This window comes from Macaca mulatta, chromosome 3 (assembly GCF_049350105.2).
Source record: "Macaca mulatta isolate MMU2019108-1 chromosome 3, T2T-MMU8v2.0, whole genome shotgun sequence".
NCBI classification, from domain to species: Eukaryota; Metazoa; Chordata; class Mammalia; order Primates; family Cercopithecidae; genus Macaca; species Macaca mulatta.
This window is the reverse complement of record NC_133408.1, coordinates 176101556-176389913: the sequence shown is the minus strand read 5'-3', so window position 1 is coordinate 176389913 and position 288358 is coordinate 176101556. Positions and strand designations below refer to the sequence as shown.

General features: G+C 37.0%; 1 long non-coding RNA gene across 1 annotated transcript; it reads right to left on the bottom strand.

The window, feature by feature from the left end:
• Nucleotides 1-101916: 101916 nt before the first annotated feature.
• Nucleotides 101917-219380, bottom strand: LOC106997684 (uncharacterized). The gene is made up of 3 exons (XR_001443892.3): nt 219205-219380; nt 130558-130799; nt 101917-105951 (listed from the first exon to the last, which is right to left on the bottom strand). It is a non-coding gene; the product is annotated as an uncharacterized LOC106997684 (long non-coding RNA).
• Nucleotides 219381-288358: the final 68978 nt, after the last annotated feature.

Here is a 288358-nt window from a genome sequence, read left to right as displayed (position 1 = left end):
CAGGGACAGCAGTGTCCTCTTGGAGGCACACTTAGAGCCCATACCTGGACCATTGACAGTCTCCATCACTGGAAGCATCAAGCTTGACATTTCCTTGGTTCCACTCAAGTAACTGGAACCTGCTAAAGCTAGTAGTCCTTGCCAGGTGGGGTACCATGAGTCCATAGCAGGAGTTACGTGAGCTGCAATCTCTTTTTTCTCCCCTTCTGGATATTCTTTGACCCTCTACCTAGTTTTTGGTATTGACCAGATGCCGTAATGACCTCCAAGATTGTTTCATGGAAAGTTTCATTCTGCTGTACTTGGTTTTTTATCTTTATGTTTACATTTCAAGAATTTGGTAGCATGTGCCTAGTTATAGGTCTTCTTTTTACTGATATTGCCTGATCATTTTTATTCCTCATTCTCTATTCTCAGAATTTAAAATACATTTAACTATATCTTTGGTTATTGATTTTATTATAATTGTTTTAGCTTCTTCCTCAAAATATATATAACTGGATCATAAGTCCAATTTTGTTTTGTTAGTGTAAATTTTGTAATTACACTAACTATTATACATCTATATATACACTAATAATTATACATCCTTTGTAATTATTTTCAAAATTTTGTCAATTCTGTTATATAATATACGAATTTATTTGTTCAGTTCCTTTCTAACTGCCTATACTGATATTCTGATTCTGCTATTGTAGTTACAATTTTCTTGAAATTCTTATAATTTCACATCAACTTCCTTTTCATTTTATTCTGTAGATTTTCATACATTCTGTTTACTTTTTGTTTAACTTAGTGTCTTTTGCAAGGGTAGGGAGAGCACAGGAAAGGATTCCACATTTTGTTGCATTTTATCAGCAATTCTACACGCTGTTTTGTACAATTTTACCCAGACTCAAATATATATTGTTTTCAGTGTTTTATCTCCCTATGAATATTATAAATGTCTTCTGCTTAATATGAATTTTATTGAGACATATCTTCAAATGAGAAAAGACTTGTCCAGATTCACAATTTTCCAGTTCCATAACTAATTATCTGTCTTGTACAGTAGTTGGACCCTCTTCTCAGACAAACTTCTGAAGGACAAATTGCAACTCGCAAATAGTTCAACATCCAGCAGGCATTCATATAGTGTGAGCCCACTTGACTAAGGAGAAAATCTCTACAATGGTCATTGTCTGGCTGTCAGGAACTCCCAAAAGATGGAATATTACAATGAAACGAAACCACCATATATACTATGCTCTGGGAACATTTTTTCTTTAACCCGTAAAATTTATCTTTCCAGTATGCAATGAAGCCTATGTACCTTCCTTCTAATATTGTTTCTTTCTAGAAGATTAGATGTTCTATTTCTTAAAAGTGCTTAAAGCACAATGATGTGGGAAAGGCAGAAAGAGTCTGTTGGCTACTTTAGAAGGTCTGTACATTATAAAATAGACATTCAAGTAGCCATCAAACTTTATGGCCAGTAAGGCCCCTGTAATTCTGAGATAGGAATTAGAAAGCGAATAAAAGGGTAAATTATTTAGCAACCTCCATGCAATGGTTGAGATTGCTGCTTTGGACAGGAGAGCACAAGTGAATCTTCAACTATAATTTTTCAACCCGGTCCTAATGCTCTTGGATTTACTGGTAATCTTCCTGCTGTGTGGCCACAACTTGACTGTCATTCTGAGTTTCTGTGAGTGGTGTGAGGTTTTCTTTCTTCTCTATATATTTAGCTATTAGAGTCAGGAGTTCAGAGAGTCCCCTTCAGACTCCTCAACTCAGATGCCATTTTAATCCACACTTCTATGATTTGGAGTTAATCAACATTTTTCTAATATTCTTTTTTTTCTGCTAGGGAAGACTGAATCAGACAAAAAAGTGCATTCTCTCCATTGGAAGTTATATCCTCTCAAGCAGCTGTTATGTGCATTTCCTAGTTGGAGTTTATAAGCCAGCATCTGGCTAATACTCGAGCATTTACTGAGATATTCACTGAGCACCTCTAAGATATCAAGGACTTGTATCTAAGTTTGGAGGTGGAAAAAAAATCACATAGTACCTTCTCTCATGGAATTGACAATAAATTATGGAAGACAATGGTTAAATAAATACAATGAACACCCACACACATATCATTATGCATGCAGAGACATAAGAAGGGCCAACCTTGAGTAAAATCATTGTCTTCTGATTTGGGGCAAAACAAAAAATAGAGTATGGCTTAGCATGCAGTGTCTGCGTCACTCTCCTTCTGTTCCCTATTGAACCTCCTCCTGATGTCTCAAGAAAATCATTTCTCCATAGTAAAATCCCTTCCTTTGTCTTTTCTTTTCAGATTCTTCTGGTGAAGAATGGCAGAGACTGCCTCTGTGACAACCATTTATTTCTTCTGCCAATATTCCTTTCTGTATTCGTCAAAACTGGCTTAATGCATTCTCACTTGTGCTTTCCCTGCAAGTAGGTCTCTATCAAATTTAACTTTCCCTGACCTGGAAAAGAGAGGGCAACTGCTCCTGTTCTTATACTTGTCACCTCTTTGAAGATCTTATCACCTACCAGGTAACCGTTTCTCACATGAAATGGGTTTGTCATGTATTATAATAGTTCTTCCCCTTTTTTCAAACTGAAGTTTAGAATCACCATATGATTTAAAAACCATTTACTTTCAAATTTTGTCTTCCTGACACTAACAAATGATTAAAACTATATGTGTACAAATATGTGGGTTTTTTAGATTTTCTTTATCGATTTTTCCAACTTTCATTCACATATTTTATAAATCTGATATAATTGGAAAATGCCTTATATAAATCCACTAACTTGTTAGATCACCCCATTTTTTTCATCACTATGACTGTACAAAGATTTTTATCTTATAGAATCTGTATACACTCCTTAATTATGTTCTCTTAAGCGTTTTTGGCCTTAAGATCATGCCTATGTTTTTCTCTAAAATTTTATGTCAAACCTGCTCAAAGCTATCATCTTAAGCCTAAATAATATTTGCTGTTGAAGTTCAGAAATGTCTTAATATATCTGCTGAATTACTGAAGGCAGACAGCCAGGAATTCATTTGAATGAAAATGGAGCCAGACAAACTTTACCTGGCTATAAAATCCTAGTTGCTGCAAGATAGAAACATTGTGGAATGTGGTTGGATAATTACCACGAAGTTGTTGCCTTATTGCCTCATAATTTTGTCCTTGTGGGAGAGAAAGAGCTGCAGGTAAATAATGGAAGGAAAGATTGAGTAATTTTCCTGAGATGAAAAAACAAAATGGATACAAAGGATTATGAGCTCATTGTTTTGGTTAACGAAAAGTGGAAAGGGAAGAGAAAGAGAGATTTCTTCCATTTTTATCACTGAATACTTTTGGTATCTCAAGGGTCTGTTGGCAGTGCAGAAGCAGAAGCAGAACCAGATGCATAAGAGCAGTATCAGGTTAAAAAATGGAAACCTAGCTTGACAGGGTCTGCTCTATACTCCTCAGGTGATAAGGTGATATCTTCCAGAAGTAACAGCAGTACCCAGTAGACACATATTGTGAAAGACTGGATTTGTTTCGGAAAGCATGTGAATATAACAAAGAACATCAAAAAGTAGCTGCATGTATGGTGGGGATTCAGTAATAAGGTTCCATTAATCATGATAGGTTAAGTTACACAGAACTATCATAACAACTATAAATGTTCAGTGGTTTAACCCAGCAAATGGATGTTTCTCACTCACAGGAAATGTGTAGTGGATCTAGACAGGTTCTCCAGGCAAGTCAGTGATCGGACTAATGCAATCTCCAGCTTCCTTTAGTTACAACCTCAGTTAATGCAGCTGAAAAAGAGAACCTGAAAATTATACATTGATAATGAAAGTCTTCAGCCTGGCAGTGACAAACATCTCTGGATAGGACTCATCACATGGCCCCAAACAATCACAGTTGTCCCCTTCTTAAACTAGAAAGTAAGGAGCACTAATAATGTCTAAAACAGAGGTCTGGATCTTACATGAGTAGGTAGTTAAAGATTTACTGAAATGTGGGTTATTAAACATAGCATTATACAATTTGTACCCACAGGCTGGTAAGGTCTGGAGAAGCTCTGTGCGTGCATGTAAGTAATTTCTGCTTGTAAAAGTGCCAGATGTAATTATAAACTCTACATCAGTGTTTCTCAATCACAGGCAGTTTTGCCCTCTTAGGGATATTTGGCAATGCTTGGCGATATTTTTGATTATACTACTGGCACCTAATGGATGAAGGTCAGAAATGTTGATAAACATTCTACAATGCACAGAACAGTCCCATAACTATATATATACACACACACACACACATGTATATATATATGGTGTGTATGTGTGTATATACATATATATGTGTATATATATGTGTATATGTGTGTGTATATATATAGTGCATATGTGTGCATATATGTATATACATATATGTGTATATGTGTGTGTATGTGTGTGTGTGTGTGCATATATATATATGCCAAAATGTCAATAGTGCTGAGGTTAAGAAACGCTGTTATACAACAATGAAACTGCACAATGAAGTTGTAGCTGAGGCACAAGTTTGGAGAACTTACCCTTTGAGAATAGAAATCTAACTTCCAAGATCATTTAGTCAATTATTGTCATACAGTGCTGTGTCCCCAATAAGCAGCATGCATAGGTTCAGAAACAAAGAGCAGAAGTAGATGTGGCTGTACTAACTTCCCAGTAATCTACTTAGAAAATCTCTATTTCCCTTTTCCATAACTCTAAGCTTTGTGGGTCTATTAGTCCTGATTCCCAGAAGGGAACATATTTTACCAGAGGGCATAGCAAGAGTCCCATTAAATTTTAAGCTATGGCTGCACTGTGACCAAAAGATCCTTGTGTCAAGAGATCAGCATGTAAGGAAAGGAATTTTCACACTGGCAGAGGTAATTGATTTGATCATTGGGAGTAGTTAGAGCTGTTATTACACAATAGGGAAAGCGAAGAATATGTCTGGCACCCAGGTAACCCACAGGGATATTTTCAGTGTTCAACTGTCTAATTGTGAAGGCAATTGACAAGTGCAGTAACCACTAAGCAAGAAGGGCATAGTAACCAAAGATTCAGACCCCTCAAGATATCACCACCAGGGAAGCCACCAAGACCAGTAGCGGTATTTTCTCAGGATGATGGCAATCCAGAGTGAGTAGTATAGGAGGGAAATGGTGAACATCAGTTACTTTTGGAAACCAGTTACAGTAGTTGTGGCTTTTCCAACTAGTCTTCTTCTTTTACATTTCCCTAGGAAAATAGACTAACAAACCTTCACTACAACATGCTTTCATTTCTCTAGGATATATGCTTAGAAGTAGAATGGCTGAGTCATTGGTAAATAGAGGTTTATATTTCCGAAAAACTGCCCAACTATCCTCAAAGAAGCTACAGCATTTTACATTCCTACTTGGAACATTTGAAGGATCTAATTACTTACCAAAACATTATTGTTCATCTTGTTGATATAGCCATCATATTAGCTACGAATTGATATCTTATGCTTTATATTTCCCAAATTGGTATTGAGTTGAGCATCTTTTTATGTATTTCTTGAATACATAAAATTTCAATAGTCTTGAAATATTAGCTTATATACTTTGTCCTTTTTTTTTAATCATTGAGTTGTAAGAGTCTATATATATTCAGGATACAAGTATATTGTCAGATTACACAATTTTTCAAATATTTTCTCCCATTCTGTGCCTGTCTATACTCAAAAAATTTGACCATATTCAAAAATTAATTAAAAATAAATAATACACCTATATAGGAGCTAAATATATAAAGAGCAATCAAATTAAATCCTTATTAATTTAGGGTTATACAATAATTTCTTAAGTATGACAATAAAACACAAATGACAAAATAAAAAAATGGATTGAACATTAACAATAAAACTTTTGTTATGCAAATGATACTATCAAGAAAGTAAAAAGGCAGACCACACAATGGGAGAAAGTATTTGCAAATCATATATTTGATAGTGGACTTATATATCCAAAGTATATAAGGACTTCCATAATTCAATAATAAAAAGGTAAATAACCAATTTTAAAAACTGGAAAAGTATTAATATTTGAATCAATATTGCTCCAAAGAAGATATGCAAATGACCAACGAATACATTCAAAGATGTTTATCTACTAAGTCAATCAAAAGTACAATGAGATAGCACTTCACACCCATCCAATAAGATGGCTATAATCAAAATGCCAGACAATAAGAAGTGTTGACAAAGATGTGAAGAAATTGGAAGCCTCCTACACTACTGTGGGCAAAGTAATGTTGCGTCTGCTTTGTAAGTAATGCTAGCAAATGCTCAAAGTGTTAAACATACAGATACCTGTGGCCCGAAAATTCTACTTCTAGGTTTGTATCCATTCAAGAGAATGGAAAAATGCATTCACACAAAAATGTAAGTGAACGGTCATAGAAGCATTATTTATAATAGTAAATGAAGTGGAAATAATCCAAATGTCCATAATCTGATGCATAAATAAAGAATGTGATCAATCCACACCACCAAATATGTTTAGCAACATAAAGGAATGAAGTATGATACATGCTATAACATGATGAACCTTTAAAGCATTATAGTAAGTAAAAGATAATAGTCACAAAAGAACGTAGAGTGTATGATTTGATTTCTATGAAATTTCAGAATAAGCAAATATATAGTGACAGAAATTAGACTAGCAATTGTTTAGTGCTTGGTAGGGAAGAGATGGGAAGGGGTGATAAGGAGAGAGGAAGAGGAGTGACTGCTAATGACTGCTAAGGGATTTCTTTTGGGTAGGGGCAATAATGTTTAAAATTCATGTGATGATTGTCATGCAGCCCTGTGACTATACTTACAACAATTTAATTGCACACTTTAAATAATGGCATGTATGTTACATGATTTATATCTTAATAAAGCTCTAAAAAACCTTTACTGCCCCTCTCTATGTACTGTTCTTCATGAAAAATATTCATACATCACCATTACCACAAATTATCTCACCATTGTTCAAAATGCTTCTTTCTCTAAATTTCAAGTGCTGAGGATTATCTCCGAATGGACAATGTTTCCACCTCTGCCACTCTATATCTTGTTTTAAAATTTCCTTTTAGCTTCATGATTGTTTCTAGTTCTTAACACTCTTCACATCTATATCAAGACTTCATGTTGGCCATATCAAATCTTCTCCCTAGAGGTCAGGAATTTCTCTTTTTATATATCCCACCATATTTTCTTCATCAATTACATTTCAATGAAAACAAGAATTTTACATTCTTCAGCTTTTAATCCAAAGCAATAAGGAAAAAAAATATAGCACATATAGTATATACTTAATATACATTATATATGGTATGTATATGTATATGTGTGTAGACACACACACTGCAATTATTGGCAGCTCTAAAAATTCATGGTATCTTCTATATTAAATGCAACTGTAATATAACTCATTAGTCTTTCTTAATTTGTCTGTTTTCTTACATAGAGTTGCTGTCTGATGAATGGAACATCTGCTTCTTCACACCAGTGGTTGATATGTTTTTTGATGAAAAATGAATTCATCTTGTATTAACTAGCTCAGCTTACCTGCCAACAAGTTCACGTCATTTGTGTATCTGCCCATTATGTTGTCATTCTCTATTTTGTCAGAGGACCAAATATTCTTGTTATTTTCCTTTTTAAGTTCTGGGATACAAATGCAGAATGCATAGGTTTGTTACATAGGTATATGTATGCCGTGGTGGTTTGCTGCACCTATCATCCAGTTATCTAGGTTTAAAGCCCCACATGCATCAGCTATTTGTCCTAATGCTCTCCCTCCCCTTGCCCTCCCACCCCCCAACTGGCCTCAGTGTGTGTTGTTCCCCTCCCCATGTCCATGTGTTCTCATTGTTCAACTCCCACTTATGAGTGAGAACATGTGGCGTTTGGTTTTCTGTTCCTATGTTAGTTTGCTCAGGATGATGGCTTCCAGTTTCACCCATGTCCCTGCAAAGGACATGATCTCATTTATTTTTATGGCTGCATGGTATTTCATGGCATATATGTGCCACATTTTCTTTATCCAGTCTGTCACTGATGGGCATTTTGGTTGGTTCCATGTCTTTGCTATTGCAATTAGTGCTGCAATAAACATACATGTGCATGTGTCTTTATAGAATGATTTATAATCCTTTGAGTATATACTCAGCAATTCCATTACTGGGTCAAACGGTACTTCTTCTTGTAGATCCTTGAGGAATTGCCACACTGTCTTCCACAATAATTGAACTAATTTACATTCCCGCCAACAGTGTAAAAGCATTTCTATTTCTCCACAGCCTTGCCAGCATCTGTTGTTTCTTGACTTTTTTTTTTTCTTTTTTTAGATGGAGCCTTGCACTTGTCACCCAGGCTGGAGTGCGAGGGCATGATTTCACCTCACTGCAACCTCCATCTCCTGGGTTCAAGCGATTCTCCTGCCTCAGCCTCCCGAGTAGCTGGGACTACAGGCACCAGCCACCATGCCCAGGTAATTTTTGTATTTTTTAGTAGAGACAGGGTTTCACCATGTTGGCCAGGCTGGTCTCAAATTCCTGACCTCAGGTGATCCACCTGCCTTGGCCTCCCAAAGTGCTGGGATGTTTCTTGACTTTAATAATCACCATTCTGACGGGCATACGATGGTATCTCATTGTGGTTTTGATTTACATTTTTGTAATGATCAGTGATGTTGAGCTTTTTTTCATATGTTTCTTGGCCACATAAGTGTCTTCTTTTGAGAAGTGTCTGTTCATATCCTTTGCCCACTTTTTGATGGAATTGTTTTTTTCTTGTAGATTTAAGTTCCTTGTAGATTCTGAATATTAGACCAGCATATAATATCACAGTTTCTTTATCCACTCATTGATTGATAGGCATTTTGGTTGGTTCCACTATTTTGCTATTGTAAATTGTGCTGCTATAAACATGTGTGTGCAAGTATATTTTTTGAATAATGACTTCTTTTCCTCTGGGTAGACATCCAGTGGTGGGATTTCTGGATCAAATGGTAGTTCTACTTTTACTTCTTTAAGGAATCTCCACACTGTTTTCCATAGTGGCTGTACTAGTTTACATTTGCACCAGCAGTGTAGAAGTGTTCCCTGATCACTGCATCTATGCCAACGTCTACTTGTTTTTTTTGTTTCATTTTGTTTTTTGTTTGTTTGTTTGTTTCTTTGATCATGGCTATTCTTGCAGGAGTAAGGTGGCGTCACATTGTGGTTTTGACTTGCAGTTCCCTGAACATTAGTAATGTTGAGCATTTTTTCATGTTTGTTGGCCATTTGTATATCTTCTTTTGAGAATTGTCTATTCATGTCCTCAGCCCACTTTTTTTTTTTTTTTTTTTTTACAGAATTGTTTGTTTTTTTTCTTGCTGATCTGAGTTCGTTGTAGATCCAGGATATTAGTACTTTGTCAGATGTATAAATTGTGAAGATATTCTCCCACTCTGTGAGTTGTCTGTTTAGTCTGCTGACTGTTCCTTTTGGCATGCAAAAGTTCCTTAGTTTAATTAGATCCCAGCTATTTATCTTTGTTTTCATTGCATTTGCTTTTGGGTTCCTGGTCATGAAATCCTCGCCTAAGCCAATGTCTAGAAGGGTTTTTCCAATGTTATCTTCTAGAATTTTTATAGTTTCAGGTCCCAGGTTTAAGTCCTTAAACCATCCTGAGTTGATTTTTGAATAAGGTGAGAGATGAGGATTCAGTTTCATTCTCCTATATGTAGCGAACCAATCATTCCAGCACCATTTGTTGAAAAAAGTGTCCTTTCCCCACTTTATGTTTTTGCTTGCTTTGTTGAAGATCAGTTGGCTGTAAGTATTTCTATTTATTTCTGGGTTCTCTATTCTGTTCCATTGGTCTATGTGCCTATTTTTGTCCAAACACCCACTGTTTTGATGACTGTGACCTTACAGTATAGATTGAAATCAGGTAGTGTGATGCCTCCAGATTTGTTCATTTTGATTAGTCTTGCTTTGGCTATGGGGGCTCTTTTTGGTTCCATATGAATTTTAGATCATGTGGTTTTTGTCATTAGTTTTGCTTATGTGATGAATTACATTGATTGATTTTCATATATTGAACCAGCCTTGCATCTCAGGGATGAAACTGACTTGTTCGTTGTGGATAAACTTTTTGATTGCTGCTGGATTCAGTTTGCCAGTATCCTGCCGAGGATTTTCACATCAACGTTCATCAGAGATATCGGTCTGAAGTTTTCTTCTTTTGTTGTGTCTCTGCCAGGTTTTGGTATCAGGATGATACTGGCCTCATAAAATGGGTTAGGGAGGGGTCCCTCCTTTTCAATTGTTTAGACTAGCTTCAGAAGGAATGGTACCAGCTTTTCTTTGTATTTCTGGTAGTATTCAGCTGTGAATCCGTCTTGTCCTGGGCTTTTTTGGTTGGTAGGCTCTTAATTACTGCATCAATTTCAGAATTTTTTATTGGTCTATTCAGGAATTTGACTTCTTCTGGTTAAGTCTTGGGAGCACGTGTGTGTCCAGGAATTTATCCATTTCTTCTAGATTTTCTATTTTATTTGCATAAAATTGTTTATAGTATTAACTGATAGTCTGTATTTCTGTGGGGTCAGTGGTGATATGGTGATATCCCCTTTATCATTTTATACTGTGTCTATTTGATTCTCTCTCCTTTATTAATCGAGTTAGTGGCCTATTTTGTTAATTTTTTTCAAAAAGTAATCTCCTGGATTCGTCGACTTTTTTGAGGGGTTTCCGTGTCTCTACCTCCTTCAATTCTACTCCGATCTTAGTTGTTCTTATCTTCTGCTAGCTTTGGGTTTTGTTTGCTCTTACTTCTCTAGCTCTTTTAATTGTATGTTAGGCTGTCGATTTAAGATCTTTCTAGCTTTCTGATGTGGACATTTAGTGCTATAAGTTTCCCTCTTAACGCTGTTTTAGCTGTGTCTCAGCGATTCTGGCACATTGTCTCTTTGCTCTCAATTGTTTCAAAGAACTTCTTGATTCCTACCTTAATTTCATTATTTACCCAGGAGTCTCTCAGGAGCAGGTAGTTCAATTTCCATGTAGTTGTGTGGTTTTCAGTGAGTTTCTTAATCTTGAGCTCTAATTTGATTACACTGTGGCTTGAGTGGCTGTTTGTTATAATTTCAGTTCTTTTGCATTTGCTGAGGAGTCTTTTATTTCCAATTATATGGTTGATTTTAGAATAAGTGTCATGTGGCACTGAGAAGAATGTATATTCTGTTGATTTGGGGTGGAGAGTTCTGTAGATGTGTATTAGGTCCTCTTGATCCGTAGCTGAGTTTCAGTTGTGAATATCTTTGTTAATTTTCTGTCACATCGATCTGTCTAATACTGACGGTAGGATGTTACAATCTCCCACTATTAATGTGTGGGAATCTAAGTCTCTTTGTAGGCGTCTAAGAACTTGCTTTATGAATCTGGGTGCTCCTGTGTTGGGTGCATGTATAGTTAGGATAGTTAACTCTTCTTATTGAACTGATCCATTTACCGTTATGTAATGTCCTTTTTCATCTTTTTTGATCTTTGTTGGTTTAAAGTCTGTTTTGTAAGAGACTAGGATTGCAACCCCTGCCTTTTTTTTTCTTTTTCTTTTTCTTTTCTTGCTTTCCATTTGCTTGGTAAATTTTCCTCCATCCTTTTACCTTGAACCTATGTATGTCTTTGCACATGAGCTGGGTCTGCTGAATACAGCACACTGATGGGTCGTGACTATCCAATTTGCCATTCTGTGTCTTTTAATTGGGACATTTAGCCCATTTACATTTAAGGTTAATATTGTTATGTGTGAATTGGATCCTGTCATCATGATTCTATCTGGTTATTTTGCACACTAGTTGCAGTTTCATCATTGTGTCATTGGTCTTTATATTTTGGTGTGTTTTTGCAGTGGCTGGTACCAGCTTTTCCTTTCCATATTTAGTGCTTCCTTCAGGAGTTCTTGCAAGGCAGGCCTGGGTTACAAAATCCCTCATCATTTGCTTGTCTGGAAAGGATGTTATTTCTCTTTCACTTATGAAGTTTAGTTTGGCTGGATATAAAACTCTGGATTGAAAATTCTTTTCTTTAAGAAAGTTGAATATTGGCCTCCGGTCTCTTCTGACTTGTAGAATTTCTGCTGAGAGGTCTGCCGTTAGTCTGATGGGCTTCCCTTTGTGAGTAACCCAACCTTTCTCTCTGGCTGTCCTTAACATTTTTTCCTTCATTTCAACCTTGGTGAATCTGATGACTGTGTGTCTTGGGGTTGCTCCTCTCAGGGAGCAGGTGATCTGGCCTTCCTCTCTTGTTGCCCTTAACATTTTTTCCTTCGTTTTGACTTTGGAGAATATGATGATTATGTTTCTTAGGGTTGATTTTCTCGTGGAGTATCTTAGTGATGTTCTCTGTATTTCCTGAATTTAAATGTTGGCCTTTCTTGCTAAATTGGGGAAGTTCCCCAGGATAATATCCTCAAGTATGTTTTCCAACTTGGTTCCATTCTTCCTGTCTCTTTCAGGTACTCCAATCCATCATAGGCGCGGTCTTTTTACATAGTCCCATGTTTCTAGGAGGTTTTGTTTGTTTATTTTTATTCTTTTTTCTCTAATCTTGTCTGCATGTCTTTATTATCAAGATGGTCTTCAAACTCTGATATCCTTTCTCTCACTTGGTCTATTCAGCTATTGATACTCGTGTATGCTTCACAAAGTTCTAGTGCTGTGTTTTTCGGCTCCATCAGGTCATTTATGTTCCTCTCTATACCGGTTATTCTAGTTAACAGTCCTGTAACCTTCTATCAAGGTTCTTACTTTCTTTGCATTGGGTTAGAACATGCTCCTTTAGCTCAGCAGAGTTTGTTATTTCCCTCCTTCTGAAGCCTACTTCTGTCAATTTGCCCATCTTGTCCTCTGTCCAGTTCTCCACTCTTGCTGGAGAGGCATTGCAATCATTTGGAGAAGCAGCACTCTGGCCTTTTGGGTTTTCAGTATTTTTTGTTGTTGTTTTTGATTCTTTCTCATCTTGATGAGTTTGTCTACTGTCGATCTTTGGGGTTACTGTCCCTTGGATAGGGTTTTTGTAGGACTTTTTTTGTTGACACTGTTGTTGCTTTCTGTTTGATTTTCTTGCAATGGGCAGGTCCCTCTTCTGTAGGACTGCTGTGGTTTGCTGGGGGTTCACTTCAGGCCTTGTTCATCTGGTTCACTCCTGCACGTGGAGTTGTCACTCGAGGAGGCTGGAGAACAGCAAAGATGGTTGCCTGTTCTTTCCTCTGGGAACTCTGACATCAAGGGACACCAACCTGATGCCAATAGGAATGCTTCTGTTTAGGCTGTCTGACAGCCCCTATTGGAGGTTCTCACCCAATTGGTTGGCACAGGGAGCAGGACCCATTTAATGAAGCACTTTGTCCTTTGGTAGAGGGGATGTGCTTCACTGGGGGAAACCCACTCATCTGGGCTGCCTGGATTCCTCAGAACTAGCAGGAGGAAATACTATGTCTGCTGGTCTGTGGAGACTGTGGCCATCCCTCCTGCTAGAGTCTCAGGCCCAGGGAGATCAGAGTTCTGTCCCCGAGCCCTTGGCTGAAGTTGTCAGAGTTCCTGCAGGGAGGCCCCACCCAGTGAGGAGGAATGGATCAAGGTCAGGCCTGAAGAGGTACTCTGCCCAGAGTCTGTCACAGCCAGTGTGTTGGGCTGTGGGTGATACCTCTTGGGACCAAGCCATCCAGCTTCCCTGGCTCCAGCATGGGAAAAGCACCACCTGGAGCTATAGAGATGGCTGCTGCCCTTCCCCGGTCCTGGGAGCTTAATGTGTTAGGTGGGTATCAGTTCCAGTGTTGGCTGTCACTCCTTCCCCAGGGAGCTCAAACTGCTTAGACAGTAGGCAGCCACAGCTGTGGTGCTGGTTGCTCCTCCCCTCCGGGAGTTTGGAAGGCTTAAGCAGATTCTAGCTTAGTAGCTGTAGAGAATCTGCACAGCTTGGTGGTTGGGACCATGAGCCCCAGTGGCATGAGCTAACAAGTGGGATATTCCGACCCATGGGTTGTACAGTTCTGTGGGAGAAGCACGTTTTCCCAGGCTAGGTAGGATGCTCACTCACCACCTCTCTTGGCTGGGGGTGGGGGGCTCCCCTGCCCCATGTGGCTCTCATGTGGGCCACCTCACCACACTGCCCTTCCTTCCTCTCTATGGGTCACACCAGCAGCCTAGTCAATTCTGATGACAGAACATGGATAACTCGGTTGCTGGTGCAGGAGTTGCATGCTGTTATGGTTCTTTTTGATGGGAGCCTCAGATTGCCTGCTTCTAGTCGGCCATCTTGGCCCCACCCTATTCTTGTTATTTTTCAGAGTAAATCCTTCAGACTTTACACCTGATGTTACCCTATGTCATGTCCTACAAAAGCTTCCCCTGGGGTCTTTACATATCTTCAATTCGTTTTTCACCTGTGGACGATTCCTCATAAATACTGACATTCTCTATAAAAATAAACCTGACCTGAATGCTATTTGCCCTCATTATACCATCTTTTGCACTAAACTATGGAAACTAAAATGTTGGTTACATCTGCTTCTAATCTTCTTCTAGTCATTCCACAATTTAAGATAAATTGTATTCAATCTCAGTATTTTTAAAAAGTAATTGCCGTCCTAAAAGTCAGCAACATAAATCCAGTAGGCACTTCCTAGTGTTTTTCCCTTTCTGCAGCAGCAGAACATTAAACAGGGTCTTTTTTTGGAAATCATGTCATCACTTCCTTGCTATACACTCAGTTGATGGACTTTTTTGCAATTTTCACTCGTTTGCTGTCTTCTCTTTCCTCATCCTTTTCTATTTTGCAGATCTTCCTACAATGTCCTTTCACAGATATGATTTTTAATTCCACAGATGACTCTTGGGCTTGTTTTCTAATTCCAGATTCCCTCTTTATCTTTAAATCTTTCCAGCTACCTTCAAAAGACCTCCCACAAATTGTACAATATGAAACTCCTCAAGCATATTCGCAACCTGCGTCTTGACTCTTGCACCCTATGTCAAGCAATGTCTTCACCATTCTCTTAGTCATTCATGCTTTGAGGATCAGGGTTATTGTCTACACTTCCTTTATGAACTCTCCATATCTAATCAGTGGCCAAATTCTATGGGTTCTGACTCTTATTTCTTCTCTTAATTATCCAGTTTAGTAACTTTTCACCTCTCTCTTGGTATTTTATAATACCTACCAATTTGTTTCCAATTTCTACATCTTGAAAAATATGACCTACATTTGTCATCAGTTATTATCCTAAAACCCAATTTTATCAAGCCATGGATATAAAACTTGAATGTGAAAATGATATCCTTACTCCATACCACACATTAGCTAAACAATTCACATACAATATCTAAGCTACACTCAAGTAAATCTTTGAGGGAAATAGTTTTACCATTAGCAGACAGATTAATGAACTTGCCTCAAATCACACAGTTAGTGAGTGCTAGAGGTGAGAAGTGGAATTTAAATCCTGGTCTGAGTCCAGAGACCAGCACAGACTGCCAAGCATACTTAAAGAAAAAACTTCATTGGCTCTTCACTGAAATATAAATTCCCAAATTGAACATTCAATTATTACATAAGATGTAATTTCATCTATAAAATAAATAATTATTTCATCTATAAGATGAATGTAATTTTTCTTTTTCAAGTTAATGTTTCTCTTGCAACCTTCTTTCTTTCTGCAATAAGCACTCATACAAATAAAATATATGCAAGATATTTATTTGGGATTTGACTTCTACATCACTGAAAACTCTGTAGAGTAAACAATCTCTGTGGACTGATCCAAATCTAATATTATATGATTCTATGCTACCTTCAAGCTATAAAAATTTCAAACTGACTCCCTCCCTTACTAAAATAAGCAATTTAGAAACAAGCCTGGCCTTTCTTTTCTGTGACGTATACATTTTCCTCTACCCTGAAACTGAATCTCTATGACTCTACTTGTCCAAGCCTTTCACAAATCTTCAAGGGCATGCTCAATTGTCACCTTTTCCATAAAACTTTATCTGATGCTGTAAGAATAATTATAAATTTATCCTTCTGAGCCTGCTGTTCAATTTGTACTTGTAGTATAGCACAATACCCACTACTTTACATTTTAATTAGCTTCGTTCTTTCTTATCTAATTTGCTAGATGAAAAGCTTACTTAACTAAGCAACTATATTTTACCTGGATTAGTATCTAGCCTACCTTGCTACTATAATTATGCTACAAACATTAACCACCCAGTAAGTTTTTAATACATGTATTGATTCCCAACCTACAAGCTTAATTCGCTTTTTTAGGTTTTTAGTTAAGTGAAAAAAGAATTTAGCAGAGTTGTTAATAGCTCAGATGATATATATTTAAATTTATACTCCATTATCTACTCAAATTCTTCAAACCTTAATTTCTTCACCTGTAAAATAGTGATAATAACAGTACCTGGTTTTTAGGGTTTTGTGAGATTTTAATCAAGTCATATAAAGAACTGGAAGAGTATATGTAATGTTGTAAGGACTCAATAAATGTTAGCTATCATTATTGTATATTTTAAAACAAACAAAGGTTTTAAAGAGAGATCTAAAATAGTTTCCAACAAATGGGCTTTTATGTGCCTTGTACAGGACTTCCTGGCAGGTGAAAAATCACAATAAACTTAATTAAAGGGTGACTTTTCTGGTCAGTATAAAGAACAGAGCAGTTTTAATCCTGGCAAGAAACAGGGTCTGGAAGCTTTTCATATTCAATCATTTTCTTTAACATGAATAAGTCAAGTGCTCCATTAGTTCTGGAAAGGAGAGTATAATAGAATCAGTTCTATAATAGGGGCATTAAGCCCTTCTGCATTATATAAAATTATAGAAAAAGACTGCCAGGCTCTGGTTTCCTTGCCAAAATATGGCTATGAATGTTCAACAGTGACATCAAGCCTGATAAAAACTTTTACTTTAAATGGCTAGAAACTCAAAAGGCAGCATAGAATGACAGTCTTGAGCAGGAATAGGAATGGAAGGAAATAGGCACAACCCTGTGTCTTAAAGCAGGTGCTCATTTAGTACCATCATTCTAAGATGGCTTAATTAAAATGAAATGGTGTGTACATTGCTTCTTTCAAACTTGCATTGCAAATGTATGTTAGAATTAAAATTTGAGCTGACATCAGAAGTCCAAGTAAAATAGTGACATTTTAAACCTTTTGAATGTTGACATTAGAGAAGGTCAGCTCTATCATAGTAAATAAGGGAAAATTTAGCTTTCTCTTTATTTTTATTACCTTTCTTGAGAATTGAGCTTATTTTCCTTCTATTACATTCTTTATTACCACATTTCTGGAAGGTGCTAATTTGTCTATCCATTACACACTTGTTTTCTGAGTTGAGAAGGGAAATATAGAGTCAACCTCACACCCATTAGGAAAATTATATTCAGGCATTTACAGGGATTGCTCCAATGCTTTGTAATCAGTGATACTTTGTATGGAGCTTATGACCTAAAGAATAAGACAAATAACTATTCAGAAGTAGAGACACCTCTTTGCAACAGTATCAGAAACCTCCAGAGAAGCCCTCTGAGGCACAGAGCATGAAGTAGGGCGACATCAATATACCAAACTGAGAGATAAGATAATATAAAACTCATTGCCAGAGCACACAGACATTCCTTTAATACATACAAATTAGTAAAACAGACGTCATGCCCATCCTTTCCTCATAAAGCCTGCCCTAACTACTTTATAGCCTCACTTCTCACAGGCTGGACTGAAATACAAACTTTAGAATAATTCCCCCACTGGCTTTTCCTTCTGCTTCTTACTTAGAACTCCATGAATCCATATGGATTCATATCACCAATGAACCCAGATAACTAATAGCAGCTCTCTCTTCCACATTACAAATAAAAGAGTTATTTCCTCTCCCTCTAGCCTCAGTGTTATCAGCCCAAATATCTCATTATTCAGAAAGACATTTTAAAATAAAGAATTCAAAAGTGAAGATAAAATTATTCAATGGCACTACAAATGCATATCTTCCCAACAGTTTAAACCCAACAGATTTTCTATTTAACCTTCTACTTCATTTAACAATCTAACAAAGATTCTAATAACAGCTTCTCATGCTTTTGTGTGTGTCTTTTAAATGATAACCATTAGCGCTTTTTCAGATTTCTTCTTTACTAACCATTATCAGATCTTAATAATTTAAAAACAGAGAACAATAAAAAAAACAAAAAACAGAGAGGTGCTTAGAGATACAATTAAGCTAAAATAAAGATGGATAAAAGTTTTATCACCACATTATTTTGAGACATGCATTCCCAGTATTTGCCAGGAATCTAAGAAGTAATTTCAACAGTGTCAATATACACTAAAAGTACAGATTTTTCTATACTGCTGCTTCTCAACACCTGCCCTCCCACCCTCATATCCTTGGCTATGGTAAAGAAATGTCTTCTTTATTCTTACCAACAAAAGACCTTTAATTTAAGACACTGACTGGAAAGATAAAGAAAAAGTAAGAAGTAACAATTTAAAGGTCACAATTTGAAGCCCCACCTCCAAGAACCCAGATTCTATATTTTATAGTATGCCAAGGAATTGTTTATAGTAAGTAGTAAAATACATGAAAACTGAATGTAAGTGGAAAGTAGTTAAAATTTAGTTTGTGACTTGTACGCCTATATGTATTACTCTCTTTTGAAAGGAATAGGGGACCTAGTGGAAGACCCTGGAGGAAACAAGACACAGTAGAATGCAAGGACATCCAAATACTATAGATTTAAAGTTATCAGATAAAGATACTGCATAGAAAAAGAAATCACTACCTGATATAGTTTGGATATTGGTCCTCTTCAAATCTCTTGTTGATTTTGTGATCCCCAATATTGGAGTTGGGGCTTGGTGGGAGGTGTTTGGATTACGGGGTCAGATCCCTCATGAATGGCTTAGTGCAGTCCTCACAGTAATGAGTGAGTTCATTTGAAAGCTGATTATGTAAACACCTGGCACCTCCCCTCTCTTTCTGGTACCCTTCACTTACCAAGTGATACACCTGTTCTCTTTTGCCTTCCCCCACAATTGGAAGCTTTCTGAGGCCTCATCAGAAGCAGATGCCAGCCCCATGCTTCTTATACAGTCCATAGAACCATAATCCAAATAAACTTCTTTTCTACAAATTACCCAGCCTCAGATATCCTTTATAGCAATGCAAAATGGACTAACCCACAGCCTTTCTAATGAAAAGCCAGATCCACTACATTGGAAACAGAGGGAAATCCTCCACATGAGAAACATGATCTATACCAGAATCACCATATATTCCTCATGAATCATCCTCTCTATGAATAGTGACTCACTCTACTATTGCTCCGGGGAGGAGGAGGAGCTAGGCTGCTTTAAAACACTCTTAAGCTGATTCATAAGACCCTTTTCATAACGGTCTCCAGCTTCACTGAGACAAGGCTGAAATACTAAATCAAGTACAGCAAGTAGGAGTGTCAGTCTACAAAATATCTTCCCTCCCTCCCTTCCTTTCCTCTTTCCTTCCGTCCTTCCTTCCATTTGTTTCTATTTAGGACCTTTGTTCAGCTGTAGATATGTTTCTGCCATGGGAGGTTTATGTAAATACCAGATATCAGAACTTCTATGGGTATATTAGAGAGTGGGTCTGTCAGGGAGAAGCAACACCAGACAGTCAGCATAAATTGACCAAACATGAACCCCTTAAGGCACCCGTCATTGATGGTAGTAGTGGCCCATCTGGTGCAGCTGCTGTAAAGATGCCAACTGCAGCAGGGGAGTTGCAGCTGGGGATGAACACTCCATGGATCTGGCAGGAGATGGCAATAGGCAGGAGCCCAGCCCCCTTCTGAGTTAAAAGGATAGGAGCCCCACCCTTCTGGGCACAGTTGCAGGTGTAGACCCGAGCATCCCTGTGCTCTTGGGGACCCAGGAAGTCCCGCTCCTCACGCAGGCTCAGAAATGTCTGCTCCTGCTCCCAGGCCTGGCCTCTCCTCACTCCTGGCAACTGCTCCAGTTCTGGAGCAAAGTTGAGGCCAAGCCCAAGTGCTGTCATAACTCAGCCAGGTGTGCACATGCTTGGGGTGGTGCTGACGCAGCAGCCCCCTGCCACTTCAGGCCCCTGTGGACTACTGCTGCCAACAAGCAGGAGGGAGCCTGAGGTAGGGCTGAGGGCAGCTTAGCACAGTGCTGCAGGTGCCCTTCAGCAGGAACATCCTAATTGCCATGGATGATATGATTGATAGTGGCAGGAGACAGACAGGCTCCTGGGCAGAAAGAAGCAGGTCCCCAGTGAAGTTCCACCTTGAAGCCAGGTACAGCCTAAAGCAGGGGGACTGGGCTGTCAGTTCTGAGTGGAGTTCACAGGCCCCAAGTGAGAATTTACGATGGTTTTCCTGGGCCCACCCATGGCTACCCATGGACCAATCAGCACACACTTTCTTTCTTCTGAAGCCCATAAAACCCCTGGACTCAGCCAGACTCAGAGAGACCTCAGGATGACCTGCCTGTGGAAAGAAGCTACCCACTCTGGGTCTCCCCTGAATTGAAAGATGGACACCTAATGGGAGGATCTTCCTGCAGAAAGGAGCTACCCACTGTGGGTCTCCTAGGAACTGTTCTGTTGCTCAGTGAAGCTCCTCTCTGCCTTACTCACCTCTAGTTGGCCACATACCTCATTCTTCCTGGACGTGAGACAAGAACTCAGGACCTACTGAATGGTGAGATTAAAAGAGCTGTAACACAGACAGGGCTGAAACGTGCCCCCTGCTCACCACATTGCAGGTGACAAGGAGAGAAGAGCTGTAGCTTTTCAGGGAGCCCAGATCTAGGGGCTCTCCAGGGCAGGGTAATGGCCCACCCTCTTTGGGGCTCTGCAGTTCCTGACATCTCCAAGCTCCCAGGTGCCACTGCATTCCCTGGTGCCCACAGGGAAAGAAAAAAGAAAAAGCAATAAGTAACAATTTAAAGGTCACAATTTGAAGCCCCACTTCCCAGGACCCAGATTCTATATTTTATAGTATGCCAAGGATATGTTTATAATAAGTAGTAAAATACATGAAAACTGAATGTAAGTGAAAAGTAGTTTAAATTTAGTTTGTGACTTTTATGCCTATATGTGCTATTACTCTCTTTTAAAAGGAATAAGGGACTAGTGGAAGACTCTGGAGAGGAAACAAGGCACAGTAGAATGCAATGATATTCAAATACTATTGATTTAAAGTTATCAGATAAAGATACTGCATAGAAAAAGAAATCATTACCTGATATAGTTTTGATATTGCAGTACACCTAGTCCAGCCACAGCCTTGCAGAGATGGCACCTGTGCTGATGCCTGGAGTTGCCCACTCCACTGCAGGTGACATGCCTGGCTGTGCACAGTTACTGGACCCCACACTCGCTCACTCACCCCTCACCACTCCATGCCTGACTCATCCTTGGCAGCTGTGGGATCCGGGCCAGAAGCATGAGCCAAGTGGAGTCTGCTGGGCTGAGTGGGCGGAATGAGCCCAGCAAACACTAACAATACTCAGGCAGAAGGTGCTTCCAGCCACAGAGGTTTCCAGCTGGTGAAGTGACACCCCAACGATCCCATGACATCATTACTCCAGGGCTTTGTAGACCTGACCACACAGGCTGCCACAGATATGAAACTCATTTCTGTTCACATGGCACCTTTGGGTCTGACAGCTCTATTATGCTTCCACCATCTGAATTGCAGAGCAACCATTTTGTTGCTTTGACTATATACTAGGGCTTGGGAAACTGAGATTACCTAAGACTACCTCTGCCCAGATGCATCATTCAGCCATTTCTTTTCCAGCACCTTACCATCTTACATGGGAGCTCTACCTCAGAATAGATTCAAATAATCTTCTTCTTAGATCCCAAAAACCTATCTGGGAGTTCTTTCTTCACCCCAGTATTTATCCAGGGGGTAAAATTGAGAAATTGAGTCATCAAATTGAGAAATTGATGACTCTGCTCCAGTTGCTTTCACTGAACTCTCTGAATCTTGCTACCTTTGTTGTAAGTTATTTTATTTTACTTCTTATTTTATGTCTCACTGTGTTGCCAGGCTGGTCTCAAATTCCTGAGCTCGGGGGGCAGAGCAAGATGGCCGAATAGGAACAGCTCCAGTCTCCAACTCCCAGCGCGAGCGACACAGAAGACCGGTGATTTCTGCATTTTCAACTGAGGTACTGGGTTCATCTCACTGGGGAGTGCCGGACGATCGGTGCTGGTCAGCTGCTGCAGCCCGACCAGCGAGAGCTGAAGCAGGGCGAGGCATTGCCTCACCTGGGAAGCGCAAGGGGGAAGGGAATCCCTTTTCCTAGCCAGGGGAACTGAGACACACAACACCTGGAAAATCGGGTAACTCCCACCCCAATACTGCGCTTTAAGCAAACAGGCACACCAGGAGATCATATCCCACACCTGGCCGGGAGGGTCCCACGCCCACGGAGCCTCCCTCATTGCTAGCACAGCAGTCTGTGATAACGCGGCAAGGCAGCAACGAGGCTGGGGGAGGGGCGCCCGCCATTGCTGAGGCTTAAGTAGGTAAACAAAGCTGCTGGGAAGCTCGAACTGGGTGGAGCTCACAGCAGCTCAAGGAAACCTGCCTGTCTCTGTAGACTCCACCTCTGGGGACAGGGCACAGTAAAAATAATAAAAACAGCAGAAACCTCTGCAGACGCAAACGACTCTGTCTGACAGCTTTGAAGAGAGCAGTGGATCTCCCAACACGGAGGTTGAGATCTGAGAAGGGACAGACTCCCTGCTCAAGTGGGTCCCTGACCCCTGAGTGGCCTAACTGGGAGACATCCCCCACTAGGGGCAGTCTGACACCCCACACCTCACAGGGTGGAGTACACCCCTGAGAGGAAGCTTCCAAAGCAAGAATCAGACAGGTACACTCGCTGTTCAGAAATATTCTATCTTCTGCAGCCTCTGCTTCTGATACCCAGGCAAACAGGGTCTGGAGTGGACCTCAAACAATCTCCAACAGACCTACAGCTGAGGGTCCTGACTGTTAGAAGGAAAACTATCAAACAGGAAGGACACCTACACCAAAACCCCATCAGTACATCACCATCATCAAAGACCAGAGGCAGATAAAACCACAAAGATGGGGAAAAAGCAGGGCAGAAAAGCTGGAAATTCCAAAAATAAGAGCGCATCTCCCCTGGCAAAGGAGCGCAGCTCATCGCCAGCAACGGATCAAAGCTGGACGGAGAATGGCTTTGACGAGATGAGAGAAGAAGGCTTCAGTCCATCAAACTTCTCAGAGCTAAAGGAGGAATTACGTACCCAGCGCAAAGAAACTAAAAATCTTGAAAAAAAAGTGGAAGAATTGATGGCTAGAGTAATTAATGCAGAGAAGGTCATAAACGAAATGAAAGAGATGAAAACCATGACACGAGAAATACGTGACAAATGCACAAGCTTCAGTAACCGACTCGATCAACTGGAAGAAAGAGTATCAGCGATTGAGGATCAAATGAATGAAATGAAGCGAGAAGAGAAACCAAAAGAAAAAAGAAGAAAAAGAAATGAACAAAGCCTGCAAGAAGTATGGGCCAAATCTATGTCTGATTGGGGTGCCTGAAAGTGAGGGGGAAAATGGAACCAAGTTGGAAAACACTCTTCAGGATATCATCCAGGAGAACTTCCCCAACCTAGTAGGGCAGGCCAACATTCAAATCCAGGAAATACAGAGAACGCCACAAAGATACTCCTCGAGAAGAGCAACTCCAAGACACATAATTGCCAGATTCACCAAAGTTGAAATGAAGGAAAAAATCTTAAGGGCAGCCAGAGAGAAAGGTCGGGTTACCCACAAAGGGAAGCCCATCAGACTAACAGCAGATCTCTCGGCAGAAACTCTACAAGCCAGAAGAGGGTGGGGGCCAATATTCAACATTCTTAAAGAAAAGAATTTTAAACCCAGAATTTCATATCCAGCCAAACTAAGTTTCATAAGTGAAGGAGAAATAAAATCCTTTACAGATAAGCAAATGCTTAGAGATTTTGTCACCACTAGGCCTGCCTTACAAGAGACCCTGAAGGAAGCACTGAACATGGAAAGGAACAACCGGTACCAGCAATTGCAAAAACATGCCAAAATGTAAAGACCATCGAGGCTAGGAAGAAACTGCATCAACTAACGAGCAAAATAACCAGTTAATATCATAATGGCAGGATCAAGTTCACACATAACAATATTAACCTTAAATGTAAATGGACTAAATGCTCCAATTAAAAGACATAGACTGGCAAACTGGATAAAGAGTCAAGACCCATCAGTCTGCTGTATTCAGGAGACCCATCTCACACGCAGAGACATACATAGGCTCAAAATAAAGGGATGGAGGAAGATTTACCAAGCAAATGGAGAACAAAAAAAAGCAGGGGTTGCAATACTAGTCTCTGATAAAACAGACTTTAAACCATCAAAGATCAAAAGAGACAAAGAAGGCCATTACATAATGGTAAATGGATCAATTCAACAGGAAGAGCTAACTATCCTAAATATATATGCACCCAATACAGGAGCACCCAGATTCATAAAGCAAGTCCTTAGAGACTTACAAAGAGACTTAGACTCCCATACAATAATAATGGGAGACTTCAACACTCCACTGTCAACATTAGACAGATCAACGAGACAGAAAGTTAACAAGGACATCCAGAAATTGAACTCATCTCTGCAGCAAGCAGACCTAATAGACATCTATAGAACTCTCCACCCCAAATCAACAGAATATACATTCTTCTCAGCACCACATCGTACTTACTCCAAAATTGACCACGTAATTGGAAGTAAAGCACTCCTCAGCAAATGTACAAGAACAGAAATTATAACAAACTGTCTCTCAGACCACGGTGCAATCAAACTAGAACTCAGGACTAAGAAACTCAATCAAAACCGCTCAACTACATGGAAACTGAACAACCTGCTCCTGAATGACTACTGGGTACATAACGAAATGAAGGCAGAAATAAAGATGTTCTTTGAAACCAATGAGAACAAAGATACAACATACCAGAATCTCTGGGACACATTTAAAGCAGTGTGTAGAGGGAAATTTATAGCACTAAATGCCCACAAGAGAAAGCAGGAAAGATCTAAAATTGACACTCTAACATCGCAATTAAAAGAACTAGAGAAGCAAGAGCAAACACATTCGAAAGCTAGCAGAAGGCAAGAAATAACTAAGATCAGAGCAGAACTGAAGGAGATAGAGACACAAAAAACTCTCCAAAAAATCAATGAATCCAGGAGTTGGTTTTTTGAAAAGATCAACAAAATTGATAGACCCCTAGCAAGACTAATAAAGAAGAAAAGAGAGAAGAATCAAATCGACGCAATTAAAAATGATAAAGGGGATATCACCACTGACCCCACAGAAATACAAACTACCATCAGAGAATACTATAAACACCTCTACGCAAATAAACTGGAAAATCTAGAAGAAATGGATAATTTCCTAGACACTTACACTCTTCCAAGACTAAACCAGGAAGAAGTTGAATCCCTGAATAGACCAATAGCAGGCTCTGAAATTGAGGCAATAATTAATAGCCTACCAACCAAAAAAAGTCCAGGACCAGATGGATTCACAGCTGAATTCTACCAGAGGTACAAGGAGGAGTTGGTACCATTCCTTCTGAAACTATTCCAATCAATAGAAAAAGAGGGAATCCTCCCTAACTCATTTTATGAGGCCAACATCATCCTGATACCAAAGCCTGGCAGAGACACAACAAAAAAAGAGAATTTTAGACCAATATCCCTGATGAACATCGATGCAAAAATCCTCAATAAAATGCTAGCAAACCGGATTCAGCAACACATCAAAAAGCTTATCCACCATGATCAAGTGGGCTTCATCCCTGGGATGCAAGGCTGGTTCAACATTCGCAAATCAATAAACATAATCCAGCATATAAACAGAACCAAAGACAAGAACCACATGATTATCTCAATAGATGCAGAAAAGGCTTTTGACAAAATTCAACAGCCCTTCATGCTAAAAATGCTCAATAAATTCGGTATTGATGGAACATACCTCAAAATAATAAGAGCTATTTATGACAAACCCACAGCCAATATCATACTGAATGGGCAAAAACTGGAAAAATTCCCTTTGAAAACTGGCACAAGACAGGGATGCCCTCTCTCACCACTCCTATTCAACATAGTGTTGGAAGTTCTGGCTAGGGCAATCAGGCAAGAGAAAGAAATCAAGGGTATTCAGTTAGGAAAAGAAGAAGTCAAACTGTCCCTGTTTGCAGATGACATGATTGTATATTTAGAAAACCCCATTGTCTCAGCCCAAAATCTCCTTAAGCTGATAAGCAACTTCAGCAAAGTCTCAGGATACAAAATTAATGTGCAAAAATCACAAGCATTCTTATACACCAGTAACAGACAAACAGAGAGCCAAATCAGGAATGAACTTCCATTCACAATTGCTTCAAAGAGAATAAAATACCTAGGAATCCAACGTACAAGGGATGTAAAGGACCTCTTCAAGGAGGACTACAAACCACTGCTCAGTGAAATAAAAGAGGACACAAATAAATGGAAGAACAAACCATGCTCATGGATAGGAAGAATCAATATCGTGAAAATGGCCATACTGCCCAAGGTAATTTATAGATTCAATGCCATCCCCATCAAGCTACCAATGAGTTTCTTCACAGAATTGGAAAAAACTGCTTTAAAGTTCATATGGAACCAAAAAAGAGCCCGCATCTCCAAGACAATCCTAAGTCAAAAGAACAAAACTGGAGGCATCACGCTACCTGACTTCAAACTATACTACAAGGCTACAGTAACCAAAACAGCATGGTACTGGTACCAAAACAGAGATATAGACCAATGGAACAGAACAGAGTCCTCAGAAATAATACCACACATCCACAGCCATCTGATCTTTGACAAACCTGAGAGAAACAAGAAATGGGGAAAGGATTCCCTATTTAATAAATGGTGCTGGGAAAATTGGCTAGCCATAAGTAGAAAGCTGAAACTGGATCCTTTCCTTACTCCTTATACGAAAATTAATTCAAGATGGATTAGAGACTTAAATATTAGACCTAATACCATAAAAATCCTAGAGGAAAACCTAGGTAGTACCATTCAGGACATAGGCATGGGAAAAGACTTCATGTCTAAAACACCAAAAGCAACGGCACTAAAAGCCAAAGTTGACAAATGGGATCTCATTAAACTAAAGAGCTTCTGCACAGCAAAAGAAACTACCATCAGAGTGAACAGGCAACCTACAGAATGGGAGAAAATTTTTGCAATCTACTCATCTGACAAAGGGCTAATATCCAGAACCTACAAAGAACTCAAACAAATTTACAAGAAAAAAACAAACAACCCCATCAAAAAGTGGGCAAAGGATATGAACAGACAGTTCTCAAAAGAAGACATTCATACAGCCAACAGACACATGAAAAAATGCTCATCATCACTGGCCATCAGAGAAATGCAAATCAAAACCACAATGAGATACCATCTCACACCAGTTAGAATGGCGATCATTAAAAAGTCAGGAAACAACAGATGCTGGAGAGGATGTGGAGAAATAGGAACACTTTTACACTGTTGGTGGGATTGTAAACTAGTTCAACCATTATGGAAAACAGTATGGCGATTCCTCAAGGATCTAGAACTAGATGTACCATACGACCCAGCCATCCCATTACTGGGTATATACCCAAAGGATTATAAATTATGCTGCTATAAAGACACATGCACACGTATGTTTATTGCGGCACTATTCACAATAGCAAAGACTTGGAATCAACCCAGATGTCCATCAGTGACAGACTGGATTAAGAGAATGTGGCACATATACACCATGGAATACTATGCAGCCATAAAAAAGGATGAGTTTGTGTCCTTTGTAGGGACATGGATGCAGCTGGAAACCATCATTCTTAGCAAACTATCGCAAGAACAGAAAACCAAACACCGCATGTTCTCACTCATAGGTGGGAACTGAACAATGAGATCACTTGGACTCTGGAAGGGGAACATCACACACCGGGGCCTATCATGGGGAGGGGGGAGGGGGGAGGGATTGCATTGGGAGTTATACCTGATGTAAATGACGAGTTGATGGGTGCTGACGAGTTGATGGGTGCAGCACACCAACATGGCACAAGTATACATATGTAACAAACCTGCCCGTTATGCACATGTACCCTAGAACTTAAAGTATAATAATAATAAATTAATTTAAAAAAAAGAATTAAAAAAAAAATTCCTGAGCTCAAGAGATCCTCCTTCCTCAGCCTCTAGAATAACTGGGACTACAGGTGCCACTATGCCCAGTTTTGTTGTGATTTTATTTTTCCTCAGGATCTAAGCTTTTGAAACATACCTCAGAGAGACACTTCTTTTTTTATTTTGAGTTATATTATCTATCCCTGGAGACAAGGATCATGGGATGATCAAGCTACTTTAACAGAAGAAGGGCAGTATGTTCATTAGAAACCTAGAAAAGTAGTTTGAGATGAGACTTTAGAAAAGGCTAAAGGATAGCAAAATTGAAATAAGCATGTAATATTAGATGGAAGTCAGATTACATTTCATACAAAGAAAAGTCAACTCATTAGCATGGGTCTGCTATGGAAATGTCTCCTGGTCAAGTTCAAGTTCCTCTTTTAAAATATACATAATTTTAATTGACAAATGATAATTGTGTTGTGCTTATTTGTGGGGTACAATGTAGTGTTTTAAGATGTAAACATTATAAAATATTCAAATCAGGCTAATTGACACATGCATCACCTTAAATATTTATTTTCTTGTGATGAAAACATTTGAAATCCTCTCTTTCAGCTGTTTTGAAATATACAATATATTAACTGTAGTAACCATGCTGTGCAATATATCACCAGAATTTATTCCTATCAATTTGAAACTTTGTACCCTTTGACCAATGTCTCCCTTTCCTCATTCAACACCCTTCCCCCAGCCTCTGGAAACTACCATTTTATGCTCTACTTCTGTAAGTTCAACTTTTTTAGATCCTACATATAAGCGAGATCATGTGGTATTTGTTTCTCTGTTCCTGGCTTATTTCACTTAATAGAATATCTTCCAGGTTAATGCATGTTGCCACAAATGACAGGATTTTATCTTTTTATTTCCGAAGCATTCCATTATGTATATTTACCACATTTAAAAAAACTATTCATCTGTTGATGCATACTTGAGTTTTTTCATATCTTGGGTCAAGTTCCTTTTACGATTTCCTATACAGAAGCCTTCTTCTGCACCTGTCACCTATATATAACCGCTCTAACCTCTGCATGTCCTGAACACAAATACAAGAGAGCAAGGACCAGAAATACAAAGGATCTGGCATATAAATGCCAGAGCATTTCTTCTCAATCCTGTGCCCTTTCCAGACTGTAATTAAACACCAGGACACATGTTCCACGAGGTTAACGACTTTGTCTCTCTTGCTCGTTGCTGATTGCCAGAACTTAAAACAGGGCCTGCCCATAGTAGCTGCTCAAAAAACATTTATTGAATAAACAAATCCTGTACAATCCCTTTTCTGCATTTATATATACGAAGACACATTTTATCCATCCCTGCTGCTAAATATTATTCATTTTTTTCATTATTCCCTAAGGAACCAGGTAAAAAAATAAATAAATAAACACCAAAAAATGGTAATGGTTGGAATGGGAGTAGAGACAAGATGGCCTAAAGGCGGGCACCCGCAGTACAGTCCAGAGACATACAGATTTCTCCAAACTTTCAGGTGAAAATTAGGTGAATTATTTTGTATATTAGGATGCTGTAATTGTATGAGAGAAGTTGGAGGAAAAAATGTTTTACAGAGATCTTAAATTAAAACAATAGCAACAGATCCTGTTCTTCCTCCAACATATTCTGAATCATAAAGGCTAAATGGATTTTCTGTGAGGAGGGTTCAGTGGGCTGATCATACAAAGTTGGCTTCCAGACCTGTTCCATTATTCACACTCCATATTATGCTCTAGAAATAGAGCACAGAAGTAGAGTTAGGGCCAAAGTACACCCTAGACAAATTCCTGATTTGAATCTGAGGCTCATGAGTTTTCTTATTCAGCCAATAGATTAGACCTTCTTTGTGACAGCTAAGGCTGTCTGAAAACTGAATGCCTGATTAAGAGTTCCTAATTCCAGCCCTAAATTCTCTCTCCTCTAGCCTTTTTCTCAAAGATCTAGGTGGTGTAACTCAACAAAATATCCTTTCAGTCACCAAGTTAAATTTATTTCTGTAAACTTAAATTTTTATGCCAGAGGGGTGTTTTATTTTTCCACTATAAACTATAAATGGGATATTAAAAATATCTTTGAGTGTGGCTAAAGTGTTATAACTAGAATGCCTTGCCAGTGAAGAATGAAACACACTTCCATTATTAGTTCCACAATAATGTGGATAATGTGAACCAAATTCAATAAGCCTAACTAAATGCAGATCTACAGAGTAATCTCCCGGATATGGAATAAGTGCTACACACAATGATTCATTTTAACACGCACCAGTGCAGAACAATCCCATGTGATGAGGTAGTTACATTCTTAGAATACTGAAGCTTTTATTAAGATGTTTTGCATAAAATGAACACATTCAAGATTTGAAGCTACATCTCTCATGACTGGAGACAATCCAAATCTATATGATGTTAGAAAATAGATGGAAGATTAGAGCCCATTACAGATCCCTGAATTAATCACAGCATTTTCTAGAAGCTCTGTTACCGGATGCACTTCCTAAAAGCAGCCTGCTCTCTTGTCGTCTCAAGGCTCTGATGATTTTGTTTCTTTTTCTTGGAGCAGCCTTCTCATTATTCATCAAGTAGACAGCTTCTTGTCTGTTAGAGTTCAGCTGATGCACCATGTTTCACAGGAAGACTTCCCTAAACCTCAGTCTGCTAGCCATGCCAGGTGCCTTTCCTCCAAGTTCCTAATCACCGAGTACACGTCTTTTGTAGAATTGATCACAGTACTACTAGCATGTATTGACTTATTTTGATGCCTCACTATGTTATAAACTGCTTCAATACAATACCTTTGACCTTTCTCTCTCTAGTTTCTGACCTTATATTTCCCTTAGTATATACAGCAGGAGCTCAATAATTATACATTGATGTCTCTTTCTTTGGCCAAATCTTTCTCATAGGTGAGACCTGGATTTATATATGATTTTCACCTACAGTCCTCCATTGACATCTCCAGTTACTTTGATATCTTTTCATGGGTTCTCACAATAGCTTTATATCAACTGCAATTATGTGACTATTTGTTTAAAATCTTCCCTCACTAGATTTCAAGCTGTATGAGGACAGGCATCATGTTCCCCCATTTGTAGTTATATTCCTAGTTACAGAGCATGGTATACAACTCACACTCAAAAATAGTTGTTGAATGAATTATTGGTCCATGCTACACTATGGATGAACCTTGAAATTTTTATGCTAAGTGAAAGAAGCTAGTCACTAAAGAGTTGTATTATATGACTCCATAAACATCAAATATCCATAGTTAACAAACCTATAGAGATCCAAAGAAGATAAGTGATGCCTAGGGCTGCAGCAGGGGAAAGTAGGGGAACAGCGAGGAATGGAGAGACTGCTAATGGATATGGGGCTTTTGTGATAATGAAAATACTCAAAAATTAGATTGTGGTGGTGATAGTGCAACTCTGTAAATACAGTACTTCCACTGTCTACTACAGTATGAAAATATTAAATGAAAATCTCTGGAAATAAACAATTCATAAATTTTAAATCAAACACCATCCTGAGTAGTGTGAAGTATCACACTTCACCCTGCATGGAATGTGAATCATTCCTTTGTCCAGACCCCCCAACCACCCACCCACCCACCCACCCAGTCTATGCTACTTGCTCCTTAGTTACTTAGCAGCACAGAGAGAGACCACATTTACGTATTTTTTATTACAGCATATTGCCATAATTGTTTTATTTTATAAGTAGTTGTTATTAATCTCTTACTGTGCCAAATTTATAAATTAAACTTTATCATAGGTTTGCATCTATAGAAAAAAACATAGTATAGTTAAAGTTCAGTAATATCCAGAGTTTCAGGCCTCCACTGAAGGGTCTTGAAATGCATCCCTTGCAGGTGAGGGGGAACTACTGTATACTAAAACCCACTGAACTATACAATTTAAATGGATGAATACTATGGTAGGTGAATTATATCTTAACGAAGCTATTAAAATAATTGTTGAATGAATGAAATGAAAGATCAGCTTGAAGCTAATGTGTCCCCTCATTTAGTAAGGGAGAGATATTTCTGAGAAGGGGAACCCTGTTACACACAATTCTTTCATTATAATCTCTTCAAATATGCATTTTAGCATAAAATATTGTCAATTATTCTTCATTTCTTTTAATATCTTCTGAATCCACGGGATGATGCTTGCTGTAGTTAACAGGATCCAGTCACACAATCGAGCTCCAGTTCTCCTAGGCTGCAGTGATGTTTATAAGAATTTCTGCTGACCTAAATTTCCGTCTGATTCCTCTGCCTATTCCTTAAAGGTCCTATGGACCCCTAAAATAATCAGCTTTAAACAACAGCAAGGAGTAGTTACATAATTTCAATGAAGTTCTACCTTTCCCTCCTCCTCTATCATTCTGCTTGTTAACATGAGTGATGGCTGTAGACCTAGCAGTCATTTTGGATAATGAGGATCAATTCCATATCTTAGTGTCAGGATCAAGTAGAAAGAAAATTATGAATCTTTTTCAGATTAATTGTACAAGACATAAATTTCAAACTACTAAATTCTAAAACATGGGTACATCTTGTCTAAACTTTGAGGAAATAACATTCAAGCCATGGAAAGCATATCGTACAGAAATAATGATGGCAGAACCATCAGCACCTTGAAGAAGAAAGCATGAGTTTTGGAATTAAAGAGATGTACTTAATTATTAACTTCATCCTTTATTAGCTGCAAGACCTTGGGAGTTAATTCCTCATTGGGCCAGTATTTTAATCTACAGAATGTTGTCAACAACACTAAGTTATCAAAGGATAAAAGATACACAATGGGTTTGATAGTGCCCATCAAATACTAGGACATAAGGAAATATTGGGACATTGTTGATGCTCTAAACATATTTGTTCCCTTCCAATCTAATTGCTTGAATCAAAAAGATTGTTGAACCTTATCTTTGCAAAAGATAACAGTTAAGGCAATAAGCCAATCAAGAATCATTACTTGTTTATTTACATTATGCTCTACAATTTGCTTGGAGTCATGGAAGATACAGAAGTAAAAGGTACTATCCTTGTCATGGAGCTGGAAAGTCTTGACTGACCCAAGAGAAACTAAGGAGAAAAATTACATGACCGTAGTGTGTGTGTGTGTGTGTGTGTGTGTGTGTGTATTTTTTTTTTTTTCTTTTGAGATGGAATCTCACTCTGCCTCCAGGCTGCAGTGCAGTGGTGCCATCTCAGTTCACTGCAACCTCTGCCCCTGGGGTTCAAGCAATTCTCCTGCCTCAGCCTCCCGAGTATCTGGGACTACAGGCATGCACCACCACACCTGGATAATTTTTGTATTGTCAGTAGAGACAGGGTTTCACCATGTTGGCCAGAATGGTCTCGATCTCTTGACCTCATGATCTACCTGCCTCAGACTCCCAAAGTGCTGGGATTACAGGTGTGAGCCACCGCACCCAGCCAACAGTAGTATATATTTACCATAGCATCACATGTTAACAGGAAACTTCATAAGAATACAAAAATGGAAAATATTATTGTGATGTGGGGTAGTAGAAAGAGGTTTAATGAAAGGATATGTTTTATCTGAGCTTAACAAGTTTTAAGAGAAAATTATATGTAATAATGCATTAATCATCTATTTATTATGTCAAAATACTAGTGTAGTTAGTTTCTTAGTTCCCTTGGCCAGGGTAATTAATGGCTTCTCCAGACAGAGAAAAAATAATCAGAGATAGGATTGAGGGAGACAATTCAAATGATAACATTAATGAAGAGGAAAGTCCAGAAAAAGTTGCTTTCAAAATCTGGGGGCAAATAGTAGCCTGGGAATGAATTTGCTGTCATTAATATAAAACAATAAGCAAAACAGGAAATAAAATAAGGGAAGAGACAAGTGTAATATAGATGAAAAATTCTTTGGAAAATGTATCCAAAGGAAATAGAAGAAAATGTGAAAAATTTCTCTGTATTCTTAAGGAATTTAAAGATAACATAGAGTCTGTGAATGAACTGATGAAAGACACCAAAACTAATGTAAGACATCAAAAGAGATTCAAAAATAGAATACAATGGAAAGGTAGCTGACAAACCTAAGAAAGAAACTGAAGAGGAAATTAAAACCTTTAAAGTATTTGAAACCCTGTAAAAAGTAGAAAGAACTGAATTAAAGTAGAGTAAGCCTATCCAGTGATAAGAAGGTAACGTTTGGGGGTGGGGGAAATCACACAAAATTCAGAATAAAAAGATAAAGAGATTGCAATGATTACACAGAAAACAACACCATGAAGAAAAGGCAATGAAAACAAATTTATGGACAATTGCTCTTGGGGAAGACAAGGAAGAAAATTCCTCTTGCGGAACACATGGAAGAAAAAATTTCCAAATATATAATATGGGGAAAAATTCCTGAAATAAAAGACCTTGAAAAGTAAGATTTAAAGGAAAGATGATTAAAAGGAATTTGCACTAAAGCGTATTCCAGTAGATTTACAGGAACTCAAAAATAAAGTAATTTCCTAATTATCTGGGCCAAACATGCATGTCATTCAGAAAGAAAAATAAATAAAGCCAGCCTCTGACTCCTCTCCTAAGCAACATTAGATGCCGGGAAGTTAATCTACAATGTCTCAAAAACAAAGATGTTACTCAAAAACTGTGCACATACCTAAGTTTTTATTCCAGTTTGAAGACAGTTTCCTAAACAAACAACAAATCAGGAAATAGAGCCTCAATGTTTTCTTCTTTTCACACTCATTTGAAGATGAAAAATCCTAGGAACCAAAAGCTGAATTAGAATTTTAAAAACTCTATTTCAGGGGTTTAATTGTAAAAAGAAAGACCAGGCAGAAAGCATGAAATCTGAATGTAGAAGAAGGTCAATAACATTACTCATAATGAAGACAAACAGATGTATATTTTATAAGTCCTGAAAGAAACCGATAATAGTCATAGTGAATTGTTAGTAGCGGACTGGGACTAAGATCATAAATATGCCAACGAAAGAGAAGTAGAAAAGGAAGAGAAAGGAGATAATATAAATTAACTAATTTCACAATGTGTTATGAAGGGAGTCAACACATTCACTCTTATATTGGACATTTTATATGTATATATATATTTATTTATCTACATATATATGCACACAAACACATTTATATTTGACATATAGCTTTTAATCCAACACTTTTTTAAGTTATAAGGTAATTATTGTTAGAATTATGTAGCTTCCAAATAAAAAGATTACATAAAAGCAAAAATCAAGTATCAAAAGATAGAAAACTAAAGAAAGTGGTAAGGAAGAATAAAAAGAAGCAATCACTCATTAATTCAAACTATTGAAATCCTACTAAGTGTCAAGTAAACTGTGTGAAACTCTAGGTAATATATAATTTAAAAATAGAAAAGACATGTTCCCCAGCCAGGCATAGTGGCTCATGCCTGTAATCCCAACACTTTGGGAAGCCAAAGCAAAAGGATTGCATGAGGCATAAACTAGATTAGATGGTATAAACTAGATTAGAATTGACTATAAAATTTTTAATCCTGTACCCAAATTTTCTACCCTGAAACTTGGCTGGAAAAAAATCAGAATCTCTAAGAGTGGCACTCAGTTATCAACATATCAAGTTCAAGACCAGCCCTGGCAACATAATGAGACTCTATCTCTACAAAAAAATTTTAAAAATTAGCTGGGTATGGTGGCACATGCTTGTAATCCCGGCTACTCAGGAGGCTGAGGTGGGAGGATTGCTCGAGCCTGAGAGGTCTAGACTACAGTGAGCTATGATTGCACCACTGATCTCCAGCCTTGGTGACAGAGGAGAAACTGCCTTCTCCACCCCCATCCACTCCCCGCCACAAAAAAAAAAAAGGAAGGGAAGGGAAGGGAAAGGAAGAGAAAAGGAGACATGTTCTCCATCCCCAGGGAATTCATAGTCCAAGAGCTTCATACCCCCCCCCCCAACACACACACACACACACAACAGATTAAAATTCTCAAGCTTCAAAACCTCTGCCTTCTTCACCTCTACTTCAGCTCGACAGAAGACCTCATGTCGGCATGATATTTATGTGGAACACATGGTCATCTTTTCCATGGGACATACCCATCACCTGTACTAATCACTCAGATGTTTCATTCCTGAATAAGAAGTAACAATAATGTTTCACCCAAGACAGATTTGAGACAATATTGTACCCCTTAACAAGACAAAATATAACATAATTCTTGGTAAATGAATGTATGATATATAAAGGAGGAAAGGGACAGAGAAGAGGAAGGGAAGAGAAGGGAAAGGAGAGAAAGGAGAGAAGAGGGGTGGGAGGAAATACAGAGAGTGTAAAATGCACAAAAACTTAAAAATTACAACAATGCAAAATGTCTCAATAAATTTCATATTATCTACAGGTTTAAATAATAAATTTTATATAAAATTAAATAAAATTTAAATTATTTTTACGTATTAGATTTAAATGTATTTGAACTATTTTCAGTGGTTACTTTTTAGTTTTTAAATATGGATATAAGAAAATTTAAAAGTACATAAATGTCTTTCATTACATGTTTATTAGACATTGCTGTAACGAAGTTTCAGAAATAGAGAACAGATGGAGAAAAGGGGGTCTAGAGATTAGCAAAAAAATCAGAAGATATTTTCCAGAGCTAATATAGGATAATAATAGTATTCATATTGAAAGAAGCTACTTAGTGCTAAGAATAATAAGTATCTACAGCAAGACACACTGTTGAACTTTAGAACTCCAAGAATTAAGACAAAATATTAAAAACTTAAGAAACTGACATAAACAAATACACATAATTTAAAAAGTAAACTGACATCACACTTCTCAGCATCACTGGATGTTGAAATACAATTTCTTTGAATGTATGATCTTGGCTCACTGCAGCCTCCACCTCCCAGGTTCAAGCAATTCTCCTGCCTCAGCCTTTGGAGCAGCTGGGATAACCGGTACCCGCCCCCATGCTCGACTAATTTTTATATTTTTAGTAGAGACGGGGTTTCACCACGTTGGCCAGACTGCTCTCGAACTCCTGACCTCAGGTGATCCACAAGTCTCAGCCTCCCAAAGTACTGGGATTACAGGTGTGAGCCACCTTAAAGTGGTAAAAATGTAAATGTTTACTGCAGTTAAATATTCACTCAACCTTTAGAGAAAGCTCAGTAGGCTTCAATATAATTAAAACAGAAAATGTTGTTATAATACTTGACAACATAAATGTAGTAATCTAATAAATATCAGGGTTCAGAGAAGGAAAAGTGACAAGGAATGTAACTGCAATTGCACAAAATCCTGTAGTTTTTACCATAGGAGTCAAAAGATACCATATAAATTTAATAAATGAAAAGCATATTTTATCACTTGATTTGTGATATTTCATATATTTAAAAATAACATAACATATATAAAGTATGCACAAAATATCTTGAAGATTATATTCTGTATATATAAATGATAATGAAATTATGGTCAGACATGTACCCATTACCCAACTTAATAAATAGAACATTACCTATTCCATTAAATTTTCCCATGTTTTCCCCACAATTTCTCTCCCTCCCACTCTTGATGTAGGTATTACCCTGAATTTTATGTTTAACATTTCTTACCTTTATAATTTTATTACATTTGAATATTTCCTTATTTTTTAGGTTTATCTGTTTTTACCTTTATAAAAATAATGTAGGAAATAGCATTCTATGTCTTCTCCAACCTATTTATTTTTGTTTAAATACTATGTGATACATCCAAATAGTGCCAGTTCTACATACTTCATAGGTCTATAATATCAAATTATATTAATGTACTACAATTTATTCATTCCCCTATTGATGGATATTTGGCTTGCATATTATATTTTGCTAGCACAAGCAATTCTAATAGACACACTTTCATTCAGTTTTCTAGTAAATATCTGCAAGCGTTTCTGTATCTACAAGTCTGATTGCTAGATAAAAAGCTTTGCCCAAGTTTAATAGGCAGTTTCAATTTCATCATATGAATTTTGGAGGAACGCACACATTTAAACCATAGCATCCCACTAATCCATAATAATACATTGATCAAATATAAAGTTTTTGTCAATATTAATAGATCTGTTCCCCAGGCTCTCTCTCTCCCTGTGATATATTTGTCTAACTCTCTAGCAATAGGATGGTCTTAATTATCAAGGCCTAATAATAAGCCCTACAACATGGTAAAGCAAGGCTGCTTGCCTTCTTCTGTACATGTGTCTTCATCATTCTTCTACCTTTTCTTATGACAAAGATTTTGTGAACTGAGTTTGATTTTTTTATTAGAATTACACTGAATTAATAGATTTATTAAAGGCCAATAATTTTTTATAATACTAAATCTTCCAAATAATTTATTTTAATCTTTTCAATATTTTTCTTTGAAGTCATATCGTTTTCTAAATAAAGGCAATGCATTACTTTTGTGAGATGTATTTAGGTACTTACATTAGTTTTCTTTGGCTACCATAACAAAATACCTTGGATTGATTGGTTTAAACAACAGAAATTTATTTTGTTACAGTTCTGAATTCTGAGAAATCCACAACCAAGGTACTGACCAGTTCAGTTTCTGGTGAAGTCTCTCTTCCTTATTTGGAATAAGAAACACCACAAATGGGTGCCTTCCTGCTGTGTTCCCCCATGATGGAGAGAGAGCAAATTTCTAATGCCTCTCATAAGAACACTAATCCTATTAGATCAGGGCTCACCTTTACAACCTCATTTAATCTTATCCACCTTCATATTCATCCTACACAGATGCACACACACACACACACACACACACACAAATATACACCTTATTTCCAAATACAGTCACGTGGGGGGTTGGGTCTTTAACATAAGAATTTTAAAGGGACACCGTTTCATCCATAATAATATTTTAATTTTTGTTGCTATTAGAAATGGTAATTTAAATGGTAGGCATGAAAACTCATTTTTTCCTAAGTCTTTTCTGATGATAAAATGAAATTCAACTGGACTAGCTCCTATCTTTAAGCTATAAAAGCCTTGGAACTTTAAGCATGACTGCATAGGGAGACAGTAGCTCAGGCCACCTCATAGGGCTACCATGTGATCCAGACATTCCACTTAAGGCATTTACCCAAAAGAAACAATTGTAAATGTCCATACAAAGGCTTGTATTCAAATGTTCTTGGAGGGCCTCATCCTTTCAGAGAAAAGGTCTCACGCTGTAGCCTAGGCTGGAGTACAGTGGTGCAATCATAGCTTACTACAGCCTCAAGCTCCACCTCAAGTGATCCTTCCACCTCAGCCTCCCAAGTATCTGCAACTATAGGCATGCACCACCACGCCTGGCTAATATTTTTATTTTTATGTTTTGTAAAGACAGGATCTTGCTATGTTGTCCAGGCTGGTCTTGAACTCCTGGCTTCAAGTAAACCTCCTGCCTTAGCCTCCCAAAGTGTTGGGACTATAGGAGTGTGCCCCCATGCCTGGCCAAGGGTTGATTTTTAATAGACAAAAAAAACAACCAACATGTCAATTAACAGGTAAATGAGTAAACAAATCTTAGTATATCCATACAACAAAAGAGTACTCAGTAATAAAAAGGATGAGCTACTGATATACGTAAGAAAATGAATTAATCTCAAAATAATTATGCTGAGTGAAAGAAACCAGACAAAAAGATTATGTACTATTTATATAATCCTATTTGTGTAAAACTATAGGAAATGCAAACTAATCTATTTAACAGAAAACCAAAGACTGGTTGGGAATGCTAAAGAAAGGGGATGGGAATCGAAGGAAAAAAATTACATACAGTCATGAGGAAACGTTTGAAGTTGATGGCTATGTTTAGTATTTTGATTTTATTAGTTCCATGAGAATGTGCATATGCCAAAATTAATGTGTACACTTTAAATATGTATATGTTATTTTACATCAATTCAATAAAGCATCCATCTTTCGTGGTATTTTCTTTGCCATGAGCATTATAAACTTAGGTAAAGACCAAACTGAGCTTCTTAAAGATTGCAAACTGATCATATGTTAATTTCTCACTATCCTAAGACTACCAATACATTGACAGTAAAGGAATAAAAAAGTGTAGTCATATAACAAGCAATAAATAAAAACTGAGCTATCTAAAAATGAGAGACTTTATCCAATAACAAACTACGGAATGGTGACAGAGATGTAATAATTGATACAACAGGCTAGAGGAAGTACTGACCTACATATGTATGGAGGCATACATGACTGAGGAGAGACTTGATTTGCTTGGAAGAATGCCAGAGATACTGGAATAAGAAACACCAAGTGAAATGGAGAGACGGTGGAAGTGAGTTTATGATGCTAACGTTGAGCTGGCACATCAGGTCAAAACTTCTGTGTCTGACATTTAGAAGTCCAGTATGTATTCTCTTTATGACTCCAATTATAGCTCAACATGAAAGAAACTTTGCATGAGTATGTAGATATCTCAAATAGGTGTCCATTTCCTCATGGCTCCACAAGAACAAACATTGTTTGAAGAAATCCCGAAAACCAAAAGAGATTAATATAAATGATACGGGTGTGGGGGAAGGGAGTAACAAAGAAAAATGAAAAATTGGGGTGAGACCTCTTATTGGTGTTTTCAGGTGGTTTTAAAAGTTAGTTCATCAAGAAGCTGTGAAAAATATCAGACAAGACAATACTCTTGAAATATTAAATATAATTGGTATCAAAAATAGAAGTTTTAGACCATGTTGAAGGAATCATCCATAATATAAAAAGAAAACATGAAAAAATAGAAAACAAGGGGAAAGATAAAACAGTATGAATACAGGAGAACATCTACCTAATAGGAAAAAAAAGAAAGAAAAATTCCAAGAAACGTATCAAAGGACAAATAGCTCAAATCTACAACTCATTGGCACTCCTCGGAGAGAAGGAGAAAGAATAAGCAGCTTGGAAAATACATTTGAGGACATAATACACAAAGATCTCCCTAATCTCACTGGAGAGGTCAACATGAAAATTCAAAAAATAGAACCCCAGCCAGATACTATACATGGTGATCATCCCCAAAGCACATAGTCATCAGCTTCACCAAGGTCCATGCAAAAGAAAAAATGTTGAAGACATCTAGAGAAAATGGGCAGGTCACCTACAGAGTGAATCTCATCAGACTAGCAGCAGACCTCTCAGCAGAAACCTTACGAGCCAGAAGAGATGGGGGACCTATTTTTAGTGTTTCTAAAGAAAAGAAATTCCAACCAAGAATTTCATATCCTGCCAAACTAAGCTTCACAAATGAAGGAGAAATAAATTTTCTTCTCTGACAAGCAAATGCTTAGGGATTATGTTTCAACTAGATGAGCCTTACCAAAGGTCTTCAAGGGAGTGCTAAACATGGATTCAAAAGAACAACATCTGCTACCACAAAAGCACACTTAAGCACATAGCCCACTGGCACCGGAAAGTAACTATGCAATGAAGTCTAATAACCTGCTAACAACACCATGACAGGATCAATATCACATATATGGGTACTGACCTTGAATGTAAATGGGCCAAATGCCCCACTAGAAGACACAGAATGGCAGGCTGGATAAAATGATAAGACCCAACCATCTGTTGTCTTCAAGAGACTCCTCTCATGTAAGGATGCCCACAAGCTCAAAATGAAAGGGTAGAGTAAGAGCTACAATGCAAACAAAAAACAGAAAAGAACAGTAGTCACTATTATTATACCAGAAAAATCAGACCTTAAACCTATAAAAATTCAGAAGAACAATGAGGGGCACTGTAGAATGATAAAGAGTACAATCCAACAAGAAACCTTGTCTATCTTAAATATATACACATCTAACACTGGGCCATCCAGAATCATGAAACAAGCTCTTCTTGGCATATGAAAAGACTTAGACAACCACACAACAATAGTGGAAGACTTCAGCACCCCACTGACAGCATTAGACAAGATCATCAGGACAAAAACTAACAAAGAAACTCTGGACTTAAACTTGACATGTGACCAGTTGGACCTGATAGACATCTACAGAACACTCCGCCAAACAACCACAGAATATACACTCTTCTAATATGTACAATGGAACATATTCTAAGATCAACCACATGCTTGGCTATAAAGTAAGCTTCAGTAAATTAAAAAAATATAAATCTCCAGATTAAAAAGGATGTCTCAAATGAATAAAGGATGACCTAGCTCTAGAAATATTATTGTGATATTTCATGACATCACAGATAAAGATATTAAAGATGTCCACAGAGAAAAATAGTCACCCAAAAAGAAGCAATAATCAAATGGATGTCATACTCCTATCAGTCACACTGAATCCTAGGAAACAATGCAGGCATGCCTTCAAACTTCTTTGGGTAAATGATTTTCACCAAGAATTTAATATTCTGCCTGAATATCAAGCAAGTGCCACGGTAGAATAAAAAGAGCTTCAGATATGTAAGAACTTCATTTGACCCAGCAATTCCATTACTGGGCATATACCCAAAGGAATATGTGTTGTTCTACCATAAAGACACATGCACACATTATTTTCATTGTAGCACTATTTACAATAGCAAAGATATAGCATCAACTTAGATGCCCATCAATAATAGATTGGACAAAGAAAATGTGGTATATGTAGAAAATGGACTACTACACAGACATAAAAAAGAATAAGACCATGTCCTTTGTGCCAACATGGATGAACCTGGAGGCCATTATCCTAAGGAAACTAATGCAGGAACAGAAAACCAAATACCACATATTCTGACATATAAGTGGGGGTAAAATATTAAGTACACATGGACATAAAGAGGGGACAATTAGACACTGAGGCCTACTAGAGGGTGAAGGTAAAAGAAGAATGAGGATCAAAAAGCTACCTGTTGGGTACTATGCTCACTACCTGGGTGACAGAATCATTTGTATACACACTCCAGTGAAATGTAATTTATCCTTGTAACAACCTGCACATGTACACTCTGAATCTAAAAGTTGGAAGGAAAAAAAAAATGAATGAAAAACATGATTAACAATAAAAAAAAATCTCTCACACTCTATTTAGTGAAGAAAGTACTTAACAAAACCATTGAGTAATCTAAGAGATAAGAAACATGAAATAAAAGAAGTCAAGAAACTGACCTAAGGGACAGAGTAGGAATGTCAAGGTGACAGCTCTTTGGAAGTTTTAAAGAACAGCCTCTGCATTTGGCACAGAATTGCCGAAAGTGAGAGGCCTCTGGGGCAAAGGAGATTCAATAGATGGTGAGACTGGATGCAGGACAGAGAGGGAAAAATTTAGAAGATCATAAAGACAAAGAGGAAAGAGCAACATTAAAAGACATCATAAATTACGTGAGGGATAGTAAATACAAAAATTGTAAACGTAGTACCAGTACAACTCTTGGCTATGCAGTGACTAATAGTTTTTCAGGTATCATGATGTAAATACTGTTTATCTTTTTTAGAAATTCTAGAATAAACCTATAGACAAACCACATACCAAAAATTTTCTTCCTTATTGTTATACAATAGTTTCACTTAATATTAAAATGAAAGTCCATCTGACAGAATTTAGGAGGTGGAACTAGGGAAGGAAAACCAAAGGAAAGACAGGGTTACTAATATCCACATCTTATACAAATTATTTATCCCAAATAAAATTATAAATCTGTCCCAGTTACCTTTAGCAAGCCTTTTGTTTCCCAGAAAAGAAAAAAAGAAAAAAGAAAAGAGTAGAGGATATCCTGCAACATGGAAAGATGGGCTAAGATAAACAGAAAAAACAACCTGACTGAGTGCTATTAGCATTTGAAGGAATACATTAATGACAATTGCACAGATTATATTAATATGACACAACCACACCCAAGTTTAATAAAGTCCTGAGGCAACTGAAAGCATCTGGCTGAGGTCACTCCTTGGTGTGCTGGGAATACCGCTAGACTGGATCCTGTCCCCAGCCGCCCGTTAGGGTGTCATCTTCCCTATCTGCTTTCACAGTTTGAAATGGCTCGTATCTCTTCTTTTATTTATTTTTCTTAAATTTTTCTGTAAATTTTATTTCTAATTTTTTAAAATTTGGGTTGATTTTTAATTTTTTTCTTTTTTTATTATACTTTAAGTTCTAGGGTACATGTGCACAACGTGCAGGTTTGTTATACATGTATACATGTGCCATGTTGGTGTGCTGCACCCATTAACTCGTCATTTACATTAGGTATATTTCCTAATGCTATCCCTCCCCCTTCCCCCCTCCCCACAATAGGACCCAGTGTGTGATGTTCCCCTTCCTGTGTCCAAGTGATCTCATTGTTCAGTTCCCATCTATGAGTGAGAACATGCGGTATTTGGTTTTCTGTTCTTGTGATAGTTTGCTGAGAATGATGGTTTCCAGCTGTATCCATGTCCCTACAAAGGACACGAACTCATCCTTTTTTATGGCCGCATAGTATTCCATGGTGTATATGTGCCACATTTTCTTAATCCAGTCTGTCACTGATGGACATTTGGGTTGATTCCAAGTCTTTGCTATTGTGAATAGTGCCACAATAAACATACGTGTGCATGTGTCTTTATAATAGCATGATTTATAATCCTTTGGGTATATACCCAGTAATGGGATGGCTGGGTCATATGGTATTTCTAGTTCTAGATCCTTGAGGAATCGCCACACTGTTTTCCACAATGGTTGAACTAGTTTACAGTCCCACCAACAGTGTAAAAGTGTTCCTATTTCTCCACATCCTCTCCAGCATCTGTTGTTTCCTGACTTTTTAATGATTGCCATTCTAACTGGTGTGAGATGGTATCTCATTGTGGTTTTGATTTGCATTTCTCTGATGGCCAGTGATGATGAGCATTTTTTCATGTGTCTGTTGGCTGTATGAATGTCTTCTTTAGAGAAGTGTCTGTTCATATCCTTTGCCCACTTTTTGATGGGGTTGTTTGTTTTTTTCTTGCAAATTTGATTGAGTTCTTTATAGGTTCTGGATATTAGCCCTTTGTCAGATAAGTAGATGGCAAAAATTTTCTCCCATTCTGTAGGTTGCTTGTTCATTCTGATGGTAGTTTGTTTTGCTGTGCAGAAGCTCTTTAGTTTAATTAGATCCCATTTGTCAATTTTGGCTTTTGTTGCCATTGCTTTTGGTGTTTTAGACATGAAGTCCTTGCGCATGCCTATGTCCTGAATGGTATTACCTAGGTTTCCTTCTAAGGTTTTTATGGTTTTAGGTCTAACATTTAAGTCTCTAATCCATCTTGAATTAATTTTCGTATAAGGAGTAAGGAAAGGATCCAGTTCTACTTATGGCTAGCCAATTTTCCCAGCACCCTTGATTAAATAGGGAATCCTTTCCCCATTTCTTGTTTCTCTCAGGTTTGTCAAAGATCAGATGGCTATAGATGTGTGGTATTATTTCAGAGGGCTCTGTTCTGTTCCGTTGGTCTACTTCTCTGTTTTGGTACCAGTACCATGCTGTTTTGGTTACTGTAGCCTTGTAGTACAGTTTGAAGTCAGGTAGCGTGATGCCTCCAGCTTTGTTCTTTTGGTTTAGGATTGTCTTGGCAATGAGGGGCCTTTTTTGGTTCCATATGAACTTTAAAGCAGCTTTTTCCAATTCTGTGAAGAAAGTCATTGGTAGCCTGATGGGGATGGCATTGAATCTGTAAATTACCTTGGGCAGTATGGTCATTTTCACAATATTGATTCTTCCTATTCATGAGCATGGTATGTTCTTCCATTTGTTTGTGTCCTCTTTTATTTCCCTGAGCAGTGGTTTGTAGTTCTCCTTGAAGAGGTCCTTTACATCCTTTGTAAGTTGCATTTCTAGGTATTTTATTCTCTTTGAAGCTATTGTGAATGTGAGTTCATTCATGATTTGGCTCTCTGTTTGTCTGTTACTGGTGTATGAGAATGCTTGTGATTTTTGCACATTGATGTTGTATCCTGAGACTTTGCTGAAGTTGCTTATCAGCTTAAAGAGATTTTGGGCTGAGACGATGGGGTTTTCTAAATATACAATTATGTCATCTGCAAACAGGGACAATTTGGCTTCTTTACCTAACTGAATACCCTTGATTTCTTTCTCTTGCCTGATTGCCCTAGCCTGAACTTCCAACACTATGCTGAATAGGAGTGGTGAGAGAGGGCATCCCTGTCTTGTGCCAGTTTTCAAAGGGAATGCTTCCAGTTTTTGCCCATTCAGTATGATATTGGCTCTGGGTTTGTCATAAATAGCTCTTATGATTTTGAGATACGTTCCATCAATACTGAATTTATTGAGAGTTTTTAGCATGAAGTACTGTTGAATTTTGTCAAAGGCCTTTTCTGCATCTATTGAGATAATCATGTGGTTTTTGTCTTTGGTTCTGTTCATATACTGGATTACGTTTATTGATTTGTGTATGTTGAAGCAGCCTTGCATCCCAGGGATGAAGCCTGCTTGATCATGGTGGATAAGCTTTTTGATGTGTTGCTGGATTCGGTTTGCCAGTATTTTATCGAGGATTTTTGCATCGATGTTCATCACGGATATTGGTCTAAAATTCTCTTTGTTGTATCTCTGTCAGGCTTTGATATCAGGATGATGTTGGCCTCATAAAATGAGTTAGGGAGGATTCCCTCTTTTTCTATTGATTGGAATAGTTTCAGAAGGAATGGTACCGACTCCACCTTGTACCTCTTGTAGAATTTGGCTGTGAATCTGTCTGGTCCTGGACTTTTTTTGGTTGTTAGGCTATTAATTGTTGCCTCAATTTCAGAGCCTGCTATTGGTGTATCCAAGGATTCAACCTCTTCCTGGTTTAGTCTTGGGAGAGTGTAAGTGTCCAGGAAATTATCCATTTCTTCTAGGTTTTCTAGTTTATTTGCGTAGAGGTGTTTAAAGGTTTTGCTACAAACTGCAGAAATGTTACTAGGTAGAATGAGCGTTTAACCCAGCCACCAGATAAGGAATTGAGAACAATGTGGGTACCACCCCTACCCCCACCCCAACAGCAGCAGGCACACAGAGACTCCCCTCCTCACCGGCTCCCCTCCTAGTTGGGGAATTTGGGTATGTTGGCCACACGGGGCGGGAGTGAACTGCAGCTGCCACCAAGGGCCCAGGGTTGTCTCGTGGGCAGGAGCCACATACAGCCAGTTGGCTGGTGTTTCCCACTCCATTCCCTCGCGCCACATGACCACAGAGTTGTTCCTCCCCTGGCTGAGGGGTCCAGCTGGGTCTGAACCAGCGGAACAATACAATGATTAAAGGAACCCATTTGCATAGAGAGAGAGGTTCTTCCCCCAGTCACCCCTTAATCTTAAGCTGTTTTTTCCTTTTCTGTGTGAGAAGGTTTTTCTTCTCCTACCCTTAGCACTCTGCTTATGATAGTAAAGCAGCAGAGAAGTGACCTCACTGGCTGATAATTGCATATTTGGCAAGGCCCATCTGGGACTTAACCTAAATGAATCCATATACCCCCTGAGACGACTTTTTGTCCCAAACCCAATTCTAAACTTCAGGTTGAAGCTTTAGAAAGGAAAACCAGATCTGAGGGATCCAAAGCCAAGCAACAGGTACAGTATAAATGGGCAGGACTAATTCCTGTTGATTAAGCTCCTGCTTCATGGAAGGAGGCCATGCTCCATGGCATAGATGAGGCCCAGGAAACCCAAAGGTTGCTGACAGTAGGGGTGATGGAGGTATCGGTGAGTGCAGATAATTCTTACTCTCTAGGCCCTCCCTGCTTCATGGGTACAGGCTGCACTGGCACCCATGGGTGGTGTCCCAGGTCACCAAGACTTGGTGATAAAAAGATGAAACAAGAAAGGGGGATGCCTGTTTTCTCTCCCTCACACCCTGATTTTTCACTGAAAAAGGGAAGAGAAATGAGGAAAACCTACTTCCCTCTCTTTCAGAATGGGCGACCCACTATCCTCACCATCCTCAGTCTGTACCCCTCCGTAGTGTATCCTGAATCACTGGGACGGCTTTGACCCTCAGAGTCTAGAGGAAAAACAGCTCATAGCCCTTTGGACAAAGGTTTGGCCAAATTATGATCTGCAGGAAGGACTGGCTTGGCCTGAGGAAGAAACCACTTATTTTGATAGCATCCTATAATTGGACATCTTCTGTACATGTGAGGGCAAATTGTCTGGGGCCCCATATGTGCAGGCTTTTTCTTCCTTGCACGGTAATCTTGACCTTTGCCGGCAATACAGGGTTGATCCAGCCCTCCTGTTTGCCATCTCAGGAGATGCTGCAAGGGGCGATCCCAGGGAACTAAAGAAACGAACCCCAGAGACACCTACAGAAGGGGAGCCAGCTCCTCCGAGTCTACCCCATCCTCCCTATCCAGCTTCTCTCTCTCACTTGCCCCCTCCTAGACATCCACACCCTCACCCTAGACAAGCCCCAGTCTCACTCTTACCCCTCCAACAGATGCCTAGTGAATTTGGCCGCAGTAAGGCCGAGGTCCCCTTCACTCTACAGGACTTAAAGCAATCAAGGGGACTTAAGGCAAGTTTTCAGATGACCCTGCCAGAAACATAGAGACTTTCCAGAATTTAACCAAAGTATTTGACCTCTCCTGGAAAGATATTATATTCCTTTTGAATCAAACACTAACACTGAGAAGCAAGTCGCTTTACAAGCAGCAGAGATTTGGGGATGAGCTTTGTATTACATATGGTGTCAGGGATGGGGTCAAACTTTATCCAACTGGAAGAGAAGTAGGTCTTTGAATGAACTTAAATGGTATCCCACTGACAAGATGGGAGAATGGAAGAGACACTTTCAGGTATGCATAATGGAGGGCTAACATAGAACTAGAACTAACCCTCTCGATTATACAAAGTTATTCATGATAGACCAGGGATTCGATGAGAATCCCACTACCTTCCTGGACAGGCTAAGAGGGGCCTTCGTAAAGCTCACCTCTCTATCTCCTGATTCAGTGGAGAGACAACTAATTCTAAAGGATAAATTTATCACTCAAGCAGCCCCTGATTGTCAGGAGGAAGCTGCAGAAATAGGCCCTGAGACCAGATAGTACTTTAGAGAACTTCCTGAAAGTGACCACCTGGGTCTGTTACAGTAGATCACTGGAATTGATTTTTGAATCCATTATGCCTGAGGAAAGGCCTAGGAATCTGATGGAGTTATTAGCTCTGTCAACCCAGAAGAATACCCAAAAGTACCAATGTGAACAGGTCAAGTACCTCAAACAAAAAAATCACAAAAGATAAGTGCTAATAATTGACCTTCTGTGAATATCCTCTTTATAGTCTTGTCTATGCTTACTGTTCTTACTTCATTCTGTTCTATACCATGGGGCACCTTTACCAAAGACCCCTTAATCCTGAATGCCCATGGGAATATCTTTACTCCAAACAGTTATCTCTCTGCTAAAGTTTAACTGCTCCCATACATGCTTAATTTTCTTTCACCAGGATGAAATAGTTCAGGGCATAATATTGTCTGAATGATTAGTATATTTCACTTCCTATTTCTATAATCTTTGGCACTAGATTCTTTCCTTTTAACCCCTTTTTGTATTATAGATGCATTTGATCCATGCATACTTAATCTTGTAAAACTTGCTTCTTCTCACCAACAGGCCATCAGACTCCAGTCAGGCAACCAGAGTCTCACACAATGGTTCCCTTTGGCCAAAAACCCTTAGGCAGACCTCTAGGAGGAATCTGACTGCCATTTTCCCCAAATCAATGCCCCCTGTCAGCAGGAAGTAGCTAAAATCAGTCATTGTCCATATTCTAAGTGAAGTTAGATGTGCCTCTTTAGAGGGGGAAATGATGGGAGGCAGATAAATTCTAGGCAGAAAAGGATGAGTCCCTGGAGAAAACCCCACCCTCAAGCTAAAAAGCCAGAAAATGTGGCCCAAAGTCATAACTTCTATCCCTATTTTCCCACTCAAATGTTGTATTTTCCTAAACCACCCATGGCCCCACCCCACACCACCCCAACCCCCCGTGCCTATAAAAACCCCAGACTCAGCCAGTAGACAGCACTATTTCTGGACATCAGAGAGAAGCAGCTTGACTTCAGAGGGACAGCTTTATGGTGTGACTTTGGAGAAGAATCTGGCTGGAGACAGCCAGACTTCAGGGGGAGGTTATCTAGCCTCCCTATCTCCTTTTCAGCTCCCCTTGCATTTAAAACCCTTCAATTCATTTGTGTGACCTCATTTTTCCTGGACACCAGACGAGAGCTTAGGAGCCACAAGTGCAGATACAAAAGGCTGTTGCACTGCCCTTTGCCCTCATTGGCAGAGGGCAGCTGCCTCACCTGAAAAGGCAAAAGGGCCCACTAAGCTGTTAACACTTAAGCCACCCATGGATGGCAAAGCTAAAAGAACACTAACACACCCTCTGGAGCTTCAGGAGTCACAGGCTTTGCTACCTGGAAGCTGCTGCAGGCCTGCACAAAGTTTGCTCCTGTGGGCACCCAAAAGCAGCCAGCCAGATCCTGTGCTAGCTCACCTACTTGCTCCTTCCAGTAAGGGGTTGAGCATGGTGAGCCAAGTGAACAGAATTTGTTCCTGCCAGTGCCCCAAAACACACACTCTGGTTCCAGTGCTCATGCACTCCAGTTTGTCTTGTTCACTCATGAACTCCCTCTTGTGAGGAGATGAGAGTGGCAGGCTGAGTAAACGAGGCACCCCTGTTGCAAGTCCTGCATCGGGGGTCAGGGAAATATCCTGCTTCACTAATATCCACATATTATACAAATTATTTACATCCCCCAATAAAATTATAAATCTGACCAGGTACAGTGGCTCATGCCTGTACTCCCAACACTTTGGGAGGCCGAGGCAGGTGGATCACCTGAGGCTGGGAGATAGAGACCAGCCTGACTAACATGGAGAAACCCCGTCTCTATTAAAAACAAAAATATAAAATTAGCTGAGCGTGATGGTGCATGCCTACAATTCCAGCTACTTGGGAGGCTGAGGCAGGAGAATCACTTGAACCTGGGAGACAGAGGTTGCGGTAAGCCGAGATCACATGATTGCACTCCAGTCTGAGCAACAAGAGCGAAACTGTCGCAAAAGAAAAAAAAAATGTAAATCTATGCCAGTTACCATCAGCAATCTTTTTTTTCCCAGGGGGGAAAAAAAAGCAGAGTATATCCTGCAACATGAAAAGTTGAGCCAATATAAACAGAGAAAAACGTCCTTAGTGAGTGCCATTAGTATCTGAAGGAAAACATTAACGTCAATTACATAGATTAAACATATTAATATCATGCAACCATACCCAAATTCAATTTCTATGATTATGGTTCACCCAGAAAATACAGTTTTATATATATATATATATATATATATATATATATATATATATACACACACACATATACATTTTTTTTTTTTTTTTGAGATGGATTCTTGCTCTATCACCCAGGCTGGAGTGCAGTGATACGGTCTCGGCTCACTGAAACCTCTGCCTCCTGGGTTCACGCCATTCTCCTCCTCAGCCTCCCAAGTAGCTGGGACTATAGGCGCCTGCCACCACGCCCAGCTAATTTTTTTTGTATTTTTAGTAGAGACGGGTTTCACCGTGTTAGCCAGGATGGTCTCGATCTCCTGACCTCGTGATCTGCCTGCCTAGCCTCAGAAAGTGCTGGGATTACAGGTGTGAGCCACCGCGCCTAGCCAACTATATATTTTTTAAGTGTTAATGCCACTGTTTTTTTGATCTGGAAGGTTTTTTCCCCATCTTTTAAATTAAAATCCATTAAGTTTCTAAGATGTAGATTTTATCCAATTAAAACTACATGCAACTCAATTAGAGTCATAATTGCATTCTGTGAGAAGGAACGTGTATCCTTTCTGAGCTTTGTCTTATCCAAATCAGTGTTATGTCTTGTTGATCTGTACCAGAAAATAAGAATGCTGAACGTTTTCAACAAATAGGTTCCTGATATTGCTCCTAATAGGTTTTTACATCATATTTTGAATGCCAACACAGAAGTTAAAACTTTATTATACTTTTATTGACATGACTTTCCATTTTTTTACTTTTGTCCTATATTGTCTGAATAACAATATTGAAACTCCTTTTCCTTTTTACATTATTGAATCTTTAAGCTCTTTTCTATATTTGTGTTATACATCTTGAAAGTGGCAAGTAGTGGTATTGGTTTTAATAGAACCTCAAACAATTTGCTTTTATAATAAAGTAGCTTCTACCACTTAAATATATTGTCAAACCAGCTATACTTGCCATATTTTCTACTTCTTTGATTTTTCATTTATCATCTATGTTGCTTTTTTATTGATAAAATAGAAATTTTATCAATTACCAATTTCATGATTTTTAAATATATATTTGAGCTTCCCTTAACTTTGTGAATACAAAGAATATACATCATAATTTCTTGCTTGCTTTGTACAAATGTATTTCAAAAAGGTATAATTTTTTCCCAACTCTTCAAATGACTATTCCTTATATTAGCTGAAAAACTTCATATACTCCCCCCATTCATCTGTCATTAAGTCTTGCTGTTACTTAACTATACAAAGAATTTTTATTTTATAGAAATTTAAGTAGTTATAGTTCTTCTTGACTATATATAGTATACTTCTTCAACAAGTTCTTTATTCACATCTCCTCCCATTCTCTGACACCTCTCCAAGGTTTCTATGGAGAGATTACATCACTGAGTATGGTTCCTAACCACTCATTTCCCCTCACACATTACCTATTTTGTACCAGGAATTATATTGTCTAAATACAGAAATAGTGCTTTCAATGTGGTGTAAAGGATGTATGTGGTATAAAAACATGTAATATAAAGAGAAAACTTAACCTGAAGAAGCTAAGTAGACAGACAATTTCTAAATTTCTACCAAGGTATTGGAGTTTAGATTTTAAGACAGGTATAAACAACATTTTGTTGAATGAAAATGATGATTAATCAAGTGTGATTTTTTTCTTTTGCTACAAATTTATCCATATAAAAAGTAGAAATTTTTACTGCACTAAATTTGTTAGCTGTTAAAGTTTCCAAACTTAATGGGATATCTTTATTTGTCTTTATTTTAATGAGAAGATAGAAGAGGATATAGTGGAGATTGCTAATCTAACTTCATCATAGTCCAGATGGGCAGAGGCTCTTATGTACACAAGTCTTATTACATGATTCTTATTTACAGTGGACATTGGGTGAAATACTAGCTCTGTGAAATCTACTGTAGCATATAGAAAGACCTTGAGCAAAGAGGAACTCATTCACCTAAAAATAAAACTGGAAAGACAACAAAGAAAAATGACAAGAAAAATATATGTAAATTAATGAGAGAAATTGAAAGTTTCTTAAAACTGTCACTGAGGGATGGAGGGTTATTTCCTCCTCAATATTCTTCGATGTTCCTTGAGGATGCTTTAGGCCTGAAATGCTTCAACATTTAAGAGTGACAGCTGTTAGAAAGGTAAAGAATACTGATGATTTATTGACCCCAATCAATCAACAAGTGTCAACTGTTAGCCAAAAAGGTGGATACACTGTAATCCTCTGGGGTCTTAGTGTTTCTGAAATTACCAGAGTTCAAATAAGATAACCCAATATCAAAACCTTACTAAACATAGCCATCAAAGCCACTAATGAGTAGGACAACTTTACCATTACAAATCTCTCAGTTTAGGTACATTTGAAAATTAAAGCTGTATCAAAGTATTTTGTAGACAAAGACCATTAATATTTAGATACTTAGAGGTAGCATGTAGACATTAGGCCTTTTAGTTAAAGAAAGCCAATCATCTACTTAACAAAAAATTCTTTGATCAGCAATTCTTTTTTTTTTTTTTTTTTTTTTTTTTTTTTGAGACAGTCTCTCTATTGCCCAGACTAGAGTGCAGTGACATGATCTCGGCTCACTGCAGGCTCTGCCTCCCAGGTTCAAGCAATTCTCCTGCCTCAGCCTCCCAAGTAGCTGAGACTACAGGCATGCACACCACCACACCCTGCTAATTTTTATATGTTTAGTAGAGACAGGGTTTTACCATGTTGACCAGACTGGTCTCAAACTCCTGACCTAATGCGATCTGCCTGCCTTGGCCTCCCAAAGTGCTGGGACTATAGGCGTGAGCCATTGTGGCTGGGCTAGCAATTCCTTTTGAAAGAAAGACTTACAAAGTGGAGATTTTCATATCACCTGTTGTTTAGTGGATAGTAACAGAAAAGCAAGATGAGTTGACCTTCTCTTGTATGGCTTAGTGACACTAAGCCATAGACATTCTTGCACTTAACTCATGGAATTTAATATCATTTCTGGCAATTTTTCAGAAGTCAATGACATTCTAATTGTTAAAAAAAATACATTGATGGTCACACACATGGCAGGTTGAGATGCAGTAATGGAAGAAAGCATAGTCCAGTTAATATTAAATACATCAACCATGGGTACTAACAGGGTAAATGATGCTCTCAGATCCCTAAACCCTGGCCTGAATGCTGGTTCTGGTTGGCTCTTCTACATTGTTCTTTTTCCTTTCTTGTAATAGGTTTCTGATGAAGACATTTAAACATGTATTTTTCCCTAGAAAATAAATCACTTGAATAAAAATATATTGTAAGAACAGTGGAATCATTTCTCTCATAAAACACTGACAAACCTAAACATAATTTTATTTCTGATAAACAATGAGCACTTGCTTTATACTCACAAGTACTGTGCTAACACCTGGGGTAGAAAGAAAGTAAGTTATTCATTCCTGGCTCCTTCAGACTGGGCCAGGTGTTCTCCTCCTTCTCTATTCCCATGTTATGCTACACATATCTCCACCATTGAACTTACTGTGTTGTGATTGTTTTTGTGCACCTTCTTTCTCCTCCTACTGCCATTACACCAGATTTCCCTTTGAGCAGACACAGTGTATGTTCCTCTTCATGTCCTCAACATAGTGCATTGTCTAGTGTTGTGCCTCACACACAGCCTGTACTCTTATTCCATAATTATTTGGTTGAGGATATGTAATCACAATCTCATGCTGGAGACAGACAAACATGCAACTATAGTAAACATAATAGAAAATCAGGTGGTAATTAGTGCTAAATCTAACTACAAATTGCTCTTTGGTGTTTCTTCAGCTCCAAAGTGAAGTTCTCTACAAACAGCTCTCAGAAAGACATTCCTTTATTTCTCAGATATGTCACTAAAGTAGTTAGAAATATTAAGCACTCCAACTTCCCAATGAATTAAAAAAATAGTAAAGACAAAAAATGAGATAAGGGTGATATAAGGGGGGACATTAAACCTTGGAAAAGCAATAGGTTAGTGTATTTGGTGATTTGACTCTGTTGCCATCCATCATGGCAAAAAAAAATCCTTGGTGTATCCAACTACATTCATTAAGTATGAATACTATAAAAGATGATATAACTGTATACTAGAAGAAAAGTTGCTATTTCTGTAGTCCAGACTTTACATTTTACTATCCTAACTTTGTTTATTCAGTAGTGTTACACCAAGACTACCAGAATGAAGTCAGAAGGCCTCTGTCTACTATTTCTCATATGCCATCACTATTTAAATCACAGAGAAGCAACATCCAAGATTTCCCCAGAAAGCAACAGTGTGCTAGCATAGTCATGAGTTAATTTTTCCCCTTCAATATCTGTCATAAAGATTGTAATTACATAGAGATAATGTATGTTAAGGCACCATGGGAAGTTCAAATGTTATATAAATATGACATGATCTGTTTAGCATAGTTTACATGCAGACTTGTCTCTGATTACATGATTTTGTCACTATTATGAACTTTGAATGGAGAACCATAAAAAAAAAACAATGTTTACTCTAAAAGCATTATTGTGTGTGACTGGGATTCCATGTTATTATTACTATTATTATTGCCATTATCATTATATTTCTTAGTGGTACAACCTATTCTATTATCCCAGAAAAGTCTATCAAGACGATTCCATGCTTCATCTTTGAATGTGAAACCAAGTATTCAACTGTAGCTCTATTTCTTGGATTTTAGAAAGCAAAATTGTTACTTCATTTGGTCATGAAAGTGCTTCCTCTTGTTCCCTCAACAAAGGTACTCTTAGGCGGGGCGCGGTGGCTCACGCCTGTAACCCCAGAACTTTGGGAGGCGAGGCGGGCGGATCACGAGGTCAGGAGATCGAGACCATCCTGGCTAACACAGTGAAACCCCGTCTCTACTAAAAATGCAAAAAAATTAGCCCGGCGTGGTGGCGGCGCCTGTAGTCCCAGCTACTGGTGAGGCTGAGGCAGGAGAATGGCGTGAACCCGGGAGGCGGAGCTTGCAGTGAGCGGAGATGGAACCACTGCACTCCAGCCTGGGCGACGGAGCGAGACTCCGTCTCAAAAAAAAAAAGAAAGGTACTCTGGTTGACCCTGCTGTATCTATTCGTCCCTAGGTTTACAACTTCTTCACCACTGTTGGTATAAAAATGACTCTGGGATGTCAGCATCAATGAGATTATTAGAATCTAGTAGAGTCATAGACAGGACTGAGGAGCCAGGCAAAATGGCTACTGGCCCAAGAACGGACATATTTGGGCACCAGTAAAAATAGTAAGAATGGACAGAAACACATTAAATAGGTTGACATAATGATTCTAAATACAGCATACACACTCCATTGGTTACCTTTGGGAGATGCTAGTGAATTCTCATTATTATTAAAAGATGTATAATAGGAAGGTGAGATTTCATTCTTATTTTCTTATATCTTCACTTCATAGTAACTCAATAGTTGAAGAAGGTGTATTTCTTTTTAGGTAAGTATTTTAGCTAATAAATAGAAAATCAATGATAAGATATGAACATCACACAATGCCTACATTAATGAATCTATGCAATGATCATCGATGGCTGCAAATATCACAGAAAGAGAATCAACCAAACATCATATTACATGTATACTTACTTTGATACGTGGCCTCCTTTTGTTTATGTCCAGTTTCCGAACCTTCTAGGTTCAGAAATTTAAGTGTTCCAGGAGGAGTTTGAGTGCTCCAGTGTTCATCTAACAAGTATTGTATAACTTTTGTTGTGCCTAAGAACACTGACTTATTCCTTTAAGGTGGCAATGGAAGAGTTAATGGTTAATTGCAAAGACATCTGAAAAAGCACTTCTTGCATTCACAGCTCTGACTTGGTACAGGCTTGTCCTTCTAATGGAAGAACACAGCAGAGTATCATCTATGAAGTAGTCTTGCAAAAGTAAATTAATAGAGCCCAAATTTCATCAAGTGTCTGGATCTAACTAATGCATTCTAGAAAAGTTAAAGGACAGAAACACACAAAACATATTAGGTGATACCATGTGGATGCAATTAGAAAAATCCAGACTATGGGAAACTCTACCAGTCAAAAAAGAAATATACATGATTCCTTCCAAAACAATATACATTAAAACAAGAAAAGAAAAAAACTCAAAATTATAGAGATTAAAAGAACCTTGAGAGACAAGAGGTATACAAACCAGTTACAATATATACACTTTATATGCACCCTGATTGAAAACAACAACAACAACAACAAAAAAAAAACCAGAAGATTAGAAAAAATAAAACGAGATAAATTAATCAGTATAAAAGACAATCCAGGAAATGTAAACACTAACTGGATATCTGATAATACTAAGGAAGTAAAGGAAGTATTGTTATTGTTTTTTAGTTGTGAAAGTGATATTGTGGTTTTGCTAAAAGAAAGATACTTTCTTTGTTTACATATATAATGATATAGAGAAAACATTTATGAGATTGCTTTAAAAATAACACAAGCAAAGCAGGTAGGGATATAGATTAAACAAGATTGTCCATGTATTGATAATTATTGAATTCACCTATATTATAGAAGACATATTGGATTTATTATACTATTTGTTTATTTTGTATACATTTAAAATGTCTAAAGTAAAATATGTTTTAAAAACTCCTTGTGTGACTCTCCAAATGTATGATAAATAGATTTAATGATCCTAAGTGACTCACAAATCATGACACTCAGTAAAATATCCTATTTCTGGCACATTGATGAAAACCAGAAGAAATCAACATCCTCTTCCTAAATGGCCACAAGAATCCAGATGGTCAGGATAACTGCTGCTTAGTATCCCCTTCATGATCTGGGAGCATTCAATATTCATTTTTTGATTCAAAAATATCTTTACAATAAAAATTAATGGAAATCAGTGTAATATAATTTACATTGGTGCAATTATTAGTCAAAATAATGGATTTTGGAAATAACACATGAATATGAGGTAATTAGTAGACAGGAAGCTCAATGAAAGTTAAACAAATAATGTGGTCACAAGAAAAGGTGAATATTTCAGTGAATTCATAGCCATGTACCAGGGCAAAGTAGGGGTCAGTCCCAATCTTCTCTCTGTCACTTAAAACATGCCTACTACATCATACCCATTAAAGGTAGCTGGTTATAGTGGAAAGGTTATGGAATTAAACTGGATGGTCAGAAAATCTAAAGATCTGCCACATCAGGGATGTTTGCAGTAAAATGTGTTTATCTTAGTTAATAAAAGGTCTGGTGACTCCAGCGAGCTGGCAGCAAGTGAGATCAGAGTGGTGGCCTGCTAGCCTAAGAGGCCTATGCAGAGAATAGGAGGGCGAGCATATAAAATGAATAGCTCTTCTCTACTGGGCCCAATAGGGAGCAATTACAGGGAGATCAAAGCCAGAGACGTAAAAAACTTTCAACTGTAGATAAGGTATCCTAAAAAGGCAGAGGTCCTCCCTTATTGATGGTGTGCATATACACACCAGACAACCTTTACCCCCTAAAAAGGATGCTTTTCAATTCAAGAAACCCTGGGAGTCTGAAATCAGAACTGTACTTTATCATAACCCTCTGCTTGTTTGCCTTTTTTGTTCTAATTCTAAATGGTGGTACTTTAAGGGATTATTACCAACCTATTTGTGTCCAAATCACAGCTGCTATTCTTCAAAATTAGCCACCTTTTCCTCCTCCTGCCTAGCATGTTCACTGTTGTCATGATATGTGGCTTGAAGTATAGCATTTGATCACAGATAGGCGGTTGTTACCTACTTTGAGCTCAGCAAGAAGCAGATGGGTGACTAGAAGGGAAAAAGCTTCTATATATACACACACCTAAGTATAAATGATGGGGAAAGGAAGAATCAAGATAAAGAACATGGCAAGTAAATTGTAGTCATTATATTAAAAGTTTTTGAGTAGAAATAAAAGGCTTACATAGCTGTATGTCTAAGTGGAAACTCTGCTCTGTAGATTTAGATTTCTAATTTACAGAAGAATATCAGAAACTTTGAGCCCATGGGAATACTTTACCTATAACTGGTACACTATTCTACATTATTCCCTTGTCACTCCTTGACCTAAAGGTGAGACTACTGCCAGCACTTGAAAATCAAAGAAATACAAAGAATAATATTAGCATTCTGAGATGATTGAGTTCTTGTCCTAGCAAGTCCTTTAAATTTTGTTTTGAAATGTGTAGCATCACAATTAATAATTGTTTTTCCCTTTTGGCCCCAACATGTTAAATTAGCAATTTGTTGAAATGAAAAATATAGAGAACTTCCCTCCCAATCAGGATAGATTCTGTTTTTATATTACCCTAGATATTTTTGCCAGATTTTTCAAGTGCATGACATGATTAAGTTACTAATGTAATTCAGTCCAATGTACACTGGACACAAAATAGTAGAATTCTATTTACATATTCTAATGTAAACTTACTGAATCATGTCATGCCACCACTAGAGCTAAAATAACCCAAAATGACAAATACAAACAAGGTTTGTGTTTCATAACTGTGTTCATACCTGTGTTTAAAATTTCACAGCAGAAATTAATTTCATATATGACATCAGAATCCAAGCTCTAGTTCCATACTTTACAAACTATGTGACATTTGTGAAGTCTCAGTTTTCATTAGTGAAAGAAAACAGAGAATGAGATAATCTCAAGAGGCTTTAAGTCTGAATTCAGAAATTGGAGTTAAATTATATATATATTATGTTTTTTAAAAAGCAATTCATAGAAAGACAATATGTGGAAAGATATAAGAAAATTTACCCAAAAGATAACATGCTATTTTGGAGGAATAGGGTCAGAGTAGTTTAAGGATAATTTATTTCTCTACCAGTCATGCTTTTGTTTTATTTTTCAAAGTTTTTTAAATCACTGTGGTGGATGTGTAATTAGGAAAAATAGAGCCTTTTTGGCTTTTAAAATAGCAACACTTATTTCAGACCACTACTTTTTCTAAGGATATAAGGCATCTAATATTGTCAGCACGGAAAATAAGATTTGTTTTGCATGTGTTTCTTGTTTAGGATAAGTTTCCAAAGCAAGGTAGCTTCAGTTGAGTAAAGTTCATGATATTGGCAGTGTTATTGGGCTAGTTATAAATGGAAGATAAGAATCAGAGACTGAAATGAGCAAATGTGCAGTTTAGGTAACACAGTATTTTACATTGTATTGCAATCATTTAAGTTCCAGTTTAAGATATTTTGCTACACTAAAAATGCTAAACCAAAAGCTGTAACATAACTGTCTATATTCCACACACCACTGAATTTTATCGTGGGAACTGGATGAGCATAGTTACATTCATTTCAAATATTTAGTTGGAATTTCAAAATTGTTAACGTCCATATCTGAGGTCTGAGACCTGGCTGAAGTCTTTGCATTAAATAATGCAAATTTACTTACAGATGAGGGAAAAGCCTAGTCATGCATCCTATATTCACATTGCTTTAGCAGAAAGGAAACAATAGTCAATTCTCTGGCAGAGAAGGGGGCCATAAGAAAAGTAGAGAGTGTGGCGCTTAGACTGAATTCTGGCAGATGAGTGGGTGCTGCCTGCTACATTAGAAAGTATGGAGGAGAGGCATGGGAGAGATGGAGAGGCCATTCTAAAGAGAGGAAGGTAAAACAATTCTGGTTAGATTATGGAGAGTTTGCATCACTTGTATAAAGTGTGAACTTCGACATTTAGGCAATGAACCAGAGAAGGAATATTTCACAGCAATGACAGACTAAGATTCACATTTTACAGAGATTAGTGTGAAAAATCAGTGTAGAAATAGGATTCGAGGATGTGAGATGAAAGAAAAAATAACAGAAAATAAATTTCTTTTAAAAACTAAGTGGGATGCAAGGCTGGTTCAACATACGCAAGTCAATAAACGTAATCCAGCATATAAGCAGAACCAAAGACAAAAACCACATGATTATCTCAATAGATGCAGAAAAGGCCTTTGACAAAATTCAACAGCCCTTCATGCTAAAAACACTCAATAAATTCAGTATTGATGGAACGTATCTCAAAATCATAAGAGCTATTTATGACAAACCCACAGCCAATATCATACTGAATGGGTAAAAACTGGAAAAATTCCCTTTGAAAACTGGCACAAGACAGGGATGCCCTCTCTTACCACTCCTGTTCAACATAGTGTTGGAAGTTCTGGCTAGGGCAATCAGGCAAGAGAAAGAAATCAAGGGTATTCAGTTAGGAAAAGAAGAAGTCAAATTGTCCCTGTTTGCAGATGACATGATTGTATATTTAGAAAACCCCATTGTCTCAGCCCAAAATCTCCTTAAGCTGATAAGCAACTTCAGCAAAGTCTCAGGATACAAAATTAATGTGCAAAAATCACAAGCATTCTTATACACCAGTAACAGACAAACAGAGAGCCAAATCAGGAATGAACTTCCATTCACAATTGCTTGAAAGAGAATAAAATACCTAGGAATCCAACTTCCTAGGGATGTAAAGGACCTCTTCAAGGAGAACTACAAATCACTGCTCAGGAAAATAAAAGAGGACACAAACAAATGGAAGAACATACGATGCTCATGGATAGGAAGAATCAATATCATGAAAATGGCCATACTGCCCAAGGTAATTTATAGATTCAATGCCATCGCCATCAAGCTACCAATGAGTTTCTTCACAGAATTGGAAAAAACTGCTTTAAAGTTCATATGGAACCAAAAAAGAGCCCGCATTGCCAAGGCAATCCTAAGTCAAAAGAACAAAGCTGGAGGCAACACGCTACCTGACTTCAAACTATACTACAAGGCTAGAGTAACCAAAACAGCATGGTACTGGTACCAAAACAGAGATATAGACCAATGGAACAGAACAGAGTCCTCAGAAGTAACACCACACATCTACAGCCATCTGATCTTTGACAAACCTGAGAAAAACAAGAAATGGGGAAAGGATTCCCTATTTAATCAATGGTGCTGGGAAAATTGGCTGGCCATAAGTAGAAAGCTGAAACTGGATCCTTTCCTTACTCCTTATACGAAAATTAATTCAAGATGGATTAGAGATTTAAATGTTAGACCTAATACCATAAAAACCCTAGAAGAAAACCTAGGTAATACCATTCAGGACATAGGCATGGGCAAGGACTTCATGTCTAAAACACCAAAAGCAATGGCAACAAAAGCCAAAATTGGCAAATGGGATCTAATTAAACTAAAGAGCTTCTGCACAGCAAAAGAAACTACCATGAGAGTGAACAGGCAACCTACAGAATGGGAGAAAATTTTAGCAATCTACTCATCTGACAAAGGGCTAATATCCAGAACCTACAAAGAACTCAAACAAATTTACAAGGAAAAAACAAACAACCCCATTGAAAAGTGGGCAAAGGATATGAACAGACAGTTCTCAAAAGAAGACATTCATACAGCCAACAGACACATGAAAAAATGCTCATCATCACTGGCCATCAGAGAAATGCAAATCAAAACCACAATGAGATACCATCTCACACCAGTTAGAATGGCGATCATTAAAAAGTCAGGAAACAACAGATGCTGGAGAGGATGTGGAGAAATAGGAACACTTTTACACTGTTGGTGGGATTGTAAACTAGTTCAACCATTATGGAAAACAGTGTGGCGATTCCTCAAGGATCTAGAACTAGAAATACCATATGACCCAGCCATCCCATTACTGGGTATATACCCAAAGGATTATAAATCATGCTGCTATAAAGACACATGCAAACGTATGTTCATTGCGGCAATATTCACAATAGCAAAGACTTGGAATCAACCCAAATGTCCATCAGTGACAGACTGGATTAAGAAAATGTGGCACATACACCACATGGAATACTATGCGGCCATAAAAAATGATGAGTTTGTGTCCTTTGTAGGGACATGGATACAGCTGGAAACCATCATTCTCAGCAAACTATTGCAAGAACAGAAAACCAAACACCACATGTTCTCACTCATAGGTGGGAACTGAACAATGAGATCACTTGGACTCGGGAAGGGGAACATCACACACCGGGGCCTATCACGGGGAGGGGGGAGGGAGGAGGGATTGCATTGGGAGTTATACCTGATGTAAATGACGAGTTGATGGGTGCTGACAAGTTGATGGGTGCAGCACGCCAACATGGCACAGGTATACATATGTAACAAACCTGCACATTATGCACATGTACCCTAGAACTTAAAGTATAATTTAAAAAAAACAAAAACAAAAAAAAATAAGTTATTTTTTAAAAAATAGCAAGTCTGGGTTTGAATTTAGTATATTTTTCATGGTATACATTTATAACTGAGAAAGCATATTAATAAGAAATGTATAATAAATGTTTTCATATATTTTGTTTGACTTCTAGGATGTCTGCGAATGATGTCATCATTCTCTGCTGGGTTTGACTTTTTTTAAGCATGAATTTCCAAAATAAAAAATTGTAACATTAACAAAATTCATTGAGGAAAGATCTCTTGCTCTTCTGTTCCCTTAAAACCCAGGAATGGGCAATTTCTATCAAAATCTTAATGATGTTTTTCCAAAAATAGAAAAACCCATCCTAAAGTTTTTAAGAAATCTCAAGGGATTCTAAATAGCCAAGATAATCTTGAAAAAGAAGACAGAAGCTGGAGGACCCATACTTTCAGATTTCAACATTTTTAGAAAGCTATAGTAATAAAAATAATGTGGTACTGGCATGAAATCATATAGACCAATGAACTAGAATAGAAAGCCAAGAAGTAAATCCACAGATACATAGTCAAATGATTTTTGACAAGGGTGTCAAGACCATTTAATGGGGAAAAGACAGTATTTTCAATAAATGGTGCTGGGAAAACTGGATTTACACATGCGAAAGAGTGACGCTCAACCCTTACCTAACTCTGTATGCAAAAGTTAACTCAAAATGGACAAAGATCTCTGTGTAAGTCCTAAAACTATAAAATTCTAAGAAAACAAGGCAAGTCTTCATGGCATTGGATTTGACAGTGATGTTGAATGTGACTTTAGCAGGATAGGCAACCAAAGAAAAAAATAGACAAATTAGACTTAATACAAGCTGTTTTAAATTTGGGTTTTTTTTGTTTGTTTGTTTGTTTGTTTTTGCCATTTACAAACTCTTATTTGCCATATTTATTTTCTTAAACTTTTAAGTTTGGGGCTACAGGTAAACATATGTCACGGGGGGATTATTGTACAGATTATTTCATCACCTGTGTATTAAGCCCAGTACCCAACAGTTATTTTTTCTGGTCCTCTCCCTCCTCCCACCCTACCTCTTTAGATAGACCCCAGTGTCTGACTTCCTTCTTTGTGCTCATAAGTTCTTATAATTTAGTTCCCACTTATAATTGAGAACATACAGTATTTGGTTTTCTGTTCTTGTATTCGTTTGCTAAGGGTCATAGCCTCCAGCTCTATCCATGTTCCCACAAAAGGCATGATCTCATTCATTCTTATGGCTGGATAGTATTCCATGGTGTACATGTACTGCATTTTCTTTATCCAATCTGTCATTGATGGGCATTTAGGTTTATTCCATGTCTTCGCTATAGTGAATAGTGCTGCAGTGAACATTTGTGTGCATGTGTCTTTATGGCAGAATGATTCCTTTGGGTATATACCAAGTAATGAGATTGCTGGGTTGAATGTTAGTTCTCTTTTAGGTCTTTGAAGAATCACCACATTGCTTTCCAGAATGGATTTAATACTCCCACCAAAAGTACATAAATGTTCCTTTTTTTCCACAACTTTGCCAGTATCTGTTGTTTTTTGAATTTTTAATAGCCATTCTGACAAGTGTGAGATGGTATCTCGTTGTGGTTTTGATGGGCATTTCTCTAATGATCAGTGATATTGAGTTTTTTTATATATGCTTGTAGGCCACATGTATGTCTTTTGAGAAGTATCTGTTCATGTTCTTTGATCACTTTCTAATGGGGTTGTTTTTCTCTTATAAATTTAAGTTCCTTATGGATGCTGGATATTAAATCTTTGTCAGATGCATAGTTTGCAAATATTTTCTTCCATTCTGTAGGTTGTCTGTTTACCATTGATAAGAGCTTCTACAGAGCAAAAGAAACTAAGTTTAACTAGGTCTCACTTGCCAATTTTTTTCTTTTGTTGTGATTGCATTTGGTTTCTTTGTCATGAAACTTTTGCTCATGCCTGTGTCCAGGATAATACTATCTAGGTTGTCTTCCAAGGTTTTTATGGTTTTCGGTTTTATATTTAGGTCTTTAACCCATCTTAATTTTTCTATATAGTATAAGGAAGGGGTCCAGCTTCAATCCTCTGCATATGGCTAGCCAGTTATCCCAGCACCAGTTATTAAATACAGAGTATTTTTCCCATTTCTTGTTCTTGTCAACTTTGTCAAAAATCAGATGATCATAGATGTGTGGCCTTATTTCTGGGCTCTCTATTCTGTTTTGTTGGTCTATGTTCCTGTTTTTCTACCGGTACTATGCTGTTTTGGTTACTGTGGCTTTGTGGCATAGGTTGGAGTCAGGTAGTGTGATGCCTCCAGCTTCGTTCCTTTTGCTTAGGATTAGCTTGGCTATTTGGGCTCTTTTTTGTTTCCATATGAATTTTAAAATATTTTTTTCTAGTTCTGTGAAGAATGTTGTTAGTAGTTTGATAGGAATGGCATTGAATCTCTACATTGCTTTGGACAGTATAGCCATTTTAATAATATTGATTTTTCCTGTCCAGGAGCATGGAATATTTCTCCATTTGTCTGTATCCTCTGATTTCCTTGAGCAGTGTTTGTAGTTCTCTTTGAAGAGGTCCTTCACTTTCCTTGTTAGCTGTATTCCTAGGTATTTGATCTTTTTGTAGCAATTGTGAACAGGAGTTCATTCATGATTTGGCTCTCTGCTTGCCTGTTGTTGGTGTGTAGGAATGCTAGCGATTTTTGCACATTGACTTCATATCCTGAGACTTTGCTGAAGTTGCTTATCAGCTTAAGAAGCTTTTGGGCTGAGATGATGGGATTTTCTAGATACAGGATCATGTCATCTGAAAACAAAGATAATTTGCCTTCCTCTCTTCCTATTTAAATACCTTTATTTCTTTCTCTTGCCTGATTACCCCGACCAGAACTTCCAATGCTATGTTGAATAGGAGTGGTGAGAGAGGGCATCCTTGTCTTGTGCGGGTTTTCAATGGGAATGTTTTTAGCTTTTGCCCATTCAGTATGATATTGATTGGAGGTTTGTCATATATGGTTACTATTACTTTTGTGGTATGTTCCTTCAATACCTAATTTATTGAGAGTTTTTTATGTGGAGGGATGTTGAATTTTATCAAAGGCTTTTTCTGCATCTTTTGAGATAATCATGTGATTTTTGTGTTTAGTTTTGTTTATGTGATGAGTTACATTTATTGATTTGTGTATGTTGAACCAATCTTGCATCCCAAGGATGAAGCCCACTTGATCATGGTGGATTAACTTTTTGATGTGGTTTGCAAGTATCTTGTTGAAGATTTTTGCATTGATGTTCATCAAGGATATTGGCCTGAAGTTTTCTTTTTTTGTTGTGTCTCTGCCAAGTTTGGGTATCAAGATGCTGGCCTCATAGAATAATTTGAGGAGAAGTTCCTCCTCAGAATTTTGAAATAGTTTCTGTAGGAAAGGTACCAACTCAAAACCATGCAATTATATGGAAATTAAATAACATGCTCTTGAATGACTATTGGGTAAATAATGAAATTAAGGCAGAAATCAAGAAGTTATTTGAAATTAATGAGAAAGATACAACATACTAGAATCTCTGGGACATAGCTAAGACAGTGTTAAGAGGGAAATCATAGCACTAAATGCCCACATCAAGAAGTCAGAAAGATCTCAGATTAACAACCCAACTTCACAACCAAAAGAATTAGAGAAGCAAGAACAAATCAACCCCAGAGTTAGCAGAAGATGAGAAATAACAAAAATCAGAGCTGAACTGAAGGAAATCAAGACATGAAAAAACATTCAAAACATCAACAAATCTGGGAATTGGTTTTATGAAAAAATTAATAAAACAGGCCCCTAGCTAGACTAATGAAGGAAAGAGAGAAGACCCAAATAAACACAGAAATGACAGAATAAAAACATCCATCAGAAACACCTCCGCACACATAAACTAGAGAAGCTAGAAGAAGTAGATAAATTCCGGGACACATACATCCTCGCAAGATGGAGGCAGGAAGGAATTATGGGTCTGCTCCCTGAACAGACCCATAATGAGCCCTGAAATTGAATCAGTAGTAAATAGCCTACCAACAAAAAAAAGCCCAGGACCTAATGGATTCACAAACAAATACAATATTTTTTTCTACTTTGTACATGAAAAGGCAATATCAACAGAGTGAGAAGGCAACCAATAGAATGGGAGAAATTTTTGCAAATCATGTATCTGATAGGGAATTTTTATCTAGAATACATTATATAGAGAACTCCTAAAATTCAACAAAAAAAAAAAACCTAAAAATGGGCAAAGGATTTAAAGAAATACTTATCTAAAGAAGATATACAAATGTCCAATAAGCACATGAAAAAATGCTCACCATCACTAATCATTAGGGGAATGTAGAACTACAATAAGATCACCACACAGCTGTTAGGAGGACTACTAGCAAAAGATAAATAAATAAATAAAGCCACAGAAAATAACAAGTGTTTGCCAGGATATGAAGAAATCAGAGCCCTGTGCTCTGCTGGTGGGAGTGTAAAATAATATAGCTATTGTGAAACACAGTATTGTAGTTTCTCAAGAAAAAAATAAAAATAGAATTAACATGTGATTCATAAATTGCACTTCTGAGTATATATGCAAAATAATTGAAAGCAGAATCTCAAAATGCATTTGTATGCCCATGTTCATAGCAACATGAGTCACAATAGCTAAAATATGGAAGCAACCCAAGTGTCCATTCATGAATGAATGGATAAGTAAGATGTGGTATATGCATACAATGGGATATTACTCAGCCTTGACAGGGAAGAAAATGCTGACATATGCTACAACATAAACCTTGAAAACTTTCTGCTAAGTGAAATCAGCCAGTCACAAATAGACAAATACTGCATGATTTCATTTCTATGAGACACTTAGAGTAGCCAAAATCAGGGAGACAGAAAGTGGGAGGCTGGATGTCAGGGGTTGAGGTGGATGAGGAGCTATTGTTTAATGAGTACAGAGTTTCAGTTTTGCAAGATGAAAAAAATTATGGAAATGGATACTGACGATGATTGCATGACACTGTAAATTTATTTAATAACACTGAAATATAAATTTTTAAAAGGTTAAGATGGTAAATCTTATGTGTATTTTACCACAATAAAAAAATGAAAACAAAAGCCCCTGGAATGACTATAACTTACAGGAGAGTGGAATAACCTGTTGGAATGAAGATGATTCTGAGGTTCAGGCAAAGTCTTTTACTTTGTGTGGTTGAGATAGGACAGTCAACATTAAGTAAGAAGTCTGGAAGACAGGAAATGTACAAGAGTATATGTAGAAATGTAAATCATAAAAGAGGTAATCATGGAATCTATCAGAAGCAAGAAGAAAAAGTGGAGGAAAAGCACATGAAACTCATAAAATATAAATTAAGTCCAACAACGGTAAAATAACAAGGATACCAGAGAAAATAAGAGCAGAGACAATAAATGCTACATTGAGGTAATCTGGTAATGCCTTAGACTGTCAGCAAAGATAGGGGACTGAGGGCTCAGATTTGTATTGTGATACAAAAGGGATATCTATGCCTATTTGAATGTATCTAGAAATCCCCCTGGAAATAGTTTAATAAAAAGTATAAGAATCAGTATAGAGTTTGGGGTCACATCAGGAGAAAAGATCCAAAATTTTGCAGGAAGAATTGGTGAATACCAACAGGAAATTCATTAACAAGTGGTGGGATGGTAGAAATTATGAAGAGACAACTGGGATCACAAAAAAGCAGAAAACATTTGCATATTTGATAAAAAGAAATAGCACCACATGATGCCTTGGTTTTGGAATACCTGAGAGCTCCCTACATGAACTTGGACAAATTCCTTTACCTAGTTGTTTGCTTCTGTACAAAAGAAAGAGCATAATTGTATCTTCTACAACAGGGCTGTTGAGTTACCACAATTAGAACACTCTTGAAAGGCATTGAGATGATAGCTAAAAAGTTCTACAGCAGTACAACTTATAATATCAGGAAAAATATCCCCCAGCTGCAGCCAGTAAACAAACCCTGTCCCCAGCCCTGCACTGAGGTCAATGTATGAAGCTGGTACACAAAGAAGTACTTTGGCAGCAGCAGGAGCTGCATGAATCAATGTCGTGAAACAAAATGACTGTCAGCTGCATTCAAGCCCCATTGTGGAAGGGAATCAATATTTGACAAGCATTTTGTAAAAGGACACAAACTAGAAAGACAAAACATTTAAAAATATTTCATAGGAGCCAGACAAAGAGCAGGAAGTCAAATCCTGGACCATAAGAATAGGCACACTTTATTAGTGAAAATATAAACCATGCTCTGAGAGTGCACTGGTATTTATGATAGGCTCTGGATCATTTAAATCAATAAATACTCTACCTTACTGAAAAGCTGACTATATCCAATACATGGGTCAGGCAAATTCCCATGGTTGCCGACACTTATTCAATAAACAGGTTTAATAAGTGATTTTAATCAATATGAAGCAACTACATGTAAGAATTTAATAATTCTAGGATGAACTGATGGACAGCAGGAATAAATAGGACTCTAACTCATTGAAGAATAAAAATAACTCTTTCTTGGTAGGTTAATGGATGCTGTATATAATGATGTGTAAAGCGTGGTATAATGGATTTTATTCTTATAGCAGGGAGTCAGCAAACTTTTTCTATAAAGCACCAGAGAGATATTTTAGACTTGCAGATCATACAACCTCAGCCTCATCTACTCAATCTACAGTTGTTTCATGAAAGCAGCCATAGACAATATATTAACAAATGTAGCTGTGTTCAAATAAAACTTTATTTACACTAACAGATGGCAGATTCAATTTGACTTACTATCCTTAAGGCCTCAACATATTGAATGAATATTGACAGTAAATAGCTCTGTCTTCTCCTTTGTAGCTTGCCTCACACACTCCAGGTGAATCATCTGGTCACCTAGTAGATCTGGTTTTAACTCTGCATAGTTAACATGAATGTGAACCTGCTATATTTTTATTTTCTTCACTGTCTATTTCCCCTAACTTTCCTCCACTCTCCAAGACAAAGGTGAGTTCAGTGAAAGCAAAGACCTTGTTTGTGATCTTGAGTACTGCAAACAGTATCTGGCATATATAGAACCAGTAAATGATGTAGGTTGAATAAACGTATACTAGGACATTGAGTGGGTTTTTACTGGTATTCAGATTTTCAGCTAAAGCTTTGAGCAAAAGACAATTGATATCCCCTTATTAGAAAGAAAAATTAGTAGACACATCCACACAGATGGATTAACCTCATCCCCCCAACTACCTTCAGCCTTATGCAGAGAGCACACTAAATATTTAACTGAAAGTCATGGAAAATACAGGTCTGGGGGAGAATGCTTGTGCTACGTTTGTTCCTACCTTCTTTCAAACCAAGGGACAGTGGCTCCAAGAGACCACTCTTCTAGATAATGGGGAGGTGGGGGTGGCAGGGGTGGTCTGGAAGAAAAGGGAAGCGACACCTCATTTCCCCAAGGCAGCTTGAACTTCAGAAACTCACAGGCCTAAGTTCATACACTGGGAGCACTGTATATCTGATACTGAAACTTGGGGACAAACAGTATCATAGATACTGGTGGCAATTTCTAGCATGGAGTGTTCTGAGTGGAGGAGGTCTCTGGAGCAGCCTGATGGCAAGGTAGGAAGAGACTGCATTTGAAGGGCATTTCTGCTGCTTGAAATAGCAAAATGTATAAGTCAGGCTCAGAATATCTTACACACAACTTTTGAGGATGTTGATTGGCAATGGTGAACTCTCGGCGGGTACGGGCTGGATGGCTTTGCTTGGGTAGGACCTGGGGGGGTAGACGCTTGTCAGAAAGTATATTGTCTATGTCACAAAACTGTTTAAGGGAAATATTGAAAATGGATGGCCACAGAACCACTCAAAAATGTGTTCAGAAGACAGCCACCTTGTGGGGGCAGGTGCCTACTATACACATAACTACATAAAACACCAGCCTAGAAAACATTAGCTTCTTTTTATATTACCCATCTATTGTGTTACTTATGAATTCTCCTTCCCCAACAATGGATTATCTCACAGACTAGGAAACCAGGCAGAGAGAGGAAGAGTAAAAAAAAGATGAGAAAATGTTAGCGTATACTCCTTTTCCACATACCCCTGAGAGTCAGAAGAGGCAAGATCTGAATATGAGATTCAAATTGTAAAGCACAGGGTCGTACTTTAGTATCTAAAAGAGTTTTAATGACAAAAATGAGACTGTTCTGATAACCAAATGATTAGAAAATATAAAACCATAAAAAGATGTCATCAAAGGTCACGGAAATTAGATCCAGAGAATGTTTAAACATGGTGATTAGAAAAAATAAAACCATTTTAATTTATGCCAAAGTTCAATCATTTAAATACACTCATTAAAAGCCTTTGATCTTTCTCTCCAAGTCCTACTGGTCATTCAAAAATAAAGTGTTTGTTGTGTGCCAGGCACAAAATTCAGAATAAAACTTGCTCTCCAAGTGTAACCTCCTTCCACATAGCCTGGGAGGCACATGGCTTGCTCACCTTGGTATTGCTAGTATGTATGTAATAATGCTTAAAACCAAACTTTTTTCTCTCCTCAATGAAATGTCTCTTCCAATTCATTTAATAGTCTTCTATTGCCCTTGAAACGGAAGGTTTAGAGATTTGAGTCATGGGTTTTTGTTTTTTTTTTTTAATTTTTTATGCCTTTCACCTTTGCTTCCCACAGTCACTGTCTTTCCATTTTCATTCTTTCAGGTATTCCCTGTTTTCTGTCACCTCGGTTGTCATCCTATTTCAGGTGATCTGGACTACTGACCTGAACCACAATGTTTTCTCTTACCAGCCGCCATCCATTTGAAGAAATGATATACACAGCTACTGAATAATCACCCCAAATTAGTGAATACTATTCAAACCTTCACCAGTACTCCATTTCCTAGGCTAAAACCTCAGCCTCACATTGAAAGCTCTCTACAAACAATAAATTGGTACATTGGCTACCTGAACACCACTCACTACTTTCTGCCAATTCTACCTCAGTTACCTGTTCACTTATCCCTAAATGTGCCTTTTCTTCCCACTTTCTAACTTTTCTATCTCCCTCTGCTTCTAGGGGTCTTTTGAGAAGGACATAGAGCCATGAGATTGGGGGAAATACTCCAAGCATCATCCAGATTGAGATTCCCATAAAAAGGGGTCATGTGAGATTATATACTCCCAAGGATCTGTCCATAGAATCATGGACAAAAGAACTATTGTATCAGAGAAAAAAGAATCATAGAATCACAGAAAAAAAATAAGCTAAATTTTAAGAATAATTCCTCAAGCTAGTTCCCCAGCATCCTGCGAGTCTGATTTAGTATCTCTAAGGTTGAATTTATAAATTTGTAATTTAACAAGATTACTAATTCATTTTGTTGATTAGACAGGTGTGGGAACGGTGATCCTCTGCCCAAAAGTATTTGGCCTGGGAGCCTAAGAGTCAATGATGAGAAAACCTAAACCACCATCACTGGTATTGTACCTAATTGTTATAACACGGGAAAAATCATACTGTTTTCCCAGAGTCCATACACTATACCTCTGGAGAACCACATAGCACCAACTGGCATATGTTCCAGGCTTTCTTTAAAAATCAGATCACTTTTCCTTAGCTCTGCAAAGCACAACCACCTAAAGGAAATGAGTTCATTAGCATGGCCTCAAAGTCTTAATTTGAATAAATTGTCATTCACCTATCTGCAGAGAAAGAAATGGACATCCCCGTTTCACCTCACTCTCACACACAACACCTTCTGCATGTAACTTCTAAACCTAAAAGACCAGTGAGAAAAATTTCAGGCTCTATGTCAAAGTAGAAGAATGAAATTTAAGGGCCTAATAAGAACAAACGTTTCACCCACCTGGGGAATAGTCTTTGGCTAGAGAAAGTCTACCCTTCATCCAAAAAAGTTGGCCAAAATACTAAGTCACAGGCTATTTGAGCAACAGCCTCTTTGAAAGGGCTCTGGAGAGAGCTAACACATGTCCCAACACCATAGCGAACATATTGACGATCTGGAACAAACTAGCATGCTGAACGCCACTGGACCTCCTCATTCCCCAGGGAAGGCAAGTAGGACAGAAAGTTCAGATCCAGCTCAACCAAAAGCCTCTCTCCTCTCCTGAGAGTGCTTTGCATTTCAACCAGGCTACATTGTATCAGCACTGTCATAACATTATGGTAATTGCCATAGCACTTTGCAATTAAAAAAATTAGGCAGTTTTGCTGGCGGCTGTGAACCAGGTGAGACTAATTAGAGCTTAAGAAAGCCAAACTGTTTTCACTATCCTTGGTGAGTTCTGTCTAAGAGTCATTCATCAGTTTCCCTATCAAAGCATAAGGGTTAGTTTGACTCCTTTGGGGAAGTAGACTCAACTCTCCAAAACAAGCCCAGAAAATAAATAACCAGGGCTTTTGGTATTTGACAAAGACCTGACATACTTTTCATTAGTGATCAGTTAGAATTCATTTAAATTATATTATTCAAAGAAAAAAAACTTAATGACTGAAGTAAATTACATGTTCTCAAAAAGATGTCAAATTTAGGCAGTTGATGATTCAGCAGTTCAGCAATGTTGGGGTTTTGAGTGAGCATTTCCAGAATTACCTCTTCTTTCCCTCATGGTCACAAGATGGCTGCCGTGGTTGCAAGCATCACATCTTCATACAGCAGTGTATTAGTCCATTTTATCACTCCCATAAAGACAGACCAGAGACTGGATACTTTATAAAGGAAAGAGGTTTAATTGACTCACGGTTCTGCGTAGCTGAGGAAGCCTCGGGAAACTTACAATCATGGTGGAAGGCAAAGCAGGCAAATCTCACATGGCAGCAGGCCAGAGAGAGCAAAAAGTGAAGGGGGAAGAGCCCTTTATAAAACCATCAGATCTCGTGAGAATTTACTCACTATCACGAGAACAGCATGGAAGAAACAGCCCCCATGTTCCAATCACCTTCTTCCCTCCACACATGGGAATTACAATTCGAGATGAGATTTGGGTGGGGACACAGAGCCAAATCATATCAAGCAGTATCCAAAATAGAAATGTGGAAGATGGAGAGAAAAGAGTTGTGTTTACATTCTTTTCTGAGGGAGAGAAACAATTCCCAGAAACCTCAAATTTCCTTCTGTCATTAATGAAAGTTAGTCACATGTTTTCCTCTAGACAAATCACTGGTAAATAATTTTATTCCCATGGTTGACTTAAGTAAGTCATATTTCATCCTCTGTGCCTTGCCATCTTACTGCTAGAACAAAGACTAATTGGGTAGTGGGTCCCCCTGCAGGTAAATGATATCTATGTAATTACCATGGTAATGCCCTTTACTTGATATGATAGGAAAGGGATGGGGAATGCTCAATGTACAGTTCAGTTGTCATAAGTAGTTGTGTTGTGTCATCAATAATTGTGCTGTAATCAACAGTTAAGTGTTAGGTTTTAGGGTATTTAAAGTAAATAAGTGATGCAGCTCTGGGATTTTGAAGTGAAGTTGCCAATAAACATGTCTAGATACTACTGTGTTAGGAATGCAGAGAGCAGGATGGCAAAGATTGCTTTTAGAAGTCACTAAGTAACTCACAGAACACCCACCTTGGAAAATGTAGGGTGTCAGAGTTTTAAGGGGATGAGAAGGTATTTTATTGAAGATATCATCATGAGGTTACAAAATAGGAAAAATCTATGGAGACATGCTCGCTTGCTTCAATAGAGAAGGCACCACAGAGCCTAAGTATTGTTATATTCAGAAGGTACCAGGATGGGAAAGAATAGTCAAATTTAGAACTTTTGTATGAAAATAAGAACTGGAAATGGGAAGTTACTTCTATTAATATATCTCACATCCCACCTCCACATCAACGACTAAAAGAATTTTGAGCTACAGTTAAAGGGAAAAATGTGTCTTCTTTACAAGATGAATAGAAAGGATGTGTTGTTGCAGTAATTCCTACACAGCAATAATTGTCATTAGAAAATTTTAGCAAACACTGTGTTCAACAGGTGTGACCTATGTTCTTATTAGGATCAGGCCCCCCCCACCAACACAGCTGTAGCTCTTTAAAGCTGTGGTTCTCCCAGTGTAATCACAGTAACAGCAACATGAACATCATCTGGGAACTTCTTAGAAATGAAGTTCACAGGCTGCACCCCATATTTTAAATGAGCATCTCTGGGGACGGGACCTAATGACCTGAGTTTCAGCAGCCCTCCACATGATTTTTCCAATGTGAGCTAATGTTTGAGAGCCATCTCCAATGTTTCTGGATTCTTAATCTTTTCCTAATACTTAAGCCAGAATCAGATAGAAGCTGAAAGGAGTTGTTTGGTCTCAGTTCTTCTTTTTTTCCTTTCTTTCTTTTTTTCTTTTTCTTTTTTTTGGTTGTTGTTGTTGTTGTTGTTTGTCTTCATTTCTGGTCACATTACTCATTCTCTAATGGATATTTCTAGCAACTAAACAGCTTATGCTTGTGACCTACCACTATAATTGTGGGCAGAATCTAGAAATGAACTGTGGCCTTGTTTGAAAAAGTAATGCTGTCTGCATTAAAATGAGTTCATTGTTCAGGTCTGAGAAATCACTGAGGTGTCAAATCTAGAAATGGCCAATGAAAATTACATAACACACAGAGTGTTACCATTTAGAAGCCACCTTCCTGTTCAGCAGAAACAAATGAAGTTGCCTTTCCCGCATTTTCTTTACAGAATTGTTTAAGAAAACTTATGTCCAGCTATCCTGTCTCTTCCAAGAATTTCTGTGTGAGTTCTGTCTATGCTGTAGAAGGGACACCGGCTTATCACCTTTCCGCAGGAGAGCATAAACCAAAACTATTGCCAGAACCAGATTCATGCTGTTCTGCAAAAGAGCCATAGTTAAGAAAATCCAATTCTCTTCTCTCCCAATATTGAGGCTTAAAGGTAAGGTAGTTAACTAATGTAAGTATTTGTGGATTACAGAGCTCAATGTTTCCTTCTCAATGCTAGGATTTTAAAAGGCAATGAAGATTTTCATATAACTCAATTTAAAAATGCATCTCTAAACATGAGAAAAATATCAGCATTGTTTATTTTTGCCTTTGGTCAAATTGTTTATTGTTTATTTAATTATCTTTGTTTGAGAGACAGTTCCGGGCATGTGTGGCAGATGGAGATGTTATTTGGAAAAAGTTCTTCAGATGATTCTTATGTCCTGCTTTCTGTCATTTCCCATTCCTTCCTCTTCTCAACACTTAAGATGTCATGGCTAGGGAGACAATAATCTCTGAGCCAATACATGGTATTCAGAGAAATAAAGGCCCTAGTACTGAGCTATAAATCAATACAGAGGAGTCTCGATGAATCCCATCCAAACTGAAATAACTAGAAAATAAATATCATGTCTCTCCCAGTCTAAGGAAATCAGAAACAATGTATTGTGTCTATAACCTGTATCCTTAAATGCTTATACCCACAAAACACCAACTCAGGCTTACATAGTCCTACATCTCCGGGAGGCAGTGAATTAGAACTAAAGAACCTAAGACTTGGAGGGTAAGTGGGGTAGGGAGAACACTAAGACCCAGAAGGTTCCACTGAAAACAAGTTTACTGGAGGCAAAAACTGACTAAGGGCAATAGGAGGAGTTAAAATACCAGGAGGGAAAAACTTATTCTAGCTAAAGTGTGAATTGCTGACCCTTCAGTGAGAGTTGTAGCATCAGTGCAGATGAATTTTCCTGTAGTCCAGAATTCTTGTAATCCTTTATGGTTTCATTTCTCTTCTAGTTTTAAAAAGTCTCAAAGCAGTGAAACACAGAACTGCCACTGATCATGTACCTCAATTTCTTATGATGGTGATAAATCTATTTCAACTTTCTTCAGTTTTCTGTATATTAATGCTGTAGAGAAAATAGCAATATTTATAGTTCCAGCTCCAAAAGTCAATAACAACATGGTTTATGGTTTCTTCTTCTTACTTAGGGTAAAAAAAATAGGATATTAATGCCAGATGCTTAGAATCTGTGTTATCTACATATGATGGTCAGTTATATCTTGGGACAAAGCTAGTTCCATTTGGCCATCAATATTGTTGATGTCTTGAGCCAAATCAGTGATGAAGAGTGATCCAACTAACACAATCACCTCCATCTCTCTTCTAAAGCTTCCTGAATTTCGTGATAAGACACAACAGATGATCCCTTTAACAGACTATAGCTCTAGCCATCCTCAGCTTAGAGCATGAATTTTCAATAGATGCAATATCATGACCAAACTTGGTTCTGGGGGAAAAAGTCTTAGACATTATAATGATTGTAACCCTCCAAGGACCATACCTGACAATATCCGATTCCTTGGTGTTTAACTTTTCTTCTTAGGGAGAGTTTGATGTGTCCTGGTAAGGGAATGATCATGAAAAAAAAATTTGAGAGACACTGGCATATGAGTTCCCACATCTTTGCTGATTGACATAAGATCCCTAACCTGCCTGACCACTCACCTTTCTCCCAGTGACCTCAGGCCAGATTTGGAGAGAAATATAACTTTCCATAGGTATGGGTCTCACAGCAATTACAGATGTCAATGTTACCTTCTAGAAGAGACCACCTACAAAATGACAGCGAAAGGTTCTAATCCTTAGTAGACTTCCAGCAGATAGTCTACTATGACAATACTTATCTAGTATGTTCAGTGAAGTGACAGAAAATTGTAATGACAAAATTGGAATATGGGAGTGATGTTAGTCATTTGACTGTTTTTTTTTATATTTTATGAAATCAAATTCCTAAGCAAGTAGTTTCTATATACAAGTTTTAAGAAACTAGCCTCACATTATGGTCAATTTGATTCAATTAATAGTTTCTTAAAGGAGCAAATAAACTAAATTTATATGAAATGTTTAGGTCAGGGTAAAAATACATGAAAGTATGGGATAAGAGGGGAGAAAAAAATTTAGTATTAAAAACCACTATTCCCCATCTTAACAGAATAAAAGGAGCATCGTGATATTTGAATAAACATGGAGTTATATTTATCTCAAAAGGCAAGAATGATCAACAAGATACATTAAAGAGAGCTCTAAAGCGCTCCCAATGTTACTTAGAAGAGCATCAAGTTCCTCTGAATTAAATTAAATCCCTAGTTGTATTGTATTCATGGTGAACACAAGACAATCACTTGATTACATGGTTCAGTACATAATCAGGGGAAGGGCAGCAAACTAAGTTCAAACTAGAAATGTAGGGGTTTAGCTCTGCATAAGCCATAGCAGGTAAATAAGAGTCCTTCAAAGTAAGTTGCAGAAAGCAGTCTGAGATTCTACTCGTATTCATATTCTGCTCCTATTAGAGCTAACACACTCTAATCTTCTACTGAATTGGTGTTTTTACACCTTGATGGTAACCTTTTTGGAGTAATTACTGAAGCCTCACTTTGAGCACGAAAGAAACAAAGTTTCTGATAACTTTTAAGTAACTTGTAATAAAGTTAAACTGGAGCTGTCCAAGTTACTCATGTCACCTGTAACACAGGTGTCAGATGTCACCTGTAATATGGCAGATTGCTGATACATTGAGATAGTATACTAACTAGCTTTGATTATTTTTTCAAAGCTTCATACTAGTGAGTAAGGTGTTATTTAATGGACAAAGTAGTAGATACTAATTTAACCTTTCCTTGAACTGTTAATAGTATTTATTTCAGATCAGTTTCCCAACCATAGATGCACATTGGAATCACCTGGGAAGTTTCAGCGTTACTGATATCTGAGTTCTGTACTATCTAGTTCATGATTTAATTGTTCTAGGTTAGTGCCTGGATATTAGAATTTTTAAAAGCCTCCCAGGTAATCTAACTTGCAGCTAAGTTTGAGAACTCCCCTAGATTTTTTAATTAGGAAAGAATATGGTTTTGGACCTGATTGAAATCCTAATTTGCCAACTCTCTCTGCCCTTTTTAATGACTTCTGATTACTTTACCTGTATATAGAAAAAAGACTACCTCTTAAATTAAAACCACAGTAAAATGTTTAGTTCCTTGATACAGCTGTTAAAAAATTAACTTAACTGTATGGTCACAAACTATGGCTTTATTCTTTCTCTGCCTGCCCTAATACCTGGGAATAACCGAACTTATTCTGTGCAGCCTCAAAAGGCTACTGCCCCTCTCTAAACTCAGCATTTTTGGGTGAATTTGCCTCTACCTGGTCATAGTAGTTTATACCTAACACCATTGGCATTCACATCAAAATCTGTGAATGCTTCTACCGCTATACTGGCAAATTGTTTCATCCATTAAAAGAGTAGGTCATGTTTGAAGAATCTGGCTCAGCTGATGCTTCAGTAGCCTTCAGTAGCCTTCAGATGGCATGAATAGGATCTAGAAAAGAATTCAGAGTTGAAACTTAGATTCGACTCTTATGTTTCGCATACTAATGTTAGTCAGAGAGGAGCAGAAATAGTAACTTACCAGATTGTGACTGTAACCAGAAAAATCTAAAAGCATCAACTCTGAACTGAAGGATGTCTGTCTGATTTGAGCCTTGGTGATATGAAGGCAGACACAGCAACTTCTGATGACCATTCACCAAGTAACTAGGTATTTAAAGAGCACTGGTTAGTGAGTTGCTTTGTAGTTGGGAATTGACATGTGAACGTCATGTAACTTACTCATTGAAATCAATAAGGACGTGTCAAGGAGTAGATTCTGCATTTGGAGTTAGTGTGGCTACACAAGCATCAATGAAGAAAAGCCTTAGAACAATATGACACCCAGTGTGGACATCTGCTTGAATGGAAATACATCTGCAAGTGGGAATCGAGAATCCCTCTCAGCACTATAAGAATCTCTATGGAGATATCACCCATACAGCAACAGGGGTAAGAGGTAGCTTCTAATTTACTTGTGCTTCCACCTACCTGTCATCAGGCTCATGGTGAACTCCAGTCTCTGCTGAAAGAAAAAGAGTAAAACTAATTTGGCAGGTTGGGCAGCTTTGCTGCTCATGTTGCTTCTCCTAATGGAGGCATTAATAATAAACCAGTTGAGGATGGTAAAGTTTGGTGGCATGGTAGGGCAGTAGCAGCCATGAGACACCTTACCTGGAATAAGAACATTTCTTTGGAATGACGGGCGGATTAGTTCTCAGGATCCTAAAGTTGTTGGCAGGCAATGGGTTATGGTATAGAATTGTGGCATACCGCAATGTGTCGGGAGTCATCTAGATGCAGTCAGATAAATATTTCTCACTTTTCTAGGATGACTTCTAGAAAAAAGAGCTAGCACACTGTGGCAATAATTTTTGTGGCATTTTCCACCATCCCTTAAGACTTAAGAAGCCTTACACGTAACTGAGATTGACATGTTAATGCTATATGAAATTTGTATTCTAGACTGGTTTCTCCAAAGACCCATGGAAAACAACTGTGGCATAGATCCCCAGTTAACAATATGCATTAAGATAAATCTGCATTTTACTCTTAATATTGCTAGTTAGTTGTATGGCCTCAAACTACTCAAACTCTCTACACCTGTTCTCTCACCTATAAAATGGTGAATGATAGGATTTATCTTAAAAAGCTGAGAGAAATTAATGGTTAGCACATTGCATCCCACACTTTATCCTGTTGGCAGTTTGCCTTCATAATTATATTAAGCTTATAGAAATGATTACTTTTGATAGCTTGATCTAGCTTAATAAGATAATTGACTCTTTTTCAAGGTAGAAAACATTAAAATGAAGCAACTTGAATGTTATCCACAACATTCTGCACCATTTAAAGAAAACTTATAGGAGCTAGACTATAGTCAGACCACCCAAAATGATGCTGACAGAGGCAGGAGAAGAATTCACATCTTCTACTTTGGTTAAAATATTATTATTATAGGTCTCCATGGGATGACTTGTATTTCCAAACACACAAAAGAAAAAATGGCTTAGTATGCTTGGCAAATCTAGTCTCAATTCTTAAGTAAGGTCTATCTGCTTCCTTTGCAGCAAAAGAGAACCCCAGAAGCCCATGAAGTCACTTCATTTTTGTTACTTGTTTCGACAGCATAAGCCGTCTTGCCTAGAAACATCCCAAGAATGAGAGTCGATGAGTGTCAACCATGCATTTTATGTTAGCTTTTGCAGAAAGACCCCTAAAGAAGTTGATTTGATAGGTGATGAGAGTAAGGTGGTGTGAAATAAAAATAAAATCCTACCCCCTATAACTGACTGAGCAGACCCCTTTTGGCCAAGAAGACTCCACAAAAACTTTAAAAACTGTTTCCCAGCCATGATAAGGGAGACTGATCACATCTCAGCACATCCTCTTCCTCACCAACCACTACCAGACCTTTTTCCAAAGAATTAACAGAAACCAGCCCTAGAAAACAAAGAAAGACAGAGAGACACTTCCACTGATTTCAACCAACCACCTCATGCTGTGGTCGGATTCCCCTCCTTTTTCATGGTTTCAACATGACAACTCAGCACAAAGCATTCCTTCCTGATAAATGACCACCCACCAGGCATTGGTTCTGACCAGTTTACAGAGGTGGCTTACTAAGCACCCTTGCATCCTATGTTTCACTTTTTGATGTATAGGGCCCAATTTTACTGCATTTTAATGTTAAGTCTCCACCCCAAAGTGAACATGGGACATATATGACATACATGTTTCCTTACCATGTGATACGGTTTGGCTGTGTCCCTACCCAAATCTCATCTTGAATTATAGCTCCCACAATTCTCATGTGTTTTTGGAGGGACCTAGTGGGAGATCACTGAATCATGGGGGCAGTATCCCCCATACTCTTCTCATGGTAGTGAATAAGTACCATAAGATCTAATGGTTTTGTAAGAGAAAACCCCTTGTGCTTGTCTCTCCTTCTCTCTCTGGCCTGCCACCATGTAAGACATGCTTTTCACCTTCCATCATGATTGTTAGGCCTCTCTAGCCACGTGGAACTGTGAGTCCATTAAATCTATTTTTCTTTATAAATTACCCAGTCTCGGGTATGTCTTTATCAGCAGCGTGAAAAATGGGCTAATACACTATGCATGTATGCAACGCCCCCCCAACCCTGAATATTCACAGGTTCTGCTATAACCTGTTAAATATGTATGTTTAGCCAAGCTACTTAGCATAAGCCTCCTGTCCCACTCCTCCATTTGTGAAGCAACTGCTCCACGTCCCAGCCTTCAGGTTGCAACCCATTATAAGAAATAAGATTCTCCTTTCCAAATGTATAGATCTCATGATTTTAAGTTGACAGTGGTTGGGTATTTTGATCAACCTCTCAAAATGAATTTTAGAAGCAACTAGAAAAGCCAGTCTTAAAAAAAAAAAAGACCTCTACTTCCCACCTATACCACAGTGTCCCCTTCTATTAGTCTCCTACTCAAACTGTGGCATCTTAAAAGCACCTAATGAGAAGTCTCACCTGTCTTATACTGCCATATTCATGAAGCCCAACTTCATGAATGTGTTGCTCACTGATTCTAAATAGTTGTATTGGCAGCCAGCTGGGCAGACACTCAAATGGGAAGTATTCACCAACTGCCCTTTCCTAAATAACTCTCTCTGAACAGTTACTACCTTCTTGCCTTTCCAACAGTACACCTTAACAGGGAATTATGAAGAGAAGCCCTAGAAAGTGGAGTCCCCCAAGGGTCACAAGAAAGAGAAGAAGCAGGAGAAGAGCCGCAGTGGTCTTACTGTCTCTAACCACATATTTGGAGGGAGCAGAACCCAAGACATGAAAAGACCAAAGAGCAGCAGACCCCGAATCACTCACTGCCTACAAGACTGATAGAAGCCCCACCTGGTGCCACTGGCCCATCTTACCTGCTTCCTACACCTAACTTCATAGCCACTTGGATGTTGCCTTTATAGCCATCCTCAAACCACTTGGCAACTATTCTAGGCTCTGAGGTCAGGTTAAAAATAATGGAAGCGGCCGGGCGCGATGGCTCAAGCCTGTAATCCCAGCACTTTGGGAGGCCGAGACGGGTGGATCACGAGGTCAGGAGATCGAGACCATCCTGGCTAACACGGTGAAACCCCGTCTCTACTACAAAATACAAAAAACTAGGCGGGCGACATGGCGGGCGCCTGTAGTCCCAGCTACTAGGGAGGCTGAGGCAGGAGAATGGCGTAAACCTGGGAGGTGGAGCTTGCAGTGAGCTGAGATCCGGCCACTGCACTCCAGCCTGAGTGACAGAGCAAGACTCCGTCTCAAAAAAAAAAATAAATAAATAATAATAATAATGGAAGCAAGAATGGTAATCTACACCTGGGATTCAGCCAGCCTCTCTCTGATTTAAGAACGATCCTCAAAGAGGAAGGAATCAAATGTTGAAATATTTTCAACTTTTCTTAAGAAGGCACGTGTTGTATTCGTTTTGGGTGGGTTGATGAGGCCCTGAATAGGGTTGTAACTAACAAAGATGCAAGGTATACTTTCCTTGTAATCAACAACTGCCTTAAGTTGGTGAATAATTTGGTTAAATGGAATTTTAAATCAAAGACATAAGAGTTTAATTAGGAACTATTCTTACCCTACCAAAGTTCACAGGCAGCTGTGCTGATTTCTTTTTCCTGCCAGAATTTTGACAAACTGACAGGGAGAGGAATTTTAAAACAAGTAGCACAACAATACAATAGGTAGCACAACAACACAATAGGCCATTAGATGCTTTCTACACCAGCCAGGAGGATTGATTAAGTGAAGTAGCCCAACAGAAGACAGTGTGAGCCCTGGAAGGCGATAAAATTGTCCCAAATAAGCAGAGCCTAGAGGCCTAAAAGCTATGCTTGCTTTATTTTTAATACTCTATTTTATCCTCTTTGGCAATTTTTTTCTTGCTTCCCAATGTTTGAATTCTATGATTTGTACACTCTTACATGATAATTCTCAAAGATCAATGTGCTTAAGATACATTTTGCAAATTTGCTTAAAATGCAGATTGCTCCCATTCTACCCCCAACTTGGTTTTGAAAGATCTGGGTGGGAAAGCAGCAGGTAGTTTGGTGCAGTTGAGACATTTGCTAAACCCATTATGTCTGTTCTTTCAGCTCTTCACCCTCTACCATCACTATTTCCTATGCCTTATATACCTCAATCCATGTATTATCTGCCTTTCCAATTCCCCTTATTCAAAGGCCACCTGATAAACTCAAAATCTTAAGTTAAAAAAACAAAAACAAAAATATTCTGGGGCATAACAATATACAAGGCAGAAGACAAAACCTATACAGCTGTGGTATTCCCTAAAAGGAAATTAGCATTTTTACCACGGATGGTAAGCTCCAAATCATTCTAGATTCTGGGGAAGTCACCAAATTCTGAGGACTCTTGAAATTCTCTCTAGGAGGTTCTGGATGGTCCCAAGAAGTTAAAACAGAGGTGGCAATGCAAGAATAAACCTTTGAGCACAAAACTGGAAGGAACTTTAGAGATAATTTAGAATGTATAGGTCAGAAAAGCAAACTTCAGAGAGATTAGGTAATAGATTAATGGCAAATTCATTGGTGAGTGGTTAGTGACATTTCTGAGAAGGTAGTCTATATGGCTGATCACTTTCTGCTGGGCCCACTCCAATCCCAACCACCATATAAGTTGAAAGGCAAACGGGGAGCTCTGAAGAGTGTTACTCCTATCAAATCCATTGGCTGCGGTTTTGCCTGAAAGGGGATATATTTCTATATAACATAAAAAGTTGAGGTCCAGAGATAGGATGGGAGTACTCAAAATTACCCCAAGAGTGCAGCATCGGAATTGTACAGAAGCCCCCACCTAGTTGCAAACACCTTGCTGATTGAGTGCTGCTACCTCTCCTGTCAAGCATAATTATGTTTACTCTTCATGAGCATTTATGACAGACATAAGTCTAATGTTTTATATATTTTCAGGAGGCATATCTCTAAAACTACATAAGAGTGAAAAACTTAACTTAAAAATAACTAGTACTACTTAAAACTGTATGCCTTAACTGTGAAATCCCATTCTGACTTCTGCTTTCCTGGTTCTTCAAGTAAGCAAACTCTTAAAAGTAGCCCACCCAGTTCCAACCTCCTCCCTAACAAGGTCAATGTTCTTAAAAAAAAAGAGCGGACTCAAAAAAGTGCAGACTCTGATAAGAACCATGTCAACGATAAGCAGTAAATCCAGACAGACTTTGTGTCATATATCTGTGGTGTGCGTATATAACTTTATGTGTGGGAGGGGGTGGTGTATGTGTGTAAGAAAGAGAGAGAGATTGATTTAGATTTGATTTGAATGTTCTTTTGAAATTAAGAGACATTTTAAGAGTGGATAATACTAATTACTTAGAGTAATATATTTAAAAAGACATGTAATGTAATGTATTATTATTAATGACATTATGATTATCAAAATAGATTAAAGTAATCATAGTAAAAAGCCAAATCACTGACAAAACCAAGGATGTTTTACATAGAATGTCTTGGAGTTATTTCTCCACTCTTCACTCCTGTGAGGTGTAAATTGTTCGAACTCCAATCGGTCTCTTTTAAACTCACTCCAAGCAAAGTGGAAAGACTTATCGGATTACTAAACCTGAGAAAGGAACCTGAGCAAATGTAGTGGCCCCCACCCTTTGCTACAAGGGAGAGTCTGTCCTGAGAGATGTCCCTGTTTCCGCATGGTGAAAGTCCTCCTGGCTATCTGGTGGATCATTCTGTTTAATTCTAGATTCTCGTGTTAGTAAGCCCTTGAGGTAACAGATCTCAGTTGCTGTGTGACAACAAATATGGCACGTTGGCCACATCGACTTGTTTGCATTTTATGTCTGTCTTATTCAGAAAGCTGGTCAGAGATGCAGGACACTTCATCTTCATCTCGTCCCCCTATAGTTTCCCTCCCCTTCTTGTGTCTTATTCCTGTGTCTGCATGCAGAGGTTCCCTTTTCTTTGGTAGCAAACTTTGGAGACATGCTGTTTCACTGTATGTGTTAACTTGACTGTGCCGTGGGATGCCCAGCTATTTGATCAAACATTATTCTGGGTGTTTCTCCAAATATGTTTTAGATGAGATTAACATTTAAATTGGTAGAGTGAGTAAAGCACATTGCTCTCCCTAATGTGGGTGGGTCTCATCCAATCAGTTGCCAGCCTCAATGGAACACAAAGACTGATCCTCCTCTGAGTAAAAGAGGATTCTTCTTGCCTGACTCCCTTAAGACTGGGACATCAGCTTTCTTCCTGTCTTTGGATGCAAACCAAAGCACCAGCCTTGCCTCAGCCTTTAGTCTACTGGCCTTTAGACAGAAATTAAGCCCTTGGACTTCATGTATCTCCAGCTTGCCAACTCACCATGCGTCAAATAGATAGATACATAGATACATAGATAATTCATCAACACACACCCCAACACTTAAATGAGTTAAATTTGCCTGGATATTTTTTTGGATATCCATTTGAATGGACTTGCACTAATCCTTCTTTTGTGGGCCTTCCTTCTCTCAGATCTCTTATCTGCATGAGCCCAGCAAGGATTGCACAGTCCTTTTTTTTTTTTTTTTTTTGAGACGGAGTCTGGCTCTGTCGCCCGGGCTGGAGTGCAGTGGCCTGCCCAAGAGCTCCTTTTGGTTCCACAGATGGATCTCAAGGCCTCATGGTTTTTAGTATTAAATATACCAAGCAAGAAAGCCTAACATCTCTTTTCACAGGTCAGTATAATTCAAACAATCCTATCCTGGACATTCTAAATTTGGTAGGCCCTGGGTACAGCCAAGAATTTGAAGTTTTAGTAAATACCATTAGGCTTATAAATCCTGGAATTTTGGTAAAAACAGCCGCTAAGTGGGGGCATTATAAAAGATTGTAAAGATAATCTTTACAATCCAGATTGTAAAGATAATCTTTACAATCCAGATTGTAAAGATAATTTATACCTTAATTGTAAAGATAATTTATACCTTCTCAATGGAGCATCCATTTTAATGCAGATTCAAATCATAAATGGATCATCAGATAATACCATATGGTCATTTTATTTAAATAACAGAATGAAGCCTAAATTTGGATCTCAGATTACCAACTTAGTTTATTTTTTTCAATTCCAATAATACTGACACTTTAATAAACGATCTCAGGTGCTAAACAAGGAAGCACACTAAAGACTGGTGATTCCACATTTAAAAATATGATGGGCTAGCTGGGTGCAGTGGCTCACGCCTGTAATCCCAGCACTTTGGGAGGCCGATGCGGGTGGATCATGAGGTCAGGAGTTCGAGACCATCCTGGCTAACACAGTGAAACCCTGTGTCTACTAAAAATACAAAGAATTAGCCAGACATGGTGGGGGCGCCTGTAGTCCCAGCTATTAGGGAGGCTGAGGCAGGGGAATGGCGTGAATCTGGGAGGCGGAGCTTGCAGGGAGCCAAGATCACGCCACTGCACTCCAGCCTGGGTGACAGAGCAAGACTCTGTCTCACAAAAAAATAAAATAAATAAAAAAAGATGGGTTGAGAGGAAGGGCCCCAGACTCTGCGATGTGTTAAATGAACAAACAAAACAGCCCCCTGAAAAGTGGCCTTTTGGAGTTCAGCAACCCTACTCTGAATCCCAGAAATTCTTTTTACCACTTTTGAGTTTTACAACCAGGAAAAAAATAATTAACATTTAACAAGGATCACATACACCATTCATCGAATAGGCTATTAAGATTTATCTTGTGAGATTTTAAGGATTAGGTTAGTAGTTTAGGTGCTAACAGGTATCCAGTAAATTATGGATGTTACTTTTTATTTGTTACCATTTTCATGTTTCTAGTTATATCGGTCTTCTTTGAGATAACTTTATATGGAGGATGGAAAACCTCCCAGGAGTCCGTGGAAGAGAAGGATGCAGTGACCTGGGTTCATCTGGGTGGGGAAGAGCACCCCCGGCACATGGGTTCGTGGACTCTGCTCCAAGGCGTTTCTCCAAGGTTAGTTCCTGGGCCACCTGCAGTAGGATCTCCTGTGCACTTCTAAGGCAAATTCTGGAGCCTACCCCAGGACCTCTTCAATCAGTCAGTGTTGGTGGTGGAGCCCAGGAATCTACATTTTTAAACAAGTGTCTTGGTTTCTTTTATATATAAAAGTTTAAGAACTACTAAAATAGAAGTACTCCCCTTATCTACAATACTGTCTAACACTGTTCTCAAAAAGAATATTTGAGATCTCTCAAGGGAGTTTCAAAAGCCTCAAATACATACCCTTTCTATCAAACATTTGCTGATTTTATAAATTCCCATTTTTCATCCCAGCACTTTCTTAGCTGGAAGTCCACTTGTAGGGTAATAGGGGTCCGTGAAACCTCCAAAGTTCATTAGATTTTGTATGCAGGTGCATTTTTCTAGATAAAGTGTCCTGGTTCATAGATTTCAAGATTCCTACAGGATTTTACAATGGAGTTGTAAAATTTAAAGATAGAGTCCATCCAGAAAGATTTGAGAACAGATTTGTTCTCAACATCTGTTTTGGGTGCCTAAAACATAACAAAGTACAAGGCTTAACAGTTAAATATTTGTTAAATGCCCTTATTTGTCTGCATGTCAGTTCCTTTAAGCATGCTTTGACTCATTTGAATTAAGTATGCCTGCATTCTGAACTCTCCATTTGCCTTACACAAACAGAGAACAAAAGAACAGGCCTGTCTGTGCTCCTTTTTCAGTAATGTTACCTCTAAGGAGCATAGGGTGTCTTTGCTTTTCTGTGGAATAAATTAACTTTAACATTTCTCTGATGAGAGTTGCGGATTCATCTGATACCAGGTGCAGAAACAAATCTTTGAAACTCTAGACATTAAGGATAAAGGAGGACCCCAAGGCACAAAGCAGATGTTGAAAGTAATAATTGAGACAGAAATTTTAATCAGTTCTTCTGTTTTTCAGAGACAATTCTGTTTCCTGGATTAATAGGGAGCTGCTGAGATGTTGAATTGCCCAGGTGTAGCAAGATGCTGTCCTACCCTTCTAACCTTGGGAAGCAGAGAGCCCAGGGTATACTTCTTTTTAAAGATTTAAAGTCATCTAGAAAAAACTGCCTGTTGATTCTTAAAATAATAATCCCGTTGATTTATAACCTGCTAGGCTTTGGAGTCAAAACAGGAGGTTGTTTGTTTGAATTTTTTGTTGTTGTTTCGGGGAGGTACATTACTAAGATCTTTCAAATTCTTCCATAATCCTCACTGTGATAAAACGTCACACACTGGGCCTGTCTGGAGGTGGGGAGCAGGGGGAGGGATAGCATTAGGAGAAATACCTAATGTAGATGACCGGTTGATGAGTGCAGCAAACTAACATGGAACGTGTGTACCTACGTAACAAACCTGCATGTTCTGCACTTATATCCCAGAACTTAAAATATAATAATAAAAATAAATAAATAAAATATGTAATTCATGAAGTTGATGAATATTATGTGAAAACATGTAAACTATTTTCCATTTGGTATGTACATCCCCTTACCAAACTACGATGGAAGATTAAACATTTTGAATGTTCAAATTTTCATTCCTGGCCTGGCGCGGTGGCTCACGCCTGTAATCCCAGCACTTTGGGAGGTGGAGGTGGGCGAATCACGAGGTCAAAGAGATCAAGACCATCCTGGCTAACACTGTGAAGCCCCGTCTCTACTAAAAATACAAAAAAAATTAGCCAGGTGTGGTGGCGGGTGCCTATAGTCCAAGCTACTCGGGAGAATGGCGTGAACCCAGGTGAACCCAGGAGGCGGAGCTTGCAGTGAGATCACGCCACTGCACTCCAGCCTGGCCGACAGAGCAAGACTCTGTCTCAAAAAAAAAAAAAAAAAAAAAAAAAAAAAAAAAAAATTCATTCCAGTGATGTGGTAGGCAGTTTCTAAGATGGACCTCAGTGATCCTCACCTCCTGGTTTCCATTCCCTTGTGTAATCTCTATCCTTTGAGTATGGCTGAAACTAGTGACTACTTTCTAATGAATTGAACATAGTAAAAGTGATGGGATGTCATTTCTAAAATTAGGTACCCAAAGACTGTGGCTTCTATACCCTGCCCGTCCTCCATCTCTCTCTCTCTTTATCTCTCTGCCCTTGCTCTGGGGGAAGCAAACTACCACGTTGTGAAGTACCCCTATGGAGAGGCCCACAAACCTAGAAACTAATGTCTCTGGTTAAACATCAGTCACAACCTGAAACCAGTCAAGCAGACATGTTATAAGCTCAGATGCGAGCTCTATCCCTTATTGATTGTGGAAATGACTCTAGTGTAAGCCGACAGTTTTTGTGATTGCAGCCTTAGGAGAGACAGGATTCAGCTAAGCAGAGCACTGATTCCTGGTGGCAGAAACTGTGAGATAAAAACTATTTGTTGCTTTAGGCCACTAAGTTTTGAAATATTTTGTTACAGAGCAGTAGAGAGCTAAAATAACTAGAAAGAAATCATAATTTACCCTCATGAGAAAAAGATGTATCTCTGGACAGTAGTGACCCATTCAACTTATCCTATAAATCTGTGGTTTTCACATTAAAAACTATTAAGATTTGAAGTTAAAAGAATGAGATGTGTGCATAAAGCCAGCTAAGTAGCTTTTTAAACATCACAAGCATTACAGTACTAACTAGGCTTCTAGGAAATGAAACAATGAGAGTTTAGTATTTATTAGACTGTGAGTATGTACCTGATTCTGCATAAAGGCTTTGTATGGACCATTCCACTGAATCCTCACAATTATCCAAGTGTTATTAAGATGGACATTTTACCACTGAGAAAATTAAGTTAAAGAGATGTTGAATACACGTTAGTACAGAGACCAGTGACACTATAAAGCAACCACACAAACAAGACTGCATAATAACGAGCTAACAACATGACAGGATCAAATCCATACATGTCAATACTAACCTTGAATGGAAATAACCTTAAATGCTCCAATTATAAGGCACAGAGTGGCAAGCTGGATAAAGAAGCAAGACCCAAAGGCATGCTGCTTCAAGAGATTCATCTTACATGCCGTGACAACCATAGGCTCAAAGGTGCATCTCAATAGATGCAGAAAAGCTTTTGATAAAATTCATGTTATGAACTCTCAACAAATTAAGCATTGAAGGAACATACTTCAAAATAGTAAGAGCCATCTATGACAAAATCATAGACAACACCATACTGAATGGGCAAAAGCTGGAAGCATTCCACTCTAAAACCAGCACAGGATAAAGTTTTCTCACCGTTCCTATTCAACATGGTACTAGAAGTTCTGGCCAGGGCAATCAGGCAAGAGAAAGAAATAAAAGTTATACAAATAGGAAGAAAGGAAGTCAATTGATCCCTGTTTGCAGACAACATAATCCTATGTCTAGAAACTTCATACTCTCTACCCAAAAGCTCTTTTTCTTATAAACAACTTCAGCAAAGTTTCAGGATACGAAATCAATGTACAAAACCCAGTAACATTCCTATATACCAACAACAATATCCAAGGTGAGAGTCAAATCAAGAATGCAATTCCATTCACAACAGCCATGAAAAGAATAAAATGCATAGGAATACATGTAATCAGGGAAGTGAAAGATCTCTACAACCAGAATTACAAAACACTGCTGAGAGAAATCAGAGATGACACAAACAAATGAAAAAATAGTCCATGCTCATGGATTCGAAGAATCAATATTGTTAAAATGGCCATACTGCCCAAAGCAATTTACAGATTCAATTCTATTTCTATCAAACTACCAATGACATTTTTGGCATAATTAAAAATACTGTTTTAAAATATATGTGGAACTCAAAAAGAGCCCGAATAGCCAAGGCTTTCCTAAGCAAAAAGGACAAAGCTGGAGGCATCATGTTTCCTGACTTCAAACTATATTATAGGTCTACAGTAACCAAAACAGCATGGTACTGGCAAAAAACAGACACATAGTCCAGTGGAATAGAATAGAGAGCCCAGAAATAAGACTACACACCTACAACCATCTGATCTTCAACAAAGTCGACAAAAATAAGCAATGGAGAAAGGACTGCCTATAAAATAGTGCTGGAAGGCTCGCCACATGGAGAAGATTGAAACTGGATTGCTTCCTTACACCATATACAAAGATTAACTCAAAATGGATTAAATACTCAAATGTAAAACCTAAAACTATAAAAACCCTAGAAGGTAACCTAGGAAATACTACTCTGGACATAGGACCTGGCAAAGTTTCCGTAACAAAGATGCCAAAAGCACTTGCAACAAAAGCAAAAATTGACAAATAGAATCCTATTTACCTAAAGAGCTTCTACACAGCAAAAGAAACTCTCAACAGAGTAAACAGACAACCTTCAGAATGGAGGAAAATATTTGCAAGCTATATATCCAACAAAGGTCTAAAATCCAGAATCTATAAGGTACTTAAACAAAATAACAAGCAAAAACCAACCCCATTAAAAAGTATGCATAAGATATCAACAGATATTTTCAAAAGAAGACATACATGTGGCTAACAAGCATATAAAAAAATGCTCAATGCCACTAATAATTAGAGAAATGCAAATCAAAACCACAATGAGATACCATCACATACCAGTCAGATGACTATTATTAGAAAGTCAAAAAATAATAGATGCTGGTGAGGTTGCAGGAAAAAAAAAACAACAACAGCATACTCATTCACTGCTGGGGGAATGTAAATTAGTTCAGTCACTGTGCAAAACAGTTTGGCAATTTCTCGAATAACTCAAAGTAGAATTACCACTTGATCCAGCAATCCTAATATTGGGTATAGGCCCAAAGGATTACAAATCAGTCTGTGCTAAAGACACATCCACAGGTATGTTCATCACATTATTCACAACAGCAAAAAAGGGGAATCAACCTAAGTGCTCATCAGTGGTTGACTGGATAAAGAAAATGTGGTAAATATACATCATGGAATACTATGGCTGTAAAAAAGAATGAGATCATATCTTGTGCAGTAACGTGGATGGATTTGGAGGACACTTTTCCAAGTGAACTAACACAGGAACAGAAAACCAAATACTGCATTCTCACTTATAAGTGGGAGCTAAACATTGAGAATATATGGACACAAAGAAGGGAACAACAGACACTGGGGCCTACTTAAGGATGGAAGGAGAGTGAGGATTGAAAAACTACCTATTGGGTACTAGGCTTATTACCTGAGTGGTAAAATAATCTGTACACCAAATCCCTGTTACATCAAATTTACCTATATAACAAACCTGCATACATACCCCTGAACCTAAGATTTAAAAAAAAAAAGAGAAATAGTAAATAACTTTTCCAATTCACCTAGTTAGAATTTAAATCCAGATCCTTCTGACACTACAACCTATGTTTATTTGAAAGCATGGCACTCTGGAGAAACCTAACAAGGAAGGCATTAAGTAGTTTACATATGACTTTCTTTACTAAGTCCATTCATTGTTAATAGGGAGTCATTTTCCAAAGTACAAAAAGTCCTAACTATTAAATTAACCTGTGATTCTTTCAATGAATTCATAAAAATACATAAAACATTACAAAATATATATTTTGTATATATACTGTATTATATATATATATGTAATACATATATACACTGTATTAGTCCATTTTCATGCTGTTGATAAAGACACATCCAAGACTGGGTAATTTATACAGGAAAAGAGGCTTAATGGACTCACAGTTCCATGTAGCTGGGGAGGCCTCACAATCATGGCAGAAGGTGAAAGGCACATCTTACATAGTGGAAGACAAGAAAGAATAAGAGCCAAGTGAAAGGGGAAACCTTATAAAATCATCAGATCTTGTGAGACTTATTCACTACCATAGGAACAGTGTGAGGGAAACTGCCCCTATGATTCAATTATCTCCCACCAGGGCCCTCCCACAACACATGGGAATTACGAGAGCTACAATTCAAGATGAGATTAGGGTGGGAACACAGCCAAACCATATCATATACCATTTGATAGCAGTCATTTTATATACCTGAAGACAGTTAAATACAACCAAGATATTTTAGAATTGCATGAACCTACACAAAAGACATATATATGATAATAACATTTAAAATTTTTCTTTCCATTCTTTTTTCTTGCTCAGAAGAATCTTGACCAGAATTATAGAACCGTATAACCATAAATAGTTGAAAGAGAATGAGGTATTTTTATCTAGTCCAATAATTTCATTTACACATGAGAAAATGAAAGTCTTTATTTGCTTATAGCCACATAACTAGTTAAGTCAAGTAAGAATTAAAACTAGACTTTGAAAATTTTTAAAGAAGTCAAGAAAAACAAAGAACTGGCAAGACGAGTAAAAATACAGAGGTACAGATTTTAACTCAATTATATTAGTAATGTTATTAACATAAGTAGACTAAATATTCCACTTAAAGGACTATACTATTCTGTAAAAAAATAAATAAATAAAACTTGTGCTTTTTACAGGAGACACACCTTCAATAAAAGAATATAAAAAAATTTAAAAGTCAATAGATAAAAAAAACCTATATACTATGTGAATCATAAGCAAAAAAGGGAATATAAGTATATTAATTTAAAAACTATACTTCCAGGGAAGAAATATTAACAGAAAAGTGACAGGAGAGAAGCAATAGATAAATCTATAGTCATAGTTGCAGATACTACCACATCCCTTTCAGTAACAGGAAAAATAGGTTTTTGAAAAGTAAGGATTAGAATATTTGAACAACTTAATTGTTAAATGTAACCTAATTAACTATAATATTTTATTCAAGAGCTGGAGGGTAATCTATGCCAAAATCTCACAGAACTTATACCAAATTTGTTTAATTTTGTTTAATCTTGTTATTTTGTCATTGAACAAATCAACAAATTTTGAAAAATTGAAATAATAAAATGTGCATTTATTTAACAGTAATCTTAAGCTAGAAATCAATAACATAAAGTGGAATAAAAACTCAAGTATTTAGAAATTAAGCAATATACATCCAAATTACTCATGAGTTAGTGAACTAAACACAATGGAAAGGAAAACATTAATGAAATAATGACATTCTAAAACTTGTAAAATGCAGTTAAAGCAGTTCTTTGCAGAAAATTTATAGCATTAATACATATATTAGAAAAGAAGCTATGAAATCAGTAGCAAACTAGATCTAACAGAGAAGAAAGGAAATAATAAAGACAAAAGCAGAAATCAATGAAATAGAAAGCAGATATAAAATTGAGAAAAATCAACAAAGCCAAAAGTCAATTTTTAAAATATCAATTAAAATTTAAACTTCCAATAATACTATATAGATAGAAAGAAGGGATTGGGAGGGAGAAGACAAATTATAAAGATCAGGAATAATAAAGGCACCATTACTTCAGAAGCTACAGATATCAAAAATATAAGATAGTTTATACTAATAAATACGTAAGCATTTTTACTACTAAATGTGGCAATTTGAATGAAATATATAAAGTTTACATAAATTACATTATCACAACTGACAAAAGGTATAATTGAATATTTATTAAGAAATTACTTAAATATTTTTCATAATTTAATAAGCCCAGATGGCTTTAATGGTGAATTCTTTAAAAACACTTAAGTAAGTGTTAAAACCACATTTGTTGGCTTGATTTCAAAAAGGCAAGTGTCATTTCACACTTGAAACTCAGTCCATCTAATGAACTTCTTTAATGAAATAAATGGAAAAAGTATATGATTATTAATAGGTGCAGGAAAAATGTAGTTTATAAAATTAAATGAACATTCACGATATTCTTAGCAAGCTAGAAATAGAAAACTATGTTTTTAAACAATTTACAAAATACATAAAAATACTTAATGTTGACTTTTTGAAAGCCTAATTTCTCAGATCTAACATGAGATAAGAATGTCCCATTATCATGACTTCTACTTAACCTTGTGCTGGATACCCTACCCAGTGTTATAAGGCAAAAAATAAAATAAAATAAAATATATAACTGGAGAGAAGAAAATAAAAATGTGATTATTTGCAGATGATGAGATTTTTGTACATAGAAAATCTCAAATAACTGACAAACCATTACAGTTAAATAATTTTAGCAGAGTGGCTAGGTCACAGAAAGATAAAGTCACCATTAAAATTGTTTCTATAAACTAGCACCTAACAAATGGAAAATTAAAAAGCTAAAAATCTGAAATAATAATTACATCAATGTCTATGAATAAATCTAACCAACACACCTCCAGGGAAAACTACAAGATATTACTGATAAAATTTTTTAAACCATAAACATAATATATTAAGCCATGAATTGGTAGACTCAAATTACAAAATTTAAAAATTTAAAACCCTAAGCATATTATATTAAGTCATGAATTGGTAGACTCAAATTATAAAATTTTCAGTTATTTTGTCCTAAAATATATTTATAAACTCAATGCAATATCAATCAAAATCCCAGCAGATTTCATTGGGAAAATTGATCCTTTAATTATACTATTTACATGGAAATCCAATCAGTCAAGAACATTGAAGACAATTTGGGAAAAGAATTTTAAAAAAAGAACTTACATTAAAAGATATAAAGACTGTTTTGTACTAGCAAGCATTAAGGTAATAACCTTAAATGTAAATAGACTAAATGCCCCAATTAAAAGACACAGAATGGCAAGTTGGGTAAAGAGCCAAGACCCATTGGTATGCTGTCTTGAAGAGATCTGTCTCATCTGCAGACACAAATAGGCTCAAATAAAGGGATAGAGGAACATTTACCAAGAAAACTTTTTTAAAAATTAGTGACTGCAATGCTAGTTCCTGACAAAACAGACTTTAAACCAACAAAGATCAAAAAAGACAAAGAAGGGCATTACATAATGGTAAAAGGTTCAATTCAACAAGAAGAGCTAACTATCCTAAATATATATACAGCCAACATAGGAGTACCCAGATTCATAAAGCAAATACTTAGAGACCTACAAGGAGACTTAGGCTGCCACACAAGAATAGCAAGAGTCTTTAACACCCCCCTGACAATGTTAGACAGATCATTGAGACAGAAAATTAACAAAGATATTCAGGATCTGAACTCAGCTCCGGGTCAAATGGACCTGATAGATATCTATAGAACACTCCACCCAAATTCAACAGACTATACCTTCTTCTCATCGCCACACAGCACTTACTCTAAAATTGATCACATAATCCAAAGTAAAACACTCTTCAAGCTATTGCCAAAGAACTGAAATCATAACAGACAGTATCTGAGACCACAGCATAATCAAATTAGAACTCAAAATTAAGAAATTCACTCAAAACCACACAACTACATGGAAATTAAACAGTCTGCTCCTGAATGATACTTGGATAAACCATAGAATTAAGACAAATCTAGAAGTTCTTTGAAACTAATGAGAACAAAGAGATGATATACCAGAACCTCTGAGATGCAGAAACAGTGTTAAGAGGAAAATTTATAGCTCTAAATTCCCACATCAACAAGCTAGAAAGAACTAAAGTTAACATAACATCTCAACGAAAAGAACTAGAGAACCAAGAGAAAAAAAAAAAAAAAAGCTGAACTAGCAGAAGACAAGAAAAAACCAAGATCAGACTAAACTGAAGGAGATAAAGACATGAAAAGCCCTTCAAAAAAATCAATGAATCCAGGAGCTGTTGTTTTTTTAAATTAATAAAATAGATACACTGCTAGCTAGACTAATAAAGAAGAAAAGAGAGAAGAAGCAAATAAACACATCAGAAATGATATGGGGGTATCACCTCTGACCTCACAGAAATACAACCAACCATCAGAGAATACTATAAACACTTCTATGCACATAAACTAGAAAATCTGCAAGAAATGGATGAATTCCTGGACACATACATACAACCTCCCAAGTCTGAACCAGGATGAAACTAAATCTCCGAATAGAACAATACAGAGTCCTGAAATTGAGGCAGTAATAAATAGCCTGCCAAGAAAAAAAGCCCAGGATCAGATGGATTCACAGCTGAATTCTACCAGAGATACAAAGAAGAGCTGGTACCATTTCTACTGAAAGTACTCCAAAAACAATGAAAAGAAGAGACTCTTCCCTAACTCATTCTATGAGGATAACGTCATCCTGATACCAAAACCCAGCAGAGATACAACAAAAAAAGAAAACTTCAGGCCAATATCCTTGCTGAATATTGATGCAAAAATTCTCAATAAAATAGTGGCAAACCAAATTCAACAGCACAACAAAAAGCTTAGCCACCACAATCAAGTTGGCTTCATCCCTGGGATGCAAGGTTGGTTCAATATAGGTAAATAAATCAATGTGATTCTTCACATAAACAGAAGAAAAACAAAAACCACATGATTGTTTCAATAGATGCAGAAAAGGCCTTTGATAAAATCCAACACCTCTTCATGTTAAAAACCCTCAATAAACTAGGTTTGAATAAAACGTATCTCAAAATAATAAGAGCCATATATGACAAACCCATAGCCAATATCATAGTGAATGGGCAAAAGCTGCAAGCATTCCCCTTGAGAACCAGCACAAAACAAGGACAACCTCTCTCACCACTCCTATTTAACATAGTATTGGGAAGTCAGGCAACAGAAAGAAATAGAGGATATTCAAACAGGAAGAGAGGAAGTCAAAAATTATTTTTGTTTGCAGATGACATGATCCTATATCTAGAAAACACTACTGTCTAAGGCCCAAAACATCTTAAGCTGATAATCAACTTCAGCAAAGTCTCTGAATATGAAATCAGTGTGCAAAAATAGCTAGCATTCCTGTAAGCAACAACAGGCAAGCAGAGGGCCAAACCATGAATAAACTCCCATTAACAATTGCTACAAAAAATAATCAAATACCTAGGAATACAGCTAAAAAAGTAAATAAAGGACCTCTTCAAGGAGAACTAAAAACCACTGCTCAAGGAAATCAGAGAAGATGCAAACAAATGGAAAAACATCCATGTTCATGGATAGGATGAATCAATATCATGAAAATAGGCATATTGTTCAAAGTAATTTACAGATTCAATGCTATTTCCATCAAACTACCATCAACTTTCTTCACAGAATTAGAGAAAACTATTTTAAAATTTATGTGGGCCAAAAAGAGTCTGAATAGCCAAGACAATCCTAAGCAAAAAATAACAAAGCTGGAGGCATCACACTACCCAAATTCAAACTATACTACTAGGCTACAGTAACCAAAACAGTATGATACTGCTACAAAACAGACACATAGATTGATGCAACAGAATAGAGAACTCAGAAATAAGACTACACACCTACAACCATCTGATCTTCAACAAACTTGTCAAAAACAAGCAACCCTATTTAATAAATAGTGCTAGGAATGCTGGCTAGCCATATATAAAAAATTGACACTAGATCCCTTTCTTACATCATATACAAAAAATTAACTCAAGATAAATTAAAGACTTGAATGTAAAACCCAAAACTATAAAAAAACCTGGAAGAAAATCTAAGCAATACCCTTCAGGACATGGGCACTGGCAAAAATTTCATGATGAAAACACCAATAGCAATTGCAACAAAAGCAAAAATTGACAAATGGGATCTAATTAAACTAGAGTTTCCACACAGCAAAGAAACTAATATCAGGGTGAACAGACAACCTACAGAATGGGAGAAAAATTTTGCCATCTATCCATCTGACAAAGGTCTAATATCCAGACTCTACAGAAACTTGAACAAATTTAGAAAAACAAATAACCCCAGTAAGAAGTGGACAAAGAACATGAACAGACATTTCTTTTTTTTTTTTTTTTTTGAGACGGAGTCTCGCTCTGTCACCCAGGCTGGAGTGCAGTGGCCGGATCTCAGCTCACTGCAAGCTCCGCCTCCCGGGTTCACGCCATTCTCCTGCCTCAGCCTCCCGAGTAGCTGGGACTACAGGCGCCTGCCACCTCGCCCGGCTAAGTTTTTGTATTTTTAGTAGAGACGGGGTTTCACTGTGTTACCCAGGATGGTCTCGATCTCCTGACCTCGTGATCCGCCCGTCTCGGCCTCCCAAAGTGCTGGGATTACAGGCTTGAGCCACCGCACCCGGCCATGAACAGACATTTCTTAAAAGAGGACATAAATGCAGCCAACAAACATTTGGGGAAAAAAAGCTCAACATCACTAATCATTGGAGAAATGCAAATCAAAACCACAATGAGATACCATCTCGTGCCAGTCAGAATAGCAATTATTAAAAAGTCAAAGAACAACAGATGCTGGTGAGATTATGGAGAAAAAGAAACATTTTTACACGATTGGTGGGAGTGTAAATTAGTTCAACCATTGTGAAAAACAGTGTGGTGATTCCTGAAAGACCTAGAAACAGAAATATCATTTGACCCAGAAATTCTGTTACTGGGTATATACCCAGAGGAATATAAATCATTTTATTTTAAAGATATATACACATGTATGCTCATTGAAGCTCTATTCACAATAGCAAAGACATGGAATCAACCTAAATGCCCATCAATGATAGACTGAATACAGAAAATGTGGTACCTATATACCATGAAATACCATGAAGCCATGTAAAGGAATGAGATTATGTCTTTTGCAGAGACATGGATGGAGTTGGAAGCCATTATCTTCAGCAAACTAACCCATAAAAAGAAAACCAAACACCGCATGCTCTCACTTATAAGTGGGGCTGGATGATGAGAACACGTGGACATGTAGAGTGGAACAACACACACTGGGGCCTGTTGGGGAGTGGGGGCATTGGTAGAAAGATAGTACCAGGAAGAATAGCTAACGGATGCTGGTCTTAATACCTAGGTGATGGAATGATCTGTGCAGCAAACCACCATGCACACATTTCCCTATGTAACAAACCTGCATATCCTGCATATGCACCCCTGAACTTAAAAGTTGAAGAAAAAAATAAATTTTTAAACAGCAAAAAAAAATTAAGTTAAAACTAATATAATTAAGACCATATGGCGTTGACACAACATAGACAAATAGAGCTATGAAGAGTCCTAAAATGTATCCCCACAAATGCTATAAAGGTGCCACTAAAATAAAGTAAGGAAAGAATTACTTTTACAATAAATAGTGTTGGAATAACTTTTATTCACATGAGGAAAAACCATACACAAGAATAAACTACATATAATACACTTAACTGAGATAGGTAAAACAATAAATACATGCCCTAGAATTTAGGAGAATGTCTAAATGTAACATAAAATGTACCAACAATAAAGAAAATATTGATTAATTAGACTACTCTAAATCGAGATATCTATTTATTAAGACATTGATTGAAAGTGAAAAGATAAACCAGAGCGGAATAACAATTCTATAATTCATTACATGATAAAGGACTCGTATCTAGACTCTATAAATAATGCATCCATAAGAAATTGATTGGCCAAAGACCTTGACAGGCACTTGTAACATAATTGGCCAATAAGTATGTGAAAAGTTGTTTTACAAACCTGGTCATAATAAAAATACAGAAGGAAGTTACACTCATTAGAATGACCGTAATTGAAAACAATCCTGAGAGTGTCAAATATTGTCAAAGATGAAGAATAAATGAAACTCTTGTTTATTGATAGCATAAATATATACCACAATTTTTGAAATAATTTGACATTACCTACCAATGTTTAGAAGCTCATGCATACTCTCTATATATTAGTTTTTATTGTCAAAAACTTAGTATTAATAACAAATTACCACAAAGTTAGCAGCTTGAAACACACATTTATTATTTTACACTTTCCAGGTCAGGAGTTGTGGGCACAGATTAGATGGGTCTTCTGTTCAGGATCTCACACAATGCGAGGTGTCAGTTTCACTGTGTGCTCATCCAGAAGTTCAGGTGGGGAAGGATATGCTTCCAAGCTTAGCTTATTCAGGTTGTTGGAAGAACTTATTTTCTTTGGACTGTATGACTGAGGGTCTCAGCTTTATTCTGTTTACTAGAAAGAGGCTGGCCTCAAGTCTTAGAGGCCACCCACAGTTCCTGGCCAAGTAGGCTCTCTCAACATAACTGTTCACTTCAGCAAACCAGCAAGTAGCACCTCTTGCTCCAATTACTATGCCATATTCCTATGTAGCATAACATAATTACAGGAGTGCTATCTCATTTCCTGTGCTACATAGTGGAACCTCAGAAAAGGAGTGGTATCTTATCACCTTTGCCATATTTTATGGGTTAAAAGCAAGTTGTAGGTCCTGTCCTCACTTTGTGGGGTAGGGAAGTACACAAAGGTTTGGATACCAGGAAGGTAAAGATCACTGAGGGTCACCTTAGGGTCTGTCTGCCACATTATGGCCCAATAATTTGACTACCAGACTTTTTACAAGAATATTCACAGCAGTACAATTTTTAAACATCAAAAACTGTAAATGACCCAAGTGTTCATCAACAGTGGAATGAATAAATAAATTATAGTATATTCTACGAATAGAAACTATAAAACAATGAGAAAATAAACTATTGCTTCACTCAAAAATATGACTAACTCTGTTAGACACATGATGGGCAAAAACAGCAGCCACAAAAGGACCTGTGGTAAAACTCCATTTAATTCAAATTCAATTCAAAAAAGGCAAAAATGGTTACAGAAATAAAATCAATGGTTTCCTTTTGAGGAGAATAACTGGCAGGTGCCACAAAGGAGGCTTCTGAGGTAAGATAAATGTTTATATTTTGATCTGAGTGTTGGTAATGTGGGTGTGTACACCTTGTAAAAATCCATCAAGCTGTACAGTTAGATTGGTGCATTTTACTGTAGATATGCTCTGCTTCAAAACAAAATATATCCAAATGTTTTGAATAATTTTCATTCCCTACACAAAACATCAACTATTTCTGATTCTATACTTCTTAGTTGTCTAAGACTTTCCCTTCTTAGATTTTCCTGAGAAAAACAGATGATAGACTTTGTGATTGGCTGATACAAGGTTAGAGAGGAAGAGAAGAGGATAACTGGCTAACAGCGTCTGTTCTACGTGGCATTTGGTCCCTTGTGTTCAGGCGTCCTGTTCTGTCTTATTTCACAACCATCATTCTCATCTTCTATGAGGACCATGACCCAATGGTTAGGGTTTCCCAGTTGGTTGTTTAACAAAGTATTCATTTAACCAATATTTTTAAACACTGTGGCTAGGCTTCTAGAGGAGCCATATTACCAAACAATAACAACAAAATCTTCTCTTTAGAGGCTCATAGATGACTGAGAGAGAACTACTAAGTATTACCATGGAAACATGAATTAAATACTATAAGTGATCAAAGAAAGAGACTAAGTGATCAAAGACAGAAACACTTTACATAGAGAATGCAGACCTGGCTCTTCAAAAGAAGTGTTATCCAAACTGGTGTTCAAGGATGAGTGGGAGATTCCTTGAAAAATAAAATGGTTCCACAGCAGCTATATGTATATATATGTATGGAGAGAGAGAGAGAATTACTTTTACAATAAATAGTGTTGGAATAACTTTTATTCACATGGGGAGAAACCATACACAAGAATACCCTACACCTAACACACTTAACTGTGATAGGTAAAACAATAAATACATGTCCTAGAATTTAGGAGAATACCTAAATGTAACATAAAATGTACCAACAATAAAGAAAATATTGATTAATTAGACTCCTCTAAAATCAAGATATCTATTTATTAAGACATTGATTGAGAGTGAAAAGATAAAGAAATAACAAAGAGGCAAAGTAAATTGCCCAAGCCTATAAGCTAGAAGCAGAAATGGAAAAGTCTAAATAGGACCTCTGGAAGTCTGTCCTCCTCCCTGCTTTGCAGCAACAATAATAAATGTGCTATTATCTGGGAGAATTTGGTCTGCTCTGAAGACAAGCGTCACAGCATGGCTGAGCAGTGGGAGATGAGGCTGGTGTGACAGCAGGGACCAAAGAGTTCCATAAAGTTTTACTTAATTAAGTGAGGAGTCATGAAGACACTTTAAGGTATTGAGATATTGTATGGACAAAAAAACACAAATTGTTTTTTCTCTGCTCTCACACCACAACAATCAGCACAGAAAAGTTCCATGATCAAATCTGTGGGGGATTTCTCCCCATCAACAAGCAAGCAACATGGTTTGGCTGTGTCCCCACCAAAATCTTAACTTGAATTGTGTCTCCCAGAATTCCCGTGTTGTGGGAGGGACCCAGGGGGAGGTAATTGAATCATGGGGGCCTGTCTTTCCCATGCTATTCTCATGGTAGTGAATAAGTCTCAGGAGATCTGATGGGTTTATCAGCAGTTTCCACTTTCGCCTCCTCATTTTCTCTTGTTGCCGCCATGTAAGAAGAAGAGCCTTTCACCTCTTGCCATGATTGTGAGGCCTCCCCAGCTAAGTGGAACTTTAAGTTCAATTAAACCTTTCTTTCCCCCAGTTTTGGGTATGTCTTTATCAGTTGCATGAAAACAAGCTAATATACAAGTAATCAGTTCTGCAGTGGACACCAGCTGTGTGTCCTCCAATCAGATTCAACTCTGACACTATCTACCTGGAGATGGTATCAGATCCATCAGGTTGAGGGCTTAAGACTGCCCCTACTTCAGACATCATTTGCAAGTCCAAGCCTCTGGAACTTCTAACTGTTTGGCTTCAAGTTGGAGTTCCCAGGACCCCCTCTTTAGGCTCAATTAATTTGTTAGAGCAGCTCACAAAACTCAGGGAAACACTTATTTACATTTATGAATTTATTATAAAGAATATTTAAAGGATACAAATAAACAGCCGTGTGAAAACATATCCAAGGCGAGGTCTGGAAGGGTCCTGAGCTTGTGTCTCTGTGGAGCTGGGTTGCACTACCCTTTTGGCACATGATGAGTTATTGTTCTCCTTCCTGCAAGCCTCCATGAATTCAGCTGTCCAGAAGCTCTTCACACCCTTTCTTCTTAAGCCTTCTCTGGAGATTGCATTTGATAGGCATGATTGATAATTGAGTAGAGATGCGACTGGACAAAAGGGGTATTATCTAATACTGATGGACTAAGTGAGGAAACCCAGCGAGGCCTGTCCTGATTTTTCTTGGCATCTCTGTGCAGTATTTCTTCTTCCCAGGCATCAGGCAGGACCCCTTCTGAAATGGGGGTCTTATGACCTAAAATCAGACAAGGTAAGTCAGAGAATTTCTTTATGGCTAGCTCCAAGACTGAAAAGTGGGGGAAAGCCTGCCTTGGGGAGAAAAAAAGAATAGGTGAGAGGAGGGTAGGAAAAGGTAAGAGAGAGAGAGACAGAGAGAGACTGTTTTCTGAGGCCTAAAGTGTTCGAACACTATATTAAAAGAAAGTAACAAGCGCTATGGGAGTTACAAGCCAGGAACCATGAATGAAACTAATAGATAGATAGATAGATAGATAGATAGATAGATAGATAGATAGATGATAGGTAGGTAGATAAACTTTTTATTTTAGAAAGATCACTCTAGCAACAGATTAAGTGGACGGTAATGACACAAGATGAAAATCTACAGTAATAGTCCAGGCAAGAAACTATATCTCCTGAATTAAAGCAGTGAGGGTAGAGATTAAGAAGGGGACAGCCTAAAGAAGTGATTCTCAAAGTGTGGGCATCAGCATCACCTGGGAACCTGTTAGAAATACATATTCTCACTTTGTATTCTTAAAATCTATGAATCAGGAGCTCTGGACAGGGGACCAAGAAATCTGAATTTTATCAAGCCTTGAAGCCACTTCATTCATGAAAAAATTTAAGAACCACAGGCCTAGAGCATTAGTTCTTAACCCAGGGTGTACATCAGACTCACTCAGAAAGTTTTCATGATTCACTAGACCTCCACTCATCCATTCTAATTTAGTAGGTCTGGTGTAGTGCTCCTGCATGTGTATTTTTCAAAAACTCCCTGGGTAATATGTATGCATTTTCTGATTAAGAACAACTGGAACAGAAAATGGAATCTGATCTGGTTCTCTACTCCATGAATAAATGCATGCTCCCCTTGCACACAGGGTATTCCCTACTTTAGAGTACACTCCACACTCTGAAAGAACAATATGTTAATGTCCACACCTGAGACCGTCTCTAAGTAAGTCTTTACCTGGGATGTTCTTCCGTGTCTTTTTAGGCACACAAGAATGATCCAGCCCTCTTATCTACACCCCGTAAAATCTTTTGATGTTTGTATTCCATCCAGCAAGTAGAAATAGAAGAAATGGCACATCTACTAAACGTTTATCTCTGAAATGTATCAGCTGATGATTTCAGAGTGAGTGATTCAGTCCCTAATAATAACACTGCATTAGCTAGAGAATCCAATTTAATATGAATTTGTGGGAATATTCGAACGATTTTATACTTCTCAGTACTGAAATTTTAAAAGCAAACAAACCAGCAACAGAAAAGAGGAAGGCATGCATTCAAAGCCCATCTCCAGAGTGGCCTCATTTCATACCTGTCTCCTTCCATCGCCAGATTCATCATTCACTACTCCCTTAGACCATTTGATTCTCTTCTTTTACTGCTGGGATTACACCATCCTCTATTCTTTAAACATGCCACTTAACTACTCAGGCAGGCATCCTCTGTGGTTGGTGAAAATTTTGGAAACATACGACTTCTGGGGCATAGTCTTCTCTCTCAGGATCTCTCCACAGGTTTTGGCATAAAGTTCAAACTCATTAATATGACTTATTATAGGGTAACCATGTAATTTATCATTCAGTTCAAGTGATGTGAAAATGAAAAGGGTGTTAGTAGCAATTACAGTGGGATAATTGGGTAAACAGGGATAGCCATCATCCTCCATATGTGGCAGTTCAGGATCTCCCTTCTACTTATGTAGCCAGCACTTTATTAATGTCTGTTTTGTAACAAACTTGATACTTATGTTATTGCTAATCAGTACAAGTCTTTATTTTAAAGAGGAGGAAACACAAAGAAATTGAATTCTTTGCAGGACCTTTTACAGACAAGAAGAGGCAGAACTGAAAGTCAAATCCTGACCTGTTTGATTCCCATATCCAAACTTTTCCACAGGCGAGTGCTTTTCTTAACTAGTGACTTCATAAAACAGAACGAGGAGCAATTCAAATCTCCATGCATACCAAAACCTGTTTTTGAAGGTCCTGAAGAACAAACCACTTAAGCAACTAATCACATGATAGCTCAACAAAAATTTAGATCCAAGTATATAAAGTCAAAATTATATGTTCCTCTCTTCCCCTACTCTCAGCTAACTCAGCCCACTTCGCAGAGATAAGCAATGTTCGCAAAATCTGGTTGATGTTTGCAAAACCTTTAAAGATGGAGACATAAATGTGTTTCTCTTTTTTTCCACTTAACTTGGAATATATTATATGAATAACTTTCTTAACATTTGATTAAGAAATCCAGCCAAGTTTTAAGCCAAAGATATACAGTGCTTTCCCATATGAATCTGCAGACTAACACAAAAACTGCATATTAATTCTTTAATTAAGGCTAAGGGACACTTAGTAATAAACTCATGAGAGTGGAAAGAACAAAATGTATCTCATGCTTAGTAAATTTTGCTCCTGTGGTTGGCAGGTTTAAAGAGTTCAAAAGATAATCATTGAAGACTGAGCCTGTTATGTAGAATTGGAGTCCACATCTTTGACTCCTAGCAGTGGGATACCATGAAGAACAACCTGGGTCACCATACTGTTACTCACCTCTCTGGGCCTCAGCTCTCAGTACAAAATCAAAGAGCTAGACCTCATGAGTCCCAGCCCTTCCTCACACTCCTTTCTTCTCTGCAGGAGGACAAAAAAAAAAAATTACTACCCTTTCTCATCTACCAACTGGTCCCTTTTCTCCAGGGCAGAACACACGAACCAACATCCAAGAGTGAAACTTGCTGCAGAATTACTGAACTGCCGAAGGAAATCATTGTTCCCCTCACCCATCTACAACTTGCTCCCACAGAGATTCACAATGAGAGGGAGAAGAGAAAAATAATTTTGATAATGTGCACATCTTTTCCATTCCCAAAGTTTTCTTCTTGTGAAGAGAGGTCAAAATAATACGATGCCTGGTTATTCTCCACCTGCTTGCTCATTAAGGAGGTCCTCATATTGTTGGTAAGTCTTGGAAGAATCAGTGGGTGTGTGTATTATTCTGCCTAAGCTGCTATAACAAAATACCGAAGCCTGGGTGGCTTAAACAACCGACAATTATTTGCCACAATTCTGGGGGCTGAAAGTCCAAGATCTAGGTACCAGAGGATTCAGTTCCTGATGAGGGCTCTCTTCCTGGCTTGCAGAAAGTCATCTTCTTCCTGTGTCCTCACATGGTGGAGAGCGAGAAGAAACAAGCTCTATGGTGTCTCTTCTTACAGGGAAACTAATTCTCCCATGAGGATGCCACCCTCATGACCTCATCTAAAACTAATTATCTCCCAAAAGGCCCATCTTCAAATCCCAAATATCACAATGGGAATGGAAGTTCCCACATAGGAATTTAAGGGAACACAGCCCAGTTCATAGCACTATGCTCAGCTCAACCCTTTTTCTGATCTTGGGAGTGAATATGCCCACCAAAATTATGAGTTTACTTTTGTTCTCGCATGTTGGAAGCCTCACTGGACTGATGGCGATAAAGTGCCTGATTCTTGGGTTTGGTATTAACAGTTCCATTTGGCTCACAACCTAAATCCAGGCCTTCCACCCCAGTCTTCACTGCAATAAAAGTGATATTCTGGGCATATCGTATTTTTTGTGGTCCTATTAATGACTACCACCAATTTCACCTTCAATACATACAGGACTGTGAATGTTATTAGCCACATAGTCCAATTGATCAAAGCATTTAGGTACTTTGAAGGTATACTTCCCTCCCTATCAGTGTGTGTGTGTGTGTGTGTGTGTGTGTGTGTGTGTGTGTGTGTGTATGTGCTTATGTGTGCATATATGTGTACTGGAAGGAGAATTGGTAGTAGTGGCTGGTATTCTACACACACCCCATAGCACTCTTGGGCAGCAATCCCACAGTGTGGCACAAGCCTGACTTTCCTATAACACATTCTCCACAACACATGCTTCTTTGGAAATGAGAGACTCTGCATGACTCACTAATAATCAAGGGTAAGGTTACTGGTAGAAAACCAAGTAAATAAATCATGTGTCCTTCAAAGAAAAGTGTACAGCCACCGGGTGGAATTCTAAAGGGTTAATTTTATCAGTAAAGAGCCATTTAATCCAAAGTCACAAAAAACCTAGACTCAATATGTTAAGAAACTAGAAAAGTTTTGTTGTTGTTGTGTTTTGTTTGTTTGTTTTTTGCTATAACCGAGGCTGGAGTGCAGTGGCATGATCACGGCTAACTGCAGCGTCGACCTCTCGGGCTTAAGCCATCCTCCCACCTCACCCTCCCAAGTAGCTGGGACCACAGGCACATGCCATCATGCTTGGCTTTTTTTTTTTGTTTTTGGATTTTTTTGTTTTTGAGAGATGGGTTTTCATCATGTTTCCCATTCTCCTGAACTCCTGAATTCAAGCAGTCTGCCTGCCTTGGCCTCCCAAAATGCTGGGATTACAGGAGTGAGCCACTGTGCCCGGCCAAGAAAACAGTTTTATCTCAAACATGAGACAGAAAGGGCAGTTTTAGGGCCAATTTATTCAGTTGGTCATTTATATATCAATAACTCAGAACCTCTTTTGTCTAACATTGACACTGTGCCCGTTACTCAAGGAAGCTTTTTCTCTGTGGTCACTAGGTGATTATCACTGCTCCAAACATCTCATTTATGGAGACATGATGAGATCCAGTGGAAAAAGAAGGGAGCATCTCTTCCTCTGGGTCTTTTTTGAAGAACAAGAAATCCTTCCCCTAAAGTCCTTCAGCAGACTTCTTACATTTCAGGAGCCAGGACTGGGTCATATTTCCCTCCCTAAACCTATCTGTGAAAAAGGTAATGGTATTAGCGTGATTCACTTAGGCTGATAGGGTTTTATACCTGACTTATAATGGAAGATAAGGACTCAACCAGCAAGGGAGGGGAAAAAACCTGCTGGGTTGGTAACCAGAAGTGCCTTTTCCACCTACCAGCAGAATTGATGGATAATACAAGAATATGCTCTTTGTTGTAGAATGCAGGCTCACTTTTCATATTCAACTAAAGTCTCCTCTTCCCTGATGTGTGACTGAAGACTTTAAGGTGTAGAGAGGAAACAGTAAGTGTGATCTGGATGTTATCCACTGCATCAGTACTTTAGGATAGGAAAGCAGTGATCACATTTAATTAAATTATGTAAATCCTCTCCCAAATGACTAGTGCTCTTGTTACCTTTCATAAATAGATGAAATGAACAAATAAATTATAGGACTACTCAGATTATGTTCCTTGAGAACTGTCGCATGCTCCTTGCCACCGAAGGCTGAGGCACAGATAGAGACCATTGGCTTTAATGGAATTTCAGCCAGACAGTAGACTGACAAGCCTATATGGAGGTTTAAATTAGATGTACTTCTTCCGACATGAGAGAGCCACTTTGCTATTCTGACAACGCCTTTGCTGCAATTACTTTTGTAGAATGTACACAATTATTCAAGGAATGTTAGCAGTGATGTTATTCGTATTAGATTAGATAAGAACCATCTCAGAATGGTAAAATATATCCTATTTTCAGCTGTCAATTAAAGACTGTTGCATAAGAACTATGTTCTTGAAACTTTTAAAACATTTTAATTTCTATTGATCATGTTAATTAATTTTAAGTTGTAATAAAAATAGTTGATATTCTTGCTCTTTTTTTAGTTATGGTGTTAAGGCCAGCTTGTGGATTGCCTAGACAAAGAAAGGAATATGAGTTTCCAGATAATGTTCATGCTACATGGAAGGTAGAGTAATATAGTATGAAAGCATGAGATTTAATGATAGAAGAGTTGACTTTAACTTTCATCTCTGCCACTTAACTGTCTCTTAAGCAGGTCAATCAATTATTTTCAAACTGCTTACTCATCTATGAAATGAAGATAATATTATCTACTGCGTAGGATTATTATATAAAACACTCAGTGCAGGGCCTGACACATAGTAGGTACTTGGGGATAATATGATTATTTATTAATGGATTGGAAATATACATGCTTGCTACATTGGACTAAGTGATCTAAACCTAGACATACAGGTAGTATTAACATTATTTTTATGGCCATGTAAAGAAAAATTTTCTAATGAGTAAGAATTTAGATCAGAGACCAAAAGGCAAAATTTTAAATCTCCTGTGATAGTTAACTTATATATTGATATAAAAGGTTAATTTATATATGTTCAGGCCACAGTGCCTAAGACATGTAGTCAAACATCATTAATTTTTTTGTAAGGACATTTTTGGATGAGATTAACACTTAATAGATGATCTTTGTATAAAGTAGTTTGCCCTCTATGATGCAGGTGGGCCTTCTCTAATCATCTGAATGTTTGAATAGAACAAAAGACGTACCTCTCCTGAGAGAAAGGAAACGCTGCCATCGACTGCTTTCAGACTTGAGCTGCAGCACTGGCTCTTCCTTGAGTCCCCAGCCTAAAAGTCTTTGGACTTGAACTGCAGCTTTGACTGTTTGATGGGTCTCCAGTCTACTGGCCCACTCTGCAGATTTTTGGACTTACCAGCCTTCATAATCTCATGGATAACTTTCTTAAAATAAATCTCTATTTATATACACATGATATTGGTGCTATTTTTCTGGAAAATCCTGACTAACACACCTTCTCAAGTCACAGAAGTATGTCATTTGTTACACCATGAGAGCAGTTGGCAGATGTGATATCAGCATCACACCCCTTCATAGTAATAGGTGCTGCTGCCACCTGGGATGCAGGTGCACCACTTGCCATTGGGTAAAGGGAAAAGCAAACTCTGTGTATCTTCCTGAAGAACCACAGTCATAATCTGTAATTTATGACTGTAGTAATTATGATTATTAATGTGAATCTCATTCTCTGAAGAAAGACAAATTGGTTTAGCAATGACAGAGGTTGAGTAATTTCCCCAGAATCTTGTATCTCCATTCAGGGATTTATTCTTCCTTTCTTGTCAAAATGCATCATCTAATCTAATCTTTCTAGGTTCTCCATTGCCTCCTGAATCAATCTCTCTCTCTCTCTCTCTCTCTCTCTCTCTCTCTCTCTCTGTCTCTCTCTCTCTCTGTCTCTCTCTCTCTCTCTCTCCTTCTGTGTTTGTGTGTGTTGGGGGGTGTTCTATTTTATTGGCAGATGTTGTCGCCTGATTTAAATTGTTTTCATAAGAAAGAGATCAACTTGTTAGAGGCTGGGACCTATAATTCCTAAAGTAAAATTGTGCCTACATTTTGGCTAATTTGTGGGAATATATCACTTTTGAAAGTGGTTATGGCAGGTGAGGAAAAAGTTTATGAAGTCAAATTAAATTACTTTATTGAAAAGAATAACAAAAGAGAGGAATTTGTTTTTACTTCTTACTTAAGAAGGAGACTGAGGAACTTACAGTTTACCTAGTCCTGGGAGTTTATCTTTTAAACCCAGCCTATGTCCAGAAAAAAAGTACTCATAGAAATACTCATAGTAAAACTGTATATCCTATCCCGGAATGATGGTAATGAACACAATTTAGATAAAACAAATGTATTGCACTATTGAGACATTGCCACTTAGCTGTACCTTTAAATGGGAAACCATACTGGGAAATGTAAACTCTGTGTATTAACCAGGTCACTGCTGTCCTATAACCTTAGAATTTATCTCTGAGTCTACTACAAGCTAAACTCTCAGAAAAACAGTATGCCATATTATTTGGAAATAGACTACTTGTGTTCCATTTTACCTGAAAATGTGGAAATAGATACTTCATGTGAGACTTCAAAACTTCACTTTGATGCTAAATGCCTACCTCAAAAAGAAAGATCTAAATTGACAATTTAATGTCACACCTAGAGGAAGTAGAAAAACAAGAACAAACTAACTCCAAAGCCAGCAGAAAAAGAAATAACCAAAATTCCAGCAGAACTGAACTAAATTGAGACACAAAAATCCATATAAAGAATCAATAAAAACCAAAGTTGGTTTTTTGAAAAAAGTAAACAAGATCAATAGACTGCTAAATTAACAAAGAAAAAGAGAAGATCCAGAAAAGCGAAGTCAGAAATGACAAAGGTGACATTACAACCAATCCCACAGAAATACAATAGATCCTCAGAGACTATTATGAGCACCTCTACACACACAAACTAGAAAATCTAGAAGAAATGGATAAATTCTTAGAAACATGAACCTCCCCTGCAGATTGATTCAGGAAGAAATTAAAGACCTGAATAGACCTGTATTTAGTTCCAAAATTGAATCAGTAATAGAACATCTACCAACCAAAAAAAGCCCCAGGCCAGATGGAGTCACAGACAAATTCTACTAGATGTGCAAAGAAGATATGCTAACAATTCTGCTGAAACTATATTCAAAAAAAAATCAAGGAGAAAGGACTCCTCTCTAACTCATTTTACAAAGCCAGCATCACCCTCATACCAAGACCTGAGGAGATACAATGAAAAAAGAAAACTACAGGCCAATATCCCTGATGAACACAGATGTAAAAATCCTCAACAAAATACTAGGAAACTGAATCCAGCAGCACATCAAAAAGTTAATTCACCATAATCCAGTAGGCTTCATTCCTGTGATGCAAGGTTGGTTCAACATATGCAAATCAATAAATGTGATTCACCACATAAACAGAATTAAAAGCAATTTAAAAACAAAAACCATACGATCATCTCAGTAGACACAGAAAATGTGAGTCACCACATATACAGAACTAAAAACAAAAACTGTATGATTATCTCAATAGACATGCAAAAAGTCTTTGATAAAATCCAACATGTCTTCATGATAAAAATCTCATCAAATTAGGCATCAAAGGAACATATGTTAAAATAATAAGAGTCATTAATGTCAAACCCTCAGCCAATATCATACAGAATGGGCAAAAACTGGAAGTGTTTCCCTTGAAAACTAGAACAAGACAAGAATGCCCAATCTCACCATTCCCATCCAGCATAGTACTGGAAACCCTAGCCAGAGAAATCAGACAAGACAAGAAATAAAAAGCATCCAAATAGGAAAAAAGAAGTCAACTACCATTTTTTGCTGACAATGTAATTCTAATACCCAGAAAACCCTAAAGACTCCACCAAAAGGCTCTTGGAACTGATACATGACTTCAGTAGTCTCAGGATACAAAATTAATATACAAAAACCAGCAGCATTTCTATACACCATTCTATACAGCATTTCTATACAACATTCTATACAGCATTTCTACACATTTCTATACATTCAAGCAGACAGCCAAATCAAGAATGCAATCTCATTTACAATAGCCACACAAAAACATATCTGGGAATACATCGAACCAAGGAAGTGAAAGATCTCCACAAGGAGAACTATAAAACACTGATTAAAAAAAAAATAGATGACATAAATAAATGGAAAAATATTCCATGCTCATGGATTGGAAGAATTAATATTGTTAAAATTTTGGCCACACTCCCCAAAGCAATCTACAGATTTAATGCTATTCCCATCAAACTACTGTCATTTTTCACATAATTAGGAAAAAACTATTCAAAAATTAATATGGAACCAAAAAAGAGCCCAAACAGCCAAAGCAATCCTAAGCAAAAAGAAAAAAGCTGGAGGCATAAAATTATCTGACTACAAACTACACTATGCTACACTCTACACTATACTATACTATACTATACTATACTATACTATACTATACTATACTATACTATACTATACTATACTATACTATAAAGCTACAGTAACCAAAACAGCATGATACTGGTTAAATTAAAAAAAAAGAAGCAGAGATACAGTCTGGGAAACTCACTTGCAGAGAATAGAGAGCTCAGAAATAAAGCTGCATACCTACAGCCATCTGATTTTTGACAAAGTAAAAAAAAGATAAGCAATAAAGAAAGGCCTCTCGATTTAATAAATGGTGCTGGGACATCTGCCTATCTATATGCAGAAGAATGAAACTGGATCCATATCTTCTACCACATACAAAAATTAACTCAAGATGGAGTAAAGATTTAAATGTAAGACCTCCAACTATTAATTTAAGAATCCTAGAAGAAAACCTAGGAAATAACTTTCTGGACATAGACCCTGGTAAAGAATTTATGACTAAGTCCTCAAAAGCAATTGCAACAAAAACAAAAATTGACAAGTGAGGCTTAATTAAATTAAAGAGGTTCTGCACTTCCAAAGAAACCATCAACAAAATAAACAAATAACCTGCGGAATGGGTGAAAATATTTGCAAACTGCATCCAACAAATACCTAATATCCAGAATCTATAAGAAACTTAACAAGCAAAAACAACTCCATTAAAAAGTAGACACATGCACACGTATGTTCATTGTGGCACTATTCACAATAGTGAAGACCTGAAATCAACCCAAATGCCCATCAATGATAAACCAGATAAAGAAAATGTGGTACATGTACACCATAGCATATTATGCAGCCATAAAAAAAAGAATGAGATCATGCCATCTGCAGGGACAGGGATGGAGCTGGAGGCTATTATCCTTAGCAAACTAACACAGGAACAGAAAACCAAATACCGCATGTTCTTACTTATAAGTGGCAGCTAAATGATGAGAACACATGGACACAGAAGGGAACAACACACAGTGGGGCCTTTCAGAAGGAGGAGGGTGGGAGGAGGGAGAGGAGCAAGAAAAATAACCAAAGGACACTAGGCTTAATACCTGCGTGATGAAATAATCTTTACAACAAACCTACATGACACAAGTTTACCTATGTAACAAATGTGAACTTGTACCTCTGAACTTAAAAGTTTGTTTTAAGTGGGCAAAAGGCATGAACAGAAACTTCTCAAAAGAAGACATGTAAGCAGCCAATAAACATATGAAAAAATACTCAACGTCACTAATCATTGGAGAAATGCAAATCAAAACTACAATGAGATACTATCATATACCAGTCAGAATGATTACTATGAAAAAGTTAAAAAGTAACAGATGCTGGCGTGGCCGTGGAGAAAAGGGAATGCTTATACACTCTTGATAGAAATATAAATAAGCTCGGCCACTGTGGAAAGCAGTGTGAAAATTTCTCAAACAACTTAGAACTATAGACCTAGCAATTCCATTGCTGGATACATATCCAAAAGAAAATAAATTGTTCTACTAAAAAGATACATGCGGTTTTACATTCATCAAAGCACTAGTCACAATAGAAAAGACATGGAATCAACCTAGGTGCCCATGTATGGCGGACTGGATAAAGAAAATGTGATTTATATCTTTATCCAGTCCGCCATACATGGGCACCTAGGTTGATTGATATATATATATCACAGAATACTATGTAGCCATAAAATGTGATATATATATATCACAGAATACTATGTAGCCACAAAAAAGAACAAAATCACGGCCTTTGCAGCAACATGGTTGACCCTTGAGGCCATTATCCTGTGAGTTAATGCAAAAATAGAAAACCAAATACCGCACACACGTTCCCACTTCCAAAAGAGAGATAAACATTCCAAGTACTCATGGACATAAAAATGGCAAAAATAGACAGTGGGGACTATGAGTTCAGGGAGAGTAAGATGCATCAAGGGTTGAAAAACTAACTGTTGGGTATTACACTCACTACCTCACTGTGTCATGCATGACAGAATCATTTGTATCCCAAACCTCCGCATCACACAATATGCCCACGTTAACAACCCTGACAGGTACCCCCGAATCTAAAATAACAGTTGAAACTATTTTTAAAAATTTGCTTTGTGAAGTACCTGCAGACAAAACTTATTCAAGTTGTGCATTTGGGGGGAAATATATTTATGAATATCTGATATGTGTCAGATATTTAGACATAAGCATTGAAAGTTGAAAAGAGTGTGAATGTTTCTATCCCCAAGTTTTGAGAAAAAGAAAAAAAACGAGTGGTGGCAGAATTCCAACAATAGCCTGTCTTCTGGTTATTCAATCAAACACTGTCTAGGAGGATTGTTAGAGATTTTTTCAGATGTAATTGAGGTTATAGATCGTAAAAGAGGGAGAGCAGCCTGTATTATCCAGGTGAGCGCAATCTAATCACTTGACTCCTTAGAGCAGAGAACTTCCTCCAACTGGAGTCAGAGAAGAGATGTGGTAGAAAACAAAAATGAGTCAGAGAGGCTAAAGGGAAATGCAGTCGGCCTCTAAAAGCTGAGAATCGGCCGGGCGGCTCGCGCCTGTAATCCCAGCAGTTTAGGAGGCCGAGGCGGGTGGATCACGAGGTGAGGAGATCGAGACCATCCTGGCTAACACAGTGAAACCCTATCTCTACTAAAAATACAAAAAATTAGCCGGGCGTGGTGGCGGACGTCTGTAGTCCCAGCTACTCCGGAGGCTGAGGCGGAGCTTGCAGGGAGCCGAGACCGCGCCACTGCACTCCAGCCTGGGCGATAGAGCAAGACTCCGTCTCAAAAAAAAAAAAAAAAAAAAAAAAAAAAAAAAAAAAAATTGCTGAGAATGACCCCCAGCCGTCTTCCAGCAAGACAAGTGGGACTTAAGTCCTATAACCACATAGTAGTAAATTCTGCCAACAGCCTGAATCAGTCTGGAAACAGATTGTCTCCCAAAGCCTCCTGGCAAAAACCCAGGCTGGCCAGAACCTTGATTTTGACCTTGGGGAACATAGAGCAGAGCTCTACTGAGCCACCAGATTCCTGACGTACAGCAGTGTGAGGTAATAAATCTGTGTGGTTTTAGGCTGCTAAATTTGTGATAATTTGTGATAGCAGCAATATAACATGAATCCAGTACTTTTAAAAAATTCCTTATCTTCTTCTGCTTCCTCTATTCCCACCCCATCTACAGCAGCACAAGCAGTTTTCAGTGGATCCACAAGAAAGAAAAAAATGCTTTGTAGATGCATCCTACAAATTTGAAGTAGCCAAGAACAAATTCTTCAAATTAGTATTTTTCCTTAAAATCTAATTGATAGGAGAAATGAGAATACTTATGTCAAGAAGGTGAGGCTCCAAATTCTCATTCTGCCATTTATTATTTTATATGATTTGGGACATATCTTTAGCCCCTTATTACATGGTTTCCACATGAGTAAATGAAAAATATATACTTGCATTACAGTGTCATAGAAAAAAATTAAAATTTTTTTTAAAGTGTCCCTTATGAAATATTTTAAAATAATTTTAAGATAGAAAAGATAAGACTTTATTACCTAAATTCATTTTGTTATTAAAAGCAATCGGTATTTATTATAAAACAAATATTTAAAAAACAGTTAAGACAAATATTTTTTTAAGAAGGGGAAAGAAACAAAAAGTGTAACGACATCCTAGACTAATTTTGGTGTATATACCCTTGCAGACATTCAATTTGTGCACATCGTAATCAACATGTTCATATATAATGTGGCAGGAGAACTTAATGACATTTTCTTCTTTACTTTCACCACTATAAAGATATCAGAAAGAATAAAAATTGGTTCAATTTTCCTTTTCCAGGGAAATAGAAATTGAGTCTCACAGACTCAGTTTGCCGTACCTGGAGCTTCTCTTCCCTCCCTTCCCTGTGAAAAGGGAAACTCCCCTTGACTGTGAAGGGGAAGTTCATTTAGATCCCTTTTGATGGGGAACCCCTAGGCAGTAGATGATTAGGCAGAGGAGAATGGCTGCAGTGACCTCTCAGAAGGCCTAAATTCAACCCAACAAAAGTTGATGGCCAAGACAAACCCCAAGGCAATAAGATCAGGCTATGTGCCACTTAAATATACATTGTAGTGAAATTTTAAAAGAGTGGTATTAAAAAATGCATAGATATAAGATTTTTTTGGATGTAAGAATATCCAAAATATGTAGGAAAAACATTTTATTTGTATAATAGTTTTACCAAAATTCTATAACCTGCTTTCTTCACTTGATATCTTCACTTTTTTTTACATCATTAAACCTAGAGCTACAAAATAAATTTAAGAGCTGCATAATATTATTTCAGACAGATGCTCCATAATGTTCTATTAGTAATATATTTTTGGACATATTGGCTAAATCCCAGTTTTCATTATTATAGACAATTTTGCTGTCACGTTCCCTTATCTTTACTATAATGAAAGAATAATTCAAGCAACATGTGCTTTACAAGAATCAAAGCCAGGAAGTGGAGAATCACAATTGATGAAGTTCAAATCTAGGACACTAATTTGCAACCACTGAAGAAAGGAAAGTTCCTTTACAAAGCCTCCTCAGGCATATGGTCAATATCTCACTCTTTGTTATTTAATTTTTGGTGCCTTATGGTTTGGTTTTCTCAAAGAGAGGTGGCCTCTTGATAGCAAGGCAACGAATGCATTGCTTTTCATATTCTCAGGCTTTCTTCAATGTCCAGCAAAGAGTTAATGCATATAATTTATAGAACGATTTCCACAATTATACTTGTTTTGTTGGCTAAACACATATGAAGGTGAAAGGAGATTTAACAAAATACTGACTAGACATACCTTTTAAAGCATATTATGACTTGGCTTCTCCAAAGAACAGAAAACTGCGATGGTTCCGTGCTCTTTCTGACATCCAAGATTTGATTTAGGAGCATGTGTTTAGGTGATTGCAGTTTATCAAGCAGCTGGACTAAGAATACATGTTCTAGAACCAACTAAGACAGTTTACTAGGGTCTGCATGTTTGGGTTTTTGCAATTCTTCTTAACGATTCAATAAATTCATGTAATATAATTTGATAGGCTAAACGTTTTGTATTTATTTACTATCAGTTACCCAGAGGTTGAATGTGTTTAAATATATAAAATTAGGTCTCCAAGCAGAAACTTCAAATACATTTAAATAAGTCTAAACATTGAGCAAATATTGTGAGGGGAGAATCTCACGTATTGAATCTGGGCAAAAATGTCTTGATAAGCCACCAGGTCAAATCAATGAAGTACTTCATTCAAATTGTCCCATGGTCAGATGTGTTTTATTCTCCACTGGCTTGTGTGCTTTCTAATCCAAGTGGCTTGTTAGTGAGGAAACCTCAGAGGGATAGTTGGTGTGTCCTATAGCCTGGCTTCTGTCCTCCCTTTCCCTATACTCTGTGGGCAAGCAGCCACAGTGAGTTCCCAGTATTGAAGAATTGTTACTCCTTAGCAGCCAGGAATAAACCTTTAGCGTAGGGTCTAACCTCAACATTATGGAAAGACATGGGATGCTAAAATGTCTTATAAGTTCCATTTAACTAGGAGTAGGCCGAAGTATCCAGGAAAAAAAACAAATGTCTTAAAAGCCTAGTCTTGCAAAAACACAGCCTTTTAAAATCATGGCTCCCCAGCAAAACTCTTTACCAAACTTTGCCTGTTTTTCATTCTCTTAACAGGAGCTCAAATGTCCATTTTCAACCATTCTTTATGGATGTAGAACAGGGGAAAAATCATGATGCTCTCCCTCCCATCCTCAATACTTTACAGGTGCACTTTCTATTTTCAAACTGAAGATAACTTTTAAAGGGAGAAAGCACCATAAAAGGAAAGCAATCCAAAATCATGTATACTGCAGGGGATGGGTGTTTAACAATTTAAATTCAGTTCTTCTTTCTGGGACACGGAATAGAGAAAGGATCACTGTTCCCTACCCCCAACACACAATCACACACACACATGAAAACACAAACACACACACACATTTTTTAAATCTCAAAAATATAAAAACCCCAGAGAATGAAATGAAACTCCTCCTGAGGACACGTCCACAAGTCACTGTGCAGTCACCAGTAGCTCAGAATTCCCTAAATGTGATCTTTCTGATTTGGCTGTCTCTCAAAGAGGCAAATCCAATGAACATTTGATGGTAACTGTAATTATGTAGAAACCTAAAAACTCAGTCATCATTTTAACTGGCTTATCAGGATTAGTGGAGGGAGAGGAAGAAAATATTGCATGTACGCCTGGAATGTCATTGTCTTGTGCTCATTTTACTTTGACCTCTTATTTAATTGCTTTTCACATGTGTATACCTCAATATGACTGGAAACTCAGGACATTTTGTTAAAATATTCTCTTCTGGTTCTAAGTTGAATCCTATAGTGTGGTTAATTTATAATCCTATGAATCTGCGTATTGAATAATTGTGTAATAAATAAATAACAAAAAAAAATCTGGCCTATTTGATTTTCTGGTCTGTTTCAGCATAAATAAAAAGAACATGGAAAAAAATTAGTTGACTCTAAACAGAATCTTGGCCTCCTAGAGGAGGAAAGGGCAAAACAGTCGGTGGCCAGAATTAATTTGATGTTAATAAATAACACATATAATGAACTTGAATTCCTATTTTACTTAGAGTAGTTCCAGTTCCATATTAACTCTCAAAAATGAGGTATCTTCTAAGCCTTCAGAAAAAAAAAAGATTTATTATGTGCTAGATTCTGTTTTATAAATCCTTCAGTGCAAGTGTTACTATGCATGACAAATGGAAAGACACTATCATTCTTTATATTATCTTCTTTGGAAATGAAATCTCTGAGTCAAAAAAAATAAGAGACCTGCCCTTGAGAGTAGAGTCTAAAACATAGTCTTTGGAATCAGTGGAATGCATCACAAAATCTGTGCTGTTCTGATGAAGTTATATATCCAGAACTGCTTCTTCAGGAAGCCAAGGCAGTATTAGGGATGACAATCCTGGTGTGTTGAAAGAGTTCGTAATGGAATCATTTTGCCCTAGAGATCATTGGGCAAGAGGAAAGCTCTAATTTCAAATGAATAAACTACAAAATGATTTAACTTATGCTCAGACCATAACTAACACCATCATTCAGAAACCAACAATACACTCTACCATGCCCTGAATTAAATGATTTGTAGTGTAGATTTAACCACTCAACACAAATTCATTAACAGTTTTGCAAATGCTACATTTCCATTTCACCCAAAGAAGGTAATCCACTTAAGAAATGTTAATGGTAAAGACAAATGTATTTCATTTCTGCTATTCAATAATATTGGTTCAGAATGTAAGATATAGTTCAAAGATATTTGTTGTCAGTCATACAATCCAAGTTCTGGTGTCAATGTAGCATTTTTATTTATATACCTGATTTTCTAGCTCACGGACTAGAGGTCGGATTGGTTATTCCACAGTGGGTGGGTATATGCAAACCTACCCCTAAAGGCCTAGCCTGAGAGGTGAAAGAAAGAGGCTGACAAATTTATTTTTGCAGGAACAGAAACCATTTCTCAGGTGACCAGGAGACACTGGATCTTTGAACCTGCCTTCCAGAAAGTGTCCTTTATATAGCAAACTTTTGGGGTAAAACATGTGCAGCTGGGCATGCCTCTGACTTTCTTGCAAAACTTGTGGCTACTGGGGAGGTGAGATAAGTATCCTTCTGAGGGGTTATCTATGCTACAGGCATTGTTTCTTAACCTGACTGCAGAATGCCTTGGGATGCAGAGGTCAAGCATTAGTCATTTTGGCAGGTTTGACTGAAGATGACGTTACTCTTGTAATACAACAGGCTATTTTTCTACATCGGTGAGTGAAAATAAAAATCTTTTTGCAGTTTTAAATGTAGACATGAGATTTACCTACCCTACTTCCCAATTCAGGAATCATAGCTATATATAAAACTACCAGAGTGCTTAAGCATATCAGATATTGTGTTATTTCCATGAATTACCACATCTGTGAATTTTCACAGAATTCTCTGAAGTAGGCATTAGCATCTGCATTTTGTAAATGAGAAAACTTAGATGTAAAAAATAACAAGTAATTTAAAATAACAAGGAGTTACCACTAACCCTAGTAGAATGGCTAAAATTCAGAACACTGACAACGCGAAATGCTGGTGAAAATGTGGAGCAGCAGGAACTCTCATTCGTTGCTGGTGGGAATGCGAAATGGTACAGCCACTTTGGAAAACAGTGTGGCACTTTCTTACAAAACTTACCATACTTTTATCACACAAACCAGCAATTTTAGTCCTTGGTATTTACCCAAAGGAAAAATTATGCCCACACAAAAACCTGCACACAGAGTTTTATGGCAGTTTTATTCATAATTGCCAAAATTTAGAAGCAATGAAGAGGTCCTTCAGTAGGTAGATAAACTGTGGTACATCTGGAAAATGAGACATTATTCAGTGTTAAAAATAAATAAGCCGTCAGCAGTATTTTGTAATTTTTCCTTGTAGAGGTCTTTCACCTTCTTGGTTAGGGATATTCCTAGTTTTTAAAATTTGTTTGTTTGGTTTTTGCAGCTATAGTAAAAGGGGTTGAGCTCTTGATTTGATTCTCAGTTTGGTTGCTGCTGGTGTATAGCAGAACTACTGATTTGTGTCCATTAATTTTGTATTCTAAAACTTTGCTGAATTCATTTATCAGTTCTAGGAGCTTTTTTGAGGAGTATTTAGGGCTTTCTAGGCATACAATCATATCATCACCAAACAGCAATAGTTGACATCCTATTTACCAACTTGAATGAGCTTTGTCTCTTGTCTGCTTGCTCTAGCCACGATGTCCAGTCCTATGTTGAAAATAAGTGGTGAGAGTGGATATCCTTGTCTTGTTCCAGTTCTCAATGGGGAATGCTTTCAACTTTTCTCTGTTCAATATTATGTTGGTTGTGCATTTGTCATAGATGGCTTTTATTACATTAAGGTACGTCTCTTCTATGAGAATTTTGCGAGGGTTTTAATCATTAAAAATATGCTGGATTTTGTCAAATACTTTTTCTGCATCTGTTGAGATCATGTGATTTTTATTTTTAGTTCAGCTCATCTGGTGTGTCACATTTATTGAGTTGCATATGTTAAACCATCCCTGCATCCCTGGTATGAAACCCACTTGATCATGATGGATTATCTTTTTGATATGCTGTTGGATTCAGTTAGCTAATATTTTGTTACGAATTTTTGCATCTATATCCATCAGGGATATTGGTCTGTACTTTTCTTTTCTTGTTATGTCTTTCCCTGATTTTGGTATGAGGGTGATACTGGCTTCATAGATTGATTTAGGGAAAATTGTCTCTTTCTCTATCTTGTGCAATAGTGTAAATAGGATTGGTACCAATTATTCTTTGAATGTCTGATAGAATTCAGCTGTGAACCCATCTTGTTCTGAACTTTTTTTTTTCTTTTTGAGACAGTATCACTCTGTCGCCCAGGTAGAATTGCAGTGGCACAATCTCAGCTCACTGCAATGCCCATCTCCTGGGTTCAAGCAATTCTCCTGCCTTCGCCTCCCGAGTAGCTGGGATTACAGGTGCACACCACCGCATCTAGCTAATCTTTGCATGTTTTAGTAGACACAGGGTCTCACCATGTTGGCCAGGCTGGTCTCAAACTCCTGACCTCAGGTGATCCACCCGCCTCAGCCTCCCAAACTGTTGGGATTACAGGCGTGAGCCACCATGCCCGGCCTCTGAATGTTGTTGTTGTTGTTGTTGTTGTTGACAATTTTTGTATTACCATTTCAGTCTTGTGGCTTGTTATTGGTCTGTTCAAAATTTGTGTTTCTTCCTGCTTAATCTAGAAGGGTTGTGTATTTCCAGGAATTTATCTATCTCCTCTAGGTTTTCTAGTTTATGTATGTAAAGGTGTTCATAGTAACTTTGCACAAATAAATAGAAACACATCCCATGCTTATGAATGGGTAGAATCAATACTGTGAAAATGACAAACTGCCAAAAGCAATCTACAAATTCAATGCAATTCCCATCAAAATACCACCATCATTCTTCACTAAACTAGAACAAAACAATCCTAAAATTCATACGGAACCAAAAAAGGGACCACATAACAAAGCAAAAAGAACAAATCTGGAGACATAACATTACCTGATCTCAAATTATACTATAAGGACATAGTCACCAGAACAGCATGGTACTAGTATCAAGATAGGCACATAGACCAATGAAACAGAATAGAGAACCCAGAAATAAAGTTACAGTCAACTGATCATCAACAAAGCAAACAAAACCATAAATTGCAAAAGGACACCCTATTCAACAAGTGGTGCTGGGACAATTGGCAAGTCATGTGTAGAAAAATGAAACTGGATCCTCATCTCTCACCTTATATAGTAATCAACTCAAGATGGGTCAAATACTTTAAGACGTGAAACTATACAAATTCTAGAAGATAACTTCGGAAAAACTCTTCTAGACGTTGGCTTAGACAAAGACTTCATGACCAAGAACCCAAAAGCAAATGCAACAAAAATAAAGATAAAATATGGGACTGGATCAAACTAAAAAGCTTCTGCAAGAAAAAGAAACAATCAGCAGAGTAAACAGACAACCCACAGAGTGAGAGAAAATCTTTGCAATCTATACATGCAACAAAGGACTAATACCCAGAATCTACAAGGAATTCAAACTAATCAGAAAAAAAAATCCCATCAAAAAGTGGACCAAGAACATGAATAGACAATTCTCAAAAGAAAATATACAAATGGCCAAGAAACATGAAAAAATGCCCATCACCAATGATCAGGGAAATGCAAATCAAACCCACAATGTGATATCACCTTAGTCCTGCAAGAATGACCATAATCAAAAAATCAAAAAAAAGAAAAAATGTTGGTGGGGATGTGGTAAAAACGGAACACTTTTAAACTGCTGGTGGGAATGTAAACTAGTACAGCAACTTTGGTAAACAGTGTGGAGATTCCTTAAAGAACTAAAAATGGAACTACCATTTGATCCAGCAATCCCACTACAGGGTATCTACCCAGAGGAAAAGAAGCCATTATACAAAAAAGATACTTGCATACACATGTTTATATTATAGCAGAACAATTAGCAATTATAAAAATATGGAACCAGTCCAAATGGCCATCAATCAATGAGTAGATAAAGGACTTGTGAGATAGATAGATAGATAGATAGATAGATAGATAGATAGATAGATATAGATATAGATATAGATATAGATATGGATATGTATACACATATACCATGGAATACTACTCAGCTATAGAAGGAATGAAATAATGGAATTTGCAGCAACCTGGATGGAATTGGAGACCATTATTCCAAGTGAAGTAACTCAGGAATTGAAAACCAAACATCATATGTTCTCATTCATAAGTGGGAGCTAAGGTGTGAGGATACAAAGGCATAAGAATGATACAATGGACTTTGGGGACTCAGGGGAAATGATGGGAGAAGGGTGAGGGATAAAAGACTACACACTGGGTACAGTGTACACTGCCCAGGTGATGGGTGCACAAAAATCTCAGAAATCACGGCTAGAAAACTTATTCATGTGACCAAACACCAACTGTTCCCCAAAAAACTATTGAAATTAAAAATAAATTTTTTAAAAAAAGGAAGAAAGAAGCTGTTGAACCATGACAAGACATGGAGGAAACTTAAATGCATATTACTAAGTAAAAGAAGACAATCTGAAAAGGCTACACACTGTGTGAATCCAACTATATGACATTATGAAAAAGGCAAAAATACAGAGACAGTGAAAAATCAATGATTGCCAGGAGATAGGGAAGAGGGAGGGATAAATGGGTGGAGTACAGAGGACTTTTAGGATAGTCAAAGGATTCTGTATGACACTATGATGGTGTAATGGTAGATACGTATCATTATATATTTATCCAAACTGATAGAATGTACACTATGAAGGGTGAACCTAATGCCAACAATGGACTTTGGGTGACAATGATGTGTGGGTTCATCTGTTGTAATAAATAGACTGCTTTGATGGGAAATGTTGATAATTGGAGAGGCTATTGATGTGTGCAGTGAGGGAGTATTTGGGAAATCTCTGTGCCTTCCTCTCAATTTTGCTGTCAACCTAAAACTGCTCTTAAAATTTTTAATTTACAAAAGAATAAAAAAGAAGTAAGTCATTCAAGTAAGTGGCAAACTCGTAAGTGGTAGCCTCATTTTTTTCTGACTTAGAAGTCATCTTACTTTATTTTCAATATTTTTTATAAAGTGGTGTTATTTTAACTTTTTTCCTTGGTTTAAGAAAGTTTTTGAGAACCTAATAAACTATGAGTAAATTCTCAAAGAGCCCAAGTTACAGAAAGAACAGAGCAGAATCAACCCCAAAACACCAAATGTATTATAATTTTCAAGCACCAACAATAAATTTTTGAAAGGTTGAATATGTTTAAGTAAATGAAATAGGCTATCAAAAGTGTACACCATGGAATACTATGCAGCCATCAAAAGGAATGAGACCATGTCCTTTGCAGGGCCATGAATGGAGCTGGACTCCAATATCCTCAGCAAACTAATACAGAAATAGAAAACCAAACACCACATGTTCTCATTTATATGTGGGAACTGAACAATGAGAACACATGGACACAGGGAAGGGAACAACACATCCTGGGGCCTGTTGGGGGATAGGGTCGGGGGAGGGAGAGCAATAGGAAAAAATAGGTAATGCATGCTGGGCTTAATACCTAGGTGATGGGTTGATAGGTGTAGCAAACCACCATGGCACACATTTACAAATGCAACAACCCTGCACATCCTGTACATGTACCCTGAAACTTAAAATAAAAATTAAAAAAAAAATACAAGCCAGTAATAGAGAGCTGAAAGTATAAAAGTTTATGTTTGCTTTTTATTTTTCCACTTTGGTCTGCAGTGGTTTTATTTTTATCTCCGTTCAAAGCCTGACATTAAGAAAAACTATTTTCCCCTTCTCAGCTTCACTTTATCAAAAATCAAAATCTTCAAATATATAAGTAAAAAGAATATATAATACATTTTCATTTACCCATCAGCAACATTCAGCAGGGGTCAACTTATAGCTACTCTTGCTTGTCAATATCCGCTCTTTCCACTACTTCACTCTCCTTATAGGATTACTTTTATGTAAATTCTAGACATCATTTTAGTTCATCTGCAAATATTTCTGTATTTACCTCTAAAGGCATTCTTTAACAATGTATAACCACAATACCATTACCATACTTAAAAACTATTTCTATTTTCTTCAAATGTCTCATGTTACTTTACAATTTGTTTTCATAAGGATCCAAATAAGATCCATACATTAAAGTTGTTTTCATGTCCCTTAAGTCTGTTTTTATCTATAGATTGTTCCTTTATCTCCCACCCCTGCAATACATACCATTTGTACTCTATTTATTAGGCAACCGGACCATTTATCTTACGTAGTTTACAATAAACTAAATTTTACTGATTGCCTTTCTATGGTGTCATTCAACATGCTCGTGTATCTCCTGTAAATATTGCAAATTGGTAGCTAGATCTAAAGGCCGGTCTAATTGGTAGTTATATCCAAAGTTTGATTTTTTTTTCTGACAGTAATATTTTATAGGTGGTATTATATACTTCTATGAAGTGGCACGTCTGCTTGTCTCTCATTTTTTATGTTAGCAACAATTGATAATAACTGCCTAGATTCATTATTTCATTAGGGGTTGCAAAAATAGTAACATTTCAATTCTGTCATTCTTTCTTCATTCTCTGGTTAAAGGTAGCTCTAAAAAGAATTTTCTCTCATCAACATCTGGTTATTCTTAGACATAATCTATAAAGGAAAAACAGGATAAATGCTTAGTTCTTCTGTTTCATTCAAAACAGTACATTCTTATGGATCCCTAACATCCTTCAAAGGTGTCCAGTGACAACATTACTTTTAAATTGACATTATTAGAAACTGATAGAATTAAGCATATTTGAGGCGTTTTAATCTACTGTCTTTGTTTTTATTATTGATTCTCAAATAGGGTGACTCCTGAGTCTCTTTGACACATCCTAATAGTCTTTCAAATCTGCCTTGCTTTTTAGTAAGAGAAGTTGATTTTCCAGGCTCATCTTGTACAATATTCAACCCCAAAGTCAGAATTAGATACTTTTTGCAGTGAACTTCAACTCCTTTGAGGGGAAATGTCTACAGAGCACAATCTGAGTATTACATTTCCTCTTCATATTGGGTTTTATGTTGTTTCTATATACTTATAAGTGATTAGAACTAGGAAACTATTGTTTTTCTTTTTGTTGGGAAAATGATTCATGACTTCATACTGATACTTTAACTTCAAACTCGTATTATTGGGTTTTCATTTATTTTCTTCTACTATGCTATTATATCTTCTTTACTCCATGGAACAAATTCCATTTTCAATAATGTCAACAAGCTTACTAACTTGGTTGATCTTAAAATATGTAGACACCTGTCTCACAATAACAATTCAATTGCCAAAAATGTAATTTTAAACAGCTCAATATATGTTTTTGCATGGGTTTTATTTTTGTCCTTAGGATATCTCACAAAGGTTGTATAGTCAAATATCTGTGTTTGAGTAAATGATATAATTCATCTCTGTGTGATTATAATGCCAACTTAATATATTTATATTTACATTTCACCTCTTTTACCAAAGTTTTATGGGTATTGATGTTTTAAAATTAAATTTTAAATTTAATTTTAAATAATGATATAATTATGTAAAATATTAAATGTTACCAGGGTCAAACCTAAAATAGGTATATTCAAATAAAATGTAGCTTTTGTTTCTATAACCTTTTCCCCATTGCATCTCTCCTCCAGAAGCAATTGTTTGCTATTATAGTTTTGTTTTGCTTTTAATTTTTGGTTCATGTTTTCATTTTTTAAAGACAAGTCAATACTTACAGTATATTAAAAATTATCACAAATTACATCATTTGCAGTTCCTCCCATCGAAGGTGAAAAAATCTGTATCTTTACCTCTTTAAATGAAGCTGGCATTGTGGGATTTTTGATCAACAGAATGCAGCAGAAGTAACACTGTGGTATTTCTAAGTCTTTGCCTCAGAGGACCTTGCAGCTTTTGCTTTTATTAGAACCTGAGGCAACAATGAAAAACCGTGTGGAGAGAGATCCAGCTGTCCCATGTCTTCTAGGCATTCCAGCTGGGGCTCATCCATGTGAGTGAATCCAGGATGCTGAGTATCAATAGCCATAGGACTCTGCACAGACAAGAACGGGAGACAAACCACCCAGTCAACCCACAATCACATTAAATTAATAAATCATTGTTTTAAGACATGAAATTTGGACGTGTTTATGTTTTATGAAGCAATGTATGTATAAACCTCAATATATTATACTCATTTAACTTCATAATTTTTTAAAAATTTTTACTATTGTCCGAATATTACTTTATAACAATATATAGAAATATGCATCATTCTTTTATAAAGCTGCACAATACGTCATCATGAGCTTCCCACACTAGGAAACTTTCCTTTACTGATGGCACTTGGGTCTGTTTCCATTCTTTCACTAGTACAACAATGCTTCAGAGAAGAGAGTTGTGCATATGTCTTTTTTACATTTTTTAACATGGCTATTTTGATGAAGAATAAAATAGAACTTACAGAAATAAGACACAAACTAATTAAAATTAAAAACTGATATAACTTAAGTAAACATTTTTGAAGACAGACTGGTAAATTGAGATATAAATCTGTAAAATTATCCAGAATGCAGCAAAGAGCCAAAAAAAAAAAAAAAAAAAAAAAAGGAAAAAAGGAAAAGAAGAAAGAAAGGACAAAAAATAGGTTAAAAAGTGACACTGGTGATGGGAGTTAAAGAAGGAGATAAGAATCAGGGGAAAAACAGTATTTGAAGAGTTTATGCCTGAAAATATTTAAAACTGATGAAAAATAGAAATTATAGGAGTTAGTTACACAAATACTTGCAGTTAAATTAAAAGAAGTCCTTACTAGGTACGTTATAATAAAATTGTAGACACCAAAAACAAAGAAGATCTTTAAAAAGGCTGAAAGAAAAGAAAGATTACCTACAAAAGAACCAAATTTATCCTGACAGCTGCTTTGCCAATAGCAATACTGGAAGCTAGAAGCAAAGTGAATAATATATTCAAAGGGATGGCAAAAAATAACTGTCAAGCTAAAACTGTACACCCAGAAAAAACTGTCCTTCCAAAGTGAAGGCAAAATAAAAATATTTTCAAGTAAAAAAGAAATCCTGAGAAATTTTACCACCAACAGACTCTCATGAATAAAGTCTAAAAAAATGTACTTTAAGAAAAGAGAAAATGATCCAGAGAAAAGGTGTAATGTAAAGGGGCAATAGCAAGCAAAAAATTAGTGTAAACATGTAAGTAAATATGTCAATATGAATGTGTTTAAAAATAATAGTAACAAAATTTGTAAGATTATAAAAATAAAATCATACTAAATAGCAGAGAAAAATACAATGATATTTGTGAAATTGCTTATTTGAGTTAAAGCCTTCTAAGCTACTTGTTTTGATATAAAGAAGGGTAAAGATATTGACTAGTTTTAGAATTAACTGTGCATATTAAAAAGAGTAATAACTAAAAGCATAAAATAAAATATGTAGTATGAAAATAGAATGCATAAGTTTCAAATAGCTAGAAAAATAGGCATCAAAGCAATTATATAATCTCAAATAATAAAGAGGAAAAATGAAACAGAAAATGTAGTACAAATATAGTCCAAAGAAGATATGATAAAATTAAGAAGCCTAAATAATTCAAGTGAATTAAGCCTGCAAATTAAAAGAAAACCATATTCCAAAAAAATAAATAAATTTCTGCCTCTATGTTGCTTAAAAAAAGACACACATACATTATAAAAAGAGAAAAAGCTAAAAACTAAAGACTGAGAAATTATCTAAGAGGTGAATACTAACCAAAGTGAAGCTATTGTTGTTTCTAGATAAATTAAAACTAGGGCAAAAGGCATTAATGAAGAATGCAATTTACTAAAATGATGTATTAAAATCTTTTGGCACAAAATAATATTGCTTCAAGATCCATAATGAGACAGTTGAAAGAAGTATGTAGCGAAATTGATAAATTCACCACCATAATGAATCTCACTAATTAGTACATCAATCAAATAAAAAAAAGATCGGCTAAGACAGAAAAGATTTGAACCACAAAATTAACAAGCATGATCAATGGACTTCTATAGAATCATGTATACAACATTAAAAAATATATTCTTCTGCATAACGGGAAATTTTTATATACTTTAAGTTCTGGGATACATGGGCAGAACATGCAGGTTTGTTACATAGGTATATATGTGCAATGGTGGTTTGCTGCACCCATTAACCCATCATCTACATTAGGTATTTCTCCTAATGCTATCCCTTCCCTAGCCCTCCAACCCCTGACAGGCCCCGGTGTAAGATGTTCCCCTCTCTGTGTCCATGTGTACTTGTTCAGCTCCCACTTATGAGTGAGAACATGCAGTGTTTGGCTTTCTGTCCCTGTGTTAGTTTGCTGAGAATGATGATTTCCAGCTTCATCTATGTCCTTGCAAAGGACATCAACTCATCCATTTTTATGGCTGCCTCATGTTCCATGGTGTATATGTGCCACATTTTCTTTATCCAGTCTATCATTGATAGGCAATTGGGTTGGTTTCAAGTCTTTGCTATTGTGAGTACTGCTGCAATAAACATATGTGTGCATGTGTCTTTATAGTAGAATGGTTTATAATCCTTTGGGTATATAACCAGTAAGGGTATTGCTGGGTCAAATTATATTTCTAGTTCTAGATCCTTGAGTAATTGCCACACTGTCTTCCACAATAGTTGAACTAATTTGCACTCCAACCAACAGTGTAATAGTGTTCCTATTTCTCCACATCCTATCCAGCATCTGTGGTTTCCTGACTTTTTAATGATCACCATTCTAAATGGCATGAGATGGCATTTCATTGTGGTTTCAATTTCCATTTCTCTAATGACCAGTGATGATGAGCTTTTTTAAAATATGTTTGTTGGCCACATAAATGTCTTCTTTTGAAAAAAGTCTGTTCATATCCTCTGCCAACTTTTTGATGGGGTTATTTGTTTTCTTCTTGTAAATTTGTTTAAGTTCCTTGTAGATTCTGGATATTAGCCCTTTGTCAGATGGATAGATTGCAAAAATTTTCTCCCATTCTGTAGGTTGCCCGTTCATGCTGATGATAGTTTCTTTTGCTGTGCAGAAGCTCTTTAGTTTAGTTACATCCCATTTGTCAATTTTGGCTTTTGTTGCCATTGCTTTTGGTGTTTTAGTCATGAAGTCTTTGCCCATGCCTATGTCCTGAATGGTAGTGCCTAGGTTTTCTTCTAGGGTTTTTATGCTTTTAGATCTTATGTTTAAGTCTTTAATCCATCTTGAGTTAATTTATGTATAAGGTGTAAGAAAGGGGTTCAGTTTCAGTTTTCTGCATATGGCTAGCCAGTTTTCCCAACACCATGTATTAAATATGGGATCCTTTCCCCATTGCTTGTTTTTGCCAAGTTTGTCAAAGATCAGATGGTTGTAGATGTGTGGCATTATTTCTGAGACCTCTGTTCTGTTCCATTGGTCTATATATCTGTTTGGGTACAAGTACCATGCTGTTTTGGTTACTGTAGCCTGCAGTATAGTTTAAAGTCAGGTAGTGTGATGACTCCAGTTTTGTTCTTTTTGCTTAGGATTGTCTTAGCGATACGTGCTCTTTTTTGGTTCTATATAAAATTTAAAGTAGTTTTTTTCTAATTGTGTGAAAAAAGTCAATGGTAGCTTTATGGGGATAGTATTGAATCTATAAATTACTTTGGGCAGTAAGGCCATTTTCACAATATTGATTCTTCCTATCCATGAGCATGGAATGTTTTTCCATTTGTTTGTGTCCTCTCTTATTTTCTTGAGCAGTGGTTTGTAGTTCTTCTTGAAGATGTCCTTCCCGTCCCTTGTAAGTTGTATTCTTAGATATTTTGTTATCTTTGTAGCAATTGTGAATGGGAATACACTCATGATTTGGCTCTCTGTTTGTCTATTATTGGTGTATAGGAAAGGTTGTGGTTTTTGCACAATGATTTTGTATCCTGAGACTTTGCTGAACTTGTTTATCAGCTTAAGGATATTTTGGAATAAGACAATGGGGATTTCTAAATATACAATCATGTCATCTGCAAACAGACAATTTGACTTCCTCTCTTCCTATTTGAATACCCTTTATGTCTTTCTCTTGCCTGATTGCCCTGGCCAGAACATCCAATACTATTTTGAATAGGAGTGGTGAGAGAAGGCATCCTTGTCTTGTGCCAGTTTTCAAAGGGAATGCTTCCAGCTTTTGCCCATGCAGCATGATATTGGCTGTGTTTTTCATAAATAGTTCTTATTATTTTGAGATACGTTCCATCAATACCTAGTTATTTAGTGTTTTTAGCATGAAGGGGCATTTCCTGTATTTCCTGAATTTGAATGTTGGCCTGTCTTGCTAGGTTGGGGAAGTTGTTTTCCAACTTGGTTCCATTCTGCCTGTCACTTTCAGGTACACCAATCAAACATAGGTTTGGTCTTTTCACATAGTCCCATATTTCTTGGAGGCTTTGTTTTTTCTTTTTCATTCTTTCTTCTCTAATCTTGTCTTCATGCTTTATTTCATTAAGTTGATCTTCAATTTCTGATATCAAGTGGAAGCACTTGATCAATTCAGCTATTGATACTTGTGTATGCTTCATGAAGTTCTCATGCTGTGTTTTTCAGCTCTATCAAGTCATTTATATTCTTCTCTAAACTGCTTGTTCTACTTAGCAGTTCCTGTAACCTTATATCAAGGTTCTTAGCTTCCTTGCATTGGGTTAGAACATGCCCCTTTAGCTCAGAGAAATTTGTTATTACCCACCTTCTGAAGCCTACTTCTGTCAATTCATCAAACTCATTCTCTGTCCAGTTTTGTTCCCTTGTTGGCAAGGAGTTGCAATTTTTGTAGGAGAAGAGATATTCTGGTTTTTGGAATTTTCAGCCTTACTGTTCTGGTTTTTCCTCATCTTCATGAGATAAATCTACCTTTGGTCTTTAATATTGGTGACCTTCAGATGGGGTTTTTATGTGGACTTCCTTTTTGTTGATGTTGATGCTATTCCTTTCTGTTTGTTAGTTTTCCTTTTAACAGCCAGGCCTCTCTTCTGCAGGTCTGCTGGAGTTTGCTGGTGGTCCACTCCAGACCCTGTTTGCCTGGGTATCACCAGCAGAGGCTACAGAACAGCAAAGATTGCTTCCTGCTCCTTCCTCTGGAAGTTTCATCCCAGAGGGGTTCACACCAGATGCCCGCTGGAGCTCTCCTGTATCAGGTGTCTGTTGACCCTTGCTCAAGGTGTCTCCCAGTCAGGAGGCACCGGGGTCCAGGACCCACTTGAAGAGGCAGTCTGTCCCTTAGCAGAGCTCGAGTGCTGTGCTGAGAGATCTGCTGCTCTCTTCAGAGCCGGCAAGCAGGAACATTTAAGTCTGCTGAAGCTGTGCCCACAGCTGCCCCTTCCCTCAGGTGCTCTGTCTCAGGGAGATGGGAGTTTTATCTATAAGCCCCTGACTGAAATTGCTGCCTTTCTTTCAGAGATGCCCTGCACAGAGAGGAGGAATCTAGAGAAGCAGCCTGTCTCACTTCTGCATAAAGGGAAATTTGTGGAAATTGCCCATATACTAAGCCATGAAACAAATGATACACATACCCACAGCAACAGAATTGAAAAAAAAATAGGCCATGTTTTCTAAGCACAATGCAACCACTTATAACAACAACAACAACAACAACAACACCCTAGGTTTCCTAACTTACACTTAAAAAAAAAAAAAACACTTCAAGGAAGAAATTATAATGAAAATTAGAAAGTACCTAAAAGTGAATAAAAATAAAAATGCTGTATACTAAAAATTCATTAACATAGTTAAACTTGTCTTCTCAGGCTTTTGGCTAAGATCAAGTGTAAAATAAAAATTTAGTTTTCAAGCTTACATTTGAAAACTTTTACATTTGAAAACTTAAAAAACTAAAAAATGATGAGCTATGCATCCAATTTAAAAAGTCAAAGTAACAGAATAATCTCCAATTCAGGGGAGAAAAGGGATTTTTTTTAAAGAACAGGAATTAATGAAATAGATAAAAACACAAAGGTACAATAGACAGGCTCGATTCAGGACATAGGCATGGGCAAAGACTTCATGTCTAAAACACCAAAAGCAACGGCAGCAAAAGCCAAAATTGACAAATGGGATCTAATTAAACTAAAGAACTTCTGCACAGCAAAAGAAACTACCATCAGAGTGAACAGGCAACCTACAGAATGGGAGAAAATTTTTGCAATCTACTCATCTGACAAAGGGCTAATATCCAGAACCTACAAAGAACTCAAACAAATTTACAAGGAAAAAACAAACAACCCCATTGAAAAGTGGGCAAAGGATATGAACAGACATTTCTCAAAAGAAGACATTCATACAGCCAACAGACACATGAAAAAATGCTCATCATCACTGGCCATCAGAGAAATGCAAATCAAAACCACAATGAGATACCATCTCATACCAGTTAGAATGGCAATCATTAAAAAGTCAGGAAACAACAGATGCTGGAGAGGATGTGGAGAAATAGGAACACTTTTACACTGTTGGTGGGATTGTAAACTAGTTCAACCATTATGGAAAACAGTATGGCGATTCCTCAAGGATCTAGAACTAGAAGTACCATATGACCCAGCCATCCCATTACTGGATATATACCCAAAGGATTATAAATCATGCTGCTATAAAGACACATGCACACGTATGTTTATTGCAGCAGTACTCACAATAGCAAAGACTTGGAATCAACCCAAATGTCCATCAGTGACAGACTGGATTAAGAAAATGTGGCACATATACACCATGGAATACTATGCAGCCATAAAAAAGGATGAGTTTGTGTCCTTTGTAGGGACATGGATGCAGCTGGAAACCATCATTCTCAGCAAACTATCGCAAGAACAGAAAACCAAACACCGCATGTTCTCACTCATAGGTGGGAACTGAACAATGAGATCACTTGGACTCGGGAAGGGGAACATCACACACCGGGGCCTATCATGGGGAGGGGGGGGAGGGGGGAGGGATTGCATTGGGAGTTATACCTGATGTAAATGACGAGTTGATGGGTCCTGACGAGTTGATGGGTGCAGCACAGCAACATGGCACAAGTATACATATGTAACAAACCTGCACGTTATGCACATGTACCCTAGAACTTAAAGTATAATAATAATAATAAATAAATAAATTTTAAAAAAAAAAGTTTGTTCTTTGAAACAAATTATCTCTGGCAAGAAGAACTGGGTGAAAAAAATAATAAAAGGCACAAATAAACAATACTAGAAATTAACAACAAATTAACTAAAGAAACATACAACAGAGATTATAGATGTGTGTGTGTGTGAGTGTGTATATGTATGAAAGAAGCAAGTACTTTTGCCAAAAAATTTTAAATGTTAGATAAAATGGGAAAATTCCTAGAAAAAAATATAACTTACCAAAGCTGAAGAGAAACTGCAAACCAAAATGGTTCATAAACATCAAAGACATGAATCAGGAATTCATGTTTTCACAAATAAAAGATCAGGTCCAGAGAATTTTATTGAATTACCAAGAAACAGTTGTAATTGTATATAAATCTTTCCAGAAAACAGAAGTAGAGGAGATGCACTCGAAGGAATTTTAGGAAGGAGATATAAAATTGATCTCAAAATTAAATATGGAAAATAGGATATTTACTTATGAACATAGATACAGTAGTGTGTGTGTGTGTTACACGCACGCATGTAACCAATGGTGTATTTATTTCAGGAATGAAATGTTAATGTGAGAAAAACAGATTAATTTAAATCACCACTTTAGCAAGTTAAAGATAACAAAGTGGTACAGCATCAAGAGTATATTTAATAACATTATATACTGAAAGTTTGCTAAGAGAATACATTTTATGTGCTCTTAGCACACACACACAAAGGGTAATTATGCAAGATGATGAATAGGTTAATTTACTTCAATGTAGTGTGGTAATTTCACTGTGTATATGTACATCAAAACATCATGTTGTATGCCTTAAATATATACAAACATAAAGATGACAAGATGATTCATCGAGAAGATGCAGAAAGTGGCCAGCTGCGGTGGTGGTTCACGCCTGTAATCCCAGCACTTTGGGAAGCCAAGGTGGGCGGATCATTGAGGTTGAGACAAGCCTGACCAACATGGCGAAACCTCCTCTCTACTAAAAGTACAAAAAAATTAGCTTGGCATAGTGGCAGGTGCCTGTAATCCCAGATACTTAGGCTGAGGCAGGTAAATCACTTGAACCCAGGAGACAGCGGTTGCAGTGAGCTGAGATCAAGCCACTGTACTCCAGCCTGGGCAAAAGAGTGAGACTCTGTCTCAAAAAAAAAAAAGAAAAAGGAAAAGAAAAAAGAAAAGATGCAGAAAGAGGGTTCAACACTATTTCACACCTATTTATAATTAAATTAAATTATAATATAATTAAATATAATTTCCCACCTATTTCTACTTAAAAGAAACCTCTTGGTAAACTGATAATAAGAAGAAAATTATTTTCCCTTTTGCAGGTAATCTACCACAGCTTTACAGCAGTCATCAAACTTTCTCTAAATCAGGAAGGAGTAAGGACTCCAGCTGTTATAGCCGCTTTTCAACACTATACCTGAGGCCACAGCCAGAATCGTCAGGATTGAAAAAAAAAAAAAAAGAAGCAAAAGCAGCTAATGGTCTCAGATGTCCACTTAGAAAGCAAACAGAATCCAAGTCATTGGAATTAGTAGTAGAGTTTAGCAGAGTTACAAGACAAAAAAATCAATGTACAAATAGTGATTGCAGTTCTGTCATGGTTATCATAGTCCATTAGTACTGCTATAACAGAATATCTTAGACTGGATAATTTACAAATAACAGGACTTTATTGCTCACAGTTCTGGAGGCCAGGAAGTCTACCATCAAGTTTTTGGCAGACTTTGTGTCTAGTAAGGGCTTGCTCTCTGGTTCCTTCTTGCTGAGTTCTCGCATGGCAGAACAGAGGAGGGAAGCAGCTAGCTCTCTGAAACTTTTTATAACGGCATAAATCCCACTCATAAGAATGGAGCCCTGATGGCCTAATCACCTCCCAGAAGTCATACTTTCTAATACCATCACTTGGATTATGAGGTTTCAACATATGAATTTTGAAGGGATGCATACATTCAAACCATAGCAATAGGAATACAGAGTTAGAAAATATTCAAACTAATAACAAAATATAACATTCACAGTATATATCTAACAAAAAATGACCTTTACGGAGAAAATGATAAATGTTTTTAAAATATCAAATAAGAAAACGAGATACTATGTTCATAGATAGGAAAATTCAGTATTGTAATGTTAAGTTTTTCAAATTAATTTTTAAAATCAATGTAATTCTAGTTAAATTACAGTAGAGTATGACATTGACAAGAATGACATTGAAAGTAAACAAAAGAAACAGAACTGAGAACCTAAAAATATGTTGGGAAACTTGACATACAACAGAGGTGACACTGTAAATCAGTAGAGGAATTAGAGATAATTTAACAAATGATACTGATGCAATTGATTATCCCCATGGAAAAACAAATTGGATCAAATCTTCCATGACACAAAAGTCAATTCCAGAAGGAATAAAAATTTAAATATGAGATGGCATTTTAAATGTTTCATATGGTTGATTAAAAATGATTATCTGGGGAGTTGAAAATGTGTAAGTTTAGCAATTATAATTCTGCTGTTATGGTCTACAGTAATTGTTGCATATGTGTACCAGGCAATACATAAGATAATGTTTATACCAGTATTGTCTACAAGTATAAAAAATAAAAACATCCTGGCCGGGCGCGGTGGCTCAAGCCTGTAATCCCAGCACTTTGGGAGGCCGAGGCGGGCGGATCACAAGGTCAGGAGATCGAGACCACAGTGAAACCCCGTCTCTACTAAAAATACAAAAAATTGGCCGGGCGCGGTGGCGGGCGCCTGTAGTCCCAGCTACTCAGGAGGCTGAGGCAGGAGAATGGCGGGAACCCGGGAGGCGGAGCTTGCAGTGAGCCGAGATCGCGCCACTGCACTCCAGCCTGGGCAACAGCGTGAGACTCCGTCTCAAAAAAAAAAATAAAATAAAAAAAAAAAATAAAAACATCCTAAATGTTCTTTACCAGGAGTACAGATAAATAAATAATGTGTTAATATGTGTTGCAATATAGCCACAAAAATTAAAAGGAAGGTACATGACCTTTGTGCATCAACATGAAAGAACTCCACAATTCAGGACAGGGGTGACCTGCTGGAGAAGAACTCAGTCAGATAGGGGATGCACAGAGGTTTGAAGGCTAGTTGTGATTTCTCATGGTGAGTAGCATGTAAACACGGGCTCTGAAAAGTAATTGTGTACCTTCTGTACATGTAATATATTCACTTTTATGTATGAGATGGTTTACAAGTCTAAAATTATAATAATTTTAAAAGAAGAAAAGGATTACAAAGGATATTTACATTATATTTTATATATAATTGGAGGTAGTTTACCAAACCCTCTGTTTTTGTTGTTGTGGTGGTGGTTGCTGCTGGTTTTGCTTTTGTTTTTTGGTTTTCTTGAGACAGAGTCTCGCTCTGTCACCCAGACTGGAGTGCAGTGGCACGATCTTGACTCACTGCAACCTCCACCTCCTGGGTTCAAGCAATTATCCCTGCCATAGCCTCTTGAGAACTGGGATTACCGGCGCCCACCACTATGCCCAGCTAATTTTTGTATTTTTAGTAGAGACTGGTTTAGTAGAGACCAGCCATGTTGGCCTGGCTGGTCTCAAACCCCTGACCTCAGGTGATCCACCTGCCTCAGCCTCCCAAAGTGCTAGGATTACAGGCATGAATGACCGCACCCAGCCACTGAAACCTCTTAAATTCTATGTTAGGAAACTCTGCTAGAAAAACTTTAACCTCCTATATTTTTAGAGCCAGAGATGTAACCAAGCCCTCAAAAACCAAAACTTAGGTCAGGACCAACTCCAGACAGGGAATCAACTTATGCAATCACTGAATCAAGTTCGAGAAAAATCAAGAAAAATTAAAACTAAAAACAATTAGCTCATTTATTTTGCATCGTACAAACCAGAATTCCCAGACATTGGTGATGATAATCCAGTTTTCATTTTCTAGAATTCTTGAGCCCACTGGTAGTGCGAATGCATATTGAGGGTACAGAGGAACATTCAGGAGTGATGCTTCAGTGATCTGCCTAGGGGTAAGGAGCTGTTACAAGCATTACAGTTTGCTGAAACTCACAGTTCCTTTTGGCACTAGGTACTTTGACATATTTAAAGATGAAGCCAGGGCAGTCAGAGATAAGGTCTCTGACTTATCATTGGGTTAAAATATGAAAGATCTGAAGGTATGAAATTATATTAGTAGGTTCAGATCTGCTTTTTGAACAATGACCTTTGCTTTCTCATACCCTAAGTATGAGAAAATATTTGCTAATAATATTAGCTTTAGACCATTTCAGTGTTGTATATGTATACCAAAAGTGTCAAACCAAACTAGTATACACACTGAGACAGCTTAGGGTTTTCCATATGGGACATGATGAAAAGAATCAAAAAGAGAGTAATTGGCTTATATTTAAAATATCAATGGAAAAAAATTCCCTGAGAAGCTGAGTTTAGTATATATTTTAATGAATTTGAAGCCTACGAACAAAGGGCCTGATATTTGTCTCCTTACTCTTAAATCTGGAAATGTGATCACTTAGTACAGAATCATAGATAACATACCTCTGGATGTAAATCTCATTTTTGTAGGAACCCTAGGTATCCAAGGGGAAACATTAAGACAAAAGATTTGCAGGCAAGCAGTAGGGCTCCAGATGAGGGGATAAACACCATTGAAGGGAACAGGTGAAAGGCAGACCTTCTGCAAACCCCCATATTGTGCAGTCATGGCCATGTTGCACATAGTGGGTAGATTTCTATTCTGTGTTTTAATATTTTTAGATATAGGGTGTGATGCCGTAACTTTTATCTGGTCAGCCATTTTCCTCACTATTTACTCTCCCTCTCTTTCTTCTATGCTCTAATATTGCAAATCCCAAGAAAAATATTTGGCAAGTTGTTCCAAGCTGTTGAAAGAGTTGGCAAAACAAATCTCTAAGAAATTGAAACTTTCTAATCTGATCAAATAAAATGTTGAATATGGCTTACTGTCAAGATGAGTTACAGCCTTTAGAAACTAAAAGAAGAATTCATGAAGAATTGCTGAAAATTTCCTACACAGAACATTGCATTTTATTAACAAGTTTAAAACATAAGCCTAGCAAACCACAGGAGAGATTTTTTTTCTTAATTCAACTTTATTAACTTCCTTTGATTCAAAGCATCAGTATTTATGGGGCAGAAATTTCCAATTGTCTCATAAAAATTGAGGTTTTTTTGTTATATAAGAGAGATTATGCCATGAAGATAGTTTAGTAAAGAACCATTCTTCACACATTTTCATGCAGCATTTCTTTTTACTCAATAGGTATTATATTCACCCAGTAGCATCCCTGGCTTGGAGTTATTGTTTGGGAAAACAAATGGGACTGTTTTCATACTCTGAGAAGATGTGTTTGAGCAGAAATATGCTGAGATGCTTGCAAATTAGAAGGTGGACACCTTGGGTGAACTACAAGGAGAAAACATTCTAATCAAATAAAATAGGGCTTGAGAGAAGGATGAGGAGAATAGAAATTTGTTGAAAGACAGAAAAGGAGAAAGAGAGTGAATGAAGGCCTGAAAAGAGATTTGAACGGACACTTTACCAAAGAAGATATATGGATGATAAAAAAACCTCAAGAGATGCTCACCATTATTAGTCATCAGGGAAATGCCAATATAAACCACAATGAGTTACTACAATGTATCCACAGAATAGCTAAAAGAAAAAAATTAAATGTTGGTAAGGATGTGGAGCGAGTAGATTTCTTATACACTGCTGGTAGGAATATAAAATGATGCAGTCATTAGCTTTAGACTTTGAAAAATACTCTCAAGTTTATTGTGGAATTAGACACTTGAACTCAGTAATTCCACTCATAGGTATGCACTTAAGAAAAATGGAAACATACATCCATAGAAAGAATTGTACACCTTGAATTGTACAACCTCAGAAGTATTCATAGCAACTTTATTTAGAATGGGAAACAACCCAAATGGCCATGAGAAAGTCAATGAATAATCTGATTCAGACAATGGAACATGACTAATTAATGAAAAAGAATGAACTACTGGTACATGTAAAATCATGGATATATCTCAAAACATTCTGGAAGCCAGATACAAAACAGTAGATACCGCATGATTCCATTTATATGAAACTCTAGAAAATGCAAACTAATCTGTAGAGACATAAAGTAGATCAATGGTTGCCTAGGATTGGGGAAAGGCGTATTGACTGAAAAGGGCATTAGGAAACTTTTGGAGTGATGAAAATATTATGAATCTTGATTGGAGCGGCAGTTACATAAATGTTCACATTTGTTCAAAATCATCCAATGTTATATTTAAAATGGGTGAATTATAGTGAATGTGAATTTTACCTCAGAAAAAAAAAATTAAACACCTACACAGACAGGGTACCTGAGAAAAATGAAAAACATGGTAAAGGAATTAAAAGACAACAAGTTTTTTAGTCCTAGAAAATATGTCAAAGTTAGTACTAGATATAACAATTGTCATACTGGGCCAGGCGTGGTGGCTTTCGCCTGTAATCCCAGCACTTTGGGAGGCCGAGGTGGGCAGATCACCTGAGGTCAGGAGTTCAAAACCATCCTGGCCAACATGGGGAAATCCCGCCTTTATTAAAAATACAAAAAAATTACCCAGGCATGCTGGTGTGTGCCTGTAATGCCAGCTTCTCAGGAGGCTGAGGTAGGAGAATTGCTTGAGCCCAGGAGGTGGAAGTTGCAGTGAGCCAAGATCACACCACTGCACTACAGCCTGGGCGACAGAGTGAGACTGCCTGGAAAAAAAAAAAAAAAAGTCATTCTGAAAAACTACCTGTTGGGTCCTATGCTCACTACCTGAACCTCAGCATCATGCAACATACCTTTGCAACTGACCCGAATGTGTACCCCCCAATTTAAAAATAAAGGTTGAAAAAGAAGGAACAAAACAAAATCAGGAGAACTATTACAAGTTCAAAAAATTAAGAGAAATACTAACCAAATGCACTTTTTGGATTTGTTTAGATTTTGTTATGTGTGAAAATGGCATCACAGTAATTTTAAAATACACAAACATTTTTAAAAGCTACAAAATATAAAAAATAAAAATTGTCATAGCGTTTTAAGGAAGTTGGGAAGGAAAAGAGGAAGCCAGGCCCTTAGCTGTCAATCAACCTGACAGGTCATTGACCATGCAGGTTTGTATCTGTGGTTGTTCTGATCAACAACTTTATCCATGACTTTGGTTCTTTCTAGTCTAATATTTTATGATTCTGTGTTCAGTGATAATGTTTTAAATGTGTTTATCAAACCTACAGAAAGCATATAGCTAAAAATGATGGCTAGCTAATACTTTGGATGACAGATTTAGGATTCAGATCATTTTGACGTACAAGAACACTGAACTGAAGCAAACCAGATAAATTTTTAAAGGACAAATCTCTTGAATTTAGGTTTAAAAATTCAACTGGGCAGATATTGTTGTGGAATAATCTAGTCTTCTTTTTTTAAAAAAACACCTTTTTCAGAAGGAGAAAAATTCTTTGAAATAGACTATATGTGTGTTTATGATTCCATCTGTATAAAATTTTAGAAAATAAAAACTAATCTACAGTGACATAAAGAAGATCAGTGGTTTGCTGGGGTCAGAGGTTGAGAATCTATTGACTGAAAAGGGGTATTAGAGAACTTTTGCAGTGATATATATATATACACACACACACATATACATACACACACATACATACATACACACACATACATACACATACACACATACCTTATTGCAAGGTAAATGAGCCAATTGTCAAATGATTACTAAAAATCCCATTCAATATTAGACTACATGAAGAGAAGTAGAAATCCAGAACATTGTAAAGAATAACCTCACCTTGTTCTATACTAGTCAGGCGACATGTGAAATATTTTGTTCAATTATGAATGGCAGATTATAAGAAGAATACCTAAAAAGGAGACAGATCTGTTGAAAGATTCTCTAAAACATGTCAGAGATTAGAATACCAAAGTGAAGAAAGTCATAGCAGTTTCCAAATTTTGAAAGCACTGCAACATACAAGAGAAACAGAGAATGCGCTGTGTTAAAGATTGGGATTAACGTATATGAATTACAAAGAGGTAAAAATGAAAAAATTGAATACATCAATCAGTTCATAAGGGTATGAACTACCTCTTGATGTAGAAGGTAGCCTTTCACTGAAAATAACTGAGCAAAGGATGCATGATCAAATTATAGAGATGTCATATGGGAATCCTACTGTTAGATGAGAAGTAGGAATAGATGTCACTAACTACAGAATTGAAAAGGTGGACTTTGACCCAGTCTTAATGGTGGGAAATATTTGGAAAGGCAAAGAAATAGGACAGGGATGGGGTTGATAGGTTGTTGGGAAAGAAACAGCATATATAATAACACAATGATGTGAAAATTAGCACAAAAAAAGTCAAGTGTGCCTAGCACATAAGAAACCAACCAGACTAAAATGCAGTATGTTAGGGAAGAGCACCCATATTAACCTGGGAACATAAGAAAAGCCTTGTGGCTGGACACAGTGGCTCACGCCTGTAATCCCAACACTGGGAGGCCAAGGCAGGCAGATCACTGGAGGTGAGGAGTTCAAGACCAGCCTGGCCAACAGAGTGAAACCCTGTCCTACTAAAAAATACAAAAAATGGGCCAGACATGGTGGCATGCACCTGTAATTTCAGCTACTCGGGAGGCTGAGGTGAGAGAATTGCTTGAACCTGGGAGTTGGAGTTTACAGTGAGCTGAAATGTGCCACTGCACTCCAGCCTGGGAGACAGAGCAAGATTCTGTCCCAGAATAAAAGAAAAAATAAAAGCCTTGATATTAGGATAGGAGGTTTAATGGCTGACTATACCGAGCCCAAAGCTAAAAGCTGATACTTTCAAATACATTTAAAGTAGAAGGCTTTCCTTCCTTGTTCACACCATTAATAAAGGGAGTTCATTAAGGGAAGATATTCTTAGAGTTTGCCCATGAGATTAAGAGAATAAGACAGTTCTTTGAAGAAGAAAGATAAAGTGGGGAGACTGTTGCAGGAGAAAAAAGAAGAATCCTAATTGGTTTTGTATGTGTAAGAGAAAATTAAGAGGCAGAGGTCAGTGACAGCCTACTAAAGAAAAGGACAGTAGAAAATCAACACTGAACAATAACTGGAAGGGAATAACAAAGGGAAATTATCTCAGTAAAGGCCAATCTTTTGAGTTGATCCTATCCGCCCAACTGGTTCACAAAATGACCTCGGCAAACGAGAAACTCCAAGTTGATATTTGCTCTGAGAAAGTCAGTATACAAACATGCCTGAGGTTCTTTTATTTGCTGTATTTGTGTTTCTCTATATTTGTTAAGATGGATGGATTCTCTGCTTCATTGAACACAGTAGTTAAAGCAAGTGAAAATTAAATGTTGACTTGGTCTGATTAAAGTATAAATCTAAATGTGGTGTTAAGAGACAGAATCAGAAAGTGAGAAGAGAGATTCATTATGCATTTATATAGACAGAGAAATTTGGCTTCTAAATATCCTTATAATGGGTTGGAAGTCATAAAGACAATAGATACAACAGCTTTACTTTAACCTACAGATTATATCCTATGTATTTAAAACTCTAGAAGATGAAATTACCTACCAAAGGAAATTAAATATTGAAAGTGTAACACAGGACGCCAAAAAGTCCAAACTTTTTCTTTTGCCTTTTATATAAAGAAAAACATAAGAGTTTTAAACATCTATATATTTAAATGGCCAATGTACATTTGAAAATATGTAAAATTTCAGTACTAGTCAAATAAATCTAAAGTAATGACATATTGTCTATCTAACAAATTGGTAAAAATTAAGAAGATGAATAATATTTATTGGTAATGGGCAGTGACAAATTGAACATTCTGTAGAATAAAGTTTTCAACTTGCCAAAGTACAATCTAATATATTGTACATATTTTTTGATTCAGTAATTTTACTTCTAGGAAAATATTCTAAGCTAAATGAGGAATTTGTATACAGAAGAAAATACAGATTGTCAAAGGAAGCATTGCCTATTACAAAGCTGCAGACTATTTAAATGCCTACTAAGAGGGAATTGGATTGAATAAATTATAACATATTTATAATGTAAAATAGTAGAGAGCTGCTTAAAAGGAAGAATTCATCATTATGTATGATTATGTCATTTTATATTAGATAAAAATGAGATTGAAATATATATACAAAATGTTATGCTACACGATATATTTAGTATGTCTCAATTTAGATAGATAATTAATCTCTTTATGAAAAAGTCTAAATTGGTATGTTTTTAATTGTTATATCTGGCTAGGATTATGTAGATGTTTTTACCTTCTATTCCATAAAGGCAGGCTTTAACTTTGGAATTATAAGCTTGTATTATTTTGTGATCAGCAGAATCAATTGAATGACTCGATCTAATAGATTTCAATATTCCCTAAGTGTAGTTGTAGCTGTACACACAGGTGGCTGAAGTAGAATGTAGGATAAGGTTGTTGGAGTTGAAGGGTTTAATTATCTTTGAGGCTGGATAATTGAATGTGTCATCCTCATACATAATGATGAGAACAGATTGAATAGAAAAAAAAGATCAAATCCTATTATAACTTTAACAATTTATAAAGTGATAGACAACAAGAAAAGACACAAGCAGTATTGAGTGGCATGGATCTCAAATGACAAAGGCTTTTGGCATGACTTTGGAAAAGTGACAGTCAGGAAGGAGAAATAGGGAGCTGGGAGACTATCCACACCACTCCAGACCCTGTGGTTTAGGGAACCTGTAGCCTCCAAAGTCAGGGTCACTAGAGAGGTCTTGCTCTCAGGGGAGACACAGGGTTCAGCAAAATCTGGTGGAAGGGCCATGCAGGGGAGATGCTTCAATTTATATAAATATTTTGAATCTACCACGTGCCAGTGGCTGCACCGATTCTTGAGTAACAATTTAATGCTTACAGAAATCACAAGGGAAAAGGTATGGACTGGATGAAAAAATAAGGAAAGAAGAAGAGAGTAAAATGAGGATAAAAGTTCATGACAAGACAGCTTCTCCATCCTTTCTTCTGGAAGGTGACTAAGGATGGTGACGATAACAAGGTTTCTATCAGAAGTGCAGCCTAGCAGGTTACAGGGACAAGTGCAATAATAAATGACAGTTTTGAAAATATGCAATACTGAATATAGAAAGATGGAAAGGTCAAGGTATAAATATATCTTAAGAGCTAGAGAGGCCAGATCATGCTTCTGGTTAGACACATCACCATTGAGAGCCTTGCACTCAGAGTGTGGTTCATGGACCATCAGCGTTGGCATTACCTGAGCTTGCGGAAAGTGCAAAATCTTTTAAACCCCATCTCTGACCTACTGAATCAGGATCTGCATTTTAACAAGTCCAGCTGATTCATAATCTCGTTAAAGTTTAAGAAATATTTCTTAAAACATATATTCACAACTACTAAACCACATTCAACTGAATTAGAGGTTGAGTTACAACTAGGATGCCAGGAACTAGGCATAAACCTCTATCCTATTGCATCTATGAAGCAGTCTATATCTTCATAATTCTTGTGTCCCCAGCCTTATACACTGGGAAAACACACACTCTCTGGTGGGAGTTCATAAGGCTGGGAAACTAATTTCCTCTATCTTTAGGGGGAAAAAAAAGTGGTTGAAAACAGGATTCTAGAAAAACTGATCTGCAAAACGGAGACTATTTGCCTGCCACAGGGGATATTTGTGCCTAGGAGGGGTCAGAGGTTCTTGAGACAACCCTGAGGACTTATATCCCATGTTAACAGAGGATTTTGATTCACAGAGAATCATTAATGGATACTTAGACTATGTGCATGAGTTTAATTGGGCAGGATCTGACACAGCCAGAACCTTTAGAGAACATGAGACTTGAAGCCATGGGAGCAGGGGACATGCCATTCCTGAAAGAGGTCTAGGAAAGAAGGATTGCTGGCCCCATGATGGACATTATGGCTCTAGCAATCAAAGTCCACTTCAGACTCCCTGGGTGCACTTACAAGACACAATTTGTAAGTGTAGTACTAAGTAGACTATCAGCCTTGGCAATGAGGTCAGTGAGATGGGTGGTCAGCAGGGAGAGTGTGGGGCTCCAACTCACCTCAGTTTCCAGGAGACCCATGAGAGTCTGTCAGAGATTCAAATTCAGCCCACAAGAAACCACCCCAAACGCAGGGTAGGCAGGTGGAAACAGAGAAGCCTGTCCTGGGAGGAGCCAGCCTATGACTAAGCCACACCCCCATGTCTAGGGAGGAGTGGTGGATAAGCCTGTAGGGGAGAAATGGGGCTGCAACCACTTGACAGTAAGCTCCCCTTCTTCTCACCTCCCATTAAGACATGCCACATATAGAAATGTGTGAAAGAACCTACCTTCTGGGGTCAGCAGTCATGCTGAACTGAGAGAAAACATATAATACCTTTACCCTTTTAGATAACCCTTTGAGGACACCGTGTAGACCATCATCAGTGAACTTGCCCTACACTTTCTCCTTCACCACACCACCCCCTTCCAGTCCTTACTTCTGGCTAGTTTAGACATAAACTTAACGTGAGCATTCTTTCCTTGGAGATAGATGTGGAAAAGAACTTAGCCTAGGGTGGTAGTTTAACCGTGAGTCAGGTAGGAGTACCACCCCAATTAGAAGTATTGTTTTTTCCTATAGTATTTACCTCTTTTTTTGTGCAACCTCTCCCAGAGAGACACAGTCTATATATGTGGACATATTACTTTCCATTTGTCTATTGAAGATACCACTTATCATCCTCATTTGATATCACTTCTTTCTTCAGTCAATATCTAGCTCAGGTCAGCACAATTAGAAGTTAAAAAGTTAGAAACAAAAAATATACTTAGATTATCAGTTTCTCATTACATATTCAAAAAGGCAAAAGCAACTCAATAATTTTAGATCAGTTGTCTGTCCAACCAAATTGCTCACAAGGATAAGTTTGGCTGCAGAGCACTGAACTGCTTGAAGCCATGAGTCAGGGACATGAATGAGACAGTCTTGCAAAGAATTCTCACTCTGCATCTCCTTTTCATTCACTTGGATTCTATCCCTTAATATGGACAGATGTCTTACCATCCCTAACATTCCCAGAATCCTCAGTGAAGCAAGTCAAACACACTACCCCTTGTGTCCAGCAGGAAGCCAAGTAGCATCAACATGATCCAAAGTAATTGAACCAGTAGTGAACTCTTTTTGCAAATCTTCTGCATTTAATTGTAATCTTACATTTGTCTACTCTTTGATTTTGTGATAATCTGGAGAAACACAGTTATGATAGAATAATGAGTAGAGAGTGACAGTCCTTAGTCATAGTCAATTCATTGTTTAACTGAAATAATCACTGACTCCTACAACATCAATTTGATTGAAATATGGGAGGATTTAATTTGTTCTTGGGGGTTATTGAAATAGCCAAGTCATGACATATCTGAGAAAATTATTCCTGTCCGTGTAAAAATAGATTCCAATAAACAGGGCAGTGATCTGCTTGATTATTTGGCCATTGTCCTATTCTTATGTCGGAATTAAAATGTAACAACAGAAAACTTATTTAGGTGTGCCACATACACAAAGCCTGAATGTATCTGCTATAGACGTGTATTTTTTCAATTAACTGGCAAAAGTCTCTGCAGAACTACCATTTCACCAGCTTACCAACCATTTTACCATAAGAGATATAGGAGGAGACAGAGACAGACAGAACAGAGAGATTTTACCCAAGCAGTGTTCCTTCACATATGTGGAAAGAGAGAGAGAGAGAGAGAGGAAGGAAGAAAGGAAAGAAGGAAGGAAGGAAGGAAGGAAGGAAGGAAGGAAGGAAGGAAGGAAGGAAGGAAGGAAGGAAGGTTTCATTTACCAAGGCCCATTTAAAGATATGAAGTGTGCATTATGTTTTTTATAGAAAATATTGAGAAGTGTCTAGACATTAAAATTTTTGTTTTACTATTTTTGCAATGCATTTTACCTCTATCTGGCATTTTGTGCAGTGTGGCTAGGATAGCAATAGTCAAAAGGCAATAGGATGTCCACCCAACAAACGAACCAATTGTCAAGTTGTAACCTGCAGTCTTCGCTCCCATGTTTCAACCCTGAAAAATGTGTGTCATCATGTCTACCTATGGAGCAATGACCAATTGTTGCCCCCCAAGAAAAGACAAAATAAGAATTATCAAATATAAACATTTATGATGATTTAAAAGTCTCATTAAGTCTACTTTATGCATTATATTACCTTCATTATGTAAATGTTAATTCTTCAAATGCCAAACACATATGTTACAGTATTATTACTAAAAGATTGTCAGTTATGTGAAAGATTATGAGGGTACAAATAATAAAATAATAAAAAGGGAATTTAGAGACATTTAAAGATTCAATTAGTCATGTTTATACCTTTTCTTGTCATTTTACAATACTCTCCAAACTTTATTGTTTATATAATTATTTTTACTTCTTCTGTTCCTTTTTGTTAACTTTATTTTTTATTTGATTTACTTTTTAAATTTTTTTATTTTATTTTAATTTCAATAGTACAGGTGCAGGCTTGTTACATAGGTACACTTGTGTCATGGGGGTTTGTTGTACAGATTATTTGTTTAAGACTAGAGTTTTTAAACTGCTTTAAACACTCTTAAATTTCTGAGATTTTAAATCTGTCTAGAAAGAAACATCAATACAATGTCATATGTTAAGCAAAAGATAAGAAACTAGCTAAAAATAATTAAAACTCATGCAGACCTAGCCTTAATTGTCAATGGTCAATAAATATAATAAGTAGAAATAGATGGAAAGAAGTGTGAGTGGTTACAAACATTTGGAAAGACAATAGAAATCTTGCAAGCCAATTCACCTACTAACTCACAAAACTGTATGATAGATATAGATAGATAGATGATAGATAGATAGATAATAGATAGAAACAAGAATCAGCACAAGGCATTTCAGAACCAATGAAATAATTAGTCTGATACTGACATTTGAAGAATAAAAATCCTCCTTATAAAATTACCATGGTTCTAAGGCAAGGGTCTAGCATAGATATTAGGAATCTGTAGGAATTCAAGGTTGGACTGGCAGAAAATGCAGACATGGCAATCAATACAATTCCATGTTTCCCAGAGCGGGATGTATGTGCCTCAAGCTTCTCAAAATGCTTTCAAACAGCATATGGACAATAAATAAATAACATCGATTTACATAGCAACAGTTACTTCCTCTTCAATCAATATGATTAAGTTAAAAATCAAGTCTCATTATAGTGCTGTTTGGTCCTCAAAAATTCTCTAGCATGTGGTAAACTCCCTTTAGTAAACAAACAACCAAAAACAAACAAACAAAACACATAGGAAGTCTTCTACTTGACAAGCATCCAAATACACCTTTACTTCTTCCTGGGTTGCAAGTCACAAACCAAGGTTTAGGTCACAGTATTTCACCAAGGATTCTCCAAAAGCATATGTCTTCCTCGCTTGGACATGAATAAACAAGCTTTATGTAGTTTCAACACTGAAATGCTTTCTGAATTGACTGACTGACTTAGGCAGTTTTCTTTGTTTGCTTGGTTTCACACATCTATGCTCAAGATCCTTATCACAGAAAAACATTACTTTTGGTGTTTTGTCACCACTGAGGATGAAAATAAATCCATGGGATATTTAAGTTTCACTAGGCTTTGTTTACTTTCATATTTCTAACTTAGGCCAGAGGTTATACAAGGCAGCTATCCAGTATCCATACCACTAAGGTAGACTTCCCTTCACAATTTTAAGGTAGGATTCCTCTCACTTCTGTCAACAGGAAATTGATCTGGATGTCATACCATGGATACAATTACAATGATATATTACTAATCAGATAGAGTGATATCTCCTGATACCTTATACTTACTTAGAGTTAAAATAAAATAACAATATTTTAATTAAAATTAACTAATAAATATTTTACCAAAGGGCATATGAGGAAGGTAATGATAAAGAAATTGTTTGTGTAACTGCTCAGTCAACTTCCTGAAGTACATAAGTGGTTCTTGGCTAAAAATCCCCCCTTAAGAAACTATAGTCCAGCAGACCACACTAATATGATCCACAGTACTACATATGCCAGGATATAGTAAACCCAATACTTTTGATCATGCTGCCCCTTTCTGAGTGACATTTCTGCCTCTTTCATATTTGAATCTCTGTCAGTGCTAGTATTATCTTCTCTAGGAACCTGACTTCAGTTGCCATCTGAATCATTAGGATTTCCCTTGTTCTATTCATGTAGTACTTGGCAAGCGTTTCTATTATAGCATAGAGTAAGTCAAGAGCACATTTGTTTACATGTCAGTTTCCCTGCCTCCCCTCAGTGTGAGGGGATGGAGGACAAGACTTCATCATCTGTGTATCTCCAACCATAAGATCTAGCAAGGTACCTGATCTCTGGGAACTAAGGAAGGAATACATGCTGAGTGAATGTGTTACTGAATAACCTCCCAAACTTGGTGCAGACTCCTGCTCTTGTGGAAAGATAAGAAAAATCCCCTCATCATCTGTTATATATGTTGGTGAAGGGGGTGTGCCTCTGGATACGAGTTTAAAAACATAGCTACATGAATCTCCAAGGTGTATTCATGAGGAATCTGAGATGAAACGAAGCCCCAGTTTCCCATACTTTAAAAAAACCCTCCTGATTTAAATTTTTAGCTGAGAAAACTATACTATTTACAGGGATTGTGCTTCTACTAACAGCCTTGCATTTGTTTTTTAAATAGGACCCTCTATCATTTTCCCTTAGTTAGTTAGTAGCTGTCATGTATAAAATTACCACAAATAAAAGAAGGAGGTGGAATATAAATGTTCAGAGGCAACACAGCATGGTAGGCAGAGGTGAGAAAGGAGGTTGCAAAACACTTGTGTGGTTCCCCAGGGGGTGAGGAATGTAGAGCAAGTCACATCAGGAGCCTAGTGGCTGCTCTGTCCGGAGATATATGTACATTCATGTGTGTATTTTTTTTTCTTAGAAGCTATAATATTTTAGAATCTTTCTGATTATGTACAGGCTTCTGCTACTCATAACTTAAAATACCATGCATCTTGTTGCCGCATGTAGCTATGGCTGGGGCAATTCCTGCAAAACCTTCCTCAGCTTCTAGCTTCTTTTATCACAGAGAAATTTAATTTCAGCAAGGAAGAAAGGACAAGTTAGACAGGGAGTTTCCTAGGTGAGGAAGCAAATTAGTGGGAAAGGAAAAGGACATATTCTGGCTCCAAAAATGGAGTTGTTCCCCTCCAAAGTGCAATTGAACAGCTATCAGTATGGACAGTGGACAGCTAACAAAGGATTTTAATCAGAAAAGATGCAAGATTGTATTTGCTTTTGGGGAAGGTCCAGAAAACTACAATATTGGGGATAAATTGGAGGGTGCTGGGCATATCTGGATGAAAAAAGCAAAAGTGATAGAAAAGAGTTGAGGGGAATATATTGAGGGGCTATTTAGACAATACTCAGGGAGGGATTAGAGAGAGATTTGAAGAAAGGAGGTGTCTAGGTGACTCTCAGATTTGAGCAGCCCCTTATATCATGGAGTCAGTACTTATCATATTTGACTACTAGTCTAATGAGCCTTCTATCGCATTATATAATGCCTATTCTGACATCTAATTTCAGAATCTCAGATGAATCACCCAGTCCTTCTGCACTTCATCATCAGACAAGAAAGGACAGCAATCTTAAATTATTCTCCCTACTTCCTACCCGCAATCCCATTTCCCAAACTTTTCTCTCTCCCCCAACTAAAGTAAGGTGGGAATCCTTAATCAGCATTACTCAATCAATAGAATTAGGTAACCTCATAACTGTGAGATCTCCATCTCTGCAAATCTAGGAATGAGGGGGCATGGATCTCTGGGATGCTCACAGGAATTGTGTGCAGGGAGACCTAACTGGCATAAGGATGCAAGATCCCCCCAGTCTTCTCTAGCTGTAGACTGACTGATGTGGTACAATAGTATTTCCTGATGGAAATTAAAATATATGTGAACAACATACTTAATCAAGAATCTCTGATCAAACTTTATTAATGTGAGAGTCAGGCCACCAAAGGATTCTGTGGACCAGTGTCCAAAACACTTTCTGGCAGGTTTGTGGGTAGGACGCAACCATGCAAATAGGAGACCTAGGTTCTGGGTCAGCCTCTGATTTAGGTGAGCTGGGTAATTAACGGTAAGTCATCCCCTGCTGTCAAACTTGGTTTTATTGTCTATAAAATAAGGAATTTGGACTCTAACGTCTTTCCCAGGTTTGATGTTCTGTGCCTCAGGGAATTTCTATAAAATGTTGTTTCATGCTTTCATTTTCATGAACTCTAGCAAATGGGAACTAATGACTCATTCAAAGTATATTAATTTACCTGGAGTCTGTTAGGGCAACAGAAATAGTATGGTTAAAAAATAGAACTGATATTTTTCTTCCTGCCAACCCAGCAAACATCAGAGACAGGAAAAGGCTTCGCTTAATAGTGAAACACCACGCTCTATGGGGTGCCACAGTTTACAACATACTTCACAGAGGAGGCATCGACAGCAGGGAAAAGTACAACTTTTATTTTTTCCACTTGGAATTAAGAGTGCTTTTCATTGCACTCTATGCCCAGGGCTTTAGCGTTTGAATCAGGTGATGAAAGAGAGCCTGGAGCGATTAATGGCGTTGTCTACTGGGGCTCTACAGCAGAACGGCGAATTCGGAGTTCGGCCCTCTAGTGGAGACATACTCTGATTGCAAGTTTCTTTTACTAGGAAGGAGAACCACATCTACAACTGCGGGGGATCAATGCGTGAGAGAGAGAGAGACACCGCGTCACATGATTTGTGTCGGTCAAGGTCTGATTCTTATCTGTGACAGATATACAGACCGCAAGACGTGGAGCTAAACAGTCCCAAGTCTGAGTGGGTCCTAGGTTGGCCATTAGGGAGCTTTGTGAGTCTGGAAATCAATCTCAGAGTTCCAGTGTTTCCATTATGTGAGTGTCTCCCCACGCCGGGCTTTGTTCTTTAAATGGAGTAATACATCCACATATGCTTTGTGAAATGTAAGTGCTTGGTACCTACCAATTTCTATTATTAGTTACATTTTTAAAATACGTATTAGTTTTTTGAGTGCCTAAACCATTTTTTTTTTTTTTTTTTTTTTTTTTTTAACTTTTAAGTTCAGGGGTGAACGTGCAGGTTTGTTATACGGGTAAACTCGTGTCATGGGGGTTTGTTGTACAAATTATTTCATCACCCAGGTATTAAACCTAGTACTCATAAATTATTTTCTGTGATCCCTCCCGCTGGATAGTAGATCTTTATTGGATGAATAGTTTGCAAAATTTTTATCCCGTTCTGTAGGTTGTCTGTTTGCTCTGTTGATAGTTTCTTTTGCTGTGTAGAAGCTCTTTACTTTAATTAAATCGCATTTGCCAATTTTGCTTTTGTCCCAATTGCTTTTGGTGTCTTCTTATAAGTGCATGAGGTGATGAATACACTAACTACCCTTATTTGATCATCATACAACATATATCAAGATATCAAGTTGTACCCCATAAATATGTACAATTACAGTGTGTCCATTAAAATAATCAATTAAAAGTTTTTAAAAATGCAGAAAATAAACTAAAAAATCTCTAAAGAGGTAAAATTTTATATAGTTGAATAGAAAAAAATATTCTTCCACATTTGTCCCCTTTATCAATCACCTCTCATCCAGTGTCTTCTCTGAACGCACAACTGCACTATCAAGTGAAAAAAATCTTAGATAAAATTTGAATATTTACTTAAGACTTACCTCATATCAACTGAAGAGTTAATAAGAGATCTGCAAAGTTCCTGAATTTAAATAAAAACAAAAGTTAATAGTTAACAGTTAAATAACTTAATAAGAAGATAATGCCACCTACCTATAAGAAATCCATGTTAAATATAAAGATAAAAGTAGGTTAAATGTTAACGCATGGAAAAGATAGCTATTTTGACAGTAGTCTGATTTAAGATGAAATTACTTCAAAGAGCTTCTCTACAAGTTGTTTAATATCTCTATGGTAAAAGTACCTAAAATTTATAACTGACTATTTAAGGGTAATGGGGTTATCTAGTCTTTTATCTTTTTATTTTTATTGTCCTATATGTTAACAGTAAATCACCAAAATTATCCTTATTGAGATAAAACATCATCTCAAACTGATTCAAAAGCAATGAGTAATATGTGTGAAATTGACAAGATTAACTACCTCTCTCAAAATGTAAATGTACTTGCCTTCTTTCTTCCCAATACTTTCTCCAAGAAGCACACAAATCTTGCGGCACACAGAAAGCAGCTGACTATTATGGCAAAGCACTCCTCCTGTTTCCCCAGATGTGTTTGTGTATCATCTTAGTCTACACAATACACCCTCCCCTTTCCTCTTTATCACACGTTTCTGAGAACCTCTTTTAAATTGCCAAGTATCTCAGTATTTAAGAAATAGAGAATTTTTTTTCTGTTTGAAACTATGCAATTAATATTCCAGTATAACGAAAGTAGATGAGCCTTCTGGGTCAGGATCTATGGTAACAGTCAGAAAGAAAAGCCATGCTAAAACTTTAGCAAGGAAAAAGGATGAGGGGGGAGGGCGAGGGGCAGGCAGTGATGGTGGAATGGGAAGGTGGGGGTGTAGTAATGGGCTGATTTGAGAGTCTGAAACAGAAGGCAGAAGAAACTGCATTTGGGTGGGAGTGGGAGAAAGAAGTGGTCAGCCCACTCCCTCCAGGAGCCCCATATCCTGGCTTATATGTTCTGATGATACCCTAAACCTCCAGGAGACACTAGAGACTAGAGAACTTCTCTACTCTGAGCCACAGGGAAGTTCTAGCTTCCCAGAGACATTGGATTGCCTTCCTGAAATGCCTATCAGCCAGATCAAGACTCCTTCTACTCTTGCATAATACCATGAACTTTCCTTCACAAGCCTTATATTTTAGGTATAAATTTATTTCTTTGATTATTTATTTGTATTTTCTAATAGATGATAAGCTTTGTTGTGGGTAAAGTTTTTGCTACTGTATAACCGGTGCCTGGCACTAAATGCTCAGTTAGTGTTTGCCGAATGAAAAAATTAATTAATGATGTGGATGAGAAGGCCACTCTGCACTTCTCCAAGAGAACTCTTCAGAAAGACTTGGCTCTTTCTTTCCTGGCCTGCTGGCCTCTTATGTGAATAGTAAACCTAGTACAGTCATGTATCACTTAAAAATGGGGATGCGTTCTGCATCGTTGTGTGCACCTCATAGAGTATACTGTCGCAAACCATACAGCCTGCTCATGTCTAGGCTATTTGGTATAGCCCATTACTCCTAGCACCTGTACAGCATTATAGTATACTGAGTACTGTGTATGTATACTGAGTACTGTAGGCAATTGTAACACATGAAAAGTATTTGTGTATCTAAACACAGAAAAGGCAAAGTAAAAACACAGTATTAAAAAAAAATGGTATACTTGTATAGGACACTTACCATGAATACAGCTTAAAGGACTGGAAGCTGCTCTGGGTGGTGAGTGTTGAGTGAATGTGAAGGCCTAGAACATTACTGTACACTACTGTAGATCCTATAAACACTGTACAAGTAGGCTACATTAAATTTATATAAAAATGTTATTCTTTCTATAACAAATTAACCATAGGTTGCTGTAATGTTTTTACTTGACGAACTTTTTTTTATTTATCATTTCGACTCTTTTTTAGTAATAGTTGAAAACACAAACACATTGTACAGGCACACAAAAATATTTTTTTTCTCTATATCTGTATTCTATAAGCTTTTTTCTATTTTTAATTTTTTTTTCTTTTAATTATTTTACTCTTAAAACTTAAAAAAAAAAAAACAGACACAAACACACACATTAGCCTAGGTCTACACAGGGTCAGGATCAGCAATATCACTATCTTCCACCTCCACATCTTGTCCCACTGGAAGGTCTTCAAGGACAATAACACACAGGGAGCTGTCACCTCCTATGATAACAATGCCTTCTTCTGGAATCCCTCCTGAAGGACCCACCTGAGGCTGTTTTACAGTTAACACTTTTTAAATGTAAATAGAAGAAGTACACTATAAAATGACATTTTAAAATGTAGCATAGTAAATACATAAAGCAGCAAAAAATGTTTATCAAGTATTATGTATTGCTGTACATAATTATATTGCTAGACTTTTATATGACTGGCAGTTCAGTAGCTTTCTTTATACCAGCATCACCACAAACACATGAGTAACGTGTTGCACTATGATGTTAGGACGGCTATAACATCACTACGTGATAGGAATTTTTCAGCTCCCTTATAATCTTAGGGCACCTTGTCATAAATGTGGCCCATCACTTACTTCAACACTGTTATGCAGTGCAGGACCATAATTAAACTGATACAGTGGTAGGATGGTCCCAATTTACACATGATTACACAAAACTCAGAAAGACTCTATGAACAGATGCCCAAAACTGTTAGCCTGGTTAGCATTTTCAAACCTTTCCATAAGGCAGTCCCCACCAGGCATGTATGCACATAATCTCACCAGTTTGAGTTATAATCATTCTGGCTGAAAATTACAATGAATTGTCTCAATTGACTTCTTAGAATCTCCTGGGAATCTTTTAAAACTCTCAATCCTCAGACAGCACTTATGTGAAGTTAAATGATAATGTCTTTGGATATGAACCAGATATCAGCAAATACATAGTTGAGGACCACTGCTCTATCTACAACTTTTCCAGTGACTTTCACACCATTCTTCTTTTTCCTTTTGACAACAGGGATCTCTTGATAAACTATTGAGCACACAGCCCAAGAGAAAACAAAGTAGAAGGAAGAGAATGCTGAGAGAGAAAACAGTTGGGCTGATGGGTAGAAAACACAATGGATTGTAGTAGTATGAGCAAAAATCTTGTACACAATAATTTATTATAAAATAGAAGAAGAGACTGCTTTGATTTGAGTTCTATTGATCATAATAGACAAAACTTAACAGGAAAAAAAATCATAGTTCTGTAATTTGGTGAAAAAAAATCAACTTACACATATAGGATGAGGGAGAGGTGACTAAACATGAACCAACATGGTGAAAATAAAGGAGTATATTAGCTCAGGCTATAGAAGGGGTTCTATAGTACCATAGAACGGGTGATTTAAACAACAGAAATGTATTTTGCACAGTTCTGGGGGCCAAAAGTCTAAGATCAGGGTGCCCTCATGGTCAATTTTTGATGAGGGCTCTCTTCCTGGCTTGTAGATGGCTACCTTTTTGCTGTGTGCTCACACAGTCTTTCTCAGTGTCCTTAAAGAGGAGCTTTGGTGTCTCTTCCTGTTCTTATAAAGCCACCGGCCTTCTCTAATTAGGGACCCACTCTTATCACCTCATTTAGTCTTCATCACCTCCTCACAGGCTCTGTCTCCCTCTACCTATACTGTCACATTAAGGGTTAAGGTTTCAACATATGAATTTAGTGGGGAAAGGAACAAAATTCAGCCCATAACAAGGTGATTTGGTTGAGTCTGGGCAAACTATAAGTCAATGATGACTGCCAACATTTGTTTTTATGTCAATATAAATAAAAATGATAGTGATTATTTATGGAGATCTACCATGGGGCAGGCACTGTAACACAGTATAACACATAATACATGGGCCTATCTCATTTAATATATGGTGAAAGACTCATAGGATTGTCCAAAGAAAGCCTCTTCAAGGTCATGAGAAAGGGAGTTTCCCATTTCCGGTAAGAGCTGGTTGTATCCAAATTAACCTGTCACGTTACCAGTGTCCCATGTCTTCCAATAACCTGAAATTAATTTCTCAGAAAGTCACCAGGTACCATCAGCTAGGGTTCAGACAACTCTTTGCAATTGATGTCTAAACCCTGGTAATTGCCTGAGCTCTAGCTTGTATTTGTATTTGAAGAAGGTAGATAAGGAGGCAGGATCCCTCTCTGAGAACATAAACCTGCCTATATCCTGCAACTTTTTCCAAATCCCTGCAGGTGTTCCCATGATATAGGACAGTGTGCCACTTCTGGATGAACTTCGGCTGGTCCATTTCCTCAAAAAATCCTTTTTCCCAAGCAAGTCTATTTTTAAATCCTATGCTTCTCAAATGTTTATGGACATATAAAATACCTGGAGGATTTCTATAAAATGCAGATTCTAACTGAATCTGTTTGCAGTGTGCCGAAGCTCTGCAACTTCTAAAAGCTCTAGGTGATGCCACTGCTGCTGAAACAAGGGTCATGCTTTGAGTAATAAGTGTGTTTTGAGTAACATACTTTGAGATATGGTGGTGTACTTACCTTCTCTAGCTTCCTATCACTCCTTTGATCCTGACAACAATCTTCTGAGGATTCTTGTTTCTAATCCTAGTCATCATTTTGTTAGAAAAATTAACAACAATCTTCTGAGGATTCTTGTTTCTAATCCTAGTCATCATTTTGTTAGAAAAATTAAGGCCAAAAGAGACTATGGAATCATAGATTAAGAGACAGATACCAAAGCTTCAGTTATGTCTTTTGGAAAAGAGACAATGTACCTCTTTCTTCTTTCTTCTTTCTCTTCCTTTACAGTTTCAGTGATATTATTTTGAAGAATTATAACTCACTTTATGATTATCCAAGCTATTTACTTTTGCGCCAACCTATTAGCTCTGGGAAAAAATGGAGAAAGATTCTGGATTTTGATATGAGTCACAACTCACCAATCAATTAACTATCTTTCTTAGATCTAATTAGCTATAAGTTTAGTGGGTGGCAGCTAGAACTGACTTCAGAAACAGTTAAGAAGCCACCAGTTGGGCAATGTTGGAAAACTTTATTTTCCTTTATTTTGATTTTTCTTAAACCTATGACACCTAGGACGTAGAAGAATGAATAAAAGAATGAATAAATATATTGGTAAGTAAATGAGATTCTTATGTTAGGCTCAAAGGTTGAATGCGTTATTCTTCTCTGGGAAAACCAGGAGATGATTAATTAGATAGATAGATAGATAGATAGATAGATAGATCACATACACACATACATATGTATATATATATATACATGTATGAATTTTTTTACTGTTTGTATCATATTTTTATTTAAATTTATATAAAATGTGTACAACAGACATATGCATGTGTCATATAAAATAAGCATAAAGAAGCAAATATTTTTATGCTTTATGCATGTCCTTCAAATGAACTAATCAGCATCACTTCAAAATGATACTAAAACCACGTGATTCAAAAAAGAGATAAATTAAACTCATGAGCTGGTCTGTATTCTGCCCATTTAAAATAATTTACATGAGTTTCAGAGTGATAGTGTAACCAGGTTCACTTCACTGAACCTATTTGCATATCTATCTGAATGCAAAGCACAGAAAGAAAGTGAATTGCTGTTTAGCTTTCTTCCCTGGAGTTCTCTGCATGATTCACCTCTTGCTGATGGGCATACCAAAGCCCCTAGGGAGGCATTTACAAAATGGGCTTACAAATTTGTTTATGTGTAATACCCTCTTCACCAAAACAACAAAAATCACCATGATCGTGCAACTAAAGCAACTCCTTCCATTAAATCTGCTGTTCCTACTCATTTTCCACTCTATTCTTTTTGTACAGTTTTAATTTGAAATTATTATTCTATTTAACCCCTTAAAAGTTATTTTACACGTGTAACAAGACATCAACTATTCATTAAGTGGCTCTTCTAAGCTTAGCTCTATATTAGGCACTGGATAGACCCAGATACAAGTTTTAATGAGTCATTTTCTCATTATTACAAGAATAAAATATATAAATATTGTATATATTACATAATTAATATTTATATATAAAATATATTTTTATATAAAATATTTCTATATAAAATATATTTTTATATAAAATATTTCTATATAAAATATGAATATATAAAACTGAATCAATATAATATCCTCTAATATTATTTAGAATTTTAATATATAAATATTAAACGTCATATAAATAGTTCAACGTCATTTCCAACGCCAATGCTTCTAAGAGTTTTAGCCATTTGTAATTATTTCCTCTGTATCCCTCCAGAAAGGATACATTTATACGCATGTGGCTGAGCATCTCTAGTATACCCTTAAGTTATATGCATCTGTCTTTCTATATTTTCCAAGTAAACTTAATCTTCCAAAACAAAAAAAATATAACTTCTACACTTTCGGTGTTATCCTCAAAATAGTAAATAACATAGATTCTTGAATATCAGTGCCTGGCAATGTATCTGTTAACTCATCAGCCCTTCATATCCTATTCCCATGAATCCATTCTGGTTTGGGTATTTAACTCTATGTATGACTCTTTCTCTCAACTCCTACTACATTAATCAAACTGTAATTTAAACATCTGAATCAACTTACTTATTTCTGAAGCATTGGGCTCCTTTTGAAAAGGATTACTTTAATTTCTCTATTTTATAATTCTGTGTTTTACTGGCTTTACTTGAAAGAAAGGCATTTGATATACAGGTCTATTCAATATTTCACCAATCACATAGTCAGTTACTGTAGGCTTATATAGGAAGCCTTGAATCCAGTTAACATGAGTTTTCCATTTTGTTGCTGTTTCCTAATATTGTTTTGGCTATTCAAAGACTTTTCATTTTCACAAACATTTTAGAATCATCTTGTTAATTTCTAAGTAAAATTCTCCTGGGATTTTTACTGAGATTGTAAAAAATCTATAAATTTGGGGAAATTAAAATAAAAACAATATTGAGTTTCCTGACTCATTAACATCATTTTATATCTCCATTTATGTACATCTTCTTTAATTTCTGTCAATAATACTTTTTCATTTATAATGTAGAGGTTGTATATATATTTTTGATATTTTATCTCCCAGTTTTTCATATTTCTATGTTATTGTAAGTGGCACTGAATTGTGTAATACTATTTTCCAATTATTCATCAGTAGTATATAAAATACAGTTGGATTTTGACTTTGTTTTGCTATTTTGCTAAGCTAACTTATGGGTTCTAGTAGATATTATACAATCGTTAGGATTTTGTACATAAATAATTATGTTTCCTATGAATAAAGACAGTTTCATTTCCTTTCCAATATGTATAATTCTTTTTTATCCTACTTTATTATACTGGCAGAATATCTATAACAATGTTGAATAGAAGTGGTAAGAGCAAACATCCTTCCCCTTTTCCTGATCTTAGGAGTAAAACATTCAATTCTTTATGAAGTGTAATATTAGCTGTAGGTTTTTTCATAGATGCCCTTTATCAGTTTTAGGAAATTCTCTCCTATTTGTTTTTTGTTTGTTTATTTGTTTTTCGTTTTGAGATGGAGTCTGGCTCTGTCGCCCAGTCTGGAGCGCAGTGGTGCAATCTCAGCTCACTGCGACCTTTGCCTCCTGAGTTCAAGTGATTCTCCTGCCTCAACCTCCTGAGTAGTTGGGACTACAGGCATGTGCCACCATGCCTGGCTAATTTTTTTGTATTTTTAGTAGAGATGGGGTTTCACTATTTTGGCCAGGCTGGTCTTGAACTCCTGACCTTGTGATCTTTCCACCTCGGCCTCCCAAAGTGCTGGGATTACAGGCATGAGTCACCATGCCCAGCCTCCTATTTCTGTTTTTTGGAGGGTTTTATTATGAGTGAATGTTGAATTTTGTCTCATGCTATTTCTGTATCTATACTTTTTTCTTTTTTAAGTATGATATTATGATGAATTACATGAGGTGATTCTTACATGTTCATACAAGCCTGCATTCTTTGTAATTATTTTCTTATCATTTCCATCTTTCTCTTTGTCTCAGTTTAATTTGTTCTGCTTTTTCAAGCTCCTGCACAGTGAATCTTAAGTTATTTATTTTTGACTTTTATTTGTTTCTAATATAAGCATTTAGTACTATAAATTTCTCTCTAAGCACTCCAGCTTTATCCTATAAATGTTGATATATTTGGTTTTCATTTTCATCTGCACATCTTTTTATTTTCTTTCTGATACCTTGCTTGGTCCATGGGTTATTTCAAAGTGTGTGGTTATACTGCAGTTGCCTAGGAATTTTCTATTTATCTGTCTGTTGATTTTTAGTCTTATTCCATTGCGTTCAGAAAACTTTGTCTGATTTCAATTATTTTAAATGTACTGAGTCTCAGTTTTTGCCACAGCTTATGATCTATCTTGATAAATTTTCCAAATTTACTTTCAAATAATGTATGTTTGTCTGCTGTTTGGTGAAGTTTTCTGTAAATATCCATTAGATCAGGTTGGCTTTTGTTTACTGGTTCTATCAAATATTAAAATGATGAGGGTTGAAATCCGTAACTCTAATTACAAACTTTTCTATTTCTTTTTTCAGTTCTACTTCTGGCTTATAGATTTTTGAAGCTAGTTTATTAGATGCATGCACCTTAAGTCTGTTTATCTTCTCCTGATGAATTTACCCTTTTATCATCATGAAATAATCCTCTTTAATTCTTTCATATCGCTTGGTTTGGAATCTACTTAGTCTGATATTAATATAGTTACTCCAGCTTCCGCTCATGATTGTTTTAATAGTATATATATTTCCATTCTTTCACTTTAAACTTATTTCAGACTTTAATATAGTGTTTCTTTTACACAAAATAAATTATGTCTTGCTTTTTTATGCAATCTGAAAATCTCTGCCTTTTATTCTGAGTGTTTACTTCATTTTCTTCTTGTTTAACAACCTTATTAAATATGATTTAGATACCATAAATTAACCAATTTTAAATGTACAATTCAATGCATTTTAGTAAACTCACTAGGTCCATAATCCAGTTTTCAAATGTTTTTGTCACATAAAATCCTTTGTGCCCATTTACAATTAATTCTTATTTCTGTGCCCAGACCAAGACAACTACCAATATACTTCTGTCCTTATAGATTCTCCTTTTCTAAGCATTTCAAATAAATTGAAACCTGTGTATTTTGTGTGGTGGTCTCCTTCCTTCATTCCTTCCTGCCTGCCTTCCTGCCTTCCTTTCCTTCTCCTCCTCCTCCTTCTTCTTCTTCACTTAGCTTAATGGTTTTGAAGTTCATCTATGATAAAGCATGTACCAATATTCATTCTTTCTCTTTTTTACTAGTATCCTACTTCATTGATATGCCACATTTGCTTAACCATGTACCAGTTAATGGATGTGTTGGGTCATTTAGATGTACGTATTATAATATAAACACTCAATTTCAAGTCTCTGTGTAGATATAGATTTTCATTTATCTTGGACAGACTTAAGAGTGGCATTGCTTTGTCCTCTTCTAAAGTGTATTAAACTTTTTTAAAAAAACAGCTAAATTGTTTTCCAAAGTGGCTGTTTTTACATTCACACCAGCAATTTAGAGTCACATTTCTCTAAATTCTCATCAATATTTGGTATTGTTTGTCTTTGTAATGAAAGTCATTCCGGTGGGTATGAAATGGTATATCATTGTGATTTATTTATTTTTTTTCTAGAGACAGGGTCTTGCTGTGTCATCCAGACTGCAGTGCAGTGGCGTGATCATATCTTACGGCAGCCTTGAACTCCTGGGCTCAAGCGATCCTCCCACCTCAGCCTCCCAAGTAGCTGGGACTACTTGGGAATATCTTCTTTGGAGCGTGACACCACACCTAGCTAATTTTTTAAAAAAATTTTTTGGTAGAGACAGGGTCTTGCCATCTTGCCCAGTTTGTTCTGGAACTCCTGGGCTCAAGCGATCCTCCAGCCTCAGCCTCCCAAAGTTTTAGGATTACAGGCATTACCAGCCTTCTTGTGACTTTAATTTGCATTTCCCTAGTGACTAATGATGTCAGGAATCTTCTCGTATGATTATTAGTCATATCTTCCTTGGTAAAGTTTCTATTTAAATCTTTGTCCATTTTGTTAGTTGGGTTGTCTTCTTATAATAGAATTGTAAGAATTTCCATTTACTTTTAACATCATTATTAATGTAATTGAGTCTGAATCTACTTTCTTGGGATGTTTCTTTTGTTTGTCTCATTTGTTCTTCGTTACTTTTTTTTCTATTCTGGCTTTCGTTGCACTGCGTTTTCCTTTCTTTTTTTTTCTTTTTTTCTTTTTTTTTTTTCTTTTCTTTTTTTTTTTTTTTTTGAGAGAGAATCTTGCTGCATCACCCAGGCTGGAGGACAATGGCACAATCTGGGATCACTGCAACCTCCACCTCCGGGTTTCAAGCAATTCTCCTGCCTCTTGAGTAGCTTGGATTACAGGTGCCCGCCACCACGCACAGTTAATTTTTGTATTTTTAGTAGAGAAGGGGTTTCACTATTTTGGCCAGGCTGGTCTCGAACTCCTGACCTCAGGTGATTCGCCTGCCTCAGTTTCCCAAAGTGCTGGGATTACAGGCATGAGCCACCGCACCCGGCCACGTTTTCTTAAGTTCTATCCTATCTCCACCAGTGGTATATAATCTATAACTGTTTTATTTTTATGTGATTGTTCCAGAGTTTAAATCCTATCTGATTACATTTTAACTTTAAATAATATTAGACCGCCTCATATATAGTACAAGAATGCTACACCAGTCTACTTCCATTTTCCCCATCCAGCCTTCGTGCTATTGTCGTCACACATTTTGCATCTATAAACACCCGATATACAACTATTTTTATTTTTCTTTAAGCAGTCAACTACTTTTTAAATGAATTAAAAATGAAATAAAATCTCTTCTATGTGTGCCTATATATTTATCATTTCTAGTGACCACTGTCCCTTTATGTAAATTCATATTTCCATTTAGTGTCATTTTGTTTTCTACCTGAAAACAAAGGAAGAGCTTCCTTTAACATTTCTTTTTTCTTTTTTTTTTTTATTATTATACTTTAAGTTCTAGGGTACATGTGCATAACGTGCAGGTTTGTTACATATGTATACTTGTGCCATGTTGGCATGCTGCACCCATCAACTCGTCAGCACCCATCAACTCGTCATTTACATCAGGTATAACTCCCAATGCAATCCCTCCCCCCTCCTCCCTCCCCATGATAGGCCCCGATGTATGATGTTCCCCTTCCCAAGTCCAAGTGATCTCATTGTTCAGTTCCCACCTATGAGTGAGAACATGCGGTGTTTGGTTTTCTGTTCTTGCGATAGTTTGCTGAGAATGATGGTTTCCAGCTGCATCCATGTCCCTACAAAGGACACAAACTCATCCTTTTTTATGGCTGCATAGTATTCCATGGTGTATATGTGCCACATTTTCTTAATCCAGTCTGTCACTGATGGACATTTGGGTTGATTCCAAGTCTTTGCTATTGTGAATATTGCCGCAATAAACATACGTGTGCATGTGTCTTTATAGCAGTATGATTTATATGTGCTGGCCTACTAGTGATAAATTCTGTCAGCTTTGTGTACCTGAAAAAGTCTTTTGCTTTTTAATTAGAAAAAAATAATTAGTGTTGCAATGAAGAACAAGAAAATAAATGAACTATACAAGAAATAAAATATTGAATTGAGATAAAATTCTACGTTGATAATTTTTTTAAATTTTAGTACTTTAAGAATGTCACTCTTTTGTCTTATAGTTACATCATTTTTAATGATAATTCTATTATTATTATTGTTGACTTCTAAAATATTCTCTTTCTATTTAATTATTAACAATTTGCTTACAATGTACCTTGATAAGGCTTTCTATATTTCCTCTACTTAAGGTTTACTGACTTTCTTGGATTTGCGGGTTTATTGTTTTCAGCAAATTTGAAATATTTCTAAATGATTATTTATTTTTTTTTCTGCTTCTTCCCTCCACTTTCTTATTTCCTTCTGGGATTAATTGTACTTATATTATACTGGATGCTTATTATTTTCCCACAGCTCATTGAGACTATGTTCATTTTTTTTTAATCATTCTTTATTTGTGCTTCCCTTTGGGCTGTATCATTTGCTATGCCATCAAGTTCACTGATATTTTTTGTAGAATCTAACCTGCTATTAATCCCATCTGACAGTTTTTTTTTTCACTTCACGTACTATACTTTTTAATTCTGAAAGTCCTATTTTGTCTTTTGTAAAATATCCTAATTCTATTCTCAAGATGTTCAATTTTTCTCTATTACATAGCATATTTTAAATCACTGGGGTTTTTTATCCTTGTTGAATAACACCATCATCTCTGGTATTTGGGGTCTGTTTTTATTGAATTTTTTCCTGGTTATTTGTCATATTATCATTCATCTTTGCATGCCTGGTAATTTTTTATTGTTTACCAAACATTGTGAAGATTATGTTTTTGTACGCTGCTGGGTTTTTCTGTATTTTAAAAAATATAGTTTGACTTTATTCTGGCCATGCAGTTAACTTACTTGTGAGTGAATTTGATCCTTTTAAGTCATGCTTTTACATTTTACTAGGGCAAATCTAGAGCTGCCTATGGAATATTGCCCAACTACTAAAACCCTTCTGAAAATTCAGCTAGAAGTCCTATGTATTGGAAGATCTTTCCACTCTGATTCCTGGAGACATGAATTATTCCCAGACTTATAATGGCTCCAGGAATTATCCAGCTTATAGATTTCTGGTGGTCATGTCCCTGGGCTTGGATGGTTTCCTCATACACACGTGCAGCTCTGTACTCAGCCACAAGGGAACCCTTCTAGAGATATCCAGAGGGCCCACTCTCTCTCTCCAGCTCTTTTATCTCTGGTATTCTGCCCCAAAATTTTAGCCATCATGGCTTTCTTGAACTTTGCTCTCTAGTTCACTGACTTAGGAAGAATACAAAGTTGTTTGAATTCCCTCTCCATGCACTCCGGCCTAGAAATTGCTTCCAAGATAATAGTTATTGGACTTGCCTGGATTGTTTTTCTTCTCTCAAGTATCCCAGTCCTATGCTGACTGCAGTCCAATGTCTAATCTTTGGTTTTTGGTGTATTTTGTCTGGTTTCCTTGTTTAAAGATAGAGTAAATCTGGTTCCTGGCTAGAAACTGAAATCTCCTGTTTTATCTGTCTTTTATTTTTCTTTGCTGATAGATTTTTAAATTAATGCCAGACCTCATTGCATTTTATTTTAACATGTTTCATGTGCATCTTCTTTAAAAATGTCTATAGTTTCTTACATAATCACAATTTCATTTTTATGCTACAGAAATTAACAATAATTCTTTGGTTTATCTACCACTTTGCTATAAGCAACTTACTCCAATTTTGTTCAAAATGTCTGTTTATAATTGGGTTGTTTGAATCCAAACCCAAACAAGATTTACACAATTTACTTTGTCATCTTTTCTTTCTTCTTTTCCACCAGTCATTGACTTGTTTGAAAAAACAATTTTCCATATCCTGGGTGCATCTATTTTCTTTCTTGTGACAGTATTTAACTTATTTATCTAAGCGAAAGTTAGCTCTAGAGGTTTGATTAGATAAGGTATATTTATAAATGTTTCATATGTAATATTTTATTTTCTGAAGTATATGTACTTTACATTGTATCACATCACAAGGCACATAATATCTGATTATCTTATTTTTATTATACTAACATTAATCAATGTTTTAGATTGTGACAGTATAATTCTGCCATGATATATTTTCCCATCTACCATTTATTTCATGGATTCATCCATTGATAACCACTGCATGAATTAATTCTTCCATTATGAGTTACACAGTGACAATGTTCTAGTTATATTATTTCTTTCACATTTATTAGCTGTAATTCTGCAGATAACTTTCTTTTATTAGCTAAGTAGATTTGGTGTCTCTGACATATAGTTCATAGAGGAAAATCTCAATACATTTTTAAGTTTTTCTCTTTAATTGCCAATTTTCAGAGTAAGGATTTACTACCTTATTCACATTCAATAACGTCTAATGAAATCAGTATGCAAAAACAGTATTAACAAAGCAGATCTGAGACTGCTTATCTTTACAAAGTGCTGCTTAAAAGATTGGCTTTTGGCTGGCATCTGGGAACTTAGAAGTCCAAAGGACTCCTAACAATGCCAGAACGGATAAGGGTGGCTCTTTGTACCTGAATTTGTTTGTAGAAACAATGTGGTTTGTGCTGAATACCAGCCTTCCTCTGCCTGGAATTTTGGTGCATGCTAGGCAGATCGTTCCTATGTGACCAGCCTCCAATTAAAACCTTGGGTACTGAGTCTCTAACAAGGTTCCCTGATAGACAACACTTCACGTTTTGTTACAACTCATTGTGGGGAGCACTAAATGCACTGTGTGTGACTCCACTGAGAAAGAGCTCCTGGAAACTTGAGCTTGGTTTCCCCTGGACTTTACTGCATGTGCCTTTTCCTGCTTATTTTGCTTTGTATTCTTTGTCTGTAATCAATTTTAGTCATGATTACACTATATGCTGAATCTTGTAAGTCCTCCTAGTGAATCATTGAACATGGGAATGGTCTTGGGGAGTCCTCACACAGTGAACTCGCTTGGATTTGGGGCTGTTTTGGTCGTTTTTTCCTCTTAGTATTGTTATAATTAATAGGCTTTAATATAATAAACATGTTTCAATAAATTGTATTCATTATTCTTTTTTGAAGCAAAATTATCTCAACTTTGGCAAATAGTAGCTCTTTCATGTTGTTTCTCTTGATGCAACACGGTCATCTTTCACAGTTATCTTACTTTCTGGCACAATATGGCCCAGGCTAATCTCAAAAACATTCTATCCCAGATCTGAAATAAGCCATTCCTGCAAGTAAATAATACTTAAAACAATATTTAAGCCACAATCTGAGCACTAAGTATGCCCTTGTTAATTAATTGTTATTTATGTTTTCATCCCTTTAAGTGGACAGAGCTAGGACATATACGATTTGTGAAATGAAAAAAAAAAAAAAAAAAACAAAAAAACAGAGTCCATCTGATAATCTCAATTAAAATTGTATACTATGAGATTTTTACTTATTTGATTTTCTGTTTCTATCTCTCTTCTATTACTTTGAAAATTGTGATTACTGACGTTAAAATAACTACATATTTATACCCTACAATAGATATAAAAGAGTTTTGAAATAATACCAATGTTGTTACTAACAACCAAAGAACTGAATAATTTAGTTGCAAAGTGTGTTTGCAACTATATTCATCCTTAGAATGCATCACACTGAATATATATAGTCAAAATATTGTTTCTAAAGCAACCAGATATACTTTTTTCTCTCTGTGGTAATGTCATCAACTTGATATGTAGTTAAGTTCACTTATTTTAGTTTTGAATTTGTAGGAGTTACTCTACTGTATTTTTTATTTAATTTTTAAAATGTAAAGCATTCATTAATTTCAAATGTCAACATTATTTCACAAGATATTTTCACAGAAATCTTGCTTTTATACCTGCTTTCTTTGCTGAATGTTTTATTATATAAATATACATACATATACACAAGTGACTGTATATTATGTATACCCTTCTGAATCTTACTTTTTTCACTTGCCAATACATCCTGGTAGTTACTCCATATCAGCTTATAATAGAGAGCTTCTTCATTCCTTTTTACAGTGACACAGCATTCCATTGTGTGAATGGATTATTTTGTATTCAACCAAAACCTATTAATGGGCATCTGGAATGTTTCTAAGCTTTTTGCTTAAAACACTATTTTTAATGTGTAAGTTATATGAATGTAATATAAGTGATTTAGCTAACCTCATTCTTACAAACATTTATTTCCCATATTTTATCATTACAATAAAAAAATACTCTAGAGGTACTAGAGGTAATCTTTTCACAAAAATCTATAAATAAATCCTTAATTATTTTCTTAGAACAAATTTCTAGAAGTGGAATTTCTGGGTCAAAATCTTTGAACGTATTTAATGTTTTATTCCCATTGGTTTGAGGACTATTTAGACAGCCTCTGACATATAGTAATCCTGATAATAATTCCCAATTTGATCGTTCAGTAACATAATTCTGTCATCCTAAATGTAGAGTTTTTTTCAAATCTAAAACTTATAGATATCAAAAAGTTGAATTTAAAATAGTAATGGAAATTATTTTAACATATGAATGTATTCTCCACTACGGGAATACCTGGAACATGAAGGTAAGTTTGATCTGTCAAACCTACTGAACAAGGCTTTCATTGAAGGTGGCATACAATGAATTTTATCCACATAGATTGCGCTAATTTAAGTTGTTAGTGGAGTGTAATTTGAATATTTGCTTTGAGTTTTAAGGACAAGTTTTTTTTTTCTATTGCTTTATTTTTAAATATGTCCTTTTGCACATAGTATGCAAATGTAGAAAATTTTGAAGCCATTGCCAAGTTCCTTAGAAACCTACAAATTTGACATTGCTGAAAAGATAATGTACTCTACAGCATTCTCATTGAGAAGCTGCCAACAAGGACAAGGTTACCGACTCTGAGTCAAAAGAAGAAACTCAAGAAGGAAAGGAGTTGGGATCGTCATCCCTTCTCTAGATAAGCATATAGACCTTGAATAATTTTTCCTGAAGAAATACTTCCTGAGAAACATACAACATTGAGGAATTAACTCTAGAAGTTTCCACAGAAAGCCACTTCTACAAGAATCCCTAGGGAAAATATATTTGACCAGTTTTGATTCTGACCAAAGAAGCAAACAATGAACCTAGTGCATAGCTAGGGATGTACTTGCCATGTAACAGATTATGTTCATGTGAGGACTGCTTGTATAAAGGTAAAATTCCCACTAATTACCAAATACAGGTTCAACAGAACAGAAATCCTCAGCCAATAGAAACCATTAATGCCCAACATTCCAGAAAACTATCTCGATGGACAGAGAGAAAAACAATTCTGATAAGATGAAGATACTGGAGATAAAAGTTCTATGCCATAATCAGTAAAGTAAAATATCTTATAGTACCAGATTTAAATTCAGTGACTGACATTACACAATATCAATTACTGACACTAATCAGGCTATAGGGAGTGATGGGTAAGATGACACACTACTGAGTGCTCTCCCATCTGAAGACACTAGTGGCTACCCAGGGGCAGCTAACAGTTGCCACTAAGGAATTTGGGCCCAGTATCACCGCATTGTCTGATTTTATCAAGAAAAGTTAGAAAATTTTTGTATGAAAAAATCAGTTATATGAACAACAAATTTTTTAATTTAAAAAAATCTATATAGGCCAATCAAAACAGGTCTGCAGGCCCCTAATTTGTTATCTCTGTAATTGTCCTCAGGTAACTGGGCCTTAGGAATATCAATGACTGACACCCATCAGGCTATAGGGAGTGATGGGTAAGATGACACACTAATGAGTGCTCTCTCATCTAAAAATGCTAGTGGCTACACAGGGGCAGCTGATAGTTGCCACTGAGGAATTTGGGCCCAGTAGCACCATATTGTCTGATGATATTAAGACCACTCAGAAAATTTTTGTAAGAAAAAAAAAAAAATTTTTTTTTTTTTTTTTTTTTGAGACAGAGTCTCACTCTGTCGCCCAGGCTAGAGTGCAGTGGCGCGATCTCGGCTCACTGCAAGCTCCGCCTCCCGGGTTCACGTCATTCTCCTGCCTCAGCCTCCCGCCACCATGCCCGGCTAATTTTTTGTATTTTTAACAGAGATGGGGTTTCATAGTGTTTGCCAGGATGGTCTCGATCTCCTGACCTCGTGATCAGCCAGTCTCAGCCTCCCAAAGTGTTGGGATTACAGGAGTGAGCCACCGCGCCTGGCCAACAAATTTTTTAATTTAAAAAAATCTATATAGGCCAATCAAAACAGGTCTGCAGTCTCCTAACTTGTTATCTTTGTAATTGTCCTCAGGTTACTGGGCCTTAGGAATCTGGTTATTACTACTGGGCCTTACCACCCGCTTACCCAAGAGCAGTCACAGTTCAAGTACAATGAACTTTACCAGAGAAGTTCATCTATTTTTTTTAGGGCAATATCTAGTTCTTACTGACTTTGAATTGCACAAGTTCTGTTACCTCCTAAGTTAACAATGTCAGTTCAAAATACCCTTCCAATATCGTTTATTTTATAAAAACTGTAAAGCTAAAATAGGACTATAGCTTGCCAAATTTCAAACTGGTTCACAGTGATGGAATTCAAGCTTTTCTCATCTTGTTAATTAAAATGGCACACTGAGCATTTCATGCCTCAGCATTTTATGCAAAGATGCTGATGTAGCCCCTGGAAATAAAAGACTCATCCCCCAAATAATTAGTTGATTAATCTCACTGAGATGACCAGATATTTTGGTGCTGTACATAAGACATTACTTGCAAGATCACAGGCTGGAGTTGATAAAACATCAACTGGTATAGTATTAAATTTATTTCCATTCCTTTTTCAAAGGCAGTAATTTTAATCCTAGAGAACTTTTTCTTCCATATAAAACATCCATGTCCCTTCTTCCATCACTGTGCTTCTCACCACTCCCATTCCACCAACATGATTTTATTAGAATGAGGGAATTCAAAGTTAGAAAACATTGTAGATTATCCTGGTCAAATCTCTCATTCAGTGAAGAATTAATGCTATGGAACCCCCAACAAATGACCATTTAGTCTATGCTTAAATAGCTGGTGAATTTCATCTAGTCCCTAAGAATTCTGGCTAGTATGGAGAACTGGAAAAACTGTCTTGGAATTCTCTCACCCACCACCCCAACTCAAGTATACACATAATAAAATGAAACATACCTGCTATTAACTCTCACCTATCATGTTCTGTTCTTGTTAGTAATCCTTAGCACCAACAAACACCCAACAGACTGGCGTCCCAAGCACCAGTCGTGACTCACAAGTATCTGATTATTTAAAGCAGTGAAATATCACATTTGGCACCTCTCCTGAGAGGCAGCTGCTGTGCTTAGCTGGTGTGTGAGCAGTTGGTGGGTCCGGCCCACTGGCAGGCCAAGTCAAAAATAGTGCCCACGTCAACAGTCAAAACCACACATTTCACTGAAATTCCAGAATTTGTGGGGCTAACTTGGCCAAAACGAGGAGACAGAAACCTGTATGAAAGTCAAGGCAAACAACCTTCCTAGATTGCTGGCCTATCTGTCCTCAAAGGACAGTGCAAATTACTGACTTTGTGGAATTGGTCTGAATTGCTTGAGTTTGTGATAAAATGCATTACTATTCGAAATCAGATGAGTGAACTATGGATAATTTCAAAATAAAAACAAAAAATTGTTTCAATTCTTTAAAAGAAAATATATTTTGTTGTGGAATATGGGTGCATTTTGAAATTTGATTTAATGTGGTACAGGATCTCTAATAGTACAGGGAAGTGACTAGGGCTTCTAGAGCTCATAAAACAATGTTCTCAAAGCTGTCTTCATTTCTCCTATTTATGTTCATGGCTCAGTTACTGCTTTGGTCAGTTATATATTTTGAAAATATCTTCCAGTTAATGTCTTTCCACTTTTTTATCAGTAAATTTACGTGAAAAAGAAGTACTTCATTTAATGCATTTAGTTTTATTAATTTTTTTACACATTTGGTTTCTTGTGTATTTTAAAAACTATTTCCCATCGTAAGATTTTTTAAATTTAATTTTAAGTTCTGGGACACATGTGCAGGATGTGCAGGTTTGTTACATAGGTAAACGTGTGCCATGGTGGTTTGCTGCACCTTTCAATCTATCACCTAGATATTAATTTAGGTGCATCATGCATTAGCTGTTTTCTCCTAAAAGGCTTATAGCTTCACCTTTCAGAAATAAGGCTTTTACATGGCAAGAATTATTTTATATAATTTATATATTATTATATATATAAAATATATATATATATATATATGGTGTGAGGTAACAATCTATTATCTTTTTTTTTTCTAGCATGACAACAGATGGCTGGCATTGATCTTTTCACTTACCTGTAATACTAAGTCTTTTGCAAATCAATAGTTCACAAAAGTAGATTCTGTTTCAGGGCTCTTGACCCATCTTCATGAGTCAATTTGCCTACCAAGCATAAATATCACTGAATTAAATACTGTAACTGACTGTAAAGTAAGTCTTGATATCTTCGTAAAGCAAGTTTCTACATTAGATTCTTCTTCATCAATGTTTTGGTCATATTTTCCCCTTAGATTTTTAGAATCAACTTGTTAACTATCTCAAACATCTCCTAGCTTAATTTGTGGATAACAGGCATCTTTATGACACTGGGTTTTTCCAATCCACTAGCATGTTACATCCCTTCATTTATTTAATTTTTTTCCTCATGACTTTCAAACAGTTTTGTAATTTTTTTCTAGAAAGGTCTTATGCAGTTTTGTTAGTTTTATTTCTAGGTACTCTTATGCTTTGTGCTATCATGAATATTATCACTTTAAAATTATGTTTATTGATGGTATATAAAAATTCAATTAAATTCTTTTATATCTTATAGCCAGCCACACTGATAAAATCTCTTGTTAATTATAACAATAGGTATGAAGATATTTTCGTTTTCTAATTTAGGCAGTCATTATCTGCAGATAATGGTGATTTGCTGCTTCTTTTCTTTGTGTATTTTATTATTTTGCTTTTTTAGTATGCTGGCTGCACTTAATACACTAAAACACAGAAAATAATGTTAAATAGAGGCCATTATGTTGGTCCATACTTATCTTGTTCCCAATTTTACAAAAAATTTTTCAAGAATAGTAATACATTTTTAAAACATTTCCAAAGATACATTATTTCAGGTTAAGAAAGTTTTCTTCTATTCCTACTTGAAAAATATTTATAATAAATGGTAAAATGTTGAATTTTATCAAATTTCTTTTCCATGTTTTGAAAAAAGTTGTATCTTAGTTTCTCTTTTAATCTGTAAATATAGTACATCTAATTTATAGACAGCTTAAGACGTAAAATACTCTTGAACTTCTGGGGCGAAAACACAGTTTATAAAAGATGTGATCTTTCTATTCATAGCTATTTGGTTTGCTAATATTTTACTCAGGATTTGCACATCCATAATTTCGAGTAAGATGACCTATGACTTTCTTGTCTAGGTGCCCTTGTGTGGTTTTGTCAGTAAGGTTATACTAGCTTCCTAAAGTAAATTGAAGAAATACCATTTTATTTTCTATTTTTAGAAGATATATAATATTAAAACTATCCCTCAAAAGTTTAGTAAAATTTTTTTGTGAATCACTCAGTAGTTTTTCCTCTTTGTGGAAATAATTTATATTACTCAATTTCTTTAATGGTTACAGAAGTAGTCATACTTCCTATTTTCTCTGTAGTCAGTTTGAACACATTATGTTTTTCTAAACATTTGTGTATTTCATTGAAGTTTTCAAATCTATTGACACAAACTTATCCATGGTGTTTTCTTACTTCCTTTTGAATCTCTTCTGTATCTGTAATTATAATTTTTATTCTATTCCTAATATTGGATATATATGCCTTCTGCTTTGTTTTTGATCAGTCTCACCAGTTGTGTATTTTATTAATATTTTCAAAGAACAACTTTTGGTCTTGTTATTCCCACTACTTTGATTTCTTTTTTATTGATTTTTGTTTCCAATATAATTATAATCTTTCTTTTACATTCTCTTGAGTATATTCTGCTGTTCTTTAACTCTCTTAAGATGAATACTTAGCTCATTTAATTTTAAGATCTTCTTCCACAGTAGTAAAAGAAGGCAAACTAGAATTTGTGACTAATAAGAATTACATATATTTCCATATTATGTTTCTATAGTTGCAGAAGTCTTAAAATATCATTTACATTTATATCTTCTTTAAATTATAGTTATTAGATATTTTAACACATTAATAAAGAAGCACATATATTACAATTTTTAAAAATGTTTTGATAACTCTATTCCTATGTCATTGGTTTTATTTGTACTTTCATTTTTTTATTTTATGCATCAAGGATCACTATTATGTGAAGGAACCAATATGATTTGTCAGATTTCCATAAAAGAAAAAGAAGTTAAAAAACACTTAGTAAAGCTTAATGCAGGATTCTCAGATTTAGCTTCCTCACTTTGTCAGAGGTCAAAATCTCTAGACACTAGTGTCTATCTTGTCTTCTTCCATGTAATCATACTTTACCATGCTCTGGTTTGCTTTCTTTTTTACAACTTACTTCTCTCTACTGTATTCAACTCACTGGGTTTTATTTTGTTTGTTTCTTTTTGCCTTTTGGTATTTTTCTTACTTTCTAGCAAATCCAATAAAGCATTAAATATTACATTTGCGGTAATTTTTAAAGGTCTCATTGTATTTCAGCAACAGGGTATCTCAGACTATGTAGACCATTAATCTGCTGGAAATAGAATTCTTGTCTAGGATTTTCCAACTTTTGCTTAAGCTAGGTTGGGAAAAAGATCTACCACAATTTATTTATAATTCTGACCTGCAGATTTATATTCAAGAAAGGTTCTATTCCTTGAAGAGCAATCTTCCCCAGGGTGAACTTATATATCTTACATATCTAGCTCCAAACCATTCTTTCCTAGTGGCAAAATTTGAAAATTTAAATCTGGAAAACTAGTCCTCAAGTTTTAAGCATCTGTTGCTGTCACCTATTTTGATAGGGACATATACAACATTCTCTCTCATGGAATAGGATTTAAATGACTATCACAGGCCATTCATGAAGCACAGTGCCTTGATCCTCCCTCAGGGCCTTGTCACCCTCATTCTTTCTCCACTCCCTCAGCACTTACAGCCCAGGCTTTAATATGACTCCTAAACTGACATTGTCATCACCCAGTCAGTGCCTTATCTTCACATTTTCTCTTAGAGTGTCACACAATGACCATCAATCAAAAGAATTCTGATTGCTATAATATTCATATTATGAATATGTAATATTTATTATATATGTATGTGAAGGGTGCCACCGATTTTTGCTGATTTATGTTAAAGCTATTTCCTAAATACTATCAAGGCTATAACTTGAATTCTATCGAGACTAATGAGAGGGGCAATATTAGAACCATAATTTTCTTCTACTTTTCTTTCAAATAATTCCATACTTGGTTGCTCTTATTTATGTTTCTCTAGCTGTACATGAGCAAGTTTATCTCAAACACCTTTAGCAGCATTAGTTATTACTGTTCAATTTAGGCTTTTCCAATTCAATAGGCAAAACTCATGACTATGATTTCACTTATGACTAGTAATGTTAAATTTTTATGTGTGCTTTTACAAAAGCTGACTGAGTTATTCTAAAATGAACTCATTGTCCTTTCAAAATGGACTCAATCTTCCAAACTTAGTCCAGATTGTGCTTACTGTGATAATTAGCTGTTTGTTTTCATATAATCTTTTTAGATGAACTTTAGGAAGTAATTATTTTCAAAGGTAGTTAGATCCAATCCTTGTTACCTTACTGCTCCAATTCATATATCATTTCTAATTCATTTACCTCAGTTATCCAGGGATTAAATTATATAAATAAACTGAATGATTTGAAGTACCTAAATAATGGCATCAACTCTTTCTGGGGCATAATTACAGCCTGAGGATATTTTTATAAGATTTCAAAAAGCCATTTGATTGAGTCGCAGCTACAAACATTTATAGATTTTAGGAGAAGAAAGGTCGTTAGAGTCAAATCCAGCCCTCTTATTTGGTAAATCTGAGAATTAAGATCCAGAAAGGAAGGCTGAGTTATCAATATCACACAAAAAGTTATTGGCAAATCTAGGATTAGAACCCAGGTGTCCTGACACCTTTTCCACTGATTTATACCCATTTTGCAACCCTACAAATGTTTCCATTTTGGGAAAACGATTTATGACAAATAACACACTTTATATATTCAGATAGACATTTGTATGTAGACTCTAGAGGCTACTAAATTTTCTCCGACTAAGAATATCAATCCATTGGAATAGGAGGAGTATTTAAACCCACATGGAATGTGATGGTTTTTTTTTTTTTTTTTTTTTTTTTTTTTACAGTTTTAAACTATTCAAAAAATAATCAGGCTATATCCTACTGAGGAAGCGTGTTAGATAACTAGCAATAGATAGTATTTCTGGAATTGTTCTTTGAAGATATTTCAGTGACACTTCAAGAAAAAAGAGCATGGCTGGAGTTAGGTAAAATTTTAACCAAGGACAGTTCTCACTATAAGAGCAATTCTAATGCCAGCCGTTGAGATAACAACATTTTCTACTATAGTATACAATAATCAGAGGGTGCTAGGAGGATTTAGTGTACACACAGAGTTTCCACAGCACTTATTTCACAATCTCTCAACTCTAGTTATCTTCCTCTATTTCTCTAAGTTCATTCCATTTCTGAACAGGTATTTCTCCTTTTTTTTTTTTTTGCCTTTTTCTCCTCCTTTCTTTCAATTTCCTATCTAGCCCAAAAATGGCCACCAGCCCTTGCTTAGCTGTTCTAAACAAAGGAAGAGTTAATCTAGTAATCTTCAACTTTTACAGAATTGCAGGGGAAAAAATCTTTTTTTTTTTTTTTTTTTGCCTTTTTCTCCTCCTTTCTTTCAATTTCCTATCTAGCCCAAAAATGGCCACCAGCCCTTGCTTAGCTGTTCTAAACAAAGGAAGAGTTAATCTAGTAATCTTCAACTTTTACAGAATTCCAGGGGGAAAAAAAATCTTTTTTTTTTTGAAACAGGGTCTTGCTCTGTCACTCAGGCTAGATAGCAATGGTAGAGTACAGTGGTGCAATCTTAGTTCACTGCAGCCTCTGTCTCCCAGGCTCAAGCTGTTCTCCCTCCTCAGCCTCCCAAGAAGCTGGGACCACATGCATGTGCTACCATGCCTGGCTAATGTTTGTATTTTTTTAAGATGGTGTCTTGCTATGTTGCCCAGGCTTGTCTTGAACTCCTGGACTCAAGCGATCTGCCTACTTGGGCCTCTCAAAGTTCTGAGATTACAGACGCGAGCCACTGTGCCCAGCAAAAAAATCATGCTTTATTCACAGTTTTCAATTTTCAAGCCAAGCACCTAAATATCTATTATTTTCTATTCTAGAGGTTTTGAGTCAAAATGTTACAGCCTCCCATTTACTTGCTACCATTAGCGTATACAGGCAGTAATTTTAAACTCCTACATTGAAAACAATCCCAGTGAAATTTCTGTTTTTGCACTGAAAAGATGCCAGCCAAACAATGAGGGTTATGTCTTAGTTCATTTGATCTGCTATAGCATACAACTATAGACTAAGTGGCTTACAAACAACAGAAATTTATCTCTCAGAGTTCTGGAGGCGGGAAAGTCTAACACAAAGGCACTGTCAGATTTACCATCTGGGGATGACACGCTTCCTCATAGAAGGCTGTCTTCTCAGGGTAACCCCACATGGCTGAAAGGTTGAACAAGCTCTCTGGGGTCTCTTTTTTTTTTTTCTTTTTTATTATACTTTAAGTTCTAGGGTACGTGTGCACAACATGAAGGTTTGTTACATATGTATACATGGGCCATGTTGGTGTGCTGCACCCATTAACTCGTCATTTACATTAGGGTATATCTCCTAATGCTATCCTTCCTCCCTCCCCCCAGCCCACAACAGGCCCTGGTGTGTGATGTTCCTCTTCCTGTGTCCAAGTGTTCTCATTGTTCAATTCCCACCTATGAGTGAGAACATGTGGTGTTTGGTTTTCTGTTCTTGCAATAGTTTGCTGAGAATGATGGTTTCCAGCTGCATCCATGTCTCTACAAAGGACATGAACTCATCCTTCTTTATGGCTGCATAGTATTCCATGGTGTATATGTGCCACATTTTCTTAATCCAGTCTGTCACTGATGGACATTTGGGTTGATTCCAAGTCTTTGCTATTGTGAATAGTGCCACAATAAACGTACGTGTGCATGTGTCTTTATAGCAGCATGATTCGTAATCCTTCAGCTATATACCCAGTAATGGGATGGCTGGGTCAAATGGTATTTCTAGTTCTAGATCCTTGAGGAATTGCCACACTGTCTTCCACAATGGTTGAACTAATCCTATTCATGAGGGCTCTATCCTTATAACCTAATCACCTCCCCAAAGCCCCAATTCCTAATACCATTGACTTGAGAATAGAATTTCAGCATATTAATTTTGAGGAGACACAAACATTTGGACCACAGCATGGTAGTAAGAGTTTTCTTCCAAAATCCATGTTTTGTAATTACTTCATGTTTTTTTCTCTCAAAATCAAGATGGCAGATGTCATTATCTTAGTAGATCTTCATTTTAAAAAGAAATATTTAGTATTCATCCCATCTACTGAATAATAGATCCCAGTCTCATTTCCCCCTGATTTTCTGTCTCTGGGAGAAGTTCTCATTCAATTCATACGTAAAACCATTTTGTAATAAGGGAATTCAGCGGCACTGAAGAAGAGTTTCTGTTGTACTCCATTAAGTAGCATGGTGAGTTAAGCAGCATTTGTGTAGCTCTTACAAGCGTCCCTGCTTCAATACTTCCAAATACATTGCTTCAGGAGTCTTCAGACCCATCACATGTTTAGTTATAACCCTCAGTTGTGAAAATCGTTTTCGTTTATGGATGTGTTAAACCTATCATTGTTCTCATAAAATATTTTTTTCTCTATGGTTCAAGCTTATTCTTTCTGCCTTTTAATATAACTATTTAGCTAGACAAAGAAGGAATTTAATTCATAAGGAGGGAGGAGGAAGGCTGGAAGGAAAGAGGATGGACAAAAACTCAGAAGGGCACAAACATAGGTGCCACACAACCTAGTGAGTATCAGTACAGGAGGAAAGTAGGAAACAGAATTGTGCTTGTTAATGGGTATTTTATAGGTAACACCACTCATGTTTTGAGAATGCTGTAGCAACCCTGTCAGCTGAGGCACGATGAACGGTACTCCATAAGGTAAGACTGGGTGCAAAAGAGCTTCATGTATCTACCACCTCATGGGATTCTCCAGTTTTGTATTTTCTTGTTGCACTAGTTCTCAAATTACTAAAAATAACATGTTCCTCTCTTTACAAAGAAGAGATGCACTTTTTACTAAGAAAATACTGGCAATAGTTTTCTGGCCATTGAATTATTTTTCCATACTTGACCTCAATTCCTTCAGAATAAATCCATATTGTCGAATTGTCACACGAACACCTCACACTAAGCCTTGTAAGTTGGCACATTTCTCAATACATGCTTAATATAACTAAGTTTGCTGCTACACATAAGTTCGGTTGTTTTTCAATTTTATGATCATCTATTCACCAGAGGCTAAGAAGGAAAAAAACAGATGCATTATCTTAAAAACACAAAAACATGATTGACAAGCAAGAACTGGCCCCAAGCTACTTCCAATCAATTTCCTGAACAAAATATTCATTCAGTCCATCTTCCCACATGAAGCAGACCTAAGTGAGGCAGTCTTACATAATCCAAAATCTGCAGGGTCATTGTAAGCTAGAATTGATATGTTTCCTCCATCAGGTAAAGGATGAGGCTAAAATCCTCCCCTTAGGTCATAAAGGAAACTAGAGACTTAAAAGAAAATCTTCAAGCTATCATTCTTAATTAATCAGTATGAGGTTTTTATAGTTCTTCAAGTTCCAGGAATTCTCATCTTTTTTTTTTTTTGCCTTTATTATCAAAACCCCTTCCCCATCAAAAGGTAAACATATATATATATAAATATATGCATATATATAATATATGTGTGTGTGTGTCTGTGTGTGATCCATGAACACTTCAATATGTATGACATTTCAATCCAATCATATAACTAGAAACAACAAAATCTGTTTTCAGACATTGAGAAACTTTCCAATTTTTTTCTGTAGGTTAAAGAATTCCTATTCCAATAGCTTCTCCATACAGAATGTGATTTTCTAAATGAAACATTTTGGCTGCTGTCTTGGAGAATCTTCAAAATGTCCACATATATCTAATCTAGCAGAACCCAAAAGAAGAATCTAGCAAATCTCTGACTAGTGAATATTAATTAAATCATACTACTCATCCTTCTGAACATTTGAATGTAGAATCATGCTGTCAGAAGAGTTATCTTCTAGTGATTCTCTCTCTATTGCATAGGTATAAAAGTAGGCTGGGAGCAATCTTTCTATGTATTTCAGCCATGTGGAGAAGAAACTATAAACTCCTACAACCACTGTCCTCTATCTCTTTGGGAACAGGTTCACGGTGCCTCCTGCTCTGGATTCTGTGAGTTACCAAGGAAACTGCATGTCACATAAATATACTGGGTATTTGAGAGGTATTCCCTGGAATACCATGGTATACTCCTCCATTTGTTTTTAACTAGGTCTCTTTACTAGTGCATAACTAAGTAATAAAGCAAACTCCCATCAATGATCCTCTGAATACATAGAAGATCCTTGCAGTACAATGTACAATGCTGAATGTACAATGCTGACAACATGGGGAACTTTGGTTCAAAGACAGTATATTAGTGTAGCAATGGCTCATCCAAGCAGGTAACCTGCTATTCAGAAATGCCTGAGATTATCCAGGAGTCAGATGATGCTTATATGCCAAAAGTCTTAAAATTCTCCTGAAAAATCAATAGCCCTGAGGAAGATGGGGCCAGGGAAACAGTTATTCTCCAGCACTCTTCACCCTCACAGACCCTTCCCTTGCCCTTTTCTTCCTCTTATGACAAAGTCCCAGCTTCACTTCACAGGATGAGGAGAAATTTTAGATGCTGAAATTACAGTAGGAAGAGGAGGGAATAGCAGCTGAGCTCTTCAAAGTTGTCTGGGTGTCAAATTTAATATCTGAAAGCAATCAGAATATATGTACAGCAAAGGTGAATTTACTACCAACATATCACCTATATCTCATAATATTAAAAGAGTGTCTTTATCCTGGCTAGCTTAAAGCTCATCATAAAAACATTTGTATTACAGCGGGCTTCTGGAAGGGAAAAGAGGTGGAGGTGAGAATGAGGAAAATCATCCAAGTGTAAGTTTAAAGGTAATTATAATATTCATTTATCTACATCCAAAAAATTTTTTATCATAATTTTAAACACATATAAGTTAATTAAAGAGTATAATAATCCCTATCTACAATCACCCAACTCCAACAATTATCAAGCTTAAGTTGGTTTGAAGCAAACCCCAGTTGTTAAATCATTTTCTTCATAAATATTTCATAGGTAACTCTAAAATCATCATGACTCTTTTTGAAAACATGACCAACATAACCACAATAACTGTATAAAAATTAGCAATAATTCCTTAGCACTAGGAAATACCTAGTCTTCAAATTTATCTAATTTTCTAACTGTTTTTGTAATGTAGGTGCTCACACTGGAATCAAAATATATTACGATTGGTTGATATGTATGTCTCTTAAATCTTGAATCTATGGAAGTTCTCCTCTCCATATTTTTTATAATTTATTTGTTGAATAAATTAGACTATTTGCCTTCTGTATTTGGCCCAGGCTGTATTTTGCTTGTTTCCTCCCAGGGGTCATTTAGCATGTTCTTCTGTCCCCATGTATACTGATAGTTCTACCTAGAGGTTTCATTAGACTCAAGTTTCTTTCTTTTTTTTTTTTAATGCAAGAATATCTTAGAAGTGGAGTGTGTACCTTCATCAGAAAGCATTTTAATGGCTCAATGTCCCTATTTTATGATGTTAGAATCCTTTACTGTAATTGCCTATATTCTTTAATTCACTGGGGGGAGTTTTAAAAGATTTAGGTAAGTCGCAGTGTATATATCCTGGAAATAGACACTGTAGATTCAAAGATTAATAAGACATGTTCTTGCGCAGAAAAATCTTACAGCTTGAAGTGTGGAAAACAAACAGACACAGAAAGAAATTTTTATAATGCAAGGCAGACTCGGGTTGATACCAGGTAAATGCATAGTTTGAGACTAAATCTTATAGAACAAAGGAGACAGGCTAAGCAGCAAAGGGAGGCATCCCAGGTAAAGTCAGCTCCGTAAAAAGCAGTTGTTCAGAAGACTACTGGGAGTGTATGAGGGAAAGCCAGTCTCTCTGACCATTGATTTTCTTTATAAACACAATAAGGCTGATCTAAATGTTCTCTAAATCTCTTCCACCACTAAAGTTCTAGCAGCTTGTATATTTAACCTGTAAGGCAGCCAAAATACTCACATATGTTACAAAAATAATAATCAGAAAAGCAAATCAAATCATAAAATTCAATATGAAATAATTTGTTTACTCTTGAATTCAGCTTCTTCAATAAAAGTTTCCATTGGAGGAAGATAAATCAGTAATTAAGATATTTCAGGCACTTCTGCAAAGAATTTTTTACTAATTTCAGAGCACTTTAAAATGTGATCACTCTAGTTCTTTAATGAGTTAAGCTTAATATCAAACAATCATTTTCTAAGCACTTAGTATATCATGAGAAGAAGTATAAATTAGGATAATAACATTTTGAGGAAGAAATTTAGAAATATTTGTTAATAAAATAAATTTGCATACATTCTGACTTAGCAATCTGCTTATTTAAGTAATAAGTTTTACAGAAATACTAACACAGCTATGCAAAGATGTTGACTGTAGCCTTGCTTGTAATAACAGTAAGCCGAAAAAGTATATATACTCATCAATAGGGAACTGATTAAACAAATCATGATTGATCAAAAATGAGTTGCCAGGTATCCACAAAATAAATGAACTAGATCACTAATACTAATAGGAACATCAATCTCTAATTGCAAGTGAAATATTAAGTTAATATACTAGATATCAAGTCGAATTATTGTTTCAAAAAGTATATGCATATCTATTTGTATTTATAATAGAAAAAATGTCTGAAAGTAAAAATCCAAATAAAAATTTTAATACTTACTTTTAGGAGGTATAGTTATAGGAGATTTCTACATACTGTGTTCTTTCTACATTATTTTAATACTTTATATTGCTTTTCAAATTTGAAAAGGGACAAAATTTTCTTTTAACCAAAATTTTTTCCTTGATACATTTCCCGTGTCCCCTCACTCCCTCTCTTCTGATTTGTGTCTCTTACTACATAAGCGTGCTCTGTCTTGGCACACACTTTATTTAACTAAGCAAAGCATAAAATCCTCACTTGACCCCGTGTGTTCTCCTGGCTTCTGGTCTGTCACCCTCACGAGCACATGATGTACTTTTCACCTCCTGCTCAAATTTCAACCCAATATCATCAGGTGTCCATCCCTAACTCTACTGAAGCTTCCTTGAGGAAAGTCAGCAATTGCCTTCTAATTGTGAAATAGTGTGGATGGTGTGAGTCTTCATCTTGGTCCTCCCAGCCACACTAAACACTGCCTTCTGGTAACTGTATTCCCAAGACTTTTATAAATGTCCTCCCTGAGATTCTGCAACACCATTCTTTTGACATCATCTCCATATCTGTGGTTGCACATTCAGAGATTCCTGTGAATCCTCTTATTCACGTCACACCTGAGTGTTCTCTCTGACCTCTTTTCTTCTTGACTCTATCCTTTCCCATGCCCTCAGAAACTTCATTTTACCTTTCGTGCTCTCTCTTTTGTGTAACCCTCTCCATCACCTCAAATTATGTCACCAGCATGCTCACATCACTCCATAAACACACACACGCACAAACACACAGAAACTCCTTTTGTGCCCTCTGCTCACTATCCACCCCCACATTGATTTTTCAATGTTTCTTCTTTTTTTCAAAGACAACATTCTTGAAGGAGGAACCAACCCCTGCTATTTCATCACCACCCATTCATTCTTCAGCCCAAAGATGGATGTGTTAAAAAGCAAATGAAGCTGTACATCAGGGCGCCTCATTGCATGAACCCTTTCCAAGACCTTACACGTGGTTCTCAATTCATAACTGTGTATTCTTTGCCTTATAAAGGACCTTTCGCAGATTGTACAGCTGCAGGCTCCCATAATTTGGATCCATTCCTGGCTCTGCACACTGAAAACTGGCTTCTATTCTAACTATTCCTCTGAAGTTACTCTGACAAAGATCACAATTTCATTTCCAAATGATAAATCTGTAGTTAATTCTTAGTCTACTTGAAACTGTTGCTTTTGTCACAGTTAACCCTCTCATTCTTAAAACTGCCCCTTCATTTTCATTTCCATTCTTCTCTGAATCTCTTTAGACATCACTTGCCCCTTCTCAGGAACATAGATGGAGCTGGAGGCCATTATCCTTAGCAAAGTGACACAGGAACAGAACACCAAATACCACATGTTCTCACTTATAAGTGGGAGCTAAATGATGAGAGCACATGGAGACAGAGAGGGGAACAACACATACTGGGGCCTATTAGAGGAAGGAGGTTGGGAGGCGGGAGAGGATCAGGAAAAATAACTAATTGGTACTAGGTTTAATACCTGGGTGATGAAATAATCTTTACAACAAACCCTGATGACACAAGTTTACCTATATAACAAAACCTGCACATGTACCCCTGAACTTAAAAGTTAAATAAAATAAATAAACTGGATCATTTTATACAATGAAAAAAAAAAACCACTCAGTTTAAAAGAAAGAAAAACTGAGCATTTTTAATTTTATGTAAAAAAGAAAACTTTTAAAGAAAATCCCCATCAATTCATATCTGTAATAACCAAGGCTTTCTACACCTATTTTTAAGCAGTTCAGCACGGCATAGTGAAAAGAGCATTGAACTGTGAGCCCAGGAAGAGGCATATTAGGCTTCTCTTTGCCACTTACTTACTTTGTGGCCCTGAGCTAGTGACAGAAGGATGGTGGAGTTCAGTTTCCTAAAATATAAAGGAGTCAGACTGGATGATCAGTAAGATTTCTTCTAAACCTGAGACATAATCTTTGTAATGAATGATTTGCATTAATTTTTATTTTAGTGACTGCCCTAAAGCAAACATATGCTACTTAAGGATGAAAAAAAAAAAAATGTTACCAAGCCAGAATCCTAAGAGATCCAATAAGCTGCCTGAGAATTAGGTTTTTCCATTATTTTAATTCCAGATTTCTCCTTTAATAAGCTAAATAATAAAACATAGAAAGTAATTCTCTTTAGCAGGATTCAGCAAACTTTTTCTGTAAAGGGCTAGATAGCAAATATTTTAGGCTTCGTTGGTCATAATATCTCTGTTTCAACTTCTCTACTCTGCCACTGGTATATAAAAGCAGCTATATGGGATATATAATAAATGGGAGTATCTGTGTTTTACAAAACTTTATAAAATAGGCAACAAGCAGCATTTGACCCATAGGCTATAGTTTGCTGATCCTAATTCTTTAACATGATCAGATATTAACATAAGGATCTTAATATAATCAGATAACAATATAGATGTATTAAGTCATATCCTTCTGCTTCACATTTTCTCCATGTGCATATTCCTGTAGCCTAATGATGACAGTGACTAATCATGAGATCTAATGCTATCTATATTATATCCTAAATCCAGTCTCTTTTCATCATTTCCACTGCTTCCTCCCAACATCTCTTGCCTGGATTCTTGCAAAATGCCTCTGGTTTCCATCCTGTTACAGAGATCCTCTCAACAAGAACAGATCATGTCAATGTCCTTCTCCAACCCTCAGTGGTTTTGAGATTCCTCACCATGACCTCTAAGGCCCTCCCCAGTCACTCCCTTCTCATTCTCAGTGCTCTAAGCATTCTTCCTGTGTCTTGAACTCACAAAGCTCACTCCTATCTCAGGGAGCCTGCCTTTACATATCCTCTGCCCGGAATGCCTGATTTACAGATCATCATGTGACTACTTCTCACTCAACATCTAAGTGTCAATCCAGATGTCACCTTCTCAAACAAGCCTTCACTGACAATATCCCTTTCCCTCATCATTTTGAGCTATTGCCATTTCATATTTCTTCCTGAGCTCATCATCTTTGGAATAACATTACTTCATTGTTTTCTTGCACATTTATAGCCTGTTAATCCATTATATTGTGATTTTTTTAAGGGTCTTGTCCCCAGCCTCTGGAACACTGTTTGATATTCAATAGACACTCAATAAATATCTGTTGAATAAATTATTCTTCAATATTTTACATGTTTAAAGCCCATATTTTATCTTAAAATGAAATTATGTATCAATATTAGTATAGTCAACATGCTGTAACAAATAATCCCCAAAAGTTCTAATGAATGGTTCTGACACAGTGAAAGTGTATTTCTTGCTCACATAATAAAACTAGGCAGATAGATATTTTAGGAACTGAACTTGGAGGTGGCACATGTCATCTCTGCCCATCTTTTATTGGCTAGAACTCAGTGACAGGACTATACCTAAATGCAAGGAATACTGAGGAGTGTAGTTGTTGCCTGGGTCAACCCTTGTCAGTGACAACTACTCTATTAGAGTGGGAGCCCAGATCATTGTTGTACAGCTCACCGTCTCTGCTGGCGTACCCATTTATTAACTACAACATCTCCACATGCTTTTGCCAGGAACCTTTAAATGTGGTAGCTATACAGCTACCACAGAATAAGTACATCATTACAAATGATTTTCACATGGTCTATAGCAATTCAAACAATGAAATAAAATGGAAAATAATATAAGTCCTTATCTTCACGCTAATTCTTGTATTTTTACCCAGGAGCTTTCTATGTCATACAAATCATGCCACATCTAGCATTGCCCAAAATACCTTCATAGCTATACACAGACCTCAAATTTTTCTCCTTCATGTACCATGTTTCTCTGATTAGCTAAGAAGTTGTCCACGTCATGCTCTAGGTTCATTCTCCATCCTACATCTCTGCTAGGCTTTTCTCAAACTTATCTCAAAATCTAATCTGAAAAAGTCAGTTACAGTAAAAACCAACTTGTACTTAAAATATTCATAAGATATTTTATGTATATAAATTAACAAAATGTTAAATATGTATTTGAGTGATAGAAAAATGTATAATTTTCTGCTATTTTTCATTATCTGTATTTTTTAATATTCTACATGTATTTCCTAAGCATAAATAAAATACAAGTCCATTGACTTTCAATCAACTTTAGGGCAGTGGTGCTGCCTCTGTATTTTCTCTTACCCAATTTCCAATACCTCATTTAAAGGTCTTGTTCTTTGCCAAAGTTTTAAAGGAACTTTGCTTCTTGAAAGAGAGGAAAATAGCTTCTGAAATTCTGAATATTACATCATTTCCTTTAATCACGTAACGCACTTGCTTGGTAAGCACTTTACCATAAAGATAGATTTTTATAGTTATAAAATCCAACATAAAATAGGACATTGAACAAGATTTTAGCTTGTCTCATAATAGCACAAATGGGATTTTTATCTATACATGAACAATCCGGGAACCTCATTTTAAGTAGCAGCTTCAACCTCTCTCTCTCATTGTCTCAAGATTGCTCAAAAGAAGCAAGACTGAAAAAGTTTAGTGATCTTTTTCCCTTTCCTTTCACTTAAGGGAGCATGGCTATTAACCAATATTAGGTAACAGAGGCAAAATATAAAACAAAAGGATAAATCATCTAAAAATATGTACTCTGAATGATGGAGAATTTACACTACGTGGTACTTAATGCCACACGGTCTTCAAGCTGAGCAACTGATTATTGAACCACTGAAAGCTCTTTCTCTCAGTCTGTTCTCAGGCCTAAAAACAGTAGGCAAATCAGTATCCACATTCAAACATTCGTTGATTTTATTCATCCTCTAAAAGCAACAGCACTAGGCCTTTGTTACCCTTCCTAAATTGAGGAATCTCACATGTGAGCAAACACGTGTGAAATGTCATTCTGAGGTCTCTACAGAGGACCCCATATTTACCCCATATTTATTTGATATCTTTAAACAGCCCAAACCTCTGTAATGCAGGTCCCTTCCACACGCTAGTCCCTTGGAGTCAAACGCACTGCTCCCACTCCTCAAGGCAGTCTGTCCCATACACAGCTCTCCAAACCAGTTCCAAGTCCTTCCACCCAGAAGGTTTACACCACAAATGTGTGGACTCATGCGCGCGCGCACGCGCGCGCACACACACACACACACACACACACACACACACTTGCATTAACTTTATCAGATGGCATGACATGGCTGGAGTTATTAATGGGTACATAAAGATTAAATCTGGATGTATTCCTAAGACTTTTATTCACCAAAATGGAGACATGGTGGTGCTAGGTTAAACCTCTGGCTCATAGTTTGACCTATTCATGATCATAGATCCCTTGAGAGTCTAATGAAAGCTCTGGATCCTATTCCAATAAGATATCTGCAATTATGCATACACACACAATGTGATGCATAATTTCAAGGTGCTCATGAACCTCCCTGAGGTCCATAGACCCCTCAGGTTTAGAATTTTGAACACAAATTTAGAAAGCAATAGCTCTGCAAACTTGACAAAATCAGTATCAGGCCCAGGAGTGTGAAGAAATCAGTATCAGGCTGTAATCTGATTTCTTCCTGGAGGAACTAACCCCACCATTTTTTTTAACTTAAATTCCATTTTAGGCATTACACCACTCTGTTTATCTCATTCTTCCTCTTTCCTTAGCCCCCACTATTCTCTCCTTCATTCTTCTCACTGACCCTCTCTGTCTCTTTCTGATTTCATTGTCTTCATTGCTTTCCCAGTGTCTGTTTTAAATGTATCTCTCCTTTTCTCTTACTGTCTCTCTCTCACTCCCCACACATCTCTCTCTCTGTCTCTCTCTCTCTCTCTCACACACACACACAACATGTACACACACACAGGTGTGTGCCATTTGTTGCTTCTATTATGTCTGATTTAAGAATTTGGTATATGTTATAACACTACAGCTTGCAACTCCAGAATTGCTCTACTCTGTAAGCATTCAATCAATTATAATTTTTCCAGATCATTTAAAGTCTTTCTATTGTCTTACTCTTGCTGAATAGCAATCACTCCATCTGTAATGTCATAGTTTAATGTCTCAGTATAAAAATTCTTTGCTAATAAAAACTATTTATCCTTTTAGTCTTCACATTGCAGCATGCTATGAAATGTGCCAGTGCGTTGACTGCTGTTTGAATCCCCAGGCATATTTAAACATGTCGACCTAAAAGTGCCATACACAATAATATTGTCTATACTGAATTGGAGTTTCCACACTGATTTCTATATTTTCTTTCTCCAGCAATGAAACATTGTTGTGTGGATATGCAAATGGAACTGTATCTTGCACATTTCTATTTAAATTATAAAAATAACTCACTCATGTGCCCACATGCACAGAAACATGCACAATTTGTAATGAGATATACTTATGGTAAAGAAAGATTAGAGCAATAAAAAGAACTGAATGACTACCAAAAGGAAATATTGATTCCCAATGATTAACTCAACATAAAGCATGGAAACTCACCCTAGAACGAAGTCAAATGTCATCATGCTCTAGTGCCTTCACTTACACTGCTTTCCCTCTCTCTTTCCTTACTCTGTGCACCTATGTGTACACACTTCCTTCGGCTACAATCTGCACATCGAATCACCCAGTGGTAATTGTAATTTGATCATTACTAAGCTAGGATCTTTATTTATCTCATTTTTATTTTTTAATTGCAACTATACCATCACTTTTTCCTTTGTCCTTTCTGTGTTTTATTCACTTTATAGCAGGTTGCACCTTCACAATGAAAACCATTCCTTTAAAGGTGACTAAACCCAATTACTCAGTCAGAATAGCCTGTTCAGTGGTCTGACACCCTTCAGCTTGTGTCTATCATTCTTGTCTTTTATACCAGAATCTTCAAAGATTTTTTCCTTTATAAAAACTTCTGGGTTTTTATAAATGATCCAAACTTCATTTTCACATTGCTCTTAATATTGGCAGTTTGGCATTCCATTATCTTTCAATTGAATACTTTTGTAAATTGGTCATTGCTTTCTATATTGACAGCCTGACAGCTCTTTCTGTGTATATCTTGTTGACATGAACATAAGTTTAGTTTGCTCTTGATGGACAAATCTACCACTGGCGGATTTCCAAATATATTTCTGTACAGGAACATCACTCAAAGATAGCCATAAAGTTACTGATGTAATTGACTTTTTGTCAATAAAATGCAGCCTTAGACCCAGGAAGCACTTAGGATGCTTGATAATTATCAACTATGTAATGAAACTGGCTAATTTACATGCCATCTACAACATACCCTCACATTCATACCTCATTCTATCTTTCATATAACCTTACAAGTGAGGTATTATTGTTCCTAATAATATACGAGAGTTAAAGAACCCAAGGTTGAAAGAGGTTGGGTAGCTGTTTTCCAAAGTTAGTTAACAAATAGCAAAAAATGTATTGTCCAATCAAAATTTTATCAATATTAATAACAATTTTTTAAATTTATTTATTATTATTATACTTTAAGTTGTAGGGTACATGTGCATAACGTGCAGGTTTGTTACATATGTATACTTGTGCCATGTTGGTATGCTGCACCCATCAACTCATCATTTACATCAGGTATAACTCCCAATGCAATCCCTCCCCCCTCCCCCCTCCCCATGATAGGCCCCTGTGTGTGATGTTCCCCTTCCTGAGTCCAAGTGATCTTATTGTTCAGTTCCCACCTATGAGTGAGAACATGCGGTGTTTGGTTTTCTGTTCTTGTGATAGTTTGCTAAGAATGATGGTTTCCAGCTGCATCCATGTCCCTACAAATGACGCAAACTCATCCTTTTTGATGGCTGCATAGCATTCCATGGTGTATATGTGCCACATTTTCTTAATCCAGTCTGTCACTGATGGACATTTGGGTTGATTCCAAGTCTTTGCTATTGTGAATAGTGCTGCAATAAACATACGTGTGCATGTGTCTTTATAGCAGCATAATTTATAATCCTTTGGGTATATACCCAGTAATGGGATGGCTGGGTCATATGGTACATCTAGTTCTAGATCCTTGAGGAATCGCCATACTGTTTTCCATAATGGTTGAACTAGTTTACAATCCCACCAACAGTGTAAAAGTGTTCCTATTTCTCCACATCCTCTCCAGCACCTGTTGTTTCCTGACTTTTTAATGATCGCCATTCTAACTGGTGTGAGATGGTATCTCATTGTGTTTTTGATTTGCATTTCTCTGATGGCCAGTGATGATGAGCATTTTTTCATGTGTCTGTTGGCTGTATGAATGTCTTCTTTTGAGAAATGTCTGTTCATATCCTTTGCCCACTTTTTGATGGGGTTGTTTGTTTTTTTCTTGTAAATTTGTTTGAGTTCTTTGTAGGTTCTGGATATTAGCCCTTTGTCAGATGAGTAGATTGCAAAAATTTTCTCCCATTCTGTAGGTTGCCTGTTCACTCTGATGGTAGTTTCTTTTGCTGTGCAGAAGCTCTTTAATTTAATGAGATCCCATTTGTCAATTTTGGCTTTTGCTGCCGTTGCTTTTGGTGTTTTAGACATGAAGTCTTTGCCCATGCCTATGTCCTGAATGGTACTACCTAGGTTTTCCTCTAGGATTTTTATGGTATTAGGTCTAACATTTAAGTCTCTAATCCATCTTGAATTAATTTTCGTATAAGGAGAAAGGAAAGGATCCAGTTTCAGCTTTCTACTTATGGCTAGCCAATTTTCCCAGCACCATTTATTAAATAGGGAATCCTTTCCCCATTTCTTGTTTCTCTCAGGTTTGTCAAAGATCAGATGGCTGTAGATGTGTGGTATTATTTCTGAGGACTCTGTTCTGTTCCATTGGTCTATATCTCTGTTTTGGTACCAGTACCATACTGTTTTGGTTACTGTAGCCTTGTAGTATAGTTTGAAGTCAGGTAGCGTGATGCCTCCAGCTTTGTTCTTTTGACTTAGGATTGTCTTGGAGATGCAGGCTCTTTTTTGGTTCCATATGAACTTTAAAGCAGTTTTTTCCAATTCTGTGAAGAAACTCATTGGTAGCTTGATGGGGATGGCATTGAATCTATAAATTACCTTGGGCAGTATGGCCATTTTCACGATATTGATTCTTCCTATCCATGAGCATGGTATGTTCTTCCATTTGTTTGTGTCCTCTTTGATTTCACTGAGCAGTGGTTTGTAGTTCTCCTTGAAGAGGTCCTTTACATCCCTTGTAAGTTGGATTCCTAGGTATTTTATTCTCTTTGAAGCAATTGTGAATGGAAGTTCATTCCTGATTTGGCTCTCTGTTTGTCTGTTACTGGTGTATAAGAATGCTTGTGATTTTTGCACATTAATTTTGTATCCTGAGACTTTGCTGAAGTTGCTTATCAGCTTAAGGAGATTTTGGGCTGAGACAATGGGGTTTTCTAAATATACAATCATGTCATCTGCAAACAGGGACAGTTTGAATTCTTCTTTTCCTAACTGAATACCCTTGATTTCTTTCTCTTGCCTAATTGCCCTAGCCAGAACTTCCAACACTATGTTGAATAGGAGTGGTGAGAGAGGGCATCCCTGTCTTGTGCCAGTTTTCAAAGGGAATTTTTCCAGTTTTTGCCCATTCAGTATGATATTGGCTGTGGGTTTGTCATAAATAGCTGTTATTATTTTGAGGTACGTTCCATCAATACCGAATTTATTGAGTGTTTTTAGCATGAAGGGCTGTTGAATTTTGTCAAAAGCCTTTTCTGCATCTATTGAGATAATCATGTGGTTCTTGTCTTTGGTTCTGTTTATATGCTGGATTATGTTTATTGATTTGCGAATGTTGAACCAGCCTTGCATCCCAGGGATGAAGCCCACTTGATCATGGTGGATAAGCTTTTTGATGTGTTGCTGAATCCGGTTTGCCAGTATTTTATTGAGGATTTTTGCATCGATGTTCATCAGGGATATTGGTCTAAAATTCTCTTTTTTTGTTGTGTCTCTGCCAGGCTTTGGTATCAGGATGATGTTGGCCTCATAAAATGAGTTAGGGAGGATTCCCTCTTTTTCTATTGATTGGAATAGTTTCAGAAGGAATGGTACCAACTCCTCCTTGTACCTCTGGTAGAATTCAGCTGTGAATCCATCTGGTCCTGGACTTTTTTTGGTTGGTAGGCTATTAATTATTGCCTCAATTTCAGAGCCTGCTATTGGTCTCTTCAGGGATTCAACTTCTTCCTGGTTTAGTCTTGGAAGAGTGTAAGTGTCCAGGAAATTATCCATCTCTTCTAGATTTTCCAGTTTATTTGCGTAGAGGTGTTTATAGTATTCTCTGATGGTAGTTTGTATTTCTGTGGGGTCGGTGGTGATATCCCCTTTATCATTTTTAATTGCGTCGATTTGATTCTTCTCTCTTTTCTTCTTTATTAGTCTTGCTAGTGGTCTGTCAATTTTGTTGATCTTTTCAAAAAACCAACTCCTGGATTCATTGATTTTTTGGAGAGTTTTTTGTGTCTCTATCTCCTTCAGTTCTGCTCTGATCTTAGTTATTTCTTGCCTTCTGCTAGCTTTCGAATGTGTTTGCTCTTGCTTCTCTAGTTCTTTTAATTGTGATGTTAGAGTGTCAATTTTAGATCTTTCCTGCTTTCTCTTGTGGGCATTTAGTGCTATAAATTTCCCTCTACACACTGCTTTAAATGTGTCCCAGAGATTCTGGTATGTTGTATCTTTGTTCTCATTGGTTTCAAAGAACATCTTTATTTCTGCCTTCATTTCGTTATGTACCCAGTAGTCATTCAGGAGCAGGTTGTTCAGTTTCCATGTAGTTGAGCGGTTTTGATTGAGTTTCTTAGTCCTGAGTTCTAGTTTGATTGCACTGTGGTCTGAGAGACAGTTTGTTATAATTTCTGTTCTTGTACATTTGCTGAGGAGTGCTTTACTTCCAATTACGTGGTCGATTTTGGAGTAAGTATGATGTGGTGCTGAGAAGAATGTATATTCTGTTGATTTGGGGTGGAGACTTCTATAGATGTCTATTAGGTCTGCTTGCTGCAGAGATGAGTTCAATTCCTGGATATCCTTGTTAACTTTCTGTCTCGTTGATCTGTCTAATGTTGACAGTGGAGTGTTGAAGTCTCCCATTATTATTGTATGGGAGTCTAAGTCTCTTTGTAAGTCTCTAAGGACTTGCTTTATGAATCTGGGTGCTCCTGTATTGGGTGCATATATATTTAGGATAGTTAGCTCTTCCTGTTGAATTGATCCCTTTACCATTATGTAATGGCCTTCTTTGTCTCTTTTGATCTTTGATGGTTTAAAGTCTGTTTTATCAGAGACTAGTATTGCAACCCCCGCTTTTTTTTGTTCTCCATTTGCTTGGTAAATCTTCCTCCATCCCTTTATTTTGAGCCTATGTATGTCTCTGCGTGTGAGATGGGTCTCCTGAATACAGCAGACTGATGGGTCTTGACTCTTTATCCAGTTTGCCAGTCTGTGTCTTTTAATTGGAGCATTTAGTCCATTTACATTTAAGGTTAAGATTGTTATGTGTGAACTTGATCCTGCCATTATGATATTAACTGGTTATTTTGCTCGTTAGTTGATGCAGTTTCTTCCTAGCCTCGATGGTCTTTACATTTTGGCATGTTTTTGCAATGGCTGGTACCGGTTGTTCCTTTCCATGTTTAGTGCTTCCTTCAGGGTCTCTTGTAAGGCAGGCCTAGTGGTGACAAAATCTCTAAGCATTTGCTTATCTGTAAAGGATTTTATTTCCCCTTCACTTATGAAACTTAGTTTGGCTGGATATGAAATTCTGGGTTTAAAATTCTTTTCTTTAAGAATGTTGAATATTGGCCCCCACTCTCTTCTGGCTTGGAGAGTTTCTGCCGAGAGATCTGCTGTTAGTCTGATGGGCTTCCCTTTGTGGGTAACCCGACCTTTCTCTCTGGCTGCCCTTAAGATTTTTTCCTTCATTTCAACTTTGGTGAATCTGGCAATTATGTGTCTTGGAGTTGCTCTTCTCCAGGAGTATCTTTGTGGCGTTCTCTGTATTTCCTGGATTTGAATGTTGGCCTGCCCTACTAGGTTGGGGAAGTTCTCCTGGATGATATCCTGTAGAGTGTTTTCCAACTTGGTTCCATTTTCCCCCTCACTTTCAGGCACCCCAATCAGACGTAGATTTGGTCTTTTTACATAATCCCATACTTCTTGCAGGCTTTGTTCATTTCTTTTTCTTCTTTTTTCTTTTGGTTTCTCTTCTCACTTCATTTCATTCATTTGATCCTCAATCGCTGATACTCTTTCTTCCAGTTGATCGAGTCGGTTACTGAAGCTTGTGCATTTGTCACATATTTCTCGTGTCATGGTTTTCATCTCTTTCATTTCGTTTATGACCTTCTCTGCATTAATTACTCTAGCCATCAATTCTTCCACTTTTTTTTCAAGATTTTTAGTTTCTTTGTGCTGGGTACGTAATTCTTCCTTTAGCTCTGAGAAATTTGATGGACTGAAGCCTTCTTCTCTCATCTCGTCAAAGTCATTCTCCGTCCAGCTTTGATCCGTTGCTGGCGATGAACTGCGCTCCTTTGCCGGGGGAGATGCGCTCTTATTTTTGGAATTTCCAGCTTTTCTGCCCTGCTTTTTCCCCATCTTTGTGGTTTTATCTGCCTCTGGTCTTTGATGATGGTGATGTACTGATGGGGTTTTGGTGTAGGTGTCCTTCCTGTTTGATAGTTTTCCTTCTAACAGTCAGGACCCTCAGCTGTAGGTCTGTTGGAGATTGCTTGAGGTCCACTCCAGACTCTGTTTGCCTGGGTATCAGCAGCAGAGGCTGCAGAAGATAGAATATTTCTGAACAGCGAGTGTACCTGTCTGATTCTTGCTTTGGAAGCTTCCTCTCAGGGGTGTACTCCACCCTGTGAGGTGTGGGGTGTCAGACTGCCCCTAGTGGGGGATGTCTCCCAGTTAGGCTACTCAGGGGTCAGGGACCCACTTGAGCAGGGAGTCTGTCCCTTCTCAGATCTCAACCTCCCTGTTGGGAGATCCACTGCTCTCTTCAAAGCTGTCAGACAGAGTCGTTTGCGTCTGCAGAGGTTTCGGCTGTGTTTGTTATTGCCCTGTCCCCAGAGGTGGAGTCTACAGAGACAGACAGGTTTCCTTGAGCTGCTGTGAGCTCCACCCACTTCGAGCTTCCCAGCAGCTTTGTTTACCTACTTAAGCCTCAGCAATGGTGGGCGCCCCTCCCCCAGCCTCGCTGCTGCCTTGCCGGTAGATCACAGACTGCTGTGCTAGCAATGAGGGAGGCTCCGTGGGTGTGGGACCCTCCCGGCCAGGTGTGGGATATGATCTCCCTGTGTGCCTGTTTGCTTAAAGCGCAGTATTGGGGTGGGAGTTACCCGATTTTCCAGGTGTTGTGTGTCTCAGTTCCCCTGGCTAGGAAAAGGGATTCCCTTCCCCCTTGCACTTCCCAGGTGAGGCAATGCCTCGCCCTGCTTCAGCTCTCGCTGGTCGGGCTGCAGCAGCTGACCAGCACCGATCGTCGGGCACTCCCCAGTGAGATGAACCCAGTACCTCAGTTGAAAATGCAGAAATCACCGGTCTTCTGTGTCGCTCGCGCTGGGAGTTGGAGACTGGAGCTGTTCCTATTCGGCCATCTTGCTCCGCCCCCCTAATAACAATTTTAATATTACAAATTTGCTATTATATCCATATTGAAGCCAAGATGCTTACTGGTCTGCCATTAATATTTTTATAATAACTCATCTAATCTATCTTGTATATGTGTTTTGTTTGCAGAGTTGAGGTCAAATTATACACTTACATTGTTATACGTTTCCTTTTCATTTAAATTCTAACATGCTCTTTGCAAACATCATTTTAAAGGTCTCCATAATCATTCATCTCAATTCATTTAACAGTCTCCTTACTGACCCATTTAAGCTATTTCCATATATATTTGTATGTTTCTAGAAACATGTTTATACATGAGACTCTCCAGCATTTTATCTTATTTTCTAAGATAAATTTCTATCAGCAGATGGAAAAGTAGCAAATTTTTTTGGTTTCTTGATAAACACTGGAAAATTGCTTTTCAAAGAATTGCATAATTTACATTTCCATAATAAGCTTATTATACTGCTTATTTCTGAAATAAGCAGTTTTATTTTCTTGCTAGTATTGTTATTCACAGTTTTAAAAATTTAGATAAGTTCATAGTTAAATATATTTTGATGATGTGTTAATTGATAATATTTACTCATGAGACAATATTTTCCCATAGGATTTTAGTCATTTTAGCCATTTGTATTTCCATTTCTATAAATTGTTTGTTGACCACTTACTTGGAATCTTTGTGTAATAACCTAAGTGTCTATCTTATAAAAGTGTGTAACGTAAGTTACATACAAGAGTGTCTGTATAAGTTCTATATATTAAACATTTTAACCCTTTCTCTATGTTTGCAAATATTTTTTAAATATTAGGGTGCCTAACAAATTAGCCTTTTAGTGTTGAGCAACATACTTGTTAAACATTTAATTGTAGTGAAATCTGCTATCATTGCCACAGTAAATTCATTGTTTTCCAAAATAGAAGACACCCATGCAGAGATTTAATACATATTTGTTTATATTTTTCTTTTTTATAGTAAGACTTTATTTAATTTATTACTTTCGAAGTGTCTTTGAAGAGTGTGTTATGTATGGGGAAAAAGCTTGCGCTGAATAATCACTTAATAATTGATAGTGATTAGTCAACAGTTTCAGTGTGATTTATTGAATGATTCACTTTTCGGTAATTTGTGATGTTTCATTAGTCATATAATAATCCTTTATATAAAAGAATCTGTTTCTGGCCCATTTTGTCAGTTTTGTTTAGTTTTATAGTTTAAATTATTATGCCATTACAAAGCATTTAATATTTGAAAAATCTATTTCCACTTCAATACTTTTACTTCCAAATGTTCTTATCTATTCACACCTTATAAAAAATCTTTATTCCACAAATTTTTACATTTCTAAGTTCCAAGAAAATCTAGAAATGTAAATTATAACAATAGAATTTATAAATAGAATAATATGTTTTTCTCTGTTTGGGAACCCTTTCTAATGTTTACCTTTCATTTTTTGTGTTTTGTAGGATTCTTTATTTAATATTGCTAGTATCTATTAACTTTTTCTTAAAATGTAGAAAAAAAGACATACTTGCTTCTATAGACAGGGATAAAATACTCATGTGGAAAAGGGGTTTAATGCTAGATCACAAGAGATGTTATAAAACGGCGCTTAATACAATGATGGATTTATCATGACCGGTGTCTGTCTCCCTCAAAGAAAGACTATTACTAAATAAACTCATTACACTGGGGTATACAATCCAAATACTAATAGTAACTATATCTATAAGTGAATAGATATATCATTCTCATGAATTTCAAAATTTGAAATTGTTTTAATGAAAATTCCACTCATAGATTGAATGCAATCGCAATCAAAAGTTTAATGTCTTTCTTTTGTAGAATTGACAAGCTGATTCTAGAAGTTATATGAAAAGGCAAAAGACTTAAAATAGCCAAAATAATTTTGAAATAAAGTTGAAGGAGTAACAGTGATTTTAAGACTTATTATTATAAGCTATAGTAAGCAAGACAGCAGTTACTAAAAGGGTAGACTTTTAAATCAATGGAAGAGAAAAGAGTTTGAAAATAGACCCACATATATATGGTCAATTAGTTTTTCATGAAGATGTTAAGATAATCCAAAAGAGAGAAAAGCAATTGGATTAAATGTAATTGGATTAAATGGATATCATATGGGGAAAAAAAAACATTGATCCTTACCTCACATCATACACAAAACTTACTTAAACTGAAATGGGAAAAGAGCCTAAATGTAAAACCTAAAAATCAAAATTTTTGGAAGAAAACACAAGAGAAAATCTTGATTACCTTAAGATAGAACACAAAGAGGACAAAACAGAAAAGAACAAAATGATAATTGGACTTTGGATTTGAAACAAAGGTGTTTTCAACAAAAAGCCTATTGTTCTTTTGAAAATATCATTTTTTAGAAAAAGGGAAACACACTGGGAAAAAATATTTGCAAAGAACATCTCTGAAAAAAATATCAAAAAAATCTTTAAAATTCCATATAGTGAGGAAATCCACAAAAGTCACAAGGTTTGAAATGATACCTCAAAAAGATAAGTAATAATATGTAGTTTAATATGTAATAGACAAATATATTAAAAGGTGCTCAACATCATTAATCATGAGGAAAGTACAAATTAAAACCACAGTGAGGTATTACTACATACCCATCAGAATGGCTAAAATTAAAATGCCTGACCAGACCAAGTGTTGATGGGGATGTGAAGCAACTGGCACTCTCATACACTGCTAATGAAAATATAAAGTTGTATACATTTTGGAAAACAATTGGAAACTGGAATTTCCAAATTATAGAAAACAGCTTGATGACTTCCTATAAATTTAACATATACCTGCCATACTTAGCCATTCTACCCCAAAGCATTTGCCCAAGAGAAATGAAAACATATCTCCAGACTAAGTTTTATACATGCTAGTAGAAAATTTAATTGTAATAACCAAAACCTAGAAATAACCCAAGTGTCCATCAATATATGAAGAGATAAACAAACTGTGGCATATCCATACTTGGAAATACCGCTTAGCAATAGAAAATATGAGCTATTGATATACGCAGAAATATGGATGGATTTCAAAATAATTATGTTGAATGAAAGATGCCAGGCAAAAAAGAATGTATCATGTAGATTTCCATTTATATAAATTTCAAAAACATGGAAACTGTAGTGACAGAAAATAAGTCAGTAGTTTTCTGGAGAAGTGAAGGACAGAGCCATCATGAGAACATTTGGGGGCTGATGGTTCTGATGTGATTTCATAGGTGATGGTCATGGTTTCACAGGTGAATATGTATCTCAAAACTGAGCAAATGGTCACTTTAAACATATGCAGTTTATCCCATATCAGTTATACCTAAATAAAATTAACAAAGTTTCTTCCTATAACCATATAATTATGATTTATTAATATAATAGACTATATATCCGGTTATATTTTCCATCGTGTTTGTGAATTTTATATTCCTACAAGATTATTGGGTTTTATATTTCTTTTCTATTTGTATTGGATCACTTTACTAAAATTTCTTATTAGTATGAAAACTTTTCTCAGTTGATTTTCTATGCTTTTTAATGTAATCATTTATATTTTTTACCAAACAATGATTATTTTATGTCCTTTTGGTTGAAAATTACATAACCCAATTAACATTAGACATGAAGTGTGGAACAGCAGCTGCTATTACTGTCTGGAGGAATACGATGCACTTGATGTTTCAGAGGATAAACCACAACACTTGTGTTGATACTCAAGGTAACAAAGCATTTTCACTTTGGATTTAAAACAAAGGTGATTATTTGAGGTCAGGAATTCCAGACTAGCCTGGCCAACATTGCAAAACCCCATCTCTAATAAAACTACAAAAAATTAGCCAGGGGTGTGGCATGTGCCTGTAATTCTAGCTACTCGGGAGGCTGAGGCAGGAGAATCGCTTGAACCCGGGGGCGCAAAGGTTTCAGTGAGCCGAGATTGTGCCACTGCACTGCAGCCTGGGTGACAAGAGCTAAATTCTGTCTCAAAAAAAAAAAAAAGAAAAAAGAAAAACAAATAAAACAAAGATGTTCTCAACAAAGAAGTCTGGAAATCCTTATTTCTTTGCTGCAGCATGTAGAAAATAATGCTGATTGTGCACAGAGAAAACAGAAGAGAGAATACCTAGGGTTCAGAGAGAAGAGAGTGCTGTAGCAACCTTCACCCAGTAGTCAGGTTCAAATTATCTTTTTTATTGATATAAAATAGCTGTACATATTTGGGTGGTACATGTGATATTTCATACATATATACAATGTGTAATGATCAGATAAGGGTAACTGGGATATCCATCACCTCAAACATTTACCTTTTCTTTGTGTTGAAACATCCTAACTCTTCTCTTCTAGTATTGCAAGGAGACTGTAGTCAACAAAATGCCTTTTGAAGAAATCAGTGAAGACTCAGGATTTAAAGGATGTCTTATTAGCAAAAACATAGTAATACAGGCTATGGAGGAAGATTCAGACATTGCCAATCAGTAGGTAATGCATAAAGCAGGTCACACAGGCTGGTGTCCACACCAGATCAGAAGCAAATTTTGTCACTAGCATAATTTCCTGATGTCACTTCTGCTCTTTCCTCTCTCTGCCAGGATATCAATCATACTGTGGTATTTTGCATCCTTGCAGTCTCTCCTTTGTTTTGTTTATTTGTTTGTTTTGTTTGTTTTTGAGACAGAGTCTCACCCTATCGTCCAAACTGGAGTGCAATAGCATGATCTTGGCTCACTGAAACCTCCACCTCCCAGGTTCAAGCAATTCTCCTGCCTCAGCCTTCTGAGTAGTTGGGATTACAGGTGCCTGCCACCATGCCCAGCTAATTTTTGTGTTTTTAGTAGAGACGGGGTTTCACCATGTTGGCCAGGATGGTCTCGAATTCCTGACCTCGTGATCTGCGCACCTCGGCCTACCAAAGTGCTAGGATTACAGGCATGAGACACTGCGCCCGGCCTCTCCTTACCTTTTTATGTGTTCTGTTACTCACTGCTTCCATCTTCCCCCTCATAGTGACCCATCCTTATGTTATTTTTTAAAAATGTTATTTTAGCTCCTTGAGAATATAAAGAACCTATTTTCTATTTTTTTTTCTCTTTGTAGTAATGGATGAGTTTTACTTTCAGACTTTCCCCTTTTATCCCTTTTTATGTTTTTCTGCCTTTTTTGGGGGGAGGGGGTGGTGGTAATGCCTGATTTTTCCTTGCTTATTCATCTTTAAATGAAGACAGAGATCTATGGAGATACATTTTTGCCAATACCCGATATAAGTATGTAGAGGAACTTCTCTTTCCTCAAGAGGATTAATATGTTAATTGGATTCCATTTCCAAATATGAACCTGGAAGGTAGGTTGCTATAAATAACTGAGTTCAATACCAGGACCTACTAGAAATGAATCTTGGGCAACTTTGTTGAATAGCGGTAGTTCTCTGATCTTCTGGAATTGAATTTGTATCCTGAAATTTTTAAACTAGTTCACAATTGTTTCTCTTTGCCTATAACTGAAAAACAACATTTTCTTATATATAGCACTTCCTTTCTCTTCCCCTGGGCAATTTTCACTTGTTTTAGAATTTTATGTCCTACCCTGCCCCACCCACCTGCTCCCTCACCTGGGTCAGTTAATTACATACTTGAACTGCATTTTCTGAATGGATTGCTTTCAGGTGGGGGAAGCTGGGAAGGTAGCAGTCCAGGGGGCCTGCCCAAATTTCTGTCTGGTGTTGCTTTTGTGTCTTTAAATTCAGATAGACAACTTTGGCTTGTCATGTCATATCTCTTCCTTCCTACTTCTGAATTTGCCCAAGGATGGAGTATTTTGAGGCACCTGTTTCTTGGTTCCTCATTCTCAGAGCAATAAGTAGAAATTTCTCCCAAATGTGGCATATGGGTAACCTGGTTTCCAGTACTGTTGCGGGATTTGGTCTTTCTGTGTCTCCATGGGCACCGTCAGTCCAAGTACTTTCAGAAGCAAGTAATAAAAATTCTACTCTACCTGGCTTAAACAAAACACAGTGAGGCTTCAGTGGGAAACTCACTAATCCAAAGTTAAGAAGTACAGGAAGGCATCATAAGAGACTAAACAGATGGGTCAAACGAGTTCAAGGAAGCAAGTGCCTCAGCCTCTCTTCAGCCCCATGGCCAATGTCTGTTTCTGGGGTCATCTGTGGTATTTTTTTCCCTCTAGGCAAACCACCTTTTTCTACTTCCCTTGTGCATATTTAAAACCATTACTTCAATCTTGGAACTACGTATCTGGGCTCAAGAGAGACCAAACTGACAAATGTCCTAGTTCTAGCTCAAAATTCCAGAGGGAGAATTTCTTATTGGTCAAGTGATTCTTGATCTCTACAGCTGCGACAAGAGGATCTCACCACGTAATATAAAAGTCACCCAGTCTGTATTGGGGGTGAAGGAAGTGGTATAATGGAGGATGGGGAAAAAGTAGGCAGTTAAAGTTTAAAGGTAAATAAATAGCAGGGGGCAGTGGTGTGCACCTGTAGTCCCAGCTACTCAGGTGGCTGAGGCAGGAAGATCGTTTGAGCCCAGGAGTATAAGGCCAGCCTGGGCAACACAGCAAGATCCCTGTCTCCAAAAATAAATAAAGAAGATAAATAAATCAGCTTTTACTATAGACTAGATTTTCAGGTGTGGGGGTGGCAGGGATCAGATTTCTTTACCATAGAAGTAGGACTTCTCAGAGCTTTTAATTAGCAAATTTTATGTTATCTTCTATTTAGTAGGAGATAAAGTATAGAACATTTCTCAATTATTTTACCAAGAAGCCCTTCTGGCAGAATATTTTTTTTAAAGCAAGCTTCCATTTACTTTTTTTTTAACTTCAATTTTTATTTTAGATTCAGGGTTACATATACAGGTTTGTCACATGGGTAAATTGTGTGATTCTGAGGTTTTGGATGTGACTGAATCTGTCACCCAGGTCATGTCCCTAGAATCCAATAGGTAGTTTCTCAACCTTTGCCACCCTCCCTCCTCTAGGAGTCCCCACTGACCATTGTTCCCATCTTTATGTCCATGTGTACTCAGTGTTTAGCTCCCACTTATATGTGAGACTATGCAGTAGTTGGTTTTCTGTTCCTGTGTTAATTCATTTCGAATAATGGCCTCCAGCTACATCTACGTTGCTGCAATGGACATGATTTCATTGTTTGCTATGGGTGTGTAGTATTCAATTGTATATATGTACCACATTTTCTTTATCCAATCTACCATTGGGCACTTAGGGTGATTCTGTGTCTACATTATTGTGAATAGTGCTGCAGTTAACATATGAGTGCATGTGACTTTTTGGTAGAATGATCTATTTTCCTCTGGGTATATACCCAGTAATAGGATTGCTGGATCAAATGGTAGTTCTATTGTAAGTTTTTTGAGAAATCTCCAAACTGCTTTCCACAGTGGCTGAACTAATTTATAGTTCCATCAACAGTGTATAAACATTCCCTTTTCTCCACAGCCTCAGCCTCATCAACATCTACTATTTTTTTATTTTTTAGTAATAGCCATTCTGATTGGTGTGAGATGGTATCTCATTGTGGTTTTGATTTGCATTTCTCTGATGATTAGTGATATTGAGAATTTTTTCATGTTTCTTGGCCACTTGCATGTCTTCTTTCGAGAAGTGTCTGTTTATGTCCTTTGCCCACTTTTTAATGGGATTATTTGTTCTTTGCTTGTTGAATTAAGACAATTATATTAAGAATGAACTAAGTATAATGATATACTAAGATTAGCTAGTATTCTTTTGGATACTATATCTTTGTCAGATGCGTAGTTTGCACATATTTCCTTCCATTCTGTAAGTTCTCTGCTTACTCTGTTGATAGTTTCTTTGGCTGTGCAGAAGCTCTTTAGTTTAATTAGGTCCCACTGGTCAGTTTTTGGTTTTGTTGTAATTGCTTTTGAGGATTTAGTCATAAATTCTTCGCCAAGGCCTATGTCCAGAATCATATTTTTTTTTTTTTTTTTTTTTTTTTTTGAGATGGAGTCTCGCACTCTCGCCCAGGCTGGAGTGCAGTGGCGCCATCTTGGCTCACTGCAAGCTCTGCTTCCTGGGTTCACGCCATTCTCCTGCCTCAGCCTACCCAGAAGCTGGGACTACAGGCGCCCGCCACCATGCCCAGCTGACTTTTTTGTATTTTTAGTAGAGACGGGGTTTCACCGTGTTAGCCAGGATGGTCTTGATCTCCTGACCTTGTGATCCACCCCCCTTGGCCTCTGAACATAATCATATTTCCTAGATTTTTTTCTAGGATTTTTATAGTTTCAGTTCTTACATTTAAGTACAGACTATAGATTTACAGAAAGATAGAAGAGGGTAAATCAAACATAATTCACTTACTGCCATCTTACTTCAAGATTCTCAACGTACTTTAAATTTAATTAATCTTTTACAAGTCGTACATGAATTTATTTGAAAAATGCAAACAGTACAAAAAGACAAGCATTTTCTTTTTTTCTCATTCTCACCTTACAGATGTGACTACTGTTAAACATTTTTAAGTATCTTATCACAAATTTCCTACACATATTGTAGCTAAGTCCAAACTTATTCTGCTTACTGCATGACAATCAGTAAGTCGAGAGACAAGGAGTTGGAGCAAGGAAAATAACTTTTTGCAGAGTCTTCTGGGAAGATGGTAGACTAATGTCCTAAAGAACCATCTTAAATCAGAACAAATTTCAGGCCCTTTTTATGTTAATGGCAGGGGGAAGAGGAGGGGTTTGGGATCAGGAGGCACCTGATGACCGGAGACATCTAGGTGCCAGTGAAGGTATGAGGAGGCCAAGAAACCTTTCCATCTTTGGAGAGTCACAACACTCCCATAAATCCTCAATACAACATTGTTACTTGTGTGTACACCCTCCCTTATCTCCTTGGGACTCATTCTAGGAAGGGATTATTACCATTTAAACAATAAGCTAAGTTCCTCTCATAGTTACCTTGGCCTACATGCAGAGATAAGCAAAGGCAGTTAACCTGAAAGATACCACCATGGGGGTTAGGAGCCAAATGGAGTCAGTCATGCCAGGGTGCCTTTTCACTACTACAACATGCACATATAGCTACACACACACATACATACACATATATATCATATACTTTGGAAATATTCTATGTATAATATTCTCATTTATATTTTTCTCATTTAGCGATATGTCTTCACAAGTTTTCCATAATTTATTATACCTATTTTTATTGATGGATATTTGGGTTGCTTTTTTATTTTTGTGTACAAAGGTGAGAAATCCATAAATTTTATTTATTTTTAAAAAATTGTTTTTAACTTTTATATTAAGATCTGGGGTACAAGTGGAGGTTTGTTACATAGGTAAACTTGTGTCATGGGGGTTTGCTGTACAGACTGTTTCATCACCCAGGTATTAAGTCTAGTACCCATTAATTATTTTTCTGATCCTCTCACTCCTCTCACCCTCCACCCTCCAATAGGCCTCAGTGTGTGTCGTTCCCCTCTCTGTGTCCATGTGTTGTCATCATTTAGCTCCCACTTATAAGTGAGAACATGCAGGATTTCATTTTCTGTTCCTATGGTATTAATAATTTGCTAAGGATAATAGCGTCCATGACATAAATTTTAAATATGAATTTGTTGAATGAAAGGATAGGTGCTTTTAAAATTTTAAAATAAATTATCGAACTACCCTTCAAAGAGTCTATGCCAGTTGTGTACTCACACAAAATAGTGTAGAAAACATCCTCTAACCCTATATTCTCCCTGAAAATGTGTATTACAAAGAGTTACATCTAATTATTTTAACTTGAAATGGATGGTGAGAAGCCAGACGATATTAATATACGTTCTTTGAAACACATAAAAATCTGCTGTTTTTTTTTTTCTTAATGTTCAAATATGTGGCTCTTGCTTTTAATTACTGTAAGAAACCTGATGCACAAAGGAAGGGTTATTTGCTCTAAGATTAATAGTTATTGCCAGCCTCAGCAAACTGTTAGGATAGAATGCAGCGAACACCCAAAAGGTAGACGATAGGTCTGCAGTAGCAAGGAGGGTGGCTGCCTTCAGCAAAACATACAAACTAGGAACTTGTCTTCCTGTGCAATATTTTACCCCTTCAATTTCCAGGAGGAACAGAGGAAGAACATGGCTGGTTTGAGTCCAATTAGATAATTTTGAAAGGGTATCATAGGTGGTTTCAGTGTTTATGAAGGAATGATTAACTTTCTTCTGGATTTGTGAATTTCCTTTGCCCACAAAGGGGGAACAAAGACTAGTATTACCAACCGCTTTTTGTTTCTCTGATAAAACTTATCTTAAAAAATGCCTGCCCCTGTTTCAGACCTTCTGTCTTTATAAACAGCATAATATGCCTGCTAGGGCTAAAATACTCAACATATGGATGTTTGAAAACCTCTAGATGAAAAGCAAAATGTCCCCATCTTATGTAATGAAGAAACAGCTGTCGTATGTTAGTTTGTAGCAGTGTCATTAAAATTTTTTGCATAAATTAATAATACAGGTAAACATACGCATGTTTTTCATTGATTTCTATCATTATCTTGACACAAAAGCAGCATAATTAAAATCAAACTTCACATATATCACAGAAAATTATAAATGCATTTAAAATAAAATATTTCGGGTAGTAGTAATTAAATCAAATATTATGCTGAAAATATTATACTAGAAATGGCAGCAGTTCTGTGTTATAGAAAGAGCTCTGTCCTAGAACTGAGACAATCTAGGTTCAAATTCTACCCTTAGAGAGTTTCTTGCCTTAACTGATCTCACCTTCCTTAACTCTAAAATGGAGAGAGGGCAGTTCTGAGAATTCAATGAGAGAACATGTAGAAAAGTATCTTTTACAATCCATTTTTTAAAATATGCTGTTACAAAGCTTTAAATATCATATTTTATTTTAGAGAAGTTATGAAAATATATTGAAAAGTTATTTGTGTTACTAATATCCATATTTGCCATTTGTTGTTCTCCTTGTATATACAGATTAGATAATTTCTTTTTTTTTTTTTTTTGAGACGGAGTCTCGCTCTGTCGCCCAGGCTGGAGTGCAGTGGCGCGATCTTGGCTCACTGCAAGCTCCGCCACCTCCCAGGTTCACGCCATTCTCCTGCCTCAGCCTCCCGAGTAGCTGGGACTACAGATGCCCGCCACCTCGCCCGGCTAATTTTTTTGTATTTTTAGTAGAGATGGTGTTTCACCGTGTTCGCCAGGATGGTCTCGATCTCCTGACCTCGTGATCCACCCGCCTCAGCCTCCCAAAGTGCTGGGATTACAGGCGTGAGCCACCGCGCCTGGCAGATTAGATAATTTCACAATGGAATTACAAATATCTGTAATGAGTTTTTGTCTATCCATTCATTCATTTATAAATGTATCTACATATATTCAAATAAATGCACACACACACACACACATACATATGGTGAGGGGAGAGGATGTGTTAACAGATACTCTGAACAAATCAGACATGATTCCTGCCCTTGTGGTGCTTACAGTCTAGTGGAGAGGGAAGCTGTTAACCAAATAATCAAACATATAAACCTGATGACGTTGTTAGACGATTTCCCCTGGCCAGGGAGATCAGGAAGGGATTCTCATGGAAACTGATGCTTGAACCGAGATTTATCTGAAAGATGATATAAATTAACAAGGGAAAAACTGGAAAGAATTGTTTAGTCTTGGACAAGAGCTCTGTGGCAGGATGGAGCATGGCCAACACACAGGACAGAAAGTCAGTAGGTTTGGAACTAAAAAAGTTAGGATGAAGGGTGAAATTGAGTGAGGAGGTCACAAGGGACCTGTGTTAAAATTCATATTTGAAAGTGACAGGAAAGGGAAGGGAAAACTCAGATAATGAATTTGGTTAACCACGAAGGTTTGAAAAAGTCCAGAGAAATCACAAGGCAAAGGTAAGCAGCCATGTGGAAAGGCAGGCTGGAGGCCACGAAGTCCTGAAAAACACTTCCAAAGAATTATCCCAGGGGTGTGCCCGCGTGTTTTCTTGTCTAGTTTGTGTTATCAATTGGATATAGGATTTCCTTGGCCCAAAAGAATATATTAGTCGAAGAGAGGTCAGAGACCAGCAGAGAAACCCTGCTGTCACTCCGGTATAGCTGCTTCTCCATAGACCTCGGGACGAGCACGCACGCTATATCCACAGACCATCCACAGGTTTAGAAAACATCCTAGAAGTTCCCCAGGTTTCTCACTTCCTCCTGCATTATGCTTCCTTCAAAGGTCGCAATTTTTCTGCTTAGATGTTTAGACCACAGGTTAACTTGTCTTTTAAAATCTTTACGAGATTACTATCTCCCAGTGAATGCTCATTTTTTTCCAAAAAGAAAATAAGGTTATCTGACTTATAAAATATGAGACTGCTTATGCAGCAATGAGACAACAGAGCAGCCCGGAGAGGTGTCTGCTGAGGGCTCTGCCAGTGCACTCAATGACTGGGTGACATCAGACCTGGAGCTTCAGGCAAGCCGGATGCAGGCTTCAGACACATTACCACTTACTCCCTATTGTGGGTCTTCAGGGACAATGAGGAAGGCCAAGGGTGTATCTTGTTGCACCTTTAAAAAGATGTGATTAAGCTGGGAAGCTTGCAAAACCAAAGGGTTTATGTTCCCTCTTTTGTTTCTAGAAACTATCAGAAAATGTTTTGAACTATCTGACTGTACAAAAATAATCTGTTTTACCTGGCAGAGAGGTAGTTTTATATTGCACAATTACTAGTCCCTCCTAATTGAACTCAATCTTTGACCTAGAAAACACCACCACCTCAGCAAAATTAAATAAACAGAACCAAGAAGAGAAAGCACAGCAAAACTGCAAGGAAGGAAGAAAAAAAATCAAACACACTAAAAGAACACATTTTCAGAGCAAAGTCTCAGAGTGTAAGATTTATTTAGGGTAAAATATAGTCAGCCAGAAGAGACTATTTCAAGTGGACGAATTAAATTATCTAACATGTAAATGAAGTCACAAACCATAATTAATGTCTAAATTAAAATTGCAGGTATCAGCAATGTGCTAATCATAAACAGTGTCATGATTCTAATCCAGGTGGACACTCTGTGATTTTACTTTTTAAATTGAAATGCAACATAGCTCAATATAAAACCATCAGAAAGAATAACATGATAATTATACAGTAACGTTTGTATTTGAAATAGGATATTGATCACTGGGATGATGCACATTTGGTATGCTCTAATGCATTTCAACATACCAAAATAGCATGATAGATCTGGGGTAATTATATAGAAATTGACAGCACATTTATCACTGTTTGTGCTAATTTCACAACATTGGCATTTCCGTGAATTATGACCATGTCATCTCATGTGTATACAAATGTTAAATCATTTATGGCAACAATTGATCATTAACTATAGCATATTCTGAGGGGGGCACCTATAAGACTTTCAATTAAAGGAATGAATTTGGTGTTTAGGTGGTGCAATTAATTTGACAGGCACATTGACGTTTTAAAGGTGACTCATATATCATTCATTTTGTTGTTTTCATCTATAAAATGTTACTGAAGTAAGCATGTGGAAAGCATGAAGTATTTTTCAATCCAGAAATAGCCTCAATGTTGCAATACCTGTGTTGGAGAATATAAATTACCTGTTCTTTTGGAGAAATCGATCTACCACTCCACATTTAAAACCCATCTACCAAGAGATTTTGTTATCCAAGTTTCTAGGCAGCTAGTAAAGTGATTAGTTACTAATTACTCTAGGACTGAAGTAGAGAAAGAAAAAATGATAGAAAAAGAGAGCTACATAAAAAAATAAAAATGTATAAGCAAATAAAGGTCAAAGAGAATGAACAAAATCTAGAAGAGTACAGGAAAAAAGAAAAAGAACAGAGAATTAAATTCTGGAACACAGTTCTTCTTGAATTCAATTTAATTCAACAAGTATTTAAAGAGTATCTACTCAGGGTCATTTAGCTTGAACTTGTTTGCCAAAATTAAAGTCTTCACTAAAAGATTCTTTGATTCACCTCTTTCTAAGTAAGAGTTACTTCCTTAGCTCCTTGTTGCTAGATTATTTTAAAAGGCTCATAACCGTTTTCTGGCTAGAGTTTCTCAACTCTTGCATTTCCTATGTATCAATGCCAGATTAATATATCCCTAAAACCACCTTTGAAATTATTCTTCATTTCAAAACCTCTCAGTTCACTACAAGAACAATTCAATTCACTTCAACTCTTTGTACCTCATAGTAGTTGGAGGCAGAAGCATATTGATACCCTGCCTCTCAAACATTTTTTAAAAGCCCTAATTTTTAGTATTTGATGGTTTGTGGTATAAATACACCTACCATGGCTAATTTCAAACTACCATCTGATATCCTGAACCCAGAGTCAGGAAGAGACATGCATCATTGGCTCACTTGAGTCAGTAGGAACCAGCTCCAATATACCACTGTTTGGAGGGTACAAATCAAAATAAAATATACCCTCTACCTTGTAATTAAATGGCTCAATCTGAAATGAGAATTCCTTTCTCGAAATTCGCAGGGCATGTATCCTCTCCATAGTTCACGTGCTACCCTCATATGAGTATCATCATATTTACACCAACTGCATCCGAAAGTTTAGAGGTCGTAGACTATATTCCATGCCTCTTTGTATAGTCAGCATCTGCAGCGTAGCACAGTAACTTGTACACAGTAAGTCCTCCACAAATAAATGATAGGTGTGGGTGAGGATAAATGAAATTCTGAAATTAGTTGCTCCATTTATTCAAGCTTCACAGCCCTGTCATGACTACCTACTTTTATTTCAGGCTCTGTGTGAAACAAGACAACAACCTCATCTGTGTTAAATGCTACTCAGTATTTCCCTGACCCTAGCTGCTGAATCACCATTTTCATTATGTGACCTGGGTTCCAGTCTAGAGACATCATATGTGCATTAGCCAGTATTTGCTAGGTCATACTGCATAACAATGTCCCCCCACAAATCTCAGCAACTTCCAAAAAAAGTTATTGTGTCAGTTGTGTTTCCTGTCAGCTGCAGGTCCAGTGTGGTTTTGTTCCAATTACAGATAGCCTGTATCTCTACTCTACTGTCTTTTCAAGTCATCCAGGCTGAAGCAGCCTCCATGTGCAATGGGCTGTTCTTATGTCACAGGGGAAGAGTAAAATGACTGGTCCTTACACAGTGGTGCCGAAGCTTCTTCCTGGACAGGGCCAATGTCACATCTACTCATATGCTGTTAATCAAAATGAATCACACAAGCCACATTTGACTATTCCTACAGAAGGCATCAAAAGTCACAAACAATGGGTTGAGATGTGCTATTCTCTTAACAGAGGAGGCAGGTAAATAATTTGAAAACAAAAATACGGTCTACCTCATTGGCCAAGCCCACTGATTACCTAATCACCCTTGTTAGGACTATATCCCCCTTCAGATAATGGAGGAGGCTCTAGAAACAAAGCAAAAGCTCAGTGAGAGGCTCTTCTGGGTTTCCCCCAGCAATGAAATTTCAAACAAATCTGAATTAAGACATAGACTTTGTTTACAAACCCAATACTTATTTTTCATTAGACTGTGTAGGGATGTTCCAGAATAGAGGAGCTAGCAATGGGTTTTACACAGGAGCTGTGCATGGGACTTGGACTCAAGGCCTGCTCTTCAGCCCACTGAGATATGAGTTTATTCATAAAAATGTAGGATCTCTTAGAGCTCCCCATTCAGGACTTGAAAATAAAGCTGCAACAATATTATCAACTGGGGATTAAGCAAGAAAGTCAATCAAGAGAAGCTGCAGTAGAAGCCAGAAGGAATGGCGCTAGACCTCAATGCTAAAAATCTATCCAAAAGAATCGATCTTTTCATAGTGGTTCAATGACATTGCTTTCATTTAAGTGACAGTTCTTCTCAGTCTATAGAAGGCTGGAGAGAACAGACTGACACTAGAGCTCAGTTAAGAAGTGGGCCAACCTTGGCCAGTCATGGTGGCTCACGCCTATAATCCCAGCATTTTGGCAGGCCGAGATGGGAGGATTACTTGAGGTCAGGAGTTCGAGACCAGCCTGGCCAACATGGTGAAACCCCATCTCCACTAAAAACACAAAAATTGTCTGGGTATGGTGCACGTGCCTGTGATCCCAGCTACTCCAGAGGCTGAGGCAGTAGAATTGCTTGAACCTGGGAGGTGGAGGTTGCAGTGAGCCAAGATCACACCATTGCACTATGCACTTCAGTCTAGGTGACAGAGTGAGACTCTGTCTCAAAAAAAAAAAAAAAAAAAGAAGTGGGCCACCACATGATGGCTGCTGGGGCCACCAATTCATAAAGAGAACTAACATGTCACTGGACTGCATCAGAAATACAGTGCCAAATTTTCGGGGCTCCACATACACTTTTTAATAACTGGCAAAATGTAAATTGCTTCTACTTCTTTCAAAGTCAAGAGCTTTAATTAAACGTGAAAAGAAGACACCCATCACACTTGCCACTGAGGCCACTCCTTTCTGGTGAGTATTTCAACAACATGCCATGCTATAATCCCAACAGAGTCACTCTCAGAATTAGCTAGAATTCTGAGGTCAGGTAGGAGACAGCACAGGCTGCCTACAGAAATGAAGGACTGCTTTAATTTTACAAATGTGTATGGTACCAGGTGACTCCCAAGAAGTTATTAGGATCAAAACAATTGCACACAATAAATCCTAACATAAACAAAATGAGAGCTAAAAGTTATCATTACATAAAATATATATAATTCCTTGTTTTGAAGTTTTAAAAGGTTTATAACTTTTATTAGTGGAAATTTAGTTTTGACTTTTGAAAGTAAATTTAGTTGGATTTAGTTCAACTAAGTACTGAACAAATATTTAAAGAACAAAAGCTTGAAAAAGAACTACCTGGATGCCTGTATCTCAATGGAGTCCTAGGTCTCATTCATAGGCCAGCAAGTATTTTTGCATATTCAGCCAACTCTGCAGAAACTCCAATCCTCCTCAGATTTCTCCAACATGTTTCTGGAAATCATAAGCACAGTCTCTGGTGTGCTCTGTGACTCAGCCCTCCTGCATGACACATGGTATAGGTCATATTATTCCTCCCCTGTCTCTGCTGTCTATGGATCCAGTTTCCTATCTCTGCCAAGACAAAAGCAGGATATCTACTGCTGGTGCCCTCCAAAAGCATGACCCTCCATACCTGCCAAGCACTGCTGAGAATGCCAGTACCTGCCAAGGTCCCCATCAGGCTGCCAGTGGCCCATGTCAAGAAGACTGACATTTATGCAGAGGACAACTGTGCCTGATGTTCTGAGCCCTGTTATCTATGCTAAATTCCTCGTCTCTTGCCCTAACAAAAGCTGCTGGCACTGTCTTCTGTTGTGCAATGTTCTGGCATGGATGCTGCTGATAACATTCTCAGTGGCCCAACCCTTTTAGTATTTCCTTGGTCATCCATTGTTCCTGTGTTCCTGCAATTTGTGACATGAGTCCACCACGGGTCTGGCCAGAAGATGCTGAAGTAGTGGATACCATGTATTCCAGAGTCACTCCCTATCATCATTGAACCTGGCTGTGCCCTTTCATTTACCCGTAGGTGGATGTTTGCCCAACTCATGTAAACAGGAGCTCAAATCCTGATCCAGCCTAAGAATGGGGACTGGAGTGCCAGAGCTGAAGGCAGAGATACCATTCAAGGTCCCGTGGAATGGAATCTGTTTTCTCCCCGCAGTGGGGAGGTGACTGTGCAGATGCTGAACCAGTGAGGCCAGATTATGGTAAACTCTCCTTTAAAAGAATGTGGGCAGATTGTTAGTGTACATTTTTCTGGAATAGAAATATAGGCCTGACTACTGAAGGGCAGGTATAGAAGAAAGTGGCTTCTTTTTGAACTCTGTTGTATTCATCCTGTACTGAACATGCCATAGGCAGCAGTATTCCTTTTAGGAGACCATGGACAAAGAAATGCCACCCACAAATCTACTGCCTCTGCTCCTGCTGCTGTCAGTATCATCAGCAACATAAATCAGGAACAGAAGCATGCTGGTGTGTGACCTCTTCCTTCCAATCTGACCCAAGTAGCTATGCTAAGAGAATACAGCAGCTTTCCAGGTAAAGGCAGAATTGGGAACCAAGAGGACAGTCAAAAGCATCAGTTCCAAGAACACAAGCACAGGCTAACCCAAGTCTAAAGCAACAGCTTTGTAACTTGCCAGTGTGATAAGCCCTCCACAGCCCCTCTGAGCTTGGTGGCTCAGCCACAGAACCTCTCAGATGGGAGACTGTCCTTCAAACAGCCTGGCAGAAATGCTGCTCCATTGTTTTTGTAGAGAATGAATCCATGCACAGAAACATCCACGCACATTTCCCCATCCTTGCAAATGGGTCCATTAAACAACTCTGCCCAATGGACAATGACAGAAAAGACTTGTGTTCCACCTGAGCTAAGTATTTAAGAGCAGATGACCGGCTCTCCAGCTCTCTTCATCTCCGCCATGGTGACTGCGAGGGGTAGAAAATGAGATGCTCTTGCTTCCTTGTGTCTGGGTGAAGAGTGGCTGTGTGATGCCTGACTCCCACCAGCTACAACTGGTGAAGTGAGTAAAACACAATCCTTCATTGTGTTGAGCTGTTATGATTTGGAGATTTATTTTTTATAGCTTTCTATCTGATATGCTTTGGCTGTGTCCCCACTCAAATCTCACCTTGAATTGTAATAATCCCCATGTGTCGAGGGTGGGGCCAGGTGGAGATAATTGAATCATGGGGGCAGTTTTCCCCATCCTGTTCTCATGGTAGTGAATAAGTCTCACGAGATCTGATGTTTTATAAATGGGAGTTCTTCCGCACAAGCTCTGTTGCCTGCCCGCATGTAAGACATGACTTTGCTCCTCATTCACCTTCTGCCGTGATGGTGAGGCCTTTCCAGCCATGTGGAACTGTGAGTCAATTAAGTCTCTTTCCTTTATAAATTACCCAGTCTTGGGTATGTCTTAATTAGCAGCATGAGAACAGACTAATACACTATCTTTTCTAACACACTTACATTTGACTCAAGAGATCTTGTCAGCCTTGTGATCAACACATTTATTTCCCCGGCTCTTTTGTTCTTTGCTTAAAACCCCATTCCTACTTGCTTGTTGATCCTTTGGATCTTCCCTATTTTAGAGGATATCTATACTCAGAATATGAACTTGACTCCGCTTAGCTAGTACGCACTCTTGAAGCCAAAACCAAGGGACTCAGAGGGTTAAACTAAAGAGGAATCGCAGAAGCAATTCTCCCAGACATTTTCTGCAGAGGCAGAGAACATTTTTAGGGAGACTCATTCTTCTTCCATACCTAAGTACTCTTACAGTGATCTCTGTTTAATCTCAAACCATAACCTTCATTCTATATTCAAAAAGACAACATATTTTTGTGTTAAAACTGTAATCACGATGGCCTTCATTTTCCAAGCTATGTTTGACTACTTTTCTTATTACATCACACAATTCTTATGTATGTGTAACCTCTACTAGAATCAATGTTATTACAACAAATAGAATCTAATTGATACTGTCCATGCCCCGTGTTTAAAAACAGGAAATAGAAACTTTCCCACTTCTATCTAAATGTCATGTATAAATTACATTGGATGGATAGCTGGGGTGAGAAAAAATAGTGATTATGGATGAAAAGCTGTCCTGTACTCCTCTCTCACCATTTGAAAGGCATCTAAAATATATTTATGAGATACATTAAAGAGCTTATTTTGCTAGTGTCTGACTCTAAATGGACCATTTCCAGTGTTCTTAGGGTGTATTTTTATAACAGTATCAATTTATTATAAAGGTCAATATTTTTTCTCTTTCAAATTCTTTCAAGTGGGTTTTCTAAAGTCCATTTTCTGAAGTATTTAAAATTCTAATAAACCACTGAAAAATTACCAAGAAGATCCTGTGGGATTCTGTTTTTCTAAATCATACTATCTGATGCAACATGAACCTCGGTTACAGTAAAATATCATTAAGAAAAGGTCAGCTCTGGAAAACAAAGAACAAAGCCAAAAAGCATCAGGCATCTTGGAAACACAGGAGTCAACAGAACTTATTCAATGCAGTCTTTCAGAGCAGGAAGCTTGAAGTCCTAAAGTGTTTGCTTTCCAGGGAAATGAGAACAGCTATCTCAGAGCTATGGCAAATGACGTATTCTCTCTCTCTCCTCCCATTATGATCAAGTCAGTTGATTGATTTCTTCCTCTAATACTGTGTCTCTTGAAGAGGAAAGGAGCTTTTCATTGTCAAGAACTGCTTCTTGGTGATCTTTGCAACCACAAATCCTATTCTGGTATGTAGGGCTTGCATACAAAGATTTGTTGAATGAATAAATGAGTATCTTCTGGGTCCTAAGACAAGTATAAAAGTAAAAAATTCTATTGATCAGATCACTCATTTGCAAGACACCAATAATTGATTTGATGCCTCTTCCACCAAGTTTTCCAAACAGAAAATCTACTTTGACATTGAGAAAGCATAGGTGGAGTTTTCACCATATACCCAGTCCTCAATCCTCTACTAAGAAGTGGTAGAGGGAAGAAGGAAAGGGTCAAGGGAAAGAACAATTTGTTGGCTGGCTGTGCCTGAGTATAGAACTCTCTCTACAATGAGCCTGACTGGGTGTGCTCTCTCTTCTTGGCAAGTTTTCTTTGAAGCCACACTTGGAAGAAAATTCCTCTTGAAGGCATTCTACCCAGATTAGCGGAACTCTAGATTTTGATGTCAATGATTCTTATTTTTACCTCTTATCAACTAACTTGCTCTCCCACAGAGGGATAAAATTCCTGGGTGCACTTAGGATGAAAGGGGCAATGCTTACATGTTTGGAGAACATGAGTATGTCTCTAGCCTGGATTAAAGCATCCACTTTGCAATCCAGCAATAATCACTATTCACATTGCAGTTTGGATTCAAAATCTCAGCTAACACCTTGGTGTTCCTTTTCCTGGCCTTGTCCTTCATGCATGTTTTTTGTTTGTTTGTTTGTTTGTTTGTTTGTTTTCCTCAGCAGCCTTGCAGAAGCTACTATAATAGAGTTTGTATATGCCCCCCGGTCTCTCTCCGTATATAGAAAAGTCTATTTCCACAACAGTCCTCTTAATAAGTTAATGGATCTAAGTTATAGATCTGTTTTACCTCTGACAACACAGGTAGCAGCGTAGCAGCATTGCTTTATATCTACACAAACCAACAGAAGTAATGATATAAATAAGCACAACGGTTGAAAATCTGACTCATCATTTTGAGCGAGGAAATTATAGTCTGTCCTCTCTGCTTTTTTTTTTAAAAAAAAAATGAATATTAGAAATGTTAGCAAAAGATGATTAATGTTAATTCAGTGTAAGTTGTACAACGAAGAATAGGAAAACCTTGACATTTTCATCCAGTTTAAAAATACGAGAAATGTTGCTTGTCATATATATACTTATATAGTACATGTTTGTGTATAATACATATACATCTGTTTATTTATTTATTCAGGTTAACCTTGTCCATGATAAAAATTTAGCTTGTAGAACTTACCTGTCATGCCTATCTCAGCAAGAAAATAATGAAGACATTTGTTTTCAACCTCTGTTTATGGTACCCTCTGAACAGTCATAGTTGTGTTCCAGTATGATGCCTCTGAACTGATGCCACCTGGACAGCTACCAATTAGGAAACATAAAGGGCAATAGCTAAATCATTGTGGCCAAATAAACCTGCACAGAAAGAGCCTCTTGGGCATTTTATACTGACAAGACCATCTTACCATTGGAAAACAGATTTTTGTAGACAGGCCCCCAAGTCCACTTTAGCTCAGTATGGGGTCAATGTGAAGCACACCTAATCAATTGAGAAAAGATCACTTGATTCCCAAGGTGAGATAACTGCAGCAAACTCCTATCTTCACTCTCTACCTGCAGAAGCCAACAGCAATTGTACCTTCCATGTATAGTCTAAAATTCACTTCCCTGCCACCACTGTGTAGAGATACTGTATACGAAACCAATCCCAATCTTCTAGATAGTGAGTTGAGAAAGTTGGTCCAGTCCCTTCGATTTAGATCAGAACATGAACTTTCACCAAAACACAGGTGGCCACTAACTACCTCTGTCCCTACAAGCAAATTGCCCAGCCCCTCTAAGCTTCAGTTCTTTCCTACATAAAATGGCTACCTTATGGACTTCCTTGACTGGCTTCCAGAGCTGCTATGAGGGTTAAAGCAGTGATTTTCGAGCTTTAGCATGACGCATGCATCAGAATTACCTGGAGGGCTCGTTAAAACACAGATTGTTGGCCCCAGAGCCTCTCATTTATTAGATCTGGGTTAGGTAAGCTGAGAACATGCATTTCTAACAAGTTCCTAGATGACGCTGATGCTGTTGGTCAGGCGATCACAGGCTGAGAACCGCAGAATCAAAGGAAATGAGGTGGATTTCGTTCTGTATCAGGCAAACTCCAGCACATGTGCTTCAAGTCCCGCCTTGCCCTGTCTTCTCAAATTTCCTTCATCCTAAAAATATCCTTGTCCCCTCCTCAGTTACCCACCATCATTGATAAGTATCTGATTTATCTCTGTATTCTCTGAGCCTACAATAAGGGCTGACCCCTCTGTTAGGCACTCAATAATAAATAAATAAAAATCAGTGAAATGAAGAAATACGGTTAAAAGTATTTTGAAACAGTAAAACATTATTCACACATGAGGGACTTCTATTAGTTACGGAATAGACTAAGTTATATAACAAAGATACCCAAAAATAGAGTGAGGCACCTAGGATGAGGTGCTCATGAGTTCATTCAAGAATCTAAGTGTCGGCCGGGCGCGGTGGCTCACGCCTGTAATCCCAGCACTTTGGGTGGCCAAGGTGGGTGGATCACTACTAAAAATACAAAAAAATAGCCAGGCGTGGTGGTGCACACCTATAATCCCAGCTGCTTGGGAGGCTGAGGCAGGAGAATCACTTGAACCTGGGAGGCAGAGATTGTGGTGAGCCGAGATCATGCCACTGCACTCTAGCCCGGGCAACAGAGCGAGACTCCATCTCAAAAAATAAAAAAAGAATCCAAGTGCCTTCTAACATGTTGCTCTGCCATCTTCTGGGATGCTGTCCTCATCCACATGGTAAAAACAATTCAGGACCACAATTGTATTCCGGGGCCATTAGGAAGGGAATAGGAACTCATCACAAGCGAGATGATCCCGAAGTTAAACTCATCACCTTGGGCATCGTTGGGCTACACTTTGAAACACAACCATGTATAGCTGCAGGGGAAGCTGGAAAGTCTCCATATAGTCATTCTTGGAAGTATCTGCCATGGGGGATACTGTTCAGCCACCCAACTTTCTATGTATATCCCCAAACATAGAACACTCTCAACCCTCCTATTCTAAACTTAAGCACTACAGACTCATCCTGTTTCTGTTTCTAGCTCAAAAGCCAGGGTCTCTGACTTGTGCTTAAGAAAGTGAAAAAGGAATTCCAGAGGAAGAAGTTCATATTTAAGAAGTTCCACATACCACTTTTCACATGCCATTGGCCTGAATTCAGGAAAGCTCTCAGCAAAGAAGGCTGGCAAATATACAGTTTCCAGCTGTGGGTCACGTGCTTAGCTAAAATCCAGGCTTTTAAATGAATTTTTCCTACAAAGTAATTTGGAGAAGACTCACTTTTAAAGATAAATTGAATTGCAATTAATTTCTATATCACATATGCAGATACATGACATTCGTCTGTTCAGCTCTCACATTGCCTTGTTCATTGTAGATGTTGAATATATGCTTGGTGAATTTTTTCAAAATAGGAAAGTAATAGCAGCACAAGCAACTGGAAGCCAGATGTGTAGACCAGAAAAGGTTCACACTTTTGAAATAATTCACTATTACTTGAATACACCAATATATCATTTTATTACTTGAGCATTACATAGATAAAATGACATTTTAATGTAGTTAAATTTGTGTAACAGATTTTAGTATCATTGTGAACATGTATGGATATACTTTATGATATATTACAAGGTGCAAAAAAGATGCTATATTATCATTAACCATAAAGCTACTTTTTGTAATCCAATAGGTTTCAAAGCTATTCAAAAACAGAAGAGACAGAATTATTCTTCTGATGATTTGCATGATAATATATGCCAACAATATCTACAAATAGGCGGAAATGGTTATCATTTATTTAGCAGCCATAAAGAATATTCTGATTTGTGTGTTATTTTCTAGACCTCTCAACAATTCTACAAGGGGGGTAAATTTATCCTTATTCTGAAAATAACAAAGTAAAATTCAGAGAGATTAGGTAACTTATTTTTTGACACTGAAACACCAGATGTTTGGTAATAAAAATACTTTTGCTGCGTGTATAATGAATGTGTGGATTATACATAGGTATGGACTCACCTAATCAAACATTTGAGAAATAAAGATTTCAAGAATAAAATCAGTCTTTTTCTCTTACTGAAGTGTATGATGTACAGGGCTGGTAACTTTGATTGTTATTGAGAAAGAGATCTGCCATGGTATTATGCTTCCCTGATTTAACTCCATTTTTCTTTATCACTGAGGGCATTTACCACTAAAACAATGGTGTTTCTGAAGAGTTTAGATGTTTATGTATTGCCTGAAGTCAAGATTCTCCCTTTAGATATGACAATTACTTCCATCACAACCAATTGAGAAATGAATTACAGAAGCAAAATTGTTTCTAAATTAATGGTTGTTAAAAGTTTCCTAGGGAGTTGTCAGACAACTCTAAACATTTTTATGTTTCCTATCAATTTCCAAGATGTAAAAATGGCAAACTCAACTGCAAAGAAAGTAAAAGGAGCCATCATAAATAAATTAGATTTTCCCAACTAGACATGCAGCAAATTACTAAATTGCAGAAAAGAACGGAAAGCAAGACATGGTAATGTAGTAGCTATTATTTTACACAGGCACGAGTTTTGTGAATTCAGACAGCATGTCTTAATGGGTAACAGAGGTTCCCTAAAGTGACTGCATCTGGGATGTCCTTTCATATAACATCATTATCCTCAGAACCACAGGTCCCATCACTAACCTGATGTGAAATAAACATTTACATACTCGTCCCTCTACAGAAATCAAACAGATCACAACTGATCAAAATATACTCACTCACACACACACATGCGTACAACCTTCTTGATCTAGGCTTCTCTACTTTGCAATTGTAGGAGATTAAGTGTTCCCTTTTGTAAAGTAGCTAATGTTCAGAGTGGGTGGCAATTCAGTAATTCTCAATGGATATTAGAGAATGGAATTGTCCTCAAGTCATTGACAATCATTATGGCTAAATGCACTTGTACAAATTGTACCCAGGCCCACGTTTCAGACGTCACCTTGTCATGACTCATGCCACCCCAAAGTCTAAGCATGTGCAGTTTTATATTTTGCTGTTATTGTTGCTACAAATAACAATAATCCTATGGAGGAGGAATTGAAGGGGGGAATTGTGAATAGTAAGAGCCAGGTATTAACTAAAGAAAATAGATCAATCCATAGAGTGCAATTAAGATGTAGGAGTTAAGCAAAAGAAATAGAAAGGATGCAGTTTAATTAACATTTGATGCATGAGGCCTGGCACAGTGGCTCATGCCTATAATCCCAACACTTTGGGAGGCCTAGGTGGGTGGATCACTTGAAGTCAGGAGTTCAAGACCAGCCTGACCAACATGGTGAACTCCTGTCTCTAATAAAAATACAAAAAAATCAGCTGGACTTGGTCACACGTGTGTGTAATCCCAGTTACTCAGGAAGCTGAGGCACGAGAATCACTTGAACCCGGGAGGTGGAGGTTGTAGTGAGCCAAGATCGTGCCACTGTACTCCAGCCTGAGTAACAGAATGAGATTCCATCTCAAAAAAAAAAAAAGAAGAAGATTTGATGCATGCTGCTGGGGCTGCAGTTTATGCACTCCTAGACTCACCAATCAGAAGGGTCCTGAAGAGTCTGAAGATGAAGGCACAGAGCCTACAGCAGCCAGTGTGAGAAGGCATAAAGTTACAGTTATTATTAAATCCATGGAGGTATGCACAATTAATACTTTATGTTTGATAATTATACCCACAATTATTATCTTATAATGAGTTAATGATTAGCAATAACAAGTTAAAGAATGATTTATGGTGATAAATAATACACAAATTGAAACAAAATTCTATAAGAATGACCGGGGTACATAAAAATTTTTAAAGTGAGTACATTTCTGGATCTGTGCCCCAACCACAAACCATGATTGAGGGAGGATTCTGTGTACTTGGTGCTTAACATAGCACCTGACACATACTAGATACTCAGTAATCATTGGCTCATATATATGCCAGCATGATGAGTACACGACTATTTGGATAGCTAATGAGAAATACAGTCACTTAACAGAGCTTGGAAACCCAACTGACGTCCCATTTTCTGGAAAGTGGAAGCTGACAAAACCGGCAGTAAAAATGGAGAAGCTTCCTAAAGTTTTCCAATCTCCTATTGGCCCAACTCAGAATTCTCAAGTGAGAATAAAGGGTAAGGCTTTAGGGAACATTTGGCAATGTCACCACTGTGATGGGGAGAGGATGCTACTGGGTAGAGTAAGTAGAGGCTGGAGATGTTGCTAAACATTCCACAGTGCACAGGTGCCTACAACAGTCATTACCAAATCCAAAATGTCAATAGTGCCAAAGTTGGGAAATTCTGACCTGATTAGGTTTCTCTGCTCATGTGATTTCTTTCTACCCTTGTTTTCCTGACAAACTCCTATGTATCCTTCAAAGCCCAACTCAGCTGTTATCTCTCCCTCTAAAGCTTAGCCTTCCTCCTCCATATCTCAAGAGAGAATTACACATATCTTTACCTGGAACTTATGTTCCCTAAGCAGACTTTACCTATTTCTACTATTATACTTATCACAAATCATTGTTTTTTGCCATTGTAGTTAGGTATCACTTCAGCTGAACTGAAATAATAAAAATTAGCTACTATGAATTAAGCATTTACTACTTGCAAGACATTTTGCTAAATGCTTTAATCTCTTTTAACGCATGCACAAGAAAACATGAGGTAGCTGTTATTATCTCCATTTTATAAACGAGGAAAATGAAGTTTAGAGGGGCTAAGAAACAGATGCAAGGTAATAGTTTCCACAACTAGAAAGTAGCAGAACTAAGATCCAGGCCAGAGGTCAAACCAGCTGTAATGTCTGTCTGCCAAGTACAGTAGAAAGAACTATTTGATGGGAAATAACCATTTTCACACTTTTGAAACAGAGAAGGTGAAAAGAGTCATGGCCATCATGTGGACCCACCCACTGAGATGAGCAGGGGTGTCAGAAACGGGCCTCTATGTTGGACTTGACAGCAGATACCCAAGGAAGGTCAATCAAACAGAGTATACAAATGGTATAGAAATATTTGGTCAAAATTCCAGCACACAGGAAGAGAGAAGTTAAAATGATGTGGCCATTCAATACATGGATGAAATGAAAGAATGATTAAACGCATGCTTGTGGTCAAGTGTTTTAGCAGGTACTGAAAGCCCTGCAACAGGCCATCTGAGGGCTGAGGCTCAGTCTGAAGCACAGGGAGCTAGAATATCCAGGGTGGAGAAATCTGTTGACAGCCTGTAATTTAGAAACAGGAGAGGGTCTGGCAAAAGTAGTTCAGGACCCTGGATCAGGAGGAGTAAGCAGTGCCTAATTGTGTATGCCCAGGGATGGTGACCAAAGGGATGGGCAAGGGTTGAAGCCTGGGACCAATTTTGAATGTTATATTAGGGAGGAAGCATAACCAGAAACAACCTGGTTATTAAGCTGAAGCAGACTGAATTCAGGTGAGGCCAGGCAATGGGAACCGAGAGGAGAACTGAGCCCACAGGAGACTCAACCATGCAAGAAAGAAAGGGTAAAGCCTGGAGCCAGGTCTGGGCTGATAACCATCTTGCCTTTAAACTAGAAGTGGTGGTATCAGTCTTGGGCACAAAGTCAAAGTCCTCAAATGTTTCAGAAGAAAAAACAACTTACAGATAGATACAGATTATATTATAAACATAAAAAATAATTATACAGCCGGAGACAGAAAAGTTGTAAGGTAGGCGCAAAAGTGACTGTGGTCTTTGCCATTACTTTTAAATTGCAAAAACAGCAATTACTTTTGCACCAACTTAATAACTTTTCCATCTCCAGCTTTGTGATTATTTTTTCTATCTATAATATAATCTGTATCTATAAGTGGGAAATTGATAAACATGGCAAAATAACATTTCCTCAAATGTAATGGAAATTTTTTGTGCTATGGGGGCAACTTTTTTCAAAATTTGAAATCACTTCCAAAAAAAAGGTAATTTTTCTATTTCCGCCTTCCAGTGGTTTGACCAGGTTGACGGCATGGTAGCTCAAATTGATCTCACCATCAGAAAAAAAAATTGGCCATTAATCCACACAGCTTCCCTAATTCGCTCCCTGTCTGTCATCTCCCTAGGACCACACAGGCAACAGACTCTCATTGCTGTTATAATAACACAGGTTAGGTCCATTAAACTGAATAATGGACACTTTCATTAACCAGAAGGCTGCTGGTTACCCAGGAAAAAACAAAATCCTCCCGTCGTCTCCACCAAATAATCCCTTTGCTAATATCCCAGTAGGAAATCTTCCTCAAATCTTTTTAAAAATTTCCTACTGTGAATTAGCTATGTGTGCTTGAAAATACAGAAGAGTGTACTCCAATTCCATTCAATGTGACATTAAGGGGCACTTCTCAAGTTAAGAGCCTCTCTCTGCCCACGTGTTTGTAACCACAAGCAAACAATCTGACCTCCTACCACAGAGGACTGAACCTGCCTATTTTACACATGGCCCAGTAACTGAACTTGTATTATGACACTAGAGGCAGTTATGGATGCTCTTAAGTGATACATTTTTCTAATCTTTCATCCAATGCATTTCCAGCCAACTCTAAGTAGAAAAGAGGAAAAAGCTGATTATGCATATCCAGTAACTAGAATCATTTAAGCTAAATTAATAGGGTCTATAAATAACTTTGTTCTTCCCTAAAAAAAAAAGAGATGGTGAGGTTAGCTAACAATCAGAGGAATGGCCTATTTTCCTCATCAAGTTGTCACAACCTGAGGAAATCTCAAATTAGTTTCAGGGAAAATGTAACAACCCAGTGCAGATGCTGCGTGCAGAATGGGGGCCTGTTAACCAGAATTCCCAGACAACCAATTTACCAGGACATTCATCGGCCCTTCTTCCCATAGCTACTAATATTGCATTACTCTGTTTCAAAGTGATTTTCTAAATTTACCAGCAAATCAAATCATAGGTTTGGCATGTTGACGTCCTCGATTTTTCTACTTCGAGTAATCTGTAAACCCTGAAATAAAGAGCATTTCTCTCGGAACTTTTTGAAGAATATATCAGATGTCCTTAGATGTGACACCATAGATCCTAGGAGGCCCTATTATTATTATTATTATTATTATTAACTTCTCACTTGAGAAGCAGCCCCATTATTTTATGTGCTAACCAGAAGGAAAAACATTGCTGTATTAAACTATGACACAGTGTAGTCTCACCACTTAGAATTGTTTTATATGCAAATTGGAAAGCTCTCTGTTAGGTATTTAGACACTTATTTTTATAATTTATTACCATTGTACACACAAGAAACAAAACCATAAATGAAATATATTGGTTAATGCAGTAGTCCCCAGCCTTTTTGGCATCAGGGACCAGTTTCATGGAAGACAATTTTTCCATACACTGGGAAGTGGGGGATGATATTTTCGAGATGATTCAAGGGCATTACCTTTACTGCGCACTTTGTTTCTATTGTTATTACATTGTAACATACAATGAAATAATTATACAGCTCACCATAATGTGGAATCAGTGGGAACCCTGAGCTTGTTTTCCCACAACTGTTAATAAACTATCCCACCTTGGGGGTGATAGGAGATAGTCACAGATCATCAGGCAATTGATTCTGACAGGAGCACACAACCTAGATCCCTCACATGCACACTTCACAACAGGGTTTGCATTCCTATGAGAATTTAATGTTGTCACTGATCTAACAGAGGGCAGAGCTCAGGGGATAATATGAGCAATGGGGAGCGGCTGTAAATATAGATGACGCTTCACTCACTGGCCCGCCGTTCACCTGCTGCTGTGCAGTCTGGTTCCTAACAGGCCATGGATGAGTGCCAGTCCATGGCCCACAGGTTGGGAACCTCAGGTTAATGTATATTCCTAAAACTTCATGATCATAGTTTGACACTTTTGTGATTATTTTCGAACTCAGTATCATTAATGTCTATATTGTTGATACAATATTCCTTTTAAAACTTTACAAAAAGTGGCCGGGCGTGGTGGCTCACGCCTGTAATCCCAGCACTTTGGGAGGCTGAGGCGGGTGCATCATGAGGTCAGGAGATCGAGACCATCTTGGCTAACAAGGTGAAACCCCATCTCTACTAAAAATACAAAAAAAAAAAAAATTAGCCGGGCGTGGTGGCGGGCGCCTGTAGTCCCAGCTACTTGGGAGGCTGAGGCAGGAGAATGGCATGAACCCAGCAGGTGGAGCTTGCAGCAAGCTGAGATCGCGCCACTGCACTCCAGTCTGGGAGACACAGGGAGACTCCGTCTCAAAAAAAAAAAAAACTTTACAAAAAGAACTAAAATCCTTTGGGGCTAAGCCTTGAGCAATCACCAAGAGCTAGAATAGCCTCCTTTCTCTGCAATCATTTGGTTCCTAGGAGCTGAAGGAGTGTCCCACTGTTTTCTCCAGGATTTTCTTCTGAACAGCTGTCAGTCATTCTACAACTTTTTGTGATGCTTTTGCTGTTTTCACAACTCAGGCAATGTCAGTTGTACACACTGGCCTAGCCATCAGCAATTGCTCAATGGTATTTATTGTAAAATATAACCTAACACAGAGATGTTAACATTTGCACCTTAGAATCCATCAGATATAGTATATCGTCACTGAACTATCTTAGTTGGAAACTTGTTTCCTGAATTGCGAAGTCTCACTCTTCTGGATTCTTACCTCAATTGAGAATTGAAACCCAGAGTTTTTCTATCCTGGCTTCTTGGCAGCTGTCTTGAGTTGTTTGGGAGATTTTTTCAGGAAGCTTCCACCCCTAAATTTGTTATCTAAAATTTGAAGAAGATATTCATTTGGTTAAGTCTCAAGCTACCTGTGGATAATTGACAGCTTGGAAGTAGTCTCATAAGATACTTTCCAGAGGTTGATGAGGTGTACAAGGGAAACAAAGTTTCACAGTGTGAGTGCATGGTCAGAGCAAGTCTAGACTGCAGCCTCTCAGCCTCCCCACCCCGAGGAGATCAGGCATCCACATGAGATACTGCTATGTGGAGGTGAGGCAAACAGCAAATGCAACTCTAGGCACAGAAGGAGACATGGGGAGAAGTTGGGTAGTACGTAAAACAGTCTGCTTCATGTATTCCTTCAACCAGTCAATCAATCAGACAGCAAATATTTATAGAACCTCTAATAAATGTCAGATGTGTAAACTCTGTGTGCTTCCTCCAATTTTGACCCATATTTGTCTTGCATCAAAGACACAGACTGCTGCCCCAATACTCCATGGTAACTATTCTTTCTTACAAATCTTATGTTTTGATGTTTCAAGGATAGAAAGACTAAAATAGCCTATGATCAAATATTGTCCCCCATCCCTCACCTACATCAACAAAACATTTATTAGAACAAATTATTATACATACCAGAATGCACAGTATACCCAGGTTTATTCAGTCCTAGCTTTCAAGGTGTTTAAACTTGCAGTTTTCAGAATTTTAGTGGCATTGCAAGCTTTCAACCAAATTAAATTTGTATCACAATACATTTAGATCTTCTACTACAGGGCAAACACAGCTTATATTAACAGGAATTAAGGTTATTCATCCAAACAACTGAAAATTGCCCTGGTTTAACTCTAAAAGACTTTTGATGGGTATCCTTTCATCTAGTTATTTCTTCTAGAAATGACCCAGCACTGAAAAATCAGGCACTTTGTTATTTTTCTTCAGCCAGCCCAGAAACTAGGTTACTGCTTGCCAAGCACCAAATGAGAAAAACCCACTGATTTTTTTTTTTTTTTTTTGAAGGGTGCTTCTTGCTTCCCTTCAGTGTAGTTGTACAAATCACTGGTGCTGTGCTGGATATAGGCCACCACTACGGCCTGCTGAACAAGTGATTAGATGCAGCACAGGGTGTGTTGGGTTTGCTGTGAAGTGAGCCCCTGCTCACTGTGTGAGTGAAGAAACTGTGATCTGTCTGTTCTGCTCTCCTGCACTCTGGTCGCTTGTTAACTTGCTAAGGCCTGCATTCGTGTCATTTTATTGTTTTAGGCCCTGGTCAGACACCCCTGCTTGCTGCCTGCTTGTCTACCATGCATGGTTGTCAATCAGGCCCTTCTCTGACCCCCGGTCATCTCTTTGAAGTCCTCTCCACGTAGCCTCTTGGAATCATTTTTGCCTTGAAGTCTTCTCTGTTTCATTTTGTTATATTGAAACGTCTAAAATAGTTAAATGAGTACTCGGTTTATTTGTGTATGAAGTAATCATTAAAAGTTCTATCTGCGCTTACAACTGGAAGTTTTAAAGTATCCTATGGACAGTCATTGTTTTTAATTTAATTTTGTTTCCAACTATATTAGACCTAGAAACTGGAGGACAGGATCCCTGGTTGGTGGAGGAGGCTGAGACAGAGTAGGAATGTGGACAGTACTGCCCAGAGGCTGTCACTAGGTGGGCTCTTGGTGATCCACACACTCTAGATGCTCACCAACTTGGGAGAGACTGAGATGCCCACTTCTATTGACCTTAGAAAGCTACGGTTGACCCCTCAGTGAGTTGACAGGATCCCATCAAGGTAGTTCATGCAAGTAGTCAATTACTACAGTCATTTTTATGGCAAAGATAAAGACAGGATATATTTCCCAGGCTGTTTAAAAACTAAAATCCACAAAGGTGTGCTAACCTTTGACCAATATCCACATATACAAAGTAGTCTTGAGGTACATTAATTATGATCTCATCAATCTGGAGAATTGTTAAATAAGATTACAAAGTTTTTGACAAGCATTCTCACCTAGGAGTTTTTGCAGTAATCATCCTATTCATTTGATGCTAAAGAAATGGCTGGACAAGGGTACTTGGTACCACATCCTAAGGATTATTTGCCAACTGCTGGGTTCTCTGTGCAAAGGCTTATAATCAAGAAATTAAATTCCTTGAACAAAAGAGAAGATATAAAAATACTCCTAGAGTAAATACCCACACTGAGAGCTCATACCTAAATCCTGCAAGGCTGGCTGAGTTCTAATTTTATTCTCTTCTACTACCTTTAAAGTGGGGCAAAGGGCATTTATTATTTCAGTTTATGTGCAAACTGTAATTCCAATATGAAATCAAGTAAAGCCATTTAAAAATCAAAGTTAATGTTAACAAGATGATCTATTTCATCCCGCCTAATAGAAGCTAATGAATCATTGTGAATTTATTGTGGTAGAAAGACAGTGGATGCTGGCAATTATACTGATGAGCAGAAATCCTCACAAGTGGGTACTTTAACGCAATTATTTTCCATTTGGTTCTAAAAAAGCCTCTGAGTACAACTAAGCTTTGATTACCTGGCATCTGAAAATATACACTCTCAGAGGGGTATTTGCAATGATTATTTTAGTGGAAAGAAAGTAAACAGCTACTGTTTGTGAAAGCTCAGTTGTGAGCCTCTTTAAAGTTTAAAATATGAATTGTGCAAAAGATGAAGCTCTGGCTTAATGGACTAGCATATTATTACATTATGTTCCCAACTGGAAAGAATCAATAACTTACTGGGTACCTGAGTATTAGAGAGCTGATTAGAATACATTTTCTCAAGAACAAACCTCTTCAAACTCGAAAGCCAATGTCATTTTTGCTAGCAGGCTATCCAGTCCCAAGCTGCCTTATCCCTCTACTTTTTCTTATTATTCCCGTACTTTTTTTTTTCTCTTGGCCCCAGGTTTATGAAGGGGTGTATCGAAGAATGACAGCTGGTACAGAACTTACCTTGTATAAACATCGGCTGCTTCAAGAGAGGCAAGTCAAAGGCCATCCAATTTATTTTTCAAGTACAGAAATATTGGGGGTTCTTACAAAGGGGATTGTCCCATTGCTGTCTAATTTCAGTTTATTCTTGCACATTAGAAGTCTAAAGGCCACATTCTTTTAAAAAGTGAGACATACGGACCAATGAGAGGTTAAAGGCTGCCAGAAAATAAGCTTACACATTGTAAACTCAGCTAATAACGCCAGGTCTGGAGATAATGGGCACAAACCCAGATGGACAACATCAACTTGCTCCCTTATCTTCGGCATAATTTTTCCCTAAATGAGAGAAATATTTTTAAGGGCTATTAATGTAATTCAGTGGCTGAAATGAAGACAAGTAAATGAGGGATGTCCTGGACTGTAGAACCAGAAGTTGGCAAAACAAAAATCATTTTTGTAACTTACGTGGAGTGCCAACAAAACCAGGTGAGCTGTAATGTTCCCCTCACAAAAGGGGTCACTTGCTCAAGTTCCCACAACTAACAAACCGAGAATTTAAGCTAGCTGTTTAGTGTCTATCTGTGTTTTGTTCTCAATATGAAAATAACACAAATTCATTTTGGAGAAAGTACAAGGTAGAAAAAATATTCAAACTACCTAAAAATCATATCCCAACTCCTAGAGAAATTATTAAAATGTTTGCATAACTTCTTGCATTTTCTACATATTGCTTTCCATACTTGATATCATTTTGTGTTCTGCTTTAACATTTTATCATAAGCATTGCCCATATATTTCACAACTCAATGTGAATATCATATTTCATGCCCACAATTAGATCAAATATACGATTTCTTACTTTAGGCAGTTCCTCATGGCTGAGTACTTAGAAAGTCTCGATTTTTTTTCACTGGTTTGAATTACCTTACAAAAACACTACAAATCGAATTTCTGGCCCTAAATATATGAGCATCTTCAAAACTCTTTACTCATCTTCCTGAATTACTTTCTAGAAAGGTTAAAACGTTGCCCTTTTCCGCTGTCTCTGGAGCACCCACTTCTTGACACTTGCCAACATTGGGTATTCCCTTTTAAAACAGCTTTTTATATTTAATTAATATAATTAAAATCTTATTTTTGTTTGCAAGCTTTGGTCATGTAATAAGCCAAATACATTTCCAATGGTTATGATTTATTTGTATTATCTCTTCGGTGAAGTAAGCATGCATGATCTTTGCCCATTTATTTATTGGAGTCTCAGGGTTTTTCTCTTTGAGTTTTAAGACCATGTCTGTCATGTTTGGTGCAGGAACTCTGGCATTGTGTGTGACAAAATAAAAATTAATTTAATTACTTCTCTATAAATTAATATTAAGCATTTTAATATTTGTTGTAATTATTTTTCTTTGCCATCTTTTAGATTAATGCACACAGTTTAAACCCTTGAAATTTGTTGAATCTCTGTCCTTTCTTTAGCAAATTCTTCCATTTGGTTGAAGTATAGAAGGTCTTACCTAACATATAACTCAGATAAACAAACACTTAAAGCTTCCTTCTAGGCATTTCAATATTTATAAGTTCATAATGATCTGGAATTTATTTTAAAATGGGACACAGTTATAGGCAACATGTTTATTTTAAAATGACCTAAACCCACTTATTAAATAACCTTTCTCTTCCCCAAAGATTTTTTAGTAATTCACTTTCATATATTTAGTTTATATATGTATTAAAATGCCCTTTTGGTATTTTTCTGTTTCTTTGAGCTTTCTGAAGATGCCTGTGTTTGTATCATATTGAATAATATAACTTTATACTATTTTAATATCTTGCAGCAATAATTTACCTCCTTGACTTTTTTATATTGAATCATGATATTTTTTTATCTATATATTTTCCACATAATTCCATTTATATTCTCATCTATGTATTTTATATATAATTTTCAAAATATATTTTAAAAATAAAGATTTTAAATTTGAGTAGAGGAATTTATGCACACATTTTTTTTTTTAAAAAAAAGATGAGAACATGGAAAACGGGAGAACCCTAATGAAATGCAATCCTCTCTCAATTCACCTTCTCACTCCTATTCTCTGTTCAAAACTCTAAATAATATGCTTATGCTAATATATTTTAAAATGTATCCATTTCAAACATTATCTACTTCAACTAAACAAGACAGGATTCAACTACACAGCACTAAAAATCCCTCCTTGATTCCTTCTACTAGAGTTAAATCACTATTACAATATATATCTCTGTTACCTTTGCAACTTTAAATCACATATTTTAATATTTATTTTTTGTTCAAACCTAGAGATTTTCTCTGGATTTCTAGCTTTACAGTACATAGTTTAGAGTTCCTATCTATTTTATCACCTCTCTTTCCTCTCTCTACCACTTGATTTTTTTCACCTGAACACTTATGTTATATTGCATAGTTTGACAGCATTTATGTTCTTGTTCTGCAGTCACAGCTGTATAAACTTTCACTAACTTACACTATGATTCCGGAAGACTCAGTAACTACAACTGTTCCAGTAGTTCTTCCCGTTCACCGAATAAAAAGACAAATAGAAAGTTTTACCTTAAAGCTTTAAGACAATATAGTGTCTCCTCTCTCACTAGAGAACGTGGCCCCAACAAGAGCTTCTCCTGTGTACCCTGTATTTACGGAGTCCTGGTGGACTGCTGACTCTTACCTATAAATTCTAAAGAGGAAGAAATGAGGTGCTGGGCACTTTGATAGAGGAGCAAATTCAAGTTGGCTGTGCTGGGACTGGTCAGCATTTTCAGTTTGTTGGGATGTGAGTACATCCTGCAGAAAAGAAGAGAAAAAAAGATAGAGAAGGAATCAGGTATTGTTTAATGAAAAGGGGTTAAGAAAGAATCAAGCAACTAACAGAAATAGAGATGCATTTGTCATCTCTAGAGAGTTTCAACTGAGGGATCCCCAGTGATGGGAGTCTCTGAAGAACCCGTGTAAAAGTCTCCCACAAGAAAAAAAAGTGAGCTTTCATCATCTTCTAGTCTAGAAAGCATAGGAGCTAGATCACAACCACACCAGATGGAACTTTCCTGCCCCTTTCCTCTTCTCTCTCCCCCTGTTCTGATCTTTGAGAAGTAGAAACCAGTCATCAAGATAGGGGAGAAGAGAAAAAAGAGAAGCTTTAACATTAAAGCAAAATAGAAATTTTGAATATTATATGAGATTGGACCTTGAAATACTGAGTCCATGTCTTACGAGTTACAATGACAGAAAAACTCTATTCCATAAAAGTGACCACAAACTGCCACACTTATCATCCAGGAGGGGAAATAACTCTGAAGAGTAATTTCAATGGAAAGAGAAAGAGGGGAAAAGATTGCTTCATGATCATTTGCTATCAGCTGTACTTGTTTGAAGCAATGTCTGTATAAGGCTAAAGACAGGAATGGGAGAGTACAGGCCATCTCAAGCCAATTTCAGCCAATTCAAGAAAATAACATTTCAGCCAATTTCAACCAATTAGAGCCTGAGAACTCTATGTTTCTCATTTTGAAATTTATCATATCTTAGTATCTGCATTATTTCAAGAGTATATGTAGGACCTTATATAAGAAATAAACATAATTTTAAAAGGTTGTATGTAAATATATTTTAAGTAAATAATAATGTCTTCCTCTAGTTTCATTAAACTTACTTTAGCTTCATTTCTAATGTTTTTCAGAAGACCAAGGATTCCAAGTTTCTATATCCTTTGAACAAATGTTGGTTCATATAAAAGCCATTACTGAAAAGTTACCAGAGAAGCAAATAATATGGCAATTCATGGTGTTTTTATTTTGACCCAAATATTTAGTTGTATATATTCTTTCACAATCTTTTATAATGGAATTCTATATATGAACTTTTTAAATCCACATATAATTATTCATGACCACTATTTCTCTCAATCAATAGTGTATACAGGAAAGTGTATTATATGGTGTGCCCCAGACTTGTTAAGTATTGCTAGTGAATATATGATCATTTGTTGGCTGGAAACACAAGCAGTCACTTTGACAGTAAAATGACAATCAAAAATACCATTTTCCTTTTACATTTCTATAGTTAATAGACTCATTATCCTCTGGCCTCTGATCATCTCTTTCTAGCCTACCCTTAACAGTTTGCTTATTACTTTCTGCTTCTCAAAAGGGATCTAAGACACCTTAAAATAAAATTCATGTATATAACAAAGTTCTGGAAAAAATAACATATCAAAGATATAAGAAGAGCAAAAGAAAGCAAAAAATGCTAAGAATGAGGCTTGATATAATTATTGTGATTGCCTATTCAATTTTGCTCTACATTTCCTCAGAGGCAAGAAAATGAGTATGTTGAATATTTCAAGTTATTTGTTTGAAGAAAGCAAACCAATTTTAAGAGAGAAAAAGAAATAGATACAGAAAGCCAGAAAGAGAGCTAGAGAGAAAAATGGGCACATATACTTCCCCCGTGGTTATAAATTCAAAATAGATTTATCAAATGACACTGTATACACAGAATGATGGACAGTTTGTCTTTGACCAAAATTATCTCCCAGATACAAACACAACCAAAGATACAACATTTAAATTTAATTCTGTGAAGGTGATTGTTCAGAAGATAACTTAGTGTAAAACAATTATGTAACTTTCTAGTGTGCTTTCTAACTCAAGGTAGAGGTGATTACCTGGAGAACTGAGTGGATACCATGTTTCACAGACTGTTTTACCTACAGGGCACTGCTCTCAGTAGTGTTTTAAGCAGAAGTCGGTTAGCACACAGTTTGAAGTCAAGTGCTTTATCAAGAGTCTAGGGGAGCAGCATTACTTGTTCCAAAGAAGCCGTATGTTCAATACCACATTGGTAAGTGGCGATGCTAATGCAGACAGTCTAAAGACCATTTCAATTCATCGTATTCATAAATTGAAGGCCTGCAATCTCCTATGTGTCTCCAAAAATGTATTGATTTCCTTCTAAGCTTTAAGTCAATAAAGGTGCATTAGTCTGACAACAAGGACATATGTTTCCAACACTGTCCTGTGAAAAAGCTCATAACTTCAAGTCCCCATGATAAAAAGCCTTTTTTCCAGAAGCAAGTTCATTTCTATTCAAACTTTAGAAGCATAAACATAAATTAGAAATATTTTGGGGGTGTGTTGTACTTTCTTGTTTAAAAAAGGAATAAAAGCTCTTTGCTATTTCACTACTTCAAAGCTTTTAAGTCAAACCCCCAATGCAACCTGCTTTATTAAAAAAAAAAAAAATGTTCATTTGTTTTAAAGCATTGTGGTCATGCTAATGTATTTTCAAAATCAATTAAACCTTATCTAAACATCTCAAGAGGAAGGAAGCTTTACTCTATTTTCATCTAAACCACAGACACAAAGCCCTTAGTAAATGCATTTTCATGCTGTGCTGGGAATATGTTACGTCCAAGTAAACTGCTTAAATGTCATCCAGCAAAGTGCAAATCCAGCTTATAGTCTGCAGGAATGAATGTTTGAAAGTCTAATACATTCAGATTAATGGTGGGCTGTAGTTATATACAATGATGTTACTATGCCAAGAGAGGATATTAGCCAGACAAACTTACAGAATAACTTGGAAACCTTAACTGTAAAGTTTCTTGGCTAGAGATGAAGCATGTGACCTGTTAGGACTCTCTTTACTTAAAAAAGAATTAATCAAAGTCCAGGAAAGTATTTTATGTTATACTCTGAAAAGAGGTCATAATCATGCTTAGACAGCTGAATAAGAAGCGGATAAAACCAAATTGTGTGCAAACTTTATCTGATACACACCCAGCTGTCCAAATAGTCTCAGTAGGGACAGGAAAGTAAAAACACAAGCTCACCCAGTAGGTCATCCTGACATAGTGATGACAATTGGCTTAATTAAATCTTTTAAGCATTTTATTCTACTAAAGTCAAAATCTCCCCATTAGCAAAAAGTAATCTCCTCATAGCACATTTACTTTCTGACCATCTTCGACCTGACTGAAATATCTGAGTCATCTTTTGCAAGTCCCTCTCTCATCAAATGAATTCCCAAGCAACAGCAGCATTCCTATTGTATATAGTGCACTGTAATATAAAATAAGGAAGAAAAAAAGAATAGTTGCTAGACAGATTTATGCACCAAATAACAATCTGGGTGAACAATTGAAAACATCAGGAATGCCAGCATAAGCATGTGGAAAAAACAATGACTAAAATAAAATATACAAAAAAAAGTTGTTATAATGTAGAATTATAGATTATTTTCTTTATTTCCCAAAATAATGAAAACTTACTCATTTTGTATAAAAGAGGATATTTTAAAGATTGTCTTACAATATAGTTGGAAGAATAAAAACAAAAATATGCAAAATGAGAAAAGAAAGAAACACAAAGTAGCATATCAACATGTGAGAATGAATGTAATATAAAGTCCATGCAACACTATTAGGTAAGAAATCACCAAGGGCTGCAGTTTGTTCACAGTGGCTTACTGAAGGAAGTGATTTTCTGGGCTATGGAAAACAAAGTTGTCCTGCAACAGATCAATGATAAATTGATGAGGATACCAGAAAAGCTGGAGCAGATGTAATATGAGTCTGTAAGAATGCTGAGGCTGCAAGAAAGAAGACAATTTCCCATACATTGCAAAAGTATATACCAAAAAAATGCACTTTTTTCAAAAGCGTTGTAAAGTAGCAGGAAAAGCTCTGTGCTAGAAACTAAATGACCTGGATTTTGTGCTAGTCCTGTCACTGTTGTGACTTTGAGTGTTTCACATAAATTCTCAGAGTCTTAATTTTCTCATCTGAAAAATGACAATAATTACATATAGCCTCCCACCTTCCTTTGTTATTGTAAAGGTCAAACAATATGATATTTCTGAATATGAAAATGTAAACTGCTACTTGTGTGAAAAGGATTTATATGAGGAACATGTTAATTGCAACCGTCAAAATGTCCACATGATCCAGTCCTCAGTTTTAGATGCTTCGTACACTCTCCTGATTTAGCCTCATTCATACTCATGGCTTCAACCAGCACCTAAATCCTGATGGCTTTCAAGTCAATATTTCTAACTCAGGTCTAACTACTTACTAGATATTTCCATAAAATTATCAAAATGTACTTACAATCAACATGTCCAAAAATGAACTTAGTCTCCTCTCTCTGTAATCTGCTCCATACCTGGTATAATCTATCTAAGTGAAATGCAAGGTCAGCATGACTCCAGTCCTGGGTCAAGTCCCACAGCAGCAGAGCCTGAGATGAATATTCATGTGCAGTGACAGAGCAAGAAAGTGCTCCCAGGAGAAATCTCTGATGGAGGAAGGGAAAGAGGAATGGGAAAACGAAGAAGCTGAGCAACAGTGTGATCTCAGCAAAATTCTAGCCTCAGCTTTCTCACACAGAGGAACTCTGGAATGTACATTACCTCCGTTGGCTCATGGCACCCCAGAAAGAGGACTCTGGGCTTTCATACTCCTGTGCATACCATTCCTGGCAAAACCCACCTCAGGGTGGAGGGTAGGGGGAACTGATATGGTTTGGCTGTGTTCCCACCCAAATCTCACTTTGAATTGTAGCTCCCATAATCCCCATGTGTTGTGGGAGGGACCCTGTGGGAAATAATTGAATCATGGCGGCAGTTGCCCCCATAGTTCTCATGGTAGTGAATAAGTCTCACGAGATCTGATGGTTTTATAACGGGTTTCCCTTTTTGCTTGGCTCTAATTCTTTCTCGTCTGCTGCCATGTAAGATGTGACTTTCACCTTCTGCTATGATTGTGAGGCCTCCCCAGCCACGTGGAACTGTAAGTTCATTAAACCTCTTTTTTAAAAAATAAATGACCTAGTCTTAGGTATGTCTTATCAGCAGCATGAGAACAGAATAATACAGGAGCGCAAACTTCCAGGTACTTTCCAGGTCACTTTCCTCTGACCACATGAGGAAAGTGGTTCCAGGAGCTGTCAAGCATCTTCCAATGAGGCAAAAGAACACGGAAGAAGCTGGAGAGCCCCCTGCCCCCACCCCACTACACACACACTCTCACACACACACACACACACACAGATCTGGGGAGATCAGAGTATAGTAGCCCCTGAATATCCAACCCAGATACCTATGAGGTATCCTGGAGTCATAGCTCTCATTCATCCCATGCATTGTACCATACTGGTCACGAAGCCCTATAGAGTCTGTTGCTAAGTCCTATATAGATGCAGGATCTCTTTCAACTTGACTCTGAACAGTCCTTTGCTATACTTTGAACCCTTCATTGCTTCTAACTTGAACTTCTGGAAAAGCTTGCTACCTTATCACTAAACCTCCCCTCAAAGCCTCCAAAAGACAGGCAAACTAATATTTCACAATCAATCATTAAATAAATTTAATTTGTCACTTCCTTATCTAAAATATTTAAGTATCTCCCCATAATTTTAAAGATGAAACCAAAACTCCTTAGCTTTGTACAGCCAGCCACTCATGTTTTAGCCTCTAACCATCTCTCCAGGTTAACCATTCTCAAACTGTTTGGTCTCCAGATTACTTACACTCTAAAAGTTTACTGAGAACTCCAAAGAGCCTTGGATTATGTAGTTTTAGCATAACTTTTAATACTGAGTATATTAAAACTTAAAACAGAATAATATTGAAATATACCTACTAATTAATGTTATATTACATATTAATAGAAATAATATATTTTATTAAACACATCTATATTTTCCAAGACAAAACAATAATGAGAAGAATGACATCATTTTACATTTTTTTTGCTAATTTCTTTAAGGACTGCCTTAATAGAAAGCAAACAGTGTTAACATAGATTCATTTCCTTTCAAGAATCATACTGAACATATTGTCTTAGAATAAGGATTTTTTCTTAAAACTACAGTGAACATCATTGCTTGCAAATAAGTATATATATTTTGTGTGTGTGTGTGTGTGTGTGTGTGTATATAATCTACCATAATGCCTACAGAGTATTCCTTTGTATAAACCTACAATGGTTTATTTAATAATGTTTTTGGACTTCTCAGCTTTTTCTAATGTTATACTATTAAAAACAAGTACACAAATAGAAAATAATTTACACGTGCATTTTCCTGCTTCTATCCATTTCTGTGATTAAGACGAATTTTTAAGAATCTCATTTCTGCTTAATCAAGAAATATGCATATTATTAAACTTTGTCACAATGCTAAATTGCCAACCAGAAATATTAGATCACCTATGCTTGCCTCCACAACAATGCTTATTTTTCTACCTCATTACTAATATTAGGCATCAAAAGTCCTCTTATTCTTTGCCAATTTGGTAGATTAAAATGTAGCATCTTATTAAGTATGACTCTGATTATCAGCAAAAATATAGGCATATGTATAATTTCCCCAATTTATGCTTTTTCCTTGTAATTTTTCAGGCAATGCTTTTGCTAAATAGTTTTATTTGCTTTTTTGTTTCTTTACCAACAAAATGTCTTCTCTCTCTCTCTTTCTCTCTCTCTCTCTCTCTCTCTCTCTCTCTCTCTCTCTCTGTCTCTCTCCTCTTTCTCTCTCTCTTTTATGGGTTTTGCCTTTGGAGTCAGGCTTAGAAATGGCCGGGCACAGTGGCTCACACCCATAATTCCAACACTTTGGGAGGCTGAGGCAGGAAGATCACTTGAGGTCAGGAGTTCAAGACCAGCCTGGCCAACATGGTGAAATTCATCTCTACTAAAAATACAAAAAATTAGCTGGATGTGATGGCACACACCTGTAATCCCAGCTCCGCAGGAGGCTGAGGCAGGAGAATCTGTGGAACACTGGAGGCAGAAGTTGTGGTGAGCCAAGATCACACCACTGCACTCAAGACTGGGTGAAAAAGCAAGACTCCAGCTAGGAAAAAAAAAAAAAAGCCTGAGAAGGAATTATCTAACTTTAGAAATGATCGATCTGTCATCAAGGGAGTTGTTTAAGGATATGCTGGATGATTTTCTGCTGTTATTTTGTTGAAGAAGTCTATATTTGACCTCTAAAATTGAATAGCTGTATAAATAAAAATTTAAAGTAATTTATGAATTAATTAAGAGCAGAAACAAACAGAAGAATCAAAAACAGAAATGAGGGAGGGTCTTGAAGATGGCTGATGAGATGCACCTGGCATTCCTCCTCCACAGAGAAGAACCAAAATATTGAGTAGATAATTACATTTTAAATAGATCAACTATGAGGGAATACTGGAACTCAATAGAGAAGTGATAGGAACAACTAAGGCAACATAGAAGAGAGAAGCAAGGCAGCCTGCTTGGCTAGGATTAGCTGGGGAGAGCTCTCCCATGCAGGGAAACAGTAAATGAAAGATCCTCAGTGACACATATTCCCACAGTAGGCTCCTCCTGTACCAGTCATGGGAGGGCCTTTCCATCCTTGCAGGCCCTGAGACTAACATAGAGATCTACCTGCGGACAGGTGCAATGGCATTACTCCAGACAGTGAGCTCATGCTGGGTTTCACACACACCCTGAATCCCAAGCACCTATGACATGGCATCATTTTGAGAGCCCAGCTTCCACCAGATTGCATCCTTCCCTGGGACCCCAAAGCCCCTTCATCTGCACATTCCTAGAGCCCCATTGACATATCCTGCATATAGTCACCACCACAGCTGGCTGTCACTGCCAGGGCTGAAATACAAGTCATTGGCAGTAACACTGATGCCCCCAGCAGCAAAGCTGCTGAGCATTTTCATGTGCCTGGGGACAGACTCCCCCACCTCCAGCTGCCATCACTGCTGACTGCTGCCACTAGGGCCAAAGCACAGGCCACTGGCAGTAACTCTGCCCATCCCAGTAACAGGCTACCATGCACTTTCACATATCCTGAGGTCAGGCTTCCCTGCCTGCAGCCACCACTTGGGATCAATGTGCATGCTCCCCAGCCACCTACCTACATTCACTGCCAATGAAAGCACCCCCACCCTCCCTATCAGCAAGGTGCATAACAGCCACTACTGATTCAACTCAAGCACTTTGCTGTGGGCCTGGGGATTACCCACCCCTGGCCACCAGAGCCAATGTCCATAGGCACTATTAGGGGCTTAAGGTCAAGGTTGCCCAGCCTGGCTCTGCAGCCCTCCTCAGTGTCTGAGCATGGTGTTTGAGGGCTTGAGGACCACCAAGTCCTGTCACCCACCGTTAGCACCCATGCACTCATCCCAGGGACATGAGGATGGGCTCACCCTGTTTGCCACCACAACAACCTGTATGCATAACCTATAGGCCTGGGTTCTGGCCCATCCAGTGTATCACAACCACTGGCAACACCAGTGTGGACTGCTTGGAAGCCAGAAGGTTATCCTACCACTACTGCTGTATCCCACAGCTGGCCTGCTGTCCAGGGGCCTGTGGACCCACCCACCAGCCTGGTCACCTGCTGGTACTACTGACACCAAAGAAAATGGCCCATAGGCCCAAGGATTGGCCTGCCTGGAGCTGCTAACACTGGTACCAGCACTGAACACCTGGGGCCTAAGGATAGGCACACTCACCCCACCAATGCACTCACTAGGGCCTGAGGACTAGCCCAACTGGCATCTTTATCTCCAACAAAACTTTAGTATGGCTTCCACTAATAACTGCACCCTAAGCCACTGAGCAAATCACAGACAGTATTGACACTAATTACAGTCAAATAAATTATACAGAGACTACACTACTGCACACACCCAGAATCAAAGCCAAGTGCCCTACACAACAAATACCATAGATACGACTTCAAGAAAAAAAATCCTCCTCTATGAAAGTAAATCCAAAAAATTAGAACAAGTGACTGTTATACCAGATATGCAGATATCAATGTAAGGACACAAGAAACATGAAAAAGTAAAGAAATATGATGCCAATAAAATATGATGTCAATAAAAAAATTAAGACAGAAATCAAAAATTTATTTGGTTTCTTGAAAAAAAAAGAAACTGAAACACAACATGCCAAAACCTATTGGATACAGCAAAAGTAGTGCTAAGAGATATATTTAAAACAATATACGGCTACACCAAAAGTGAACAGATTTCGCATAAAAAAATCTAAAGATGTACCTCAAGGAACTTGAATAGCGAGAACAAACCAAACTTAAAATTAGTAGAAAAAATTAAAGATCAGAGCAAATCTAAATGAAACAAAGACTAAAAAAAGCGATAAAAATAATCAACAAAACAAAAAGTTTTTAAAAAGATAAACAAAACTCATGCTAAAAACTCTCAATAAACTACATATTGATGGAACATATCTCAGAACAATAAGAGCTATTAATGACAAACCAATAGCCAATATCATACTGAATGGGCAAAAGCTGGAAGCATTCCCTTTGAAAACTGGCACAAGACAAGGATGCCCTCTCTCACCACTCCTATTCAATATAGTAGTGGAAGTTCTGGCCAGGGCAATCAGGCAAGAGAAAGACATAAAGGGTATTCATATAGGAAGAGGGAGGAAGTCAAATAGTCTCTCTTTGCAGATGACCTGATAGTGTATTTAGAAAACCTCATTGTTTCAGCCCCAAAACCCCTTAAGCTGATAAGCAACTTCAGCAAAGTCTCAGAATACAAAATCAATGTGCACAAATCACAAGCATTCCTATACACCAACAATAAACAAGCAGAGAGCCAAATCATGAGTGAATTCCCATTCACAATTGCTACAAATAGAATAAAATACCTAGGAATACAACTTACAAGGGACATGAAGGAACTCTTGAAGGAGGACTATAAATCACTGCTCAAGGAAATAAGAGAGGACACAAACAAATGGAAAAGCATTCCATCTTCATGGATAGGAAGAATCAATATCATGAAAATGGCCATACTGCCCAAAGTAATTTATAGATTCAATGCTATTTCCATCAAGCTATCATTGACTTTCTTCATAGAATTAGAAAAACCACTTTAAATTTCATGTGGAACAAAAAAGAGCCCATATAGCCAAGACAATCCTAAGCAAAAAGAACAAAGATGGAGGCATCACATTACCTGACTTCAAACTATACTACAAGCCTACAGTAAACAAAACAGCATGGTACTGGTACCAAAACAGATATATGAACCAATGGAACAGAATAGAGAACTCAGAAATAAAACCACACATCTACAACCATCTGATCTTCAACAAACCTGACAAAAACAAGCAATGGGGAAAGGATTCCCTATTTAATAAACAGTGCTGGGAAAACTGGCTAGCCATATGAAGGAAACAGAAACTGGACCCCTTCCTTACACTTTATACAAAAATAATTCAAGGTGGATTAAGACTTAAATGTAAAACCCAAAACCATAAAAACCCTAGAAGAAAACTTAGGCAATACCATTGAGGACATAGGCATGGGTAAAGACTTCATGACTAAAACACCAAAAGCAATTGAAACAAAAGCTAAAATTGACAAATGGGATCTAATTAATCTAAAGAGCTTCTGCACAGCAAAAGAAACTATCATCAGAGTGAACAGACAACCCATTCTGTAGAATGGGAGAAAAATTTTGCCATCTCTCCATCTGACAAAGGGCTAATATCCAAAATATACAAGGAACTTAAACAAATTTACCAGAAAAAAGACAAAAAATCCCATCAAAAAGTGGGCAAAGGATATGAACAGACACTTCTCAAAAGAAGACATTTATGTGGCCAACAAACATATGGAAAAAAGTTCATCATCACTTGTCATTAGAAAAATACAAATCAAAACCACAATGACATACCATCGCATGCCAGTTAGAATGGTGATCATTAAAAATTCAGGAAACAACAGATGCTGGCAAGGATGTGGAGAAATAGTAACACTTTTACACTGTTGGTGGGAGTGCAAATTAGTTCAACCATTGTGGAAGGCAGTATGACAACTCCTCAAGGATCTAGAACCAGAAATACCATTTGACCCAGCAATCCTATTATTGGGTATATACCCAAAGGATTGGAAATCATTCTACTATAAAGACACATGCACACATATGTTTATTGCACACTATTTACAATAGTAAAGACCTGGAACCAACCCAAATGCCCATCAATGATAGACTGGATAAAGAAAAGGTGGCACATATCTGCCACGGAATACTATGCAGCCATAAAGAAGAATGAGTTCATGTCCTTTTCAGGGACATGGATTAAGCTGGAAACCATCATTCTCAGCAAACTAACACCAGAACAGAAAACCAAACACTGCATGTTCTCACTCATAAGTGGGAGTTGAACAATGAGAACACATGGGCACAGGGAGCGGAACATCACACAAAAGGGCCTGTTAGGGGGTCAGGGGCAAGGGGAGGGAGAGCATTAGGACAAATACCTAATGTATGCAGGGCCTAAAACCTAGATGACGGGTTGATAGGTACAGCAAACAACCATGGCACATGTATACCTATGTAACAAACCTGCATGTTCTGCACATATATCCCAGAACTTAAAGTAAATTTTTAAAAAAGATAAAACTGATAAACTACTAGCTAATCTAATCAAGAAAAAAGGGAGAATATAAAAATAAACAAAATTCAAAATGAAAAAGACATTACAACTGATATCACAGAAATAAAAATCATTATGAGGTGCTGGGCGCACTGGCTTACGCCTATAATCCCAGCACTTTGGAAGGCCGAGGTGGGTGGATTGCCTGAGCTCAGGAGTTTGCAACCAGCCTGGGCAACACGGTGAAACTCTGTCTCTACTAAAACACAAAAAATTAGCCGGGCATGGCATCATATGCCTGTAGTCCCAGCTACTCAGGAGGCTGAGGCAGGAGAATGGCGTGAAACCAGGAGGCAGATGTTGCAGTGAGCTGAGATCACGCCACTGTACTCCAACCTAGGTGACACAGCAAGATTCTGTCTCAAAAAAAAAAAAAAAAAAAAAAAGATTATGAGGAACTATTGTTAACACCTGTATGTTAACAGACTAGAAAACCCATAAAAATTGATATATTTCTAGACACATACAACCTGTCAAGATTGAATTAGGAAGAAATAGAAAATCCAGACTGACCCAAAACAAGTAACAAGATCGAATCCATAATAAGTAGTCTCCCAACCATGAAAAGCCCAGGATCTGTTGGTCTTATTGCCAAATTCTACCAAACATGTAAAGAAAAACTTATAGCAATTCTCTTCAAGTCATGTTTAAAGAAACAAAAACAGGGAATCCTCCCTAACTCATTTTATGAGGCCAGGTTTACACTGATACCAAAACCAGACTAGGACACAACAACAACAACAACAACAACAAAAACTACAGCCAATATTCCTGATGAACATAGATGAAAAATTCTCGATAAAATACCAGCAAATTGAATCCAAAAGAACATCAAAAAGATAATATGACATGATCAAGTAGGATTTATCCCAGGGATGCAAGGATGTTTTAACACAGTACATGTGATACATCACGCCAAGAGAATGAAGGACAAAAACCATATGGTCATCTCAAAAGACACAGAAAAGGCATTTAATAAAATTCAGCATCTTTTCAAGATGTAGTCCCAGCTACCTGTGAGGCTGAGGCAGCAGAATGGCGTGAACCCAGGAGGCAGAGCTTGCAGCGAGCTGAGGTCGCGCCACTACAGTCCAGCCTGGGCAACAGAGCGAGACTCTGTATTTAAAAAAAAAAAAAAAAAATTCTCAACATACCACGAATCAAAGGAACATACCTCAACATAATAAAGTCATATATGACAAATCCACACCTAATGCCATACTGACAAGGAAAAGCTAAAAGCATTTCCTCTAAGAACTATACACAATTAGGTTGCCCACTTTTACCACTCCTATTCAATCGTACTGGAAGTCAAAGCCAGAGAATTCAAGCAAGAGAAGGAAATAAAATACATCCAGATTGGAAAAGAGGAAGTCAAATTGTCCTATGCAAATGATAAAATCTTATATTTAGATAAATCAAAAGATTCCACCAAAAACTCTTAGAACTGATAAACAAATTCAGTAAAATTGCAGGTTAAAAAATCTACATATGAAAATTGAATGCATTTACAATTCACCAATAATGAAATAGCTGAGAGAGATGTCAAGAAATTGATGTCATTTACACTAACTACAAAAATAAGAAAACATCTGGGAGTAAATTTAACCACAGAGGTGAAAGACCTGTCCAAGGAAAACTGCAAAACACTGATGAAAGAAATTGAAGACGACAAAAACAAATGGAAACACATCTCTGTTCATGGAGCAGAAGATATAATATTGTTAAAATGACACAATTATCCAATGCAATTCACAGATTCAATGCAATCCCTATGAAAATGCAATGACATTTTTCACAGAAATAGGAAAAACAATCCTAAAATTTACATGGAGCCAAACAAGGTTGGACAGTTAAAGCAATCCTGAGGAAAAAGAACAAAGCTGGAGATATCAGAATACCTGACTTCAAAATGTATTATAAGGATAAAGTAACCAAAACAGCATGGCATTGATATAAAAACAGACATGTAGACAAATGGAACAGAATAGAGAAATCAGAAATAAATCTATGTATTTACAAACAACTGATCTTTGACAAAACCACTAAGAACATGCATTGGGGAAAGGGCATCTCCTTTAATAAATGGTGCTAAGAAAACTGATATCAATACATAGAAGATTGAGACTGGACTGCTATCACTCATTGTATTCAAAAATCAACTCAAGAGGAATTAAGGACTTAAATATAAGACTTGACACTATAAAACCACTAAAAGAAAACATAGGCGAAACACTTCAAGACATTGGTCTAGGCAAAGACTTTATGGCTACCACCTCAAAAGCCCAGGCAATAAAACCAAAAATAGACAAATGGGACTATATCCAACTAATAAGCTTCTGCACAGGAAATGAAAAATCAATAAGATGAAGAGACAACCCGTTGAATGGAAGAAAATATTTACAAACTATTTATCTGACAAGGACTAATAGCCATAATAAATAAGGAACTCAACTGTGAGAAAACAATTCCATTAAAAAGTAGGCAAAAGAATAAATAGACATTCCTCAAAACAAGACATACAAATGGTTAGGAGGTATATGAAAAAATATTTAACATCACTAATCATCAAGGAGATGCAAATTAAACCACAATGAGACATTACCTTACCCCAGTTAAAATAGCTATTACTAGAAAGAAAAAAATAATAACAGATGCCCGTGAGGATGCAGAAAAAAGAGAACCCTCATACAGTGTTGATACAAATGTAAATTAGTACAGCCACAACAGGAAACAGTGTAAAGATTTCTGAAAAAACTGAAATTAAACGTACCATGTGATACAGCAATTTCACCACTGGGTATTTATCCAAAGGAAAGGAAATCAGTATATCAAAAAGGATACCTGCACCACCATGTTTACTGCAGCACTAGGCACAATACCAAAGATATGGAAGTGTCCATCAATAGATGAATGAATTTTTAAAATGTGCTCTGTCAACACAATAAAATATTATTCAGCCATAAAAAAGAAATCCTGTCATTTGCAGCAACATTGATGTAACTGAGGGTCATTATGTTAAGTGATGTAAGCCTGGCACAAAAAGACAAATACTGCATGTTCGCACTCATATGTGGGAGCTAAAAATGTTGATCTTGTGGAGGTAGACAGTAGAATTCTAGATACTAGAGACTGGGAACGGTGTGTGGGTGGGAAGGGAAGAAGGAAGATAGGTTAGCTAATGGTTACAAACATACAGTTAGAGAGAATAAGTTCTAATGTTCTACAGCAGAGGAGGGTGGCTATAGTTAACAACAATGTATTGAATATTTCAAAATAGCTAGAAGAGAGAACTTGAAATATTTTCAACACATAGAAATGATCTCATATTATGTATCAGTAAAAAATATGATAACCAGGCCAGACTGAAAGATGAAAAAAAAAAAACAAAAAAACACAGAAGTGAGAAGGGGAATAACACCACAGGGTAAGAATTGGGAAAGGGACTTTCACTTTTCACTTTATAGCCTTTGCACCAATTTTTAAAACATGTATCAAATATATTAATAAAAATTTTAAATAACCATAACAAATCATAATAATAAATAAGTTAAATTGAGACGACAGGAAGATATGGTTCATGCCTTCAAATAATGCATTATCTGTTAAATGAACTCACAGGCTAAAAGTCTCTTAGCAGAGCTTAGATTTTTACCTGGTGACCAAAACATCATTACCACTCCCGACTGTATCATGTATATAAAATAGCCAGGAGTCTTCCCACTCCACTAACCACAATCTCCTGAGCAACTTTTAACTTCAATTTTGCTGGCTATCTTTAAATTTCCTATTTGGAAGCACAGAGAAAGTCTGAGCTAGAACTAAGTAGAGTGATATCTGCTTGTTTCTCTTGACTGATCTCTGTCATCTCTAAGTATCCCATTGAAGCCTATTTCTCCTACTTGAGTACCTTCAAATTTATTTAACATCAAATTTGTTTGAACTACCAGAGAAATAACAAGATGACAATTACTTTTGATTTTGCCTATCACTTTCTTTCTCTGGAATATAATCTTAGCGACCAGGGCAATGAAGGCTACTTATCATCCATTTCTGGAGTATCAACTGCACTTGGGTGATTATGTAGGGACTACACAAGTTCAAAGACCCTGCGTAGAAATGATTCCAACAAGCAGGGGAAAGGAAATTAGTTCTGTGACCCTAACCCAGAATTCTCTAGATCTAAAGGACCGGCATGCTCTGAACCAGAGAGGAAACATGAGGCCCATTCAAGAACAGATTGAAATCCTGAGTCATGGCATTAAAATAGTGCCCAACCCTCTTGCCTTCCTCTCCAGGGTTCTGACAGCAGGAGAGCTTGGTTGCATCCAGATGATATCTTTCAGCTTCAAGTTATAACTTGGAAACCTGAAGAAACTGGAGCAGATGGTTGACTTCATGCATCATTGAAAGGCCTGTAGTCCTCTCACATATTTGGCAATTCTGCTAAGCAAATAGAACAAACCCTACTTCAACTAAAGTCTACTTAACAATATATTGCTGTGTGGGACAACATATCATTGTATGGACAAAATTTAATGTGGCAAAAACAAGAGGCAACCCGACAAACAGGTATTTAAGAAAATATACATAGCTACATGCCAGAAGTAGGCTACTGTGAAAATAAATTACATCTAAGGCTTCCAAAAATTACATTAAGAAATCTAATCAACAGAATGGGCTCTTCCACACAGGTAATTTATCTCATCGATTATCTTGGTGCACTTGACACATAGGCAACAGCACATGTAGCATAGGTGCTGCCCATGGAAGGTCAGTGGCAGGGTTTTCAATAAGGGTTTTCTCACGATCCTAGAAAGAACATGAACTCAACAATCTGTATTCAACAGAAGTTTGAAGGCTATTCTTCTTTATAAGCAAAGGTAGCCACACATACTGGCAATATAATTTCATGGGACACTTGTAGCCACATTACCCCCAAATGTCCACCATTGTCTCAGTTCCAGACCTGTTGTAGTATCATCCCATATTCTTCCCTGATGGGAAACTTTATATTTAAATAAGGCAGCTGTAGGCTGGGCACGGTGGCTCACACCTGTAATCCCAGCACTTTGGGAGGCCAAGGCGGGTGGATCACGAGGTCAGGAGATCGAGACCATCTTGGCCAACGTGGTAAAACCCTGTCTCTACTAAAAATACAAAAAGTTAGCAGGGCATGGTGGCGTGTGCCTGTAATCTACTCGGGAGGCTGAGGCAGGACAATCACTTGAACCAGGGAGTCGGAGGTTGCAGTGAGCCAAGATCAAGCCACTGCACTCCAGCCTGGCGACAGAGCAAGACTCCGTCTCAAAAAAATATATATTAAAAAAATAATAATAATAAGGCAGCTGTGGCAACAGTAAAAGAAGATAAGAAAATGAATGAGAAATTATATTTGGGGACTACTGTAGTGATAGTGAAGAAAGAGATCGTGAGTGTCTTATTAGTACAAATCATTTGTAGAATACACAGGCTCACTACAGTAGAAGTCAAGGTTTTGATTATCTGCTAAACTTTTGTTAAAAGTGACTTTCCATCTAGAAAAATTATCTGATCAGTTCTTCATTTGTCTTGAGAATATCTCTCAAACGGTACAAAAAAAAAACAAAACAAAAAACATGGAGAAACCATAAATCTGGATCTAATTCTGAGCAGGGACTCTTCTTCTGTTAAACAAGATTTTTAAGTCTTTCAATTCAATTCTGCTCCTATTTATTGAGCACTCACTATACATTATACAAAGCAGCCCATTATACGCAGCACTCAGTACAATACTTTGCTACTGCAAAAAACATGAGCTCAAATATTTAGAGGCAAAAAAGACTCTATGTTTAATTTATTCCACTGTATCTTTTAAACCAGTCATAGATTGGATACTTGAATGGGGTCCCTGAATGCACTTGGTTTTGTTATCACATCTGCATTACTAACATCAATCTGTTGTTATAAATAATACACATTGATTACAGAGGGATTAACAAGAAGAAAAAAGTGAACAAGCAAAAATTTATCAAAAACATTATAAAAAGTTAGATGAATGTAAGTCTGCTATCCAGATTATGGAACATTTAACTGCTCTTTACTACTTTTAAAAAACAAAACAAAACTTTATTGAGTAGCTTTGTAAAGTATTTTAAAGATTTTCATCCAAGATACTTCTTTGTTGGTAAATGTGGTTCTAACAAAGTGACTTCCTATTGCTAAGTCTCATTCACTTCATTAAAAAGATCTCTTAAGCTCTAAGAGTTCTTAGATGTATCCTGCTATTGTAAAAAAAAAAAAAAAAAATGATGTTTTCTACTCCCTGTTACTCCCACTGAAATCTAACATTTCTCTGTACCAAGAACTTCTTTTTGTTCTGTGGTTCTGTGACCAAAAATAAAAAATAAAAATTAAAATCCTGGACTAGGCACAGTGGCTCACGACTGTAATCCCAGCACTTCGGGAGGCTGAGGCGGGTGGATCACAAGGTCAGAAAATCAAGACCATCCTGGCTAACACAGTGAAACACCGTCTCTACTAAAAATACAAAGTATTAGCCAGGCATTGTGGTGCACACCTGTAGTCCCAGCTACTCTCGAGGCTGAAGCAGGAGAATCACTTGAACCCAGGAGGTGGAGGTTGCAGTGAGCCGAGATCACGCCACTGCACTCCAGCCTGGTGACAGAGAGAGACTCCATCTCAAACAAAACAAAACAAAACAAAAAATTTAAATCCAGGCTTTTTTCTTAACTCTACAAAGTTGATAGTTTAACTGGGCATAACGACATGACACATAGACTAGTAATTCTAGAACCTGGGTTATTCTCAGAAACAGCTCTGGAACTTTTTAAAAAAATTGTAAATTGCTCTGCTCCGACTTCAGACTTTATGATTCGATCCAGAACCTCTAGGACCTGGAAGTGCATTTTTGAAAACTTCATCTATTGCAGTGGGGTAAATTTAAAACTCCCAACATAGTCTCAAGAAAAAAAGAACAAATAAAACTATACAAAACCCACATCCTCAGCTTAACAAGAAGATAACATCAAAACTTCAAAAAATATATAAGTAGAAATAGACACAACAAATCCCAGCAAACTATCTCTAAAATCCTGATATAAACTTTTGCAGAGAGCAAGGGCAGTTTGGAAAAAAAAAAATGTGCAGAAGACAGGACATGAAACCACCACCAGAAAGAAAAAGCCAACAATAAGAGTGAAAACACCAAAAATGTGTCCCGGTAAATCCAGGCAATGACTTCATGAAAGGACCTAAACATCTGCTCAGGATGTGAGGAGACAATCTTAGAAAACTAACATTCCTAGGAAAGAATAAGGCAAAAAGGAAGAAAGTGGTCCCCTTTGAAAAGCCTGCAGTAAAGTAGAAAAATAAGCAAACACAGGAAAGTTAGAATCTGTAAGTTTAAGTAAAACAAATTAAAATAAAAAATTAAACAGCCTGCAAACACTCTTCTTACTGCTCCCCTGCCAAAACAAAAACAAAGAAAAAAAGCAAACCGAAACAATAAAAAAATTTTTAAAACATGCATGTAGAAAATCCATACCTCACTACATTGACAAGGAGGACACTCTTGAAATACAGACACAACAATGCAAATCTCCAACTCAGTGCACACAAACATAAAAGCACAAATCATTTCACCTATATAAAATTACTGTTAAAAGAAAGTGGAAAATGTGAATGCAAGCAATTCAAATAACAAAGTATCTCTTTGCCCAAAGCATATAATGAAGCAGAACAAAACTGAAATGCAACACTACAAGCTAAGCTAAATATTGTCAATCAGTATTGGGATGTGAAAAAGTCAGAAATTTAAAAACTAAAATCAGAAATGGGCAAAAAAGAAAGAAGTAAAATGATAATTGATAAATGGAAGGAAAAATTACAATAAAATACAAAATTATACCAGAAACAAAGACTAAATCATATAACATCCAAGAAGGAATACAATTAAATGAAAATATAATAACAGAATGTAAAAAAAAATTTAGAAAGACAATAACAGGATTTCAAATGAGACAATACCAGTCTTAAAAATTAGAAAATCAATGGAAAAGAGCAGATTAAAAAGGCAAAAAGTGGAAGCACAAAAGATACAATTTATATGTAATTACAGGATATAACTTACATGTTATAAGGACCCACAATGCACATAGGAAATTGAGCCAGTATCAAGATATATACTGGTAAAATATTAGACTTTACAAATTTTCAAAAGTCAGTTTTTCCAGGTAAAATATAAAACATATTACAGGAACAAGAGAATTAGATTAGCATCAGAATACCCACAACCAACCAACAAAGTAAGGCAAAAAAAGAACAGCATTTTAAAAAATCCTCTAAGAAAGAAGTGTGAATCAGGTTTTTATATCCAGCCAAACTATCCATCAAGTATAAAGGCCATAGAAAAACTCTTTTAAACATTTGATTAGAGAATTATGTAACCTTGGGGAATCAACTAGAAAAGGAATTGGCAAATAATTTTCCATAGAGACAGAGGGTTCATGTTTTCTACTTTGCAGTCTATTTGGCCTCTATTGCTGCTATTCAACTCTAATTCCAAGTGTGAAAGTAGCCATAGACTCTATGTAAACAAATAGGATGGCCAGATTTGCCCTACAGAAAGCCAGAGGGTCATAGTTCATAGACTTCTATACTAGATGATAAACTTCATTCAACCAAGAGATAACTAAGCATATAATATGTCAAATTATGTTACGTTTAATTTTTAACACATTAAATAATGTTATTTCTTTACTATGTTAAAGTATGCTTAATGTGTAAGTTGTAGTTCTAAAACTAAAACAAATGTGAGGGCAAGTGCAAAACAATAATGATATATATGATGCATGCTACATATTATAAGCACTGATAAAATATATATGATATAACTAAAAATGAAAGGAGACAGAAACTAGAAGAAAACAAAATACATTTATTGGCTGTTTTATGAGCAACAGATGGAGGCTAAAATATACCGTTAAAAACTGATAAATCAGATAAACACTGAAAAATAAGTAAGTGGAAGAGAACATTTAAAAAGGTTAAAGAACCAAGTTAACAGGCTGGGCATGGTGGCTCACATCTATAATCCCAGCACTTTGGAAGGCCGAGGTGGGTGGATCACAAGGTCAGGAGTTTGAGACCAGCCTGGCCAATACAGTGAAACCCCATCTCTACTAAAAATACAAAAAAATTGTCAGGTGTGGTGGTGGACGCCTATAATCCCAGCTACCTGGGAGGCTGAGGCAGGAGAATCACTTGAACCTGGGACGCGGAGGTTGCAGTGAGCCAAGATCACGCCATTGCACTCCAGCCCAGGCAACAGTGTGAGATACAAGTCTCAAAAAAAAAAAAAAAAAAACAGACAAAAAAAAAACGTAGTTAATATAAAAGAAATACAAATGTTCTTTAAAACTAAAAGAAAAATTGTAATTATAAGGTTAAAAAATACACCATATAAAGAAACACAAAAAATACAATACATGTGACTGTAATAAAGTAGTCTACGAGAAGTGTGAGCTTAATTCATACGGTAAAAGACATTAAATTTAACTCACAAAGTAAGACCTGTTTCTATAATCAAGAAATATATCAAAACAAAATAATTCAGAAAGGCTAAAAATAAAGGGATGGGCAAATGTATGCCAGTTAACTACAACTAATGAGAAAACAAAGGTAATGATAATTATATCAGATGAAATAAAATTAAAATGAAAAAGAAACATGAAAAAATGATAGTATTTGTTACTGTGAAAAGCCACAATTCACATGAACACATATCAATTAAGAAAATTTAAGGACCAAAAATCTCAGCAACCACCTACATAAAGCAAAAATGACAAGAGATCCAAGGAGACAAAATAATAAGAAGAAGATGAATTTTTAACACACTACTCTCACTAGAAAACAATTTAAATGGAAAAAAGTAAGCATACTGAATACCTAAAGAACATAATCAATAAGCTAGTTCTTATGGATAAATATCAATTTTTACATCATAACAACAGAGAATATACTTTTTTCTCAAGCACGCATGACACAGTCACAAAAATGGTTATATATTAAGTCACACACAAAAAATCAGTAACTTCCAAAAGTAGAAAAACTACAAACAAAAATATCTAATCACAAAACAAAATGAAAAGAAATTTTTAAAAAAACTTACAAATTGATATTTCCACTTAGAAATTTAAAAACTTTCTATTAAACAATACTGAGTGGAAGGATAAATATAAACCAAAGTTATAGAATTCTAAAAGATAATAACAATGGAAACATTATATCTCAAAATACATGGGGTGTGTGGGATATATTTAAAGCAGCACTCAGGGGAAAATATAGAGCCTTAAAGCTGTTTATCAACAAAACCAAAAGAATAAAAATTTAAAAAAATTCTCAATTGAAAATACTTAAACACTGATAGTACAACATATTGGTGAAGATATGGAACAACTAAATACATCATAGATTGTCAGTGAGAATAAAAATTTTAAAATAATTTGGTAGTTATAAACTTAAAGATAGATTTATCATGATACCATGTAATATCACTTTTAGGTATTTACCTATAGTGTACTACAAGAGATATATTATATGGTGGCTGTAAGACTAGTGATAGCCATAAGGCCCATTCAAATCTCTCACGGGGCCTGCACTACATGTTGCTTAGCAATATGCTGCAGCCGGGCCTGGGGATTTCTGGGAGATAAGACCCCCCTAAGCACAGATACAACTCTCACAAACCTTAAGACAAAGCTTACCCTTACAAAGATAGCTTAAACTCCCTTTAAAGAAACACCTGGTAACCGACTCAGACTGGACACAGGTACAAGTAGAAGGCTGAATGCCCCGAACCCTGAGAAGAGTCTCCTGATGGAGACTTTCCCATCAGACAGTCATCCAAGTCCCTGGCTGTATCTGGCCTATGCTACCAGCCTGCTCCCACTATCTGTCCTACAAGAGTGCTGCAAGAATAAATTGAATATCAGACATTGTCTAAGATTCCTCTTTGAGATGAATTGGACCAAAGGGGAAAAATTTTCCCTGGGGAAGCTGGTTAACTAGGATCCCAAGAACCCCAAACACAACATTACCCAAGCGAAATAAAAACATACATGCACACAACAACTTCTGTGCAAATAAAACAGCAGCTTCATTCTTAATAGCAAAACAAAAACAAAACATGAAAATAAGCCAAATACCTATCACCTTGTAAATGAATAAATGAAATGCAGTATAGCCATATGATGGAATATTAGTCTGCAATTAAAAGGAAAAAGCTACTGACAACATACACATACAATGATATGGATAAATCCCAAAAGCATTATGCTTAGAAAAAGCAGACAGACTCAAAGAACTACATATAGAAGGATTCTACTTATATAAAATTCTAGTCTAAGTAAACTCCACACTCTCTCTCCCACTGATAACAACAAATTTCTTAGTCAAAATATGTAAAGCAACTATTTAAGGATTCTGAAAAGTAAATAATATCAGGTGAATTCGAGAGGGAATAACAACTCAAAGAAACACCAACATAATATCTCAAAGAGTATAGTATATATATTGTAATTCCTAGAAAACAATTCAAATACATGAAGCAAAAACTAATAGAACTGAAAGAAGAAAATTATAAATCCAAGCTTATAGCTAGAGACTTCAACACTGCTTTCTCAGTGATCAATAAGCAAGTAAAGAGAAAATCAGGATGCATTAAGAAAGTACAAACAATACCAAAAATACTTAATTGAAAGTTACAGAATATTCTTTCCTGCAAAAAGCAGAATACACATTCTTTTCAAGAGTACATGGAATATTCACTAAAACACACCATGTCTTAATCATAAAACAAATTTTAGCAAATTTAAAAGAATTGAAATTATACAAAGTATGTTATCTAAGAATTACAATAGAATTAAACTAGAAATTAGTCACAGAAATATAGGAAAGTCTTCAAATGCTTGGAAATGAAACATTACACTCCAGGAAGAATTCTCGAAGGAGAATACTCCAGGAAGAATTCTCAAAGGAAGTGTATTAGTTTCAAAGGAATTCTCGAATGAAGTGTATTAGTTTGCCCAGGTTGCTATAACAAACAAACAAAAAAAACAACCTCAACTGGTGGCTTAAACAACACATTTATATCTCACAGTTCAGGAAGTTCAAGATCAAGGTGCTGGCAGATTCAGATCCTGGTGAGGGCTCTCTACCTAACTTGCAGACAGCCACCTTCTCACCGTGTTCTTACATGGTGAAGAAAGAGAAAACTCTGGTCTCTCTTCCTGTTCTTGTAAAGATATTAATCCCAGCATAAGAGTCCCACCCTCATTAATGAAAAGCGCTTCTATCTAAGAAACTAGGGGTGAAAAGAACAAAATAAAACTAAAGCAACCAGAAATAAAAAGGAAAGTTATAGATAAAAGAAGAAATCAATGAAATTGGAAAGAGAAAAACAATAGACAAAAACAATGAAACCAAAACCAGGTTATTTGGAAAGACTGATAAACTTCTTGTCAAACGGATCTTGCAAATGTAAATTTATCTCATATTCTGACTTATGGGAGGGATCTTCATTTAGGTCTTTAGACTTGTGACCTTAGGTCTTCAGACTTTGTGTCTACAACTCTCCACTTCCATCTAATGTCCGAGTATAGATAATGCAGAAAGTTTCTTCTAAAAAGGGAAATACACCTTCTAAATGATCAAATTTCTTTTTTCTTTCTTTCTTTCTTTCTTTTGAGATGGAGTCTCACTCTATCACCCAGGCTAGAGTGTAGTAGGGCGATCTTGGCTCACTGCAACGTCTGCCTCCCAGGTTCAAATGATTCTCCTGCCTCAGCCTCCCAAGTAGCTGGGATTACAGGTGCCTGCCACCATGCCTGTCTAATTTTTGTATTTTTAGTAGAGACAGTGTTTCACCATGTTGGTCAGGCTGGTCTCAAACTCCTGACCTCATAATCTGCCCACCTCGGCCTCCCAAAGTGCTGAGATTACAGGTGTGAGCCACCGTACCTGGCTCCTAAATGCTCAAATTTCAATATCGCTTTATGAGTGCTTATGACACATACACAACAAAGTATTTGATAACATTTCTTTAAGACAGAGTTGAATCACAAGTGAATCACAAGCATATGAGGTGTAATCCATTGAAAAGCCACATCTTAATTCTGGTTGGTGTCTACACAGGAGCTGTCTCCAGCTTCTGCCTCTCTATGGCCTCCTTCCAGAATCTACGTCTTTGCTTCTCAAAACATGATCTCAACAACTGCCCTGTAATAAGGTCAACCTCCCAACCTCCCCACCTCCCCGTGCCCTACCTATAAAGGTTATTTGGCCACAATTCCTTTAGCAGAAGCTTCCCAGCTTCCCTTGATATGTTCTTAAGCTTGCTATTTTTACAACTATTTCAAAACCAGGACATTTCTAAGTCATGAAAAATCTTCAGCTGTTCTAGAGCTCTGTAGATCTATGACCTCAAGGAAGTTGCAACAAAGTTGCCTAAGAGAGAGGAGGAACACAAAATAAATACAAAGTACAGCAGACAATCTAGGCCTATGAGAAATGCTAAGATTCCTGTGGTACCAGTTATGAATACTGTAGAATTTTAGAGAAAGTGAGACGAGTGAGAATTGGAATGGCCTTCATATGTCAGGTTGTACCTAAAGGAAAACACAAGGTGCTCAGAAAATGGGAACCACAGGAATAAAAGCACAGCAATACTAATATCCAAGGAGCGGGAAAGACGCTAGCATGACTAGCACACAGATTTTATATTCGAGGTGAAATACAGTTTGAGAGACTTGAAATCAAGAAGATGAGTTCAGGCCAGGCGCGGTGGCTCACGCCTGTAATCCCAGCACTTTGGGAGGCCAAGACAGGCAGATCACTTGAGGTCAGGAGTTCAAGACCAGCCTGGCCAACACAGCGAAATCCCATCTCTACAAAACAAAAATCAGCCGAGTGTGGTGGTGGGTGCCTGTAATCCCAGCTACTCGGGAGGCCGAGGCAGAAGAATCGCTTGAACCTGGGAGGCAAATGTTGCAGTGAGCCAAGATCACACCAGTGCACTCCAGCCTGGGTGACACAGCAAGACTATGTCACAAAAAAAAAAAAAAAAAAAAAAAAAAAAAGCAATGGGAAACAGGTGCAGAGAAGTGATAGATGAGGAAAGTGATTTTGGGGGAAGGTGAATGGAGCAGAGGGTACATTGTGCTTGGAGAAAGTTTGACACCAGGCAGGCCACCAGAAGTTACGCCTGGATGGCAGAAATGGAAAGAGAACATAAAAGACAGATGCAAAATGTTTTCGAAGATGGCACTGAATGTACTTAGTGAGTAGGAGCAGAAGATAAAGAAGCAATTGAGTTTCTGGGAGAATATGACTAGGTAAATTTTAAAAGCAGCAAAACAAAGAGAGAAAATAAAGGACTAGTTGAGAAGATAAGGGGGTGAACATTAATTCTAAGTGATGACAACATTCTTGAGTGGCCATGTTCTTTCTCAGCAGAGATTAGAGTACCAGAACAGGATCATAATTATCTACATAAACATGACAAAGTCACAAAAAAATTTATGCCGTGGGGAAAACTGTTAGCGAGAGAAGGGGGTTAAAAATATATTTTTTAAAAAAAAACTATTTAGTTTTGCAATTAATAAGAAAATTTCTATTTTTTTTATCTTTTTTTGTCTTCAACATTTAAGTTCAAGGATACATGTGCAGGATATGCAGGTTTGTTCTGTAGGTAAATGTGTGTATGGTGGTTTGCTGCACAGATCATCCCATCTCCTAGGTATGAAACCCAGCACATATTAACTATTCTTCCTGATGCTCTCCCTCACCCCGCAATAGGCCCCAGTGTCTGTTGTTCCCCTCCCTGTGTCCATTTGTTCTCATCGTTCAGCTCCCAATTATAAGTGAGAACATGCAGTGTTTGGTTTTTTGTTCCTGTGTTAGTTTGCTGAGAACAACAGCTTCCAACTCCATCCATGTCCCTGCAAAGGACATTATCTCGTTCCTTTATATGGCTGCATAATATTCCATAGTGTATATGTACCACATTTTCTTTCTTTCTTTCTTTTTTTTTTTTTTTTTTTGAGACAGAGTCTCACTCTGTTGCCCAGGCTGGAGTGCAATGGCGTGGTCTTGGCCCACTGCAACCTCTGGGTCCTGGGTTCAAGCAATTCTCCGGCTTCAGCCTTCAAAGTAGCTGGGACTACAGGTACCTGCCACCATGCCCAGCTACTCTTTTGTATTTTTAGTAGAAATGCGGTTTCACCGTGTTGGCCAGGCTGGTCATGTAGCACATTTTCTTTGTCCAGTCTATCATTAATGGGCATTTAGGTTGATTCCATGTCTTTGCTATTGTGAATAGTACTGCAGTGAACATACATGTGGATGTATCTTTATAATAGAATAACTTCAATTCCTTTGGGTATATACCTAGTGATGGGATTGCTGGGTCAAATGGTATTTCTGCCTCTAGGTCTTTGGGGAATTGCCACACTGTACTCCAAAATGGCTGAACTAATATACACTCCCAACAACAGTGTAAAAGTGTTCCTTTCTCCCCACAACCTCACCAGTGTCTGTTGTTTTTTGACTTTTTAGTAATAGCCATTCTGACTGGTGTGAGTGGTATCTCATTGTGGTTTTGATTTGCATTTCTCCAATGATCAGTGATGTTGAGGTTTTTTTTCATGTCTGTTCACTGCATGGATGTCTTGTATTGAGAAGTGTCTGTTCATGTCCTTTGCCCACTTTTTAATGGGGTTTTGCTTTTCATGTAAATTTCAACACTTTCCAACCATCCAATGAGGAGGGAAGAAAAAAGATGAGCTTGTGCAGAAAGCAGAGGAACAGTTGTGAAAAATAGAGAGGTTAAAAAAATCTTTTAAAAAGTTATTGTTTGTCAGTGGTGTCCAATGTTACAGAGGTCAAGGAAAATGAGGATAGAAGGAAGACAATTAAGCTTAAGAACTGAAAAGTTATGGCCAGTGGTTGCCAGGGACCAGAGGTGAGAGCAATAAGGAGTTGTTTAATGGGAAAAAAGTTTTAGTTTTGCAGAATGAAAAAGTTCTGGAAATGGATGGTGGTGATGATTACATGACAATATGAATCATCACATTGTCACTATAACATATTGGTATAGTTTATTAATATCATTGAGCTCTACACTTAAAATGGTTAAGATGGTAAGTTTTATAAGTATTTTACCACACACAAAAAAATGGAAGTTATGCCGTTTTCTTTGCAAAAATCTATAACTTACTGTGTTTTATGTTGTTGTTTTTGTTTTTCATTTTAAGAGGTACATTAGGTTTTTCTGCATGTGGAAAAGAAAATAAGCAGTTCTTCACATTGAATTTCCCAGAAGTTCCCAATAATCAATAGTTATTTAGACATATTTTTCTCATCAGAGAAAAATTTCCTTTTGAATCAACTTTTCATGTGATTTCTAATATATAAAAGAAAAAAACATAAATTCCTTATAAAATCCAAGTAATTATATCTTTTGTCTGCAGTTTTCTGGGGAACATAGATACCATATTCATCCCAGTCTCTAAATCTTACATTTCTATTCTAACTCTTTCATATTGAGGACAAAGAAATTGAAGCCCGGAGGCTGAATGATACGCAGATTACCCATGGTGCTGGCAGAAGGGGTGGGACAAGGACCCAGGTGTTCAGAGGCCCTGCTCCATGTGCTTTCTGCCATGTCATGCTCTTTCTGAAGTGAGTTTTTCTCATAAATAATTCTGTAAATTTGTGTAGGAGTCTTATATAGGAATTACATTAATAAAAGTCCCTTTAAAAAATTTTTCTTGTTTCAGAAAGAGGAAACAGGCTACTATATTTCAAATTAATTGTGTTAGAATGTTACTCATTTCAACCAGTCTATAGTCTATAAATGACTGTAAGGCATAGTTATTATGCCGTGCTCAGAAAGTACTCATAAATAGAGCTAATCTCTTAATTAGATATTATTAACAGAATTACTATATAATGTAAGCTATTATTTCTAATCCTAGAAAATTTTATGGGTTATCATCCCTAAACTACTTTTGCCTAAAAACCATTCGGAACACTGAAGAAGAAAAAAGGCAAAAAATAAACAGGTAGGAGTCACATGACTCTTTATTCTTTCTCACCTATTGTTCTTGCACTGACTTATTTCTTGGTGATTATAAAATTACTGATTTATTGGAGGTTCTTCAGCACTATAACAGCTTTGCTTTCTCCTATGAATTACTACGTCTTATTAAAAAGGAAAGAGTGCTTTCACCTTCTTTCACCTTCTTGGATATAACCAATAACACTGACATTTGCCAGGGCCCAGGGGTGAGAGGAATGAGGAGCTGTTGTTTAATGGGCATAAAGTTTTAGTTTTGCAGAATGAAAAAGTTCTGGAAATGGATGGTGGTGATGATTACATGACAATATGTAATCATTCTCCTTAATCTCTTTTTGTAACTTTGGACACCACTGACAATAACTTTTAAAAGTTTTTTTTAACCTCTGTATTTTTCACAACTACTCCTAAACTTTCTGCACAAGCTCATATTTTTCCTTCCCTCCTCACTGGATGGTTGAAAAACTTTGAAATTTACATGAAAAACACAACCCCACTAAAAAGTGGGCAAAGGACATTTGGATATAGCCAATGCAGAATGACATTTCTTTGAGCAGGGTTAACCCAGTGCCTGAATATGAGCCAAATATTTTTCTCATAATTAGATATTTTGAATTCATTTGGCTACTACAGGTATTCCTTGTTATCCTTGGGGGTTCCAGGACCCCCATGGATATCAAAATCCATAGATGCTCAAGTCCCTGATATAAAATGGGATAGTATTTGCATGTAACCCACATGCATCCTCCCACTTAATTTTTTTTTTTTTTTTTTTTTTTGAGACAGAGTCTCACTCCATCTCAAAAAAAAAAAACCCAGGCTGGAGTGCAGTGGCGCTATCTCGGCTCACTGCATCCTCCGCCTCCTGGGTTCAAGCAATTTCCCTGCCTTTTCCTCCCTAGTAGCGGGGATTACAGTCATGTGCCACCAGACCCAGCCAATTTTTGTATTTTTAGTAGAGACGGGGTTTCACCATGTTGGCCAGGCTGGTCTTAAACTTCTGACCTCCAGTAATCTGACTGCCTCAGCCTCCCAAAGTCCTGGGATTACAAGCATAAGCTACCATGTCCAGACCTTGCATATACTTTAAATCATCTCTAAATCACTATAATACCTAATATAATGTAAATGGTATATAAATAGTTGTTATATTATATTGTTTTTTTTATAATATTTTTATTGTTGTATTTTTATTGTTTTTTTTTTTCCAAATATTTTTGATCCACAGTTGGTTGAATCCAAGGATGTGGAACCCACAGATAAGGAAGGCTGATTATACCCACACCTTCTGACTTTACTGTGGTAAATGAATGTTTTGTGGTGTGGGATGAGGGTGGCTCTGCAACCATAATGAAACTCATCCCTCTGAGAATTCAGGCTTAACCTCTTAGTCAAATCGTTGCTGACCATTTTTAAGTCTTGGTTCAAACAAAACAATTGTACTTGGCAGTCTAGGGAGGTAGGGAGCGAAATTGTTGCATTACAGAGTGAGAAAAGTCACCTGAAGTTGTGAATAAAGTATATACCACATTAAGAGAAGCTAAGAAAAAGCTTGCCCCTCAAAGTTGATGTTTTTCATCAAAAAGAATAAAAATTTTTTAAGTTATATATGATGAAAATTGGATTTATGTATCTGTCAAATATGGCAGGAAAGATCAATTACTAGCCTGCAATAACAAATAGAGTCACATCTTGTTTAATGGCATGGAACGTGTAACTTAACTGTGTGGGTCCTCACTGTGATGGGTTGGAATGTGGTACACATCTTCTAAATCTCAGTAATGTCCTTGCAAGGCTGTGTCATTCTGGTAGTTAGGGCCAAGTTTAGGGTATGGAAGTAAAACATTTCCTCAAGCACGATCAGGGAAGACAGCATAGAGCGTGATTTCCACAAAAAAAAAAAAAATGGTTTTTTTTTAATTTTTAAAAAATAATGTGAATTAGGCTATAAATAGAAAACCAAATGATATTTTAATGGGCAGAACACAATAAAAAGACTATCTCCTTGAAGGAAAAAAATGTGTTTTTGAGTCAAAGAAAAAATAATCAAAACTGAAATTTCAGACAATTTAGAAATTACTGAAGAGGTGGCTACAATTTTTTTTGTGAAAAAGATCAGAGGCAAAATCATAGCCATAAATACTTTCACTTTCTTTATGCCAGATAATGCTAGTTTAAACATTTTTTTTAACTATATAATAGTTGTACGTATTTTGGAGATACATGTGATATTTTGATACCTATATACGATGTGTAATGATCAAATTAGGGTAACTGGGAATCCATCACCTCAAACATTTATCTTTTCTTTGTGTTGAGAATGTGGCAGTTCTCTTCTAGCTATTTTAAAATATATATTAAATTACTGTTAACTATAATTTCCCTACTCTACTATCAAATACTAGAACTTATTTCTTCTCTCTAACTGTATTTTTTAACCATTAACCAACTTCTCTTCATCCTGACAAAAAGTAACGTGCTAAGCATTTACCTCAAAAAACTAAGAAAAACCAACTCCAAAACATTAAAATATAGTCACTAAACCTGTGTAACATCTAAGGCATGTCATTAAATAGAACACTCTGGATATTCTGTTTAATTAGGTACCCAGTAGGTCCTAGTCAGCACTATATGTACTGAAATGGCATATGTCCAAAAAGCATTACACGAAGAGACCAAAACATAGAATTACTAACATGGTATGCCACAATTAATGTTTGTTTTTTCTTTCTTTTTCAGGTGAAAATGCACGTCAGTTCCTGGATCACCTATAAATCGAAACAAGAAAAGGATGGGAAGTGGGTGACCGAAGGTCAGGGATCGGAATGCCATATATTTTACATTTTGTACTTTTCAGAGCTTTTTTGATTTCTACGAGAATCTATTATTTAGTCAAACATATAAATTTAAAAGTGGTCAGGGGAGCAGCTACACCTCGCAGCTCATTTTTCATTCCCTTTGAAGTCACATAAAGTTCCTCTTGGCCATAGGCTTTCCCTTCCCACCCCTCTTCCACTCACTCCACCTGAAAGCCAAATTTTCTATCCCTTCCAGACTCCCCAGTCAATGGAGGAAGGCCTTAGGCCATGAGGTTAGCCCAGCCACCATTTTCTCTCATAACTGCACTTTCAGATTGGATAAGCCTCTATGCTCATAATGTCTATTTTCTCTTTTTCCTTTGATTCCCACCCACACTCTTTCCACTTAAAATCAGTACCATGTGCCCATCCAGGAGTATTCTTGAGTGAAATATATATAGTTTTCAGAGGCGTTGACTTTTTGTCATTGACATTGACATCCTTCCCTTCTAAATATTTTAAATGTTTTTGAAATTATTTTAAAGAGTTTTGTGTAGTATTTCTTAAGTCTACTTATGTCCATGGCTCCATGCTAATTATTTAAGGCCCATGAAAGTAACGCGGTAATCCGTGACTATCTGAAGTCATTTCATAGGTATGTATAACCCTTTAAGATGGTTAAAAACTCAATCTACCAAAGAAAGAAACAAATTCAGTGATACTGCAACTTATAAAAAGGGATATTTCCTGTATTTTGAATTTTAAGTCTTTTTGCTTAATTCCTTTACTTACATCGTGTATTCACACTTTTATTTCATATTTGCTGCACACCTGAGCCTCTCTCAGCTTCAGGAGAAGTCATTTGCCCTAGCTACTGCCTCTCCAAAATTCTGCCCCCCAGCTTTAATTCCAACTGAATACGGTTCAGATATTGACACGTTGCCACCACTGCCTGGTTATTAAGAGAAGATGCCCTAAGGAGTGGGATAGCAATGTGACAATCTCAAAGCCTGGTTCTCCTGTAAAGACAATATAAAGGCAATATTCTTTCCTTACATACATTTTGAATGAACAGCTCAGTGCAAATTGAGCTGAGTTCCCTGCATGGTTTTATGTTTACAGCTGAAATAATTAGGGATCACCTTTCCCATAAGCCATCAAATAAATCTATCCTGCCTGGGATTTTTTTTTTTTTTAAATTCTGGGTACCATCTGTTTCAGTTTGGGTTGCTATAACAAAGTACAATAGATTGGGCAGCTTAAAACAATGCAAATTTATTTTCTCACAGTTCTAGAGTCTAGATCAAGGTGTGGGCAAATTTTGTTCCTACAGAGGCCTCTCTTTTAGGCTTGCATATAGCCGCCTTCTTGCTGTGTCCTCATATGGCCTTTCTTCTGTGTGTACACTTGTCTGTGTCTTATTCCCCTCTTCTTACGAGGACAACAGTCAAATTGCATCAGGGCCCACACATATGACCTCATTTTATCTTAACTACTGATTTAAAGGCCTTATTTCCAAATATAGTCACATTTTGAGGTCCTAGGTTTCGAATGCCAACATATGAAGTTAGGGGGAAGAAATAATTCAGTCTATAAAGTTGACTAAAATATATTAGAGTCTGACTATAATATTGTCCTCTAGGATTATGTCATGGGATGTAACTAGGTGAAATTTTACTATGGGGTTCTTTTCATACTTTTGTAATTAAGATTCCTTGGATTTTATGCATATAATTTCATTAACTTCTACACATAAAGCACAATTAGGCAGTGTTTCAGGGTACAGTCTTTTGATAAATTATTTGCAAAAAAAAAGAAGGTCCTAATAATTCTGCTGCCTGCATCCATTTATTCTGCAGTGCTCTTCCAAATTGAGACTGGTCTTAGCCATATGACTGACCAGTTAGACATTAATAATGGAAACATAAGCAGAGGCTTTAAAATCACTTGTGAATTGGAGCCTGTCCTTTTGATCTTTGGGAACATTTTCGATGATGTGAATAAGCCAGGATGCAGGATGATGAGAAACACATGGCTCATCTCCCTAACCGCAGCCAATTGCCAACCAAGCCCCAGAATCAGAGCCAACAGATGTGACCGCACTTATGCCAAGTGAGCCCAGACAAGATCAGCAGAACACCACCCAGCTGAACTCAGCCCAAACTCCCAACTCATGGAATCATGAGCTAAATTAATGGTTGTTGTTTTAAAGCAACAAAGTTTTGAGGCAGTTTGTGTCACAGCAAAACCGGAACAATACAGTGAAAACCTCAGAACTAAGAATCTCAGGGCTTACTTATTTAAACACAAATGAATAGAATTAACATTTGCATGTTAAAGCATCAACAACAGAGTTGGTTAAAATCTTCAGAGATTAAAGAAAAGCCATCAAAAGTGAACTGATACATATTGAATAGGCTAAGTGATAGCCAAGATAGATTAGTGTATGCCACAGACAAAATGTTGGCAAAATGATGTCAGAATAACTCAAAGAAAGTACCAGGTGCAGTGGTGCATGACTAGTCCCAGCTACTCTGGAGGCTGAGGCAGGAGGATTGTTGCTTCATCATGCCTATGGATAGCACCACACTCCTGGGTAAAATAGCGAGACTCCCATCTCTAAAATAAAACTTAAAAAATATAGTTGTCCCTTGGTATCTGCAAGGAATTTATTCCAGGACTCCACTCCTCAACCCCCCAACCCCACCCACCTCAGATACCAAAATCTGAGGATGCTTATTTCTCTGATATAAAATGGGGTAGTATTTGCATATAACCCATGCACATCCTCCAGTGTACCTTAAAACTTCTCTAGATTTGTTAATACCTAATATAAAGTAAATGCTATATAAATGGTTGTTGTACTGTATTGTTTTTATTAATATTATTTTTTATTGTTGTAATGTTATTTTTATTGGTTTTTTTCCCAAGTATTTTCAATCCAGGCTTGCCTGAATTTGTAGATGTGGAATCTGCGGATATGGAGGGCCAACTGTGTTAAGACAGATCTGGTCAAAATTACAGTTGCTGCAGTGAAATCTCATCCCATGTTATAGGATTCCCTTGTGAAATGGGGTAAACTATAACTAACTTGAGTGAAGACTAATATAATCCAGTGGTAGACATCTGAATTACAGACTACTTAAAAGGCGTATACTATAGCATTTTAAGTTATACAAATCAATGGCTAACAAAGTGTGGCCATGAAAGGATTTTTGCTAAACCAAATAGAATCAACACATAAAATGGTTTGCCATTGATTCATGAAGAGTATGTCAATGAGGCACAAGAGTGCTAAAGAATACAAAAACAAACAAACAAAAAAGAATACAAAATAAAACAAAAAAGAAAAGAATGAAAGAGAAAGAATTGTCATTTCAGTCTTGATCAGCAGCATAACAAACAGCACGCAATTCACCTGGCAGAAGAGGAGAAAGATGAGTTTTCAAACACTGAAGGCTGTGAGACTTTTGCTGATGACTCAGCTTTCTGAGGCAGGCAATTCCCTATGCAAAGCCTAGCTCAGCTACTCTAAGGAGTGGCTAATGGTTCATTGCTAATTTGTGTCACCTACATAAATTAGTCTGTCTGCTCAGGTAGGAAAAGACAGTGGAGCAAAGCCCAAATTGGAATTCAATGGCCAGATGTGGCAGGTCATGATGAGGGTCCCTGGGGATGCACTAAGAATGCAATGCCACCTGAGACTCCTCACCGTGAGAGAGAAAAACTGGCAGAACAGAAGTTCCATGACAAAAGAGCAGAAGTGAATGCATACAGTGAGGATGACTATATAATATATTGTCCAAACTAAGACAATTCTGGGAACAAAAATGGGTGTCATTAATAATTATGCTGATGCCACAGGCATGAACTGGAACTGTCCCTATTTTGAAGTCAAGAGTTCATGAACTCTTTATCATACATAAATATGTATCATAATCAAAGAGAATCTGAAAGGGAAATATTCCAAAAACATACAAGGAGATAAAGAGGAAGTAGGTAGAAGACTGTGACTTTGGGGAAAAAATGTCTAGGGTCACTCCTTGGGGAAGAGGCAGCCCATACTCTCTATATCAAGGAAGATCTGTAGCTTCAAAAGATCCAGAAAACCAATAAACTGCCGCTGGAAGAAGAGATGCATTGTAGTAGCTGGTGATTCACCGCTGAGATTCAACTGCTTATGAAACAAACCAGACTGAATAAACAGTGAACAATGGACACCTCTGCTATCAGGAACTCACTACTCACTTTCTTTTTTTTTTTTTTTTTTTTTTGACACAGAGTTTCACTCTGTCACCCAGGCTGGAGTGCAGTGGCGCGATTTCGACTCACTGCAACCTCCGTTTCCCTGGTTCAAGCAATTCTCCTGCCTCAGCTCTCCAAGTAGCTGGGATTACAGGGACCTACCACTATGCCCAGCTAATTTTTGTATTTTTAGTAGAGACGGCGTTTCACCTAAACACACACTTATCATTGTGGTAAGAGCTAGGAGGAAAATAAAAACAGAGACATAATAGACCATATCTATGGGTGGTGAGTAAAATGATGAATAGTTGATATGGAAAGGACTAAGAGAATGACTTTTGAGCTGAGACTCAGAAGGAGAACTGGTGATGCAAAGACTGTGGGGGAAGAAACATTTCAGACAGAAGAAACAGCTGGTACAATAAGTTCTACAGCAAGAACAAGCAATGTGGCTGGAATAAAGGGAAGGAGGGAGAGTGACAGAAAATGAGATTAGAGAGTTGTGGGGGTGGGTGCAAATAATGTACAAAATTAGGGGATTTTATTTGAGTGTACCAAAAAGTAATTAGAAATTCTTTGCAGAAGAGAGACATGATTCAATTTACCTTTTAAATACCCCAATTGCTCCCTGGAGAACATGTTGTAACCAGAAAAGAGAAGAATTTGAAGAACAGTTAATAGGCTGCTGCAATAGTCTGGCAGGGAGATGATGTGGATTAGTACAGATGGAGAGAAGGTATTTGATTTGGGCTATGTTTTTTATGATTGGGATCTGGAGCTTGTGAGAAAGAGACACAAAGAAAGGTGGCATTTACCCAGCCAAGTGGGAGGATGGTGCAATAAACAGAGAATGGAAATTGGGGAAAAAAGCAGGTTTACTTCTGCTTGCAAATATTAAACTTGAGATGGCCGTTAAACTGCCAAATGCAGAGGTCAAAACAGTAGTTGTATAAATGGCTCTGAATCTCAAGAGAAAAGCCAGAACTGGAGTTATAAATTTTTGAACCACTGAATGTAAATGTCATTTAAACCAAAGTACTAAGTGAGATTAGGTATGGGGAAAGAGAAAATAAAGAAAAGCTAATTGTGCAGCCCTTGTTTTAAAATTTAGAGCCTGCATTGAAGGAGTCAACATAGGCAACTAGAAAAGAGTAGCCAATTAGGTAGAAAGTAAACAGAAAACGTGGTGTCATAGAAGCCAAGAAAAAACAAAGTATTTAGAAAAACAGGGCCATTAGCTACATATGCATGCTGCAGAGTGATTAAGAAGAACACGTAAACACAGTCTTTGAATTTCGCAATACAGGGATTAATAATGATATTGACAAGGTAAGTTTCAATAGCATGGTGGGGACAGATACTCTACTATAGTGGGTTGAAAGGTAAAGAATTAGAGACTATGACTTCAGGCACATATTTCTAAAGTTTTGCTGGGACTCCTATTCACTCCTATAGATTCTTGTGAGATGAGTAACAGTGCTCATAGAATCTGGTCCTGGAGATTCATTTCTGTGGCTCTGGGTAACTTAGCAGAGAGCTGCCTCAGGAAGTCCAACTTAGCTCAACAGAAGAACACCAGTGACTGAGATCCAAAAGTTCTCTCCTTCCATCAAGACCACTTTTTGAATAAAAAGCACTCATGCTTACATTGTTATTTACATAAGGGGTTGACAAACTTGGCCCTTTGGGTCAAATATGACTCATTATCTGTTTTGTAAATAAAGTTTTATCGATATACAGTTATGCTCATCAATGTGCATATTAGCTATGGTTGCTTTCATACTATGCTGGCAGAGGTGAGTACCTGCAACAGACTCTGTGGCTCACGGAGCTAAAAATATTCGCTCTTTAGTCCTTTACAGAAAAATTTTGCCGACTCTGAACTAGACAACAAGTCCTTAAAAACATGCAGTCTTTATAAATATACAATCCCTATAGATATCTTTGGATACAGTCCCTATAAATATGGAGAGCATTGCAGGGGCAAGGTCCTCTCCACTGGATCATTGGCCGTGGTGCATTCAGTTCAGCTATGCCCAGGTTGGATCAACAACTTTCTGGCACAAAACATAAGTACTTGAGGAATTGCATGTGCTCTGCTACTTCTCACTTCTCTGCTTCTGCATTTTCCCCTCCTAAGTCCTATTTTATATCTGTATCACGCTATCTATAATGACCATGTCTAGGATCCCTTTGCCACATGAAAGGCAATGACTGAACCATTTCTTTCACATTGTATTTGGGCTTTAAAATGAAATAAGATGAGAAGTAAATTATTGGAGAATATATTTTAGATGTAGATATAGATGATATAGATTAGATGCAGACACAGATATAGATGTAGCTATAGATACAGATATAGATAGGTTTTCTAAATCAAAACTTAAAGTTCCACAAACAATAGGGCTTTGCGTAGGGATGTTGATGATAGCTGATAGAAAAATATATTTGACTGAGGTCCTAAGGCTCTGAATCTTGACTAGCTGACACTGTAGCTGGTAATATTGTGTAGGGAGGGAGCACTAGGCACAGAACATTCTCCAAGGAAATAAAATGCTCTATTATTAGTTAATTATATGAAATCTAAATATCAGTGTAAGCTACTGCCTTGGTAAACCGGATACTGAAAGTTCAGGGGGGTTTGGTATTCAAATTACCATTTCTCATGCGTCCCCTCCAGGAGACAAACATAAATAGCTAGCTAAAGTTGAGATCAAACTACCAGCTTTACTGGCAATAAATCTGGATAAAAGACTATTGCAAGGCATTTTGTTGTCACTCCCTGTGTCATCAGAGCCACAGTGCAGTAGCTATGCTCCCTGTTAATAAGACTCAAACAGCATCCAGGTGCTCCACATTTTCACTAATTGAATTTGCCTCACTCTCTCTATTGGAGGAAGAAATTGGATACAAGTTTCTCTGATACAGTTTCCTCCTGGAGAATGTAACAGCAGCCTCCATAGGTAAATATAAGGATAGGCCTGTGATATGTTCCCTAACACTGGGCTGGATGAGCTATGGGCATTACTTGTAATGGTTAGCTTTAGGCTTTAACTAAAATGAGGCTGAATGGCTTATTTCTCACCTCTCTAGAATCAGGTTCACCTAAGCAGTCCTTACCAGGGCCCCTCCTCTCTTATTACCCAGCTCTCCTAGGTCTTCCACGACCAGGAACTCTTTCCAAATAGAAGTGCACCCCAGCCCATCAGACAGGGAAGAAAAAATAAGGAGAAAAGAGGCTCCAATGATGTCATCCAGTCCTGAGAGACAGATTTTCCTCTACCCACCAAGACCCACTCATTTTATGATGAAGATATATATTGGGGCACTTTTTTGTTGCCTTTGGAAAGAGAGATTAGAGCATGTACCCTTGACTTCTACCTAAAGGTTATAAAACGCCTCAGACAGAAAGTATATCATGATGACCGAGAAAAACATATTTTTTATTCTGATTGAGAAGAATTTAAGTAGAAATCTAAAAGGAAGACAAGATATGCTATTACAATAGGGGAAATATCAGAACCTTACTTCTAATGTTAAACAAAAAAGATTAACAGCAGATGAGTTTCCTAGAATTGAAAAAGAAACATAGTTGAATGTACAAAAAATCTACATGTATTTTAGCAGACATACCAGTGATATCTGTGCGTATAATATAGGTTAGGGGAAAAAGTCAAGGTGAACTTGAGACTTAGCAGAGAAGATCAATTTTACCTTGTAAATATCCCTGAGAGCTGGTGGTATAGAGTTCATTATGAAGACAGTGATCAAAACGTGTATCTTGTTCAAAAGAAATCAATCAAGTACAAATGCAAGCAAAATAAAACTACAGTTTAAAGAATTTGTAACGGAATGTATACAAATGTGAGGATATCAATGCCTAGAAACCATTTGGGTGCAGAAAAAAAGGGAGAATTGCAGGCAAGCTATCACAGTGGGAGTGTTCTCTAACGGTGTGTTGCTGCATGAGTACATATTTAATGTATTTCTGAAGTGGACAGCAAAATTGGACTTGAGTTTTGTCAGAGACATAGTCACTTGTTGAGGGTGACCATATTCTCCTACCTTCATGAATCCATAAAATAATATCTACTCCAGGAAAGGACAGCAGGTCAGTACAACTTTTATCTCTTCTCCCAACCCCTTATTCACTTTCTTACATAGGAAGAGGAATGAGCTATCCAACCGGTATAAATTTAAAAGAATCTGACAATTTACTTTTCTGATTGGAGCAAGATAATGATATAAATGTCAGTTGACACTTATTGGCTTTATCTCTTTGACCCCTTTCTCAGGGCTTGATGAGACAGTGTTTTCTCTTCTGGATGGATAATTTTCTGTCTGAATAGGAATTCCATCTAGATGTTATAGCTGTAACAACAAGAATATCGTGGTGACTGCAAATTATCTGCCTTAGAGACTCTTCTTCCCACGAGACGTCCCACAATCCAAATTTATGGAATAGGTCTCAGAAAGCACAATAGTGGTTTCAAGTCCAAACCACCTGCTCCAGTCCAGATCGAGTAATAATAAAGTGAACCTATTAACCTCATGTATCTGTCATTTGTGTCTATTTCTCTCCTGGACCCCTATTATCCTAATAATGGGTACATGAGTTATTTCTATTTTAGACTTTTTTAGATAATCTAGAACACAATTCTATTTAAAAATATTATTTTCAGAGCTCTAGGCACACAGCTCACCTTGGTCTTAAGTTGCCTATCTTTTTGGGAGATCTAAATCCTACATCCTTTATAATCCAGCTTAGATGCCACGTACATCTTTGACAAATATAGCCAACCATAAGTTGAATTTTCTCCAAATTTTAAATTCCTTAGAGCAGGAAGAAATGAATCATAAATTTCTTCGTACTTCGTCATCTTTACTTTCAAACCTTTTCCTTTCTATCTCTGTCAGCCAAGCTAGGAGCCTTGGAGTCATTCTAGCCTCCTGCCTCCCATCCCTGCTCCTCCATATTTTGGATGACAATAAGTTGGATGACATTTGTCCTAGCCTATTCCAGTCAATGCAATGCCCATTGTCCTAGCATAAGTATTAAATGCCAACTTTTACTCTCAAAAGTACCCTTTTTAAAAGGTAAATTATATGTTCACCCTAAACCCATATCCAACCTCGCCTTCTTCCTATATCTTAAACTGAGGTCCCCTTTAACCCCGTTCTTAAAATATAAGTCCTAGCTCAGACTTTCATCAGTCTCATTACTGTAACAGCCTTCTAATTACTCTTTTAGAGGCAAGACTTCAATTGTGTCTTCCACAGCTGCCAGAGTAGTCAGTCTAAAACTCAAATGCGTTCATGTCATTGCCTTATTCAAAACCCTTCTACAGCTCCCCATAGATGAGCCCTAACTGCAATGTCTGGTTTTTTATTACATTTAATATTCTATCAATTTCTTTTTATAAGTCAAACATTTGTTACACCAAAATGCAAGTGTTTACACACTGCATGCTTTTGGTCTTTGCCCAGACTGTCTCCTTTACCTGAAATGCCCTTTCCTCCCATTGCATCTTTCCCCACATATCTGGTTAACTGCTGTTTATCCTTTAGGACTCAGCACAAATATCAGCTCACACTAGACACCTTCCCTCACCACCCATGACCACCCTCCTGGTTTAGATGGCAGGACCTTCCTCTATGTCACCATAATAACTTGGGTTCACCTCTCTTGAATTTAGAGTACAGTATTTCTATGGTTTACATGTTTGTTTCTCTCCCCAAACTAGGAGATCTTTAAGAATAAACAACCACTTATTCTTGATTTGGTAGATCATGGCCCCAACACAATGCCAGTTTATAGTAGGTGATCTGTAAATATTTTTTACAATACTTATCAAAAAACATTTTAAATATACAGAGAAAAATAATACTGTAAGTCCCTACACAGCTGCCACGTGGATTCTATCACTATCATTTTCCAAAACTGCTTTATCACATATTTATTCATTCCTTTAATCATTCATCAATCCATCTTGTTTTTAATACATTTCAAAGTAAATTGAAGACATTGATACATTTCCCTCTAAATCTTTCAGCATTTAGATTTCCCTCTAAATCTTTCATATTAACTAAAGTTCATTAGTTGCTCATATTTTTTTTCTTTTGATGCAAGATTTGCATACAATGAAATGCATAAATCTTAAGTGTACATTTCCTGGGTTTTGACAAATATAGATGTACAAGTAAACTATTCATTCTTGATATGTGTTTGCATCTTTGTCAAATAACAGTTGACTATAATTGTGTAGATTGATTTCTGAGCTATTTCATTACATTGATCTGTCTGTTCTTTCACCAATATCATCTTGATTACTATACCTTCATAGCAACTCTTGAAATTGGTCATTTCTGTCTGTTACCATTTTCTTTCAGACTAAAGAACTTCTGTCAACACTTGTTCTAATCCAGGTCTACAGTAGAAAATTCTCTTAGTTTTCTTTTATCTAAAAATGTCTTCATTTTGCATTTATTCTTAAAGGATTTTTTTATTTCTGTATACGGAATTCCAGGTTAATAGTTTTCTCATTCAGCACTTTGAGCATTTTGTTCTGATGTATTCTGGCCTCCATTTTTTTCTAAGAAGAGGTCAGCAATGATTTGAATGGTCATTCTCCATTATATAAAGTGTCAGTTTGAGGAGCCACATTCATGATTTTCTCTTAATCTTAGGTTTTCTACAATTTGACTCTGGTTTTCCTAGGTATGGTTTTCTTTATATATTTCCTGGTTAGATTTTTCTATGTTTTTTTAAATTTGTAAATTTATGACTTTTACCCAAGTAAAAATTTTGGTCATTATTTATGCTCCATTTGCTGTCTCTTCTGTTTCTAAGACTTGAGTTCCACTTATGATTAATATTTTCATGTTTTACCACGTCTCCAAGCCTCTGTTAATTTTTAAAAATATTTGTTCTGCTCTTTAGATTCAATAATTTCTATTGACTCTGTCCTCAAGTTCATTGACTCTTTCTCCTGTCACCTTCTTTTTTTTAGGTTAAGCCCATTCAAGTAAATTTTTTTAAATATTGAACTTTTGAGTTCTAGCATTTTCATTTCATTCTTTGCTTTTCTCTTTACTCATCTACTCCAATTTACTTTTTTAAATTTGTTATGAGCCTATCCTTGTCCTGGAGCATAGTACTACCTGCTTTAAAACTCTTGCTTGCTAATTCCAATGTTTGGTTTATCTTGAAGTTGGTCTTCATTTACTTTCTTTTCTTTTGAGAATAAATCAAATTTTTCTAATTTTTCTGTGTTAAGTAATTTTACATTGTAGTTTGCTGGATTCCGTCTTACTCCTCAAAGAGTGTTTTTATTGTTGAGTTTGTTTACGTTAGTAGATAATTAGCATAATATGCCTCAAAAACATTAAACTCTATTTCTTTGTTGGCAAGCTTTTTTGTTTGTTGTTGTTGTTGTCTTTTCATTTGTTTGCTTTTGAAGCAGGGTCTCACTCTATTGTTCAGGCCCAGGCTGGAGTGCAACGGCAGAATCTCGGCTCACTGCAACCTCCACTTCCTAGATTCAAGCAATTCTCATGCCACAGCCTCCCAAGTAGCTAGGATTGCAGGCATGTGCCACCATGCCCGGCTATTTTTTATATTTTTATTAGAGACAGGGTTTCACCATGTTGGCCAGGCTGGTCTAAACTCTTGACCTCATGTGATCCACCCACCTCAGCCTCCCAAAGTGCTGGGATTAGAGGCATGAGCCACCACATTCAGCATTAATGGGCTGTTTTAATCTACTTCTCAAGTAGGCTCTTTGGAATCCGCCCACATATTCGTGTTTCTGGGTTTAGGCAGAGAGTTGAGATGCCTTTATGGACAACAATTAGCCTCCTTCTCTCAGGTTTCATCACTTTCCAGAAGCTGTATTTTCTAGAACTTCGTTCTTTGATTCTTCAGACCAAAAATAATTCAGATTTTCTATCACAGTTTTATTATCCTACATCTATATTGGACAAACGGGGGCCTTCATTCAATATATACACCTTGAACATGGAACTAATTTAGTGTCTTTCCCTTCTCCTAAGTGTTAACTCCCCTCCAGAATCTGCTTGCGTTGTGTTGCTCTCTAGCACCTTTGGCCAATTTTTCATTTTGTTTTGGTTTTGTCTAGAATTTATAGTTGTTATCTACAGAAGGGTCAGAAAAAGGTTACTCAGACATTATTAGAAGCAAATCTTCACAATTCATAAATATTTATTCTTATTCTGTTACCTCAAAGACAGGGATCTTTATCTCTTTATTTACTGGTATATCACAAGTGCCAAAAATTGTGTATAGCATATTTTAAGTGCTCAATAAACATTTGTTGAATAAATAAACAGATGAATGGTTATTATTGCAATGTCTTATATACAAAAAAGTCTACTTTTTTCATAGAAAAACTACATAGAATCATAACCCATAATCTCTTATTAAAAGTAACAACTGTTGACAACAATTTTTCATATTTGCTTTGCATATCTTTTTTAAGTTAAAGAGTCATGAAATTAGAAATAAAGTAAAAGACGCCTTAATCTCTTAATTTTTCACCCTAACTTTGAGCTCCAGTGTATATATCTTTGTATTTCAATTATAGATAATTCATTAATCTTTTCAATTTCCCAAAAGGAAGAACAAAAACTATAATAAGTAATTCTTCTTTAAAAAGTTAGGAAAATGACATATTTAACACAACAAAACTTTACAGCAAGTTTCCTCAGCACTAATATATGCCATAAATCACTAAGGGTAGCCAATAGTGCATTGCACTTCCCAAACACCTCTAACCTAGAACACTTGCCCTAGAACACCTCGTAAGACTACTGTTCCTTGAAACTCGCTTGGCAGAAAACTAATATGAAATTGTCCTTAATTTCTTGTTTTTTGTTTTTTTGTTTTCTTGTTTCTTTCTTTTTTTTTTTTTTTTTTGAGACAGAGTCTTGCCCTGTCCCAGGCTGGAGTGCAGTAGTGTGATCTCGGCTCACTGCAACCTCCGCCTCCCAGGTTCAAACAGTTCTCCTGCCTCCACCTCCTGAGTAGCTGGAACTACAGGTGTGTACCACCACGCCCAGCTAATTTTTTTGTATTTTTAGTAGAGAAGAGGTTTCACCATGTTGGCCAGGATGATCTTGATCTCCTGACCTCATGATCCATCTGCCTCAACTTCCCAAAGAGCTGGGATTACAGGCGTGAGCCACTGCGCCTAGCAGAAATTGTCCCTTATTTCCGATGCAAAAACTTAGGCATTAAAAGCTATCCTTTGATAGATTAATCAGCCCGGTATCTCTTTAGTTCTCCCAATGGCGTACTCTCTCCTTCTCCACTGAGCCTGGATTTCATTTCTACCTTTTCATTACATTTTCCTTAAGTAAAGTCACCCATCATCCTCAGTTATTTACATGTTGATCCAAACATAAAAAAGAATAAAACAGCAGAGCAGAGTGAAGTAGCAATTAAGAACCTGGAGATATAAAAGGCAATTGCTTTCAAGAGGATTCACCCAGCACACAGAACTAACTTTCATGATTAAATTCTTTTTGAAATCCTAAATCAAAGGTGCAGCCTATCAGAGCTAGGAAATCCATAACCAAAAAAAAGTGCCATTGATGAGAGCCGTTTTGGAATTATACTGAGTGCTTTTTGTCAGCATTTGCTACCTAAGCACGTGCGGGAAACTGCAATACATGCTGAGCATTTTCTTTATATACAAAATTCTACAATAAAGTGCCCAGTGACAGAGAAAAAAAGAAATAAAACACAATTGACAAAGTGAAAGCAAGCAGAATTAATGCCTCCAAACCACAGCCCAGGTATCTCTAGAGCCCTGAGGGGATTGGCTGGAAACTATAGCTTTCATTCAGTGCTTTCAGAACTCTATTAATTTTTTTCTGCTTGGCTGAATCAGGACTACATAAGGGACAGGAAAGGGGCAGGACAAATCCATTTCTAAAACTCTTCAATCAAATCCTGAATAGGCACCAGTAATATTCAAAAAGTAACAACCATGAGTAATAAGTGTCCTTGGAAAGCCAGAAGCATTTTCTAATCAAAGACCAAAAAGTCCCAAACTGGGTACACCACGTATAGCCAATTAATCAGTTATGCAGGTTCTGCTGATACAGCTTCCATTTTATGGTATTTCCATTTTTCATTTTCACTCTGAAGCAACTGACGTCAAAAGCAATTTAGAAGATGGTAGAAGAGAGTGAGGGTCACAGGGTTGTGCCCTTAGGTCTTTTCTAGTTGGGCAGACACGCACACACAAAAGTGGGTTGATTACCTGATGTAAATGACGAGTTGATGGGTGCTGACGAGTTGATGGGTGCAGCACACCAACATGGCACGAGTATACTTATGTAACAAACCTGCACGTTATTCACATGTACCCTAGAACTTAAAGTATAATAATAATAATAATAAATAATAATAATAATAATAAAAAGAGAAGTAAGGCCGTTTAAGGCCGTTTAAGTGGAGACCCAGAAGTCTACCTTGTACCATTAGGGCAATCAGGTGAAAATCAATCCCCTATGCTGACTACAAGGGTTGCCATGAATTAAGTATTTATCTTTCTTTTTTAAAAACTGAAAATAATAATTTTCTGATGACAACAGAAATGTTTGCCCATGAATGTAATCAGACCTAACAGGGAGGTATAATTAAGGAAGTAAAAATCACCCCAATTATGCATATATCATGTGTTTATTAGTACTGTTAACACCTTGACTTATACCCATGTAGATTTCCATGATACATAAATCACACATTTTTTAAATGTTATAAAAATGGATTCCTCCTTTGCTTGCTGTTTAATAACTTTATTCCACTTGACTACATATCATGATCACTTTTCTGTATCAGTAAAGTGATTATCATCATTTTGAATAGCTACATCATAATTTTGAATAGCTTCATCATCATTTTGAATAGCTACAAATTCATTTCATTAATCAGATGCATCACATTTCATTTATCAAAGTCCATTTCTGGATATTTAATGTATCTCTATTAAAAACAATGCATCATAAACATACTGGCTTATACATCCTTGAATACCTATCCATTGGGTGGGGGAAAAACCTAGATGTGAAACTTCTGAGTCAAAAAAGCATATATATCTAAAATGTTTATGTATTTGGCTAGATTGCACTCTAGGGAAGAAAAAAGTTGTATCAGTTTATACTCCCTCCCAATGGTGCATGTGAATCAATACTTAGCTTCGGTACTCGAGATCTGAGATCCTTCTTTCCAGAATTGGGTGGTAGGGTTTTACCCATGCTAATAGAGTCCTGTCTCCCTGAAGGCAGAGTCAGCCTGATTCATCTCTGTACACCCCAAAGCACTGAGAATGCCATTGGTTCCACAGTGGCTGCCTAATATGTGTTCTGATAAAAAGGCAAAGTTTTTATCATGACCTCTGAGCCCCATAGTGTCTGCCTGCCCCCATTTCCTTTCCAACTTCTTCTACCACTTTTCTCCTATGTATCCTGATCCAGCCAACTGATACCCTTGTTTTTCCCCCAACACATTAAGCATACTCCCACCAGAGCTTTTGCATCTTTTGCTTCTTTCTGGAACTTTACTTCCGCTGATATCTATATGGCTTATACCAAGGTCACATTATCAGCAAGGACTTCCTATTTCAAACTGCAAGCTTCTTGTCATTCTCGTCATTCTCCATGCTCCTTCTATTATATATATATATAAAATAAATTATATATAATATTATATATATTATATATAACAAAAAACAAATTACATATTATATATACTATATATTATATATAATATATAGTTTATATATTATATAATATATAATGTATTTATAATAATTATATTATAATATATAATTATTATATAGTATATATAATATATAGTATATATAATATGATATATAACATATTTATAATAATTATATTATAATATATACTATATATTTTATATACTATATATTCTATATAGTATATATAGTTTGTTTTGTTTTGTTTTGTTTTTTGAGATGGACTCTCACTCTGTCTCCCAGGCTGGAGTGCAGTGGTGCGATCTTGGCTCATTGCAACCTCCACCTCCCGGGTTCAAGTATTTTTAGTAGAGACAGAGTTTTGCCATGTTGACCAGGCTGGCCTCAAACTCCTGAACTCAGTTGATCCTCCCGGTTCAGCCTCCCAAAGTGCTGGGATTACAGGCATGAGCCACCACAACTGGCCCTATGATATATATTTTTTCATCATTACCTTTATTATTATGTAGCACTATATATTTTATCTGTTTATCTTATTTTCAGCTTCCACTAACCAGAGCAGGAATTTTTGTCTGTTTTATTACTATATTCCCAGCACGTAGAAGAGGTGCTTAGTAAATATATGTGAAAATAAGAAACTAATTTATTAAAACAAAGAATGAAGATAACTGCAAGCAGAAAGTTAATTGCTGGAACCATAAATGAGGACACAAAGACAGAAAACATACAGTAGATGAACTCAATAAAACTAACATATAGACTTGTGTTACATTATCAGAAGTGCACAGGCATTCAATATGTATTTGAAGTTGGAAGTGAGAGAATACAAGTAACCTTGAAAAGTTTACCATCCACTTGGGAATGTAAAACACATGTAATACTTTCATAAACTCCATAGTGCCAAAGTGAAAATAAATTATAAAGTCAAAATTCATATAATGTCAATATTGAGGAGGCACAATAAGAGCCACAATTGACGAATAGAAAAGGTGGTTTAGAAAAGAAGGGAAATGGTTCTAAAAGGAGGTAAAGATGTGAATGTGTGAGCAGCTGTGTTCATTGCAGGGAAGATCAAGTGAAGAGAGCTTTTTCATTTACTCGTAAACATCAGTTAAGCATATTCAAGACATTCAGCTGGAACAGGGAAACAAGACACAAACCCTGCTCTCAGGGAGTCCACAACCCAGGTGGGGGGAAATATGTGTTAATTACCATTGTGATGCCACCGGGATCCTAACCCAGGTGAGTAGGTGAGTGAGGAAGGAGGCATTGCTACGAAAGGCAGTTTATGAGCTAAGTTTTGAAGGTCATATGAAATAAGAATTAACCAGAAAATACACAAGGAATGCTTACAAGGAAAGTGTGGTGCTCGTGGAACAGCTGGCAGGGAAGTCCATCTGAAGCTGAAAGGCCTGACACACCAGTAGTAAGACATGCTGGAGAGGTGAGCGTGTGCAGGGATGGGACTGCTTGCTTCCTGGATTTGTCTGAACTTTGGAGCCAACGGGCTCCATGGAAGGAAT